General features: G+C 42.6%; 2 protein-coding genes across 2 annotated transcripts; one reads left to right on the top strand and one right to left on the bottom strand.

Moving 5' to 3' along the window:
• Positions 1 to 23,259: 23,259 nt before the first annotated feature.
• On the top strand, positions 23,260 to 24,809 carry LOC124556707. Its single transcript, XM_047130690.1, has 2 exons — positions 23,260 to 23,533; positions 23,945 to 24,809. The coding sequence occupies exon 2, from the start codon at positions 23,950 to 23,952 to the stop codon at positions 24,436 to 24,438; it is 489 nt and encodes a 162-aa protein (XP_046986646.1). The 5' UTR covers positions 23,260 to 23,533; positions 23,945 to 23,949; the 3' UTR covers positions 24,439 to 24,809.
• Positions 24,810 to 65,850: 41,041 nt separating this feature from the next.
• Positions 65,851 to 239,822, bottom strand: LOC124555806 (ecdysone 20-monooxygenase). Its single transcript, XM_047129867.1, has 11 exons — positions 239,783 to 239,822; positions 182,818 to 182,977; positions 145,362 to 145,493; positions 125,476 to 125,674; positions 97,440 to 97,630; positions 96,584 to 96,723; positions 85,398 to 85,616; positions 74,248 to 74,414; positions 73,672 to 73,750; positions 73,258 to 73,473; positions 65,851 to 66,920 (listed from the first exon to the last, which is right to left on the bottom strand). Exons 2-11 carry the CDS (start codon positions 182,969 to 182,971, stop codon positions 66,813 to 66,815), a joined length of 1,605 nt encoding a protein of 534 aa, XP_046985823.1. The 5' UTR covers positions 182,972 to 182,977; positions 239,783 to 239,822; the 3' UTR covers positions 65,851 to 66,812.
• Positions 239,823 to 288,358: the final 48,536 nt, after the last annotated feature.

Raw genomic sequence — 288,358 nt, 5'->3', positions numbered from 1 at the left:
ACTATAAATAGGGGAGCTTCAGAGTACCTGGTACGTTGTGAGAAATTACATGGGCTCCAGACTGTTTCTGCCACTCGAGCCTCTCCTCTTCTTGTTCATGAAACTGGCGAAAAGGCGGTATAGTACTTGGAGCGACTGTAGGTGTTGCGTGTGCTGCATTAGTAGTTTGGTTCGCCAGGAGCTGCTATACTGTGTTTAGCAGTGCGGAAATTTGTTGACTCTGAAACTGAAACATCTGCATTAGCTGTCTTGCATCTAACCCTTGCGGCTGAGGCGCCTGGGCAGGGGCAGGATAGGTGTGATAGACATGTTGGAAGAGACAAATGTGAGAAACAGACAAGTCGCGCCAGCAAACAGAAGAACCCACAAGCAAAAACAGGTTGCTGCTATGAGATGTGTTGATGTCCTTGTTGCCAATGTTGTGTCCTGCCTACTCATCAAATAGGTGTGCCTAGGAAACCTGCTTTCTTGGGTTGCTAGACCACGATTCAAGCAAATTGTATTAATAAATGTTTATTATACTAAGATAAATGACAGTACTTAACTTGTCTCGGTTTCATCCTAGAGAGGATTTGGTCAGTGTACTATTGGCTGATGTCTTCTTTACAGCCCTCTCTGCTTTACTGTTCCTGACCATCGTGCCTGTGCTTGACTTTTACTCCAGAACAATTATGGCAGGAGGACAACCAAACTGTGAGATCCTTACATGAACAAAAGCCTTAGCTTTTATTTCAGTCATGATGTCTGGTAGAGATACTGTCTTCACCCACAGTGTGATGTGATCAATGGCTGACAAAATATACTTGCATCAACAGAATCAGTGAGTCAACCAGATCCAAATTTACATGTTGTAACATTCTCTCTGGAATCTTGTAATGGCCAAGATCTGGGCTAGCACACATGCCTGTTTTACAGCATTGACAAGCGATGCAGGTGCCAGTCCATATCTTATAATCATACTTCACATCAGGACAAATGAAGCAGTCCATTACACATCTGTTCATAGGGCAGATACTGGGTGTGACAGGTTGCAGAGATTATCAAACATGAATATTCTCATTCATGAAGGAACCAATGGTAAAACTTTCCCTTGTGATATGTTGCACCAGATTTGTCTGTCAAATCTGGAGAGTCAATGGCGCTCAAACTGAAGGCTAGTCTAGGTGTTCTGCAAAAGTTCTGTAATTTGTGTATCTTTCTCCTGTGTTGATGCAAGTTCACCTTAATTAATGCAAACTGAAAGGTCACTGATTCTCAAGAGGAAGTCTGACACTACATTTTCAGCCTCTTTAATTTGTTGCATGTTGGGTGTAAATTGACTTACATACCGGTAGTCCGAATAGCGAAAATGTTTTGGCTGGGATGGGTGGGGGGGGGAGGGGGAGGCAGTCCTGCCTGGGATTCTATATAGCCTCTGCTAGTGGTGTGTGGTTTGTGGTTAGTGAAAATACTGAAGGGCCTACCCTTCATTTCTGTTTTGAAATGACATACTGCCTCGCACATTGCCAACAGTTCTTGATCAAATGCAGGCCATGTGCACTGTGACTCAGTAAGTTTCTGAGGAAAGAATTGTAATGGGTGTTGAACCCCCAATGACTAGTTTTGGAGTACTGTGCTACTAGCCTTATAGTACTGCACTGCTAGCAATATCACTCAGTTTATAGTGATAGATGACAAAGGAGCCCTTACAGGATGTATTAGTCTGCTGGAGAAACAGTTAGTTGTTATCAAAGGCCCTGAGCATTTCCATAATCTATATCAGTGTTTGCCTACCATGTTTGTTTTTGCCTGCCAGTCTGTCCATGAGAGGAGTTAGAATTGGCAGAGCCTGTGGTAGATATTGCCTATAAAAGTTGATTTTTCCCAAAAATCACCTTAATTCTTTGTAGGTTCAAAGCCGAGGTAGAGCTTCATCAGTGCTGTTTTTTATGCAGTGAGTTGAACCCAAGAGGCACTGACCTAGTAATGTGGCTTCTTCCCAGCATAGGTGAAACTTATCCATATTGTATCCCAATGTCTTTGTCTTGACATTGTACACCACCAACACCAACAGCATCAGCAACCAAAGCAATAACAGTAGCTACAACCACAATGTATACAGACGTTACTGTCAATTATACTTACAATAAATTTCACAAATGGTTGAAGAACAACTGAAAGCAGTGTTTTACACCCAAGCATGCAGGCAGTGACAAGAAAAATTATGTCCTCATCTCGACAGAAGACTGTGCCAGTGTGATGCATACAGTTGGAGCTTAGGGGATCCATAGTTTCACTTTCCCATTCATCAAACCACAGGATTAAAAGCTATCATTCAGCACAATCTGATGCCTTTATCCAGTGAAGATGTCAAAAAGGCGCTTGAAGACCTATGATATGCTGCCAACTCTGCTACATGCCTGACATTGCTAGGAATGCAAAAGATTGCACTACTACAAATTGTCATACTTTTGGCAACACTACAGCATCAAGAGATATTCCATCTTAGTATCCTGAGTGCACTAATAATTAAGGTTAACAACCATGTATCAGTCATGGTGTAGCACCTCAAGCATTAAGAACATTTATTCAGTAATAAGAAAAGGAAAGTAGTCAAGTAACTTAAGTTTTGATAGATTAATTAGTCTAGATTCATTAAAACTTTATGGTCGAATTTGATATGTTTAACTGCGTTGCATTGAGCAAGGAGAGCTATCAATAACATCGCTAGGTACAGGAGGCACTGCAGACAAAGTTTCTGTTTGATGACATTAGTCACTAATTGTTTAACTAAAATCCACAAAATGGTAGTTAATACACAGCTGCTGTTGCTCAATTTTAACGCACCATAAAGTGTGGGTGCCAACTAAATGCCATTCCAACAGCTCTTCCCGCTTCCAGGGGGGGGGCTATAGGCACAGGTGCCATCATCGCTTGACAGTTGGTAACTCACAAACTTAGGCAGTCTTCGTTTTTGGAAACTGAGCTAATAAAACCATGAGGGGACATTAGGACACTCTAATTCTGTACCTATGCTTCATCTGGATCAGATTTTGATGGAGACAAATCATCCTGTATAGGACAACGAAGATAGACTGTTAGGACAATAGCCAATAGCATAGGCCATCCATCTTGGTCTGTTTTCCAATGCAGACTGATGTGCATGTTTAGCAATTGTTGGTGAGCTGCAGAATTCAATCATTCCTTTGCACATTATACCATGTTTTACAGACTATTGATTTCACCAACTGAATCATGAATTTACTAGTAATTCACCACTACCACAGGTCCCGCAATGCCAGATGCTGCTACTTCCTCTGCAGACCCCATAGCGAAGCCAGGTAAAGAACCTAGGTGGAGAGTTCAGTTCTCCACAAGAGTTCTCATTCTTCCTAAGCCTTCTTGCTCTTCACAACCATTTATCAATATTGTGGCCTTGAATATTAGTCATAAAGTGTGTTCTTCAGGTCAGTAGTAGTAGGCTAGACCCAGAAGCAATGACTGTTTGTGCTCACTACTTTGCTTGCAGTACCTGTTTTGTACAATGAACTGCATAGTCATTTGTCAGTGATTACCTTTCTGTATGAGTCCCATCCTTTATTAAACAATACAACCATGTTGTTTTCTACATGTCTGGCTTCTATTATATCAGTTTTCTGAAACCATTATCCTGGTGCTCCCTTATTTTCTGCTTTGGAATTATTCCAGGCACAGTCATGTTCTGGAACAAAGACGCCACACCTGTAAGTAATTGATGGATGCAGCTGTCAATTGCCAGAGGTTTAAGCAAATAACCACAGCCACCAGCTGACATAGCACATTGGTGATATTAGCGTCATTTATTCAAGCAATTCCAACTCAACAGTGGCCCAGTGCAATGCTACACATTCAAAGAATTGTTTCATATTAGGTGCCAATGAAGTGGGTTAAATGCAAGGTCAACATTACAGTCAACAATGCACACTTCTAAAAGATGTGAAATGTAGCAATCATGGGAAAAACCATCCAACCATCTACAGAGGATGTACAGCTCACAAAAATGCAAGAAGGCACATGTGGTGGCTTTTGTTTATGGCAGATGCAAGGACATCTCATGCCAACACAGCACCACAAGTTGGATAATAAGGTGCAGTTCAAGCAACATGGCAATCAGTCATCAAAAGACACATTGCTCCTCCCCACGCCAGTGTTTTAGCCTCTGACATCAACACCATATGCCCTTCAATGACAACAGCACCAGGGAACCCACCAGCTGTTACTACACCAAAGCAACTGCCTTCAAGTACGCAAAGCCTAGTCAAAGTGCAAGTGACTACTACAGTATAGACTGACTTTGTTGGACTCCTCCAGATGTTCACTAATGCCTTTGTAACATTCAACAAAGCACTTGCAGAACTACCAACAACAACAAAGTCAAAGCAGCATTCTATAGCTTCACAGTACCAACCAGCACCAATATACAGTTGAAACATGGCTGGAATTAAATTACCAGCTGAGCTTACCACTGTGATGTGAAATGCCAGTGACATCTATCACTGCATGTTAGAATTCAGGCAACTCTTACAGGACGAGAACTTGATATATGTTTGGTCACCATGATGGACTGAAAATAGCTCTTTATGACAATGAGGCCAACTACAATTGCAGCAGAATGGACACAGGCAAAGCAAGTGGCATACAGCAGTTTACATGAGAAAAATGCTTCATTACTATGCAGCACCTGTACCACCTTTGCACAACATCAAAGGCACAACTGCCACAATACAAACCACACAAGGTGTTATTAAATTTGTAACTGTATATCAACCATTAATAATTGAATTAGAAAATACTCAGTTTTTACTCAGGCAATGGGGCAAACTCTTTGCAGCTGGTGACTTAATAACAAAACACATAGACTGGAATTCATGAATCACCACCATCAGTAGATGCTAGCTGCTGAACAAAATCATGTCCACATTTGGTGTCCAGAGGAGCCTACTATCTACCCAAAGGGCACAGGTAGGCCAGATATCTTAGATATCAGAGTCCTCAAATGAATTCAAGATGCTGTCACAGCAGAAGTGATTTATGCACTACCATCTGACCACTTTTCAATCATCTTCAAGTAGGAAACAGAGATCACTCATCACCACAAAATTGAAAGCCAAAAAAATAGACAAGTAGGTGTTCTGCTGCTATGTACCAGACTGCAATAATTATGCATAATTCAATGAAAAAAATCTGATTTATTTTCGATGGTGAATGTGTTATCCAGTGTTGTGGTGCTTACGCCAAGCAATACAGTGTTGTGTGTAGGATGACCAAATAAAGAAATGTCTCAGAGTCCTGATGACTGGTGCAGACAGCAGGGTGGAAGATTTGAGTGTTTAAAGTAAATTGTCATAGAAATTAAAATGGAACAAAAGTTAGGAAAATAAAAAGTAAAGGAGGCAGATACAGTCAAGTTGTGTCAATCCTATTTATGTAAGAAAGGAAACAAGTTACTACAACAATAGCAGTTGAAAAAAGATGTGTGGAACCACTCCAGAAAGGTAAATGGAATTTCTGTCAGCTGCCTCTCATTGGTGTGAGGCAGACAGAATGGCACACAATACAACACCAGATGTGAGGAAGCTGTGCTGGATGGTGGATGGGTTGTAATGATGAGTGAATGGCATTGTAGTATAATAATGTTTTCAGCAGTGAAGGATGGTGTACAAGTAGTGATTCAAGCATGAGTTCAAAGGTGTGATTGTGGTCACTTTCAAAAATAGATTCCAATTTAATATATTCTAGGGAGTGAGTGTAGCAAGAATAATATTTACACAGTTGCTAGGCAACATTAAGAACTAACTCATGGCAACAGCATGAAGCTTGTAATCATTGAGCAACTCAGTGAGAACTACTTCAACATCTCATTCAGTTGTGGTGAGCTGTTGACTAGACATCAAAAGCATTTTTCAATGATTTCATACTGTACTACCAATCCAGTCATGGCAATCTCAATTGATTATCCACCTTCAAATTCATCTTAAAGCACCTTTCCAGTATGTAAATGAAATGGATGTCGAAAGGCAAGGAGTTTGTTGGGATGAAGTATGCAATAGTTGCTGTCACTGATGGAGTAGTTGGATTGGGGACCAAGTCTGGGCCATTAAATACCACCCATCTGGAAACAACACAGATAATCTTCAGGCAACCTTGCAGTGGCTGAAATTGTCAATTCAAACAGCCTGAAAGGGGTCATGTGGAAATGTTCATATCAATAAACCTTTTAATCCAAATCAATTACGCAATCAATAGTGTTCATACCATCTGTCATTTAGATCTCCTGAAAAACTGTAATTACCTACACGATCTAAAGGGAAAGAGTTATGCTATCATGGCTAAATAACAGTAAAGTTAATCATATTTGAAGTCTGATTAGCTGTAACAGGACTACTGGAAGTGACCATTATAAAACCACCTAACCAATATTCAGTTTGGCAGAGATACTGATGTGAATGAAATTGTTAACACCTTTTGCAACACTGTCCATAATGCATTCATCTCATTGACACCACTGCCGAGACTTTCTGGGCTATTTGCAGTCACACTGATTTGGAGATCCTGGACATGATGCATGAAAGGAGTCATCCTAATAAGGATTGTGGAATCACCTGCAATCCAATCATCAAATGATGTGAGATCTTCTGAGCAGGCAGATTATGATTGCACTCACTGACTATTGCAACTGATACTGGCAGGACAAGCTCTCAGCCCTGCTGCCAGATGCACCAACATGGGGCATGACACACATTTTCTCCTGCCCACATTTTCAGCTTCCACTGGTTGAAACTACCACAGGGCATGCTTACATGCTAGAAGGAAAGCGAATGCTCCAGCAGATGTTTTTGAGAGCAATTTCCATCTTATTGAAGATCCTCAAAATCAACACCACATGAAGCAAGAAGAGGAGAGATGTGCAATCTACCTCACCACCTATGTAGATGTAGAGGAGGAGGATATTGGTGTTTAACGTCCCGTCGACAACGAGGTCATTAGAGACGGAGCACAAGCTCGGATTAGGAAAGGATGGGGAAGGAAGGCAGCCGTGCCCTTTGAAAGGAACCATCCCGGCATTCGCCTGGAGTGATCTAGGGAAATCATGGAAAACCTAAATCAGGATGGCCAGACGCGGTATTGAACCGTCGTCCTCCCGAATGTGAGTCCAGTGTGCTAACCACTGCGCCACCTCGCTCAGTAGATGTAGAACCTCTGCCACCAAGTGATATGATAATCTACATAATCAGTTCTACTAGAAATGCATGAAATGAAACACAAATTCAAGAAGTATTACAGAGCAAATCTGCCCTTGTATCTGATGCCTACCTAACAACAAGGCCCCTTGATATGACCATATAAATGCCAAAACACTCAAGGAGCTACTGCAAGAAGCCATAATGTACATAATTAGAAGCCATAATGAACATAATAAGTATCTTCAACAAAATAATTAGCAAAATGGCATATTCAAATGTGTGGAAGCACGTCAGCATTGTGGCATTTCTGAAATCTGCCATGAATATTGCTGATCTAAAAAACTATCATCCCAGAAGCCTCTTCCTGCTGCTCAGCAGATTCTTTGAAAGACTTCCTGGACAGAATCTGGCTCAAAATCACCAAGAGCAGTATTTTCCCTCTAGGACATTTAATTTAATTAATTTATTTATTTTCGAGTTCCATGGATCCTTGATGCGAATGTATCTCTAGGATGTAGAACGTGTCTGGTTATTACAGTAATAGCCACATGTAGATGATCATGAGGCAACCAATTTAACATGTGGTGACTATTGGCCAAGTCGCATGTAATATCTTTGTTTTGCGAAGCTCTTTGCAGCAGTCTGTGGCTGCATGCGAAAGTTTACACACGTGAAGAGTGACCAAGAATATATTTAACTGCCATTCCTGCTGCATCTACCGCATGTGTTCAACAAACATTAGGTGACTTTAACATTTTTAATGCACCTGTAGGGGAGGGGCCCGGAAACTGTACTCCGTCGTTCTCCACACATCGATCAACTACGGTCGACTCTACTGCACCAGTCCATTCTATGCCTGTTGCTGTTACTTTGTCGAATGCATGATCTGCTGATTTCTCAACCAAGGTCGAGCCAGCCATGGCTACCGTGCCGCATGCCACTGACAGTGTTGGAAGCCGGTACACCGCTACTGCACCCGAGCCAATTCAGCTGCAGAAGTATGGACAGGGAGTGGCAGTTCCTAATAAACAATTATGTCAAGACTTCCCCATACGTTGGCCAAAGCTACCATCCCTTTGCAAGGACCAACCACACACATGGTTTGCCTTGGTCGACCACGTCCTGCAGCTACACGGCATCGCCGACGACAGTTCGAAGTTCCTTTGCCTACTATGCCATCTCCATGATGAACTGGACCTGATCTGCGATATTGTGGCTTCGCCTCCCACTGCAGACAAATATGCATTCACCCGGCACACCATCCTCGAGTGACTGTCCACATCGACAGAGGAAGCTATCCGCCTCATCAGTCCCGAATCGCTGGGTTTCTGATCCCCATCGCAGCTCTGGCATCATCTCTGCACTATGATAGACACACATCACATGCCAGACATTACACTTTGGTCCATCTGGTTGCTCAAACTTCCTCCAGAAGTTCAAATTCAACTTCTCCATGTGACTTCAGCCCCACTAGATGCCAAACTGAAGATCGCAAACCAGGTATACAACATTCTGCCTGCCCAGCATACTGTGGCCTCAGAGTTTGGCACACCTGCACTGCAGCTTCCACCGTGCTGTACAGAGTGTGCACGACTCACTCCGCACATGCACGCAGACCCAACGCCACCTGGCACCCTCCGCTGTAACTCCTCTCACACCAGTACTACTGCAACGTCGCCACTGGAGGAACCTGCAAACAAGACCCCTCCCTCCACTGCCACTTCTACCTCGATCTAAGCCTGCATGATGAATGACATCACATGCCATCCCAGTTGGTGTTATTTCCATTCCCGCTTTGGCGACGCGGCTAAGAAGTGTCGTTCTCCATGCGTGTTCCCAAACTAATAATGTGACCCAATTCAGGCGCTACGTGCCGCGTTACACCGCACAGACGCCTGTCACTTAATACTTCTTCAACTCATGCACCAAGACGCTTGTATGTGAAATATGCAGTGTCTCGCCTTTCATTTCTAGTCGACACAGGGGCCGAGGTTAGTGTGATATCTTTGTCTGCGGGTATTAAATTCGAGCATCAGCCTTGCCCCTGTTTTGAGCTGCCAATAAGTCCCTGATTCAATGTCTTGGAATAACTAATTTAAGCCTGAAACTGCAGGACATTGACACCCCTTTACAGTGGACTTTCGTTATCGTGGAGGTGGACGAACCCGTGTTCGGGGTAGATTTTCTCTTAGCCCATGCACTGTCACCCAATCTACAATGAGGTACACTAACCATTAACTCGATAGACCGTACCACCAGTTCAGGTATCTCTTCCCTCTCATCTGAGAGCGCCACTCTATTGTGTGAGCTAGCTGAAACCGCCGTTGCAGTGCTCCCTCTTAGATCACACAACGCTGAACTTGGAGACGGCAATGAAGCCCTCCGCCTACGCATTACAGCCGTGCAAGCTAAGCTCAAGGATGCTCGTAAGCAGGTCACTCAGCTGTCACACATGGCCACACCCCCAACTTCGGCACCACTTCCTTGCACCTGCCACTGACACCATGTGACGTTTCTACTGCCAGACAGAAGAGACGCTACCAAGTACCCCACCAAGCTCTATGACAATGACTACCAGTAGATCACCGCCACAGTTGCTGACCCACCGGCCTTGGACACACAAGTGTGTGCATTACAGGTTAGTTGTAGTGCATCGGGTGCAGGCCCATCATCCCCATCAGTGTTCGCGATCAACAATGGTACTGTCCACAGAATCAATACCACAGAAGGCCCACTGGTACATGCAAAGGATAGGCATTTAAATCCGGAAAAACTTAGACATGCCAAAGCTATTATTCAGGAACTTTTAGGTAATAAGACTATTCGTCCTTCTTCTAGTAGTTGGTCGTCACCCATTCATTTGGTGCCCAAGAAAGGTGACACTTTCTGCCTTTCTGCCTCTGCGGTGATTATTGGACACTTAACACCAGAACAATTCTAAATAATTATCCCATCCCAAATATTCAAGACTTTGCTTCCCAGCTGCACAGAGCATGAATTTTCAGTGTCACAAGGCATATCATCAGCTGCCAATGGCACCAGAGGACATTGAAAAAACCGCTATCATCACCCCGTTCGGGTTGTTCAAGTATTTGTTTACGCCATTTAGCCTTAAAAATGCTGCACAGATGTGGCAATGTTTCATCGACCCGTTGGTCGGAAAAGTGGACTTTGCATATGCCTACCTGGATGACTTGTTAATTTTTCTTCCTCCCTCGAGGAACATGAACTTCATTTAAATACAGTGTTCCAACTATTAAAAGCAAATGGTGTCACAGTGAATGATACTAAGTCACAGCTCCACCGCACTAGTGTCACTTTTCTGGGCCACTGGGTTTCTGCCAACGGCATCCGCCCCCTACCCGAGCGGGTCGAGGCCATTAGTACGCTGCCTTTGCCTAAATATTTTCAGGGCCTCCGCCGCTTCCTTGGAATGGTAAATTACTACTGCAGGCACATCCCCCATGCCACTGAAATACAAGCCCCACTGACAGATGCTCTTGCAGGAAAAAACACTTCAGGGTTTCAGGCGGTCACATGGACGCCAGATATGCGTTGGGCATTCGATAACCTGAAGTCAGCCTTACAGACAGCTGTTACGCTCGCTCACCCCATTCCTGATGCTCCCATCTTTCTTACTACAGACGTGAGTGATACAACAGTGGGGATGGTACTTCAGCAATCTGTGGGTTCTGTGGTACAGCCACTCAGATTTTTCTCCCACAAACTGTCCACTTCCCAACGTAAATGGTCGACCTTCGACCGGGAACTGTTTGCTATTTACGCCGCTATCATATATTTCAAGGACGATATCGAAGCTCGCCATCTCGTGGTATTTACCGACCATGAGCCTTTGGTATATGCTTTTCATAACCCAGGCAAGGACTCGTCCCCGAAACATTGTCATCATATGGACCTCATATGTCAGTTTATGAACGACATACATTACGTCAGAGGGGCAGACAATTCCGATTTTCTATCTCGTGTGTTGGTTTTATCTTCACAACTGGACCTCAGTGAACTCCCTATATTGCAGACAGAGGATACTGAACTCACCGCATTGAGCTCTGATGTTGAAACAGGACTCAAACTACAGTTATGTATGCTTCCTGGTTTTTCATCACCCATCTGGTGAGACGTTTCAACAGGACACATACATCCGGTGATTCCGGCACCTCTCCACCGGGACATTTTTAATAGTATCCATGACTTGGCACACCCTGGCATTCATGCCACCACACATCTGGTATGTGAGCATTTCATTTGGCCCGGGGTGATAAAACAATGTCGCAGTTGGGCGTGGCTTGTCAGCGCGCAAAAGTAAGACGTCATGCACAGCCCCCCATGGTTATGTTCGATGTGGCAAAAAAGAAGATTCCAGCACATACACATAAATATTGTCGGGCCCTCACCTCCCCGGGCCCCTTCTGTTACATACTGTCTGCCACTGACACATTTACTCACTGGGTAGAGGTAATTCCTCTCACTCCTATCACAGCCGACGCAGTAGCCCGAGCCCTTTTATTAATGTGGATCTCACGCTTTGGCTGCCCGGTTTCTATCACCACTGACAAGGGCTGCCAATTCGAGTCTACCCTCTTCCAACAGCTTTGTGAACTGTGTGGGGTGAAATGATTTCGGACTACAGCATACCACCCCCAGAGCAAAGAGCTTGTCGAACGCTGGCACCGAACACTTAAAGCTTCCCTGATGTACTACAGAGGGGAGTGGGCCGACGCCTTACCACGGGTAATGTTAGGCATTCGGGTCACATACAAAGAGCACCTTGGCGCATCCCTGGCAGAAGTTCTGTACGGTTGCACCCACACTCCCAGTAGAGCTAGTCGAACCTTCACTCCCTCCAGATCAAATCTGCGATTCGACATTCATCAGGCATGTTATGGAGTTAATTGCTAACATTCGTGTACCTCCAACTCGACTGCATTCGCCCCCTGCTGTATTTCTGCATAAGGACTTGGCGTTGTGCACTCACGTCACGCTGCACAATGACACTGTTCGACCAGCACTCAGACCTCCATACTCGGGCCCGCACAGAGTCGTATCACGGCGTACCGACAAGTTCGAGGTGCTCATTAATGGCACACCTCAAACAGTATCTGTCTGCCACCTCAAACCGGCGTGGTCTCTGGGAGAACTGCCCGATACCCCACCCAGTCAGCCCCGACCCCCTGCTACACCCGCCTCACATGAGGCATCTACCGACAGTCCGCGGATGAGTGACGCTCATTCCCGCACTTCCCAGTCGTGTGACAGTGCTACAGGTGCGTGTGACATTCCCATACAGAGTGTATGTGCGTGATGACTCCCCCTCCTACAGGCAGCCCCCCGCCTCTCCCCTGTTAGGATTCAGTGACGTATCAGGGGCCAGACTCGGAACAGGTGATGTTGCCACCGCCGACTCTTGTGGAGATCCTGTCAACCGTATACGGGAGTGGTAGTGAATGTCAACGTGGGTCTTATTTGTGGCTCTAAAGTGTTTTTCTTATGCAACCAGATAATGTGTGTATCTTCTACGAACGAGCCAACTCCCCCCATGACAACTTAACCCACGTTCACCTTCTCCAGTCTGTCCCCTTGCCTGTTGGTACTGACCCATCCATGGTATAAGTACTGCATACTGCAACAGGCATTCAGGTCTGATACCCCGGCTCCTCACAACCCACAGTCCCCTCCCCGGATCCCTCGACTGCTGCTCAAGGATTCACCTACTCAGTCAGGACCATCCGCCCCCCTCGCTGGCTCGAAGACTTCAATTACTAATGTAATGTAAGGTATGGTTTCGATTAAACATCCTCTATCTCCCCCTGGGTGTTTCCTTTACATGTATGCTCCAATATTTATGTTTTGTGCTCCACACTCTGCGGGGGGGGGGGGGGGGGGGCTAATGTGGCGACTTGTTTTGCGAAGCTCTTTGTGGCAGTCTGTGGCCGCGCGAAAGTTTACACACGTGGAGAGTGACCAAGAATGTATTTAACTGCTTCCGAGTAATAAAGTAGTGTTTATTACACGTGGTATAGTGTGCATCATTGGATCCTGCAGTCCTACAACACTAAAACCCATAAACACGTATAAGCAGATACATGATAAAGGACATCCATGTGTCAAATAATTACACACAAAAATTCAGATAACAACACAGATAATAGCACAGTAATGACATAGATGATTGCATAAATAATAGTGCAGTAATGACATAGATGATTACATAAACAAATTTAAAGTAATTCATCTAAAAAATATTCTGCCAACAAGTGATATGCTAATCTACATAATCAGTTTGATTAGAAATGCATGAAATTAAACACAAATTCAAGAAGTATTACACATTATCAAAGAATTCCTGTAAAGAATAGAAAGAGTTATCCAAAAGATAAATTTTTAGCTCTGTTTTGAGTTTAGTAAGATCCCCAATGATTGGCTCAATATGGACAGGAAGTTTATTGAGCACTTTTATGCTTGAATAATGAACTCCTTTCTGTACCATGCTGAGATTTTTTAAATTTTTGTGAAGATCATGTTTTCTTCTTGTATTGTGATCATTGTATGCACTATTCATGTTACAAATTAGATAATTTTTGTTCTCAAAGCACATTAGTGACAAGATGTATTGACAAGGCTTGGTGAGGATCCCCAGCTGTTTGAATAAATTTCTGCAAGAAGATCTAGGATGCACTCTACTCATAATCCTGATAACTCTCTTCTGTGCAACAAAGACTTTATTAGATTGTGGTTGATTTCCCCAGAATATGATGCCATATGTCATAAGTGAATGGAAATAACCAACATATGCAGTTTTGATTGTTTCCATGTCACAAACAGATGCAGTTGAGCGAATGGCAAATGCTGCTGAATTCTGTCTTTTACGCAGGTCAGTGATGTGGACGGACCAGTTTAGTTTGTTATCAATACATAAGCCCAGAAATCTGGAAGATACAACTTTCACTATTTCTTTGTCTCCACATTTTAATTCAACATTTTCCAATTTTTTATTTACTGTCTGAAACTGAATGAAATGAGTCTTATTAACATTGAGGGACAGACCATTTGCAGTGAACCAATCTAGAACTTCTTGGAATGTAGTGGTTGCAGTGTTCTCTAGACTGCAGTTGGGTACCTTGTCAATCATAATGGTTGTGTCATCTGCAAATAGGGTGAAGTGCACTTCTTAGGTCACACGCCATGGGAGGTCATTTACAAAGATTAAGAAAAGTAAGGGACCAAGCACCAAGCCCTGCGGCACTCCACATTTAAATGTACCCCAATCAGAACTGGCAGATGCCTTTGCACAATTGTTTAATACTACCTTCTGATTTCTGTCTTCTAGATACGACTCAAGCCACTTCCCTACTTTATCTTTTAAGCCATAATGCTCAGCCTTTCTTAGTAGAATCTTGTGGTAGATCACTTTTGACAGATAACAAAAGATTCCAACTGGTGACATTTTCTTGTTTATTGACTCAAGGAGTTGGATGACAAATGAGAAAATGGCTTGTTCAGTTGAAACATCCTTTCGGAATCCAAACTGATTTTTACTGGCTGACCGGCTCTGAGCACTATGGGACTTAACATCTGAGGTCAGCAGTCCCCTAGAACTTAGAACTACTTAAACCTAACTAACCTAAGGACATCACACACATCCATGCCCGAGGCAGGATTTGAACCTGCGACCGTAGCAGTCGCGCGGTTCCGGACTACAGCGCCTAGAACCGCATGGCCACCGCGGCTGGCTGATTTTTACTAAGGATCTTATATTTATTCAGGTGAGCCATGATTCTATTGTACATAAGTTTCTCAAGGATTTTTGAAAGACGTTCATTAAATATGTGACACATAACTTTAAGAATACATTTGTGGCAATGTTTCAGTATTTTGGTAGATATATTGTCCACACCAGTGGAATTTTTGTTTTTCATTTGGCATATCACCTTCTCAGTCTCATCTGCTGTAATGTAGGGTACATACATCAGTCTAATTTTTATCTACACTGCTTTTAGTAGAAGGTTCATGGCTTCATCCATAGACCCTTTCCATCCAACTTGATCTGCTGCTGCCAGAAAATCATTGTTGAGGGAATTGGCAACTATTTCCCCTTCATCTACCATGCTTCCATTGTGACACACTTGGATACTGTCTGTATGCTCTGAAACTTTTCCTGTCTCCCTTTTTACCACCCCCCTACCTGGCTTTGGGGGGGGGGGGGGGGGGTGAAGCCACTGTTTCTCAGGTTTGATAATCAGTCAAGTAATTAAGTAATCTTACTAGTTCCACATCACTTTGTCAAACATGAAAGACTCACAAAAGAACATTCTACAGTCATGATTCTGGACAATCATTAAAAGCACACAAATATACTACAGTACCATATGCAAAAGACAGTGTTATTGTGGTGTCTATGCTGCCACATCATAAATCCATAAGCTAAAACCCATTCATTTAAGAGCATTTTCTTCTTTTATGAAAGTTTATAATACAAGAAGTTATGCTGCTATGATGAGCATAAGAAGATAGTGACACTCTGCCAATGTATGGTTGTCAGACCATTCCCCCTTGTTTTCACCAACTGAAATATACGCAGTGGTTTTAGTGCATGGAGTACTGAAGCACTGAATATAGACTTTTTTGGACCTGAAGAGTATCTGTTGAACTTTGCCAAATGAATCCAACCGAATAATTGGTTTTCCATTGACTTCCACTGTTGATATTTCTGAGCAGATCATGACTGCAGATCAGAACACTTCACACGCTACTGAGGAAATCAATACCCATGACAAAAATTAACCCCATATCTCCAAGAAACTCCAGCTCCATCTCAAAGCCTTTTACCTAAGAAGAAAAAGTAAAAAAAAAAAAAAAAAAAAAAAAACAAATCAGTGATTCTGATAGACACTCCCATCAAACACATTCTTGAAGGAGAAGGTAAATTGACAGAAGAAAAGAAAAAGAAGTAATCTAACACAGGAAAAAGTCTAGCAATGAAAGGAATAAAAACTGGAAGAGAAAGATATTTGATTTGAAAACATTTAAATAGTCTGAAAGAATTAGTAGCTATGATGACACACCTTCAGCAGTGAGTCTTTCTTCAGATGAAGGCAGTAGTGTGTATTCTTTAGAGTAAACCTATGAGGAAGATTCTACAATTTTCACTCATTGTGTTGCTAAGATTTTGCAAATAGTTAAAGATGGAGTTCAAGTGTCTTTTGCACATGTCTGATTTGAAGAATGCAATTTATGCCAACAGATGAGAGAAGTTTTTTACCAGAGACTGATGTATCAGAATTTCTTAACCTGTTTCAGCTAAAATCAGAATGATATATAAAAGTTTTGATGATTTATTTTTGGGAAATTGACTATGCAATACATTTGTTTTGAAACAATGTTTTATAAGTTTCTCACCTGTAATCTTTGCCAGAAACTTATCAAAATGTCACTCCAAAAAATACATATTTTCCAGATGATTTCTTGAGAAAAATTTATCAGTGTGGTTCATCAAGAAAGCCTGCATTTGCATACAAATATTTTACCTTTTCATTGTTATCTGAGTGACTTCCCATCGTTATCGCTATTCATTAATCTGTTGTTTGTATTTTGTTACAGTGTATGTTGTACAGCTCAGTCATAGGCTTATTTCACATTATTATGTTGCTGAATGCAAACAAGTTAGTTACAATGTTTCAGTTAACCCCACTGCATACTTCATTTAACCTTCTGTGAGAGGTTAAGTGGATCACATAAAGCTTTGCCATATTTTCTTAATATTAAGAGTAGACTTATAATGTTTTCTACAATGTGGGCCTATATCATTCTGGTAACTGTTTGTCTTACAACTGCTTTTATGTGGTCACTCAGTGGCAGTTACTAATTTCAGTTCTCAAATTTCTTGAGTGTTTGTGCACTTACTGGGTGCAGTGTAGTGTGTCAATAGCTTTGTCCCACTTTTTGTACTGCCAGAGGCATTTGTTTCTTTTAGTTAGAACTGTTCAGTGTCTGTTAGACAGTCAGTAAAGATGGCTGCTTCCATTCCTTCAACAGCACAGATGAGTACAGCCTTAGTTTGTAAATTATTTTTACAAGCCCCAAACAGAAGCAACTGATTTTCAATTACTTGTGTGGTAACTAGTTTAACTCTTAAGTTTCTTGTGTGTTTGTACGCTGACTAGGCACAGTGTAACATTCTAATAATGATGTAGATTAGAGTTTGACTGTCTTTAGTGTGACTGGGGGACTGTGATTTCTGTCCTCAGATGCAGCCTGAGTTGGTGATCCTTTGCTTTCAGCTCCAGGCAGTGTTGGTTTTGGTCATGCAGCTTGAGGCTGTTGCCTGTGGGGGTCACTGTGGTGGCCAGGTGTGGGAATCTGAGGGCTGTCCAGCACATCACACAGGTCCCCCATCGGTCCAATAATGTTGTTAACCCTGTTACTGCTTGCATTGAGGTTGACCCCTCACCTATTGTCAAGTGAGAGGTCGCTCCATGGTGTAGCAGACAGTGAGAGACTTTCTGGGAGGCTGATCAAAAGGTCTCCCTGGTTCATCTGACAAACAGGTTTAAGCCACTATCTATGGCTGATACAGATACTGAGCCAGATGCAGTTGCTTATCCTGTTTTAGAGGAAGTCTCTCAATCTGCTAGATCCAGGGAGTTACAGAGGGTGGAATTATTGGTAGTTGGGAGCTTCAATGTTATGCCCATAATGGGGACCTTAGGGACATGGCTGCTAAGGAGGAGAAGAAATTCAGTGTGCACTCTGTGTGCATACTGGGAGGGTGTCATCCAAGATATGAAACAGGTCCTTGCAAATGCCATGAATTATTTAATAAAATTGCACCCAAATAGCCATATACAGTTACTTTACTTAACATTTTACATTTAAATTTTACATTTTTGCATATTCATTTATCAATTTCATTCTTTTAATGCACAGTTCTATGTGATATTGTTCACAGCTTCGTTACACAGTTCACTTACACATGTTGTGGTTGGGTCATGATAAGTTTTATTTTTGCATATTAGATGATGAAAGCCATGAATAGAAAGTCTAGTTATGACATGTTGCAGCTCGAAGTTTGGTGCTGTCCATGAGTGGTTCATCATTCCTTCGGTGCCATAGAACTCTGGCCATATTTTTTCTCATTTGTCATCAATGATCTTCAGTTGCTTTCTGGAAGCCCTGGTGTGTGGGATCATATATCGAAGTTTGATGTCTTCAATTAGGAATGTCTCTCTCGCTAGCAGGTACACTAGTCTAGATCTTGTCTTTGAGAGACCTAGTGCTCTTTTTAGATAAGTCGATTTTACCTTTTCTAGTGTTTCTAGATTTTCTGTCATCTGGTCCCATATACCCTCCATCCCATAGGCCAGGATTGGCAAGATTTTTGCATTGAATAACTTCATGGCTGTTTCTAGACTGAGTAGGCGGATGTTTTTGATGTCCTGTATTGCTATTATTGCTTGGGCTACATGTTTTGTTGTACGTTTTGTGAAGCATTTGGCTGTTGGTTGCAATGTCACCCCTAGGTATTTAAAGTCTGATGAGATTTTTATTTTTTGTCGTCTGATGCTAATTTCTGCATTCTTGGGTGTTTTGCCTCCTTTTCTGAAAATTACCATTTCTGTCTTTGTTATGTTTATGTGTAGTTTGTGTTCACTGCACCATTTGTCTATTTTCTCAGTGATTTTCTGCAGCTTCTGTATATCTGTTGAACATATGGCTATGTCGTCAGCATATGCATATACATATACATCTTCTTCAGTTTCTCCAATTCAGAGTACTTCTTCAGTGGCAAGAATGTACAGCAAAGGGCTCATTGGGTCACCCTGTAAGACTCTGTTCAATTGCAAAATGAGGTTCCAGAAAGAGAGGTTGTCTGATATTGCGATTAAGTTGTATTCGAGGATTGACTTGATTATTCTTGCCCGTATGCTATCTTCTCCCGTTGTGTTTTCCAGTTTTTGGACTGTGAGATCTCTTTCTAGTATGTCAAAGGCTTTGGTAAAGTCTACGAACGCTGTATAGAACATTTTTTTCTTTTGTAGTGCTTCGTTGATGTTGTTTAGAAGAAGCCTGACTGCCATAAGTGTTGAACTTCCAGATCTGAAACCCATTTGTCATTCTGGGAGATGACTGTCCACAGAGGCTTTGATTTTTTGTGTAATTATCTTTGAAAACATCTTGAACTGAGTATTTTCCAGTGCTATGCCTCGGTACTTGTTTGGACCCGTTGGGTCTCTTCTACCTTTGTAGAGAACTTTTATTGTCGAGTGTCTCCATTGTGTCAGAATTCTTCCAAGTTCCAGGCATTTGTTTGGGAGATGACTGTCCACAGAGGCTTTGATTTTTTGTGTAATTATCTTTGAAAACATCTTGAACTGAGTATTTTCCAGTGCTATGCCTCGGTACTTGTTTGGACCCGTTGGGTCTCTTCTACCTTTGTAGAGAACTTTTATTGTCGAGTGTCTCCATTGTGTCAGAATTCTTCCAAGTTCCAGGCATTTGTTAAATAGTTTGATCCATACTTGTTGGAGGGCCTCTTTTGCATCTTTTATATGTTCATTATATATATTATCAGATCCTGCTGCTTTCTTGTTCTTCAGTGCTTTTATTACTTCTTTTACATCTTCTTTATTTAGAGGTTCCCATATATTGTCTTTTTCCTTAGTTTGATGTTTTTTATCTTTCTTTGGGGGTGTTTTGATTCCTTGTTTGTTCAATATCTTACTGAAGTGGTCTTCCCATTCCTTCATGTCTATATTTGGTGTATGAGTCAGTTTCCTTGGTCTTGCTGCTATGTATGGGTCTTTCTCTGCTTCATCTGCTTCTCTTTTTGCCTCCCTTTCTATGTATTCTTTTTTCCTCTCTTCTATTAGTTTCTTGTAGATTCTCCTCTCTTCTGCGTACAGTTTGTATATTTCCTCATCATGCTGGTTTCTTAATCTGTGGAGCATTCTTAGAACAGTGTTCCTTTTGCTGTAGCATTCAGCATTGAACCATCTTTTTGCCATCCTTGTTTTTGGCTTTGTTTGTATCACTGAATTTTTTAGGAGGTCTTCTATTTGGTCTGTTGCTTTTTCAAGGTCTGCTCCCTCTATTAAAGTTTCTATTTGTGTTATTTGTTCTTGCTGGTTTGTTAATTTTTCTAGATAAATTTTTCTTTATGTGATTTTGTGGATCTTTCTTGTTGGCGGTGACGTGATGATATTTATTTTTATCTTCATCGGAATGTTCTTTCGTATAGGAGTAATGGAGTCATGCCATATTGGTTGAATACTTCCTTCTATTTCTCCTCTTGTTAATGCGATATCAATGGTGCTTTTCCCATTGTGGCATATGTATGTAGATATCTGTCTATCATTCAGCAGGGTGAATCCATCTTCTTCTAAGGTTTCAATGACTAGTTTTGTTTTATAGTTCTCCATGTCTATTCTGCAGTTGAGATCACCTGCAATAATGGTGGGTTTGCTGTCGCACTGTTTGATGAGTGTGAATATTTCGTCAATTATTTCTACAGCATTTGTGTGCGGTTTAAAATAGGCTGCAATTATATTTATGTTTGCTGCTTCTACTAGCATACTATTTTCTTGTTTTATGATTTTTTTAGTGGGCATCATTCCAGGGTTTCAGTAGGATAGATATTCCTCCCATGGGTCATTCTTTTTCTCTCTTCTTTGCCATTAGGTGATAATTGTAGAAATCTTTATGTTGCCAGTTGTCTATCAGGAAGGTTTCTGTTAGAATTGCAAGATCTGCGTTTTGCAGAATGTCTGTTGGTGCTAGGTTAAGAACACTTTTTATTCCCTCTATATTCCACAAGACTGCTTTTATTTCTTGCTTTTCTGGTTTTCTTCTTAGTTTAGTTGAGCTCTGCTCCCTCTTCCATTGATCGTCTTGGGAACCAAAATTGATGTACTTTTATGTTTTCTGGCCAGAATTCTGGTTCTTGTGTGATTTGTAGCTTTTCAAACAGAATGCCTACTTTGAAAGCTTTTTTGTCGCCCAGTGTGTGCCGTTCTTCACTTTCTAGTTGTCCCAGTATTCCAATCCTTGTTAAGGTATTTCACTACTGTAGCAGTTGTGGTGGTTCTCTTTAAGTTACTGATATATAGCCACACTGTTGTTTCTGCTGCTTGCATTTCTTTGTCTTTTTTTGTACCCATTATAGTTCTATTTTTACTCTGGTTTGTTCTGTACCAGCTCCTCCCTACCACAGTACTCCAAGTTGGATCCTCTTGTTTATTAACCTGATTTCGGGTTCTGTTATGTTGCTCATGTGCATTGATTTAGACTTGTAGTTGATTTTGTTGCTGTAGCAGAGGATTTCTGTATATTGTTGTTCCCCCTGGTTTAACTCTGTTGTTGTATTTAGTTTGTATGTTGTTTCCATCAGTTTTGGTTTTCCATGGGTCGAGGTGACTTTCCTTTTCTAGAGTTTTTTTTTTTTTTTTTTTTGCTCCTGTATTAATACCCATAGTTTGTTTTTTAGGAAATCAGTTATCTCCTCCACTTTGTGCCTCAGTTCTCCCATTTCCATCTTATTTCCGTCTTTTTTTTGCTCTTTCCAGAAAGCTACCCACACTGATGTCTTCGTTGAAGTTCTTCTCAGATCCTGTAGGTATCTTTCCCATCTGTCTCTGTCAGCTATGCGCTGTTTCCTGTGTTTTGCCAATAGACGTCGCTAGGTGTCCAGCAGTGCAGCTGTCTTCTCCCTCGCTCGTCTCCTCTTATTGGATGTTCCTAACCTCTCTTGTAGGATTCCTATTCTCCTTCTTCTTTGCTTTTGTTTCATTTTTCAAAGATTCTAAGCATTTTATTATTTCACTCACTGCCTCTAGAAATTTGCTCTTCATTTCCTTCTTCAAATATCCTCCTTCTTCTGCCACTTTTCTGATCACCATAAGGGCATTCTCAATACGATTCACTGCACTGTCCGCCATCTTTATTATGCCATGAAGAACACAAGGTGTAGCCGAACTGCAGGTGTTGGCTTATGTTGGTACTAATAATGTGTGCCACATTCTATCAGAAAAGATTCTCTCCGGTTTCAGGTGGCTACCTGAATTGGTAAAGACAATCATACTTGTTCGTGAGATGAAGGCATTGCTCACCATCTGTAGCACTGATGACAGGACCAAATACTAACCTTTGCTACAGAGCCAAGTGGAGGATCTGACGCAGTGGCTCAGATGGTTCTGCAACCATGTAGGCTGCAGACTCCTTAATTTGTGCCATAGGGGGCATTGGGTCGTGCTAAATAGGTCAGGGCTTAACTACACACAAGAGGTGTCTACGTGGGTAGCAGGGGCAGTTTCTTAAAACTAGAGGGTCTTGGGAAAGAACAACAACAGTTTCAGTCTCAAAGGGTGCAGGTCAAACACAGGACAAGGATTGACCTAGGAATCATAGGTATTATAGTAGTAAATTGTTGTAGCTGTTTTTGGAAAGAACCAGAACTCCAGGCACTAATAAAAGCACTGAAGCACAAACTGTTATAGGTACTGGGAGCTGGCTAAAGCCATAAATAAGTTCAGCCAGATTTTCAAAAATGGCAATGGTGTTCAGAAAAGATAGATGAAATACAGTCGTTGGTGGCATATTTACTGCCTTTAGAAGTAGTCTATCTTGTACTGTCTTGAAGCAAAATTGAATTGGATAACTCCTGTAAGCTATTATGAGTAGAGGCTATACTTGACAACTGGAATAAATTAATAATTGGTTCCTTTTGCTGATGCTGAAAGGTTCAAAGAAGAATTGAGTGTCATTTCAAATAGGTATCCCATTCATACAATTGTAGTTGGTAGTGACATAAATCTACCCATAAAATACAAGTTGAAAGTCAGTAGCAGGCTTAAAACTTCAACTGAAATTGCTTCACATCTAAGCAACAGTTAATCCCCAGCAAATAGGGAGCATTATGGTGGACACAGGGATTGCTGACCACAAGGTCAGAATGAATTCTGTAATATATATATATATATATATATATATATATATATATATATATATATATATAGGGTGAAGGCTCTAGTTTTGGCCACTACCCCACTTATGGCCAACTTGATGTCAAAGGTTAATTTTTAAGCTTCTCTGGAATACCAGCCAGTTCTACTATAGATTATTATAAACTTTGTGAAAGGCTCTCTTCATTTGTCTACATAATCATTCTTTTGTCTGTTTTTGTTTGGAGACACCATTTTGTGAAATGATCAGTGTTGCAGAAGCTGGGTTTTGCAGAAGTTTTCTTTAAGCAACACATGATCTGTTTTTTTGTATTTTACATGTTTAAATAAAACATCAGAAGAAACTTAATCTGTTCAGAGGTAAGATAAGGCATTATATTTTCATTTCTTTAAAGTTTTATATTGCTCAGCCTAAAAACATGTTATCAAAAGTATGTGGCCATTAACAGATCCATATTTATCCCTGGTTCCGTGTTATGGCCATTTATGTGGCCATAAGTGGAGACATATATGTATCCTGTTTTGGCCACTTCTAAAAACTGATACAAAAACATCAATATTAGTGTTCTGTCCTACATTACACTAGGCTAATTTTATTTAAATAGGCTTATTAAAATATTTTTGGTATTTTTAAATCAATGTATACCTCATTGTTAGTATTGTCTTGGCATATCATACTAATTTACCTATGCTTGTAAGATACAAAATATGCAATAGGCACTATTCAAATATGCAACATTCTTTAACTAAATCTTTGTGCATTATTTATAGGAAAAATGAGTCAACCAAAGAATAAGAAGTTTCAGTATTCTCCCAGCAATGTTAAAGATGCTCTAAAGGCTATTGATGAGGGAATGAAGGTTGCTACTGCAAACAAGTTGTACAAAGTTCCAAGGACAACATTAAGAAACAAAATTTCTGGTGTATCTCCAAAAGAATCTACAGGGCACTGTGGTCCACTTTCTGTCTTAGGAGAACAAATTGAAAAAAAATTGGTGGACTGGGTTTTGGACTGTTCTAGCATGGGATTTCCAGTTACTAAAGAAAATCTCTGTGCATCTGTGCACAAACTTATTGAGAATGCAGATATGGAAAGTTGTAAGGCTACATTTACTAACAATCGACCTGGAAAAAAGTGGTATTATGGATTTCTTAAGAGGCACAAGGTTCTGTCACAAAAACATGCAGAATATGTCAATAGGTCTAGAGGTTCTGTTACAGAAGAGAAAATAAGAAACTGGTTTCAGAAGTATCCATCACTTTAAATGATATGGATGTGTTAAATGACCCAAATAGAATTTTTAATATGGATGAAACTTCTTTTTTTCTGGCTCCTAAAGGAGAATTAATCATAGGTCCTCGTGGCCATCATGTTTATGAAGAGTCGTGTAACTCTGACAAAGATAACGTTACTACATTGTTTGCAGTGAATGCTGCTGGAAAAGTTGCTCCTCCCTTAACACTGTTCAAATATGCAAGGATTCCAGCATCATTGGTGAAAGCAGCTCCTCCAAACTGGGGCATTGGAAAAACAGAAAATAGGTGGATGACAGGTGAAAGTTTTTTTGAGTATATAACAAATGTATTTGATCCGTTCTTGAAAGAAGCTGAAATTCCCCGGCCTGTAGTAATATTTTTAGATGGGCACTGCTCTCATTTTACACTTCATTTGAGCAGATATTGTAGGGAAAATCAGATCATTCTAGTTGCTCTCCATCCCAATTCTACACACATCTTGCAACCATTAGATGTAGCTGTCTTTGGACCTACGAAAAAAATGTGGAAGAAGATTGTTCAGAAATGGCATTTTGAAAATAATGGCACTGAAATTTCAAAATCTGATGTACCTTCTGTTCTGTCACAAATTATTACAGAACCTAAAATGGTGGCAAATATTCGTGCTGGTTTCAGGGCCACTGGTCTGTTTCCATTTAATGTGAACAATGTAGATTACAGCAAGATAGTTGTTCGTAGTATACCAGCCTCAACCACAGTTCAGACAAATGAGGAACTTCCGAGACATTTCTCATACATAGAAAAGCAAATTGATCCTGTCCTTCTAGATGAGTTCAGAGCAACCAAGAGAAGCAATCATGAGTGGGAAGGAAATCAAGAAGCATTATTACTTTTCAAGTTCTGGAGAAAAATAGCTGATGAGGTTGAAATGCATGGTGCTAGTGGTAACACTGATGACATTCTGACAGATAGCATAGCGCCTCCCTCTGAAGGTAATCAAACAGAGAATGTTTCACAAAACGCAGACAGATTTAATCAAAATGTTGATAATATTGACTTATTTTCAACACGCAATTCAGATATTCCTTCAACACCCACCAACAGTCTTATTCCTGCAGATATATCAACAACCCCCAACAGTATTTCACTTAATTCAGGTACTCCAATATCCAACCATAGTCCATCTTCAGTGTGTATCCAAGTGACACCACCAAAATCATTAGCAACAGTTTTTGAAAGTGTTATCACTTGGCCAGAACTTAAACAACGAGGCACAAAGAGAAAGAAAGAACATACACCCACTGTTGTGACTAGTGACAAGTGGGTGGAATATCATGAACTGAAGGAAAAAGAGAAGCAGGAGAAGGAGCAGGAAAAAAGGAAGAGAGAAGCTATGAAGGAATTAAAGTCCAAAGAGCAGCACTTGGCATTATCTCACGTAAAAAGGGGGAAAACAAGAAACAGACAAGAGTTAAGTGATAGGTCAACAAGGTCTTCTAAGGAACGAGAATGGACGGACAATGGAAGCAGTTTCGATGACTATGTAGAAGGAGATGAAGATGAAATACCAGAAAATGTGAAACTATCTTCGAGTGAGAATTTGAAAGTAGGGGACTTTATTTTGGTAAAATTTAGTTTAACAGGAAATAGAAGAACAAGACCTGCAATTTTTAAGTATGTATCTGTAATTTTGAAAGTGCTTTCTGACTCTGAATATGAAATTCAGTGCCTAAAAAGTTCTAATGTTCAGAAAACTTGTTTCGAATACATTGAAAATGTTGTTTCGACTATAACGGGTGAAGATATTTTAGGGAAACTGCCAGATCCAGTCTTGATGCAAGAAGGACGTTCATTAAAAACAAAGTACCCTGGTTCCATTGATACTCGTGAGAAATAAACTTGTGTGGAAATTGATTTAAGTAATTACTGGGACAATTCTTTGCCTAACGAATTTTTTTTTCTGTTCATTCAGTTTCTGTACCTTTTACCTATTTGATGTATGTTTGTTGTCTGTTGTCTTATATACTTGTATAAAGCACAAATTACTTTCTGGCACATGGATTAACAATTATTTTAGCCATAGTTTTATTATAATATGAAGTGGCCATAAGTGGGGAAACAACTGGCCATAGGTAGGGTTAACATGGCCAAAACTGGGGAAATGCGCCATTTATTTTTCAATATTTTTTTCTGCTTTTGTTAAATAACTTAGAATATTTGTTTCTACATGGTTGTAATGTGTAGACTTTGAAGCAATAGATACGATTTTTTTTAAGTAATTTGTATAGTTTCTTCCTATACTAAAAATGTGGTGTATCTCGAATTGCCCTTAATGTGGCCATAACTGGGGCCTCGACCCTATATATATATATATATATATAGGGTCGAGGCCCCAGTTATGGCCACATTAGGGGCAATTCGAGATACACCACATTTTTAGTATAGGAAGAAACTATACAAATTACTTATATATATATATATATATAAAAATTGCAAACTGGACCATTAAACATTTGCCTGGTGCCTTCCTGAGAGGTGGTCTCCATTCCTTTCAAATTAACTGGGGAAGTGTAGACCAGACGTGGTGTAACATAATCATATTTAACTGTGCTAATCTGCCTCTGGTAGCTGCATCTCCATTGAATCTGGCTGGAAAGTGGTTGTCTAAAGTGGGGTATTTTAAATTATGTGGTCCACACTAAGTTTGCAGTCCAGACACTTTAACTGCACTTTGATAACAAATAAGTCTCAGGCCTCCACAGTGTGTTTACATTTCACGGCATGCAGTTGCAGCTGTAGTGGTTATAAAGCTAAGTACTTTCAATGTTGTTTGTGCACTGTATTTGAATACTGAATTTAATAGTTTTCAATCGTTCATCCAAATATTAGCAGTGTCTTTATGTTTCACGGCATGCAGATGCAGCTGCAGTGATTCGTAAGTTAATTTCTGATAAAACTGTTTGTGCACAGTTATACAATTATTAAATTTAGTAGTTTTCTACAGTCACTCATGCTGTTTGTGGTAAAATGACTGTTAAGAAACCTTTTTGGAAATGTTCACCCATTGTATTTTTTAGAGCTGTCTGTGCATTGAAGTTGTTTAGTAAATTTCGTGCAGTAGATTTCAGCTGATGTTTCTTATTATTTCTAGTGAAATATTTCAGTAAAGTTTTCATTCACTGTTTTAATTTCATTGAGTGTTCCAGTGGCTGATTCAATGTTTGGTTTTAGCTCAGAAATTGTGTGAAATTTTGGTGGTTTTGATATTAGTTGTGGTTTAGTAGTATTAATAAAAGTTGTTGCTTTCTTAGTAGAGAGAGAATTTTGAGATCACTATTGTTAGTTCCTTAATAGTTCTGCTGTTGTAATTGAATTTAGGAATGTAGACATTTAGTTTTTCCAGTAAATGTTAAAATTTTACTGTGAGTGAGAAGTGTGGGCTTTGTCCTAGGTTTGTGAGTAGCAGGTTATGGTATGGGATCTGTTCAAAGTATTTTCATTGGGAGCATGCAATGGGGAAGCCAGTAGGCATTCTAGTGAGATACTCTCCTGGGAATGCAGAATCTGTAGCAGAAATAAGTTGACAGAGTAAGATCTCTGCCCTTCAGGTGCAGTTACAAGGCACAAAGGAGGGACTAGATAGGATGAGGAGGGTGAAGGGTGCTGGAGAATGGGATCTGGCAGTTGGTAAAAAGGCAGCTTGGAGGAGGAGATATTCAGACAGTTGTACTTTGTGAACAACTGTCAAAGTTTAGTAGAGAGGATCCTCTTGTAGCTGTAGGTGTAGGAAACATTTAGCAGTCCTCAGCAGTTAGGCAGCGTAAGTCAGTTGCAAATTCCGACAAAAAGAAGAAGGTTCTGCTGCTAGGTAGTTAGCACAGTAGAGGTGTGGACCAGCGATTGCGGGAAGTGTTGCGGCATGAGTACAACATCACCAGCATTGTGAAATCTAGTACAGGGTTGGCTTAGATGACTGACACCATAGGGGAGCTATGTAGCTATTTTACAAAAGAGGATCAGCTAGTGATTGTGGCTGGAGCAAGGAATGGTCTTGACGGGGATGGGGAATATGATGTAGATGATGACCAGGTTAAGATAGCTACTCAAACTCAAACTGGTGGCACTAATGTGCACTTTGTGTAACTGTTTCAGCTTCGTGATCAGCCTCATCTTAATGCTGCTGATAGACAAGTTAACATGGGGCTTGAGTAGGCACTGATGACTGAGGGCATGGGTCACATTGCAGCAGTGCCAGTTGAGTCTATCAATAGATCAGGTTTCACTAGGAGTGGCCTGCACCTCAATAGGCATGGGAAGGGGAGGCTGGCATAGCTTATAGGTGACAGTATAGTTGGTGGTGATGGTATCACTTGTGGAAAAATGCCTGTAGTAGAGCTGCACCTTTTTTAGATTGAAGTCAGTTGATAGGTATACCTGCTTAAAGGAAGTCCCTCTAATGAAAGAATCACCTTCAGAGTAGGTCAGGTACCCAAGTAGAGAAGCAATTAGCATATTTAATCAAAATATAAGAGGTATTAGAGATAAAGTTAGTGAACTGCTTACAGATGTTGACTCTGACATTATTGGTATATCGGAGCACCACTTAAATAATTTGACAATTCAGATGCTTCCTTTACCAAGATACAGATTAGCTGGCTGTTTTTCAAGGAGTTCTTTGCAGAGTGGGGGAGTGGCCATGTACATAATAATCAGTGTTCCATTTGTGTCTGTAGATGTAGTATGGCACTGCACTGAACAGGTATTTGAATGAAACTTCCTGGCAGATTAAAACTGTGTGCCAGACCGAGACTCGAACTCTGGACCTTTGCCTTTCGCGGGCAAGTGCTCTACCAGCTGAGCTACCCAACCACAACTCACGCCCCATCCTCACAGCTTTACCTCTGCCAGTACCTCGTCTCCACTTGCCCGTGAAAGGCAAAGGTCCCAAGTTCGAGTCTCGGTCCAGCACACAGTTTTAATCTGCCAGGAAGTTTCATATCAGCGCCCACTCCACTGCAGAGTGCAAATGTCATTCAGGTATTTGAATGTTATGCAGGGGCAGTTGAATGTAGTGAAACTAAAGTTCTAAGTGCTGTTGTTTATAGGTCCCCTAACTCTGACTTATGAACATTTCTGCTCAAGCTAGAGTGGGTTCTTGGTTCACTTTATAGGAAGTACCAAAAATTAGTTATATGTGGTGACTTCAATATTAATTTTGTATATGATTGTGCAAGAGAAAGGTGTTGGTAGATCTCCTAAACTCCTATGATCTGGTACAGACTGTTTTTTCCAACAAGGGTGCAGGGGAGCAGTAGCACAGCCATAGACAAGACTTTTATTTATTCTTCATTATCACACGGGCATTCTGTTAGTAAAAGGGTGGATGGCTTTTCGGGCCATGATGTACAATTTTTAACACTAAAAGGCTTATGCACTCAAACAGATGTTGTGTATAATTACACAAGCTATTCCAGGCTAATCCAATGGCAACAGAGAATTTTTTTAAACCTTGTTAAGGAACAAGAGTGGTAGGATGTTTATAGTAGCGATAACATAGATGACAAATATAATGCTTTCCTTATCACACTTATCATGCTCTTTGAGAGCTGCTTACCATTAGAACATTCTAAACAGGGTACTAGCAGTGAAAGGCAGCCTGGGTGGCTGACTAGTGGGATAAGGATATCATGTAGAACAAAGAGGGAATTATATCAAAATGTTGGAAGTAGTCACAGCCAAGCTGCAGTATCTCACTGCAAACAGTATTGTAAGAGCTTAAAAATGTTATTAGGAAGGCAAAGAGTATGTGGTATGCAAATAGAATAGCTAATTCACAAGATAAAATTAAAACTATATGCTCAGTTGTGCAGGAAGTGTCTGGTCAGCAGCACAAGGTCACTGATATAAAGTCAGTTCATAGTAAAAATATTTCTGTTACTGATAAATCAGATGTATGTGCAGTATTTCACAATCATTTTCTGAGCATTGCTGATGAATTAAATAATAACTTAATTTCTACAGGGAATCATATGACTCTCTTTGAAAATGCCTTTCTGAGATTGATGTATGAAATACTCCTCTGTGATACTGACAAAGGGGAGATTGAGTCAATAATTGAATAACTGAAGACTAATGACTCTCATGGATATGATGGAGTACCTAGCAGAATATTAAAGTACTGTGCTGCACATCTTAGCCCTGTACTTAGCCATATTTGTAATTTTTCTTTTAAGAATGGTCAGTTTCCCGAATGATTGAAGTCCTCAATAGTAAAGCCACTGTATAAAAAGAGACAAAGAGATAATGTAGAGAGTTTTAGATCAATTTCTATGCCATCAGTGTTTGATAAAGTTATTGTTATGGCATAAAGTCAAGTACCGCCTCGCTAATCGGGAACAATAGAACAGAGAGGCCTGTGAGACAATGCAACAGCAGTGGCCTCTATGCAAAGAGGACATAAGCTCTGCACCTGACTGGTCATACCCAGTCAAAGAGGAGATTCAAGACTAGTGACCTGAATTGAAGCAACAATTGTATTACTTTGCATGTGTTAGGCTTTGTATATACTGAAGAAGCTTGCTTATTTTGTCTGTCACCCTTTGCCTGCACAACATCTATGTAATTCTCAAAGTTAAGTATTGTCATTTACTTTTTTGTAATAAAACTCATTAATACGATTTGTTTGAATGTTGTCTAGTGATCCGAGAAAGCAGGTTTCCTAGGCACCTAATATTTTGATGACTAGGCAGGATTTAACAGTTATTGAAAAAGCTTTGTATCTAAGGACAATTGATCATTTTATATAACATAATTTGCTATCAAATGTACAGTTCAGCTTTAGAAGTGGTTTAACAACTGAAAATGCTATATTCTTTGATTGATTGATTTTTATTTGGTCCCATTTGATTACATTTTGTACAAAGTGTGTACTTATAATATAGGACAAGTCAACTTAAGCCTATTTTCTTACAATATTTAACCTATTCATTACAATTTAATTCATCAAAGTGGCAATACTTATAATAATGATGCATACTTTTTTCGTCCATTTTTCAGGTCCTGAAAATTATTTACATACTACATTATACACATATTTACATTTTTCTCTCAGTATTCGTGTTCTCAAGTTATTTACATATCATAAAATGTTTAATTAGTTACAGTACCTCTATAACAGTAATACTAGCATTTCTCACTTATTGATACATATACTCTTCTACACTATAAAATTCTTTTTCCATTAAATAATTCCTTAAAAGATTTTGGAATGTCTTTTTGCTCACATTGTCCTGTAAACTCTTTGGAAGGCACTTTATGAGTTTGACACCCAAGTATCGAGGACCTTTTTCAGAAACTCTCAGTTGGTGTTGTATACTTCTCAACTGACCTTTATTTCTTTTTTCAGATGTATAAACATCTGCATTTCTTTTTAGTACTGCGTTTCCTTTTATTAATGATATTATTGTTTTGTGAATGTATAGAGATGGAAATGTCAGTATTATTAGACTATGGAAAAAAGTTCTGCATGAATCTCTTTGTTTCTTGTTCAGGATGGTCCTAACAGCTCTTATTTGCCATGTAAATATTTTTTATGTATTTTTGCTAGTGGAATTTCCCCAAACAGTAATTCCATATTGTAGGTATGGCTGAAATAGAGCATGGTAAGCTGTACAGTGTAGAGTTTTCTTGTTTGGGAAAGCAAATAAAAGTGTCATTAATTAATATCTTCATTGTTAGCTCCAAGCATTCACCATGGGACACAAAGATATTGAGAATCCTTGGTCGGAATTTAAAGGTATTGTTCACCATGTGCTAGAGAAGTATGAGCCTAGCAGAAGTATAGGGGAGGGAAAGGATCCACCTTGGTACAACAAACATATTAGGAAGCTGCTGAGAAAGCAAAGAATTTTGCACAGTCATTTTAAACATAGTCACTGCTCTGCTGACAAGCAGAAATTATGCAAAATATTCTGCAATATTTTATCTGCAGATTCTAAAAATAGACCCAAAAAATTTTGGTCATACATAAAATCGATGACTGCTTCAAATAATTTAATACCTTCTCTTGCTGACAGTACGGGTAATGTAACTGATGATGATAAACAGAAGGCCGAAATTCTAAACCTATGAAAAACCAAGTTATGTTATTGTACAATATTTATAGAAATCTGAAAACCAACCATGCTAAATTAGCCTATGTTAGATCTAGGAATGAGTACAAAAAAGCAATTGTGGAAGCCAAACAAGCACACAATCTCAGAAGCATTGAGAAATCCACCAATAAGTGCAAAGCAGCGTGGACACTAATAAATAGTGTCACCAAATATAAAAGAAGTGACAAAATTAGTATCTCTCCCCAGGAATTTAATGACTTTTTTATTAAATCAGTTGAGGAAGTAGGAAATGCTATAATTAAACCTGAAATCAGCTTTATCACAGTAACTGTCAAAAAATGTTGCTAGGTCATCAACAAACACAAGTACTTTCAATTTTTCTGAGGTCTCACCTGGTTTTGTGTTAAGAAGAGTGAAGCAGTTAAAATCATCAGACAGTGTAGACCTATATGACCTGCCTTGTAACATGCTGAAGAAAGTACTAGATTGTATAGTGTACCCCCTAACATATTGTATAAACAAGTGTATACTGGAGGGTTTTTTCCCTGATGAGCTTAAACCGTCTAGGATAGTTCCAGTGCATAAAAAAGGAGATAAAAATTCTGTCTCAAGTTACAGGCCAATATCCATAGTCCAGTTTTTTCAAAAGTTCTAGAATGCATAATTTACCAACAATTATCTGTTTACTTTGATAATATAGGATTAATAAGTGGATCACAGTACGGCTTTAGGAAAAACCTGTCAACCATTGATGCCATAGACAATGTTGTTAAATACATCCATCAAGTATTTGAAGATAAATGCTTTGCTCAAGTGTCTTTTTGCGACCTAAGCAAAGCCTTTGACTGTGTAGAACATACACTACTACTAAAAAATGGACTTTTATGGTGTTAAAGGTAATAGGCTTAAGCTATTAAGATCATATTTACAAAACCGTAAGCAAGCCGTCTGTGTTGGGAAAGAAATGTCCAGTAGGTGTTCTGCAGGGATCCGTGCTGGGCCCTTTCCTTTTCCTAATAATGATGAATGAGCTGACATCATTTATGAAATCCAGAACAGTACTGTATGCTGATGATACAACGTTTCTGAACAGCAGTAATGATCTTAATAGCCTTAAAACATGTGTTACAGAGACAATTGAGCAAAGCTTCACTCTGGTTTAAAGCAAATGGGTTCTTGCTTAATGAAAGCAAAACCCAGCAGGTGGTATTTAGTTTAAAAGACAAGTTTCCATCAGATGATTCTAGTTGTGTTAAATTTTTAGGGGTATATTTGGATGATAAACTTTCTTGGAATCCACATATTAAGTATATTAGTGGTAAATTGTCTAGGGTAATCTATTTGTTAAGGCGACTAATGCACTGTGTACCTAAGAATTATCTCAGAGTATCTTACTACTCATTTTTCCAAAGCATCATATCCTATGGTATTATTTTATGGGGAAACTCCACTTGTGTGCATGATATACTATTGCTGCAAAAGAAAGCTATTAGGATAATTACAGGCACACCATACAAGGCTCATTGTAAACCTTTGTTTACTCAACAAAAAATCATGACAGTAATAAACCTACATATTTATTATGTTTTAATCTACACAAAAAAGAACTTACCTAAAGTAAAACGCAGGGCAAATGTACATTGTTACAAAATTAGGACAAACAGCTGTATCTATACACCCTACCACAGACTGTCAAAATCAGTTAACAGTTATGAACTTATGGGCCACAAATTATTTAACAAACTTCCACAAGCTATACAAAATTTACCAGAGCAACAATACAAACAAACACTATATGACTGGTTAGTTGTAAACCCATTCTACAATATAAAGGATTTTATGACCTGTGATATTAAACTGTAACGTTAATAACAATTCTGTTCTTTTATAGCATGTACTGTATTGTATTATGTGTATGACTTTGTGTATTGCTGTAATGGCTTAAAGACAATAAAATTATTATTATTATTATTATTATAGTATGTCTATTCTGGCTTTTTCTTAAGGCAAAAGAACTGAAACCTGGCTGCCAAGACCTGAACCTGCTGTTTGTTATGCTGACTTAATGTACCTACTTCATCATAGGAGAGTGCGTTGGGAGACGATGTAGGGAAGAGTTTTTGAAGTAAGAGACACACTGGGGTTCCCATGATGGACAGGAATAATGAGAATTTGATGGACCTGAAGTGGGCCTGGAACTGGGTGAGATATTTGTGCCATTCCTCTTCTTTTTCATCAAAGTACACTAATGGTGGAATGCTGTTTGGTGGCACTTGTTGGATCAGTCACTTGTTTGGTTGGGCAGCTGACACATCTTGTGCAGCAATCAATGTGGTGATTTTCTGGCTCTGAAACTGAAAAATCTGATTTAGTTCCAGAACAGGAGCAGTCTGTGTCTGCGGTGGCGGGGCAGGGGATGGAGGGGGTGGTGTAGCAATTCTAACACTAACAAATTACAGCAAAACATGAAAAGACAAATAGGAAAGCAATGTGCAAAGCCTCTGAAAAGACAAATAGAGGAGTTCTGCAGCTCCCCTCCTGTAATACATGCAACAACAAGAACAAATGAGCAGACAGAAGCACTGTAAAACAGCTCCCCTGCAGCAACCTAGATCACATGAAAAGCAAGCAAAATTTGTTGATCAGATTCATTGCCACTTGTTGTGGCTGTGCCTTCTTGTAATGTTTTGTGGTTACTGGCTGGATGAATAGAGGGTGGTATGATAGGTAGATGGCCGGTTTCCTCTCGCTACAACACTAAACCTCACAAGAGGGCACAGCCACAACATACTGCATCATGCCTAAAAAACTACTTGTAAACATGATCACATTACCAATATGTTTTGAAATAGTTGTAGCACAGAAGTGCTACATTTTGAGATGTGTGTTCCAGTTCAAAATATGATATACTCACTCCCCGATACAAGTCTTAGAAGTCTGTAATGGGAATTTCCAAACATCCTGTCTTTTCCTTCACGATGAATTTTCCATTATTGAAAGGTAAGAATATTGTAAGTATATGTATGATTACACACATTACTACTTAATAAATTTTCATGTGGTTAAGATACCATCAGCAGCAAGAAGGAAGTAATACTGGCATTAATGATAGTTGCAAATGAACCCCTTAAGTTGAAATGGGTTACTATAAGATTTCATATTTGTGTCCTCTTTCTGTCAGAAAGTTCACATATCAAAAATGTACAAGGTGTACAACTTTGCTTCCGCCGTGTTTTCCCCAACATTTGAGGCTTTAATGAAAAAAAAATGGTTACATGTATATCATTCAAAGTATTTTTCATCGCTGGACACTACTTTCTCCCATCTTTTGGACAGTGTATGAATCCCACATCAAAAAAATTGTTCATCTTTTGATGATATCCACAAATTAATCCAATCTGTGACTTCTTAATGAGATTGGAAGGGTTGGTCAGCCAGGCCATGCACTACTGATCTAAACAGGTGATAGTCATAGGGAGCAATGTCTGGAGAATACGGCAGGTGAGGTAGGACTTCCCATTTTAACATTTCCAAGTATGTTTTGACCTCTTTTGCAATGTGGGGTTGACCGCTGTCCTGGTGCAAAATCACTTTATTATGCCTCTTGCTGTATGTTAGCTGTTTGTCTTTTAATGCTCTGCTCAAATGCATTAATTGCATTCGATAATGACCACCTGTGATTGTTTCACTTATTTTTAACACTTCATAGTGCACGATGCTGAGCTGGTCCCATCAAATGCAGAGCATGATCTTGGAGCTGTGAATATTTGGTTTGGTCATCAACGTGGAAGCATGGCTGGGATATCCCCATGATTTTTTGCGTTTAGGATTATCGTAATGAACCCATTTTTCGTCCACGGTCACAATACGATGCAGAAATCCTTCCGTTTTTGCCTCTGAAGCAACTCTTCACAAACACACAAATGCCGTTCAATGTCTCTTGGTTTTCAGCTCACATGGGGCCCAAGTTCCTTCTTTCTGAATCATGCCCATAGACTTGAGATGTTTTAAAATGGCTTGATGTGTCACTCTCACTAATCATGCCAATTCTTCTCGAGTTTGACGTGAGTCTTCACTCAGCAATGTCTCCAATTCTCCATCTTCGAAAACGTTCTCTTTTCCACCACTATGCCGGTCAACGATGTTAAACTCACTGTTCTTGAAGCATTCAAACCACTCACTACATGTTCTTTCACTAATAGCGTCCTTACCGTATGTACTTGAGAGCATTTGATGAGACTCAGCCACTGTTTTCTTCACATTGAAACAAAATAGTAACACCTCAGACAAATGACAAGAATTAGGCTTGTAAACTGACATTTTAGATCAAGAAAAACTTTATGATGCAGACACAAATCGACTAATGTTTGAATGAGGTTATGTTGACCAAGGTCCAAGCTAACTGCCTGACGTCTGTGATCTGTTTCTTTTGACCGCTACTTACTGTCATCGCCACCTATCGGCAAATGGCGGAAGCAAAGTTGCACACCTTTTATATTGCAGTTACATCTGTATCACTCTGAGATGCACAGCTGGAAGTACTTTGTATTGGCTTAGTATAACTCCCCTGCGGACATCCCAATGAAGGTAGATGAACTGGCACATGTAGTACAGCGGAATAGTGCATAAACCTTCCATGGAGGCTGCATGTGATGAGTAGTATGAGCAGACCCACTAATGGAATTGTTTACCTGTGGGTGACAGTAAGTTGGGTGTACCAGTGCTTATGCTGAATTACTCCACTGGAGAGAATGCTGAGCATTGCTGCTGACTACTCAGCCACCCACACTAGCTGCATACTGACTTTATCTCTGTGCATATCCCTATGTGGTTTTGGACTTTCTGCTTCCCATAGACTGACTTGCATAGTGAGTTTTCATTTCCTCTCATGGTGGTCTGTTCCCTGATTATTATCACGCCACTGTTGGCACATGAATTTCTTGTGCTAAGAGTGTACACTAGTGATGGTGTCATGACTGTGCATATACTGAAGTATAGTGAAGGAGGACATTCTTATGCATGTAATGCCCTTATTGTATGTTTCTGTTTTCCTAGTGTTAATTTTGGGCCACCGTGGACCTAGCATTTCCGCACTGCTGGCAGGAACAGTTTTGTGTACAGAAGGAACAGTAGCACCAGCAGCAGCAGTGGCAGAGGCAGGTCAGGTGTCTGTTTTCACCCCATCCCCACCACGCACAATGCAAATTTGCCAGATTTAATGAGTTCACAGAGGTGGGAGAATTACTTGTGCCAGTTCTCGCATCACTGCTGAGTGATAACGTCACATTGTTGTTTTCCAGGAGCACTGGTTTATATGAATATGTCCAGAATTTGAAGCCCTCCACTGAGTAAGAGAAACTCCCCTCTGATGAGTTTTGTTGTTTGCTGATGTGGCATTTTGGACATCAAACCAGTGTGGTGGTGGTGCCTATGTAATTTAAGCAACACTGCAAGCACGTTGGATATTCATATGTGCCCTGGAACCCCGATTTGCAGGGTCCCTCATGCAAGTGTCATTTTGGTTGTCACCAAATGTACTACCTCTTAAAGAGCCTCACTAATTTGTGATATGATTGTCCAGTTAGTGCCTGATCCCAAAGTTCTGACTAGTGCATTGATCTTGTTAAACCCTTCGTTACCTGATGTTGCCCAGACTGTGGAACCACTTGAGCTGACAGTGGTGGCACGGGACATCTTTTCTTATAATTGACAGTTAGGTATCCATTGTAAAAAGCCTCAGCTGCCCCACAGGGTACCCTCAGCAGCCTTCTCTCCTGTTGAGTCACCGTGTGTTGATGCTGTTGATGATTCCGTACAGTTGTGTTGCGGCACTGCCCACTTTCGCCTGTGCCAAGCTCAGCAGGTTTGTGATGGTCACAGCATCATAAGTCCCACCCATTTCTGTTTTCAGGTCATCAGCATTAGTCTCCTTCCACCCACTGGGTGGGCCATTGGTCCTGCCTCAACAGTCATTTGCTGCATGTTTGACAAGAGTGCACATGCATGGAAGCCATGTGTGAGGTCTGCCATCAGATAGGCCATTTGGCAACTGTTTGTGACAGTTGGCAAATTGTGAGTCAGTTTTTCGATATTTCTGTATTTTTGCTGGACTCTGGGGCCATCCCTGAAGCACAGCGACCTGGCATATTTTGGTGACATTGGTTGTGGATTGACGGATGGTTGAATTTCAAGTAGACATGGGAGCAACTGTCAGTCTCATTAATTTGGCGACATATGAGCTCTTGGGGTGCCTGAAGTTACAATGGACACTATGTTTGGTTGTGTCTCATAGGAAACAGTCCATTCCTTTGTGGGGGCAATTCTCCATCTCCGCAGTAAAAAGAACGTGTAACTGCAAATTATTTTGTTAGTGGTCAATTCAATATTGACATAGAATATTTTTGAGCTAGAAAGTCTTTCTGCTTTTGGCTTCCACATAGTTGACAAAGTGCATTTAGTGTCTCAGTCCATTCCTTTTTTGTTCTGGACTCCTTACCATGGTCATACAGCCCACTGTTTGAGAAGCCATTTATCTTGCCCATGCATGACAAGGTGAAAGTGAAGTTGCAGTGTTCACGGTATTAAGGTGTTGTAAGGGGTCCGTAGGCACTTACTATAAGTTTTGCGACAGCACAGGTCGACAGGACAAACAATCGACAGTGTGCGTCGGGTGGCGAGAGCGAGAGCGAGTGTTGAGATAGTAGTAGAGTGGGACCCAGGCTGCGGGCCGGGCCGTGGGGCGGCCGGTGGTTGTAATGCAGGGCCGTACCGACAAAGGGGGTGGCCATCACCACGGTTTAACCCCTTTTGTGTTAGAAATATATGGGAAAGTGAACAAGTACAATTACTAGTGTGATTCAGTGATATTTCAGTGCCGATATTTGTATTTTCGCGTCTACCGCGCCGGCATTATTTGGATTGCAGTGTTGGATTGCAGTGTTGGATACAGTGATTAAAATTTGCGTGTGACAATAATGAATAACAAAGAGGCCTGTGCTGAGATTAGCCGTTATTAATTCTGTACGACGAAGGGCAGTGGCTGTCTCCTTACTTTGTGTTTTTGTGATGAATATAAGTTGTTGATTAATGAAGCTGTGTTGTCGTTCTTCTTGGCACCAGACATTTCTTTATTACAGCATTTGAGAAGGACAAAATGGAATGTAACATCTCCGTAGCAGTCCAATCCGATTGCCAGCCCATTAGGTACACGGTCACATTAATTAATATCTATTTGGGCTGCTATCAGATCCCGATCGAGCGGGATAAGTAAAGTAATAATAAACCGGAGTGTTGCACCCTTGGCTTACCGTGAAAGGACAAGTGCAATTTTCGGACGATTCGCAAAGAACAATAGGTAATTTTATCTTATTTAACGCGAAGAAAATATTTTCCAATGTTGGATCGGGACATAGCATAAACGTTAATATCGCGACAAGAAAAAGTGCATTTTGAACAATACGAAGTAATAGCACCTTACGATTGTGACTAAACTTTTTTCTTTCCATATTAGATGAAAATAATAGTGTCAACAAACTGTGTTATAATGTGCAAATGCATAAATCCGCGCGAAAAACTGTGAAAAGTGAACACCAAAGAAGGACACGTGTGAACATTATCACGACAAACGGGCCAAGAATTCGCCACGAAAGCTTTACAGAAGTGTTTAATAGTAATATTGTGGCTGAAATTGTTTTTTGAATAGTGAAATTCAGACAGCTTCATGCAGACCCATAAACTGGTATGCGGACGACAATGTATTGTGGCGACGCAATTATTGAGTGATGTCACGCAGACACGTGTAGCAGTTGCGCCAAAGAGCTTCAATCTGCGAGGTGATTTCACACGTCATCCCAACTACCTGTGCAAAGAGTAGTTCAAGCACAGACGCACTACACCGAGCGCCGTCCCGACATCTAGCAGCCGAACTACAAACTACGCCTGCCTGCAGCGCCACGGAGCGGCCGGCTGAGAACTACGACGTCCCACCACAGCGAGACCTCACGCGGTTCCGGCGGCAGTACAGCGCCACGCCCACTTCAAACGTCAAAACATCGCGACTCGTGGTAACGTCGGTTGGTGAGTGGAGACGACTGGTTGACATAATATTAAATTGCAATGTGCAGTTTCTGCAGTAAATAAACGTTTGTAAACTGAATTGCGCATTAGGAAAAGTGCCCAATTGACATAATTTCCGAAAAGTTTGCGAAACATACTCTGAAATATAACATACTTATTTATGCATACTGCACTGTCTAAATGATAATTATACAGATATGCTTATTGTTTTTGGGGGATTTTACATTTATAGATTTTATGAGTGGTATGATTTATCTTATTTAAAACATTTTACATAACTGTGTAGGTGAAAATTAATATGTGAAGTGATTAAGTAGTTAAGGTGTAGGGAGCTAGCAACTGTTTTGCTGGTATACCAAGTGGCGACTGGTACACTCCCAGCTGGGTGAGACTTTACTTCTAATTTCAAGTTTCACTCCTCTACCATCTTTCTCTATCCTTAGGTTAAGAAAGTTAGTGTGTAGTAGTTAGAGTAGGTAGTGGTTGTACAAATGATAGTTAGGAATCTTGTAGCAAATTTATAGTTCACTCATATATGGAGAAGTAGTTAAGGTGTAGGGAGCTAGCAACTATTTTGCTGGTATACCAAGTGGCGACTGGTACACTCCCAGCTGGGTGAGACTTTATTTCTAATTTCAAGTGTCACTCCTCTACCATCTTTCTCTATCCTTAGGTTAAGAAAATTAGTGTAGTAGTTAGGATTGGTAGTGGTCATCCAAGTAATTCAGTCAGGAACCATGTAGTAAATTTGTAGTAGTTGCTGTTGATGTAGAGTGTGAGATGTCAGAGAATCAATAACTTAAAAAAAGCTCAGTTTACTGTGAGTAAATAACCAAAATTAATAATGCCAGAAGGAATAAAATGAGAGCCATATCAGAAAGCGAATGTTTACATAATGTCGTGGTAAGCTAATTGGTTAAACCAGATTTTGGGTAATCTTATAGAGTTGTTTTATGAGGCAGAAAAAGGTCAAACTGTTGTAAGAAAATTGAAGTAGTGTATCAGCTTGTAAGTAGATGAACATATAAAGAAACAAGTACACGGGGAGATAGTTGTTCGAATAAACGATGTGAAATAATGATGTATATTGAGTATGAGATATTTGAAGTATTGAAGTATATGGAGGATTGATTAGGTTGAAGATATATATGTATTTGCAGTTGAAGTTGGTGTTAAGTTATGTGTAATGAAGAGTATGGAGTATGAGATGTTTGAAATATTGAAGTATGTCATTTAGCACATGAGCAGCATCTGTTTGCAAGTTATTTGTAGGTATACATGTTTATCTGAAGTATGCTGATAAAACAAAGAGTAACTAATGAATAACTAGTAATTCATGTATCCAATTAGCTATCAGAGTCAATTATGGTTATACGTAGGTCAAGCTTTAGAAGCAGAATTCTGGCACTGAGTAATGAATGACAAATATCCATATAGTGGATTTAAATTAGTGTGAATATAAGAGGAGATATTGTACCTCTCATCTAAGCTTTCTTGATAACAATTCACATATGGAAGTGATGTTTGGCAAAATGTAATGATCAGTAGTTTAAAATTTTTCATTGGGTGACCACATTAGTTGTAGTGTTGCAAATAATTATGTAAGACATGCTTAGCGGTACAATGTAGCATTTAAATTTATGGAATCTGTAATGAACAAGTTGTGAATTTCTTCCTTAACTTTTATAAGTGTTGGCCAAGTGAGTTATAAATTAGAGTGATAGTAGTATGGACGGCACAAACCCCGCTGAAAGGACGGCATACCAAAGGGGTAGCTGGCATTCAATGTATAAATGTCATATATTGTCTCAATTTCAATTTGCTTGTGTTAAAGATTTAAATAAGTTGTGATTTTTTCTTCCTTAACTTTTATATGCGTTGGGAAGGGAGTTATAAGTTAGTGTGGTAGTGGTATGGACGGCACGAACCCCGCTGAAAGGACGGCATACCAAAGGGGTAGCTGGCATTCACCTAGTTGTTTTCTTGTCTTTGCTGTAGCAATAAGTTGTGAATTTCTTCCTTAACTATTATAAGTGTTGGCCAAGTGAATTATAAATTAGAGTGATAGTAGTATGGACGGCACGAACCCCGCTGAAAGGACGGCATACCAAAGGGGTAGCTGGCATTCAACTAGTTTCTTTTCTTGTCTTTGCTATAGCAAGTTATAACAGATATATAGTTAATGACTCGTACTAACCTTTGAAAGTGAAAAGTTTTTGGAAATTTTTGGTAGGATAAGTTTATAAAAAAAATATTTACCATGCTATGTTAAGTAAGTAGGATTGATGTTGTGTGTTATTTGGACAATGCCATATTTTTGAGATGTAATAACTTTTTGTAGAATATTATTGTAGAGGCAGCCCACTACCGGAGTCAAGGATTTTCTTGGTGATTGTAATTTCATTACTTATTTGCACTGTGTGTTTTGTTCATATGTAGCTATGTCTAATTCCCTAGCCGATTCTTTTACGCCTGTGGCTTCAAAGAAGTTTTCGAGGGCGGGGATGTAAGGGGTCCGTAGGCCCTTACTATAAGTTTTGCGACAGCACAGGTCGACAGGACAAACAATCGATAGTGTGCGTCGGGTGGCGAGAGCGAGAGCGAGTGTTGAGATAGTAGTAGAGTGGGACCCAGGCTGCGGGCCAGGCCGTGGGGCGGCCGGTGGCCATAATGCAAGGCCGTACCGACAAAGGGGGTGGCCATCGCCGCGGTTTAACCCCTTTTGTGTTAGAAATATACGGGAAAGTGAACAAGTACAATTACTAGTGTGATTCAGTGATATTTCAGTGCCGATATTTGTATTTTCGCGTCTACCACGCCGGCATTATTTGGATTGCAGTGTTGGATTGCAGTGTTGGATACAGTGATTAAAATTTGCGTGTGACAATAATGAATAACAAAGAGGCCTGTGCTGAGATTAGCCGTTATTAATTCTGTACGACGAAGGGCAGTGGCTGTCTCCTTACTTTGTGTTTTTGTGATGAATATAAGTTGTTGATTAATGAAGCTGTGTTGTCGTTCTTCTTGGCACCAGACATTTCTTTATTACAGCATTTGAGAAGGACAAAATGGAATGTAACATCTCCGTAGCAGTCCAATCCGATTGCCAGCCCATAAGGTACACGGTCACATTAATTATTATCTATTTGGGCTGCTATCAGATCCCGATCGAGCAGGATAAGTAAAGTAATAATAAACCAGAGTGTTACACCCTCATTGTTCCTATTTTGTGGAGTCACTGGGGCACCCTTTTGGTGGTGATTCAGAAGCTTGGCAGTACCATGTGCCTTTGCAGTAATTTTAAACAGACAGCGAATGCACAATGTATCATGGATTCTTATTCAAATCCACAGCCAGTGGAGCAGTTGGTGAATTTGTCAGGGTATCAGTATTTTTCATGCATTGACTTGCATGGTGTCTACCTGCAGTTGCTGTTGGATGCAGTTTTTTTGGACCTTCTTCATTCTCAATGCTCCCTTTGAGCCTTGCCCATTTTAAATGCTTGCCTTTTGGAATCTTGTCTGTGCTAGGAATTTATCAAAAGTATTTGGAGCAGATGATTTAGGACATTCCCTGTTGTGTCAATTACCTTGATGATGTATGTGTAGTGGATCCTACTTGAGAGGAGCACTTTTGAACCTTCAGTCAGTTTTCCAAAGGTCCTGCAGAATGACCTTCATTGCAAGCTGGAAAAGTGCTTTTTTTCTCCCTAAAGATGCATTTGTGGGACATGTGCTTAGCAAAGGTATCGTCATCCCTACAGATGACCACATCAAAATCATTATTGACCTGCCAATGCCCAGGAACCTGGAGAAGCTCCAGTCTTCTTTGGGTAAGATTTTCTATTATGCTCAGTTCATTCCTTGGGACACACACATATATCATCCACTTACTTGACTTTCCCATAAGGGTGTTAAGTTTGTCCAGTCTGTGGATGGCAGAGGGGGTTTTCAGTCTCTTATGTAATGTGTGTGCTCTGCTCCCTGTCAGGCTTCTTTTACACCAGGCAAACTGTTAACTGTGGCCTGTGACACATCCCAGTATGCCATTGGTGCAGTCTTGTCCCATCAGGACCCAGATGCCACTGAACAGCCCATTGCTTATGCATCAAAGCTGCTTTCCATGAGCTGCTGGTTTCCTTATTAGGCCCTCATTCCAAGCTGCCTGATAGGACTGCCACCAGTTGCAGAAGTGGACCTACTTTCTCAATAACTATTGCTATGACATTTCTTACCAATCCGATGCCCAGCATGCCAATTCTGATACACTGATGGATCCATTGTCTAGGGGGCCCTCACGTTTGTCATAGAAGAGCAATTCTGTTTAGTGTTCATCACCTTGCCATTGTGCCCTAGAATATTCTTGTTGCTACATGCATCACACTTGGGTATGGCTCATATGAAGGTACTGGTGTGACATTACGTTTACTAGCTGGCACTTGATTGTGACATCAAACATCTGGTGTGGGCTTGTGGGCCCTGTGCAGAGTCAGGCTGCACCACCATGCCAGTTTTTTCCTTGGCTGCTCCTGGAGCACTCTTGGAAGAGGGTGCATGTTGATTTTGCAGGTCTGTTTTAGGCAGCATGTGGTTTCATATGATTGATGCATTGTACAGCTTCCTTATCTAGCCAAGCCATCCTCCACATTGTCGTCTGCCACTGTTTGCGTGATGTCAGTTATTTTTGCCATTGAGAGATCCCACATGACCCTCATGTCCAATAGTCGTAAGCCATTTGTGTCACAGGAGTTTTGAAGACTTTTGCATTCGCACTGCTATCCGGCATTTGACTGCCAAATCGTTTCACCCAGCTTGTAACCTGAAAGTGCGTAAGTTCAAGACCCAAATGAAGGAGTCCATGTCTGCCTCATCCCACAATGATGCATTGTTGAATTTTCTGGCTACATACCTGGCAACGTCAGTCAATGGATGCAATCCAGTGGAACACTTCCATGGTTGCCAACCACAGAGTCTCCTGGATTGGTTATACTCTAGGTCAGATGCTGTGAACCACTGTGGCACACATCATTTTCCTTTTGGGACTGCCATTTGTGCCTGGTCCTTTGCCTGACACCAGGGATCACTGCCAGGTATCGTCGTGGGTCACAAAGGTTGGCAGTTGTTTGTGGTGGATGTCAGTAGGGAGCAGCTGACCAGTCATGTGCTGCTGCCCTATTGGAGCATTCTGGTCAGTCAGATGCAGGGTTTGTCATGGCGATGTTCCAGGGGTGGGGTTCTTCTTGCAGCAGTGTGCCTTCCCATTGCCACGCCCTTTGTTGTCCTCCTGCTGCCTGCAGCCTTGGGCCCAAGTGAGACTTACACCTACGCCTGCCAATGTGGAGCTCATGAATTTTGATCCATCTTCCTCCCCTTCTGCCTCCTTGTCCCCTGGCCAGTGGAGGTGGCCATGCCTCCACTGCTGCCAGTGGCCCCCTCATCACCTCAGCCGTGCCCTTCTGCCATTCCAGCAGAGCCAGCGCAATCAGTGCTGCCTTCTTCAGTGGTCAATCCACTACCATGTTCTCTGGTTACCTCTCCTGTTCTGCACTAGAGTTTGCAGCTGAAACTTGACCGTTTTTGACCCTATGTGGCCTTTTCATGAGTGTAGTACTTAGTATCCTCACTGACAGATATTATGATGGAAACAGATGAGCTGTTGTGGGCAGTGCAGCAAAATAGTGAGGAAATCTGGCATGGATGATGCACATAACCCATAGTCTTGGGAGACCCTTTAATGGGAGTGTTTACCTATGGGTGACAGTAAGCCAGGTGCACCAGTGCTTACATTAAGTTCAACTGCCATGGACCTTGCCTTGCGCGTCATACTGAATGTTGTTGCAGGGTGCTCAGTCATCAGCCACCCATGCATGTCTCTACATGATTTCAAACTTAATGCTTTCCATAGATTGACTTGTGCAATGGGTTATTGTTTCCTCTCATGGGGTTCTGTTCCTCAGTTATTATCGAACCACTGTCATTCAGTGATGTACGCCTGAGACAGTGTAGTGTACTGACACTGTTATCCCTGTGCAGGTACTAAAATTGCTATCCCATACACAATCCATAAGTAGCCTAAGTCTATCATCACAGGTAATACACAAGAGACTATGGGGTATTTCCAGATCATTTTTTAAAAATACAGTCTTGAAATTTTCTGTGTAGGATTTATTGAGATACTAGAACTTTTTTCTTAAAGTATTTGCCAGTCCTAATTTTTCATTGCTTCTGTGAGCTCAAAATGATGCTCTCATCTCGTACCATGAATTAATGTAAAGAATGGATAGAACCTGCAGCTGAACATCAAGCATTAACATCAAACTGTCATTGAAGGTAACTAGACCAAATTTTATTCAGTTGCATCCTCTAATGTTATTGTTGTGTGCATCCCTGACAATGAACCAAACAAGATAGTAAATATTTAACAAAGATTGTGAATTCAGTACACATCCTCCAATTTTAATTATATCAAACATAATGTTAGCCAGTACACAATGATATGATATTAGAATTAAAAAAAACTATTTTGTGGCAAATATTGTCTTTGATTGTAGAGGTGTTGTTCTAATTCTAGTTTACTTTCTAATGCTAGTTTCTAATTCTATTTTCTCTTGAAGATGGTACATAAAATTTGTGACTCACAGGGTGAACTTTTGCTCACTGTCTGCTCATGTACTCTACCACACTAAGGGTTTCTTATTGTATTCGATTTCTTTTTTGGGGTTGCAGGGAAAGCTGAAATTTTAAATTTCACATTTAAGATATCATTCACACAAGAGAATTATATTAACATATTGTTGTTTGACTGTTACACAGACCAACATATAGAGGGCACAGCAACAGGCATCATTGGCACAGAGAAGCAATTGGAAGTATTGAAAACAAATAAGTTGCCAGATCTGGATGAAATCCCATTTCGATTTTCCTCCTGCGGCATTGGTCCCTTACTTAGTTGCATTTATCATGAACCTCTTGCCCTGAGCAAGTCACTGGAAAAAAAGCACGGGTGACTTCTGTATGCAGTGTGTTTGTTTCAACTTGAGGCAACTAAATATCTTGAAAATAACACATTGTATGGAAAAATGTTGTAGGTGAAAACTTAACATTAGAAAGGGGGACATCTGCCTGTGCTACAACTGACCACCTCCTAACCACCCTTCCTATGATGGTGGGGTCAACTTCAACCCCTGCTTCTTAAACTGTGAGGAGCGCAGTCTGCCCTATGGCTGTCTTCCATGCCTCAGTGAATTTCTGTCCCTACAGTTCTGCTCAGAATATCCAAAGTGTCTGCATATCCAGCACTGCTGTCCTCTGCATTCACACCTCTTATGCCCTGTATGTCCAGATCCAAAACATTTAATGTCTGTATTAAATACAACCTTCTTTTCCCAAGGCTTGGTGACAACATCAGTTTTGGCTTGCACCAGTGCTGTTTCTACTGCATCATTTAGTCTGGAAATCCCATCTGAATAGTTTGTCACATTTCAGGCAGTAACCACCATAAAAACATGTCAAGTGCTCTCTGCTCTCAGCTTCCTGCAGGACGATGTATTGATACCAATTTTGAGAATATGGCCTACAAATCTCTCTACTGATTCCCCATGCTTTTGAAATGAACTGTTAATTTGCCATATAAGTAACTTGATGTAGTCTTCTGCCTATATCTGTCTACCAACCTTTCCCTGAAAACATCAAAAGACTGTGTTTCCCGTAACTTTTCGTGGCACATCACATACATGCTAGCATCCTCTGCTAGTTTTACCTTTGCTACACTCAACAATTGCTCATTACTCCAATTTCACAACCTAGTGGCTATGTCCAAATAATCAAAAAATACAAAGATATTGTCCCCTGATTTATCTGAAAATGGTATAACCAATGCAGCGGTGTTGGTGTCCAGGATAGGAGAACTAAGAAGTGTTTGTTTCCTACTTTCCTTCTTTAGTTGCCCAAATTCTGCCTAAAACTGAGCTATTTGATTTATTAACTGTTGAACAGCGCCCTGAGCCAAAACTTGATCCTTCATCTTGCCTACTTACACCCAACCCAAGTATAAGTATACCCAAACAATGAGAGGACAAAAAAAGGATAGGAAAGCAATCATACATTCTCAAAATAAACTCTGAATTCAGCACTTACTCATATTGTTGCATAGGATGCACCTGCTGCAGATGATCTCAGGTTGTGGCTACTGTCTTTTGGCTGACCATCTTCTTTCTGTTTATCCTCAGCAGCCATGCTGACACTAATTATAACAGGATGCTCTGACAGCCTAGTGTGGACTAAGATTCGGCTGCTGAGAGAGAATGTCAGGCAGCTGAAGAAGGTGTGGCAATAGTTACAATGATTTATTGATTGAGGCTTGATCACAATCATTATATGGTGTCATGGAGAATATGATGGTGTCTCCCCAGAGATGACATCCTCTGGCTGCTGACTGCATGTTCTGTTGCTGGACAGCTGATGGTGCATTGCCAGGTTCTCATATTTTCTGGTCGTAGTTAGTGCAGTTCTTGGTGCCAACCACAGGGATGTTTGGCTGCATCACAGAGCATGGCAGTCTTCCATTAGTGCCCTGGCTGAGGTGATGATGTCTGGACCCGGACATGGTATTCTCCAGATGGCGGCAGACCATGGAGTTACCCCCTGGTGCCCAGAAGCTTAGGCAGTGGGCAGCAGTTTATGTCCCAAGTGAATCAGAAGTGTCTGTGTCATCAGCATGGCATGGAATAGTGCAGGTTCAAGATCACAGCGCTGCCCAGCTGTTCAACAATGACAGGCTAGTTCGAGCTTCCTTAAATACTGCTTTTCCATTGTGATTTCTGCTGTTTACTATGGTTAATGTCACACACCAAACCACCTGGAATGTGTCAGTGACCTTCCAGCTGTCACAACTGGATTGCAATATTCCTGCAGGCTGTGTCATGCATTGGCGGCAAGTGTCACCTTTTGCCACTGTAGTTTTGTGAAGTTGCTGATCATGTATCAGTGCCCTGGTTTTGTCTTGATGCCCTTCTGCTGAAGACTTCTTTAGAATTTCATCCTTTCACAGTCTGCAGCAAATGGAGTATTTATAACCATACATTTCTGTGTTTCTCCATCTGAAGAGATTTGTAAATAAATCTCTTTGAGATCAAGTTTTGAAAAGTATGCACCACTGACTAATTTACATATTGTCTTCTAGTTTGGGAGCTGGATAAGAATCAATCATGGATTGTTCATTGAATTTTGCTTTGAAGTCCCTGAAGACGTATTATGTGCCATTCGTCACCTGTACTACCACATTTAGCATTGGCCATTGTCTACTGGTAATTGATTCTATGATACTGTTTTGTTTTTCTAAGTGGTCAAAGTCTTGTTGACTTTATTCTTCAATGCAAAGGGAATGTTGTATGCACTGAAAAATTTTGGCACACCATTAAGCTTTTGTGTGATGTATACCTTGTAGGGGAGAGTGAGGTAGCTGCAGTGGGGAAGTGGCCCTGGCTGGTTGATTTTCAGCTATTCTTTTCCATCTGGAGGAGCTCTGGTTGGAGCTGTGCTCTTTATAGTAGTATGGTGAACTACCATCTGCAGTGACATTATTACTGAATGATCTGTTGTAGAGTTGTGTTTGGATAATTTTTTAATGTGCTTCTACTCTAATTTTCATTAGTTTTCTAGCCACTGTAATTTCCACTTGCCTTAGCATTTTTCCACTACATCATATTCCATGAATGCTAGTGTTTTATAAGGTTTAATTTACTATATTGTGCAAGTATTTTAGATAATAATTTCTAATCCTTGAGAACGATTTTTTCAAACCAACCACAATGTGTAGCCACAGTAGGTATCAATAGGGTAATGGCAGCAGGGTACCAGCTCTCCTCCACATGTAATTAAATACTCATTTTCTCTAGAACTAAATACATACCTTATTTTAATTACATGCTGCACCCTGTTACAGATGTTGAGGACATGGGAAAGAACCACAAATTGGGGAAACTGGTGACTGAAGAAGCCCTTAAAAAGGCATTGAAGTTAAGTGTTGATGGTAACTCCTTTAGTGCAGTAAGCAAATTGTTCAACATCCCATTTAGCACTCTACAATAACACAAGAAGAAAAATAAAGTAACTAAACCTTATCTGGGACATAATGCCACTTTCACTGACGAACAGAAAGAAGCACTTGCCGATAGAATAAAGTTGTTATTGGACATTTTTTATGTTTTGTGAGCACAGGAAGTATGAAGAGTAGCCTTTGAGTTTGCTTGTAGAAAGAACATAGCTCATAGATTTTCTCAAAATGAGCATTTAGTAGAAAAGGATTACCTTGATGGCTTTTTGAGATGAAATTCAACCATAAGCATTAGGAAACTTGAATCCACTAGTGTTAACAGAATCACTGTGTTCAAGTGAGATGATGTGAATACATATTTTGAAAACTTGAAAAAAGTTTTTTCTTTATCCAATTAAATGCCAAATCACAAATGCAATACAGATGAAGCTGGCAGCACAACAGTATGAGACCCCAGGACAATAGTTGCCACAAAAAGCAGGAGAACAGTCAGCTCAGTGAAAAGCTGGAGGAGGGGAAAGTTAGTGATTGTAATATGTGCTATGAGTGTGCCAGGAAGTTTTATTCCTGCAATGTTTATTTATCCCTGAAAAAGGATAAGCCCCATGCTAAAAAAAAAGATGGTCCACTTTGTGCTCTGTACAAATACTCACCAACAATGAAGAATTGTTATTTGCTTGGCTGAAGCAGTTCAACCATCACTCTAAAGCAAGCCTAGGGAGTACTGTACTGTTGATACTGGACAATCATATGTGCCACACAACTTTGCAGTCCTATACATTAAGTAAAAGTAATGAGGTTACTAGGGTCTCCTTATCACCCCACTGTTCACACAGACTGCAACCTCTGGATGTAGCTCTATGTTCTACTTTGAAACGAGTTTTTAACAAGGAATGTGATATATAAATGAAAATGTGCAGCTATAAAGCTCACTCCTTATGGTTTAGCAGGTCTTCTAAACAGGCATATTCAAAAGTAGAACAACCACAGTGGCTGTATCTGGGAGAACCCAAGAAAATTCTGGCCATCCATAAAATCAATATGTGGGTCAAAGACTTCTATCCAGTCACTCATCAACCAGACTGAGGTGGCAATAGAAGACAGCAAAAGGAACCCTGAAGTTTTAAATTTCACATTTAAGATATCATTCATGCAGGAGAATCATATAAACATACTGTCATTTGACTGTCTTAGAGACTCCCACATGGAGGACATAGAAACTGTCATACATGGCGTACAGAAGAAACTGAAAGATTTCAAGACACATAAGTCACTAGGTCCAGATGAAATCCCAGTTCTGTTTTACAGAGAGTACTCTATGGTATTGGCCCCTTACTTACCCTGCACTTATTGCAAACTCTTGCCCAATGAGAAGTCTGAAGTGGCTGAAAAAAGTGCACATGACTTCTGTATACAAAAAAGGTAAAAGAACTGACCCACATAAATACAGACTGAAATCCTTAACACTGGTTTGCTACAGAATTCTTGAACATATTCTTAGTTCAAATATAATAAATTTCCTTGAGACAGAATCCATGCCACAGAAGTGGCATGGATTTAGAAAGCATCACTTGCACATAACTCAGCTTGTTCTTTCATCACACGATATCCTGTGAACCATGAATAAAGGGCAACAGGCAGATTCCATAGTCTTAGTTTTCTGGAAAGCAGTGGATGTGATGCCCTACTGCAGACTGTGCACAAGGGTCCAAGCATACAGTTTAGGTTCCCAGACAGGTGAGTAGCTCAAAGTCTTTTTAAGTAATAGAACCAAGTAAGTTGTCCTTGACAGCAAGTGTTCATCAAAACAAGGGTATTGTCTGGAGTGCCCCAGGGAAGTGTAATATGACTGCTTTTATTCTCTATATACATAAAAACCTACAGACAGAGTGAGCAGCAGTTAGAGGCTGTTTGTTGATGACATTGTGGTATATGGGAAGGTGTCATCAGTGAGTGAGTATAGGAGTATACAAGATGACTTAGACAAAATTTCTAGTTGGGGTTATCGTGTCTGCCTCACTTGTCTAATACGGGGTGCCTAGGAAGCTTTTTTCTCAGACAGCTAGACAACAATTCAAGCAAATCATATTAATGGAGTTTATTACAGTAAACTGAATTGACAATACTTGAGTTAGCTGATTTACAATGAGGTGTCACAAGCAAATGGCGACATGCAAATAATCAATGTCCTCTGATATATACAGTTTCCATGTAAGCAATAATACTGTTCACAAATCATCACCTAGCCTTCTAATGAGGCTGTGGCTAGCGGAGAATGGCACTTATATTCTCTTTGTATAGGGGCCACTCATATTGTGGTGCGGTCCTAGTCAACACACTATTGGCTGATGATGTCTCACAGCCCTTTCTGCTGTATTGTTCCAGGCAGACGTGCCGGCACCTAATGTTGCGCTTGAACTTTCCTCCACCCTTCCCCCAAAGAAACAGACCATCATCATGTAGGGAGCACAACAATGGTGGGGGAGGCCTGATGGTGGATGCTGTGCTGTACCGGAAGCTGTGGCTGCAGGGGACATCAAGCTTCTGTTCGTACCCCACCATCCAGCCTCCGCTCTGCTGGAAACACCCCCAGAAAACAACCAGAAGGGTATGTGTCCACCTCTGGAGGCCAATAACCAGACATGGAATTCTGTTACAGTATGGGCAGTTCCAGCTCCATTGGTAGGACGAGAGGAGGCAGAGGAGGTGAATGTTCTGTCTCCATGGGGTCGTCCCGCGGTGTCGTGATGACACCCTCTGGCAGCTGCTGTGGCTACGCTGTCCTCAGGACCCGTGAATCTGGGGGAAGAGATACAGAAAGATCATTGCGCACATGACAGTGGTGAATCTGATTGTCATGTCAACACTGCAAGCCGTCTGGACCTGAAAGGAGATACATACAAGCGCCAAGTCAACAGATGATCTCGCCTTGCGCCCACCATCTGTGACCACTAAAAGCACTGTTAAAGACATTATAATGTGGCGTGAAGCAATACTTGCAGCCTTCCTTTGGCGCTGGATGCTAAGGAGGGTGGAGCAGTATCTGATGGCGGCAGCCATGAAGCAATTCTGCCAGTGACAGTCCATCTTGTGGGTGCAAATAATAGAATGAGAGGAACATTTGCCATGCTTGATCCCTGGTGTGTGCTGAGCAAAGTTTGACCATCTGCTGCTTGAAGGTTCTGACAAAACGTTCCACTTTGCCATTTGACTGTGGATATAACGGTGCACTAGTGCACTGGACGTGAACTAATAGCTGTTGTCTGACACTATGACTTCAGGTAAACCCTCACAACAAAAAATAGAGGACAACACCTGAATTGTGCTACATGACATTTGTTATATCCTAGCCAGTAATGCCACCCGAGCCCACTGCCAAAAGGTTGGCAGCATCAAAGTCCGGACGCCGTCCGCATAAGCAGCGCCAGCGAGACACAAAATCGCCGCAAGTCTGCGCGCGCCACCGCTGGCTTCTGGTTTCTTAAGTGCTGGAGTCGCGAGCGCTAGGACAGTTCTGTATTCGCCGCTCAGTTGAATACTCGCCACCGAATTGTGTACTTGCTAGTCAGTTGTGTGTGCATCGCAGCAGAGTTGTTGTTTGTCGTCAGCCGACGCTGACCTAGCCGCTCCGACTCGAACTAGACAGATCTCTGTAGACACGGAGTTCACTACTGTGTTCCTGTATCTTCGTTAATAAAGATAAGTACCGACTTTTATTTAATCAGAGTGTTTGGGTTTTCATCTTTCTGTTCACTGTTCCAGCGAACCGGTCGGCCCTCTATTAAAAGTGTGGCGGTGACTTCGTAAGCCGTTTCTACAGCGAATTGTTTGTCGCTACGAACGCCGCCACAAAAACATTGTTGAGGTGATTGGAATAGTGAAAGGAAACTTGCTATATGAGTCAACCACAATCAATCAATGAGTGTTCCAAAAAGGTCCTGCAAAGTCTATGTGCACATGTTGCCATGGTGATTGTAACTTAGGCCAAGCAGAGAATTTTTGTGGTGGAGCAGACTGATTTTCTGCACATGCATGAGACTGTGACATCATCTGTTCTATTTGGGTGTCCATTCCCTGCCAAGTACAGTGTCAACATGCTAACTGTTTCCTATGAATAATCCCCCCATGTCCTTGGTGAAGAGCACTTCTTTTTGCAAGGCTTTAGGGAGCAACACATGTGACTGTCCACCGTCACTCTGAACAAGAATCACACCTAGCTGTATAGCAAGGCTATGCTGCCATGCAAAGTATCAGTGCAGTACAGAGTTCTTGATGCTATGCAATGAGCGCAGCCAAGATGTGCGAATGTATTTTAGCAAAATGTTGAAATATGAATCAGCTTCCGTGGCCTGTGCGATTTTCCGATAGTTCAGTGGAAAAGCTTGAAGCAATTCAGAATCACGAGCATTGATGTGACAACAAGATGCAGCAGAAGTGTCAAAGTCTGTATCAGGGCCAATCAGAAGAAATGATAGTGTGTCTGGATTACCATGCTGAGCTTTCGAATGATGCACAATCTCGTACTGGTATTGAGACAACAACAAAGTCCATCTTTGCAATTTTTGGGCAGTTTGTATAGGAACCAGTTTCATCAGATGAAACAAAGACTGCAAAGGCTTGTGATCCATTACTAAGAAGAATTTTCTGCCATACAAATAGTGGTGGAATTTGGTGACACCATACACAACAGCCAAACCCTCTTTCTCAATTTGTGAATAGCTACACTGACCTCTGGACAACACTTTTGATGTGAAAGTGATAGACCTGTCTTTATCACCAATTCTATGCAAAATAACTGCATCAATTCTGTAAGATGAAGTTTCGTCTTGCAATACAACCTTTTCAATGCCAATAAACTTTACCAACAGCCATACACTTTAAGATATTTTATTTTATTCTGAAAGAAACCAGTTTTGGCAATTCATTTTGCCACCTTCAGGCCCCATATGCTTTTTTCTAATCGACAAACTTATTGTATAGCACCATAAAACTGGATATCATGAATTCCAATCATTGTGCAGCTGCTTCATACAAAAGCATGACAGCATAAAATAAAATATCTTAAAGTGTATGGCTGCTGGTAAAGTTTATTGACATTGAAAAGTACATACCAGCTGATGCCCCTGGCCATAATGGACCAACAGAGATTGCAATACATCTGGTCTGTCAGAATCAAAGTGAAATAAGCACCAATCATTGAGCAATGCATCTTTTAGTTTTTGAAAAGCTACTTGGCACCCATCTGTTGAAACAAATGCGACATTCTTGCAACACCAGTGATGCAATGGAGTGGCAATTTGTGCAGCATTTGGTATGAATTGAATATTATAGTTCATTCTCCCTAAGACTGACTGCAATTCTGTCATTGTGAGGAACTGGCAAATCTCATATGGCTAACAAATGCAACTGAAGAGGATGTGCATCTTGACTGTTTATGATACCGTAACTCAGGTTTAAATAATCACACTTGTCCAATCTACACTTTAGTCCTGCTTCAGACAACACATGAAAGAAAGCATGTAAATTTGCAATATGTTCTTCAGGTGTACGACATGCTGCAACAGTGTCATCCAAATAGTTTGTACAGTTTGGCACCTGAGCTGTCAGCTGTTCCAAGCATTGTTGTAAAATGGCGGGTGTGGAAGCACTGCCAAAAGGCAAATGCAAATATTTAAATAAGCCCAAATGAGTATTTACTAAACATACTTTTTGAGGTTCTTCATGGATTTGAAGATATGCGTCGCACCTAATCTGTCCACGAGATCCTCTGAGCATGGCAATGGATAATTATCAATGACCATTTGTGGGTTGACTGTAGACTTAAAGTCAACACAGAGGTGAATGCGACCAGAAGGCTTAGGGAGCAAACCAGTTGACTTGCCCATTGACTAGCTAGTGCGGATGCAGTAGCTCTGCTTTCTTGCAATTCTTTAAGTTCAGCAGCGACTTGGTCCCGTAATGCAATGGGAATTTTCTGGCCTGGTAAAATTTTGGCTCAGCATTTTCTTTCATGGTAATATGTGCAACAAAATTATTAGCCCTGCTTAAACCTTCAGAAAAGAGTGCCAGGAATTCTTTTAGCAAGCTAGCTACTCTGTTGTTTGCATGGAATGCAGACACTGACAACACATTGTCCTGAATGATAAAGCCAAACAAATCAAATTAATAAAGACCAAATATGTTCTCACAATCGCTTGGTTGTAGCACTGTAAAAGGCACTGTTCATGTATGTGAGTGATACATGGCAGGCAAAGTACATTTTCTGAGAATGGGAATATCTTGTCCATTATAAGCCATCAGTTGGTGCTAGTTTTAGACAGGCATGGGGAGCCCAACAGTTCATATGTGTGACGATTCAGCAATGTGACAGAGGCAGCTGTGTCCAACTGAAATTTCCCACATTTTCCATGAAGAAGCAAATGAACAAAGAGTTTGTTGGACTGGCATATCACTGAAGAAACTGCATGCTTGCCACTTTTGCTAATACCTACTACAGACTTTGAATATACTGCATTAATGACATGGGCCTTGTGACTAGATTTGTGTGAGCAGACCAAATTCTTATGTTTGTTCCATTGCAAACATACAGATTGTACATGTCCTTCCTTGACACAAGTGTAACACTGAGCTTGTCAGGAGGGGCAGTCTTGGCGTTTGTGCTCTGAGTAACGCCTGTGTAGCCATTTGTTTAGTGAGCTGCTTATGCGGCATGGAATGTTGTTTACTCGGCATGACAAGTGCAAACTGCTGCTGTGGAATGGGCCAGTTGCAAACAAGGGACTCAAGCGGACAATTTGCTAGCTGCTCAAATTTACTGGTGGACAGGGCACCTGAATCATACTGATCTAGTATTTGCAGGACCTGCTGAAATGATGGATCGGACTGCTTCAGTATCTATTCTCTGAGTTTGACATCATGTACACTGTACATGATCACATCACACAACATAACATCTGAACATAAAGCACCATAAGCACAGTTGAATTGGCATTTCCTCATCATACTCTGAAAATCTGTTACCTACTCATGATAAGATTGTTCTGACCATTTTTTACTATTAAAGAATTGACACCAAACTGCTAGCACATTCACTTGTTGGTTATAATAGTTAGTTAGCAAATCTACAACCTGTTAATATGAAAGTTCACCCAGAGTGGCGTTAGGGAACAGTTTCTGCATTAGTCTGAACACTGCACTTCCTACTGTTGACAAAATAGTACCTGGTATGTTGTGAGCTATTACATGGGGTTCAAACTATTGCAACCACTCAAGCCATTCCTTTTCTTGCTCATGAAACGAGCGAAAAGGTGGTATAGCTTTAGGTGATAATTGTTCCATCAGGCATGCATTGTTGGTCAGTAGCTGCTGCACTGTGTTGAGCAGTGTAGATATTTACTGAGCCTGGAACTGAAACATGTGCAATAGCTGTGTTGCATCTAACACTGGCAGCTGTGCCACTTGAGCAGGACTTGGGATAGGTGGGGTGGGCATGTTCAAAGAGACAAAGGCAAGAAACAGACAAGACAAGCAAGAAAATAAGTACAAAAGCAAAGAAAATTTCTGCAAAGCCCACCTGAAAAACATGATAAGAGACTGTTGAAGAAAGTAAATGCCCCTGCAAAGAAAAGATAAGAGAGAATTAAGGTGCCAGCAAAACACAAAAGAAAATTCCATGGCCACAAGGCACGGGGTTGGTTTGTGAATTCTTGTCATCAAAATGTCATGTCCAGCCCACTCATCTGCTATAGGGTGCCTAGGAAACTGTGTTCTCAGATAGTTAGACAGCAATTCAAGCAAATCATATTAATGGAGTTTATTACAGTAAATTTAATTGACATTATTTAACTTAGTAGATTCGCAATGAGGTGTCACAAGCAAATGGTGACATGCAAATAATCAATGTGCTCCAATATATACAATTTCCATGCAAGCAAATAATACTGTTGCAAGTCATGGCTCGTCTTCTAGTGAAGCTGTGGCTAGTGTGGAGTGGTGCTTATATTCTCTTCGTATAGGGACCATTCCTGTTGTGGTTCAGTCCTAGTCAGTGTACTATTGGCTGACGTCATCTCACAGCCCTCTCTGCTGTATTGTTCCAGGCCGACATGCCGGCGCTTGATGTTACGTCAGAACAGGTGCGATGTAAGGCAGCTTGCTCCAAATGTAAAAAAAAAATGTAAGTTAATGTGGATGAGTAGGAGAAACAATCCTGTAACATTTGAATACAGCATTAGCAGGGTGTGCAACTTGACAGTCTTATTTATTAAATATCTAGGTGTATTGTTGCAAAGCAATATGAAATAGACTGAATGCATCAGGTTGATAGTAGGGAAGGCAATTGCTCAACTTTGTTTTACTGGGAGAACTATGGGAAAGCATAGCTCATCCATAAAGGTCACAGTATATAGAATGCTAGTGTGACCCATTCTGGAGTACTGTCTGAGTGTCTGGGATTCCCACCAAGTTAGATTAAAAGAAGACATTGAAGAAATTCAGAGGCATGCTGCTAGATTTGTTACTGGTAGTTTGAATCAGCACACAAGTATTGCAGAGATGGTTTGTGAACTCAAACTGGAATCCATGGAAGGATGATGACACTCTTTTCACAAGGCACTATTGCAGAAATTTATAGAACTGTCATTTGAGTCTAACTGCAGAATGCTTCTACTGCAGCCTGTGTACAGTCGGGTAAGGATCATGAAAATAAGATGTGCAAAATTAGGGCTTGTATGGAGTCTTTTAGACAGTCATTTTTCCCTTGCTCTATTTGTGAGTGGAACAGGAAAGTAAATGACTAGTAGTGATACAAGGAACCCTCTGCCATGCAGAGTATGGTGGTTTGCTCAGTATGTATGTAGATGTAGATAGATTCAACAGTATATGACTGTATCCATTCAGTTTGAATGTCTTTACTGATGATGACTTTTGAGCTGCAGATGTATTTGTAGACAGATGAAATGTGTCTATTTCAGTCATTGAGAATGGTGATACAGGGCTTACACCCTCATATTCACCAGGTACAAGGTCCAATGTAGAAGAAACTCTATAAGCTGGAGGATTAAAAGAAACCAAAAACCCAATAACTCAGAGATTTTTAAGGAGCTGATATCACTTTCTCCTACCACTGGCATGAAGGCAAAGCCCAGAAAACAAAGAGGAAAGCAAAAGTCAGAGATTCTGATCTCAACATCTGAAAAAAAGTTGAACTTCAACTGGCTGTTGAAAACAAATCAGTGAAGAACCTAAAAAAAGAAAGTGTGTTACTGAAACAAGTTTAAAGCAACTATCAAAGACACACCCAAGTGTGGCTTGAAAAAAGTGAGGGAAGAAAGTGTTAAAAAGAAGAAAGCAATGTTGACATGTAACAACAAAAAGTAAATGTCTTCAGACTGTAATGAAGATAATTCCATTGATGATAATCAATTATGGGATGATGATGATGATCATGACAAGATGGATGATTTGACAAGTTTGAAAAATGAAAATATCTGTTTCACAGGATGAGGAGAAATAGTTTTGATGAACCAACTGTGCAACATTGATTCATTGTCTGTATAAACCAAGCTGCTGGAGATGGTGGTCATGTGCGTATTTTATGTGAGATGTACTTGCTTGTGTGAGTGAATGTGTCTGTGGTTCCTTTTCTGAAGAAGGCTTTGGCTGAAAGCTAATGTGTAAGTGTCTTTTCGTCGTGTCTATCTGCAACTTAGCATGTCATCTTTATGAAGAGTAGGAATCTTATTTTTTCATTATATTGTTAATTTTCAGTTATATTATTCTTTTGAGTAATTTTTAAAAGTAAAACTTGTTTTGCAATGTTTGTTTATGAAAAAGAATAGTTGTCCTTAACCTCCTTCAAAATTTCCAATAATTTCATGTTCCTATAAAAATATATTAAAACCTGTTTGTGCCAAGGGGCCAGACATACCTGCTTTATCCCAATGGGTACATGTAGTTAGGTACATGTAGTTAGTCTCATTGTTCAGAATTAGTTTATAATTGAAAATACTGATGTATATACACACAGCTCAATTTTAAGAGTGTAACTTTTGATAGGGAGTAATTTTAATCAGTAATATAGTAATTACTGCTTAATCTATAACTATTCCCCATTCTCGTTTTTGTTGCTTCTGGAAAAAAAATATGTTACCATGTTTTTGTAACTTTTCTGTCAGACAGTCAGTTTGAACTTGATTTGTAAAGCCTAGTGTATTAAATAAAACCAGGCCCAGCAAATTTTTTTGCATTACATGACCTGAAAACTATGGATCTGGTGTGTTTGGAAAATTTATCATATGCAAGTTTTGTAAGAAATTGACCTTTAACTGTAATATGTTGTTTGCTGTAACTAAATATCAAATTCTGAAATTCTGTTAATCTTGGCAATCTTAATTTCTTGTTGGTCTGTCAAGACATTATTGTTCTCTTGTGGGCCTATTATTGACACGGTGTAAAATGGATTGTCTTACTAGATTTTGAAGTTCAGTAACACTACGTTTGTATGTTGTTACATCAATATTTGAATTTAGATCACCACCTATTACAATATCATAATTTATCCATCTAGTTTCGCCAAGTACATGTAACAGCTGGTCCAGTTTCTCTATAAATGCACTGACGATGCCCTAAGTTGATCTGTACAGGGATATTACCAATAACTTAAAACTGTCTAAAACTATACCAGCAGCTTCAAAATTTAGTTCATCACACATAAAATATAGATCCAATCTATTGATTGAAAATCTAAGTGACTTGTTAACATAGATTGCTACACCGCCTCTTAATTGCAATTTTCTCCTGTAGCTATTGGCTATATTATAATTAGCAAATAATTATTATTATAATTATCAAATTTAACAAATGTTAGGTCACTCTCAGTAGCCCAGTGTTCACTCAAACACAAAATATCAAACCCATTTTCTATTCCAAGATTATTGACAATAAGTTCCTTATCCCTCACTCCTTGAATGTTAAGATAGCAGATTTTAAAATCAAACCTGTCTTTCCTCACAGATGTACCATTATGGCAAGGGGCTATTAAATCTCCTGCACTATTTACCTTATGGGCCTCTTCTACTTGCTGCCTTCGACTAAAAAATCATTTAGACAGAGAGGAGGAACTGTTTTTTGCTTACCCACAACATTTGACACTGCTACTGCTTGTTGATCTCTCTTCCCTTCTTTGTGTTCATGTCTTCATCTCGATGACTGGGTTTCCCTTGTGGGTAGTTCAGATGTTGCTGCAGAATGGATACCTGTACCACTTGATGGAGCAATAGTTTTGTAGCTGAGTATGCTGCCACCATTGCTGTTTCTATTTTCTCTGTTCCTTGCTGTGTTGTTCCATCTGTTGTAGCTGTTAATATGCCTGCTTCTCTCCCAACACGTTCTTCTGTAATCAAAGTTTCTTCAAGTTGTGTTACTGCAGTAACTGGAGTAGTTGGTAGGCAAGATACATTGCAGCTCTCCTTCACCATCAGCAATGGGTTTGGATTACATTTCTTACTTCTAGGAGAAACACTTTCCACTAATGCCTTGATCTTCTGGCTGAGTAGCGATTTGCCCCATTTATTTAAATGCATTCCATGTGTAGTGAAGTGCTTTCTCACCAGGTCATCAATATTAAGGAAAAGTGCATTTGAAGTGGCCCTGCAGATCTTTTTGTACATCCTGTTTGCTTTTTGGATCTCTCTGTTCACGCAAGAAGATTCAATAAGATCATAACCATGTGGTATGCCTACCATGATCACGTTTTGATTCACTAATGTACATAGCACATTTCTTAACACACTGTTTGCGTCTATTAGTTCATTCTATTAGTTCATTCACATCATTTGCACCACCTGTTATTACTATACATTCACTTTGCAACATGCAGTTATAGTTTTTACAGTCTTTTAAAACTTCTGTCAGACCTGCTCCAGGTTTCACAATATTTGTAATAGAGAGATCTTGCTGGAGGCAAAGAATACTCACAACTCCTCTCCCGTGGCTGTCAGCAAGCAAAACTGTAGGCCTACTAAAGTTTATTTTTGTCATTTTATTTGCGGCAGTTCTATTTTTCCGACATTTAGCGTTTACTTCCCGCCAATTCAGATAAATAATCTTGGTGTGAGTTGCTGGACTCGTCATTATCAACTTCACAAACTGTAATGAGACACTGAAATCTGTTTCTTAACGGAACTTTAAAATTGTTTGAAGCCGATTAAGGTTTTGCACACTTCTTTGGTTCATTGTGTTCCGGAAATTTTCCGAGTTCTTTAAGTGAACTGATCATGTTCTCTTGTTGCTCTCAGTTCATTCTGCAGTGTTTCTAGTACTATAACTTCACGATTTGCCCGGTACATTTCAGTTGCGGCCAAACGTCCATTACATTTTGTTCCACAGGCACACGAAAGGTTTTCTTGATTTATTTTCGTGAAACAATGTGAGTGATACCATGTATACATTACCGAGCATGTTGTAATACCACTTGACATAATTTTGTCACCTAATATGCACCTTTAGATGCTAAATACTCGCAATTTACGGAGCGATTTACTACCACATCTATACTCACTGCCATCGTAGCTGAAAGGGAAGCATCAGTAACATTTGGAGTCTTGGTTGTCACAAATATTTGGCTGTCTCTTTTTAATATGTTGCAATTTCTGAGATTGTGATTATAACGGAACCTAAGAACACTGCTGTGTTATCTAAATACACATGGAGTTTGCTTCTATATTGATGTAAGAATGTGACAATATTCCTTAATCTCTTGCTTCCCAATAAGTTGTCTCTCCAGGTGAGGATGTGGCTCTATCAGCAGAATCAAACATTCCACAGAGATGGTATCAACAAACTGGTATCCCATTGGGAGAAATGTGTTCCACCAGGGTCACTGTGTAGAGAAATAAATAAGCAGACATGAAGAATGAAGATGTAGAATGTTAATAACATTTGTTTTATTAAAAAAAAGCTTTAAAAGTCTTCACATAAAAAATTTGGAAGCATTACTTTTCAGCATGCCCTTGTACACATTTAAGTCTGTAGTGCAGTATTGTTTCATTAGACGTGCTACGCCCTTCTGGCCTTAGCACATTCAGTACTATGTCCGTATGCCATATGAGCATTCATGTATTGCCTGTGTGGATGGCACTCGTATTCCGTATGAGCACAACTTTTCCATTCACTGTAATTTGTTTTCCCCACATGATACATGAATGGTTAGCTGTAGGATAGCCATACTAGTTAATATTTTCTCCACCAGAAGCAACATGAGTCTATTTTCAAGTGTTTCTTTACTGAAAATGTTATAGGAACATCAGACACTAGCAGTCAGAACTGCCAACGAGCTGCAAAACAAGGAAGCTGAAGCAATATGATTTTTTTTCTAGTGCTCATATGTAAAAAATGAGTGTGATGTATTTTGCCCCTTCACAAAACATCAGTGAATCACCAAAGAGGATTCTGTACATTTGAAAAGAAATTTTACATGAATTATGAAGCCAAACATTGTCATAGATTATACCACGAATGAGGCTGGTGTAGACTGTGTCAATCAGCCTTACAGCTACTACCCACTTGCAAGCAAAACAATGAAATGGTGAAAAAATGTTTCTTTCACATTCTCCTAATGTCTACTGCGAATGATTTTGTTTTGTACAAGGATGTATCCAAGCAAAAGATATATTTAGTGGAATTTATATATAAAAAAAAAGTTAGCACGGTCTTGATAGCTGTAGGAGAAGACATTCTACCACTGGAACCAACACTAGCCTAGAGAGAAATTTTAGTCGCAAGTTTCTAGAAAAGGTACCACCCTCTGTCAATGAATTAAATGCCATGTGCTACTATAACATTTACTCTGTCAAAGGGAAGAAAGAGACTGGCAAGCAGATAAGACAAGAAAGCAGATGGCAGAGTGAAATGCTGGATTTTGAGTACCACAATGTTTTCAAGAGTACAACTTGGAAGCGAATTATGTATAAATTAATGTAATAATTTTCTGTTATAAAATATAAAATAAATTTCTACCTTTGAAGCTATCTTTTTGTTTTTATTTCTACTTGAAATCTTTGTGAGCAAATGTTAAAACTTTTTTTTTGGGGGGGGGGGGGGAGGGGGGGGGGGGAGTTTTTTTAATATTTTTGGCAATGCCAATTAATACACCAGGACTGATGCATACAAGCATTCATGTTTACTGATCTATGAAGTGTGGTGTTTCAAATGGCACTAGATGTGTGCCTGTAAGATGCTTGATAATTCTGTGATTGTTATTTAAAATTTATAGAAAATAGCCATTTTACCTACACAATTGAAGAGGAGAGATAGCATTGCTGAATTTGTTAGTCTATCATTTTGCTCGATCTAGTCTCCTGTCAGTGTGTAGACAAGGCCAATCATACCTGTAATAGGAAATGAATTCAATGTTTTATTCTTGGTTAGGACAGAGAGGAGGGTGGTGGGTGTTCATTTTCAAGCCACACAGAAGGAAATGCAGTTCCACCATTTCAAATCTCTCTTACTCTAGATGATACAAGTGCCTTATAAACTTTGGAGACATGTCCATGGCAATGCTATATTGTTCTTAATATTTTAATGGATGAGTCAAAAGAATGGAATGTAAAGAAAGGTGAAAGATAACAACTGTGGCATTTTTTTCACACAATTCTAGTGAGTAAGTGGCACTTACCTGGAATACCTTTTAATATCTTCTGTTGTCTAACATACTTCTTGTATTGTTAGAAATTCATTAGCACTTTGTTAGTACACATTAGCCTTACAGACTTCCTGTGCCAATTGTTAGGTATGTAACAACCATCCCAACAGTCATAACATTTTCTCATGTCAAACACTTGTAAATTTTTTACTTGGGCATTTTAAAGAATAAATTATCAGTCCCACAGAGGACTTCTGTAATCTTATGTGTAAATTACCTTTCACAAACTGTGCATGCAAGACATTTGCTTAGTGATGACACTGATGATCACATGTGTTCTGGGAAATTTTGCTATTTGTTTGCAGAAGTATTTATCTTTAAGGTACTATACTTAAACATGTTCATTGGACAAGATGGTCAATTTGGGTGTAGAATATACAGAAATTAATTGCATAAATCTTTATTTGCAATTATAAAATAGTCATTTTGCCTTCATTCTGTCAGAACAGTACATTATTACACAAGTTTCTGGAAGTCACACTTACGTAAATTTCACAAGTACATACTGTTCATTAATACATAAATGGCACAAATTGCAAAGTATGACAAACTTTACAAAGTCTGTATTATTCAGGTACTTGTTGCTTATACAATATAATTCACAAGAGTGTCACATTAATAGCTACAAGTGGGAAATGAGCCATATTCACAGTGGGTGTGAAGACCTGTATAACCAAAAACTGAAGAAGGATGTACATTCCACTTCCACTTCTTGGTATGTCACTTTAAAATATGTAAAACAAATAACTTTTTATTATCAATACATAAAATTTTCTAAGTTTATGTAACAAATGATTAATTACTCTAGTCACTATCTGTAGGTACTTCACATACTTGTCAATAATGATTAGGCCTACCTCTTATATAGAAAATCACCAACGCTATTCAAATAAACATTAAGTAGTATTAAATTATCTGGAAATAGAATTTTGGATGGATTTTCAAGTTTTTAAAACATGTTATCATTCCCAACAATCTTCAAAAGCATTTATATTTTTGAAATTTTTACTCAGCATTTTAACCTGTGTTTTATTTCCTTAGCCCTAGTATAGCTTTCCTCTTTCCATTCTTAGACTGACAGTTTTCTTCATTTACAACAGTGTGTTGCCCACATAATTAATTCCATGTTCTATACCATTGCACTATCTCTTTGAGGTGTTTATTTTCTTTTCTCTACCATCCTTAATATTATTGTCAATACTCTTACACTTTCTGAGTGATACATCACATTATAGCTTATTCAGTTACATTATTATATTATTTATAACTAATCAGTTTTGTTCTATGTTTTCTTTGGCAAATAAATTTATCTCTGCAACATCCTTGGTAGTGAAACTTAGTTCTCTTACATACAACTAATGTTCCAGTGTAGTGCATGCATCTGTCAAACAAAAATTGATATTACAGCATCCGGTTGGGTACTTTTGCTGTTTTACACATCACATAAATGTTTCCTTTTTTATTGTCTTTCTTGGAACACAAAGTCGACAGGTCCTGATGGATTCAAAAGGAATTCAAACTTTAGATTCAATTCACCTTTAAATGTAAGGTGAAAATCTCTTGCAACCTGAAAAATATTTGCAAAAATTAAATAATAAATACTATTTTCATGTGGTAAATCATTAATCAGAAAATAAAGGACAGTGGTACCCTTCTGAGAGTACAGTAAACCTGCATAAAAATTACACTGAGGAGGTTAGAGATGTAGGGAATTCAAAACATAAATCACTCACAGTATATAACTCTACTGAATATGACAGTTTTGCAATTTAATGGAGATATCTTATCTTGGAATGTCTTTTAATAATTTATCTCTACAATAAGTATATTTTCTGATGATTATTTATTTATTATTGTGTTATTAGTATTATTAGCATTGAAGTACCAGTCTGACCTCAGTATTGGGAAGAAAATTGTATTACTAAATATAACGGAGTCTTTGAGTCAGGGTGGCAACAGTGTTTGCCTAGAATTAGAGTTTTTATATAAAATGAGTGTACATGGAAAATCTCTGATTCAGGAATGAAGAGTAGTTTCATTGTAATCCAGAAACCAGTAATAATTCTTCACACTGCCTGGTGTAATGTATTTTCCATTTATAACCACGCCTTTGGTCTGAAAGGGTGAATAAGGCAGATTTGGAATGAAATACATGTCAAACACAGCTACAGAGTTTCAAACAAGGAAATATTGACTTCCATACTGATTAACTGGTTAATATGAGGTTCGTTTGTATGTAGAAAAGTATATGATACACAAACTCTTTAATCAAATAGAGGATTGCTAGTAACTCAGTGCTGAAATTATGACAGTTGTTGACAGATCCCACTTCAGAGACTTTCAACTAAAAATCATATACTATGTGATCAAAAGTATCCAGAGACGCCAAAAAACACACATTTTTCATATTAGGTGCATTGTGCTGCTACCTACTGCCAGGTACTCCATATCAGAGGCCTCAGCAGCTCCGCATATCTCACAGACTTCGAATGTTGTCAGGTGACTGGGTGTCACTTGTGTCATACGTCTGTACACGAGATTTCCACACCCCTAAACATCCCTAGGTCCACTGTTTCCAACATGATAGTGAAGTGGAAACGTGAAGGGACACGTAAAGCACAAAAGCGTACTGACTGACCTCACCTGTTGACTGAAAGAGATCGTCGACAGTTGAAGGAGGTCATAATGTGTAATAGGCAGACATCTATCCAGACGGTCACACAGTAATTCCAAACTGCATCGGGATCTCCTGCAAGTACTATGACAGTTAGGTGGGAGGTGAGAAAACTTGGATTTCATTGTAGAGCGGCTACTCATAAGCCACACATCATGCTGGTGCCTCGCTTGGTGTAAGGAGAGTAAACACTGGATGATTGAACAGTGGAAAAACGTTGTGTGGACTGATGCATCATGCTACACAATGTAGCGATCCTATAGCAGGGTGCGGGTATGGGGAATGCCCGGTGAACGTCATCTGCCAGCGTGTGTAGTGCGAACAGTAAAATTCGGAGGCAGTGGTGTTATGGTGTGGTTGTGTTTTTCATGGAGGGGGCTTGCACGCCTTGCTGTTTTGCATGGCACTATCACAGCACAGGCCTTAATTCATGTTCTAAGCACTTTCTTGCTTCCCACTGCTGAAGAGCAATTTGGGGATGGTGACTGCATCTTTCAACATGATCGAGCACCGTTTCATACTGCGCAGCCTATGGTGGAGTGGTTACATAACAATAGCATCACTGTAATGGACTAGCCTGAATCCTATAGAACAGTGGTTCCCAACAGATGGTCCGCAGACCCCCAGGGGTCTGCAAGGTATGACAGAGGGGTCCGCAAGATGCTATTAGAATAAAAAAATATATTAAATATATTTCGTATGACAAAAATTTTTTGTTTTGGCTGCTTCCTGCATGAGTAGAGCTTTAGCGAACACTAACGTCTGTGTCTAGCATCTTCCTACAGCCAACTGACACTAGCACACTCTAGTGCAAAACTATAATAAGATAGAGGCAAATAGTTCTGCTGTATGCCGTTAGACTGCGTGCGCTGCCTCTTTGCAGCTGACAACTGACAGTCATGAAACTTCATGGCAGATTAAAACTGTGTGCCGGACTGAGACTTGAACTCGGGACCTTAGCATTTTGCAGGCAAGTGCTCTACTATCTGAGCTCCCAAGCACAACTCACACCCCTCACAGCTTTACTTCTGCCAGTATCTCGTCTCCTACCTTCCAAACCTTACAGTAGCTCTCCTGATAACCTTGCAGAACTAGCGCTCCTGAAAGAAAGGATATTGCGGAGACATGGCTTAGCCACAGCCTGGGGGATGTTTCCAGAATGAGATTTTCACTCTGCAGTGGAGTGTGTGCTGATATGAAACTTCCTGGCAGATTAAAACTGTGTGCTGGACCGAGACTTGAACTTGAGACCTTTGCCTTTCGCGGGCAAGTGCTGTACGGAAGGTAGGAGATGAGGTACTAGCAGTATTGAAGCTGTGAGGACGGGGAGTGAGTCATGCTTGGGTAGCTCAGATGGTAGAGCACTTGCCTGCAAAAGGCAAAGGTCCTGAGTTCGAGTCTCAGTCCGGCACACAGTTTTAACCTGCCAGGAAGTTTCATATCAGCGCACACTCCGCTGCAGAGTGAAAATCTCATTCTGGAAACTGACAGTCACTTTCCACAGAAACTCGCATTTCAGATGACAATTGGCCATTGTTAATTTATTGCTAGTGCTTTCACAGACCATGTTGTTTACATATTCAATATTCTGTATTAAAACAGTAGTGTTTGTAAAGCATTGTTTTTTGCGGAAGCTACAGTTCATGTAGCTAAAAATGGACCGTTGGTTAAAAAGTGGTTCGTTAAAACAGGAAAGGCCTACAGATGAAGAGGAAGATAATGCATCTGATGTTCAAGCAAGTAAGTCAGTGACTCTCGAACCGAAGTTGTCAGTGTCCATTGAACCTAAATCGTTGGCGTCCCTTGAACCTAACCCTTCCAAAATCAGTGTTAAGCATACTGGAAAAATTTGAAAATATAACTCTGATTACTTGGAAATACATTCACTGGACCTGAGCAACAGCCTAAACCTCAATGTGTAATTTGCTATGAAACCAGCAAAACTCCAGCGTCAAATTGAAACAAGGCACCCAGAGTGCAAAAGTAAGTCATTAGATTTTTTTCAAAAATAAATTAGGAGAGTTGAAGACATCTTGTAAAATAATTACCAAAGACTGTGGTGCAAATGTAAATGAAAATGCAACCCTTGCATCTTACGAAGTGGCTCAGCTTGTTGCTAAATGTGGGAAAAACCACACAATTGCTGAGGAACTTATACTGCCATCAGCAATAATACTTTGCAAGACAATGTTAGGTGATGCAGCTCCTAAGGTAATAGGAACTGTCCTGGCCTCAAATAATACTGGTCAAAGACAAATTACTGATATGGCAATTAACATCGAAGGAACGTTGCTGGCTAGACTTTGCATGAGTGACATGTACGCTCTACAAATCGATGAAAGCACAGGCATATCTAAAAAATCTATAATGTTGGTTTTTGCACGATTCTTATGGCAGAACTAAGTGTTCGAAGATTTTCTTTTTTCATGCGAACTACTGCATACAACAGCAGATGATATTTTCACTGCATTAAATAATTATCTCAATGAACACAATGTAACCTGGAAAAAATGTGTAGGCTTGTCAATGGATGGAGCAAAGTCAATGGCTGGCAAAAATACAGGACTTCTGGCTCGTATCAAAGCAGTAGCCCCTGAGGTGAAATGGAATCACTGTTGTATCCTTCATGAAGCCTTAGTAGCCAAAAGATTGCCTGAACCTTTGCAAAAGATACTTAATGAAGTAGTTCAAATCATCAACTACATTAAAATTCAACATCTGCAATGCAGATTGTTTTCTTTGTTGTGTAAAGAGATTGGCAGTGAGCATGAGCAACTTCTTATTCATACAGAAGTAAGATGGCTTTCTCGACGTAGGATCTTGTCAAGATTTTTTGAACTTAGAGATGAGGTTCATGTCTTCCTTCTTGACACAAAGTAAGTGGATCTTCTCACTAACTTCTCTTGGCTTTGCTCAGTTGCATACTTAGCTGATGTGTTTGAACACTTGAATGTGTTAAACTTGAGTTTACGAGGAAAAAATGTAGACATGTTCAAAGTTGAGGATAAGATTAGTGCCATGGTCAAAAAGTGTCAGATCTGGGTGTCAAGGATAGAAAACTAACTAACTTTTCCACTTTAAAACAATTCTTGGGGTCATCAGAGGAGAGTTTGCCTGACCAGATCAAGATCTACACAGCCTAGCCACCAGTTTTAGAGAGTATTTCCCTGAACATGACCCTGACGACAGATGGATTCGAAATCCCTTCAGCTGTGAAGAAATAGACAAAATCCAAGGCCTCACTGAAGAAGAGCAAGATCAACTTGTGAATCTGTCAAGCTGTGGTACGATGATAAACATTTTCATAGGTGATAAAATTACAGACTTCTGGGCATCAGCACGCAAAGACTACAAGAAACTTGGAGATAAGGGAATGAAAAACATCCTTCCATTTGCAACCATATATCGGTGTGAGCAAGAATTTTCTTCCATGTGTTTCATGAAAAACAAATATAGGAATCGGCTCGACATGCAGTCTGATTTCAGAGTGAAAGTTTCAAGTTTGGAACCTAATATTTCAGAAATAATTGGCTCAAAGGTCAGATTGAACTCATCTCATTAAGGACTGGAAATTAAAACTAACTGTATACTGATGGAGTACTCTTTTGTTACTATATTTTTTCAAATAAATAATACCTTGTATGAAATTAGTGTTTTCTTATTTTTCACACATGTCTACTCAGTGCAATCTCAAGTGCAGTACACTTGAAAGACCAATATACTCAGTTTTAATTTTTTCCTGTAATTTTCAGTTCATGCTCAATTTTTATTCTTTTTAACGAGTTTGTTATACTAAACACCCAAATTTGAAAACAAAAATTTTGAGCAGTAATGAAAAACTTAACAATAACAAATATGGCTAAATTGAAAAAGTTTTAAGCTCAACATTTTTTCAGTAATGAATATGTCAATGTTTTTTCTAAGTACTAAAAATAGAAAAGTATAAAAAGGCTCTTAATTTGGCTTTTTTTAGGTATTTGATACTGTGATATGACAAGGGACCAATCATGCTTGATGAGGGGGTCCTCGAGAAAATTTTGTTGGGAACCCCTGCTATAGAACACTTTTGGGATGTTTTGGAATGCTGACTTTGTGCCAGGCCTCACTGACCGACATCAATACCTCTCCTCAGTGCAGCACTCTGTGAAGAATGGGCTGCCATTCCCCAAGAAACCTTCCAGCATCTCACTGAACATATGCCTGCGAGAGTGGAAGCTGTCATTAAGGTTAAAAGTGGGCCAACACCATACTGAATCCCAGCATTACTGATGGAGGGCTCCATGAACTTGTAAATAATTTTCAGCCTGGTTTCTGGATACTTTTGATCACATGGTGTATTACAAAGCGTGTTCTAAGAAAACTGACATTCAAATATCTAAGTGACTTCACATGAAAATCTGTATTTAACTGTGCAGGAACCATGGAAGTGTTGTGACATGCTACCTCTACAGAGAAGTATTGTTTTATTAAATTGTAAAGAAATCTGACAATAAACTTGTAGAAAGATAAAAATTTAAAATTTGATCATCAATATTTGTAATTGTGTTATTCACTGAGGGTGCTCGAAAGCTATGCAGGAATGTAGAGTATACCATTTTCATCTAAATAAAGACTATTTGCACCAAAAAAATCTTTGTAAATAAGACATGTGTAAGAATAAAACGAGTTTCAACACTCTGTTATGAGAAATCTTTTTTAGTTTTATTTATTTATTGTTTCAAATGTTCAGTAAATTTTTTTATGCTTTGATAATATCAACTGTTCTGCAGCCTCAGTAAACACTATAGAGACACTTACTAGACATTTTCTGTAACAATTACAACAATACATAAAAATAAAGAAGAAAATTTTATTATTTACCTTTTTTGTATTTGATAAATATATGGTTTGCATGATAAATATTACAAAGTTGACTACGAGATTGCTTCATGGCATTAATAATGCAGGTAATAATATGTATCAGATGAAGTAAAAATGTTGCACTTGAGTTTATATCTTGTGAATCAAAAAGTAGGTATAATTATCACAAAAATATATATAGATTTACAACACCTACAGTTAGATAATAACTTGTTCTTTTCATCTTCAGATACAACATGCCTTTCCTATACATTCAGGAATTATAGTAATGTAATCAGTTTATTGATCACACTTCAAAATTTCCAGTATAACCTGTTATTGTGGTATGAACAAAATAAAACAGTTTTATCTTGTATATTTCAGATCTTACCTTTGCAAGGAACACTTCAAGAACCATTTCTGTAAACCTTTTCCCAGGACATATTCTAGTGCCAGAACCAAATGGTATGAGGAGTTCAGGACTGTGGTTTGTGAAACACAGTTTTTCTCGCTCTTCAGGAATCCACCTTTCAGGATGGAATCCCTTAGCTTTAGTGAAATTTTTCTCTTCAAGGCTTGCCAGCCATGTGTGACATAGGACAACACACTGGAATGTAAACAGATTAATTTTCATTACATGGATTTTGTTAGGTGACAGTAAACATTTAGGAATTACAATTTTTATATAAGGCATTTTTAAGATCCACTTATCATAAAGTACAGTTTCAATTAATAGTTCAGAGGAAAATTTTACTTTTAATTTATATTTGTGTATAATGAGAAAAGTACAAGTGATGAGAATTACCCCAGCTGGTAGGGAGTAGCCACTAAGTTCCAGTTCATTTTCCAGTATACGGGCAAGACATATAGCAGCAGGCAGCACTCTGAAACAAACATAGAACTTTTTAACCTGATGAAGATATAATAATACATTTAATAACCTCTGATACTCATTTATAGCTATTGGTACCGAGACATGGCTTCTTTATTTATGGAAAGTGTAGGCATCTTGGAAAAGGGAAAACATCAATATTTAGTTTATGAGAGCGAAGGAACTTTCTAACTTTGAATGAACACAAGAAATTTGTTTACATGATTATGCGATTACAACAGTTTTCAAAAAGAATGAGGTGGTAAACTGACACCACACATATGTTACAAAATATTATACATAAATATACGAAATGAAGTTTTGAATTGAAATTGCTGTCTTGTGATATATTATAATGTTCCCACCTCCAATACTCAAGGAAGATGTAACATGTGTTATCTGAATTATGCAAAAAGTTTTGTGAAATCAGTTACATGAGTTCCACCTAAGACAAAACAGTTTTTCACATGTTCATGTACTTTAGATAGCTATTACTAATTTCATAATTACCTGAAAGATTCTGATATGACTGCACGCAAGTACTTTGCATTTCGAAGGTTTTCACTGGTCACTGGAGCGCCATGAGGCACTAGGACAGAGATTTCTTCATGCAAACGACTCTGTACAGATGGATTCTTTGCCAAGTTATACAACAGAAACGTGAGTGAGCTCCCAAGCTGAAAGAGGAAAAAATGTATAAAAACAAAAAATGGAAAGGGCAGTACAGCAAAAGGTGCTACAGTCAATAGATATTTTCAAACATCAGCAAATTAATATATATAAAAAGAGAGTTGTATTTGAACAGCACATGACAGCTAGCCCAGCAGGAACTCTGATCATTAGATTACTTCCACATTCTCTTTGTCTCTGCACTTCATACCTGAAAGCTACAGGTGTGTGTTGCTCATTATCCAGAAGAAGCAAACTTAGTACACTATGACCACAATTTCACACATAGATTTTCACCAACACCCTATCAAATGAGAGAACTACCTTATTCAGAATAATGGCTTACTGTGATGAACCATTATATCAGTTGTTTCCATTATTCAGAATGAGTGTCACACTTGTCTCAGGTAGACCCACATGCATACCATTTGTCCTCTGAGTTACGGAAGGAAGGGAGGGTGGATCTTTTTTCTCTGTGGCCTCTTTTGTCTTCACTGATCTTTCACCATCATTCAGTTGACTTTGAGGGTCTAGTAGCATAGTAGATATTAAAACAGATGGGAATGTTTTATAAAGAGGTCTCAGAGAAGCTGGGTACTCAAAGACCTTTAAAATTGTTAAAAATGTGTAAAAGGGACAAATTTATTTGTTATACATGTTCAGAACTCAGTTCTGGAGTGCTAATTTATTTTCTTTGGTGCTCATGACTCTTTGCTGTGTGCATTTTCTTTGCAGCCCAATATGTTTTTATTCTGTTACAAGCATCCATTCTTTTCCAATGTGTTGTGGGCGTAACTGTGTAGCAAATAAAATACAAGCTCATCATGTTCGATGTATTATTTTTCAACCATGAAATAATCAGTCCGAACAGGTTACGGGCCCAGAAACACAAGACAAATAATATTTTTGCGAAAATTTACTAATTAACATGGAATAATAATTCAAATATCATTGCACCATGTGAGGTTAGTTTTCTGGCCATCTGTGAAAACAAAAATAACTTAACCTCGAGATGGATAGTGAGATTTTCTATATAAATAAACTCAAAGGTGTTGAAAATTGGACTGTCTGGAAGTTTCAAGTATGCATAGTGTTTAAATCACACAATGCTTGAACTGTTGTCAATGATTCGTATTATCTGCCTGAAGATACATCTGATAACACTGTGTACAGCAAGCTGATTGCAGCCTGGATGAAGTGTGACAAAACAGCTCAATGAATTATTGCCATGTTTGTTGAAGAAAAAACTATGCTGCATATTATGAACTTCAACACTTGAAAAAAAAAGTGGGACAAGCTAGTGTCTATTTATCAACAAATGTCTAGAACCAGTGTTTACATGTTACTTCATCAGTTGTGTACTTTGAAAGAGAAATCAGCTAATGATATAGTGACACATATTGCTACAACTGCACATTTTCCACACTGCTTGTAGTTTCTAAGTGAGAAAATACCTGAATAGATGGGTGTTACAAAAATTCTGATGATTCTACCAATGGCATACAAATATTTTGTCAGCGCACAGGAATTTGTGCAGGCAAGTGAATGAACACTTAGCAAACTGATTTCCAAGCTTGCCGTTCAGAAAAATAGAATGAACATAACTGATACATGTGAAAGTAAAGCATATGCAGCAAGCAACAGCTCTCATAAAAATGGTGGTAAGAAACACAATCATTTTGCAAAATCAGGCACTTGTCACTATTGTCACAAGCCATGTCACTGGATCAATGATTGCAAATAGTGTAAAACCCAACTGCAAACCACTCTTCGCCCACTGGAGAAGCTCTAATTAGAGAAGCAATGTTCAGTGCAGCTGACTGAGGTACAACTGGAGAAGTATGGTACATGGATTCAGTAGCAACTGAACACATGTTCAGTCAGTATTCTTGGTTCACCACCTATGCAAAATTTCCAGAGATGAGACCTGTTTGTATTGGTGATGATGTTGATGATGATGATGATGTTCAGTTTGTCGGGATCTCAACTGACTGGTCATCAGTACCCATGTATTGGTGATGGAAAACACATTCCTGCTCTTGGATCTGAGGACATTAATATTCTGGCCTACACTAGAATGGACATCATTAAGGTTTTGTACATTCCTGAGTTAACCTACAGTCTGTTCTGCTTTGGTTCAGTTCTCAACAAAGCTATGACACATCAGTCTGACAATAGAATGTGTCAATTTTTAAGGGATGAAAGTGTTGTTGCTGTGAGAGGCAGACATGACAAACTATTAAAAACTAAATTTAAGGTTGTTTCAAACCATGAGTTTTGTGCAAATGTTGCTGCTTGTGAACCTTTTTTGGTGGCACAAAATGATGGCACATCAGAATATCATGCAAGTTAAACAAGTTTTGTCAAGTGCCAACATAAAGTTTCAAGATCAGAAGTTTCATTGTGGGGACTACATTATCGGTGAAATGTGTAAACTGTCATTTCCATCCAGTGATTCAAGATCAAAACAAATAGGTGAGCTTGTACATGCAGATTTGTGTGGTAAAATGCAAGAAGTCTCTGTGGGTGGTGCAAAATATTTCTTGATGTTGAGAGATGACTATAGTCAGTGGAGAAGGGTGTACTTCATCAAGAATAAATTGGCTCCTTCTTTAAACTGAATGAGAAACATTTGTGCAGGAGCATAAAGACATTAGGGATAGATAATGGATTAGAGTTTTGCAGTTAAAAGGTTAACAGTCCAACTAACCAGCTTGGCATTTTGCACCAGAAACCATTGCCATACAGTCCACAACAACACGGAGTCACTGAAAGGGGAAATAGAACTGTCACTGAATTAGCCATGACTCTTATGCAGGAAAGTAGACTGCCAACTGAAATGTGGGATGTGGGCAGAAGTGTGAATTATGCAGTATTCACACTCAACTCGACTGGAAGAAGTAAAGAAAGGGCAGTTGTGCCATGTGAGCTATGGCTAGGGAAGAAACCGGGCTTAAACATAATTCAGATCTTTTGGTGATGAAATTTATGTCCATGTTCCTAAAAAGAAGAAGCAAACATGGGATTCAAAAGCTGAAAGGAGGTATTTTATTGCTTATGGTCAAACACAAAAGCTTATCATGTGTGATTTCCACACTGGTAACAAATGAAACTCAACAGAGATGTTACTTTTACAGTAAAACTCTTTAAGGACAATTGCAGCATGTATGAAACATCAACACCAAGAGCAGTGGACTTTTTCCTACCCAAAAATAAGTTATCACCTGTAGAAAACAGCCTTCAGAATATTCCTGTGAAGCAGGATCCTACAGAAATGTGTGAAGTGAGAGACAATGATGCACATTCTGATGATAAGTTAACTGGAGGCAGTAACTGATGTAGCAGTTCAGTCTGATAGGAAACATCAGTTAATAGATCACAGATCATTAAGAATGCCAGCAAGAGATGAGAATCACATATCTGTTGTAGATATTTTTGAACCACAAACATATGATGAAGCAGTTACGTGAGATGAGGCAGAAAAATGAAAAGATTCAATGAATGATAAAAAATGCAGATTATCATCATCAGATGTGTGTTGATATGCATAAAGGAGGCAGAAGGATACATCAAGTATTCCAAATAGACAAGCTGTGGGTAGTCTGATGTATCTGCTAACGGAAACGTGGCCAGACATTACTTTTGCAATCAACAGTGCTAATCAGCACCTTGAAGCACCTTGTAGTGCTGTAGAAAGGATCCTGAAATATGTTAAAGGCACTATGGACCTTATTTTCATTCAAAGCAGGAAAATATCCTTCATGCCTACAGTGATACAAACTGTACTGGCGATGTGGAAACTAGAAGATCCGCAATTGGTATGTCATGTAAGCTTGATGAATCCAATGATGCAGAGAGTGTTAGTGCTTTCTAGAAATGAGGCTGAATACATTGAAGCCAGTCAAACAGTAAGAGAAATTGCTTGGCTGAAAAGTTTTCTCAGTGACTTGGTCTTGTTCAAAAAAATAAAGTAACTTTGAAAACTGACCATGTAAGTGGAGTGAAACTTACTGAAAATCCAGATTTCACCAGTGTAGTAAGCATATTGATGTATATTATCATTTTGTGCCCAATAAGTACAAGGAGAATGAGTCTATACTGGAGCATTTTCCATCCAAGAACCAGCAGGCCAGGTTACTAACCAAGCCATTACCAAAGGTGACACTTCACATGCAGATAAAGATGCTGAACATTCAGAGCATTCAGGAGAATCTTGAGAAACTTTTAAATTAATAATAAATCTGGATCCTCTTTAAGTGTGAGTGTTAAACATGTGTAAAAATGACAAATTTAATTGTTATGTATGTCAGAAACTCTGTTCTGGAGTGCTACATTACTTTCTTTGGTTCTTACAACTCTTTGCTGTGTGCATTTTCTTTGCAGCACAATGTCTTTCTTTTCTGTTACAAGTATCAGAACTTTTCCAGTGTGTTGTGTGTGTAATCATGTAGCAAATAAAATACAAGTTCATCATGCTCAATGTATTATTTGTCAGCCAAGACATGACCTGTCCCAACAGAAATAAAATGAAAGACCAACTGCAGTGTAAGATGGATTTGAGTATTGGACAGACACAGATATTAAATTGTCAATTACGTGGACACTCAAGAAATTAACTTCTGTTTGCATCCTGCCAATTATGGAAAATGAGAGACAGAGAACTAGTAGACACTAGACATGAAATTTGTGGAATTTATGGAGGGACTTTTATGAGTAATAGCACTATGTAACGATACTGCGACTAGTTCCGTGGTGGGCAAAGTGATCAGCCCCGGATCTACTGTACATTTCCGAACTGGGGTAAGAACTTGATAGTGGCGCCCATCCCCCTCCCCCACGAGCGTTTGAGATAGGACATCAAAAATTTAAAAATTCAGGTTTTCAAAAATACGTTCATTTTGTAGCGCACATCTTTCGGAAGAGTTTGATACATAAAACACATATAGTCGAGGAAATGTAAGACATGTTATTTGGTCTTAAGAGTGCCAAAGTTCAGTGCCACGCCTCTTCACACAGCATTCTTCTATTGCTCGTCACCGTATTTCGTTCTGTGGAATTCAAACGTGTATATTCTGTAACGGAATCCATTAAACCTATATTCAGGACAGTGGAAATTAAAATGTTCTGTGGTGCCTCTCCTGCTCCCAGTCGGCCAGTTTGACATCCTACTTCCTTTATAGCAGCAGTTGTAACACACGCCAAATAAGAAGACAATTTTGACACAAATGGTCATTTTTATCTACTTCATTTACGTAAACAACACGACAGAATATAATTCATGAAGTACCAATATCAAATGCTTGTTAGGCTTATCAAGCAAATAGTTTTATGTTAGGTAATAGTTTCACATTTCATTCATTCCTCAGAATTTGGGCCCATGATACGCCACTGTCAGACTATAATTTGAACGATTTTATGGCTACCGCTATTCGGGCACGAAAGGCATATGGCTAGTTCGGAGTTAAGGAACGAGACACATCATCACTCAGTTATCCAGTGTACAGAGAAAGTAAAAAAAACTTTAACTAAGAAGAAATTCAAAACAGGCGACGAAACATGTTGAGTTCTGGGGTGGTATTGTTGAACGGCAACACTACCCTACAAACTGCCTCGAAAATTCGAGAAATATAGGCCTAAATGGTGAATGTGAAGTCAAGAGGTCACCCTTTTTAAAGAAATTCGGAATATAGTAACAGCATGACAGAGCTAGCAGTGATACTAGACTTTATTAATGACCAAAGTAAAATTCATATAGGATGTTCCTGAAAAAAGTCGTGTGGTAAAATTTCCACATTGCTGAGAACTGAAACAACTTGTCAAAATATCTACATTTATTTGCTAGATATTATATAGGTCGATACATAATACACGTCAAACAATGTATAGAAGAAACTTCCTGGCAGATTAAAACTGTGTGCCCGACCGAGTTCGAGTCTCGGTCGGGCACAGTTTTAATCTGCCAGGAAGTTTCATATCAGCGCACACTCCGCTGCAGAGTGAAAATCTCATTCTGGAAACATCCCCCAGGCTGTGGCTAAGCCATGTCTCCGCAGTATCCCTTCTTTCAGGAGTGCTAGTTCTGCAAGGTTCGCAGGAGAGCTTCTGTAAAGTTTGGAAGGTAGGAGACGAGGTACTGGCAGAAGTAAAGCTGTGAGCACCGGGCGTGAGTCGTGCTTCGATAGCTCAGATGGTAGAGCACTTGCCCGCGAAAGGTCCCGAGTTCGAGTCTCGGTCGGGCACACAGTTTTAATCTGCCAGGAAGTTTCATATCAGCGCACACGCCGCTGCAGAGTGAAAATCTCATTCTGGAATGTATAGAAGACATTATACAGTCCCATTTTACTATATAGTATGGGTCTTGTCTTCCTTCTTGTTCGCATAATTTTATAACACGTTTTATGCTCGCTTTTTATGACCTTTCCTGGAGACCGAAAAATCTCTCTGGGAATCAACATGGATTCCGCAAACAACGACCGTGTGAAACCCAGCTCGCTCAATCGTCCATGTGATCCTCAAGGCAGTATATACCTGCGTCATTGTTGTTGCTATGTTCTTTGACTTCCGGAAGGCTGTCGATTCAGTTCCGCGCTGTTGGATAATGAACAAAATGCGAGAGAACGGTATACTCTATGTGATCAAAAGTATCCGGACACCCCGGAAAACATACGTTTTTCATATAAGGTGCATTGTGCTACCACCTACTGCCAGGAACTCCATACCTGCGACCTCAGTAGTCATTAGACACCGTGAGAGAGCAGAATGGGGCGCTCCGCGGAATTCACAGACTTCGAACGTGGTAAGGTGATTGGGTGTCACTTGTGTCATACGTCGGTACGCGAGATTCCCACACTCCTAAACTTCCCTAGGTCCACTGTTTCCGATGTGATAATGAAGTGGAAACCGACAGTTGAAGGAGGTCGTAATTTGTAGTAGGCAGACATCTATCCAGACCACCACACAGGAATTCCAAACTGCATCAGGACCCATTGCAAGTACTATGACAGTTAGGTGGGAGGTGAGAAAACTTGGATTTCATGGTCAAGCAGTTGCTCATAAGCCACACATCACGCCGGTAAATGCCAAACGACGTCTCGCTTGGTGTGAGGAGCGTAAGCACTGGACGATTGAACAGTGGGAAAACGTTGTGTGAAGTGACGAATCACGGTACACAATATGGCGATCCTACGGCAGGGTGTGGGTATGGCGAATGCCTGTGAACGTCATCTACCAGCCTGTGTAGTGCCAACAGTAAAATTTGGAAGTGGTGGTGTTATGGTGTGGTCGTGGTTTTCAAGGAGGGGGCTTGCAGCCCTTGTTGTTTCGCATGGCACCATCACAACACAGGCCTACATTGATATTTTAAGCATTTTCTTGCTTCCCACTGTCGAAGAGCAATTCGAGGATGGCGACTGCATCTTTCAACAGCACCTGTTCATAATGCACAGCCTGTGGCCGAGTGGTCACACGACAGCAACATCCCTGTAATGGAATGGCCTGCACAGAGTCCTGACCTGTATTCTATAGAACACCTTTTGGATGTTTTGGAACGCCGACTTCATGCCAGGCCTCACCGGCCGACATCAATGTCTCTCCTCAGTGCAGCACTCCAAGAAGAATGGGCTGCCATTCCCCAAGAAACCCCCCAGCACATGATTGAATGTATGCCTGCGAGAGTGGAAGCTGTTGGCATGACTAAGGGTGGGTCAACACCCTACTGAAATTCCAGCATTACCGGTGGAGGGCGCCACGAACTTGTAAGTCATTTTCCGCCAGGTGTTCGGATACTTTTGATCACATAGTGTATCTAGTGTATCAGGCGGCCTTTGGGGCTGGAGTGTAGAATTCCCAGCAAACAGGGCCGAGCTGATCATTCTTAATGGAGAGAAATCTTTTGACACAGAAGTAACTTCAGACGAACCCCAAGAGAGCGTTATAGGATCATTACTATTAACTATACATACAAGGTTGTTAAACATGATTGAAGCGATTTCCTAAATTCACTATAGCAATGTTAATTGGCATATTGCCACAGAACTCAACATTCATATCCTGTAAGAAAACTCGTGAAGTTCTGTATTGTTGCAGCCGTGCTTCAAGTTTCTGCCACGAGAGCGCAGCAGTTAGCAGTTCGGTGACATGGCGAGAAGCGCCGAGAAGGCGTTACGTTCACATGTCTGCCGTAACACTGCAGCGACACTTCAGAACGAAATTCAACAAAGCTCTATTAGCTGCCAACTCTGTTTGGCGATGGTCTGCACAGTTTAACGCTTCGGGATGATTCTGCAAGGGAAAATCAAGAGATGAGCCTGCAGTGAGAGAAGAAATGGTTGAACGCCTGTGGGCTAGTATCATACGTAGCCCACAGAAGTCGACGAACAGAGCAAGCACAGAGCTGAACACATGATAACCAACCAACTGAGAGAACTTAGGGAAATGACTGAAGCTGAAGCATTACCGATTGCAGTTGCTCCAAGTCCTGATCATGATGACAAAGTCAGAAGCTTTGAATTTTCGGCACAGTTGCAAAAGCTTATGGAAGAGGATGAAGTAACACTTTTTGTCAATGGCACAGTGAAGAGTCACAATGGGCGAATCTGGAGGACACAGAGTCACCACACTATAGAGCTGCACATTCGAGATTCACCAATAGTCGATGTGTTCTGTGCTGTCTCGTGGTTTAAAGTTTACAGTCCCTCTTTCTTCTGTAAAAAGACCGTTACAGGACACGTGTATCTGGACGTGCTGGAAAATTGCCTCATGCCACAACTGGAGACCGACAATGTGGCCTTCATCTACCAACAGTTTGGTGCTCCACCCACTTCCATCATGATGTTCAAGAATTCTTAAACAGGAAATTGAGAAACCAATGGATTAGTCATGGTGGGGTTGATGGTCAGCAATTCATTTCATGGCGTCCATGGTCTCTCGACTAACCCCATGCGATTTTTTTGTGTGGGTTTATGTCAAAGATTCAGTGTTTATGCCTACTCTATCATCAAAGCTACCTGCATCAACAGTATTTTACACTAGTGTTAAGGACATCCTGCGCCGAACATGAGAACAACTTGATTATCCACCCGATATGTGCAGGATCAGTATGGAGCACTTGTAATGTGCAAAAAAATCTTTTTGAACTTTTCAATGCGTGTGTTTAGCCTTGTGACAATATGTCACATAATACAGCTACAGTAAATTCGCGAAATCACTTCAATCATTTATGATAATCTAGTACATATATCACCCTGAAAGACGTGCATTCATTCTCGTTCAATATGCACGCCTTTCATATTTGTTCATTTTCATCCACAATGCTCACCTTTCATACTTTATTTTCCTTTATTAATTTGCAGCAGTATGCCTAATTTGCTAGATAATTTGCCATGGTATTATCACAGTGATTAGTGAGAGTGGGCGGGAGCACGATACTTTTCTTTATTTTATATTCAATTCAGAAGCGACCCTTGAATAGTGTTAATAGTTTTAATAATGTGTAGAGGCCAAAGTTGTTCTTTCTCTAAGTCTCACTAGTTGTACTGCCAACTCTGAGACTTCACTTTGTTCACATATTTTTGTGTCGTAAAGGGGTCTCTCTGTTGATTCTCAAACCAAAAAATCAGTCTCATTACTTTTTGCACAATCCCTGTAGCCTTTCTCTGAGTAGGTTGTGATGAGGGTTAAAATTAAATATGAATTTTTATAGTGGCAGTCTGCGTAGTCGGATGCATTAATCCACTAACTATGATAACTCTGTACTGCCCATAGTACCCACAGACTGGCCACTCAGCTCTTTGTCAGGTGGCTTACCCACAGTTTCCTTTACCAGTGAATCAAACCAAAACAAGGCACATCTTTTAACCTAGTGGATAATGGTGGAAGCTTCATGAGGCTGTTTGTGAATTATGTCGTCGCATACACACAAATAACGCAAAGCTAGCAAACTGCAGCCAAATGTAGAAGACCTGTAGAGGATTTGCTCAAACAAATGTAACGTCCTGCGCATAAACAGGCACAAAAGCACGTTATTTTATGATTACACGATTACCGAACAATCGCTAGAAGACGTCACATCCATTACATAACTGGGAGTATGCACTCGGAGCGATTTAACGTGGAACGACCACGTATGAGTAAGACAAATCGTAGGAAAGGCAGATACGAGAGACATAGTTACTGGAACAATTCTCGGAAAGTGTAAATTCCCATTAAGGAGGTAGTTTGCCAAACCCTCCTTGCACCGATACTTGAATATTGTCGACCTCGGACACTGTGCCCATGGGCTTCCCCAGCAGTTTATCCAAAGGGGGTGGGGCTGAGTGGGGCAAGATTCTAATGGTTCAAATGGCTCTGAGCACTATGGGACTTTGCATCTATGGTCATCAGTCCCCTAGAACTTAGAACTACTTAAACCTAACTAACCTAAGGACATCACACAACACCCAGTCAACACGAGGCAGAGAAAATCCCTGACCCCGCCGGGCAAGATTCTAAATTTGTCCTTTACGGTACAACTGAGTCGGTCAGTTTCGAGACGTGTCATACTACAATACTTAAGTCTATAGGAGACATTGAGATGGGGGTTGGGAGGGGGGGGGGTTACATATAGGGCCAAACTGCCGACGTCATCGGTCCCTAGTACCCTGCGTCACACGCCATAAGGTTGGTTGAGGAGTGTAGATGTGAGTGAGTGCAGTAAGAACTGGTTATAGCTTCCGATGTTAGCAGACGACACAACGGTCCCCCGTCAGAGCATGTGCAGTCTTCAGAATACACAAAATATTAGAACTATACACTCGGCACAGTCAGTTGATCACTGGCGCCACTGATCCACTCGTGGCTTGTCTGGCAGCTGATTTACATGCTGGTATGTGACACGCACACCTCACGAGTAGTCGATTTTGACCAGACAGTTGCTCGTGCAAAAATCGACTTTAGATTTTTCTTAAGAGGCTAATGATAGCTACTGCCGTTGCATAATCAATGTGGGGACTGACCGTGGTGATTCCGGCGGCTATGAAGTCGATGACGGCGGCCTTCTTGTCGCGCAGGTCGAGGTCCGGCGCGTGCAGGATGGACATGAAGACGCTGCGCACCGGCTCCACCTCGCACGTGCTCTCTTCCTCGCGCAGTGCCGCCTCCACCAGCCCAGAGATCACGTCGTAGTAGTGCTCTTCGCACTCCACAAACAGCGAATAGGCTCGCGTTGGCAGTATCTGTACAATCACCAAAATTTGTGTAGCCCTCGAGGATTGTGGAAGTGGTGATCGAGCATCAAAAATTATCATCCAGATAGTTTGAGGAGAGTTGAAAAGAAGGTGGAGGACATGCTGAGTGAATATCTGTCTGAGATAGGGAGGGGATTAGGAGCAGGAGAGGCGATTCTGTCACTGAGTCGTGTCGTCGAAAAGAAATTAAAGAAAAATAAACCAACTTACGTTGCCTTTGTGGACCTGGAAAACGCATTCGATAATATTAACTGCCAAGAGACGTTCAGAGTGCTGAAGAAAGCAGATCTAAAATACGAAGACATGCAACTGACACTTGGCTTCTACGAGGAGCGTTAAATATGTAATGTAACACTTTTTCTCTACAATTTCTGTTGAAAAAATACGGAGTTTGTTGCGGAACATCGTGGAACATTCCCGCTTCTTCCCTTATAGTTTCATGAAGTTCCGATAGGTGGTGGAGCTATACGTAGTCCTCAAAATGGCGTTTGTAACGGCAGTGCGTTCCAAGAATAGCGCTATCATTGAGTTGCAGAATGACTTCGAAGACCTGGCAGTGAACAAAAACACGGTGAATCGTTGGGCGAGACGTCTGTCATCACCACAACAAGGTCGCACAAACCTGCCCGATCTCCCGCGTGCCGGCCGGCTACGCACAGCTGTGACTCCTGCAATGGCAGAACGTGCGGATCTCAATTATACAGGGTGTTACAAAAAGGTACGGCCAAACTTTCTGGAAACATTCCTCACACACAAAGAAAGAAAATATGTTATGTGGACATGTGTGCGGAAACGCTTACTTTCCATGTTAGAGCTCATTTTATTACTTCTATTCAAATTACATTAATCTTGGAATGGAAACACACAGCAACAGAACGTACCAGCGCGACTTCCCCAGTCACGAGTCATAGGCTGGAATGTTCCGTGCTCCCTAAGACGCCGATCAATTGCTTCGAACGTTTTCCTGGCGGGACACCTTCGTTCTGGAAATCTGTCTCGATACAAACGTACCGCGCCACGGCTATTGCCCCGTGCTAATCCATACATCAAATGGGCATCTCCCAACTCCGCATTTGTAAACATTGCACTGACTGCAAAACCACGTTCGTGATGAACACTAACCTGTTGATGCTACGTACTGATGTGCTTGATGCTAGTTCTGTAGAGCAATGAGTCGCATATCAACACAAGCACCGAAGTCAACATTACCTTCCTTCAATTGGGCCAACTGGCGGTGAATCGAGGAAGTACAGTACATACTGACGAAACTAAAATGAGCTCTAACGTGGAAATTAAGCGTTTCCGGACACATGTCAACATAACATCTTTTCTTTATTTGTGTGTGAGGAATGTTTCCTGAAAGTTTGGCCGTACCTTTTTGTAACACCCTGTATACTTCGCTGCACAACTGGACGTTTCTGTTGGTAGTGCTGGCACACTCGTCCGCCAGTTGGGTACTCAGAGGTGTGTGGCCGCTGGGTTCCTCGCCACCTAACAGAAGACCATAAAAAACAACGAAGGAAGATAATGACGGATGCACTTCGCGGGAAGCAGTATCGTGCGTTGATGACGGGGAGGTTATTGAAGCAGCAACACGTTGGCTCCGACGTCGACCAATAGAGTGGTACCACCCTCACAGTAATGTGGCGTAAGGCCGTAGCATTGAACGGAGATTATCTTGAAAAATGGGGTTCTGTAGTCAAAAGAGTAGTGAATAATATTTTGTATTGCGATCCTGAGTAAAACCAACCTGTTTTCAGAAAAAATGTGTCGCTTTACTTATTGAACGCCTCTCGTACAAGAACGAAATGGCAGTGATCAGGAATTTTCATAATGAACAAGAAGCAAAAATGAGAAAAAGCGTGAGATGAGGTAGTGCTCTTTCTCCTCTTATATATAGCACTTACAATCACGAAGCTACTGACCTAGTCCGCGAGACAACTGAGGAGAGAATCAAAATTTGTTGGCATCCTGTGAAATGCCGGTGGTGTTGCTGTGGCCACGGAGACGAAAGAAAGTCTAGTGAAAGTTCTCAGCACAATGCAAGAGATTTTCTGTAACCACTGTGATGCGAGAATAAACAAGAGAAAGACTAAAGTGATGTTATGCAATACTGAAGACGAATATGAACCTCTAAGACAGAGAAATGGAAGAGAGGATTTAGAAATGATAGAGGAATTCATCTTACTGGGAAGCAGTGTTACAAGAGATTGCAGAAGTAGAAAAGAAAGTATGAGCAAAATATAGCAGGTCCAAATTGCATTTAATTGGAGAAAGAACTTACTAAAGAACAAGAACATCAGTCTGGAAATAAGGAAAGAGATTACGAAAGCATTTGTCTGGAGTGTGACCCTACACGAGTGTGGAATTTGAACATCGGGAAAACAAAATATACGACAGCTAGAAGCCCTGATGATTTGGTGCTACAGAAGCATCACCTGGAGATACAGAGTTGTCTGTTAAGAGGTACAGAGAAGAATACAGGAAATCGCATCTCTCTGGATGCACATTCAAACAAGAAGAGACAGACTCGTAGGACACATCTTAAGGCACAATAGCATCATCTGAACAATAGCAGAAGGAGCTAATGAGGGAAGAAATTGCCGAGGGCCGGCCGGAGTGGGCGAACCGTTCTAGGCGCTACGGTCTGGAACCGCGCGACCGCTACGGTCGCAGGTTCGAATCCTGCCTCGGGCATGGGTGTGTTTGATGTCCTTAGGTTAGTTAGGTTTAAGTAGTTCTAAGTCTAGGGGACTGATGACCTCAGAAGTTAAGTCCCATAGTGCTCAGAACTATTTGAACCATTTTTTGAATAGCCGAGGACGCCCAAGGATAGCATACATGCAGCAGGTTATGAGTGATGTAGGCTACGCTAAGTACGCGGAAATGAAGAGCAAGGCAGATGAAGGGAACATCCGATAGAGAGAATGCATTAAGACACTTCGAAAATAGAAAATTCTGTTAGCAGTTCGGTCAACTTGATTCAGTCTTCGCGATTTCTGTTTATTTATTACTGTTATATTCCATACGCCATTGTGGTTTACACTAGATCACGTTGTTCTTAATTCTGGCGAACTTTCCTCTAAGCCCAGTACACTCTTATTCTAGCGTTGTAGGTGACTTAAACTGCTGATAAGGACTGGAGATAATCTGATGTTGAGATAAGCATTGCTTACTGATCTCAGTAGTGAACGCCGCTGCGGCCAATTTCTAGTTGTTCAAGCTCTTTCCCAACTAGTCTTGTCCATTTGACGTAACTTGTTCCCCGTTAGAGACAGTGCTGAAGATCTAGATGTGAATGTTCAGTTGTGCATCCTGACTACATGACCTTTTTGACCATGTTTGGGAATAATGAGGAATAAAGCTCTGAATTTCCCGCTACGACGCTGTAGTGTCGAGTTTTAGAACGACGGAATTGAATTTAGATCAGTAAATGTCTTACTGAGGCGGTAGGCGTTCGCCAGTTTGGTGCACCTGCTATTCATAGCCAGACCCTCATGGGTTTTCGGGGTTAGCCATTCTCCGGGGTATTTGAAGGAGTTAGTCTTCCGTATTAATATGTTAACTTATGGGATCATGTCGGGTTTATTTCGTGGTGTTTACGTTTTACCTGCAGCCTAGGTACTATAGCAGACCATTTTAAATTTTTAAATCATTGAATATGTATTCTAGGTTTAACAAGGTCAGAAGATCGTTCAGTTACGTTGTGTTAATGCGTTAGTACACTATAACTGTTGGTCTTATTATAAAATGTTAGTATATTATAACTAAATTACAGTTCGATGTAATCTATAAACTATGTCAGTATAGTTAAATGGTCAACATTACATTATGTATGTTTATGACTTTGCAATAACTGTGTGACCTTTACTATATAGTACTGTCAGATAAATTCACTATATTTATGGAACCATGGCAGCCACATGCAAGGGGCACGAACAACTGTGCAGATGTTCCCACAGCTAGCAGACAGTTTCAGCTTCGACCGGGTGACCTGCAGCCAGTGCATATTGTGCTGCTACTGTATTAAGCTGTGAGGCGATCAGACGGGGGTGCGTACATTTGGCACAGATTCAGGCATATTCCTCCACATCTCTCTCCCTGCAGCACTCCGCTTCGTTACCAATTCGCTACAACATACCTCGCCAGGCGACCATGGTGTATACTTTTCATGACTCCTTTCATTTACTTGATGGTAATTTCTGGTTAATTTATTCTACTAGCGAACTGCTGATTTCTCCAGTCATTTGCAAATTCAGCTGGAGCTTCATCACTAACAACTTTGCTTTCGATGGGATTTGCGCACTTAAAGAAGATTCGGGAAGGAAACCCAGTGCAACCTACCCCATCCAAACTGCAGCAAAAAGATCGCCGAAGTTAACATTACTGACCAACAAAAGGCTAACTTTGTACGATTCTCTGCAAGGATAAAATTTAATCGAGGTCTCGAGGTCATTGGCATATAATTCAAAGACCAAAAGCTTCCCTTCCCTCGATGAACGCATTCCACTTCTTAACATATTAGATGTTACTAGGATTCCTTCATGCAAACAGTCAGCGAAAAACAACGAAATAATCATCTCCATTGCGGAGACGACACATTTGTTAAATGACAGTTCCCAGTCCGTATGTGTCGTGAGACTACAACAGTCTTGCAGACATTAATAACAAAGTTAGAGTGCGAAACATTACTCTGCAGCCGAACGTATCCCACCGGCAAAGCACAGTCTGTTCTGAAGATCACACTGCAGTTGGAAACTGCAGCTGGGAACTGAACTGTGAACATCCAGAACGCCAGTTCAGTGTGTTAACTGTTGTCCCACCTCTGAACTGAACCGTGGATTTTCGCCTGTGTGGGTAATGGTATCTCACGACTACCCTACCTCCACTGTAATCCCAAGAGAAGCTAGCTGCATTGGAAAATAAGATTTGTGCCCCACCGCCAAGCACTATCTATTTTGATGATCCCGTTGCAGTTGTAAGTTTCTTTGATCTGGGTTTGGGTTCGTCTCCAGTGGAATATCTGCTCAGTATTTGTCACGCAGCATACACAGGAAGCCAGGATCTTTCTTGCAGTCAATCACAGCTTCTCCATGGAGCTGCCATGTATGTTAGGGTGTTACACACAACGCACCCGGTGCCTAACCTGTTATTTGTGGTCGGACTTCCACTACGCGTGTACTACCAGAGGACGGACACTGTCAACCACTAATGAATCTGCAGATGTGAGAGCTAATCAGCAGTGGAGGGTAGTTTTGCTGAGTACGCAGCTTCCAGCGTGTGTTCTGTAAGTCTCTTGTGAACGTCGTTGAGTTTGCGATACCGACATCAATGCCCTCTGTGTATTCCGCTGCACTAGCACAGTACAAGCGTTCCCTTGCGAGAGGGCGTATCTTGAAACGAATGAAGGGCGCGAGTCTTTTGATCAGCAGACTCATTCCTATTTTTCTGCGGTCCAATAAAGACGTCCCTGTACTCATTTAATGGTAACTCAATGCATAATTGGGTCAATGAAGAGGTCGTTTCGTGCGAAGGCTCATTTGGCGCAAAGCGCTTCACGTTACTTGTGCCTTCTTCAAAATTACACTACACCGTCAGATGCGTCCTTGACTGTCGCCTTTTCTGCTGTACAGAGCGGACAAGTCTATGACTCCAATTTCTTGGCTGACAAGGCGAGCCCACGAAGCTGGAATCACAGATTTGCTTCAGACTTTGTACACCTTTAGTAGGTCACTGAAACAACCTTATGTGCAAGTAATAAGTTGCACTACTCTGGCAATTCCGATAAAATCGCAAGAGAAGTTTTACGCGTCTATTACGTAACTGATGTATCTGTGCGTAGGTACTGGATGTTTGAGTTCATGATGGTCAAAGGACCAGCGGACGAGCTTCGTAAGACGAACGTGTATCAAGCGACAGTTCCACTTCCGCTCATTCTTAATTTGTAATCTGTATTTTTTTCATCACTGGTCATATTACATATTTTACATGACATTTAATAGGTAATGTAATTAAAAAACCACGTGTATTTGCGTGAAGTTTTTGTGAATTTTGTGTTATTTGACTACTTACTGTCTTTAATTAAATTTAATTATTACAACAAACACATTTGTAGCTATCGACAAGTAAATGAAGAAACGCATAGAGTTTTTCTGAAAATGTATGCCTGTCGTTATTTGGGAAATCCCTTATACATGCACTCTATGTACCAGGAAGTACTTTGAACCTCGACGCTTCGAGCTGCAGACACAGAGGCAGGCCCCATTTGGCAGTTAACCTGCGTAGCGGTAAGACGTTGCTTATGTTACAAGAGCGAATAGTGTAGCTGCAAATTCTTTTAATGTCATAGAATTTACACTTGCACTACAAAAATGAGGGTTTGAGCGGGAGTCGAATCGTCGCCTCAAACACTTTCGTCTTACGAAACTCGAACGCTAGACCCTTGCCCACCAGGAACTCTAACGTCCGGTACCTACGCACTGATATATCAGTTACATAATAGACGTGTAAAACTTCTCTTGCGATTTTCTCGGAATTGCCAGAGTAGTGTATGTGTGTATGTGAAATCGTATGGGACTTAACTGCTAGGGCGTCAGTCCCTAAGCTTACACACTACTTAGCCTAAATTATCCTAAGGACAAACACACACACCCATGCCCGAGGGAGGACTCGAACCTCCTCCGGGACCAGCCGCACAGTCCATGACTGCAGCGCCCTAAACCGCTCGGCTAATCCCGCACGGCCGCCATAGTAGTGCACCTTCTACTTGCACATTATGTTGTTTTAATAGCCTACTGAAGGTGTACAAAGTTTGAAGTAAATCCGTGATCCCAACGTCGTCGCCTCCCCTTGTGAGACCTAGACGTCGAACGCTCAGTTATCTATTAGCGGTTTCACCATCATCCATGTTTTTTTTTTGTATCTGTGAGAGAGTTTCTTAGTGAGGAAGCATTGCCAAAAGTCATTAACTGAGAAGGCACTTGGCTACCTTAAAAGAGTACCTTATGACAGCCAATAAGTGGCGAGGAATTTGGCTACAGTACGCGAACATTTGTCGAAACTCGCAGTTTCTATCATATCTGTTTCTGTCATGATACCACAATGTATTCTTTGCGAAAATTATTTAAATCGCTAGCTTTTACACATTCTTAGGATGTGTTATATTTATCGTTCAGCACTCATCGTCCAACATCACGTGCTGTCCAATGGACGCTGGGGCAGCGACCCATTCACACAATAAAAGGAGGCAATAATATTCTTCCTGGCCATAGTATTTTTCGCTGCCATTGCTGCTGCTGAGCTGTGGAAATTGCTACATCAAGAACTGACTAAAACGTGACTGTGCTCCCCAACGAGGAAACATGATTTTCTTCACATACTTTCAAGTTTCCCCCTATTTTTGTGTTACAAAGTTGTGTTTTTATTTCAGCTTATCTTAACTTTTAATCTGTATTTTTTTCATCACTGGTCGTATATATTTTACATGACATTTAATAGGTAATGAGAAAGAAAACTGGCGTTCTACGGGTCGGAGCGTGGAATGTCAGATCCCTTAATCAGGCAGGTAGGTTAAAAAATTTAAAAAGGGAAATTGATAGGTTAAAGTTAGATATAGTGGGAATTAGTGAAGTTCGTTGGCAGGAGGAACAAGACTTCTTGTCAGGTTAATACAGGGTTATAAATACAAAATCAAATAGGGGTAATGCAGGAGTAGGTTTAATAACGAATAGGAAAATAGGAATGCGGGTAGGCTACTACAAACAGCATAGTAAGCGCATTATTGTGGCCAAGACAGATACGAAGCCTACGCCTACAACAGTAGTACAAATTTGTATGGCAACTAGCTCCGCAGATGACGAAGAGATCGGTGAAATGTATGATGAGATAAAAGAAATTATTCAGATAGTGAAGGAAGACGAACATTTAATAGTCATGGGTGACTGGAATTCGATAGTAGGAAAAGGAAGAGAAGGAAACGTAATAGGTGAATATGGAATGGGAATAAGAAATGAAAGAGGAAGCCGCCTGGTAGAATTTTGCACAGAGCATAACTTAATCATAGCCAACACTTGGTTCAAGGATCATGAAAGAAGGCTGTATACATGGAAGAAGCCTGGAGATACTGGAAGGTATCAGATAGATTATATAATGGTAAGACAGAGATTCAGGAACCAGGTGTTAAATTGTAAGACATTTCCAGGGGCAGATGTGGACTCTGACCACAATCTATTGGTTATGAACTGTAGATTAAAACTGAAGAAACTGCAAAAAAGTGGGAATTTGAGGAGATGGGACATGGATAAACTGAAAGAAACAGAGGTTGTAGAGAGTTTCAGGAAGAGCATTAGGGAACGATTGACAAGAATGCGGGAAAGAAATACAGTAGAAGAAGAATGGGTAGCAAAAATGGGTCAAACGGCTCTGAGCACTATGGGACTTAACTACTGACGTCATCACTCCCCTAGAAGTTAGAACTATTTACACCTAACTAACCTAAGGACATCACACACATCCATGCCCGAGGCAGGATTCGAACCTGCGACCGTAGCGGTCACGCAGTTCCAAACTGACGCGCTTAGAACCGCACGGCCACACCGGCCGGCGAATGGGTAGCTTTGAGAGATGAAATAGTGAGGGCAGCAGAAGATCAAATAGGTAAAAAGACGAGGGCTAGTAGAAATCCTTGGGCAACAGAAGAGATATTGAATTTAATTGATGAAAGGAGAAAATACAAAAACGTAGTAAATGAAGCAGGCAAAAAGGAATACAAACGTCTCAAAAATGAGATCGACAGGAAGTGCAAAATGGCTAAGCAGGGATTGCTAGAGGACAAATGTAAGGATGTAGAGGCGCATATCATTAGGGGTAAGATAGATACTGCCTACAGGAAAATTAAAGAGACCTTTGAAGAAAAGAGAACCACTTGCATGAATATCAAGAGCTCAGATGGAAACCCAGTTTTAAGCAAAGAAGGGAAAGCAGAAAGGTGGAAGCAGTATGTAGAGCGTCTATACAAGGGCGATGTTCTTGAGGACAATATCATGGAAATGGAAGAGAATGTAGATGAAGATGAAATAGGAGATATGATATTGCGTGATGAGTTTGACAGAGCACTGAAAGACCTAAGTCGAAACAAGGATCCGGGAGTAGACATCATTCCATTAGAACTACTGACAGCCTTGGGAGAGCCAGGCCTAACGAAACTTTACCATCTAATGAGCAAGATGTATGAGACTGGTGAAATACCCTCAGACTTCAAGAAGAATATAATAATTAAAATCCCAAAGAAAGCAGGTGTTGACATATGAGAAAATTACCGAACTATCAGTTTAATAAGCCACGGCTGCAAAATACTAACACGAATTCCTTACAGACGAATGGAAAAACTGGTAGAAGCCGACCCCGGGGAAGATCAGTTTGGATTCCGTAGAAATGTTGGAACACGTGACGCACTACTGACCCTACGACGTATCTTAGAAAATAGATTATGGAAAGGCAAACCTACGTTTCTAGCATTTGTAGACTTAGAGAAAGCTTGTGACAATGCTGACTGGAATACTCTCTTTCGAATTCTGAAGGTGGCAAGGGTAAAATACAGGGAGCGAAAGGCTATTTACAATTTGTACAGAAACCAGATGGCAGTTATAAGAGTCGAGGGGCATGAAAGGGAAGCAGTGGTTCGGAAGGGAGTGAGACAGGGTTGTAGCCTATCCCCGATGTTATTCAATCTGTATATTGAGCAAGCAATAAAGGAAACAAAAGAAAAATTTGGAATAGGAGTTAAAATCCATGGAGAAGAAATAAAAACTTTGAGGTTCGCTGATGACATTGTAATTCTGTCAGAGACAGCAAAGGACCTGGAAGAGCAGCTGAACGGAATGGACAGTGTCTTGAAAAGAGGATATAGGATGAACATCAACAAAAGCAAAACGAGGATAATGGAATGTAATCGAATTAAGTTGGGTGATGCTGCGGGAATTAGATTAGGCAATAAGACGCTTAAAGTAGTAAATGAATTTTGCTATTTGGGGAGCACAATTACTGATGATGGTCGAAGTAGAGAGGATATAAAATGTAGACTGACAATGGCAAGGAAAGTGTTTCTGAAGAAGAGAAATTTGTTAACATCGAGTATAGATTTAAGTGTCAGGAAGTCGTTTCTGAAACTATTTGTATGGAGTGTAGCCATGTATGGAAGTGAAACGTGGACGAATAATAGTTTGGACGAGAAGAGAATAGAAGCTTTCGAAACGTGGTGCTACAGAAGAACGCTGAAGATTAGATTGGTAGATCACGTAACTAATGAGGAGGTATTGAATAGAATTGGAGAGAAGAGAAATTTGTGGCACAACTTGACTAGAAGAAGGGATCGGTTGGTAGGACATACTCTGAGGCATCAATGGAGCACAAATTTAGTAATGGAGGGCAGCGTGGAGGGTAAAAATCGTTGAGGGAGACCAAGAGATGAATACACTAAACAGATTCAGGAGGATGTAGGTTGCAGTAGGTACTGGGAGATGAAGAAGTCTGCACAAGATAGAGTAGCATGGAGAGCTGCATCAAAGCAGTCTCTGCACTGAAGACCACAACATCTTAACTTTGGGTCTAGTGTATGGACAAGTTTCGTGTAACAGTGCACAGTATATTTCTTTCTCTGCCACGGCAGAAACTGGGGAACTAATGCTATTTGAGTCGATAATTTTTCTTTGAAGTACTATCTGCAAGGAATAATCTCCGCACGTTCCATGGCTGGAATCCAATGATGATACTAAGAGTGGTTTCAGTGTACTTACTGTCAATGTGTCACCCTAAATGTGTCCCATACGTTTTGTATCTCAGAAAACTATTTAACAAGATTACAAGCTCATTAAAGTCCGTGCTACTTGGAAACATGTATGAGGATTTGTGTGACAGCTGGGCACCTGTTAATAAGCAAAAAAACAATTTGTGTTTACCTTCCAGAATGGCAGGCCAAAGAACGTATCCCTCGAGGCACGGAAATGTCCATTGACTGCATCTGCAAGTTGCTTTGCTACTCCGTCCACCGTGGCCTCCAAGAAACCCATGCGTTTTCCCAGCACCAGCGTACACGCACCTGTGAATATCAGACTCATTTCACTGCCCTGTATTTGAGTTCACGCAATTCTGTTTTAATAACTAACAGAAGAGCAACTTCCCATTAGAAGAAGAAAACTTGTACCGTATGATATTAAATTCCCGTACGCTCGAGACCATACGTGAATAATTAGCTCTTATTAAGACACGCCTTACCAATAGCAAATGGCACCCTTTTTCCCTAGATTACATAGATAGGCTACACTTCAACGTGCTGAGATTTTTGCTAGAAGACAAAACATAACTTTAAGTTTATGTTTTCGAAGCACTGTTGCTATTTTCAAGGAAACGTATCCAATAAATGGCAGGTAAGCACTCGTCTTGAAAGCCTCATCCACTTCCTTGTTACGCCTTTTATATGTACGTAGCGCTCTCCGTATCTGCCGAGATGAATATCCATTTTCCAGGAACGCAGTATGGAGGTGTTCTGAGATGCTGATAACCTCCAAACGGAATTGGAACACCTGCAAACTGTGCTTCTATGGAACATGGATGAAATTACTGTGCATGAGATTAGAAGAAATGCAATTACAGTGGTACAGACATACGATGAGAATGGAAGAAGACTGTTGGTCGTAAATATTTCTAATGTGCGTCACGATACACGGACGAAACAGAGCACGAGCACAGACACATCTAAGGAATAAATCTCGCAGTGCATAAGAGAGCGACTGGATAGTGCGAAAGCGTACTCACTCTCGAGGCCCATACGCATGGCGAGCTCGTCGAAGGCGGCGACGGTGCCGTGGGGGTCCCGCCGATCCCTCAGCAGCGAGAGGAACTCGTCAGTGACGGCGTCCAGCTCCGGCAAGAAGCGTCCGATCACTCTCCCACTCGTGATGCCCGGCGTCAACACGCGCCGCAAGTGCTGCCACTTTTCACCCTGCCTGCGAGACGAGACCAGAAATAAGACGACGAGGCACATAAAGAACGTTATCGAAGATGTACACCGACGTTTATGAAAACTGTAGCACTCAGAAAGAGTCGTCCGAAGGGATCTAAAATTGGCCAATGTGTATAAGAGTGTACTGACAAGTTACTGTAGGAAATAGGCTTAGATGCTGGTGCAGCACCAGTCTTTCTTGCGTAACCGGAAACATAGACACTACGCCTACATCTGCATCTACACTGACGGAAAAAAAATCGCAACTCCAAGAAGGAGTTGTGCGACATAAACGAAAATTGATGGGCGTGGTTCTACATCTCCAGTCGCGTAAGAGAGGCGCTAGTAGCGCCACTATGAGCACGCAAATCACTATTGTTTTAAACGTACGCTGTAACGGTCGTGAGAGCCAGTTACCTTTGAGATGGACGTGGTGAGTTGATGTTAGTCAGGAATGGCTTTAAGGCGACAAAGACGCCATTATCAACACGTCACTGAGTTTGAACGAGGCCGTGTAACAGTGCTACGAGAACCTGAATGTTTCTTCTACGACACTGCAAAAAGACTTGGCAGAAATGTAGCTACTGTACATGTTTGCTGGCAGCGGTGGACGTGAGAATGTACGGTTGCAAGAAGACTGGGATTCGGGCGGCCACGTGGCGCTACCGAGAGGGAGGACCATCGTGTTCGGCGTACGGCTCTGGCGCATAGTACCCCGTCTCCAGTAGCAATCTGAGCAGCAGTTGGCACCACAGTGACACAGCGAACTGTTACAAATCGGTTACTTCAAGGACAGCTCCGAGCCAGACGTCCTGCAGCGTGCATTCCACTGACCCTAAACCACCGCCATTTGCGACTTCAGTAGCGTCAAACGAGAGGTCATTGGAAGGCAAGGTGGAAATTTTTTGTGTTTTCTGATGAAAGCTGTTTCTGGCTCGATGCCAGTGATGGCCGTATGTTGGTTAGAAGGAGGTTAATTGAGGGCCTGCGCCGGCCGGTGTGGCCGAGTGGTTCTAGGCACTTTAGTCTGGAACAGCGCGACCGCTACGGTCGCAGGTTCGAATCCTGCCTCGGGCATGGATGTGTGTGATGTCCTTGGGTTAGTTAGGTTTAAGTAGTTCTAAGTTCTAGGGGACTGATGACTTCAGATGTTAAGTCCCATAGTGCTCAGAGCCATTTTTTTGAGGGCCTGCAACCAACCAATCTGCGTGCTAGACACACTGGACATACAGTATAGTATGCGACTTCGTATGACAGCAGGAGCACACTTGTGGTTATCCCACGCACCCTAACTGCAAATCTGTACGTCAATCTGGTGATTCGATCTGTTGTGCTGACAGACACGAACAGAAATCCAAGGGGTGTTTTCCAACAGGATAACGCTTTCTCAAATACCGCTATTGTAGTCCAACATGCTCTACTGAGTGTCGACATGTTGCCTTGGCCTCTCGACCACCACATCTGTCTCCAATCGACCACATGTGGGATATCATCGGACGACAATTCCAGCGTCATCCACAAACAACAATAACCGTCCCTGCATTGACCGACCAAATGCAACAGGCATGGAACTCCATCCCACAAATTGGCATCCGGCACCTGTACAACACAATGCATGCAAGTCTCCATGTTTTCATTAAACAGTCTGGCAATTACACCGGGTATTAATGTAGCGGCATTTCACATTTGCAATGGCTTATCTCGAGCTTACATTAACCTGTGATCTTGCAATGTTAATCATGTATATTTGTTACCTAGACAAATGTATTACCAAAATTTAGTTACTCTACATTAATTATTTTTTGGTGTTGCGATTATTTTCCCCTCAGTGTGTATTCCGCAAGCCATACTACGGCGTGTGACGAAGGGTACTTGTGGTAGAGTGTGTACAAAATACCTTCACTCATACCTGCACAGACATAACCGTAGGGCAATGGCAGTTGTGAGGGCTCCGTTGTGAACGACACTTTTTTTTTTTTTTTTTTTTTTTTTTGGTGCACGTCTGCAGATTCGGACAGGGAAGGTGACTTCTGGAAAAAGATTGTATTCGAATCCGTAGTGATGGTCTGTAATAGCTTTCGTTTGTCACTGGTGTTAACTCGCTTCGCAGGTCCCGCGTCTAATGGACCTCTGATCATCATGGATCATTTATTGTTATGGTAGGATGCTCTTCATGACGTCATAATATCACATTAATTTAAGGGAAAGTGTTCTGCGCACATCATCTACCTGTGGCTAGCGTAAATTATAATATCTTTTAACTTTTGTATTATGTGGTTATGCGACAGAGATGGGCAGAAAGCCTGTCATTCGTCAAAAAGCACCACTGTGGCGGTCACTTATTCAGCGTACGGCTGCGATTCACCAGCTATAGCTCGATGATAATCTTGCTGTAGTTACCAAGTTCTTGATGCTATTATTTTTTCCTGTTGGAGAATTCAATTAGAACGATCACATTGATAATGTTGTGTGGAAAGTAAACCAAAGACCGCTTTTTATTGGCACAACACTTAGAAGGTGCAACAGGTCTACTCTGCCAGAGTACTGCTGTGCATCAGGAAATCCTTACCAGATCGGATTGATCGAAGACATGGAAAAAGTTCAAAAAAGGGCAGCTAGTTCTGTATCATCACGAAATAGGGTGGACATAAGCGAGTTGGGTTGCACTCATTAAACCAAAGGCGTCTTTCGTTGTAGCGAGATCTTTTCACGAAATTTCAATCTCCTATGTTCTCCCGAACGCGAAAATAATTTTCTGACGCTCACCTAGAAGGGAAAAATGATAATTGTAATGAAGAAACAGAAATCAGAGCTCGCACGGAAAGAAGTAAGTATTCATTTTTCCCGCGCTCTGTTAGAGAGTGGAAAGATAGATAAATAGTGGGAAAGTGGTTCGATGAACCCTCTGCCTGGCACTTAACTTTGAATTTCATAGTATTCACGTAGATGTAGAGATACTTTTCGTTTATTCTCTGCTTTATGCCAGACACACTGTTTTCCTTTTTCTTATTGTTTGGTTCAAAGGGTTCAAATGGCTCTGAGCACTATGGGGCTTAACTTCTGAGGTCATCAGTCCCCTAGAACTTAGAACTAACTAAACCTATCTAACCTAAGGACATCACACACATCCATGCCCGAGGCAGGATTCGAACCTGCGACCGTAGCGGTCGCGCGGTTCCAGACTGAAGCGCCTAGAACCGCTCGGCCATTCCGGCCGGCTCTTATTGTTTGACTACATATGTTTCCATATGTATGTTTCATCGTATGTGGATCTCGTTTTTATTTCTGAAGCTGGGCAATATGAAACTTGAGGTTTACAGGTTGACTCGTAATTTAGGAAAAATTTGTTTTTCTAATAAAAACTTGTGATACCAAGTAACAATTAAGTGACAAAATGTATGAAAACAGTGTGCATAATATCATCCCCAGAAACATGCCAAGGATGCACAATATGCCAAAAATAGTGACATACTGTCAGGTCGCAGAAAGCGTAACAGCAGGCTACCCTGTAAAATGCATATTTTAAGTTATGCAGCCTGACGCTGAACCACAGTATACCACACATACGAGTCGAAACGTGAGTGGGTAGACAGTGAGAAAAAGGGAAACACTATTTTTTGCAGAAGGAGGGCTTAAAAGAAAAGAAAAACAAATTTAACTCGAGGATATCAGAATTCTTATGTGCATAAATATAAAAAATTTCTCGCTTTCGTTGGTGAAGCAAAGTTTTCTCTTCTCCTAGATACGACAGTCAATAATGGTGTCAAGAATTGTTGCTGTATCCCTTCAGGCTGGCTCATAGAACCAAAGTAAATGGCATATCGTTACGAATGGAACGGAAGTTGAAACAGGATCTTTTTTAACAAATGCAAAGGATATCACTAGCGCGTCTCAAGCTGGGTGTCATATTTATAATCTTTTGAGGGGAAGCATGGTCGTAATCTCTCAGTCGTAACTCAACACAGCTGACGTTAGTGCCATTCGGTAGCCATCGCCGAGGAGAAAGTGCTGTCGGGAGGTGTGCACGCCGCCTGCGGCCTAGTTGAAAGCAGCTTGCACAAGCTATCACGCCTGCACTTCCATGTTACCGAGGCTGCGCTATAGAACTACCTACCATTTTTTATACTAATTAGTAAATACAGATCTTGAACTGTAAGCAGATCAAGGGAATTAAATTACAATGATTCGTCTTAGCCGCGAAATAGCGGCGGCATATTTTGTGCAATACACTCTCAATCGAGATAATTGATCGTTTTTCCATAATTATTTTTTCTGCTATTGTTATTTTTATGTGAGAAACGTTTGCCGGAACTTTACCATGACTGTCCAGTTTGAAAGGGTTCAAATAGCTCTGAGCACTATGGGACTTAACATCTATGGTCATCAGTCCCCTAGAACTTAGAACTACTTAAACCTAACTAACCTAAGGACAGCACACAACACCCAGTCATCACGAGGCAGAGAAAATCCCTGACCCCGCCGGGAATCGAACCCGGGAACCCGGGCGCGGGAAGCGAGAACGCTACCGCACGACCACGAGCTGCGGACACCAGTTTGAAAGGAAACACTTACTTCCAACCGTGGCTGATTATATCGAGAATGATGACCACGTCACGACACAACAAAAATATATGTGCTGGTATGACGACCGTAGTATGAAAATACGAGGGCAGTTCAGTAAGTAATGCAACACATTTTTTTCTGAAGCAGGGGTTGTTTTATTCAGCATTGAAATACACCAGGTTATTCCCCAATCTTTTAGCTACACAACACTATTTTTCAACGTAATCTCCATTCAATGCTACGGCCTTACGCCACCTTGAAATGAGGGCCTGTATGCCTGCACGGTACCATTCCACTGGTCGATGTCGGAGCCAACGTCGTACTGCATCAATAACTTCTTCATCATCCGCGTAATGCCTCCCACGGATTGCGTCCTTCATTGGGCCAAACATATGGAAATCCGACGGTGCGAGATCGGGGCTGTAGGGTGCATGAGGAAGAACAGTCCACTGAAGTTTTGTGAGCTCCTCTCGGGTGCAAAGACTTGCTGAAGTCGTTTCTTCAATTTCTGAAGAGTAGCACAATACACTTCAGAGTTGATCGTTTGACCATGGGGAAGGACATCGAACAGAATAACCCCTTCAGCGTCCCAGAAGACTGTAACCATGACTTTACCGGCTGAGGGTATGGCTTTAAACTTTTTCTTGGTAGGGGAGTGGGTGTGGCGCCACTCCATTGATTGCCGTTTTGTTTCAGGTTCGAAGTGATGAACCCATGTTTCATCGCCTGTAACAATCTTTGACAAGAAATTGTCACCCTCAGCCACATGACGAGCAAGCAATTCCGCACAGATGGTTCTCCTTTGCTCTTTATGGTGTTCGGTTAGACAACGAGGGACCCAGCGGGTACAAACCTTTGAATATCCCAACTGGTGAACAATTGTGACAGCACTACCAACAGAAATGTCAAGTTGAGCACTGAGTTGTTTGATGGTGATCCGTCGATCATCTCGAACAAGTGTGTTCGCACGCTCCGCCATTGCAGGAGTCACAGCTGTGCACGGCCGGCCCGCATGCGGGAGATCAGACAGTCTTGCTTGACCGTGCGGCGATGATGACACACGCTTTGCACAACGACTCACCGTGCTTTTGTCCACTGCCAGATCACCGTAGACATTCTGCAAGCGCCTATGAATATCTGAGATGCCCTGGTTTTCCGCCAAAAGAAACTCGATCACTGCCCGTTGTTTGCTACGCACATCCGTTACAGACGCCATTTTAACAGCTCCGTACAGCACTGCCACCTGTCGGAAGTCAATGAAACTATACGAGACGAAGCGGGAATGTTTGAAAATATTCCACAAGAAATTTCCGGTTTTTTCAACCAAAATTGGCCGAGAAAAAAAATGTGTTGCATTACTTATTGAACTGCCCTCGTACACTCTTGGAAATGGAAAAAAGAACACATTGACACCAGTGTGTCAGACCCACCATACTTGCTCCGGACACTGCGAAAGGGCTGTACAAGCAATGATCACACGCACGGCACAGCGGACACACCAGGAACCGCGGTGTTGGCCGTCGAATGGCGCTAGCTGCGCAGCATTTGTGCACCGCCGCCGTCAGTGTCAGCCAGCTTGCCGTGGCATACGGAGCTCCATCGCAGTGTTGAACACTGGTAGCATGCCGCGACAGCGTGGACGTGAACCGTATGTGCAGTTGACGGACTTTGAGCGAGGGCGTATAGTGGGCATGCGGGAGGCCGGGTGGACGTACCGCCGAATTGCTCAACACGTGGGGCGTGAGGTCTCCACAGTACATCGATGTTGTCGCCAGTGGTCGGCGGAAGGTGCACGTGCCCGTCGACCTGGGACCGGACCGCAGCGACGCACGGATGCACGCCAAGACCGTAGGATCCTACGCAGTGCCGTAGGGGACCGCACCGCCACTTCCCAGCAAATTAGGGACACTGTTGCTCCTGGGGTATCGGCGAGGACCATTCGCAACCGTCTCCATGAAGCTGGGCTACGGTCCCGCACACCGTTAGGCCGTCTTCCGCTCACGCCCAACACCGTGCAGCCCGCCTCCAGTGGTGTCGCGACAAGCGTGAATGGAGGGACGAATGGAGACGTGTCGTCTTCAGCGATGAGAGTCGCTTCTGCCTTGGTGCCAATGATGGTCGTATGCGTGTTTGGCGCCGTGCAGGTGAGCGCAACAATCAGGACTGCATACGACCGAGGCACACAGGGCCAACACCCGGCATCATGGTGTGGGGAGCGATCTCCTACACTGGCCGTACACCACTGGTGATCGTCGAGGGGACACTGAATAGTGCACGGTACATCCAAACCGTCATCGAACCCATCGTTCTACCATTCCTAGACCGGCAAGGGAACTTGCTGTTCCAACAGGACAATGCACGTCCGCATGTATCCCGTGCCACCCAACGTGCTCTAGAAGGTGTAAGTCAACTACCCTGGCCAGCAAGATCTCCGGATCTGTCCCCCATTGAGCATGTTTGGGACTGGATGAAGCGTCGTCTCACGCGGTCTGCACGTCCAGCACGAACGCTGGTCCAACTGAGGCGCCAGGTGGAAATGGCATGGCAAGCCGTTCCACAGGACTACATCCAGCATCTCTACGATCGTCTCCATGGGAGAATAGCAGCCTGCATTGCTGCGAAAGGTGGATATACACTGTACTAGTGCCGACATTGTGCATGCTCTGTTGCCTGTGTCTAGGTGCCTGTGGTTCTGTCAGTGTGATCATGTGATGTATCTGACCCCAGGAATGTGTCAATAAAGTTTCCCCTTCCTGGGACAATGAATTCACGGTGTTCTTATTTCAATTTCCAGGAGTGTATTATTTGCCTACGTCTGCGGCGTAAAGAATCATTTAAAAAGGAATCTATTTGGCAAATGGTTTCGCGTAGCTCTCATCATATTCATTTTTCATTTCAAAGATGTCATTTCGATTCACCATTCTAGTCTTCAAACGCATTTGAAACTGTAGAAATTATACAAATAGGGTAAAATTACTGCCTGTGTGAGGGAAAAGATGCGCATGAAGCGAAAAAGTACCTAATGAACTTTTCAATCAGTATTACGTGACACGGAAAGCTATTCACAATTTTCAACTAGCGTGCGTATAACAATTTTCTTGAGTTTATCCTGGTTCTAATTGTTCTACGACATCTCACGCTCGCGGTTTTTAAACGCTTCTAGCAGAAGTGGCAAATTTGTTTCTCGAAGCCACTACACTATTTGTGTGGGGTGATACTAGCGACACACCCTCTGCCAATACGTTTAGAGCTCCGCAGCGTGAAACTGAAGACTGGCTCACTAAAAGAATATACACACTTTTGCGTTATATGTATGATAACTGTTAAGACGTTTTTCCCAAATTAGCTTTTATAACAAGAAAATTTGTCTAATACCCACCATTAGACCGCTTCCTGGCCACTATCAGTGTTCAAGATTCAGACTAACAGACAGATAGTTTGAAAGTTATTAACACTTATCCTAATGTGCAGTAGAAATGAATATCATCTAAGTGCACGTAGCCGGCCGTGGTGGCCGAGTGGTTCTAGGCCCTTCAGTGCGGAACCACGCGACTGCTACGGTCACAGGCTCGAATCCTGCGTCGGGCATGAATGTGCGTGATGTCCTTAGGTTGGTTAGGTTTAAGTAGTTCATAGTTCTAGGGAAGTGATGACCTCAGATGTTAAGTCCCATAGTGCACAGAGCCATTTGAATCATTTTTAAGTGCACGTAGTGGTAGCTCCTCTCTCCTTGGAAGACCAACGTAGTTTCTATCATTCTTCATCAAATATTGTAAGCATCACATCAAGAAAGAAGTCTATTCTCTTCATCTACAAGAAACTAAAATACCCTTCTTCTTCCTCTTGAATAAAACTTTAATATGTGTCTTAAAATACATTTTCAGGTCGGAAATTGTACGAAAATTACACATAAAAAAGAGCAGACAGTAAACGTTTATCCATTTTTATGTCTATGTGATGAAATCGAATGATGTTGCCCCTCAAGTGGATGCACATATCTGTATCTCTTGTGTGACATCGAAACAATAGAATAAAAGATTTGCAACAGCAATTTATTTTATTAGGATAATGTGTGTCGAAATGAAACAATTACTGCACGACTCTAGTAGAATTAATCTCATAGTTAAATGTTTGCCAGAATCGGTGAAATGCACATTTGCCAATGCTGAACACTTGAAAACGTAGTTCTTATTAACACTCTAGCTCCCGAATGACGTAAGATCTTTACGAATGTAAACGAGAAACATTCTAGGATTAAAATACGAAGCTACAATGCTCGTAAACAGTCCATATCGGAGCAAAACAAAAGAAGACTCTAAACCTTGGCTGACACAAGATAAGTCGGGATAATATTGTAGGTTCGAAGTCTGAAACCTGATTTTACTCGTGTTAATGCAACACACGTTATCATTAATGAATTGTTTCTCCGGACCTTTGGACAACCCGAGGCCTATTACAGACTCGATGGAAGACAAAATACTTTTTGAAACTAGTAGCTGAACGAATACTGTAAAGCGATTTTCTCGGCTTATTTCCAGGCCATCCTTCGCCCAGTTCCTGCGGACATTACAACAAAATGTGCTGTACACAGATTTGGGACGGTTATTACAAAATATGGGAGTTTTTGCCGCAAATCACTTTATAGGTCAAAAACAGGGGGTTACCGACTGTAAAGTTATTTGGGAGTGGCTAAGAGACAACGGGCCGAGTTCTTCGGAGTCTAAAATATTCCCTAATACCAAAAGGGCGACGAAAAAGTTTGAAATCACCAACATAACTCAAAATAATGTGAACCTCAAACACGAAAATTCAAGTTCCGGCATTAAAACACAACATCTGTGAATGTGGGCAAGTGAACCTGAGGAACAGACTCGGAATCGAACAAACTTCATCTGATCGCCAGGCTTCGGTTTATTGTGGGCTTTGATAACATCACTCATTCAGTTCTCTAAACCTTAAAAACAAGAACGATAGCTGATGAAGAAACGATGTCGGTTTCCCGCTTCAGTCACTACTATTTAAAGTCCACTACGCGTTTCGATGGCTACGAGATCGTCATCGGAGGATTTCGTTCTGTTCACATCGTGTATTCATCTGCGTGTTGCATATGTGACGTCTTTTTGGCAAACAGCGGTGAGACGGTGTTCGTGGGAATTAGTGAAATATTTTGTAGGGTACCCACGCCTTGCCTCACATTAGTGCCTCAGATGTGTATCTGCGTCGTATGGATGACTGTGGTGAATAACATGAAAAGGGTCGACAGACGTGACACTTCTACACGACGGACGTATAACCACCGAGTGCTACTGCCTGGAGATCTATGACAACACTGAAATCCCGCGGAACTGTATGTGTGTGCCATTACTTCCTACCTTCCCCCGTGTTGACATCAAATGTTGGTAATCAACATTTCTGCCATTGCAACAATTCGAATTGATAAGCTCGGGTTTGAATAACCTCTGATGCTGAGAAGGCTCAAACGGAACAACACGCAGCAAAATATTGGTGCGAAGTTCACTCTAGTATTTATCACGTGCCTGCATGTAAATTATAAATTTTCTAGAGACATTTTCAAGAAAACTGCTGTATTTGTTTAAGAGCGAAAATTCCTTAGTGTTTTTTTGAAGACATCTAATTGGAATTTCATAATTGTACACGGTCAGATACTAGTCACTTTCCAGTGCCTATTTAAATGCAGAAATCATACCTAATATCTGGTCGAAATTGCTTGAAGTGTCGTTAGAACGACATTTTGTGGCCTACACGACGCGATATTCATATTTAGTCTACACGAAATTCTTGTGAGAATTAAGAGGTACAGTCTGCAGAAACTAACGTAGTTGCTAAATTCTGTTTCGACATCCTAAGCAAGCATGTCTTTCGTTATCAATGACACTTTTCGCATAATACCGTAATTTAGGATAAACTTGCATTTGCACAGCCACCAAAACTGTTCTGTGCCTCACTGCTACATTCTGTATTTATACCTGTAACAGCTGACGTCGTCCTGTTCTTACCTGCCTCGTTACCTCCACACCTATTTTTGACTCCATTAACTGACGCCTTCTTGCTCTTATATGACGCATTATAACCGTGTGTTGTTTTACCTCGGAATAACTGACGCAGTATTGCTCTTTAATGGCTCACTGTTACCACCTCAGGGTTTATACCAAACAGGTGACGCCATCTTACTCTTCTACGACTCGTTCTGCCGTTGAAACAGCTGACAACGTCCTACTCTTGTACGGCTGTGTTTATAACGCTACAGAGTACCGCCATAAGTATTCTAACATGTGAGTAACATTACATTCGACTTCTGGGAAACATTGCGTATTTCGAAAGTGAAGCTGATTTACCTTAAAATGTTATGCTACGCTAAAACGCGGCGTGCCCCACCTCACATCTCGACACGACTGCTACATGGAGGGCAAGCCGTGTGAAGTGTACGGTGGTCGATTAGACGAAACAGAGCAACGAACGACCTTGCGCAGCACGCAGCAGCTGGTTACGCAAGCGTCAGCCCCGTGACCGCCAAAGCGCCCCGGCGGCAGCGCTTCCCGGAACAGCTTGAGTCACCTTCAGTGTCAGGGCCGCGCTCCGGCTCATGACGTCATTTCACTGCCTCCCTCCTCTTCGTCAGCCGATGTCGCTACGCGTTTTAAACCATCTCTTACTCATTTCCATCCTTTTTCCGACTTTTTTAATTCTTCCTCGATGTTTCTTCCCTATTTCATCACTTATATTGGCACTACTTTTCTTACTGTTTTTTTCCTTCGAAATATTTGGTGCTTTGTAGCTTGTTCATACTCTGGAATACCTTCTACGATACTTTAGAATTCCTCAGCATGAATCTTTGTTTATCTTGTCTGAAAGTTGTACACTGTCAGTTTTTTTACTTAGTCGCGTTGTCTTCGCGTGGGTCTATTGTGATTCATACTTTGAAATAATCGGTGGAATGAAGTTGTCCACTCTTCTATATATTATTTCTGTTCCCTCACCATTATTTTCTTTTTTACAGTCAGACATCTTGCTGTGTTAAGAACATTTCGGGTGACCAAAGCTGCGTGGTGTATAAAACGTTAATAGATTATGATTTTTACTATACATACTGCTGCTTAAATGAAACGCTACTTCAGCCTTTTAATTACTGCTTTACCCTTAACTTTCTCTTTCCTTGTCCACTACTACTGTTTGTAATTTTTGTAGGAACTTCCCCAGTGTCTGTGATGGTACTTACGACTTTAGCCTTCCCTTTCGCTTTCCTCGGCACGTTCTGATGCATAATAATACTTTTGGTAGTGCTAAAAACTTGAAAACTGACCCGCGTATAGGCGGTTATGATTAAATCGCTAAGACAGTTGAGAATCTCAGGAATGTCCCCACACAGGAAGGTGTTAAAACACTGACCTCTTATTCCGGCCGTGGTTTTCCTAACAATTTAAGTCAAATGGCTGTATGGTTCCTTCGGCAAGGTATCCAAAATTAAAGCAGCAAACTAGTGTTCCCCCGTTCTGTGTCTAAGTCACGATATAATCATATTAACTGTCAACACATGTCCCAGCCGCGCGGAGTGGCCACGCGGTTTTGAGGCGCCATGTCACGGAATGCGCGGCCCCTCCCGCTGGAGGTTCGAGTTCTCCCTCGGGCATGGGTGTGTGTTGTTCTTAGCGTACGTTAGTTTAAGTAGTGTGTAAGTCTAGGGGCCGATGCCCTCAATGGTTTGGTCCCTTAGGAATTCACACACATTCGAACACGTGTCCATACCATAGTGTTCTGCACGGAAGATGGCATTCCGGTCAACGGACAACCACGCCAGCGATGACGTTAGGGCACCCATCAAACGGGGTAGTATTTGTCGGGTAATCCCACATCCACAATCGCTGTTTACACAGTCACAGACGGTGCAGTACGGCACAGAGAAGACGCCTGCCACAGTCTCTACAGTGGAGAAGCGTAGGAGGAATGGAAGCCGGACAGTCGTAAAACTGATGTGGTCCGATGGCTTAAAGTGAATCGTTCTGTTGTTTCCCGGATGAGGAGACAGTTTGTAGAGGCCGAAACTGTATCCTTAAGACCAGAGCAGGGCCAGTCATGTGTGACATTAGAAAGAGAAGACCCTTGTTTGGCTGTCAGGCTACCGTCTTAGTACTGCACAGCAACTGGCGTCTGACCTCGCACCATCCACTGGACGTGTTGTATCGAGGCAAACGGTGTATAGAAGGCTTCGGCAAAGTGGCCTTTACTGTCGGAAACTTGCTGTATGTGCACCTCTGACGCGTCTTCACAAAAAGGAACGTCCAGATTGGAGTCGTCAACATGTCACACGGATGGTCTAACAGTGCACCAATGGACGTTTCATAGATCAGTCCCGAATTGATCTGAAGAGTGTGTCTCGACGAATTCGCATCTGAAGGGAATGTGGAACACTATTTCGGGACCCAGACATTGTGGAAAGAGATCGATGTCGAGAAGGATCCCGAAAGACGTGGGCAGGGATTACGCTGCCCACTCGAACAGCTCTTCATGAAATTGTACGGGTGAATCGGCAAGGTTTAACTGCTGTCACGAGTCGTGACGAGATCTTGAGACCTCATGTGCGGTTGTGCTGTGGGCCCAGACTTCGTACTAATGGACAATAATGCTCGAACACTTAGAGTGGTTCAAATGGTTCAAATGGCTCTGAGCACTACGGGACTTAACTACTGTGGTCATCAGTCCCCTAGAACTTAGAACTACTTAAACCTAACTAACCTAAGGACATCACACACATTCATGCCCGAGGCAGGATTCGAACCTGCGACCGTAGCAGTCGCGCGGTTCTGGACTGCGCGCCTAGAACCGCTAGACCACCGCGGGCGGCCTTAGAGTGGTTGATGTTTTCTTGGAAACATAAGATATTGCACACATGAAGTGCCCTGCTCGCTCTTCCGATTTGAGTCACATAGAGCTTGTCTGGGATGCACTATGAAGACGGACTGCATCACATCCACCAACCCCTTCTCAAGACTTGCGAGCAGCTCTGCAGGAAAACGGGCGTCATTGCCTCAACATGAGATTGATGACACCATACTCAGTGTGGCCCGTCATTGTGAGGCCCGTATTGCTGCAAGATGCGGTCGCATTCCGTACCGAGCACATTAATCAGTTGTCGGAATGCGTGTGCAAATTCGTTAAGTTGCAAAAAAACGAAGAACATTTTTGTCTACCGTTATGCGTGTTGCAGTTGTTTACATTCTGTATTCATTACATGCTTTCTACTTTACATTCACCTGTTTATAGTGTTTTGTAGCAAAACAAACTCAATTCCCGTTTGTTGCTTTAATTTTGGACACCATTGTGTACTTACTCTGTAACTATTTATTTTCATTTTATTAAGGTGATAAATCCCATATCACTGTAAGATGATTCCTGGATGTATAAATAAATAATCTTGAAAATCAAATTACTATTATTAACTGTCGCGATCACTTTCTCGGGTGCTGCCAGTCACTACGGACAGTTCATGTTTTCCTTCTGGCTGCTCCTTCTCAAAATAAGATGTAGACATTTTTATCTTTCGTTCCGCAGTTGGTATCTCGAGGTTGCAATCTTTCTCTCTCTCTTTTTTTATTTTGTTGCAAATTAGGTTTCACATTTCCTTTGCCGAACCACGTTGAAAGGGGTAATTCCTACAAGAAGAAGTAAACAGCATAAAACTGAATTCGTAGAACAACATATTATTGCAGATTTTCGTCATCGTGAAAAAGTAAGGATGGAAGATTAGTGTTTAACGTCCGGTCGATGACACGGTCATTAGGAATGAAGCTCAATATCGAATAAGAGAAGGCTGACGAAGGAAATCGGCCGTGTCCTTTTCATAGGAACCATCCAGGAATTCATCTTAATCCATTTAAGATAACCACTAAAAAGCTGAGTCTCGATAGCTGGAGAGGGATTACAGCCCCGTTTCCACTAAATGGAAGTCCAGTATCTTAGGTTATGATTGCTCCCTGCCTAAGTAGTGAAGTCCAGTTCTGCTCAGCAGAAGTAGTTGCCTGTTTATCCATAGTAGTAGACAGATTAGTCCTTCAGCGCGGCCTTTACGTACGGCGCTGTCTTTGGGGTTTATTCGCTTTTTCCTGCTTAGGAAAAGGACATTTGTCTCCAAGGCAGTCACTCACTAACGGAGCTTTTGGACGTTCACGAAAGGTGCTGCCGAAAGAACGTAAGAAATCGCAACATTCACATCCAAATTAAAAATCGTCACAACTGAGCAAAGCGATTACAAGTAAGTAATCCCGTTCTGGCTACAAAATCACATGTATAAATGCTTTTACTGATAATACGTTTCTTTAATTACTCTCGTTTGTTCGTCATGTGTTTCAGGATATACTACAAATATACAGGATGAACGATAGTAAAACCGACAAATTGCAGGGACGGATTCCTGACTGGAAATGGAACAAAAAAAGATCCGGAAATGCATCGTTGACACGGTAGATAGCGCTGGCGAATTACAGTTCCTCTGACCCTGTGCCGTGTGTTCCTTGTGTGTTGCAAGCTTTATGATTGATCCAGTGTACCGTAAGCACCAGAATTGTCCGGTATTCATATAAGGAAGAAGCTGACATGGTGTTTGTGTACGGCCAAGCAGTTGGAAATGGTAGATAGCCGCCACAGCTAACCAAGCCAAGTACCCTCACAGATACCAATAACATCACACCACATTTCAAGCCCTTTTTGGTCGTTTGTGTGATCATGGATCCTTCCAAACGAACGTGCAGGGAGACGGCGGACTGTGCACACACCAGATTTGGAGGAACGGGTTCTTCAGGAGATTGAGACGAACCCCAGTAAAAGCTCCAGGCAAGTGGCCAGTCAACATGGTGAAAGCCAAAGTACGATTGTGTGCATCCTGCATGTCAATCGCTACTATCCGTATCACCTGCTACACACAAGCAACACGCGGCACGTTATCAGAGGAACTGTTATTCCTCAGCGCCATCTACCGTGGCAACGATGTGTTTCCGGACACATGTCCATGTTTTTCCTCCATGTCCAGTCAGGAGTGCGTCCCTGTAGTTGGTCGGTTTTATTGATGTTCACCCTGTATATTGAATGCACTTTGCACAACTTACGCCCGGGTTTCCGGGTTCGATTCCCGGCGGGGTCAGGGATTTTCTCTGCCTCGTGATGACTGGCTGTTGTGTGATGTCCTTAGGTTAGTTAGGTTTAAGTAGTTCTACGTTCTAGGGGACTGATGACCATAGATGTTAAGTCCCATAGTGCTCAGAGCCATCTGAACCATCTGCACAACTTAACACACGTACGAACGTTACTTACTGCTAAAAGACGATAAGGAAACGATGGTAAGCCCATGCATGGCCGTATCTTCTAACTTCCTTTACTCTAACGTGACGGCTACTCTCTTTACATGCGATCAGGTTCTGATTTCTTTAGTTTCAACTACAACAGTGAAAGTGAAAATGAGTGAACAAAACAACAATAAAAATGAAAATTGTAATTTTAATTTTTCTTTTCCTGTAGCTCAGGACCGGCACAATAGACTAAAATTAAGTTTTTGCATTAGTTTCAGTAGTCCTACAGTTCTGATCACACATTTCCACGCACCCGAGCTCTATGAGTACACCTTACAAATATTTCGAGCATCTATTGCTAAATTGCAACTTCCCGATGTAGAACTAAAACACGTGTACCCCAGTGAGACACTTTAAGTTAGATTCCGCAAAGAGAACTCAAAACGCAGTTGAACTGCTTTTTCTAATGTTCCGCTGACCTTGCAAACAGATCTCCTCTTTTTGTTACCATATTTTTAATGTTTTAGTATTTCCCGTAAGACTAACAGAAGTTTCTCAATAATATATAACTGTACAATGATTTCAGAAGGATTTGGGCTAAAATTAAAGCTATCTGCCCAGTATTCTTTTGCTTTCACATCCTTTGTTCTCGTATCGGTGCAATCTTGTAGGGGTTACTCACTGACGTGATACACGTTCTGAAAAAAATAGAATACGAAAATGATTGTTAGTAATATTTTAGTTTTGATTTTACAAAGCGTTTTTGAAAATTGTCTAGAGTTACGGACTTCCAAGAACTTTCTTTCACTCTGCGTATGTATGCACGCTGTCCCCTGTGTCGTCGTCTACCCACCAGACAATTATGCGTAGCTGGTTGACTAATGCACTCGCAGTGTCTGGTTAATCAGAATATATGGATAAACGACGGAAGTTACAAACTATTTTTCGTATGAGTGTGATCACTTAAGTACATAATAAGATTTAAATTTCTCGAAATGTCAAGGGACGTTGTATATTGAAACAAACACTAACTAACAACTAACAGCACTCGATTCTTTCAATAAAATTATTGAAGGTGCGAGTTATTTCTGTTACCCTGCAGCGCTTCTGACATTGCTACGATAAACAAAACTATCATGGGTAGACTCCAGAATCCTCATAACAGTATTTAAAAAAAATGTTCAGAATATTCAGGATACTGCCTAGGTTTGAGTTACTCTCGTCAGTCTACTTATTCGCTCTGAGACATTCCCTACTGCAAGTAAACAATTCGAGGGACAGGTATAGTACAGTTCTTTGAGGCAATTGTTGTTTCTCCAATACGTAATGATAACTACCTTTGACAGATATATTGTTAGTAAGGATGTTAAACAGTTATTCTTATGTTCCATTAACTGTGTATAATGGAATACAAAGAAACTGCCCAATATTTCAGTGATTTATAGCTAACTAAGCCAATACAGTAGCTACATTTAAAAGTGCTGTTACTGATGCCATTCTCTCCGTGTTCGAGGTAGCTAACACTTGGTTTCACTCGACGTACACGTAGGACTTTCGGAGCCTGCTGGTGGAAGAAATTGTCATAACCAGTATACGGTGGTAAGATTGCCCCGTACAGTTCCGTATCAGCCGGCCATTCACCAATGTTTTGCGTGAATTTCAGACCTCTGTGTTGTTTCTCATAAAGTGAAGACAAGTGGCATTTTTAGATTTAGCATATGTGAACACTAGTGTTACGTTCATTAGTGAAGCACAACATTTGAATAGTTCTGAGAGATTTACGTCATTTACAGCCTAGATCAATAAATGAATTCGTACTATTTTTCTCTGCTCTATTTCTTCATGCTATTCCCAATTTTCTGTCCATCAACAGACCTGTCTGCAAGACTGTATTTTTGTTAATCAACGCTAGGGTCACCTCAAATCTATTACTTCAGATAGAGTTACATTACTCTTTTGTTAATTCACCCAGGAAGACACTGAACGAATGTGGGATTTAGTGGTTCAAATCTACATCTAATAGTCCAAATTTATATTTCCTATGACAATCGCGCCACTCTGAAAATGCAGCCGAGGTGTTTATTTCAGCTATATCACTACTTCATCTGTCATTCTACATGATCTTCAAAAATCTGAAATTTGGCAGTATGCTAAGCTCTAACTCACCTTACTGTTTCACCATAAAGAACTTCCCTATTTTGAAACTTCATTAAAATATTAATTTTGTTCTAGGTATATCTGAGCAGAGTAGGGAAACTTCGGCCTGTACTAACCGACGAGGTGGAGAACTGCCTACGGAGTGCGTGAAAACTGACCAGAGCAGCTGTACGTACGCATTGATCAGAGTCACCATACATTCAATCACATATCTTGGAACTGCCTTTGAGAGGGTACTAAGACAGTACGCGGTTGCTAGTAGGCAGTCGATGTATTTAACTCTATTAAAAAGCAAGCCGCTACGGATACTAATTTATGTCAATGCGGTTACGCTTGTAATTTATAGACTTTCGGTACTTGTCCATACAGCCATATCAATACTGGAAATATGATTCTACAGTTTGTTTTGACAATGCAGAGTATACATTAGTTTAAGTTGTGCCCTGATACGAAGTAACAAGCTTGACAAAGGACAGATTCCAGCATAAAACAAATTTTACATATGTGGTATACCTTAACGGGTAAACAAGATGAAAATGGAACACAGGACACACAGAGGTAGCGTGCTATTAAATCCTACTGGTAACACAATAAAAAATGGTAAAACTCAGTTGATACACATTTGAGATATTCCTAATTCAAGCCATAGTAGTGACCATGTATCTAAATTAACAATAAAATGTTCTTTTGTATGTCCTGTAACATTATTTTTCAAAAGCTATGAATAGATAATTGAATATTTGTACAAGTCTGTAAGCAGCATCTAGACAGAACATGAGAATAGAAAACAATAACTAGGTTCGGGTATTACAGCCAACGCCAGTATTGAGACACATACATACAGGCGGAAGCGGTCACGCTTGACCTAGCGGTCGACAATTAGAATCTCAGTAGTGATAAATAGAGCATTTGTCATGGACAAGAATGAGGGGCAGACAGATATTAATTTTCGTCAGAATGTTCGCTAGTGTCTTAGCATGTTAAATAACAAACCTATCTTGAGAGAAAAAAGATTTGCGTCACTGCTGTTGGCGACAGGTCTGCGGGCTGAGCGAGGTCGCACAGTGGATAAGACATTGTACTCCTATCCAAGAGGGTTCAAATACCAATTCCGTCATCTTGATACAGATTTGCCCTAGTGTCCTTAAATCACACCTTGACCTTACGTTTTCTAGCCTGTTGATCTTACACATTCTATCCTATCTCCTGTCTTTTTTTTTCTTTCGCACTCAAATAATCTGCAGTTAAATTCTTCCAGAAACTCAGTCTAATGCTATTTTTAGGTTTTATTTATTTGTTACGGTGATACGTATATACAGCATATACATCGCCCGACAAAAAAGTGAAACATCCAGAAGACGTGGTCGGATGTTAACGTAACTTCATGAACGTACACACCATCTGCTTGTATGTAAATAATCAGAGTTGCAGTTTTGCTAATATTTGAATTGTGGGTGTAAGGCCGTGGTCCAAGGAATAATTCTCTGCCTAACTTTTCGCCTTCCACTGCTGGGTTTTAAAGACTCAGAAAGCTGTTGCAGATTCAGATAGGCGCAGCAAGCGGGACTGTTTATATGTATCCACGCAACGGTCGTTTCGTGACGTCATCGGACGGCTGCCTAAAACCGCTGAGTCGCGCCGACGTATGCTATGGAGCTTGTAGAGAGGGAGAGTTGGTAGTGCTTGTTTTATTTGGCACTAAGACTCACAATTTGGTTAATTTCAGTCCTATTTCTTTTCTTTTGAAATTTTTTTCGCTCTTTTCAATTTCTATAGCCTCTCTGTACATCCTGGCGTAGTAATTACTAGGTCTTGCTAAAACCACAATGTCAGAGAAACGAATTTGGTAGTTTCCCGATCAGAGCGCGTGATCTGCTGCTGCTGATTCATCCGACTTGCCCAAGCGAGAATTGCTCTTGTGTTCCTTGAGGCTGGTGTTTATGCTTCTTTTTGTAGATCAAAACGTCTTCGGTCCCGGGTTCGATCCCCGCCACTGCCTAAATTTTGATAAACAATCAGCATTGGCGGCCGAAGACTTCCGGCATAAGAAGTCAGCCTCATTCTGCCAACGGCCTTGTCAAAGAGGGCGGAGGAGCGGATAGAGGTTAAGAGCACACTCTCGTCCTAGGGGTGGGAAATTGCCCCTAAAGGCGGAAGAATCAGCTATGATCAACGACATGAGGATGCAGAAGGCAATGGAAACCACTGCATTAAAGACACGTAACGTGTATCCACATGACATGTGGCCTGTATTTAAAGAAGTGTCATGATGATCTCTCCATTGGCAAAAGATTCCGGAATAGTCCCCCATTCGGATCTCCGGGAGGGGACTGCCAAGGGGGAGGTTACCATGAGAAAAAGATTGAATAATCAACGAAAGGATAACGTTCTACGAGTCGAGGCGTGGAATGTCAGAAGCTTGAACGTGGTATGGGTACTAGAAAATCTGAAACGGGAAATGCAAAGGCTCAATCTAGATATAGTAGGGGTCAATGAAGTGAAGTGGAAGGAAGACAAGGATTTCTGGTCAGATGAGTATCGGGTAATATCAACAGCAGCAGAAAATGGTATAACAGGTGTAGGATTCGTTACGAATAGGAAGGTAGGGCAGAGGGTGTGTTACTGTGAACAGTTCAGCGACCGGGTTGTTCTAATCAGAATTGGCAGCAGACCAACACCGACAACGATAGTTCAGGTATACATGCCGACGTCGCAAGCTGAAGATGAACAGATAGAGAAAGTGTATGAGGATATTGAAAAGGAAATGCAGTATGTAAAGGGGGACGAAAATCTAATAGTCATGGGCGACTGGAATGCAGTTGTAGGGGAAGGAGTAGAAGAAAAGGTTACAGGAGAATATGGGCTTGGGACAAGGAATGAAAGAGGAGAAAGACTAATTGAGTTCTGTAACAAGTTTCTGCTAGTAGTAGCGAATACCCTGTTCAAGAATCACAAGAGGAGGAGGTATACATGGAAAAGGCCGGGAGATACGGGAAGATTTCAATTAGATTACATCATGGTCAGACAGAGATTCCGAAATCAGATACTGGATTGTAAGGCGTACCTAGGAGCAGATATAGACTCAGATCACAATATAGTAGTGATGAAGAGTAGGCTGAAGTTCAAGACATTAGTCAGGAAGAATCAATACGCAAAGAAGTGGGATACGGAAGCACTAAGGAATGACGAGATACGTTTGAAGTTCTCTAACGCTATAGATACAGCAATAAGGAATAGCGCAGTAGGCAGTACAGTTGAAGAGGAATGGACATCTCTAAAAAGGGTCATCACAGAAGTTGGGAAGGAAAATATAGGTACAAAGAAGGTAGCTGCGAAGAAACCATGGGTAACAGAAGAAATACTTCATTTAATTGATGAAAGGAGGAAGTACAAACATGTTCCGGGAAAATCAGGAATACAGAAATACAAGTCGCGGAGGAATGAAATAAATAGGAAGTGCAGGGAAGCTAAGACGAAATGGCTGCAGGAAAAATGTGAAGACATCGAAAAAGATATGATTGTCGGAAGGACAGACTCAGCATACAGGAAAGTCAAAACAACCTTTGGTGACATTAAAAGCAACGGTGGTAACATTAAGAGTGCAACGGGAATTCCACTGTTAAATGCAGAGGAGAGAGCAGATAGGTGGAAAGAATACATTGAAAGCCTCTATGAGGGCGAAGATTTGTCTGATGTAATAGAAGAAGAAACAGGAGTAGATTTAGAAGAGATAGGGGATCCAGTATTAGAATCGGAATTTAAAAGAGCTTTGGAGGACTTACGGTCAAATAAGGCAGAAGGGATACATAACATTCCAGCAGAATTTCTAAAATCACTGGGGGAAGTGGCAACAAAACGACTATTCACGTGGGTGTGTAGAATATATGAGTCTGGCGATATACCATCTGACTTTCGGAAAAGCATCATCCACACAATTCCGAAGACGGCAAGAGCTGACAAGTGCGAGAATTATCGCACAATCAGCTTAACAGCTCATGCATCAAAGCTGATTACAAGAATAATATACAGAAGAATGGAAAAGAAAATTGAGAATGCGCTAGGTGACGATCAGTTTGGCCCTAGGAAACGTAAAGGGACGAGAGAGGCAATTCTGACGTTACGGCTAATAATGGAAGCAAGGCTAAAGAAAAATCAAGACACTTTCATAGGATTTGTCGACCTGGAAAAAGCGTTCGACAATATAAAATAGTGCAAGCTGTTCGAGATTCTGAAAAAAAGTAGGGTAAGCTATAGGGAGAGACGGGTCATATACAATATGTACACCAACCAAGAGGGAATAATTAGAGTGGACGATCAAGAAAGAAGTGCTCGTATTAAGAAGGGTGTAAGACAAGGCTGTAGCCTTTCGCCCCTACTCTTCAATCTGTACATCAAGGAAGCAATGATGGAAATAAAAGAAAGGTTCAGGAGTGGAATTAAAATACAAGGTGAAAGGATATCAATGATACGATTCGCTGATGACATTGCTATCCTGAGTGAAAGTGAAGAAGAATTAAATGATCTGCTGAACGGGATGAACAGTCTAATGAGTACACAGTATGGTTTGAGAGTAAATCGGAGAAAGACGAAGGTAATGAGAAGTAGTAGAAATGAGAACAGCGAGAAACTTAACATCAGGATTGATGGTCACGAAGTCAATGAAGTTAAGGAATTCTGCTACCTAGGCAGTAAAATAACCAATGACGGACGGAGCAAGGAGGACATCAAAAGCAGACTCGCTATGGCAAAAAAGGCATTTCTGGCCAAGAGAAGTCTACTAATATCAAATACCGGCCTTAATTTGAGGAAGAAATTTCTGAGGATTTACGTCTGGAGTACAGCATTGTATGGTAGTGAAACATGGACTGTGGGAAAACCGGGACAGAAGAGAATCGAAGCATTTGAAATGTGGTGCTATAGACGAATGTTGAAAATTAGGTGTACTGATAAGGTAAGGACTGAGGAGGTTCTACGCAGAATCGGAGAGGAAAGGAATATGTGGAAAACACTTATAAGGAGAAGGGACATGATGATAGGACATCTGCTAAGACATGAGGGAATGACTTCTATGGTACTAGAGGGAGCTGTAGAGGGCAAAAACTGTAGAGGAAGACAGAGATTGGAATACGTCAAGCAAATAATTGAGGACGTAGGTTGCAAGTGCTACTCTCTGAGATGAAGAGGTTAGCACAGGAAAGGAATTCGTGGCGGGCCGCATAAAAAAAAAAAAAAAAAAAAAAAAAAAAAAAAAAAAAAAAAAAAAAAAAAAGAGAAGAAGAAAGTACAATTGGCTGCAAGGGCAAGGGATTTTATATATTCCCCTTTTGCTGGTTCTTTTTCATTAGAAGCTCTAGATCAGTAGTCGTCAAACGTTTTTGCTAAAGAGACAATACTGACATTGTGGAGCGGCACTTAGGGCCGCATATGTACTGATCTTATTACTAATAGGTAACCTTAATGAAATGGTATGTTATGAACCCCTAACAGACTAGCTACTGTAAGGGCGCGACAAGTTGACCGCTGGCTCCATTCGGAACACTTCGTGTCGACTGTTTTGCGCTTCAAATTCCTGGCACCCTAAGCGAACCCAAATCTGCGACACTGTAATTGCCTGACGAAGTGTTTTTGTGTTGTGTATGTGAGCTGATGATTAATTAATAACAGTAACTATATGCATATTTAAATGCATTATGAAGTATTAGACACGTTCACAAATGTTTATTAAATATTTTGAATGTCATTTTTATTCTGCTGATTGCACTGTGTTATAAACAGCCTTATTTTCGTTTCATATTCCTCGGTACAAATATGTGCTGCATTTGAAGATGGCCGTCTCTCTGATGTGCACTCACGACTCCATGTTACTTCCATTTGAAATTAATAGCATAGCAGCTGATCGGTACGAGGTACGCACACGCATGAGTTGTCAGAGCGTGAAGACAACAATAAAACATTCCCCCTGTCACATGCTCTAACCCAGCGGTGGCCACGCTACTTAACCCCCTACACTGTGGTAAGCGGTCAGCTTTACTTAGCTCATGGCCAAGTTCAACAACGTCGATTAAAATTAAGTACGTGCTAAAATATTACTGTCTCTGTAAATATTTATTTTTCTTACTGAATAGGAAAACTACACTCTTAAAAAGCTCTGAACGTTACTTGACGTTTCTGTATTGGGATGTTAGTTGCTAGATGAATGTTACTATAAAACAGGGCTGAGAATCGTGGGAAGCACCAATACTCAGTTTGACGACCATTCCGGTAGACCTTTCAAAATGTAGTGTCCCATTTATCTTTCTGTCAGAGCTTGCTTGAGTCTATAACAAATTCCTGCGTCGTTAAAGTCTCTGTGCATCCAGAATTGGAAGAGGAAACGATAGGCAGAGAATTATGCCTTGGATCAAAGCCTAATGCCAATTAAACAAATATCAGTAATTTCACAACACCGGCCGTGAAAGCCTGCACTCTAGAGTTGCATTTATCTGTGACAGAACGGCCAACAGAGTGCATTATGTTGTTCGTGTTTAGTGTTGTTACCAGGTCTGCTACGGTATTTAATGTGCATGAATAACGTCAGATATTGAGTGGTCACTGTGAAGGACACGAGTTGCCGCGTACCCGTGTGAGACAGCATTATCAGAACATAAAAAAGTTTGAAAAGAACCTCACTGTAGGGCTGCTGATATGATACCGATAGTCTAAATATCAATATTTCTCCAAATAAATCGATATATTCGGCGTCACATCATTCGCTGATATGTCGATATCAAAACGGTCATATCGACTTTATTGTTATTATATTTTTTCACAGTCTTCGGAAGATATTTGAAGTTGTTCTTTTGAAATTGTAGTAGGATATAATTTTATTTTCACTGTGTGAAGGAGTCTAACTACTTTTTGAGCTTTTATCACGTCCAATCTTTCTCTTTGACTGTGCGAAGCAAGTATATGTGGCACAAAAGGAGAACTCCAACTGCACTGGGGGGTGGCAGTGTGAATGGAACAACTAGATTTCCGATGTGAAGAAACAGCACACCAGTTGCGTTAAAAAACAATTTTAACGCAACTAATGTGTTATTTCTTCACGTCGAGATTCTTAGAAAACAGTTGCTGAAGATGATGAACAAAAATCTAAATGACAAGATTGGTCTTTGCGATGGCGGAAGCGTGTGAGGGGAAATGCTGACGTAATCGGCTCTCGACGCTACCAACAGAAACTGCAACGTTTAGCTTCACCAAGCGATTTTGACACTAAAACTGATAGGTCGCTGGCGTTTGCAGAAATGAAAAAAAAAAAGAAGACCAGGGAAGTCGACATGAAATGTTCCGGACAAATCCGATACGTGACCAAATCGAGCGATGGATCCATCAGACACCTTTTACTGTGCCACTTACACGCAGTTAACACTGATAGCAAAGTAGTTATCGCCAAGCGTGAACGTACATCATTTTCCTTTCAATTCTTGCTCTAATGAGGATAGACAGTCTGCTAGCTTACTTAAATATACAGCTTTAAAACCGGCAGTATATTTGTAATGTGCCGTCGATACTTTTATAGTCAGGTACGTCGGTATTTTTCCTCCGATTTATCGATACGTTGTTTTATAACAAGTGTCTGCCTTCAAAAGGGATAGTAGGCTTTCTTTTCTGAGAGGAGTTGCAGGTAGCACTCGCCATGCACTGAAAATTAGTTCATCCTTCTATAAAGAAAAAGAATGTTAGAAATAAACAATACCAATTTTCTCACTGCCTCATTAGTTCATGGTTTAATAAAACACCTACAAAAACTAAATATCGTTTGTCTTTCATCATTTTAAAAATAAAGTGTTCAAAGAAATTTTTTGTTTTCATTCCAAAGTTTAATAATGCGCTATATTGGTGATGGTGGAGGTACTGGGAGGGGCGGGAGACCAGCTAATATCTGACTACACTCTGGGATAATAGTCTTAGGAAGGTTGAGAATCGCATTCATAGAGTGTCCCACGCAATTTCAGTCGGAAGTAATTCGCTGAGGCGAGCCAGAACCTGTAGACCCATTATGTCCTAATGTTGCATGTACTCATCCACCACAACTACCATGGGATTGAAGATTATCTCCTTCCAGACCAAAATTACCTATGTACAGGATTTTATTGGTCCGCTCACGGTCGACAAATTTGCCTCGCGAAGCAGTGAGCACCTCTGTCCACGTCGATTATTGCACGCACGCTAAGGGGTCTAGTACTGGAATACCATATAGAGCACGTGTTATATGTTGCCGCGCCACTTTTTAGTCGACATATTGCTGCTCGGATGCCACGTGTTTTCGTGGCTTTAGATGATTCATTAACTTAAAGACATAGGTGTAGCGTCGCGGAAAGAGCAAGAAGAGGCAGTTATGATGTCCCGGATGGATATTTGAACCTGCAACGAAGTGTGAGGGTATCTAGAATGAATATTTTAGCTCTATAGCGAAGTATTTAGTGTTTTCAAACTTCTGTAGACAAAAACTGTCACGGAACCCGCAACCTAGTCTTTCGTGGACAATGCTCATACCATTGAGCTATCCGAGCACGACAGCTTAACTTCTGCCAGTACGTCTCTCCTGAATATGTTCTCACGATATCCTTTTTCTTCGCGGAATTCCTGTGTGTAGGTGAGCGTTGGTGAATTTTGGGAAGAAGGAGAGAGACAGTGCAAGGTGGTTCATGAGATGTGCCTGGATAGCTCAATGGTAAGAGCAATTCTCCTGGTCCGGCACACAGTTTTAAGCTGTCGGTATAGTTACGGCACGTTAGTTAGGATATATTTTAGGAATAGAGCACAGCAGATTATTGTAAAAGGCACCGTAATACAGGATGAGCACAGGGTTTTCCCGTAATTATAACAATATATTGCTAAGGAAGTATCGTAGACCCGCGCTAGGTAGCTGAGCGATCTAGGACGTCTTGGCACGGTCCGCGCGGATTCCCCCGTCGGAGTTTCAAGTCCTCCCTCGGCCATGGCTGTGAGTGTCGTTCTTAACGTAAATTAGTTTAAGTTAGATTAAATATTGTGTAAGCTTAGGGACCGATGACCTCAGTAGTTTGGTCCCATAAGAACTTATCAAAAATTTCCAATTACTATCCTAGATGCAGCCATGCGGGTTGTTTGAAAGGGTATTTAACCTCACACAGTTATTTATGGATACACTCCCACATCTGTTCCGTTTGTTGGTCGTGGAATGTTTAGGTGATACCCAAGTACTTTCCACATCTTTGCCAAAATCTCTTCCTGACCGCCTTAGCAGCATATTGTATTCGTGCCGAAAGAATCTGCATATCGCGATCTGGTGAACTGAAGGCCACAAAAAAAGTCAAGAGGGATTATACCTGGAGAACGTTGTGGCCACGGTGTTCGACCGTCTCTGCTGATCTATCTGTCCAGAAAGGGTTCATCCGAGAACTGGTGAGCAAATACCCCCCCCCCCCCCCCCGGGCGCTCCATCCCCTTGTTGCAAATTTACCCGTGGCCGTTATTAGAACTGTAACCACAAAAACATCGTGTGTTAAGCTAGCTGTATCTAGTATACTTACTTCCTTAGAAATAAATTTTTACAAACATGACTTTATGCACGCCCTAGGAAGACGAAAAGGAAGACCACGGGCTTTAAGTTGCGTGGAAGTTATAAAAACCGTGCGTGAAAATTCACTTAAGAAGGAATGAGATTGAGGACGACTAAGATTCGGGATGCGGAACAGCTTCAGGAGCCGCACCAGACTCCAGTTCTATTCAAACTCAAATGGCAAGTACCGGGCGGACACAGTCGCTACCCGCTTTGGATATCAGCAGCGTTAGGAGTGGATGTACTCACTCGTTGACGATTCCCACAGAAGCGTAGCGGTCGGGCCTGGAGCGGCGGTACGTGCTGACGATCTCCGTGGGCGGGCGCAGCGGCGCGCGGCTCTGCGAGCGCAGCACCTTCTCGATGTCCGCGCCGCTCCTCAGGCTCACCACGGGGTGCTTCCACACAGCCTCCTCCCGCACTATGTCTCCGTATCTCTCGAACATGTCTGCAAACAAAATATTCTCGTACGGAAACGTTGATCCTAAACGTCACCCTAACACCGTAAGCAAAAGTAGCGAGCCACGAGTAAAGTATCGTATCGATGGTAGGCAATGAAAACCTCGTAACTCCATTTTGTTAAATTTTACAGGAGAAGCAAAACCGGTTTTTAAAAAAATGTACAAAGTGATACGGATAATGTTGCTACATGTGTAACTAAACAGTATAAGTCTAGGCGCTACAGTCTGGAGCCGAGCGACCGCTACCGTCGCAGGATCGCATCCTGCCTCGGGCATGGATGTGTGTGATGTTCTTAGGTTAGTTAGGTTTAATTAGTTCTAAGTTCTAGGCGACTGATGACCTCATAAGTTAAGTCGCTTAGTGCTCAGAGCCATTTGAACCATTAGTAGAAGTCTAGTTTTTGACAGATCAGAGAAATCCATGCACTTTCAAATCTCTCGTCGATAATGGAGTTAGTGGGTACTGGAATAATGAGGTTTCACAGATAGCTGGAGTTACGAGGTTTTCATCGACATACTGATTACGAAAAAGCTAGTGCCTTCAGCTGGGCCCTAGGCAGATCAGTCTGCGGACCGGTGGCTATAAAAGAACCAACCGAACGGGAACCCGACTCTACACTTGAAGATGACGAGTAGGAAGCTCGTCGAAACGTTGCGATAACACGACGCCGAGACTCGGCTGATAACCTGAGAAGATTTCATCAATGAAATTCGCCGCGAAGTCTTGCATTCCCACATAATACTAACACTTATACCGAATTTCAACTATAAATGTGGCCGCCTCCGTAGATAAGTGGTCATCTCGGCCTGCCATGTGAAGGACCTGGGTTCGATTCCCGGTAGTGCCAGGGATTTTTTCTTGGTGGCAGGAATGGTAGGCGGTGCACTCAGCCTCGTGAGACCAACTGAGGAGTTCTCGACCCATCAAAAGCGGTTCACAGGTCAAGAAACCTGACAAACACCTGTAGAGCGGTGTCCTGACCACATTCCCCTCCACACCGCCTCCGATGACGCGGAGGCTGTCTAGGGCCAGAACGCGTAACTTTACAGTAAACATAATCAACTTAAAACTTTAAGTCATGTTTCAATGAAATTTCCAGTGTAACACTATATCGCACCGATCGACAAGATCATATAGGGTGAATCACCCCTTCCTTTCCTGAACGGTTCAAGACATGGGAACAAGGTTATCGGGAAATGATAGTAAGCAAAGGGGTACGTAATTTTGTTATATGGATACTGTTCTTAACTCTTGTAAGAACAGAGATCACGACTCATTACATTTATTGGGTATTGAAAGATCTCCTGCCTGATATTTTAAACATCAGGTCGCACATAATAAAATTTTACATGTAATGGTACATTGTTCCACATTACTGGCAAAACTTCTTTTGAGCAATGAAACAAGGGTAGTAAAAATCAGTTACAAAGAAAATTAAATTAGTTGTGGGAAAACAGAGTGTTAAAATAATAAATTTTAATAATTTAGAAAAAAATAATAGAATGATAGGTAAGGGATGCTCTGTAATTTTTCAACTGTTAAAACAAAATATAACGTATAAATTATGTTTCGCGTTGCTATTCCAGGTGGGACAGCCTCGGCAGAAACATCGAGCTTGTCGCCCCTGAAGTAGCGTACAAAATTACGTCTTCTTACATTACTTAATGAAGTACATCATGAGTGACACTGTGTGTATTTGTTTCGACTGTTTAAGAACTAGTACCACTTATTATATCTTTTAAGTGTTTATCTAGGGCATACCTATTGCACTGTTTGTTACTATAACTAGACGTAGCTCTACATGTTGTATATGTGTTGTTATGTCGTATGTTTGTGTGCATGACCAGTGCCATAGGCGGGAGAGAAGCCGCAGATGATGTTCAAAAAACATACTACTCGAAGCCGCAGATGACTTGAATCTCATGAAATGCTGGGGAAATAGCCAATTTTTCGTGTCGGGGAATCAGTCGAAGCTAAATCAGGTCTGTGCAGAGGATATTCAAACAAATATAATTTGAAACATGTGAAGAGCGCTCTAATTTTTGTGGCGATGTGCGAACAAACACTGAAGTGCAGCAAACAATACGTCCTAACTTAATCTAACACAACTTTTATTTTTAACTGCTTTTGTAACATTAGAAAATATGATAAACAAAAAGTTAAAATACGATAACATACGAACGAGTTTACACTATTCACAGGCAGATGGCGTACACAACTTCCCTCCCTCGCGTTAACTGACGACTGTGCCGCCGGGAAAGACATCCGACCACAAAGTTAAAATTAAAAACAAAAGAAACCAAATCATGGAACAGCAGACGTCAGACGACGTGATAAAACATAAGAAAGAGAAGGAACTGGCAGCCATCAATTTTTTTGCTTCGTACCATAAAAAGAAGCAGTTATACGCCTTTCTGTCTCGAAGGACAGCGGCTGTAACCTCCTCCGAAGAAAATTTCTGGTGGCATTTTACAGCCTTCCGCGTAGCGAACTGATGTGAGATCATGAATACATTACGTTTCTCACGACATCCACATATGGAACACATGTCTCATCTCCTGTAACAATGTGCTCAGGAGAACAATAACCTTCATTTGCGTACTATAGCGTCCCGTAGTGTCTTACAGTTATCAGAAGGAAATTGGGACATTCAACGACAACAAATCTTTCGGTCACCGAAGGTGCTAGTTACCATTTCGTACAGAAAAAAACATTCATTGATGACTAAAAACTATCCTCCACTCCTTACCAAATGTAGACATGCAGGCACCAATGACTCAGAGTACTGGCACTCATAACATTCTCCCCACAAAGCGCTCTAATTTCACAGTGAATGTATTTTTTAAATTTGTCGCTAAGAAAGACTTCTTTTAGCGATCGCTTCTGGAACTGAAAGGATTAGCCAGCAGGGTTGCGGATGCGATTCTGAATGTTTGTTGCACAAGAAACAACGACATAGCGATCTTCTTTCTCACAAATGAAAGTGTGCTGGCCAAAGCTACATTAGATGTACATTACATGTTATTGCGTATCCTCTTTCCAGCGCGTCCTGGAAACGGAATTTACTGTCAGAGTTTCCCAGGTATATAAATGGTTTGATAAATAATTTCGATGCCTCTCTGACGCTGTTAATACAGGACATTGCTGTATACATAAATGTTTTTCAGTTCCTGATGTAAAAAAAAAACCGCTAACGTTGAATAAAAACAAATACGACGAAATTTTCATAAACTAAAGAATTTTTCAAATACTTGAAAGTTATATTATCGTGACCACGGGCTGGTATCAGCAGTTATCATCGTTTTCAGCAGCCACATCACACGATCTAGACGTCACTCAGTGGGGTGTTGATACCTGTTCGCGGGCATCTGCGGCCGAACTGTCAGTAGAACTAGCACAGCTGCTGGAGGGTCGGTGACGATACTGTCACACGGACAATACTTCGCTTGAAGAGGTCCCATAGCTGTTGAAATGGATTAAGATCACTGGCCAGGTAATTATTTTGAACTCCTGCTCGTGTTCTTCCGGATGTTTGCGAAAACCTCTAGCCGTTTCGCGAGGTGCGTTATACTGTTGAATAAATCTTTCGCGAAGTAGAGGATAATCTTACTGTGCATGTGAATGAGATTGTTGACTAAGGATTCAAAACGAAATCCATCAGGTATGTTGCGCACAGTGATTACGTCATAGAAATTGTCATGTCGACGTTTCCCAGCTAGTAAGGGGACCCACACTGCCTTGTGTTCTTAGCGTTGGTTGCAGACCAGTCGTTTTACATATTTCTTCTAACATGCCTACTTGTATCCTCTGTATTAAGCATATAATACGGCTCACAAGCGCGGTATCCATACTGAAAATTAAAAAAATTGTAGAATCGCTTTTCTGTCAGTCAGCTGATATTAACATAGGCGCGGAAACCATCCATCTGCTTCGGAGTCTCTTCGTTCGTCTGTTGTAGTAGACACTAGTCTGTTTACCCCTTGGCTTATGTGGGCCGTGAGATGTTCAACTATACAGATGCGGTTGACCTTCATGTAGAGTGCTAGTCGATGTTCACCTCAGACGTTCATGGCATTAGGACCTCCGCCATATCCATAGCCATTATTCACTGATGTGACATTAGTCCAGTCACGTACATTTGCACAGCAGAAGTACTTTATCAACTCAAAAATTTCCCCATTTCAAAAAGGCTATCACACTTATCGCGAAAACCTAGTGTTATCACTTTGAACACGTCGTTTCGTTTACACATGGAGGCAATAAGCGATAGACGTACAGACAGCACATGAGCCCCCTAATACTGGCTGTCTCAAAACTTTATGGTCAACATTACACAGACGGTAGAGGCTCTTATAATGAGACCTTTCGGACTGGGCCTGTTCGATCTTCTTCATACAATGCGTAACCAAATATGTGAAACGCCCAGAAGACATGGTCGGATGTCAATATAACTTCGCACAAGTGCGCATCGGCGGGTATGGGAATGATTAGAGTTACAATTCTCTGTGCCAGGTAGAAAGGCCACTGGAGTGTATTAGTGATGGTCATGTTTAGTGTTGTTACCAGATCTGGCAGGGGATAATTATATTTTACAGGTCTAATACCACAGGGCCAAATTTAGGAACAAATCTCCATACTCATGGGACGTGTCAGTACATGAAATTATAACAGAAAAGTAATAACAGATAAAATAAAATGTTTATGAATCCTAAAAAGACGCCACGTTATAAGTTCAGGTAAACGCAATCAACAATATAACACAGCAATTGGTTTAATTTTCATGGAACTCGTCGAGAAAATAGGAGGAGTGAACCATGAGAAAGCTCTTCAGTTTAGATTTGAAAGCGCGTGGACTACTGGTAAGATTTTTTAATTCTTGTGGTAGCTCATTCAAAATGGATACAGCAGAATAATGCACGCCTTTCTGCTCAAGAGTGAAGGCCGTGCGATCCAAATGCAGATTGGATTCCTGCCTAGTATTAACTGAGCGAAAACTGCTAATTCTTGGAAATAAGCTGGTATTGTTAACAAGAAATGACAGTAAATAATATATATTTTGAGAGATCAATGAATAGAGGCCGAGAAGAGGTTCGCGAACTTACACCACTTATTGCCCGAACCGCCCGTTTCTGAGCCAGAAATACACTTTGAGAATGGGAAGAGGTACCAAATGGTTCAAATGGCTCTAAGCACTATGGGACTTAACATCTGAGGTCATCAGTCCCCTAGACTTATAACTACTTACACCTAACTAACCTAAGGACATCACACACATCCACGCCCGAGGCAGGATTCGAACCTGCGACCGTAGCAGTAGCGCAGTTTCGGATTGAAGCGCCAAGAACTGCTCGGCCACAGCGGCCGGAGGAAGAGGTACCCCAAAATTTAATATCATTTGTCATATGATAGTGAAAATAGGCGAAGTAGAGTCCTTTTCGTGTCGAACTATTACTTATTTCAGATAGCGTTGTAATAGCAAAAGTGGCAGCATTAAATCTTTAAATAGGATCCTGAACATGCGCTTTCCAGGACAATTTACTATTTATTTGAACAACTAGAGTTTTTAATTGTTCAGTTTCACTAATCATATGCCCATTCTGTAAAATTAAAACGTCGGAAACTGTAAAAACTCGGCCTTACTGTGATCTGACGTTAGTTTATTTTCTACAAGTAATGAAATTTTATCTTGAACTGCATTTTTTAAAACAGTACCAACGTTGCACACAACATATTTTACTACCAAGCTAGTGTCATCAGCAAACAGAAAGGTTTAGAATCACCTGTAATAGTAGAGGGCATATCATTTATATAAATAAGGAGCAGGGGTGGGCCTAGCACTGATCACTGTGGCATCTCTCATTTAACCATGAACCCACTCGGACCCCACATCATAGCCATTCTCAATACTGTGGCTAATGACCTTTGGATGTCTGTTCTTAAAGTAAGAGGTGAACTAACTGCGAACTACTCCCTGTATTACATAATGGTCCAACTTCTGGAGCAATGTTTTGTGATCACACAATCAAACGTCTTAGTTAAATCAAACAAGATGCCTAGCATTCGAAATATTTTGTTTAATCCATCCAGTACCTCACAGAGAAAAGAGAATATAGCGTTTTCAGTTGTTAAACCACTTCTAATACCGAACTGTTCATTTGACAGCAATTATGTGAGATGAAATGATCAATTATTCTTACATACACTGTCCTTTCAATAACCTTAGCAAACACTAATGGCTCAGAAATTGGTCTACAATTGTCTTCATTACTCCTTTCTAATTTTTTTATAAAGCGCCTTTACTGCTGAGTACTTTAATCGCTCAAGAAACTGACCATTACTAAAGGAAAAATTAAAAATATGGCCAAGTACAGGACTAACATGTGCAGAGTAGTACTTTACTAGATACTCCACAATATCCATAAGGGTCACATGTTGAGCGATCACTGTGACGGACAAGGAGGTGCCACATATTCGTCTGAGACAGCGTTGTCAGCACCTAACAGAATTTGAAAGTGGCCTCTTTTTGAGTCTCCGTTTGTCCGTCTGATCGAATCGTGCAACATCTTAGTTTTCGGGTTATTCAGATGTGGCAGTGCCTCGATGTAGGTCTGTTTGGGAACGTGAGGTCAAGGATGTTCGTTGTCAGCGTAACGGTCGGCCACGTCTGACCATCACAAGGGAGGATCGCTGTACTGTGAACCAGGAACATCGTAATCCATTCAAATCTGCGCCTGCCATCCGAGAATTACTAATGAATTCACAGCAACATTCTGTGTCATCTTTCACCATTGGTCGGGGATTAGCAGCAGCCGGAATAAGAAATAACCCTTCCATGTGTAGGCTGCCGTTAATACAAGACAAACGGCTGCATCTGAAGTGATGCGAGAACCGGGAAGCATGGACTGCTGATGTATGGTGTAGAACAGTGGCCCTGCTGGCACTGAACACAACCTCACCATTTGGTAACAAATATTGTACCATGGGAGGGACCTGAGCTGCCAAAATGGTCACATAATCCTTCACAGTAATGCGACCTTGCAGAATAAGCATCGGGCCCATCCACTAACGCGATGTGAGTGCTCATATCATCACCGACCCCTCGCCATGTTTCTCTCTTTCGATGTAAAGTCGGCCAGAGTTTCGAAACAGTTTGAGAAAGGACTCATCCGACCACATAACATTCTTCCATTTCTCCATAGTACAGGTTTTATGGCATCACCACCACTTTTTCCTGTCACCGGCATTTGCATCACTGATGAGTGGTTCTGTAATTCAAGTTCGCCCTGCAGTTCCCTGCTTAAAGAGCTCCCTTCATGTTGTTTTGGTGCAGACAGGGTTCGCGAATGTGACAGTCAGTTCCACAGTACTTTTACAACCATCGTCCTCTTATTTTTCCTCATAGACCTCTTCGATCACCTTCCGTCACGATCACTCAACACACACTTTTGTATGAGTCGTTACTTAGCTGAAAATGTTTTCCTGCTTTCCCTGTGTGAGATTTAAATTTTCGATGCGGTGCCTCTGGAAACACCAAACAGTTTGGCTCCCTCAGTTACGAAAACACCCACCATACGTGCACCAACAATGTGTCCACCCTCGAATGCACTTAGCTCCGATATAATACACTCACAACCACACTTAACTCTAGAATGAAATTTTCACTCTGGAGCGGAGTGTGCGCTGATATGAAACTTCCTGGCAGATTAAAACTGTGAGCTGGGCCGAGACTCGAACTCAGGACGGTAGAGCACTTGCCCGCGAAAGGAAAAGATCCGTAATTCGAGACTCGGTCATGTACACAGTTTTAATTTACCAGGAAGTTATACTTAACTCTGTTCTGACCACAACTGACATCGGAAATGTATTGAGAACATTGCACAGCTACAGTTCGCGGTTAAATACAACAGTGCAACCTGCAGGCTTAGCTACGATCTGCAGTTATGTTCAAGTATATGTCTCCCGCTGTATTTCCATATTTTGTCCTCCTCCTGTATCTCTATGAACAGTCTGGGCGATGTTGAGGTACTTCCGCGGCCAGCAAGATATCCACACCTGGCCCCAGTATGTGTGCAATCAGCCCCCGTGCCAGTATCGAGAACATCAAGGATCAGTTACAGCTATTACGGGACAGTTTGCCCTAGGAGAGGATACAACAGCTTTACGACACCCTCCTCAAATGAATCAGGGCATGCAACCAACCACAGAGGGTGCACGGTCATATAGATGAATGGGCTGATATTACCAGGTTCTCTGTAACTTTGACTCGATTTTGTAACTACTGAAATGACATCACCTTGTCTTTCGCCCTGTTAAGTTTTATTCAGTTTCCTGCTCCCATTCTGTGGGCTTCCCTTTTTTTGTCACGAAGTGTCAATACGATATTTAAATAAAACTAAAGAATATACGCTGAGATGCCAGAGACTGGTATAGGCATGCGTGTTGAAATACAGAGATACGTAAGCCGGCCGCTGTGGTCGAGCGGTTCTAGGCGCTTCAGTCCGAAACCACGCTACTGCTACGGTCGCAGGTTCGAATCCTGCCTCGGGCGTGGATGTGTGTGATGTCCTTAGGTTAGTTAGGTTTAAGTAGTTCTATGTCTAGGGGACTGATGACCTCAGATGTTAAGTCCCATAATGCTTAGAGTCATTTGAAAAACTGGTTCAAATGGCTCTGAGCACTATGGGACTTAACATCTGAGGTCATCAGTCCCCTAGAACTTAGAACTACTTAAACCTAATTAACCTAAGGACATCACATACACCCATACCCGAGGCAGGATTTGAACCTGCGACCGTAGCAGTCGCGCGGTTCCCGACTGAAGAGCCTAGAGCCGCACGGCCACCGCGGCTGGCAGAGCCATTTGAACCATTTGAGCAGGCAGAATATGACGCTGCGGTCTACAACGCCTGTATAAGACGAAAAAGTTTCTGGCGCAGTTGTGAGATCGGTTACTGCTGCTACAATGGCAGGTTATCAAGATTTAAGTGAGTTTGAACGTGGTGTTATAGTCGGCGCACGAGCAATGGGACACGGCATCTCCGAGGTTGCGATGAAGTGGGAATTTTGCCGTACGACCAATTAACGAGTGTACCATGAATATAAGGAATCCAGCGAAACATCAAATCTCCGAAATCGCTGCGGCCGGAAAACGATCCTGCAACGAGGGGACCGCCGCGCTGTGTAGCCCCGCGGTCTCAGGCGTCTTGTCATGGTCCGCGCAGCTCCCCCCGTCGGAGGTTCGAGTCCTCCCTCGGGCATGGGTGTGTTTGTTGTCCATGGCGTAAGTGTAAGTTGGATTCAGTAGTGTGTAAGCTTAGCGACCGATGACCTAAGCAGTTTGGTCCCATAAGATCTTACCACAAATTTACAAGGACGGGACCAACGACGTCTGAAGAGCATCGTTCAACGTGACAGGAGTGCAACCCTTCCGCAAATTGCATCAGATTTCAATGCTGGGCCATCAAGTGTCAGCGTCCAAACCATTGAACGAAACATAATCGATATGGGCTTTTGGAGCCGAAGGCCCACTCCTGTACCCTTGACAACTGCACGACACAAAGCTTTACACCTCGCCTGGGCCCATAAACACCGACTTTGGACTGTTGATGACTGGAATCATGTTGCCTGATCGGACGAGTATCTTTTCAAATTGTATCGAGCGGATGGATGTGTGTGGGTATGGAGATAACCTGATGAATCCATGGACCCTGCGTGTCAGCAGGGGACTGTTCAAGCTGTTGGAGGCTCTGTAATGGTGTGGGGCGTGTGCAGGTGCTGTGGTGTGGGACCCCTGATACGTCTAGATACGACTCTGACAGGTGACACGTACCGTAAGCATCCTGTCTGATCATCTGCATCCATTCATGTCCATTGTGCATTCCGACGGACTTGGGCAATTCTAGCAGGACAATGTGACACACCCCACTTCCAGAATTGCTACATAGTGGCTCCAGGAACACTCTTCTGAGTTTAAACACTTCCTCTAGACACCAAACTCCCCAGATATGAACATTACTGTGCGTACCTGAGATGCCTTTCAGTGCCCTGTTCAGAAGAGATCTCCACCCCCTCGTTCTCTTACGGATTTATGGACAGTCCTGCAGGACTCATGGTGTCAGTTCCCTCCAGTACTACTTCAGACATTAGTCGAGTCCATGCCAAGTCGTGCTGCGGCACTTCTGCGTGTTCGCGGGGGCCCTACACAATATTAGGCAAGTGTACCAGCTTCTTTGGCTCTTCAGTGTATACACGCTACTAGCAACATTCGAACCAGCGACCCTCCGATTACATCCCTATTATGCTCCGCATTAACCTACCGACGAATATCTTAATAACCAATAACACGAGGGCTATTAGAAAATCCATCTCGAAATGGCAATCACAATGACAATCCGATGAAGCTTTGCATAGATGTGTCGGACAGTGTCTCTAGTATGCCCGTTGATCGCGCTACGTCGCTCTGTTCAGTTCTGAGTGCACAGTGAGCACGTAAAGTTTCCTAGAACGCAGTGTCTCCCGTCAAGTTAGAGTACTGTGAGAGATTTAGAGTGGTTTCATGCAACACACACAACGTAACTATCATGCATTTACTTCTTCACGACAATTTTAGGCCGCACACTGCAGGAGCAATAAGGCTGCTGCCGCAGAGTTTTCGATGGGAAGTCTGATATTCATCTCTGCTCTCATGAACCGCTGCCTATGAAGGCAACATTTTCGCACAGAAAACAAGCTGCAGATCAGCGTAAAGAATTGCCAGAAAGCACAGGAGGCTGCCTTCTATGCCGAGGGTATTGGAATGTTGGTACAAAGTTACGACGTCTGAGTCCGATCAGCGACTCTGTAGAGAAATAGCCAGTAGGTGTAGGTAACTGTTGCTAACAAAACATTTTTAATTTTCACTGTGGACCTTACTTTCCGAATATCCCTCGTGTTTTATACTTAAGAGCTCTCAAAAATCTTCTAATCTTTTTTCGAGTACGTTTTAGAACTGTGTCGTACTGCTGTAGGAAATCGATGTCCACACACTGACCTTCAAGTTCTGTAAGTGTGAACAACTCGAAGAGGACCAGTCTGTATGATCCCCTGGTTAAGCTGAAGATTTTGAGATAAGGAAGGGTTCGAATACATCGATTCCGTATTGAGTAAAAATGGGTGATTTTCTGATTACGTATCAGTGGCGAGAGTTCCTGAGGGAGTTAAGTGTTTGTAAACTGCTTATGTTGCATAACAATAAGTGCCCGCCTCATCGACGTTGGTCGTGCTACTTTGAAAAACGATACAGTTTTCAGTTATCCTCGGTGCAGTTTGGCACTGTTTACAATCAGTATCTGTTTAGCCAAGATGTTGCTTTACTCGTTACGAAGTACTGCACGTATGTATTTAACATGTAATTTAGCAGGCTGCACCGTCCACAGATACGAATGAATGTACAGAAATAAGTTTCGCAACAGGTCTCATCCCATAGGAAAGAAATTTATACCAGTAGTTAAAAACTTACAGGAAACGTTGTAGTTCAAGACACCTGGTAAGATGTTTATGGTTCTCTGCAAAGAATTTTTCATGCAACAGACTCTGAGGAGATGGTGTGAGATCGGTTCGGAGAAGATTAATGAGTAAGCACCCGTCAACTTCCTCATGAAATTCATACTGCGAAGACTACACAATGAATACAGCCACACCCAACACAAGTCAACATGTGCAAATAATTCAGCCAAATCTCAAATTACATCTCACTCTGTCAAGAGTTTATGTAGAAAGATATACATCTAGGCTGGTGGTAGTCAGTTTAAACAACTGCCACGAACTTAAATTGTTGCCGTAACACGTAAGTTGCTTATGCCTATAGAGAAACTAAATATTTAAGCCTGAAAAACAATAGTAAGTGCCGACACAAACTTAATGTTCTTTAATTCCCATTAATTCATTGTCTCAGTGCACTCAATCTGGAATTAACTATCTGCGTAGTTTTGACCCTAAGGGCTTGGTACACCCTGAACGCTCATTTAACGAGCGCGCCCCACGTGGTACACATCGTCAGCTAAGAGCAGTAGAACAGGCGTCTAGGAGGTGGTCGTAATATTGTGACTCGACAGCGCACATATTTGACTACCTAATCTGCGATCTGTCCTTAGTAACACTCACGACTGTCAAATATTTAGGAGTTACCATCTGGACAGACTCGAGATTAAACGAGCACATAAATCCAAAGTGGATGGCAAGGTGAGATTCATTTAAGAATTCCTGTAAATTGTAACTGATCTACAAAGGAATTATTTTACTGAATTGTTCTCCGACAGACTGTTAAATACTGTTTCTCTACCTGGTGTCCTTACCAGAACGAATTAATAGAACGTAAACGCACGATTTGACTTTTCTTAGTTGGAACGAAAATGTGAAATACGCGTATCAAACCACTGTTACATGCTGAAACAGACAGATTAATCTCAAAATTCGAACAATCGTCTGAGAAGAGACAGAAATATGGTAGTGTCTTGTACACACATATCGTACAGTGTCATCTAGGATACGATTGGTGAAATTCTGGATGTTATAGAGGCGTATTAAGTGATAAGATGATTTAGGGAGAATATAACGTCGCACTTCAGGTTCTTTCGACGGTGAAAGATAATAAGAGATAGAAAATTTTCATACAGAATATCGAGAGCAATATACACTTTTCTTTAATTTGCTTTTAAGTTACTGGAGCTTTATGCGGCTTTTCACTAAAAGACGAAAGAAATTCATTGTAATTGTCGCCAAGTACACTAGTGACTTGTTGAAACGGAGTCACACACATACGGTAATGTTTTCCAGAACATCAATGGTGTACACACAGCTCCTAAATGTGATGAAACTGTTAATATACTTTTTCTTTGCCGTTTCGCACACTCACAGCCCTTTACAGTATCTAGACTGCTGCATCTGGTGTCAAAATACTCTGCTTCGAAAGTTACATGTAAAGCTGCTTTCATTGAAGACCTCGCCTTTAATGTTTGAGATTTATAAGCAAAAAACTAAAGAATACAAAAAAAATCATTGACAGCATAGACAGTTTACCGTGATTGCAGCCTGTACTGACCATACAAGCAGAAATTCTCGGCCATGTGATGCACATTACACTACACGCATGCTGTCCTATTGTAAGCCTATTTAGCTCAAGAAATCAAACTACGATACTAAATAAAAAAGAAAGTTAACTATAAGCTATTTAGTCAATAGATGACACACTAAGGGTAACAGAGGATAGATATATACTGAATTAAGTAATTCGTGAATGAGTTACCAGAAATTTAAGATTACAATAATTTTATTTTCCATCGCTATGACGGTACGAACAAAATGTCTTGAGATGGCTATAGTGATTGATGATCATGAGCTCATACGAGGATCCATTTTTTAAAATTTTTTAGTGCCGTGGTGTCAATGAAGTTAATCAAGTTTTCTTTAAATGGCAATGTTAGGTCAAAATTTGGCGCTAAACGATTTTTCATTACACTTTATGCTTTTAAAAACGCTATCAGAAATGTTTCAAGTTAAAATACGCCGACTTGAGGATGGAGAAGTGAAAAAAAAGATTTCGTAGGAAATTTCGGTTATACATTTATATAGTATTTCACAAAAAGCACCCAGGACAATTTCATTGACACAACAGCACCAGAAACTTACGTGAAACAGTCTGTATCGGCAGCTCATGCTCGTAAATACATTGTGACTACTTGGTGAGGCACTGTGTTTTGTAATACTTTCATGACGATAGAGAAGACAATTATTTCAATATACACTCCTGGAAATTGAAATAAGAACACCGTGAATTCATTGTCCCAGGAAGGGGAAACTTTATTGACACATTCCTGGGGTCAGATACATCACATGATCACACTGACAGAACCACAGGCACATAGACACAGGCAACAGAGCATGCACAATGTCGGCACTAGTACAGTGTATATCCACCTTTCGCAGCAATGCAGGCTGCTATTCTCCCATGGAGACGATCGTAGAGATGCTGGATGTAGTCCTGTGGAACGGCTTGCCATGCCATTTCCACCTGGCGCCTCAGTTGGACCAGCGTTCGTGCTGGACGTGCAGACCGCGTGAGACGACGCTTCATCCAGTCCCAAACATGCTCAATGGGGGACAGATCCGGAGATCTTGCTGGCCAGGGTAGTTGACTTACACCTTCTAGAGCACGTTGGGTGGCACGGGATACATGCGGACGTGCATTGTCCTGTTGGAACAGCAAGTTCCCTTGCCGGTCTAGGAATGGTAGAACGATGGGTTCGATGACGGTTTGGATGTACCGTGCACTATTCAGTGTCCCCTCGACGATCACCAGTGGTGTACGGCCAGTGTAGGAGATCGCTCCCCACACCATGATGCCGGGTGTTGGCCCTGTGTGCCTCGGTCGTATGCAGTCCTGATTGTTGCGCTCACCTGCACGGCGCCAAACACGCATACGACCATCATTGGCACCAAGGCAGAAGCGACTCTCATCGCTGAAGACGACACGTCTCCATTCGTCCCTCCATTCACGCCTGTCGCGACACCACTGGAGGCGGGCTGCACGATGTTGGGCGTGAGCGGAAGACGGCCTAACGGTGTGCGGACCGTAGCCCAGCTTCATGGAGACGGTTGCGAATGGTCCTCGCCGATACCCCAGGAGCAACAGTGTCCCTAATTTGCTGGGAAGTGGCGGTGCGGTCCCCTACGGCACTGCGTAGGATCCTACGGTCTTGGCGTGCATCCGTGCGTCGCTGCGGTCCGGTCCCAGGTCGACGGGCACGTGCACCTTCCGCCGACCACTGGCGACAACATCGATGTACTGTGGAGACCTCACGCCCCACGTGTTGAGCAATTCGGCGGTACGTCCACCCGGCCTCCCGCATGCCCACTATACGCCCTCGCTCAAAGTCCGTCAACTGCACTTACGGTTCACGTCCACGCTGTCGCGGCATGCTACCAGTGTTAAAGACTGCGATGGAGCTCCGTATGCCACGGCAAACTGGCTGACACTGACGGCGGCGGTGCACAAATGCTGCGCAGCTAGCGCCATTCGACGGCCAACACCGCGGTTCCTGGTGTGTCCGCTGTGCCGTGCGTGTGATCATTGCTTGTACAGCCCTCTCGCAGTGTCCGGAGCAAGTATGGTGGGTCTGACACACCGGTGTCAATGTGTTCTTTTTTCCATTTCCAGGAGTGTAACATCTGTATCGTCACTTGTATGTGTTTTAGAAATTATTAATTATCAGATGGAATCACTGTCTTTACTAACAAAAACTTCGAAAGTTTAATGCCTTGCATATAGCTTCAACACTAAACACAAGTACTGAAAAATAAGTTTATTCCTTGTTCCAGCATCAGATGGCTCTTACAATATTTCATGTTGGGGCCTCCCATTGTCTTCGTTAATTGTACGTGCCGTGGTGTAAGTTACTGAGCGATGTATGCGTCAAACACTTCTGTTGTACTTCTTCAAAAATTTACAATTCACAAATAATTGTTTTAATAACAATCGTTCTAGGTTTTAGGGCACCACACACTATTTTCAACGATCACGAAACATGGCCCAATTTTACAGGACTAACGAAAACGAGGAAGAAAAAAACAGTTACTTCCAAATATGCGTATTATCTTCAAATTTTTTCCTCTCTTCTCAACAAAGCAAATGTATTCAAAACTTAATGAGAATAAACAGAGAAGACATAGCGTTTCCACTTTACTGCATCTAATGCGGTGGGAGATGATTGTCTCCAGTTTATCGAACATTCTTTTAAACATCGATATATAAATTTAAAAATTTGAAAATGAAGAGTGAATATTACCAGACCAAAGTTTTACTCTGCATTAGAACATACCATCATGAAATGGACCTTACTGATAAGGAACATTCTACGCCGGATCGGAACTATAGCCGCATCTCCGCTTTCGTGGTCAACACACTGCCGATGCACTGTAACGGTAAGTCTAACAATCGCAGCCAGTGGTTAAATCTGTGAACAGCTCTCTCCTCCACAGAGTTAAACTTTAGAAACTTCACACACACTTTGGCACACGCTATTATAAGACAGGAAGGTTCCAGCGACAAGATAGTTATAACAAGATGGCTATACAGGGTGGTTTTTTCCATCGTGTATACACTCTAGGGATTGATCGATGAGAGGATACGGAAAAAAAGGTCTAATGAACTTATGTCCCGAAATGGTTTCCATGCTAGATACCATATATTCACTCATACTTTTTTACAGCCTGCGGTCCAATACACGCTGTACCATGCAGCCGTAATTACAATATGTATGGTTTCCTGCTAGAGGGTCGTACTGTTCCTCATACGTGATGCCCTAGCGCCCTCTCCGGCTATAGTAATTGGTAATGTGTCCAATTCACTTCCCTTGCTGACACATCTTGTAGTGGATGTGATACAGCGTTCTACACGATGGTTCCACATTCGAATCGAGAGCTTGCCGACATGGTTTTACTTACGGAAAGGAAAGTGGCAACGGGCAGCAGACTTGTATCAGGAAACCTATCCCGCCGACAACAACGAAAGCATTCAATACTTTCAACAGTGTTTTGGCGTCTGTGTGAGACAGGTTCGTTACAGAAAGCAGCAGATCATGAAGGACGTACCCGAAATGTTCGGACACCACACTTGGAGGAAAATGTGATAAACACTGTGGAAGGCGACCGCCGTGTCAGTACCAGGCAGCTGGCCCTCCAGTACACGGAAAGCCAGACGACCGCGTGGAACATTCTCCATGACAATTGTTACTACCCTTACCACTTAAAGCGTGTTCAGGGCTTACTAGCGACAGACTTTCCACATCGGGAGCAGTTTTGTCACTGGTTTCTTCACCAGGCAACCACGATTTCGAGATATGTGCCATCCATCCTATTCACAGATAAGGCCAGCTTTACTCAGAGAGGTATCTTCAACTTTCATAACAGTCATGTGTGGGGTAGTATGCAGAAACCCCAGGTACGGTGACAGCGAATCATCAGCACCGCTGCAGCCGGAATGTGTGGGCCGGGATAATTGGCCACCGTATTTTGGGACCAGTCTTCATTCCATTTCCGGTCAGAAGTTCATTAGAACTTTTTTGTTCCGTGTCCTCTCATCGATCAATCCCTAGAGTTTATACATGGTGGAAAGAATCACCCTGTATATTTTTCATACGTGATATTGTACGGCGCTGTTCCTGGTGAGAGCAGATATAATGAAAGGACCTCCAATGGAAGAGAATCTCTGTGTTATAAAAATGTATGTATGTATGTTAAATATCTCCTAATAAACTATTGGACCTATTTCCACCAAACTTGGTACACATATCACTTGCTATCTTGAAAGAAGAACTGGTGGGTGTAAGTGCCACCAGCTCTCAAATGAGTAAGGGTGGGGGTGGGGGTGGAAAAGAGGCGTGATGTACCTCACACATATACCCAGAATATATTCATCCAGTATTTGAGGGTGAAAGCATTTAGAGAGTTGCAACAAACTTTACACATAATATCAAACTTGCACGAAACTTTTTCTCGCTGATACCCCCTGCAAAAAGATAAAAGGAAATATGTTTACCGTTCACTAGATTTCAGCTGTTCATGTAATAAAACTGTGGTGTCACCGCCAGACACCACACTTGCTAGGTGGTAGCCTTTAAATCGGCCGCGGTCCGTTAGTATACGTCGGACCCGCGTGTCGCCACTGTCAGTGATTGCAGACCGAGCGCCACCACACGGCAGGTCTAGAGAGACTTACTAGCACTCGCCCCAGTTGTACAGACGACTTTGCTAGCGATGCTACACTGACGAAGACTCTCTCATTTGCCGAGAAGATAGTTAGCATAGCCTTCAGCTAAGTCAATTGCTACGACCTAGCAAGGCGCCATAGCATTTGATAATTAATATTGTGAAGCTTGTACAGTAACGAGAGATGTTCTACAATTATGGATTAAAGTTAAGTATTCCAGCAGCTACGTACTTTTCTTTATAGCATTCATTACGTATCCTGTTTCAGACCTCACGCCAGCCTGCGTGAGTTTAAACGCGTGCATTTCGGCCTTCTCTAGCAACACAGTGTTGGCTCTTCTGCCAACACTACAAAAACTATTGCATGAGGCATGACGTTTTAATTCATTACTTCTTCACTACTGATTCTACTCGCAAAAAATTTTGCAGGCAGTATCCACATACACCACTGGACGTACTTCCAACATTGTGTCAGTATATGACCCTCGCAAACTGGTGTGCAAAACTTAAGGACGAAAGGAACTTTAGGATGATGTGTCACTGCGAAGTAACATTGCCCGATGAAACTTGGACGATACATAGAAAGAATTGCTGCAGTATAGTACAGTACAAAAGTTAACTGAAGGAAATACAAAGTGAGGCGAACCGAATGACATTTTCTATTCAAAGACACTTATTACACTGAGGGCCCCGAGATTTATGACTTTTTCCTCAGCATTACAAAAGGTGGGAGGTGGTTCTTAATAGCGTGTGTGATCACCACGGGCTGTAATGCAACAGGCTGGCCACAAGGATAGTTTTTGTGGTAGGGCAGTCCTCTTCTCCAACTGCTGGGGGGTCGCTGGTGCATGTGCACGTGCTGCCACACCTGGGATTTAAGTTGGGGAAGGACGGGCCGGTCCAATCGTCGAATATTCTCTCGTTCCAAGAGCTCCTCCATCTGTGTAGTTGGATGCGGTAAAAACGAAGTCAGGGCCGAATGCACCCTGTGCACAGTGTAACACTCGGACCACCAAAACGCTCATGTTCGGCAATATTCGTGAGTGCATTACGTGTTCCCACCTCTAGTCGTATGAGAGAACGTAATACGCACAGGAATACTGTCGAACAAATCGTTCTGGTGGTTCAGGTGTTATGGTGTGGGGAGGTATAATGTTGCATCGTCGTACTGACTTTGCACACTTTGAACACGGTAGATTCACCGGTCAACGTTATGACACTTTGCTCCATCCCCATATGCGTCTTTTCGAGGGTGCATTCGGCGCTTACTTCATTTTTGTGGATGACAACGCGCGACCGAATCGAACAGCTCAGGTGGAGCAGCTCGTGGAACGGGAGGATAGTTCACGAATGGACAGGCCTGCCCATTTGCCTCATCGAGCGCTTTTGAAATACAAAGTATTCCTCGATTTTTCCTTTATGTTCTGCAAAGTAATGAATAAGAAGAATATCTTTTTCACCCCAGAAAACCCAAGCCCTAACCCTTCCGGCAGATGAAATCGACTTCAGTGTTTTTGGTACAGGAGGAATGCATTTCGCCCTGTGCTTTGACAGGTGTTTCATTCCTGTGTGAGGACACATGCCTGACTCAGTTATCTTAAGAAGCGAGAGAAGTCCAAAGTCTGATGAGGAATTTTTTTCGTAATTCCTTTCCGTCAGCATTCAACAAACGTGACCCCCATCTTGCAGAAAGTCTTTCCGAAGTTAATTATCCATGTAAAATCTGCTGTGATGGTTGATTTTTGCAGGACATTCCCGACTCTGCAATCGGATACAGTCTTTCATTACCATTAATAGCAGCAATCAAATGAGGTCATTAACTAGTATATTTTATTGAAAACGTTCCAAATACTACGTCGCAGTATCATAGGGTTCAGGGAACAGTTCTCTAAACTTAATCTCAAAATTAGGACAGGATGAACTGTACTAACCTTGGTAGGCTGTATGCAGCTGCGACATGGAATAAGGCCCAAATTTTGTGGTGATCCAGCTTGTGCCCAGTACTGGCAACGACGGCCACGGTCCAGGAATATCTTTCACTGTGCGGCGTCGTGGAACTTCTTCTAGAAAAAACAATGTTGCGTAAAAGACTCGGGATCGAGGGAGGGGAAGGCGGGAGCCTTTAATTTGGGTTAAGTGATTACAAATGCATTTGATTTAGTTCATATATATCACTAATTCGTGTGTAATATTATTTTTTAAATTAGAAACTGGAGAACATAAAAGCCTGATGTACACGCTTCAAAGTAAAGATAAAGTTACCACCCAGAGTGAAGACTCACATTTCGGAAGGAAAGAAAGTAAAAACAAAGAAGCTCTTCCTAGATAAATTGTTTGGAACTATGTTTCACGCTTTCCCTTAGTTTCACCGCACCCGACTTCCAGAGGACGAGTAGTTTATAGTAGTGCCATCATAAAGTGTCCTTACTGATCAACGGTTTCTGCCATTTTTCAGTAGATGGAAATGTTAACTACTTTCGCAGCAGCGTTCAGTAAGCTGGAATAGCCTCTGAACAAGAGAAGAACAGTTACGTTATACAAATATTTTAGTGATACAACGGCGGTGACGTATCTGAACCACGTCATATTGGCGTGTACCAAGTACTCGGCCGCACAGGCGGTCTTGCTTTATTTGATCGGTTCTACACAGGGTGATTTTTTCCTCCGTGTACGAACTCTAGGGGTTGATCAATGAGAGGATGTGGAACAAAAAAGGTCTAACGAACTTATGTCCGGAAATGCTACAGGCCATTTGTTCAATCAGACATCGTTACAGAGACCGCAGTCTTTTTTTTTATTTTAGTTCCTACGGGATCACACTGCTGCGATCATCGGTCCCTAGGGTTACACACTACTTAATCTAACTTAAACTAACTTACGTTAAGGACAACACACACACACACACACACACACACACACACACACACACATGCCCGAGGGAGGACTCGAACCTCCGACGCGGTGTAATACGCACTGTACCATGCAGCCACAGTTACAGTATGTGTTCAAAATGGTTTCCATGTGCCTCAACGCATTCGTGTACGCACCGTTGCATGTTCTGTCTCACACGTTCGCATAGGCCAGGTTGCATCCGAACAGTGTGAAATGCAGCATGAATACGCTGTTCCAGTATCTCCACATCTACAGTGGGCTCTGCATACACGATACTTTTGAGATGGCCCCATAACCAGAAATCGCACGGGTTTAGATCCAGTGAACGAGCAGGCCATGCAACTGGACCCCATCGTCGGATCCATCGACCACGGATGAGATGTTTCCGGAAGTTAACGACGAAGTGGGCTGGAGCACCATCATGTAGCAGCCACATAATCCTTCGAATCATCAATGACACTTCTTCCCTCAGGGGAGGCAAAGTCACCCGCAAAAAACGCCGATAGCTCCGGCCTGTTAGGCGACGTGGAAGGAAGACTGGTCCCAAACTACGGTCGCCAATTATCCCGGCCCACACATTCCGGCTGCAGCGATGCTGATGATTCGCTGTCACCACACCGTTGGGGTTCATCATACCATCCCACAGATGACTGTTTTGAAAATTGGCCTCATATGTGAATAGGATGGATGACACATATCCCGGAATGGTGGCTGCATGGTGATGAAACCAGTGAGAGAACTGCTCCCGATGTGGAAAGTCGGTCGATAGTGGGCCCTGCACACGCTGTGAGTGATAAGGATAGTAACAACTGTCATGGAGAATGTTCCACACTGTCGTCTGGCTTTCCCTGTACTGGTGAGCCAGCTGCCTGGTACTGACACGGCGGTCGCTTTCCACAGTGTTAATCGCATTTTCCTCCAAGTGTAGTGTCCGAACATTTCGCTTACGTCCTTCATGATCTCCTGTTTCCTGAAACGACCCCGTCTCAGACAACCTTGCTGCCCGCCGCCCTTTGACATCTGCCTTTCGGTAAATAACAACATGTCGGAAAGCTCTCTATTCGAATACGGAACCATTGTGTTCAACGCTATATCACATCCACTACAAAGAGAGTCTACGAGAGAAGTGAATGGGACGCAATATTACCAGTGAGTACGGTAGGAGAGGGTGCTAGGATATGACATAAGAGGAACAGTACCACCCTCTAGGAGGAAACCATGCATACTGTAACTATTGCCGCATGCTACAGCGCGTATTAGACCGCAGTCTCTGTAACAATTTATGATTGAATAAATGATCTCTAGCACGGAAACCATGCATTTCCGGACATAAGTTCATTTGGCCTTCTATTTTTCCGTATCCTTTCATCGATCAACCCCTAGAGTTTGTACGCGATGGAAAACGTCACTCTGTATATACAGGATGAAGCGAAATTCGCGCACTCGGGCTTCGCAGTGCGACGCCTCACTTGCCAGCGATAAAAAATGTCTCTTACAAAATTTCGTCCTGCGGATACATCCGGCAGAAAAAGGACGTTAAGAGTGGCAATCGGGCTACCCTGTAACCACATGTATGGTAACTGCCTCTGTCAGCACATACTAGTTGCGCTATATAGTTGGTGCAACGGATAGTTTTTTGGGTTAGCATGCAGGATGTCGAGGATTCGAGCTTGGGTCGGGGTGTATTTTTTATTTGCTAATTTCATACTGACATTTCAATCTGTAATAATGTATACCGTTTCTGAGGCCACACGTATCCTAAATTTACAACATGTTGTAACCCTGAACATAGCAAATACGTGGTTAGACAAATAAGAAATAGACAGTTGAAACAAATGACCTGTCATAGGACAGAATAACTACAAAAACATCAATTTCGAGATGCTAAAGATGATAGCACAGTACAACAACACAATATCTACTTGTCATTTATACTACACGTAATATGAGCGCTCAGATGTCGCACATTATCATCCAATGACAATAATAATGTCCATATTAATGACTGCATGACCTTGACATCAGAATACGTTGTTCTCGGAACAACAGATTCTCGAAGCGACCTCCCTGCACATCCAAACATTGCGCAATCCGCCGGATCATACAGCTCTGGACCCTTCGCAGTAAAGCTGTGTTCACAGTAACAAGAGCAGCACGAACAAGCGTTACCAATTCTTCCACATTCGTCGGCAGAGTAGAGTACACGAGCTCCTTCAGATGTCACCACAGGAAGAAATCAGGGGATTTAGGTCAGGTGAACGCGGTGGCCATACGACTGGACCTCCACGTCCGAGCCATTTCCCTGGAAATGTTCTGTCCAAATAGTGTCCAGAGTGTGGAGGTGCACCATCGTGTTTGAACCATATCCTCTGCCGAAAATGTAGTGGAACATATTTCAGCGCATCAGGCAGATAGTTTGAGAGGAATGCACGATACCTTCAAGCAGTCAACCGGTCAGGCAACATGTAGAAGCCCAAACACCTGTCACCCAATATTTTAGCCCAGACGTTAATACCAAAGCTAACTTGATATCCACGGTTGTGGGTGACGTGCGGGTTAACCTACGCCAATGGTGGGCATTGTACATATTGAAAACACCATCAGTGAAGTCATCGTTTGCTTCCTGTTGTTGTTGGAACCATTCACAGAGCTGCATTCGCTGATGGTAATCTGCAGGATGCAGGTGTTGCTTGAAAGCATAATGACAGGGGTGCAGCCCATGCTCGTGCAGCACATTAATGACCGAGTGTTGTGAGACACGCAGCTGCCTTGCTATGCTACGTGTACTTCGCTGAGGTTCTCGGTGTATGACTTCCAGAATAGCTTCCTCAGTAGCTGGAGTACGGCGAGTCCGTGGATGACTTCTGTCACGCGATGGTGGAAGGAGAGAACCTGACTTCCGAAGAGGCAGCTCCAGATGACGAAACACATTTTTATCTGGATGGCGTCGACGAGGATATCTAGCAGCATATTCACGAGTAGCAACACCAGCTCAGTTATCAGGTGCACCAACGACCAGAAGCATATCCAGATATTCATCGTTTGTGTATGCCATACGTCTGCCACTCTGGTTTAGAGGTTTACAATGAGAAAATTCGATATATGTACGCATGTACATTGGAGTCTGTCATGGGCGCGTTATTCCACCCGCAACAAGTCCCTGTCTGGTGGACAGTGCATACAGTATAAACACCCCGTCGGTCCTGCGTACTGTTCCACGTAACGCGCATTACCCCTCTGACAGATATTCTTCTGCCTGATTCATCCCAACAACACTAATTGTGAAATGTTCGGTTTCGAATTACACTGTTTTCCTAACGGTAACAGACGTGATGTTTGTACAATCCCATCGACAGGATAATAACAGTAGCCGGCCGCGGTGGTCTCGCGGTTCTAGGCGCTCAGTCCGGAACCGCGCGACTGCTGCGGTCGCAGGTTCGAATCCTACCTTGGGCATGGATGCGTGTGATGTCCATAGGTTAGTTAGGTTTAAGTAGTTCTAAGTTCTAGGGGACTGATGACCGCAGATGTTAAGTCCCATAGTGCCCAGAGCCATTTGAACCATTTAGGATAATAACAATAATAATAATAATAATAATAATAATAATAATAATGCATTGAGATACGTACTAAACAGCATGCGGTTACCAGACTCAATGTTGAAAGTCATAATTTTTGGGACCATGGTGATAACAAATAGTAACCGAGTTTGGACATTATTAGCAAAGCACATTGCTAGTCCTAGTGGTAACGTAAGGCCCTAACGAAATGTAATGGACCTGAACGAGGCAAGAATAATGGTTGGTACTGTGGTCTCACCGCCAGACACCACACTTGCTAGGTGGTAGCTTAAATCGGCCGCGGTCCATTTAGTACATGTCGGACCCGCGTGTCGCCACTGTGTGATCGCAGACCGAGCGCCACCACAAGGCAGGTCTCGAGATACGGACGAGCACTCGCCCCAGTTGTACGGACGACATTGCTAGCGACAATACGGACAAAGCCTTCCTCTCATTTGCCGAGAGACAGTTAGAATAGCCTTCTGCTAAGTCCATGGCTACGACCTAGCAAGGCGCCATTAGCCTTACCTAGTTTGAGAGTTATCGTATAAATGTCTCAAGAAGAACGTTGTAAACCAACAAAGAATAAAGTTAAGTATATTCCAAAGCTACGTATTTTCTTTATAGCAGTCATAACGTATCCTGTTCCAGACTTGACGCCAGTCGGCGTGTGTGTACGCGTGCCTTTCGGCTCCCTTCTCAGTGTGGCGTAACTAGCTTGTTACGCCACAACAGGTACTATTCTATTAGGTCCTTTGGAGGAGGGTACAAGGAAAACAAGTTCGCATCTAGTAGATGAAGCGGTGCGAAAAAATTCACGCCCACGACGTGGAAAGGGCTCCTTTCAAAGCTGACCTACCTTCCATTTCTACGATAGCAATACGTAAGTGGGAATGTTTTCTAGAGGACACGCTGCAATCGCTGCTGACGATTAAGATGCCAGATACCGTATCACCTGGAGTACATTTAGCATATAAAAAACGTATGCCTCAAGTCAGGATAAAACCATCGACCTCCTGCATGCTAACCCAAAACTCTATCCACTGCGCGGACTGTACAGCTCGAATAATATGTGCTGACATAGGTGCTTACCATACATGTGGTTACATGTGGTTACAGTGTTGCCAGATTGCCACTCTTAAACATCCTTTTTCTGCTGGATGTACTCGCCGGACGAAATTTTGTGACAGACATTTTTTTTATCGCTGGCATGTGAGGAGTCTCGTTGCGAAGCCCGAGTGCGCGAATTTCGCTGCACCCTGTATAGGTATTATTTGCTGGCGAACTATTTAAAAGACTCCGGTATAGAGTTTTACCTACAAGTTGTGTGAATCTTGTCCTCCCATGGAACCATCCCGGTTCGATAACTGGGACGTCTGTATGTGTTTTTCCTTTGCATTAAGAACTTACCTTTGTAAATGACGGCAATGTCCAGCTTTGAATTATAAGGTGCTGTGGATGTCATTCCCCTCTGGAACCGGCCCGGTTTGAGACCTGGGTAATATTGTTTTTCCTTGTTATTTTTTGTTTTTTAATTTACATAACGACCTTAACTTTGCACTTCTCTCTCTTATAATTGTTCTATTGTGATAGTTGCATTGATGTTAACTTGGAAGTGTTGTAATTACTGCTGGTCGTATGGTGTTCGTCACTTACTGTTTTTACTCTGCATTAAGAACTTATGTTTCTTCATCGATCTCTTTTTATTGTTCTACCGTGGAAACTGCAATTACGTTAATACGTAACTTGCGTAACTACTGTTACTATATTAGTTGCCATAGCGCAGATGCGGGATTTCGATGAAGTGGTAAAAAAAAAAAGAAATAATGGAATAGAGCAATGTGGACACCTCACTAAAGCAGTCCAGTAGCAAAGCCCACGCTAATATGGGCATGGCAAGGTCATAAGCTGCCTCTCGTCAAGCATGCTGCAATACAGACGTATACTTTGGTGCAGAAAATTGATTGTAAATAACAGAATGAAGTTTGACGATGAAACAGCGGCATGTATCTTCATTTGTGAATGGCACATTGTGGTCTTACAAAATTAGCAGTCCTTCTGCTATAGAGCTTATATTGCCAAAAGGTGTAAGCATCAAGGGGTTGGCAATATATTTTTTTGATTTCGGTGGCAATATCTTCAGCATAACATGTTTGTTTGGAAAACTTGCATCTAGAATCACACAGAAATATGCTCTTTTTACTTGTTGAGTATTCGCCAAGGACTGAAAAGAGTAAACGTTTCATGTGTTCTTTAATTATGCGTTCTTTAGCTGTTTGCTTGCCTCCACATGAATATTTCGTGGGCACGTTGTTTCAAGTTTTCTTTAATCTGGACCGGAAGTGCCTCGTGCCTCTTGAAATCAGATGTACAGCTTGTTTGCTAATATGTCTGCCACACATAAAGCCACGGCAGTTGTGTGGTTATGGGTAGAGTTATTTAAAGACTGCAACACACCAGCTGTAGTTTCCTCTGTTCTGTGAGACAGTGTTCATTATGAAGACATTTCATACTGGAATTGACTCTGGTCACTGTTCCAAACATTTCCTTTCTCTGTCAGAAATATGTTCTCTTCTTCAACAAAGTTTTGTCCCTTCCGTCGTACACTATTATCGTCTTCTATATCCTTGCGTGTGATAAATGCAGTAATATGCCTTGATGAAATGCCATATTCAACCTTAAGAGTGTCGATAAAAGAAATCGACGCTTTCAGATTGTTCAATCCAACCATTTTAGACGCTTCTAGTGGCCAGATTTGCAGATGCCAATAGTGAACTGTTGATCCATATGACCTCGTTCCATCAGATTGCGATACTATATGCTCTTGTTTCTAATTACGACAGTCAGTTTGCTTTGAAACTAGTTCCTGTTGGCCTTTCGCTAGACATATAATTTAGAATTAATCTGCAATTTCATTTACTTTTAATGCACTTATAGCACCTCATTAGTTTGCTATTGGAATTGAAGCCACTATTGTGATAGTTTCTCTAGTATGCTGCCATTAGTATAATCTAATACACAGGGCTTCGACTGTTTGGGTGGAGATAGTTCGTACCCACTGTGACTGAACTGTTCCTGTTGGTCTGGAGGTGAACGTCGTGAACTGCTTGAACAGCCACCGTCAGGTTCAGGTTCTTCCTGTCCTTCAAAATCAGTAATCTATCCAGCGTAACTTCGGATATTTCTGTGTCATCACCATTATATTTGTGAATTATTACGTTCTATAATATATCCGCGAGCCCCCTATCCTCGACCCCGATTTCATTTCCATATTCAGCAGGTCGCAGCTTTGTCCCTAATATTTGGACCAGATTCGTAGGATTAACTTTCTCCATGATGTCACTTTACACAGTAACCCGCATGCGAACACTACAAGAGAGACATTCGTACAGCACCTGCACCACTCACGCAGCTCGAGTGCGGAGTATTGCACGGAAATAACACAGACCACTATTGTTTATATGATCGAGTATTGGTCTAAGCATGGCTTCGTGCCATTACGAGCGTTCGAGGTCAAAGGTGTCCCTCGAAAGGGCAGGGCTTAGCTTGAGCTATGCGGCGCATCGGCCAGGTCAAACGAAAATAAACAAGCAAGCAACTATGGTATAACTTAAAGGACCGGCACATTATCTCGTGTTGCGTTACCCATTCTACCATTCTTGCCGATGTAATCGCAGTATCTCTTGGGCTAACAAAAGTGTGTAGGTTACACCTAAACGAAAGTCTTGTGTGGCTGGTCTAGCAGCAAAGTACTGTAAGGCTGAATGTGTATTGTCATGTGCGGCGATAGCCAATCGGCTTTCTATAGCAGGTAGCCGACCCAGGAAGTGTGTCCGCAACGGTGGGAAAGAAAGGCTGCAAGAATTCGTGCCCGCTACCTGGACAGAGAACAGCACTAACCCGATAATCCAGGAACCGTGAAACGCTGTCTCAGGCAACCTTGAGGCCAGTTTTTAGACTCCACGGGCTCCATTCGTCAGCACGGCGCCTCCCTCTTGATACACAAACAGTAGCCAAGTGGAAGACTGCTCCTGCGTGTAAACATTGCCAATAGTCAAGTAAGCGAAAAGCATTCACAAACACGTCCGCCCACCTCACACAGCTATATTTTTAGAGGCCAGTAGTATGTCTGTACAGTGCTGAAGCTCGCCTCGTACTCACAACTGAATTTTTGACGTTACATCGGACTGTTCTTTTCAAGATATTTTGCACTTGGTTTCATTCTGAGCTATCGCTTACTGATACCGGTCTTCTCGTGAATCGTATTTCCCCCATCAGAGAAGATATCTGGAAACCGTGCAGATTATTTGGTTATCCTCCCAACACTTTTCTGCGACTATAACAGTCTCTCTTCGGGAATGTGCGAGTGTCTGAGGAACTTTTAGGTCCAAAGAATGAAGGGCGGCTACAGTGCAGTTTTATGGAATCAGCTCTGAGTTATTCTTGAAACCTCGGACCACCAGAATGGAAGTGGCTGGACAGGGGTTGAAATCTCGCTCGCTCCAATTGCGAGATGAGTGCATGAACCAGTGTACCACTTAATTCGGCATCAGTTTCGTAGAAAAATTCTTATGAGAAACTGGGGTTTAAGCCCTTCAGCTGACATCCACGGGAACACTTTAAAACATAATCATTTCGGATAATTTTCATTTTACGGAAGGCAGTTTGATGTTTTATGGATGAAAATGAGAAACTGCAAATGTTCTTCTACAACTTACTTGCGTTATCAGCCTAACATCGCCTTACAAAGGGTTCCACTTATATCCCTCTCTGACGGTTAGGTCTTCCTAATTGGCACCAAAGTGCTAAAAAAATAAAAATAAAAAAAATCACAAAGACTGTATACAGCGCTTGCTTTACGTATCACATTGGTTCATTGTAAGCAGACCGGAAGAATCTGACTAAAGTAACTAACAACCCTGAATACTTTTAATACTTGTTGGTAATGGTATTATGCAAGCATATGATGTCACAGCTGATCTCTACGTGCTCCAAGGTTACTGCGTCTCCAAGTGATGTGAATGTTCAGTGGCAACAAAGAGACAGCACGTTGACTTTTCGGAAACGTGGAAAATTCATGTTTTACAATGTGCGCTGTATCGAAACTGACGTTGGGTTACTTACATTTTATGATGTTTAGTTTTTTCTTCGGAGGTGTACTAGACAATCATTGTTGAGCGACACCCTTTGGATACCACGTGACAGATGCTTTTGCCCTGAATTCGGATCCAAGCAACAGCGGCGTTTTCTTACCATGTAGCTGAATCTCAGACGTTACGGTTCGGTAAATGAACTCGCATTCGGGAGGACGACGGTTCAAAAGCGCGTCGAGCCATCCTGATTTAGGTTTTCCGTGATTTTACTAAATCGCTACAGGCAAATGACGGGACGGTTCCTTTGAGAAGGGACAGCCGATTTCTTTCCTCCTCCTTCCCGAATACGAGCTTGTTCTCCATCTCTAATGACATCGTTGTCGAGGGGAGGTTTAACACTAATCTCCTCCTACTCCTCCGGTAAATGAACTGAGTTCTCCACAGTAAAAATTATCATTTATAAGTAGATGGAGATGACACACATGATTAAAAGTTCTGTAACCAGTGAGAACATTACAGGTGGAATAACTAGTTTAACAGTTAATCTAAGCAAACCTGAATTTCATAAGTCGAACCTAAAACTCTGTCACAAATTTTGTAGGGTCTGCCACATTGTATAGACGTCCTCCTTTTATTCCAATGGAGGTCTTTTTGCTAAATACATGCCCACATTATATTTTCTAAGTGACTAGGCATTAGTGACTGAGCGGCCAGTGCATCTGACTACCACATTCAATACTCGGCTCAGACTCCCAGTATCACAAAGAGATAATGTCTCGTGTGAAAACTGGAATGGAATCCCCTGAGTCCCATGAGGGCAACTGAGGAACTATTTAAGGAGAAACAGCGACATCATTTTCGGAAGAATAGCGGGCTGAGCTCTAGACTCATGGAATTTAGTTTTCATTAGGTAGGTTTTGAACAACGGCAACCACTTACGTTCTATAAACCAAATAGTTTAAGTCCAATGTCGGTGTGTCAGTGTGCGTGTGCGTGTGTGTGTGTCTGATTGGTTATCGGCTTTGAAGAGCCTGGTGTAGCAGAGCGTGATTTTCGTTGAAAGGACATGAGATCACTTTGAAACTAGTTCGCAGCTCGTGGTCTAGTGTCTAGCGTTGCCACCTCTGGATAACGGGGTCCCGGGGTCGATTCTTGGATTCTTGGCCAGGTAGGGGATTTTCTCCGCCCAGGGACTGGGTGTTGTGTTGTCCTCATCATCTCATCATCATTCGGGAAGTGGCAAGTTTGGAATTGGAAAGATTGGGAGCTTTCACGGACGCTGAGGACCTCGATGTTGAGCGCCCCCCCCCCCCCCCCAAACCATCATCATCATCGCCTTGAAACTGCGCTACTTGAGTTACAGGACAATCAAAACGACAGCTTTCTACTAAAGCACATGTGACAGTTATGCCCCCATTATCATTTACACTCTTCCCTTGTCATGTTAGAATGAAATTTGACGCAGTAGCAGCTCGACGGAAAGATTTATGAGTCAATTCACACTGATCACTTATTTGGAAAAAATACTAAAGTAGTGATATTGGTTGCCTTGATTTTCGGTGACAAAAGTTGTCTGAGCTTCTCAAAGTAATTTTTAATGGCTGCTCCATTACCGAGCGCTTTACTACCAAACTATATGTAATGTGGGCGACCTGGGATCTTACATGTATGTACCACCGAAGTTGAAGACAAAGGTTTTGTTTTTTCGCTGTTGTTCTGTGATGAAGCTTAACGCTATTGTAAAACACTAAAAGTTGATTTCTCTTAACAAATGTAGGTCGATACATCCGTCGTCTGTACGAATTTCATCTGGCTAACATCAGTAGTTCTGAGTATTCATCGTTGTGTAATTTTTTAAACAAAGAGTAATGAAGAGTATCATAACAAATGGGTCGTCACTACTTTCTTCCGAAAATGAAGAACGTGGGCTCCCTAGCGTCTACGCCTATGAGGGCGTGTTGAAAAGTAATGCCTCCTAATTTTTATGTGAAAAATCCTTGAAGCTTTTTACATAAAGCAAACATTGTGAACATTCTACATCGTTGTTCTTCATATCTACTAGTTTATTTCTAAACATAATTGCTCTGGTGACGAACACATTTCTCTCATGGACAGACCAGTTTGTTGATACCGCCACTGTAGAATGTTTGACTTTGGTTCAAATGGTTCAAATGGCTCTGAGCACTATGGGACTTAACATCTTAGGTCATCAGTCCCCTAGAACTTAGAACTAATTAAACCTAACTAACCTAAGGACATCACACACATCCATGCCCGAGGCAGGGTTCGAACCGGCGACCGTAGCGGTCCCGCGGTTCCAGACTGCAGCGCCTAGAACCGCACGGCCACCACGGCCGGTTTTTGACTTTGTTGACAGAGATACAAAATCACCTCTGCTTTCGTCGCTTCATCTCTATCGAAGTCAGATCCACGAAAGCGTTCCGTAAGTTTAGGAAACAGGTGAAAATCGGATGGGACCAAGTCGGATGACCGATGACACGGCTTAGGATTGTCGCAGCGCTCGTGTGCCGTCTGGCATTGTCATGCCGAAAGGGACGGCGCTCCATCTGTGGACAAACACCTCGAATACCAAACTCGATTACAGCACGCTACTTCTTATGCACCGACGTGGTTTCGTTACATACCGCCCCGTTACACACGACAATTAGGAGCCCTCTAGCTTCAAGGTGCTTCAGATTTGTAGAGTTGAAGAAGAAAGATGCATAATGGTAGCGTTTGTTTTATTCAAAAAGCTTTATCTCGGAGCAGAATCGCTCTCTATGAGCAGCCCAGACCGTTTGCTCTCGATGGATATTTGTAGAATACGGAGCGTCTCACAGTACATGTCAATGTTGATGGTTTTCCGTGCTCAAGGAATGTATAGATTCGGTGAGTATCGGACGTCGGACGTCCTACCATTGTCCTCTGCTTCAGTGATTACGCGACGCCATAGATAAATGCCTACCTGGATTTCTTGGTGTAATGATTCCTCTATCAACCAAAATCACTAAAAATAAACGCAAAATATATCTATTTAAAACAGCAGATAAAAATTCGCTTGATGCCTTCCTAAGAGAGAGTCTCCATTCCTTTCAAGCTAATTATGTAAGTGTAGACCAGATATGGCTCAAATTCAAAGATACAGTATCGACAGCAATAGATAGATTCATACCGCATAAGTTAATAAGCGACGGGACTGATCCACCATGGTACACAAAACACGCGAGAACAATGTTGCTGAAGCAATTGAAAAAGCATGCCAAATTCAGAAGAACGCAAATCCCCAAGACTGGCTAAGTTTCACGGAAGCTCGAAATTTAGCGCAGACGTCAATGCGAGATGGTTTTGATAGTTTTCAAAATGAAACATTGTCTCAAAATATGGTACAAAACCCAAAGAGATTCTGGTCCTATGTAACGTACACCAGTGGCAAAAAACAGTCAATACCGTCACTGCGCGATAGCGATGGAAATGTTATCAATGATGGTGCCACTAAAGCGGAGTTACTAAATACAGTTCTCCGTAATTCCTTCATGAAAGAAGACAAAGTAAATATTCCATAATTCGAAACCAGAACAGTTGTTAGCCTGAGTGACATAAAAGTAGATATCTTACGTGCTGCGGAACAACTCAAATCACCTAAGAAAAGCAAGTCTTCTGGTCCAGATGGTATACCAATCAGGTTCCTTTCAGAGTATCCAGACACGATAGCGCCTTTCATAGCAATCATATACAGCCGCTCACTTGACGTAAGGTGTGTTCCTAAAGACTGGAAAGTAGCACAGGTCACACCAATAGTAAACAAAGAATAGGATTTTGGAGCATATACTGTACTCGAACATTACGAATCACCTTGAAGAAAATGACTTATTGATACATAACCAACACGGATTCAGAAAATATCATTCTTGTGCAATACAGCTAGCTCTTTATTCCCATAAAGTAATGAGTGCTGTCGACAAGGGATCTCAGATCGATTCCACATTCCTAGATTTCCAGAAGGCTTTTGATACCGTTCCTCACAAGCGACTATTAATCAAATTGCGTGCATATGGAGTATCGTCTTAGTTTTGGGACTGGATTCGTGATTTCCTCTCAGAGAGGTCACAGTTCGTAGTGATAGACGGTAAATCATCGAATAGAACAGAAGTGATATCTGGCGTTCCGCAAGGTAGTGTCATAGGCCCTCTGCTGTTCCTGTTTTACATAATGATCTAGGTGATAATCTGAGCAGCCCCCCTAGATTGTTTGCAGATGACGCTGTAATTTACCGTCTAGTAAAATCATCAGACGATCAATTCCAATTACAAAATGATCTAGAGAGAATTTCTGTATGGTGCAAAAGGTGGCAATTGGCACTAAACAAAGAAAAGTGTGGGGTCATCCACATGGGTACTAAAAGTAATCCGATAAATTTTGGGTATACGATAAATCGCACAAATCTAAGGGCTGTCAATCCGACTAAATACCTAGGAACTACAATTACGAGCAGCTTAAATTGGAAAGACCACATAGACAATATTGTGGGGAAGGCGAAACGCTGGCCGCGGTGGCCGTGTGGCTCTAGTAGTTCTAAGTTCTAAGTTCTAGGGGACTGATGACCTCAGACGTTAAGCCCCATAGTGCTCAGAGCCATTTGAACCATTTTTTTTGAAGGCGAAACAAAGACTGCGCTTTGTTGGCAGAACACTTAGAAGACGCGACAAATTCACTAAAGAGACAGCCTACATTACACTTGTGCGTTCTCTGCTGGAATATTGCTGCGCGATAGGATTGACGAAGGACATCGAAAAAGTGCAAAGAAGGGCAGCTCATTTCGTGTTATCGCGCAATAAGGGTGAGAGTGTCACTGATATGATACGCGAGTTGGGGTGGCAGTCACTGAAACAAAGGCGGTTTTCTTTGCGGCGAGATCTACTGTATTTACGAAATTTCAAACACCAACTTTCTCTTCCCAATGCGAAAATATTTTGTTGACACCCACCTACGTAGGGAGAAAAGATCATCACAATAAAATAAGAGAAATCAGGGCTCGAACGGAAAGATTTAGGTGTTCCTTTTTCCCACCCGCCATTTGAGAGTGGAGTGGTAGAGAAGTAGTATGAAAATGGTTCGAGAAATCCTCTGCCAGGCACTTAAGTGTGACTTAAGTGTGAATTGCAGAGTAACTATGTAGATGTAGATGTAGCAAAGTTACTGACCTAGGTTAAAGCATTTGGGAGGAGCGAGATTCAAACCCACGGGCAGCCATTCAGTCTAAGTTTTTTCCGTAATTACACTAAGTCAATCAAGGTGAATGCCGGATGGCTACATTGAAACTGGAGAGATTTCCTTCCCCATCCTTTCACAGTACGAGTTTCTGTCCTGCTCGGATGAAATGGCTGTTGCCGGGACTTAAATTGCGTCGTTCTGGTACCACATTACAGTTATTGCTCTTGGACTGTTTTCACATCTATTTAGGTCAATGCAGGAAAGATCCTAAATTTGCACATCAGATAGCTTACGTCCACATGCAGTAGCACGAAATCTGGGAGACGAAAGGATGAAAAAAAAATTGTTTTGTTCCCTTATTCGCAGATAGGCGCGAAGATCATACGCAGGCATTTACCCTCCCGCATTCTAATCTGTTACTGACCACAAGCTCCTTTCGGGGACTTAGACGGTTTCTTCAGCCGTAAGCCTTCCCGGAGGCCGTTAATGGGAAACACTGTGGAGAGCCCCAGACCGCAGCGTGGCAGGTCTGCGCTGGTTCCGGTGCCACACACGTAGGTGTTTCCTCCCTGCGGCGCTTCCCGGCTTGTGCAAGAGCGACGTTTGACCTGTGACAAAGGGCGGGCCTTCACGCATTCCACCGCTGGCTTTACGAGCGTCGTGTCGGGTCCGTGTCCACGCGGACGGGTCACTGGCCGTGTGTTTGCGCTTAGAAATGCGAGCATCCGAGGAGAATCGCGGGTGGCTGTGAAAAATGCGAGACGCGCCAGCGGGGCGCCCCGCACAGCCCAATTCTCTGCCGTCTACTGTGACCGTGAGGCTCAACCCTAAACATACTCGCAGATACCGGGATCACCCACACGTCGACACCAACTCTGAGAGATGGAGCTCCATGTACATGTACGGGATCAGCCAACTAAGTTTTATCCTTCAAATATCTTTTCCGTGAGAAGTCGCGCAGTGTGTGAAGCTCAACTGGCTCTTTAGTCACTCTTTAAGTTGTTAGTGCTATCGATAGGGATCTCAAGTTGATTCCATATTTGTTGATTTACAAAGCGCTTTTGACACTGTTCTTCATCAGCGAGTTCTAATCAAAGTACGTGCCTGCTGGAGGGAAGTGTGGGAGGCAAAAATGTATAGCAAAGTCAATACAGTAAGCAGGTACAAATGAATACCAGTTGCAGTAGTTATTCGGAGATGAAAAGGCTTTCACAGGATAGAATGGCACGGAGAGTTGCATTCAACCAGCCTTCGGACTGAAGATCACAACAAGTATTTTGTAGGTCTGAAAGAAATTACAAAGTTATAATGCATTAAATTTGATTTTTTTCAGTTTCAGCATTTTGTTGACACGCAACCAGCAACTTTATTAAATTTCTTAAAGCTTTGTTAACTATTCTGTCGGCAGCTCCAGTATTTATATTAGTCGATTAGTTCCAAACCTTAGCGGTTCATTTACAAGCCTGGCCTACAGAGGATGCACTGACAACCCTGATCTTAATACGAAACATCACAGCGGCAACACGTGCTTTACAAATGTTTACAGAATAAATGTCACAATCCACAATAGCCTTTAATTTTGACTTGGTAAGAGGTATGTGTTGCCACTTTGATGTTTATTCTTAAGATCAGGCACTGTCAGTGCAGCCTCAGTAGGCCAGGCTTGAAAATGAACCTGTAAGGTTTCAAATTAGTCTCCTAACATAAAGACTACAACTGCTGGCAGAACCGTTAATAAACGCTTTATGAAAGTTTTTGTTTTCCGGTTGCACATTGTCTATCAGGAAGTTTATGCCATTCTCAACCACAAAATGTTTTCCCAAGATAGGAAACGTTCGAAATGTTATGTTCGATAGTAACTACGTTGTGAATCATTGGTTGACTGAAAGTAAGAGTAGGTTTGATCAGATGTGCTCAAGTCGCTGCTAAAATATGAATACAGGTTAATTAAAAAAGACAAACTTAGTAGTAAGTGATTATACTTTCCAACGATATGCTGAATTTGCACGAGTTACTTATGATTTGAACGCAAGCATCCTAAGATTTTAAAATGACGCCGCAAATATGGTCATGCAGTTGCAACTGCTCTAGCACTACAAGTGCATAGCAACATGACGTGCGAGCATGGTATTTTGCATTCATGAGCCCAGCGAAACTGAATCAGTGTCTACGGTGCAGTGTGCATTTCATCGTCATCTGAATAGTTCGCGTTTGCCGATGTAATAATAAATAATGGGATAAAACTGCTATTTACGGCAAAAGTCGTGGCCTCCAACCTGTATCGGAAAATAACGTCGAATTAGAGAGTGTTTTGAATTCAGTTCAAAGTAGCAAACTCGCAGAGCAAGCAGAAAACTTAGACTAGCGCAGACACTTGGGTGACATGCGTCGAAGCGCACAGCTTCCTCTCCGAATCACAGCGTCTGCAAGTTTTACGGGCTCTTTCGCGTAAACGACAAGGTAAAGCAGGTAGGCTTTTGGGAATGCATACTTCATAATATGCAACACGGTGACAATTTTCTATAACGTGTAACGTATAAGAGGTGACATTTGCCTGCGCGTGAGAAGCTGTAGACACAAACTCCGTATTTGGAGATTGCAAAATCGCCGTAAAACACTTGTCAATGAAATAGACTCCTCGAAAGGGTATGGGTTTTGCACCAGAAAGTTAACAAACTTTAGTGAATATTTCGTTTTTAGAAAAAGAGAAGATTATTGGTGTAAAGTACCTTGGAATGTTGTAGAACAGCCTCCTTTCTTTAATAAATGAAAATTTACAGAATTTCATTTTCCAGCAGGACAGTGTCCAAATCAATGGCATCGTGATGTTTGACAATTTATCAAATGGTTCAAATGGCTCTGAGCACTATGGGACTCAACTGCTGTGGTCATAAGTCCCCTAGAACTTAGAACTACTTAAACCTAACTAACCTAAGGACAGCACACAACACCCAGCCATCACGAGGTAGAGAAAATCCCTGACCCCGCCGGGAATCGAACCCGGGAACCCGGGCGTGGGAAGCGAGAACGCTACCGCACGACCACGAGATGCGGACAATTTATCAGTGAGCGTCTACTTCAATGATGGATAGATCGCATAGGAGGCACAGATTTAGTACTTCATTTCAGGCTACCTAAGTGTCCTGAAATTCCACCCTGTGATATTTTCTTGTGAGCGCTCGTAAAAGGATCTGTTTATGTGTCATCCCTATCAACAACAGTGGATAAACTGAAACAGCGTATCACAATTGGGGTGAACTCAGTGACGAAAGAGACGTTTTATTTCGGATGCTGGTTAAACTGAACTTCTTTCTTACGGATGATTTCGGTGTAGGCGGACGTATCAGACGATACTGAACATCCATAAACTTTCATGTCTATACATTCAAATTAAAGCTGCAGCTTTCACATATCATGTACATTTCGGGAATATTCGAGTTTTCATAATTTGAATCGGTTTGAAATTTTACGTCTACAATGATTTTCACTAGTGAACAGTTGTTTGATACTTATTTTAGTAACGTGTGAAGAGTGTCACCAAAGTGCATCTAGAGGAGCAGAACTGAATGCAGAATGGTTTCCAGCTAGACGCTATCCAGAAAGTTCCAGACGCACACATATTTGTTATTTACTCTAGATGTGGCATCATCCAGATATTTATTAGTAGGTGGACACCTAGAGGTATAACAGTCACCCGGTTGTACCTGGATCGAGAATTTGGAGTCCACAGATTTATGCATTCTCCGTCTGCATAATAGCTCCTTTCCCCAGAATTAATGGCTCTGAGCACTATGGGACTTCACATCTGAGGTCATCAGCCCCCTAGAGCTTAGATCTACTTAAACCTAACTAACCTAAGGACATCACACACATCCATGCCCGAGGCAGGATTCGAACCTGCGACCGTAGCGGTCGCGCGGTTCCAGACTCAAGCGTCTATAACCGCTCGGCCACACGATATTCATATTTCACGTTAAATTGTAGGTTCCTATATAACTGGCTACACGAGCTTGACCACGGGTGGGAGTGAAGTATGCCATCTTCACTAGGCTTATGCCTCCTTCAGATCTGCAATGTCCCCAAGCAACCTTCGGGATGAAAACAGATTTACTTTAGGCTGCTTAGTACAGTAACAGATTGTGAGGGGCTATAAAATTTTTGTCGAAAAAAAGTTAGAGCAGTCATTTCTGTAATTTCTGGAGATTTCTATGCGAGGTGATGCAGTGTTTAAAGACACCAGACTCGCATTCTAGAATTAGGTGGTTCAGATTCCTGTGCTGTAATCCACATTTAGATTTTTACTTGTTTCCCCACATCGATTTAGGTAAACGTCGAGGTATTTCTTTCGAAAGGACGCGGTCCATTTCCTTCCCCACACTTCCCCAATTCGACTTTGTTCTCATACGTAATGACGTCGACGATACTGTAAAACCTCACTATCTTCTTTCCTTCCTTGCGAGACTGACGCACGGGCTATATTTTCGGATGGTTCTCTTTCTATATTTTAGATCGACTTGGTGCTTGTTAATAGACTACAGTAAGCAGTGACAGCATTTCTTTTATTCGCCGCTCGTTATTCAAAGTCAAGATGGAAGACGTACTGCAACGCCTCATCTCGCAACCGTTCCTGTATGCGTTTCCCGAGGGCATTGTCTATGACAAGTTCGCTTTCTGGGTGAGGGAGGCTTTCTTCAGCCTGGAGGTTTCCGCAGCTCCTCCTCAGTGGGTAGCGATCTGGGCGTAAGAGGCTGGCTCAAGGTCGAATTATTGCCCCAGTATGGCCCGTGTTCCCAGCGTCCACTGCAAAGAAACTTGTCAGTCCTCGCAAGAAGCAGCCCCGGAAGTGCTGTAAGTAGGAGCAGACGATAGCCATTGTAAATGCCTACCTTCTAAACCTGGTGCTGACTGGATTAAAGGCCAAAATGTTTAATGACTTCGAGCAGTGGTTTGGGAGCTACGATACTGCGTGAAGAGTTTGACAGAGCACTGAAAGACCTGAGTCGAAACAAGGCCCCGGGAGTAGACAACATTCCATTAGAACTACTGACGGCCTTGGGAGAGCCAGTCCTGACAAAACTCTACCATCTGGTGAGCAAGATGTATGAGACAGGCGAAATACCCTCAGACTTCAAGAAGAATATAATAATTCCAATCCGAAAGAAAGCAGGTGTTGACAGATATGAAAATTACCGAACTATCAGTTTAATAAGTCACAGCTGCAAAATACTAACACGAATTCTTTACAGACGAATGGAAAAACTGTTAGAAGCCGAATTCGGGGAAGATCAGTTTGGATTCCGTAGAAATGTTGGAACACGTGAGGCAATACTGACCTTACGACATATCTTAGAAGAAAGATTAAGGAAAGGCAAACCTACGTTTCTAGCATTTGTAGACTTAGAGAAAGCTTGTGACAATGTTGACAGGAATATTCTCTTTCGAATTCTGAAGGTGGCAGGGGTAAAATACAGGGAGCGAAAGGCTATTTACAATTTGTACAGAAACCAGATGGCAGTTATCAGAGTCGAAGGACATGAAAGAGAAGCAGTGGTTGGGAAGGGAGTGAGACAGGGTTGTAGCCTCTCCCCCATGTTATTCAATCTGTATATTGAGCAAGCAGTAAAGGAAAAAAAAGAAAAGTTCGGAGTAGGTATTAAAATCCATGGAGGAGAAATAAAAAGTTTGAGGTTCGCCGATGACATTGTAATTCTATCAGAGACAGTAAAGGACTTGGAAGAGCAGTTGAATGGAATGGACAGTGTCTTGAAAGGAGGATATAAGATGAACATCAACAAAAGCAAAACGAGGATAATGGAGTGTAGTCGAATTAAGTCGGGTGATGCTGAGGGAATTAGATTAGGAAATGAGACACTTAAAGTAGTAAAGGAGTTTTGCTATTTGGGGAGAAAAATAAATGATGATGGCCGAAGTAGAGAAGATATAAAATGTAGACTGGCAATGGCAAGGAAAATGTTTCTGAAGAAGAGAATTTTGTTAACATCGTGTATAGATTTAAGTGTCAGGAAGTCGTTTCTGAAAGTATTTGTATGGAGTGTAGCCATGTATGGAAGTGAAACATGGACGATAAATAGTTTGGACAAGAAGAGAATAGAAGCTTTCGAAATGTGGTGCTACAGAAGAATGCTGAAGATTAGATGGGTAGATCACATAACTAATAATGAAGTATTGAATAGAATTGAGGAGAAGAGGAGTTTGTGGCGCAACTTGACAAAAAGAAGGGACCGGTTAGTTGGACATGTTCTGAGGCATCAAGGGATCACAAATTTAGCATTGGAGGGCAGCGCGAAGGGTAAAAATCGTAGAGGGAGACTAAGAGATGAATACACTAAGCAGATTCAGAAGGATGTAGGTTGCAGTTAAGTACTTGGAGATGAAAAAGCTTGCACAGCATGGAGAGCTGCATCAAACCAGTCTCTGCACTGAAGACCACAACAACGATTTGGAAGTCCCGAATCCGAGGAGTTGGACGGCACCCCTCGTGTGCCCTCTGGGCGAAGGTGGTGTTCAACCAGTGTATTTCAGAAGTCAGGAGAGGCTGATCCTTCATGATCACCCGAGTTATTTCTTGCAGTGCGGAAGAGTGAGGAATTCCAAAAGTGCGTTCCTCTGCGAGGGTGAGAATTTCGTGTTGACCTTTCCGGCGTTGCAGACGAATGTTGCATTTACGTGTACGTGCATGTGCTGGGTAGGCAGAAACCTTGTACTGCATCATGGCGCAAACAGCCAGCTGGACTACAGCGTTTTAGTGAACGAGACGGACTTGGCGAGGTTTAGTAGAAGCCAATAAGATATATTTTTTTTTTTTTTTTGGACAGTAGAGAGTGATGTTTTTATGTGACTGTTTCCCTGCTGACTGTGAACTGTATTCCTCTTTTGTAGTTGTGATTACCGTCGGGAGTTGCTAACAGTCAGTTTGAGGCTGTGTATTGCACTTTTAGCGGTGAACATGCTGAAGTCCAGTTTCAGATCTCGGTATCATTCCTGTAAATGGTTAAATACAGGTCTTTTACACTGAGGTGACACAAGTCATGGGATAGCGATATGCACATATACAGATGGCGTTAGTATCGCGTACAAAAGTTACAAAAGGTTAGAGCATTGTCGGACCTGTCATTTGTACTCAGGTGATTCATATGAAAAGGTTTCCGACGTGATTATGACCGCACGGGGGGAGTTAACAGACTTTTAAAGCGGTATGGTAGTTGGAGCTAGATGCGTGGGAAATCGTTAGGGAATGCAATATTCTGAAATCCAGAATGTCAAGAGTGTGTCTAGGATATCAAATTTCAGGCAATGCCTCTCACAACGGGCAACACACTGGCCGACAGCCTTCAATTAACGACCGAGAGCAGCGACGTTTGCGTGGAGTTGTCACTGCTAACAGACATGCGCAACCGCGTGAAATAAATCAGTGTGGGACGTACGGTGATCATATACGTTAGGGCAGTGAGGCGAAATTTGGCGTTAGTTGACTATGGCGGCAGACAACCGACACGAGTGTATTTGCTAACAGCACGACATCGCCTGCAGCGCCTCACCTGGGCTCGTGACTATGTCGGTTGGACCCTAGACGACTGAAAAACTGTGACCTGATCAAATGAATCCGGATTTCTGTCGGTAAGAGATAATGGTATGGTTCGGGCGTGGCATAGACCCCACGAAGCCATGGATCCAAGTTGTCAATAAGGCACTGTGCAAGTTGATGATGGCTCCATAACGTTGTGATGGAATGGACAGGCTCCTCTGGTCCATCTGAAGCGATCACTGATTGAAAATGCTTATGTTCGACTACTTGGAGACGATCTGCAACCATTTGTGAACTTCATGATCCCAAACAATTATGGAATTGCTACTGAGGCACAACTGATTTGAAGAACGTTCTGGACAATCCGAGAAATGATCTGGCCACCCAGATCGCCTGGGATGAAACCCATCGATCTTTTATGGGACATAATCGATGGGTCAGTTCGTGCACAACATCTTGCACCAGTAACACTTCAGAAGTTACGGACTGCTGTAGAGACATGCGGCTCAATATTTCTGCAGAGGACTGCAAAGGACTTGTTGAGTCCATGCCACGTCGAGTTGCTGCACCGTGTCGGGCAAAAGGAGGTCCGACACATTACTAGTACGCATCCCACGATTTTTTTAGCCTCAGTGTAAGTATGACTTTGGAGTTGTGAAAAATTTAAATTTGCCTTGCTGTGCAAAGCGAGGCTGTCGAGCCTCGTTTAGAGCAGAGTACTACTCCGGAACCACCAATAAGCGTTTCTAATAAAATTCACTGAGCAGTATATCGCGTGACAGGTCTCGCTCGGCGCACGTCGCCAAGTACGTGGATTCACACCGCGGCCGCTAGTCTGATTCCGCGGGACGCCGTGGAAACTCCGAGGCACGGACGAACGGAATGTTTCGGTAGCACGAGGAATGTGTGGCCGACATCTAGAAATTTGTGTTTGGCTTCCACCGGTGCCACAATATAGTCACGGGACAGGAGTCGCTACGGGGACGTCAGAGAGCTCGGTTATTGACCGCAGTGGAGCGGCAGGTGTCGGGCCATCCCGTCGTTCTTTTGCATCACCTGACGAAAACAGCAGGCGCCCGAGTCTCGGCCGTGTAAGGCGATATTCGGGAACCACCGCCAGCTGACATTGGACGCTATAATGAAAATCATCCCCTGTTCGTTGTAATTCGCCACGCGGCCGGCGGCCGGCAGCTGTGGCTGGCGGCAGCTGTGTTTCGCGGCCAGCTGCGGCGCGGCACGAGCCGGCGCGTTGCGTGGGCCGCCCCACTCCTCCTCCCCCACCCCCGCACCCTACAGAATTGCGATGCGCCGGTCCCGCAGGTGTGCTGCACCCCAGACAGCCCTTTGCTGCAGCTCGCCGGCCTTCCAGGCCCAGAGGGATGAGTTTCCAGTGTTTAGCGACCTGTCCTCGCTACTCCGAGGCTCTCGCTTTCGAGAGGGAGACGTTCCCCTAGGTATACATTTATGTTCCAGCTCACTCCATATGACCACTCTATTTCACAGCTGCTCTAAATTTCCGGAAATTCTGTGCTCTGCAGAGAGCTAACTTCTTCTGAAATATGTATTTGCATTTAATCACAAGAACGTTGATGACGACTTTGCGTGTAAGAAAGCTGGTTTGTGATCAGGATTATTATCATGAAAGACGATTTTTTCCGGGCCTCTCCTCATCCTATTTTCATTTTATCTAATTGGTCTATAAGGCATACACATTGTTTGCCATTTATTTTTCTTTATCCTTAGTGAAGTAATAGACGATAAGAACTCCTTTTTGCACGCCGGAAAACTCTATCTAAAGAACGTTCGTGATAGATGAAATCGACTTCATATTTTTCTCTCAGCGGCTTCTAACAAATTATTTTACTTCTAAGACACAAAGGAATTACAAAGGATTTAAATCAATAGGGAAAACTGAAAATTTGTGCCGGACTGGGTCTTGAACCCGGGTCTCCTTCATGCGAGGCAGATGCGTCGACTACTGCGTCATCCAGACAGAGTGGTCACTGGTTCAAATGGTTCAAATGGCTCTGAGCACTATGGGACTTAACAGCTGAGGTCATCAGTCCCCTGGAACATAGAACTACTTAAACCTAACTAACCTAAGGACATCACACACATCCATACCCGAGGCAGGATTCGAACCTGTGACCGTAGCGGTCGTGCGGTTCCAGACTGAAGCGCCTAGAACCGCTCGGCTATAACGGCCTGCAGACTTCTTAAAGGTTAGAAATCAAGAAGCAGACTCCCTATGAAACTTCATTAACCCAGACTGAATTTCTGTTGGCCACGAGCGGTTCAAGACAAAGAAGTTTTTGGCAACAGGTTTTTCCAGTTTAAGAGTGTGAACGATACTCACAAAAGACGTCTATTGTAAAAAATGTACATGCAAAACTATTCTCAAATCAAACTGACACTTAACTTACGTTACTGCGTATCAGCATAAAGAACAATAATAAATTATGATTGTATCACTATCACCTCTGTCCCACGTCAAGCAATATTTCTCTTCTGTCGCAATCAGCGTATTTGTTATTTTCAATATACCCCTGTAATTCAAGTGCATTAATCTTTTGGTAATGAAAGAAACAACTACAGTTAGAAAAAAGTGTTGTCCTCATCATAGCATGGTAACTTTATGTTTCCGCGAAATATAACAAAAACGCGGACGCAGACATTTGTTGAGAATGGCCGGCTTGAATGCTGGTGATAAGAAATTTTAATCTTCATTATTGGACAACATGTGCGGAAAGTCGGCTCCGATCGCAAGACTGTGTGTCAGTGTCCTCGGCTAGATACCAAACCTCTACGAACTGTCTCGTGGTGTAATGGAATGCGTTACATGATTAATAATTAAGATGACACCCATTATTAGATGCTAACGCTACTGACGAGTATACATTTTAACTAAAGAATAAACGACATATTACTCTATATGAAACTATATTTAGATCATATTTGATTCTCAGCACTATACTTACTCCTGCTCCGATTAATAGCGCACTTTTTTAGTTTTATCTAAGGAAATGAAAATTAATTTGTCATACTTTCGCAGGAACGTGTTAAGTTTCCTATAACTGAATAATTTCAAAACGTATGTTAACGGTTTCAGACTTTCACTTCAAGAGGGGAAACCACAAAAAATCGCTGTTTTGTTTCAAAATTACACAGGGTCTTAGCAGTATTAGTCTCTACAAAACACACGAAGTAATGGAGAATTAGTTTCATAACTAAACTGCGATGACAGGTTGAACTATAGACATGCTCAAGTTTACGTTTACAAAATAAAAGCAGACTAATACCATTAGAAAAGATGACATTCATGAAACATGAAGTACAATAGAAGGAGAAACACTATTTAGGAAATAATTACGAAATATCATACCAATTAACGGTACAGTCTTAGTTTGTCGGGTGTGTGTAAGATCAATGATACAATTGGTCTATAAAACATACACAATGTTTGCTATTTATTTTACTGTATCCTTAGGAAAGTAATCGACGATAAGAACTCTTTTTTGCACTCCAGGAAACACTGTCCAAGTCCTTTACTCAGCTTACTCGTTAAACAAAGGCAAAACAGAAGGAGTGGGATCAACCGAATCCACTACGAAGATGCAGACTTTAGGTAGCTGATGGAATTCCCATTATAATCTATAAAACGCCTGGGCTGCCTTCAACTTATTTCCAGTGGACCGCTGGAGTAAAGAACTTTCCTCTGGGATGCAAGTCACTCCTTTTTATAAGAAGGGACACACGGCAATTGCAGAGTGATACATGGTTGTATCAGTGACACGTAGATGCCACAAATTACTATTCTGACTCATTTTCAGCTCAATGTTAAGCAACTATAACCTAATTCAGAGTTGTCGATGTTATTAGAGCGTCTGCACTGTTTAGAATCATATTTGGACTCGCATTTGGGAGGATGACTGTTCAAACTCGCGTCCGGCCATCCTGATTTGTGCATTCCGTGATTTCGCTAAATCGCTCCAGGCAAAATGCCGGGATGGTTTCTTTGAAAGGGCACAGTCGATATCCTTCCCCATCCATGTGGACCGTCCCTAACGACCTCGATGTCGACGGGACGTTAAACCCTATCTTCCTTCCCTTCCTTCGAATAATATCATTTAGGACGGTAAATAGCGATTAAAGTTGGAACGCATTTCCCAGTTTTCCAAAACTTTACGGAATCTGACGTCGTCAGTGAATAGGTTTCTCCTGATGACGGTTAAATATGTCGTCCTCGATGGGAAGTATTGGCCAGAGACGCATAAAACGTTCTTCGAACACCAACGACGGGAAACTAGGAGTAACTTTACAGGTGACAAAGATATACAGATACTGTCGACTTAACGACCATCAGCTTAAAATAAAAGCTACGGACGACCAACTCTTTTGCACAGTATTTAGTAGTTGATCTCAAATGTATGCACACCAGAAATATGATGCACCAACAGCCATAAAATGTGGTACTGTTTCTGAGTACTGCCAATGAGGCACGAGCTGAATAGCAATCAGCGAAAGCGTATGTCGTGGAATGATTATGTAAAGCAGAAGGTAGGCGAAGGCAACCGCAGAAATTGTCTACAGATTATTGGGATAATCATTCCAGGGAGAAAGCAAGAGGTATGCCGGGAAAAGGAAATGTTAACAAAACCTTCCCGACATTCCTGGGAATTCACAATTTTTCGGTATCCCTGATAGCTATTCCAGATAGTCGAAAGGACAACTGTTCCAGTTCCGAGCAAGAAAACATGAAGCCCACACAATAACGTCACGTAATGCACTGCTGTCTCGAGGGAGGAAGACTGAGTCTAAATACTGCTATTCGAGGCAAAAGCTACTGGCAGAATTCCGAGAAAGAGTACGTGTATTCACTGGAGTCTGAGAAAGCATCTTCCCGACTCTACTGCATCCTTCACAAAAGCGCTGGAGTGACAATGTAGGCAAAATTACTCCACAGAAAGAAGCATGGACGCAATCTATATCCCTAAGACTCAGTCTGAAGGCAAACGTTGCTGAGTGCGAGAATGTATCGTCATACTCCAGATTCATTAAAGCAGCAGTTACAGGTATAGTTCTGAATTGCCTCACAAGAGCTTTACGGAATGTTTGGTAAAGCACTATTATGTAAAGGAAGTATATAGAAGACATACTGTTTGTAAAAGGAAAAGAAAAAAGAACTATAATGGACAGTAGATAAGAGGAATCAGGATGATACGTACAAAACTAACAGCGAGGATGAGAAAGGGGAGAGAATAAGCGCAGCATTGGGCGCAGGAGCAGATGGTCAGTGACCCTGCAGTGACTCGGGACGGGAGAACTAGATGAATGTCTGAGAGAGAGGTGACTGGAACATATAGAATGTAAAGGAAGAATCAGCACAAAAGAGGGACAAGAAAAAGGCTACCGCTGAGGCACTCACAAGACCTGTAAGATTCTTGGCTGAGGAAAGTGAGCTATGGTCGAGAGTACTTTAATCGAGATTCTCTTCTAGCTAACGTGATGTCCAATAGAGCTTGTGCCCCGTGTTTGATGATCTCAGTGTCGCCTGAACTTTAACAAATGGTTCAAATGGCTCTGAGCACTATGGGACTTAACATCTGAGGTCATCAGTCCCCTAGAACATAGAACTACTTCAACCTAACTAACCTAAGGACGTCACACACAACCATGCCCGAGGCAGGATTCGAACCTGCGACCGTAGCTGTCGCGCGGTTCCGGACTGAAGCGGAGCTTTAACCTCTACGGATCTAAAGAAAGACATAAATATTGTAATAAGTAATAATTAGTTTCTAAACGACTCACGAACTGTTATTAAAATATGTGCTGAAATAAACAGTAGTTTACCAGAGTGAATAAAATGGTTGACACGTCAGAGAGGGAGAGGAAGATGGAGGCGGGGTGTTGAATGCATAAAAAATTTTCAGCTTTGACCCAGATTCACGGAGGCAGCTTGCAAGCTGACAAGTCAGTTACAAACAGAATGCTAGATATTTTCACGAAATAAAATGGAAATAGTAGGCCCTGCTTTATATTCACCCTCCGGCAGCATTTATTACTTTTGTGGTGCAGATTTCCCCTGTATTTTGTATTTGACCTCTGACAACATGCTTTTCAAAAATTAATTACAAATAACTGAACCAAATACCTCACAGGTTAGTTGGAATAGTGCATTGGAATTAGGTTTTTGTGATGAGGAAGTGGAGTGAAATAATCTACATTTAATAAAACGTTCCTGAATTATTTTACTCGGTATTCCGGTTCTGAAAAAGAGGTGTCCCAGGCTTCCACCGTGGGATGATAATAAAAGCAGGCGACATGTGTTCGAGTTTTCAAAACACGTGACGTCGTACCTCCGAGCGGGAGTGGACAGTATAATAGCCTGGAGTATTTTAACTAGTTTGACAGCCGGCCGTGAAAAGTTACATTTTACAACTGACTAAATATTTCAGAGTGAAATACATATGGCGCTGAGTATTTGTCCGGCAGCTACTGGTTGCAGTGTTGAGATCTGAAAACCCGACTGTTTGTAGTGTCTTAGTTATTTTGTGTGTGTGTGTGTGTGTGTGTGTGTGTCTGGTTTGTGGGTCTTCAACGATGAGGTTAGCAGTGTCCTGGCTAAAATAGGTAGAAACGAATGTGGCTGAAATATATAAAATATTACATGGAGACGAAAGACACTATATACTTCACCCACTCGCGCTCACACGTACAATCACACTGTCACGTGTGGCTTAAAATAGTGCAAAGCTTACGAGAAGAACACGGCAGGTGCCATAATCCGATTTCTCAGAAATTTCGCTCATTGGAAGAGCGATCAAAATAAGCGAATACGTGTTCACCTTATCGGCAGGTACTCGACCGCTTCAGAGAAAACGACAGTCAAACTTTTTCGAGGTACTTTACGTGCGTTTTAGCGAGTAAATAGTTCAACCGATGTTGTGGCACAGTCGCTAGCGTCGCTGTTTCGCACTTTTGTGCCTTGACTTCAAAGCCTGATTATTATTATTTTTTCTACCCATGCTCGTAAAAGAATACTACACAAATGTTTTCCAATATGCATTGAAATGACGTTGTATGCCTGGTGAATGACTTTAAAAAAGGAAAACAATAGATGAATGAGAAGATTATTTGAAACTGTTTTCGGTGAAGTTCTTGTTGTGTATATTGGTTCATAATCGATTACAGGCATCAGTTTTCGGTAAAGTGACCCGTTACGCGTAGTTTTAAGCGGCATTATTGCCAGCGCGTGAAATCTTCAGCAATGTTAATGACGTTTCCTTCTCGAGTAGGATTCATACGAAGAAATGCCGCTGTGGCAAACCTGACTTCGCGAGATACTCGTGGTGTGCGGAAATTCTATGTTTCGGATGTTTCTACGGTCGGTATAATCCAAGGGTCTGCACCAAATCTTCCGGAAGAATAAATATAACACTAAACCAGAAGACTTAATATTAGAACTAATATAAGAATGAATTATAAGAATATGAGAACTTAAATTATAACCGCTGAAAATACCATACACACATGTGTTTTATAATAAATGTATAGCACTTATTGCGATATCCAGTTGTAATTTTACAATTAATATAAATAAAAGAATTAATCTGGTTTCGAACGCGGTGCACCTGAGTCAGAAACCGCGAGGCTGGCCAGTGCACCATCATTTTATCTGAGATTATCGCGCACTAAAAGGATCTAAATTACGTTGAAAATTTCAATAGTTACTTTCTCACACACAATCCCCCAGGTATCGGACAGTCAGATCGGTACCAAATGTTGTACATCGATAGAGTATCAACCAAAACACCGATGTAGTTTGTGCTACGTCCTGTCGTACAGGAGAACGTGCGTAAACGGTAAGTATTAGGTACGGCATGACCTACAGAATACAGGAAAAACATATCTTGGGCGGAGTGTCTCTCGTGTGGAGCTCCAGTGATGTTTCCGAGGTGAAGTTACAATCTCTAAGGAACTACTCATACCCCGCCGACATTGACATAGCGATGATATAAGAGGTAGTTACGACGAAAATAGCGGGTATGTACGGATATGAGGCAATCTTGAACGTAGGCAAAGAGTTCGGAACGGGGATATTGATCAAACACGGCATACCACGTGAAGCACAAGCTATGTTTGAATCTGGACGAGGAATAACTGCAAAAATATATTATCCACTTCTTGTTAACGTATATGCTCCCTTCGGATCCCGCGGGAAACGAGCAAGGAGCAACCTGTTCCGGAATCAAATTGTCCCATTAATAACGGATTCACGATTGCACATGATTCTGGGTGGTGATTTTTAACTACGTATTGCGTCAAGAAGATCAAGTCCCGAATTTCAACTTTTGCGAGTCTCTGTTGTTGTCAACTGATGGACTAGATATAATAGACACTTGGTGCTATCTACGTCCGCACACCCGAGGATACGTCTCCAGTAATTCGGCAAGCAGGCTAGACAGACTGTATGTAACGAAAGGCTTTATCCATAATGTAATTGACTGTGAAATTTGGCCCATTAACTTCTTGGATTACTGCGCATTTCATATAACTACGCAGCACACTAAACAAGAAACATTCCTGGGAAGGGGCGTATGGCAGCTAAACGTGTCGCTTTTGGAGGACGCAGAAACCTTCGGACGCCATACAGATATTCAACACGGATCATGTGGTGGCTGCAGCCTGCAGAACAGCAGACAAAAAAATTGTATCGTACGACATGTCAGCATAAAAGCATACTGGCGGAAACGCACCCTGGAGTATCACTTCGTATGACTCAGCGAACTATATGACGACCCCATGGGATTAATAGCAAACAGCTGTAGAATAAAACGCATAAAGTAAGAATCACAGCGTTGGTACGACAATCTCTAGATGGGAAAAAAGTTCGTGCGCGTTCTACGACTAAACTGGTACAGGAGAATACATCCGTATACCACATGATCCGGGAAGCCAAGAGGGGTAAACGAAAGTTACGCCATACTCTCAACGATGAATAAGGGCACTAATACAATCAACAAGTCGTAACAACAATCTTCGTGATGCAATATTATTCCCATTTTTTCACCGAGTCGGCAACTGATTCGATGTCAATTGAGCCACTTTTATCCTATATTCTACCCACGGTCAATCTGACCCACCTTGTAGCCAACGCTACCGATGAAGAAATATGTGTCATAATCAAAGATTAGCCTACAAAGAAATCAGGTGGTTTAGATGGCCTACCCACAGAATTTTATGCTTGCTTTTGGAACGTCATAGGACCGGAGTTCACCGAAATATGCATTGAATTATTGGGAGACCTGCAGATGCCACCTCAGTTTTCGGAAGGACTGATTGTCCTGATACCAAAAAAGCACGGAGTTCTACGTTGAAGGATTTTCGACCATAAACTCTACTCAAATCCGACTACAAAATCTTCGCCCGACTCATAAATAGTAGAATGAAGTCTGTACTGCCGAACGTAATTGGCCCTTATCAAATGAGTACTGTTCCAGGGAGATATGTGTCAAATACATTATGTGTATATAGGGATATTATAAATTTGTCGTGGCTGTGTAAAGGCAACGTTGGTCTCACGTTTTTAGATTTTGATAAGGCATTTGACCTCATCAACCACCACTTTCTACTAACCGTAATGCAACGGATGGGGTTCAGTGCTCATTTTATTCATATGATACGCCAATGTATAGTCGAAACCTCCTCTGGAATCAAAATTAATGGCCAGCTAAGTTCACCAGTCCAGATTAAGCAGTCTGTGAGACAAGGCTGCCCGTTTTCTATGACACTGTAACACACAATGGCTGTAGAACTATTACTGTTAAACCTACACCAAAGGTTACAAGGTCTAAAGACGTTGAGTACAAAACCTGTGTGTCATGCTTATGCTGACGATATCAGCGTAATAGTTACCACGAAATCCGAAATTGAAATTGTTCAACAAATAATCCATGCCTACGTCGCTTCTTCTGGATCCAAGCTCAATGAACATAAATCGAAGATTTTACCTGTCGGACCCAGTAAGGAGAATATTCAAATTACATGGCTACAAAGGACAGAGGAGACGAACCACTTATGTATGATTTTAATGTCCAATCCACGAGAGATGACAGTGAACAACTGGGACCATAAACTCAATACATTCAGCGCTACTCTCTATGAACTTAAAATTAGAACGTTAAATAGGGTACAGAGAGCTCTATTGATTAACAGCTACGCCCTAAGCAAAATGTATCACATCGCAGCAGTGTTACCAGTACCCAAGGATACAGCGCACAAGATTTTAGCTGCAGCGTATTGGCTCATCTGGGGCGGAAATAGCTTTAAAGTCACCATACCAAGCATAGTACTAACCCGCCCCGGTGGTGGTTTTGGCGTCAGACATCCAGAAACAATGTACTGCAGTATATATGGACCGTATCCGCAAAATACTGCAGATACCCCATCCGACAATCACACAAACGTTATTCAGTAGGTTAGCCCCAACGAGCAGAAAAGCTCCAGTCGATATTGGTCGCATCAGCGGTCAACTCGACTACGTCCGGACTTACTACCTGGAAATGAGCAATATTCGAGATAATACACAGCAGCTTAACACCAGAAGGACGTATTGTCACCTCGCGAGACATCATAAGCCAAACCCCGTGGAAGCGAAATATCCAGCGGTCAACTGGAAAAACATCTAGAAAAATATTAATAATTCCATCCTCCACTCCAAAATAGCGTCCACATGGTATGACATTGTAAATGAGAAGGTCCCCACAGGTGAAAAACTGCACAAGATTAAATTGAACCAAAGTCCTTACTGCAATCATTGTCATACTGTAGACACGTTGTGCAAACATGCTAATCTACCGAGACCAATTCCATATATGGAACTGGGTTAGAAGAAAGCTCGCCACAAATACTAGGACTACTGAATCTGCTACAAAACTTAAAGAAGTACTTCAACCAGACTGGCATTTCTTTCCTGAAACAAAGAACAATAGCTACACTTGGATTATCGGCCAGTTCTCATGTTTTGCAATTATGACTAAATATGCGAGTATAGATGAGTATATACAGTAAATAATGGAAGAGCACCATAATCGTCCAAAGAGTCCGATATCCAAAGGTTTGTTTCAAAATTCCTTACTTCACACTTTACCATAAAGACGTGGTAAATTTTAGTTTGCGCACAACAGTTAAGAGAGTCGCTACGAAGTTTGTGTTATTTTAATTAAGTTGATATAAAAATTTCTGTTGTTGCTAAGCCAACTCAAGGTGCCCCAGGAAAACTAATTTTGCCAGAAGCCACAATATGGGAAAAAATTGGAACAACTTTTCCAATAAGTGTTTGATTTATTCTGATTTACGGATATTTGACTGTTTGTTACGAAAAGAAGATTTATTTAGTTTCTGTTTCAATTTAAGATCGAAGAATTTAACTTAAAAAAATATGGTTAGCGTGCAAGCTACGTAATCAGTGGATCGCTTGATCGAGTTCCGCTCATACTTTTCTTTAACTTTTCTTTTTTTTCAACACTAGCAAAAAAATAGTGGACTGCTAATCCAATGTGCTCTGCACGCGTGTTTCGAATCCTATCCTCGTCGAAAAAAAAAAAAAAAAAAGAAGTAGTCAAGTCAGTAGAGCGTTAGTTCATCGTACCAAGGGTACTGGTTTCGAGCACTGGTCATGCCAATTTTTGAACTGTAGTATATGTGAAATTGTTGTATGAGATAACATACTCCTGACATGTCAAAGGACCGTTCGGAGTTTATAGATGTACGATGGTGCTGCTATCGAGCAGTCAATTACTATTCCTTTCATTGTCATTATTGTCATTATTTCTTGTTTACTGTTTATTACCTCATGCTGAAAGTGTGTAATTTTGAGGAAAAAGTTTTCTCCCGCCTACTAAACCTTCCTTTTGTAATGTTTAATTATATAAGGGAAAAAAACGTAATTCATTTGTATTTCACATGAGTGTTCACAGATTCACTTAAAGAGTGTATTCTGAATATAAATATTACTCTAGAGAAATTTGCTGTATGTTCGTACTGTGATTGGAAATGTGTTTTGTTGGAACTGAAGAAGTGTATGTGTGAAGACTACTTGACAAATGCTTTTTTGTTTATAGTTAGAAATTGTAGGCATACTCCACGAATGTTTCCAGTTCTTAACATCATGCAATATGTGTTTAAAGTTAACAGATTGTAGCTGAGATTTTAGTCAGTAAGTTATCACAGTGTGGTATCAACGTTCGATACCACGCTTGTTAGGGATCGCAGATATCGACCACGTTCCGCAATAGATATCACTGGACCCACGAGTCACGACTAGCGCCGCTCCGCGGCTTGTGACAAGTATCTAGCGAGCTCTCGTCCACTCTTGCTCCGGACGTCAACTAGGAATGTAGCATAGCCTTTGGTTGATGGGAGGCAACCTCTAACAAGGCGCTTAGTCAAGTACGGCATAAGTAATGCCTCTCTAGATATCTGTTTGTAATTATATGTATGCAGCATATGAAGAAGCCTGTAACACAAGTTAAGTACAATATATATAATTTTTTACCAACTACTACTAATTATTTCAGTCGTTGCAGATACAGACTATGCAGCCAGCTCCTTACTGACTTCACTGCCAAACCTGCAATATATGTTTCTATGTAGCATTGGCCACCTGTTATCATAATAACAGACGACGAGAATCATAACACACACTAGCAGTGTGAAGTGAGTGTGTTGGATTTAGATGTCGTGTTTGTGAAGCTCGACTTAGCGAATGTTAACTGAAAAACGTTCGTGTGCTGAGTGTCTAATAATGTGCTGAATGTCTTAATGATTGAAATAAATGCTTTAAAACATGAAAGATAGTGGTACAAAAAGTACCCTCACTGGCTTGCTGAGTATGATGTAGATGTATTAATATTAATACTTCCGCACGTGTGATGCAATTGTTTCTTTATTCTTCTGTTCCGATTCTTTGCGTTTATTCTGTGAAACTAAAAATGTGCCCTATTAGTATGCTACTTTCAAAATATCGAAGCGAAAGTGGATTGCCAATAGGAAGTTGCTATAAACTCCGAACAATCCTTTTACATGTCAGGAGCATGTTGTGCCTTATAATACTTTCACAAGTACTACAGCACAAAAGCTAGCAGTATCAATGATCAAACCTGGTACCCTTCGTACGACGAACTAACGCTCTACCGACTTCTCCACGTGAACCCCACACAGCAGATGCTCACAACTGAGCTTTACTTGTGCTCCGTAGGTCATGTGGTACTTTTTACTTACTTTTTATGGACGTTCTCCTAGACGGCAGCATAAAGCGCAAACTATATCTGCATTTGGTACCGATCTGAGTGTCTGCCATCTGAAGATTTGGGTGTCAGAAACGGTCGAGTACCTACGGATAAGCCGACACATGTGTTCTCTTATTTGAACTCGTCTTCCACTGAGCGAAGTTCTGGGAGATTGGGTTATGGCACTCCCCTTCTTCTCTCGTTAGCTCTACATCTACAACTACATAGATACTCTGCAAGTCACACTTAAATGCCTGTCAGAGGGTTCATCAAACCACCTTCACAATAATTCTCTACTGTTCCATTCTCGAACAGCGCGCAGAAAAAACGAACATCTATATCTTTCCGTGCGAGCTCTGATTTCCCTTATTTTATTATGATAATTGTTTCTCCCTATGTACGTCGGAGTCAACAAATTATTTTCACATTCGGAGGAGAAAGTTGGTGACTGAAATTTCGTGAGACGATTCCGCCGCAACGGGAAACGCCTTTGTTTTAATGATGTCCATCCCAAATCCGTGAGACTCTCTCCCCTATTTCGTGATAATACAAAACGTGCTGCTCTTCGTTGAACTTTCTCGATGCACTCCGTTAATCCTATCTGGTAAGGATCCCAGACCGCACAGGAGTACTCCAAAAGAGGCGGACAAGCGTAGTGTAGGCGGTCTCTTTAGTAGATCTGTTATATTTTTTAAGTGTTCTGCCAATAAAACGCAGTCTTTGGTTGTCTTCCCCACAACATCTCCTACGTGTTCTTTCCAATTTAAACTGTTCGTAATTGTAATTCGTAGGTATTTAGTCGAATTTACGACCTTTAGATTAGACTGACTTATCGTGCACCGAAGTTTAACGGAGTCCTTTTAGCACTCATGTGGATTACCTCACACTTCTCGTTATTTAGGGTAAATTGCCAATTTCCGCACCATTCAGATATCATTTCTAAATCGGTTTGCAATTTGTTTTGATCTTCTGATGATTTTACTACACGATAAAGACAGCATCATCTGCAAACAACCTAAGAAGGCTGCTCAGATTGTCTCCTAAATCGTTTATATATATAAGGAACAGCAGACGGCCTGTAACGCTACCTCGGGAAACACCAAAAATCACTTCTGTTTTGCTCGATGACTTTCCGTCATTTACGAACTATGACCTTTCTGACAGGAAATCACGAATCCAGTCACATAACTGGGACGATATTCCATTAGCACGCAATTTCACTACAAGCCGCTTGTGTGATACAGTGTGAAAAGCCTTTTGGAAATCTAGGAATATGGAATCAATTTGATATCCCTCGTCAATAGCACTCAACACTTCATGTGCGTAAAGAGGTAGTTGCGTTTCACATGAACGGTGTTTTCTAAATCTGTGTTGACTGTGTGTCAATAGACCTTTCTCTTCGAGATAATTCGTAATGTTCGAATACAATATGTGTTACAAAATCATGCTGCATATCGACGTTAATCATACGGGTCTGTAATTCAGTGATTTACTCCTACTACCTTTCTTGAATATTAGTGTGACCTATGCAACTTTCCAGTCTATGGGTACGGATCTTTCATCGAGCGAGCGGTTGTACATTTTTTAATATTTCAAATACGAAACGAGTCCAGTGGTAAGTAGGCAGCTGATTTTCGCATCATTACCACTGGAAATGTATATCTCCATTTTAGAACAAAATACTGTGGAAAATAGGTTGTTTGGGCAGCGGTTTTTCCGCCCGGTCTTGAAAAAAAAGTACTTTTTTGGTTAAGTTGTCAAGGAAATGAAAGTTGTAACTGTGTGAGGTGACTTACGTAGGACGCGCGGGAAGGGCTTTGCCCTATGCACGAGGCTCTTGAAGGCGGCGGGCAGGAACTCGACGGCGAGGAAAAGCGCCGCCAGCAGAAACGCCAGCCGCTCCAGGGCCTCCGAGCCCGCGCTCACCACAGCAGACAGCGCCCCCAGCATCCTCCTCTGCAACACATCAGCCCTGTCATATGCTCACCAATTTTCTGCTTACCTCAATGAATATATTTGTTAAAGGAAGTCTTCTAAGCACGATGAGCTGCACATGAAACCCATATTAGCCAATAAACAGACACTGGGATCACAAAGGTCATGGCATAGCGACGTGCACACAGACAGATGGCTTTAGTATCGCGTATATAAGGTATAAAAGGGTAGTATATTGGCTGAGCTTGCATTTGTACTCAGGTGACTCATGTGAAAAGGTTTCTGACGCGATTATGGCCGCACATCGGGAATTAACTGACTTTGAACGCGGCACGGCAGCTGGAGCTAGAAGCATGGAACATTCCATTTCGGAAACCATTAGCGAATTCAGTATTCCGAGATCCACAGCGTCAAGAGCGTGTCGAGAAGACCAGATTTCAGGCATTACCACGGACTACGTAGTGGCCGAAGCCTTCACTTAACAACCGAGAGCAGCGGTGTTTGGTAGAGTTGTCAGTGCAAAGAGACAAGCACCTCTACGTGAAAAAACCGCGGAACGTACGACGAACAAATCCGTCAGGATACAGTAGCGAAATTGGGCCATAATGGGCTATGACAGCAGACGAGCGACGCGAGTGCCTTTGCTAACAGCACAACATCGCCTGCAGCGCATTTCTTGGGCTCGTGACCGTGTTTGTTGTGCCACAGACGACTGGAAAACCGTGGCTTGGTCATCTGAGTCTAGATTTCAGATGGTAAGAGCTGATGTTAGGTTTCGGGTGTAGCACTGCCCCCACGGACCCAAGTTGTAAACAAGCACTGCACAAGCTGATGGTGTCTCCGTAATGGTGTGGGCTGTGTTTACATAGAATTGACAGGGTCCTCTGGTCCAACTGAACCATTCATCGACTGTAAATGATTATGTTCGGCTACGTGCAGACCAACTGCAGTCATTAATGGACTTCATGTTCCCAAACACTGATAGAATTTTTATGGATGGTGTTTTGGCGTAACGACATGCGCCGGCACGACGATCGAGAACGGAAGACCAGAGAGGGCTATGAGACGACGTCAGCCAATAGTACACTGACGAACCCCTCTCTAGGACGAGACCAAGACATTGCTTTCAATGAAATTGTATATACCGAGGGACACTGATTATTTGCATGCCCCATCTGCTTGCGGCACACCTTTGTGAATACACAAAGTTAAGTATTGTCAATTTAACTTGCTATAATAAACTCCATTAATACGATATGCTTGAATAGTTGTCTAGCGATCCGAGGAAACAGCTACCTAGGCACCCTGTCTTAGACGAGTGGGCAGAACGCAACAGATGACAATGCGCTATTTCGCCGAGGCACAACTGTTCGCGATCGGTTTGAAGAATATTCTGGACAATTCGAGCGAATGATTTGGCCACCTCGGTTGCACGAAGTGGGACATAATCGAGAGGTCAGTTTGTGCACAAAATCCTGCACCAACAACCCTTTCGCAGTTATGGTCGGCTATGGAGGCACAATGGCTAAATCTTTTTTAGGGTGTTGCCAGCGACTTGTTGACTCCATGCCACGTCAAGTTGCTGTACTGTGCCGGGAAAAAGGAGGTCCGACTCGATATTAGGAGATGCGTCATATGACTTTTGGCACCCCAGTGCAATGAATGTGAATTTTATGGTTTACATCACATAAAAAGGGTCAAGGTGTTAACGTTTAGAATTCCGTCGGCTGTTCGCAGTCGTTCCTGTTGCCTATACGGAGGTGTTCGCAGTCGTTTTTGTTGTCTATACGGTGGTTCAACGACAGAAGTCTGTAGCGAAATGTAGGAGGAGGGAGAACCGGTGCAGGGACTTGCGGTTGAGCCTGAGCATAAATAAATTTAACGTACTGTACTAAGTAGAGGAAGAGATGCAGTATTGCTCGATTACATAGTTGGCGATCAACTACTGGAAACAGTAACAACAAAACTATTGTCGACATAATCGCCATGAGAGAATTCAGCAACTGTATACGGGTAGATATTTAAGATAATAGTACTCTGATATGTTTTGGTGAGTAGACAAGACGGGTTGCTGATGTAATTACTTAGATTTGAAGATGATCCACTGCGATCCAAACATGTAGTCGAATTAAAAAAGTGTGCAGCTGAGACGGAACAATAATGAGATTATCTTAAATATCCAGCAATAACAAAATTCGAAAGAGTAACACCGTGAAGCGACAGTGTGTCCGGAGAGTCTCGCTATCAGTCCAGAAAATTATTACTTGTAAAACATTAGAGATAGAGTATCGTGGTTTGTTGTAAAACATTTAAGCCGGCCGAAGTGGCCGTGCGGTTAAAGGCGCTGCAGTCTGGAACCGCAAGACCGCTACGGTAGCAGGTTCGAATCCTGCCTCGGGCATGGATGTTTGTGATATTCTTAGGTTAGTTAGGTTTAACTAGTTCTAAGTTCTAGGGGACTAATGACCTCAGCAGTTGAGTCCCATAGTGCTCAGAGCCATTTGAACCATTTGTAAAACATTTTTAACAACTCTCAAAGTTGTATCGTTTGTCCTTTTGCAGATTTGACTCGAAGAGCATCGAAACGGCGATAGACCAGGAGAAGGTCCAATGTGGCATCTGATATGTAGAATTCAAAATTCAAATCTGTGCTACGGTGTTATCGAAGCCAGTATGGGAGGGCAGCACAGGCAAAAACAAATATAATGAACTACTTCAAAACTCTTAAAGAGTTCGATAGTGTCAAACACCATCCCCGAAGTGGACACTCCCTAGTGTCTTGAGTACGTGTTGACAGAGTGCAAGCTGTATTTCAAAGCATCCCCCCCCCCACTCCACACAACACACACAGAATTTAATTGGTCGTGAATCAAACGAACTGCAGCTAGCAAGATCAACTGGCAAGCACTGCAGCGAAACGATCGTCCTCTGCACTATGCAATCACGTGTTCCATACTGGCCTCCATAGATTCTTACAATGGCTAAATTAAGAAGTGTCTCTTATCAGATGAAGCAACATTCCACATTTCTGGACATGTGGATCGCCACAGCCCGCAACTCGTGCTCTTGCTGTTGCATTCTCGCTTCCCGCGCCCGGGTTCCCGGGTTCGACTCCCGGCGGGGTCAGGGATTTTCTCTGCCTCGTGATGGCTGGATGTTGTGTGATGTCCTTAGGTTAGTTAGGTTTAAGTAGTTCTAAGTTCTAGGGGACTGATGACCATAGATGTTAAGTCCCATAGTGCTCAGAGCCATTTGAACCATTTCGTGGATCGCCACATTAGGATTTGGAGCTTCTAAAACCCACACAACACGCCTGAAGCTTAATATTTGGTGTTATAGTGATAGATTTGTTTTTCCTCGCAGACAAGACCATAACGTGAAATGTTTACCTGGGCACGCTCGAACAGTTCCTGCTACCATAGGTCAAAGAGCTGCAGCCGACCATCATCTTCCAGCACGATGATGCACGCCTACATTGGAGTTTGAACGTGCGGGATGTGTTGAATGACACAATTCTTCGGAGGTGGTTTGGTAGGATAGTCCCATCGGATGACCCCTTCGCTCTTCAGATGGTACGTCATTAGGCTTCTTTTGTGAGGTTACGTCGAGGCTCGCGTATGCACAACACCACACTGCTACCCTTTGTGCACAAATCAATAAAGCAATCAGAACTGTTGATGCAGCAATATTGGCCCATACATTTGCAGCACTGGAATATCGCCTTGAGCGACGGGTGGGGTACACAATGAAATCCTGGCAAAATAGAAAAAGCTTTAAGAGCTGCTTTACAAGAAACAGCGATGCTCTATCTCTAATAGTTTTCAATATTTTTTGAAATGAAAATAGGACTTTATGGTCACTCTCTAGAATGGCGACATGAAACTAACTGTAGGAAAAGCAGATGCCGGACTGGGTGAAATTTAAAGAAAAGAAAGTCATTCATGAAATAAGTGGCATAAAAAACACTCATTCCACTGAATCAAGAGTATTGCTCGTCAGTGTGAACTCTTACCAGTTTGGATTTACAGAAGAGACACAACGAAGAGCGCTGGGTTTTTTAAGAGCCACAGTATTACACTTCAGTGGAAGTCTCTAGAAGAGAGACACTGTGCAACCCGGAGGGAGATACTGTTGAAATTCTGAGAATGTACGTTCCAAGAAAAGTTGGAAGGCATATTACTTCCTCCCACATTCCACCGACGAAATGGATGCGATGAGAAAATTAGAGCTCATACAAGTCTTACCGAGAGTGATCCCTCCCACGCACCATTGACGAATGAAATAGGAAAGGAGGCGGGATGGGTGGGGGTGAGGAAGTGATCGTGTTTCTTGAAGTACCCTCCGCCTGCGCTGTACAGATGTACGGGGGATATACAAAAATATAGAAACAACAAAAAGCCAACACCTTAACGTGCCTAATACCGTGTAGAAAACACGTTGGCGTTGGAAACAGCTTCCAGTCGTCTCGGAATGGATAAAAACAGTTTCTGGGTGGATGTAAACGGAACCTTTCTTCCTTGAAATTAGTGGCAAGCTCAGATACCGATGATGGGGGGTGGATAGCGATCACACACCCTTCACCCCAAAGCAGACCAAAAAGGCTCAATAATATTGACATCTAGTGAGTGTGGTGGCCAGGGGAGGCACAGTAATTCACCCTTGGGCTCACAAAACCAGTCCTAAACGACGCGAGCTGTATAAACAGGGGCTGTGTCGTCTTGTCACCTCTGTATTTAAGAAATCTTGTACCGTGGGATGGGCCTGATCACCCAAAAAGGTCGCGTAATGCTTGGATGTAATGCGACCTTGCAGAATAACCATGGGGCCCGTGGTATACCTGCCCAAATCATAACCGAACTCCCGCCATGTTTCGCTCTTGGGAAGTAAACTCGGCCAGAAGTTGAAACAGTGTGAAATAAGACTCATCCGACCAAATGACTTTCATCCATCGCTCTACAGTCCAGATTTTATGGCTGTGGCATCAAGTTTCCCTGTTATGGGCATTTACATCACTGGTGAGTCGTTTCAGCATTACAACACGCCCCCAGCTGACAGTATTCGCGAGTGCGACACTCAGTCCTGTCGTGATCTTTGCAACTGCCACCCTGTTACTTTTCGTCAGAATCCTATTCAGTGACCGTCTGTCACGATCACACAATTTTGTCCCATTTGTGACTTATGTTGGTCGATATGGGGGGGACACCAAACAGCGACGTCATGTGACTTAGCGAACGATGTTTTCCACTTTCCCTGCCTGCGGCATAAATCATCAGTACGGTGCCTCTTGAAACACCAAACACTTCGGCTTCCGTGGTTACGGAAGCAGCCACCATTCAGCACCATCAGAGTGCTCTCCGACATAAACGCACTTTCAACTACATAGACACAGTTTACAAAATGCATAACACTGTGCTGTGTGTGGTAATGTTATTTATTCTGCTACCGGTTTCGGTCTTAAGGGGGGTAGGACGTCAAACGGGCCGACTTGGAGCAGGAGAGGCACCACAGGACATTTTAATTTCCACTGTCTATACTTTTACAAGTAAATTCATAAAACTTCGTCAGCATGCCCAGGAAGGATTCAGGATTCACACTCATCACAGCGGAAGTTCAAAAACATACCAAAATAATTTTTTTACGTGTGAAATTTCATCATTTTCTCACTTACTATTGGCTGCATTTGTTGCTATAGGTACACTTTTCTTCATAAGTAAGAGAGACTGTTTGATGAATTTTGCACAGCATACAAACCATACTTACAGGTGTCTGAAACTCTAGAATCTATTTAATTCATGAAAAAATTAATGAGCTCTTACGTTTTAAGCTTTATGTTTAGATAAAAATAAAATTTTGCAGTTAATTATCTCAATTTTTACCACATTTTTTAATAAATTTGGAAAATTCTAGAGTTTCATACACCTGTAAGTATGGTTTGTATGCTGTGCAAAATTCATCAAAGAATCTCTCTTACTTGCGAAGAAAAATGTATCTATATCAACAAATGCAGCCAATAGTAAGTGAAAAAAAATGATGAAATTTTGCATGTAAAAGAAAATTATTTTGTTATGTTTTCGAACTTCCACTGCTATGAGCGTGAATCCTGAATCCTTCCTGGTCATGCTGACAAAGTTTTATGAATTTATTTGTAAAAGTATAGGCACTGGAAATTAAAATCACCTGTGGTGCCTCTCCTGCTCCAAGTCGGCCCGTTTGACGTCCTACCCCCCTTAAACCATCATCAACGGCAGAAAAATTATCGCAGATGCATACATGCTTTGACATACTTTGCCACTGACAACCATAACTGCCAATAAAAATGAAAAATTGTAGCGAGATTACAATACGATGGCTCATTCACCATCATATTGTAATCTTGCTACAATTTTTCACAGAGAGCGCATTGCTATGCATTTTGTAAAATTCGTACATACTGTTCACCAGTGCCTAAGCAAGATATTCAGTTTACACAGTACAGACACTGTTGCGACCACAACTGACCCTTGCAACGTATGGAGTACGTTGCACATGTGCAGCAGCACCACCTGCAGGCTTCGTTAGCATCTGCATTTCTCGCGGTGTTCGCATATTTTTGTCCAACTCCTGGAGATGTAGTACACACGACGGGATTGTTGTAGATCCTTGAAATTTGTGTAATTTACGAATACGACTCACTAAGCTTCTGTGAAGATGTTAAACCTAAGTAACGGACGGAAACAAACGTGAAAATATTTCAAATTATCTGCGTTCAGTTTCAAATTAGCACCGTCGTGCAAACAATTCACGAATCCTTGTGTGGCAATACCTGCGACGAGGTGGTTTCGGACCAGCTGCAGAATCGTGTTGTGGTAGCCGACCAGCTGAGTGCGCGGAACGTGGGGGTGGAGGCTCAGCTGCCGTGTATTTTGCCAGCAGCGACGCAACGGCATGTGCAACCAGCCACCTGGAGAGAGGGTTGGCGCGCAAACAGTTGGCGGCGTTACCCAACCCGGAGTCCCCTGCGTGCAAAGCCGGCCGCAGATGCCTACCGACGGTCACCGGCTCCGGCGCGGTGCACTCTCAAAGGCGATCCGGAACGGGAACAATAAAAGGCGAGAACACACGCCTCACTCCATCTGTCTACAAGTGAGGCTTCATTTCTAGCAGATGGAGAGCTCGCGTTCTAAAGTCGTCTCGACGTCAAGTTCGTAAAAAACGGAACATAGACTCAGTTGAGCGAGGGCAGACAGCGCTTTGACGTATTTTTATGATACATACTAGGACGAGAGAATCCGGGTTTACCCTCAATGCAGAATCCCAGTGTTTTAAAGCAGTTTATCGTCTCGATTGGTAGGTCGACAGGTCGTCTGGAAGAGGCTATTTGTTACAACAAATCAATTTTTTTGTCTATGTGCACGAGTTTAAAGACACATTATCTGTTAGTAATTTTAATTCAGGAACGTGAAGTTTGCGGTTGTTAGTCTGTATAGTTAAGAGCTGATATCGCAAAAAATGTTACACGAATTCAGCACTCAAGCCAAAAGTTGTGGCCGGCCGGAGTGGTCGAGCGGTTCTAGGCGCTACAGTCTGGAACCGCGCGACCGCCATGGTCGCAGGTTCGAATCCTGCCTCGGGCATGGATGTGTGTGATGTCCTTAGGTTAGTTAGGTTTAAGTAGTTCTAAGTTCTAGGGGACTGATGACCTCAGCAGTTAAGTCCCATAGTGCTCAGAGCCATTTGAACCAAAAGTTGTGCCAAGGAATCGAATAACAAATATCATACCACGTAATTTGCTCGAATGATGATAATACATCGTAATTTACATACAAGTAACGAGTTTGAAACTATTATTTTCCTTTATAATTACACCCACCAGAACGACATAGACAGTGCGTCGAACTGCGAGGGTCGTCCAATAATTAAGTTTCCCTACTTTATTTCTCCGCATGGTTAACTGTGCCTCTTACATGTGATGGCTGGTGTGGTTGGTTCAAATGGCTCTGAGCACTATGCGACTTAACTTCTGAGGTCATCAGTCGCCTAGAACTTAGAACTAATTAAACCTAACTAACCTAAGGACATCACACACATCCATGCCCAAGGCAGGATTCGAACCTGCGTCCGTAGCGGCCGCTCGGTTCCAGACTGTAGCGCCTAGAACCGCACGGCCACTCCGGCCGGGTGGCTGGTGTGTTCGACTGGTATGTGTTAACAACGCTCACACCGACATATGCTGCATACTGCAGAATGTTGCCAGTACTCCGCAAGCTAGCATGGAATTACTACTACAAAGTGTTTTCGTATGTGTATGGTGTCTGTTCTTTCTGACATGTCCGGATGAACAGACACCATACGCATATAATTCCGGCTATCACAAGCCAAGGATCATTTCTGTGTGGATGCACACATACTCTCGAACTCAGGCGGGAATAGGTGTTGCCACGAAAATTGATATTAATGGGCAGGGAGCACTACGTTCGAAGTGTGTGGGATATGTTGAGAATGTGAGTGTACTGGGGGCGTGCTTGGGATAAGTCCGCGCAGCCGTGTTAGTTCATGTGTTCTCGGTGGATAGCTGTCCTCTGTAACAAAAAACTGAGTGAAAGGGTCAACGGTGAACTTGAACAAGCTTCATGGCACGTCTGCCCCCAGCAAATACAACGACCAATAACGAACAAAATGAGATTTTAAAAAAAGGTTAGAACGCCTGCTTAGTAAACAGAAGATCCCGCGTACGAACCCCGGTCGGGCACTCATTTACAACTCTCCCCGTTGACTCTATCAACGACCCGTACACAGCTGATGTTTGTAATTCATTGTCATTTCAAACTGTTTTCGCTTGTGAGTTGCGCTCTTTCATTCGTTTTTTCGCTGAAAAAGCTATCCGCTCTCGATATCCACCAGAAGTTAACCTCTGTTTATGTATGACCATTCAAATGGGAATGAAACCCAGGTTCGTCATTTGAAAAAAAAAAAAAAAAAAAAAAATGGTTCAAATGGCTCTGAGCACTATGGGACTTAACATCTGTGGTCATCAGTTCCCTAGAACTTAGAACTACTTAAACCTAACTAACCTAAGGACACCTCACACATCCATGCCCGAGGCAGGATTCGAACCTGCGACCGTAGCAGTCGCGTGGTTCCGGACTGAGCGCCTAGAACCGCTAGACCACCGCGGCCGGCTCCTCATTTGACTCCTGAGGCGAGACGTCAGGGCATGGTGTGGAAGAAACCTGCCGAAAATGCTCAAAAACAGGCAAAGGTCACACATTCATCAGGGAAAGCTATGGCAGCCATCTTTTGGGAGTGTAAGAGGGTGTTTCCCATTCATTACCTCCCTCGCGACAGCACAGTGGAGTCGGAGACGTATCGTAATGTCTTGAGGAACCCATGAGCTGCCATCAAGAGAAAAGGTGTTGGACTTCTGTCTCGCATAGTTCCCTTCCTTCAGGACAATGCTTGGCCTCATGTAGCTTGAATGGCCCAGTTAGAACTCTGTGAAGATTCAACTGAGAAGTGTTCTCGCATCCTCTGTATTCACCAGATCTTGCCCAAAGTGACATTCACATCAAGAATGAACAACTGGTTACGATCACAGGAACCGACCTGGTACAAAACTGGTTTGGAAGCACTTGCATCACGTTACCAAAAATACTTGGAAAAAAGTGGCGACTATGTAGAAAAGTAACGGAAACATTGTACAGTGTCAGTAAAATTATTTCAAAATGATACATTGTGTATAATTTTTTATTATGAAACAGGGAAACTTACTTATTGAACGCCCTTCGTAGAATATTCGCCTGTGAAGCTAAATTACCTGTTCAACATGTTGACGTGGTATGCAATTTTCATCGATCAGAAAGCTCAACATATGAGGCCAGTTCACTTAGTGAGCGAAAATTCCAATCCACATTCATCTCACTATTCTCTCCGCAAAGATTACACCAACAGTGCTCAAAACGGGACGGAATTTTATCGCTGATTATCAATTACCTTACATGTTGTAGAAACAATAAATCGTTGAGTCGTATGTGAAGAAATGTTGCAAAAATTGATAAGGCTGAATAGTCCTTCAAAAGAATTCTCATGGGAGATCAGTTGAAATTATTGTCCTCGTTATCGATTAACCCTTTCGTAATCCAATGAATTAAAATTCCGCACATTACTGTAAAAATTGTTTTTCTGCTTTTGGAATGAATACTAAATGAGGCCATGTTTTTAAATTTTGATTGTTGTTTATGGTTTCATAATGTCTGAAGTGGGACGTATATGCCCCGCTGGACTCGAGGAGGAATAGAGGAGTAGACTGGCTCCCTAAATTTATTCTTCCTCCAGTGCAGCGAGACATAAGGGTCCCATTAAATTTCTTTTTACTATTTTTTTTTTTTTTTTTCTAGGGGTTAGGATCTGTAAAAAGAAGAAATCACTGGGAAGCTATAGACCAATTCGAGTATCGGTGAGAAAGAAATGCTACTGGTAGTAAGTCACTCAAAAGGTGGCATCGTCTTTCTGATCTTCTTTTGAACACTGCAATAGTAAACAGTTTCATCATGTGGAACTACAAGAATGGAGGAAAGTGTGACCATCTTTCCTTCCACCTTCCTCTTGTACGGCAACTTTCAACTGGGAGAAATATAATGAGAACGGGAAGGCAAGCTTTGGACACAGAAAAAGACCACGAGTTTGTGGAATTTCCCGTTTCATATCAAATAAAGGGAAATAAAAGATGATTATAGCACCAATTAAAGTATATAAATGTAAAGCATTAGACACAAATATCAAGAAAAGGCACAAATAGAAATTTTCTGCACACACTGGCCATGAGTCAAAACCACTAAAAGAATTTCAAAGTGATTTATCAATAAATATGTGCACGAATCTGTATATTTCTAACATAGGGCAAAAAAGACAATAAATTCCTTCAGTGAGCTTATCTATACCAGAGAGGAAAAAAAAATTACATAAAACCACCAAAAACCAGGACACACAGTGCTCAAATGTAACAATTAAGCGCTATCTCGGGAATTAGGTCCCAAACAATGAGTCTGTTGGGGCCAAATAGTTTGATACAGTTTCATAATCCTGTGAAATGAGGGAAATAAATTTGTAAGTGGTACACGCTCTTCAAGAAAAGGTTAAGTTGCACTGATTTATTTAATTTAATCGCATGGCTAGGGCCCCCGTCGGGCAGACCATTCGCCGGGTGCCGGTCTCTCAATTTGACGCCACTTCGGCGACGCGCAGTCCATAAGGACAGCACGACACCCAGTCCCTGCGCGGAGAAAATTCCCCGACTCAGCCGGGAATCGAACCCAGGCCCAGAGGATTGACAATCCGTCACGGTGACGATTCAGCTACCGGGGGAGTTGCACTGATGAAGTTTAGCCACATAACTGACAGGATTATTAAGTTTAGCATATCAGCGATATAATAATTCGAAGGATGTTTCTCAGTTCCTATGTTATGATTTCTGAGTTTCAGAACTTCCACACATTTTCTCAATATCCTGCCAAGGAAAGGAAGTCTGCCACCTGCCTTACCTACGACTGAGACTATATGATCATTCAACTTCATAGCCCTACATAGTGTTCCACACACGTATATGTATGAATTAACTGATTCCAACCGTGACTTATTGATACTGTCGTAATAAGATATTACTTTTTTATGTAGTGCACAATTTTAAATTTCTGAAAATTTAAAACAACTTGCCAACCTCTGCAGCACTCTGAAACCTTATCAAGATCTGACTGGACATTTGTGCAGCTTTTTTCAGATACTGCTTCGTTATAGATAACTGCATCATCTGCAGATGTCTGAGATTACTCTTACTTAATATACAATATGAACACTAAGTGTCCCAAAATATGCTCCAGAGGCATACTAGAAACTATTTCTACTTTTGTTGCTGACTCTCCTTCCAAGATAACATGCTGCGTCCACTCTAGCAAGAAATCGTCAAACTAGTCACTAATTTCGTTAGGTATCCCACACAATCGTATGTTTGTTAATAAGTATATGTTTTGAGGAACCATACTGGTTCATGTGGAGGATATCACTGTGTTAGAGGTATTAGTTGATCACAATATTATTGAACCTGAGAGTGAGAGCGTTTCGGTGGGCTTATCGCGCCTCTTTATCTTGATTATTTCATCAGGACAAGCTGAACCACAAGTTTCCCGGAGGCATTAACAGTGCGATAAGTTTTCCTTATTCGCCACTGTACTTGTTTCCTGTAACATCACCGCATTTTTCCGACAACGGGCACGGGATGCAAAGTGCAATAACACCGTGGTCGGGTTGTATATCATTATGTTTGCGCTCGGAATGTTGTTGTTGTTGCCGTCGCCTTCAATCCGAAGACTGGTTTGATGCAGCTGTCCACGTCAGTGTATCCTGTACGATCCTTTTCATCTCTGCATAACTACTGCCATCTGCATCCATTTGAACCTACTTAATGTAGTCAAATCTTAGACTCCCTCTACAATTTTAACCCCCGCCCTCTCACACTTCCCTCCTTTACCAGACTGATGATTCCAAGACGCCTCATAATGTGTTCTGTCAACCGATGCCTTATTTTAGTCAAATCGTGCCATACATTACGTTTTTTCCCCAACTCAGTTCAGTAAAACTGATGTGAAGCCATCACACAACTGTTATTCAAACAATATTGAATATTTTCAGTCCATTTGCCAGTCGTATGATTATTGCCACAACATGTTTCGAGACAACATTAACCCATTTTCAATTGCTAAAAACAAGGAAACCGGATAAAACAATCCTCCTTACACCGACACAGATGAGAACTGGGTGGAGAAATCGGGAGTGTATGAAGTAAAATGTCAGGATTGTGAAGCGTGATATGTCACGCAGACGGGATGGAATTTTTAAGTTGGCTTTAAAGAGCATAATAATATAGAGAACGGCTCATCAGCTGTAGCAAAGCATCTCAAGAATGAACAGCATTCGTTGGGGGATATACCGGAAAGCATGAGGGTGTTGCAAGTTGAAGAAAGAGGGTGGCGTTTTAAATGAGAGCACGGAAGTGTCCAAAAGGAAATTTCTGGGCACACTTAAGAAGCAGCCACTAACATATTTTACCTAGTGACACAGGATTTACGCACGCTTTTTTTCCGTTCAGATTGCAGTGTAGTGTTAGTTTTAAGTTAGAATGGGCTAGGACCAGATAGGCATTTCTCAAAGGTTTTATGACTGCCAGTAGCATCATTGGTGCTGAGCATTAGGCATTAAGTAAATATTATCATTGGTAAGTGATGGCAGCAACTTTCAGTTTGCAAGTGTACCTCGGGAACAGTGGACGCAACTGCTTGTGATGTTTTATAGCTTGAGTTGACGGTGCATCTGTGCAGCTTGTTTTTAAGTTGTAACGAGGCCTAATTCCATAAAAAAATTTAAGCTATGTTATAACTCGAGACATTGGTAATTCTTATATGCCTGTCAGTATAATGAGGATTTTTTTTCTGGTTTTCTTGTTTCTGGTGCCGGCCGTTGTTGCCGAGCGGTTCTAGGCACTTCAGTCTGGAACCGCGCGACCGCTACGGTAGCAGGTTCGAATCCTGCCTCGGGCTTGGATGTGTGTGATGTCCTTAGGTTAGTTAGGTTTAAGTAGTTCTAAGTTGTAGGGGACTGATGACCTCAGATGGTGAATCCCATAGTGCTCAGAGCCATTTGAACCATTTTAACCTTGTTTCTAGCACTTGAAAATGGGATGCTGTTGTCCCGAAACTTGTTGTGACAATAATCATACGATTGTCAAAACTACCCCCGAACAGGCCATAAAGGCCCAACGGTACCGACCGGCCGCCGTGTCATCCTCAGTCCACAGGCGTTACTGGATGCAGATATGGGGGGGGGGGGGGGAGGGGCATCTGGTCACTACACCGCTCTCCCGGCCGTATGTCAGTTTCCGAGACCGGAGCCGCTGCTTCTCAATCAAGTAGCTCCTCAGTTCGCCTCACAAGGGCTGAGTGCAACCCGCTTGCCAACAGCGCTCGGCCGACGGGATGATCACCCATCCAAGTGTTAGCCCAGCCTGACCGCGCGTAACTTCGGTGATCTGACAGGAACCGGTGTTCCCACTGCGGCAAGGCCGTTGGCATACGATTGACAACTGGGCTCAATACCAATTCAGTATCTCCTCATTAGTTATTTGATCCTCCCATATAATCTTCTGTAACACCACATTTCAAAAGCCTCTATTGTATTCTTGTCTGAACCCCTTATCGTCTTCGTTTCACTTCCGTACAAGGCTACACTGTAGACAAACGGCGTCAGAAAAGACTTCTTGATAGACTTTCTAACTCTTAAACTATATCCGATGTTAATGAGCTTCTCTTTTCGTAATTTCTTTTCTTGCTGTTGCCATTATCATTTGAACTACACTCTATTTCGACCCCTCCATAGCCGAGCAGTCAACGCTACAGACTCACACGACGGACCAGGGTTCGACTCCTGGTACTGATAGAGATTTTCTTGCTGTTGCATTATCATTTAATCTCCTCTCTGTTTCAACCCCCACCCCCTCGTAGCCGAGTAGTCAACGCGACAGACTTTCATGCGGCGGACCGGGGTTCGACTTCCGGTACAGCCAGGGATTCTTCCTTGGTGGGTGGACTGCACCTTGGTACACTCAGACTCGTGAAGCCAGTTGAGCGATAGCGGCTCCAAGGTCGAAACGTGGACAACGGCCGGGAGTGTAGTGTGCTGACCCCAAAGCTCCTCCATACTGCATCCGATGACGAACGCTAAGGATGAAAATGCGGTCGATCGACTATTTCCTCCTATTTCTCTGTCATCGTCAGTTATTTTGCTGCCCAAATAGCAAAACTCATCTACTACTTTTAGTGTCTCATTCTCTAATCTAATTGCCACATCACCGTCCGATTTAATTCGACTACATTCCAGTACTCTTGTTTTACTTTCGTTAGTGTTCATCTTATAACCTCTTTTTAAGACACTGTCTACTCCGATTAATATTAATAAGAAAAATCGCCGTTGAATTAATTTACATTCATTACGTGACGACCGGTTTTCGTCAATGAACATCAAATGTGCTCACCAAACCGTGTTGCCTGCACTAGTGGCTCGCGATGCTTCTGCCAGACGGTCGTTATGTACCTGAATGTGCCTTTAACGTTACGTACGACAATCAGACTACTTCAGTCATGACACTGATACAGTTTTCTGAGGAAGACTATTGGGAATATCATCTGATGGTGCTCATTGAATGAAACGGGTCGTGAAGTAATAAATATAGTTTAATATTAACACGCATCAACTGTGGAGCACAAGATGATCAAGGTTATTTACTATACAATGCGTTAAACAGTGCTTCAGAATCCTTTGCCGTCTGTGACAGAAATACAGTGTCATCGCCAAAAGCAGAGTTTTTATTTCTTTTCCCTAAACTTTAATTCACTTCTCAAATTTCTCCTTGGTCTCCATTACTGCCTGCTCAATGTACAGACTTAATGTCTTCGCAGATAGGCTACAACACTGTCTCAGTCCCTTCTCAACGACTGCTTCGCTTTCATGTTTCTCCACTCTTGTAACTACTATGTGGTTTCTCTACAGGTTGTAAATAACCTTTCACTCCTTGTATTTTATCCCAGCTACCTTCAAAGTTTCAAAGATCCTAGTCCAGTCAACATTGTCCAAAGCTTTCTCTAGCCCTACAAACGCTATAAACGTAGATTTGTCTTCTTCAGCCTATCTTCTGCAGCAGTGGAAATCTGTATAAATGCACGGGTCCTACGAAAGTAATAGTACAATGCCTGACGCATTAATGTGTCGAATTTATTATGAAAGTAAAAGATACATATAATACAAACATTCATGACGGAATTACATAGGTACTTCATTAACACAACTAAAAAAAAGGCATTTGCTTTTTCTGAAGGTAAAATGGTATAAAGCCACTCACTGTCCTGTTGTTTTACTGTATTGTTAGTACTTTGTCTGCGGTTCTAGGCGCTACAGTCTGGAACTGCGCGACCGCTACGGTGGCAGGTTCGAATCCTGCCTCGGGCATGAACGCGTGTGATGTACTTAGGTTAGTTAGGTTTAAGTAGTTCTAAGTTCTAGGGGACTGATGACCTCAGAAGTTAAGTCCCATAGTGCTCAGAGCCAGTGCTTTGTCTGACATTCGTTGTTCAAATTTCTTCGGCATTGATTTTGTTCGGGTTCGTAGTTTTTGCAGTGAAACAGTCGTCCACACTTTTCGTATCGCTCTTTTCAGCTCACATACGTCCTCAAATTGTCTTCCAATGCGGTTAACACACCGTGCAAGTATTCCCCAAAGATTCTCTACGGGGTTGAAATCTGAGGTATGTGGAGGCCAGGGCGAGACACCGATATCTTTACCTCCAAAACCACATTTTGGTTGTAGCGGAAACATGCACAGATGTATTATCTTGTTGAACATTAGATTTTCGTCCTTTAGGTCCTTACAAATCATAATCAGTTCTGTCTTTAGCATCGCAGTGTACATGTTAGAGTTCATTCTAGTGTTCAGCGGAGCGATGCATGAGTTACCTTCAGCGCATAAGGCTGCCCAAATCATTACACTTCCACTACCAAACTGCCTGCTCATACTTAACTGCTCCTCTGTTCTGATCAGACGATGGCAGCCTGTACGCTTTTGTGCTGTAAGTGTCCCTTTACATTTCCACTTCACTATCACATCGCAAGCAGTGGACGTAGGGATGTTTCGGAGCGTGGAAATCTCGCGTACAGACGTATGACACAAGTGACACCGAATCACGTGACCACGTTCGAAGTCCGTGAGGTCCGCGGAGCGCCCCAGTCTGCTCTCTCACAATATCTAATGACTACTGAGGTCACTGACATGGAGAACGTGGCAGTAAGTGGCAGTACAATGCACCTAGTATGAAAGACGTATGTTTTTGGAGGTGTCCGCATACTTTTGATCACATAGTGTATGTTTTTCAGTAAACTCCAATCTAGCTTCTTTACATTTCGGTGTTAGGGCAGGTTTATCCACTCGTATCTCGAATGCAGGAGGTTTGTTATGTGACAAAATTTTGGTATACACGTCTGGCAGTTACTGTCAACTGAATAACTGTTTGTGGCTCTCGCTTTGAGCAACAATAACTGTTTCGATGCCTCACATAATTTTCTACTTAGCCCATGTTTCCCGTTCTGTCCATATCGTGTGCTAAGTCTAACGAAATTAACAATCACTGTACATGAAAGATTCAATCTTGGTGGTTTCACAATTAGAGAGTCCCATTTCCTTCCACGGACCGATTTTTGCTTTTTCATCACCTGGTACCAGTTTTCTATGTGCCATTGTCATAATCATGATTTATGTACTTAGCACGGACTGTCACTAATGGTGTTTGTTTCCTTCCTGCAGTAAAAGGTCGTGCGCAGACACCACTGCACAGAACCGACTATCTTTATACCGAATTCCACCCTCTACCACCTAAATCGTCGATGTCTTGGTATATACTGTACTATTGACATCAAATGCGATTCCATTTCAATGTATTTGTCGGTATACGGATCTCATACTACCGCATATTCACTGTATACAACTATTCCAACCTACAGTGTTAATTTTCTTACACAAATCCAAGACTTTATACCGATTTCCACCACTGTATGACAATTTGTAAGGTGAGTATTGTTTCGCGTGTTCCTATTCCTCCGGAACCCAAACAGATCTTCCCTTGAGGTCCGCTTTGACCAGTTTTTTCCAAACTTCTGTAAATAATTCGCGACGGTATTTTGCAACCATCGCCCAGAATATGTTCTACAGTTGTAGAATAGAACAATGTTATTGAGAATTGACGGTAGTTTTGTGGATCACTTGTGCTATCCGTTTCGTACACGAGCTGACAGCGGCGTGTGTTTACGCATACGGAGTGCTCGGAGGTGCAATCGGTGGTGAAGAGCGCACCGGAAGCGGCTGGCGGGCCGTGGGTAACGGCACCGGCCGACTAATCTCACGCCAAACCTGTTGCCGGCGCTGCGGCCCGCGGCTCTGCTGGGAGCAGTGGCCAAGCGCTCGCCACAAGTAAGGGGCACTCACACCAAAACCAAACAGTTGGAAAAAATAGCCTGTTTATTATTTTAAAAGTAAGATGTGTAGTAAATGAAGAATAAAGACTTATAATGTTAATAACGTTGTTTTACCTAAAAAAAAGTCGGAGGCATTACTTTTCAGTGTGCCAGCGTGCATTTATCTCTCTCTGAAACGAGACAGTCAGTGCCTGCTACATCTACATCTACATCCATACTCCGCAAGCCACCTGACGGTGTGTGGCGGAGGGTACCTTGAGTACCTCTATCGGTTCTCCCTTCTATTCCAGTCTCGTATTGTTCGTGGAAAGAAGGATTGTCGGTATGCCTCTGTGTGGGCTCTAATCTCTCTGATTTTATCCTCATGGTCTCTTCGCGAGATATACGTAGGAGGGAGCAATATACTGCTTGACTCTTCGGTGAAGGTATGTTCTCGAAACTTTGACAAAAGCCCGTACCGAGCTACTGAGCGTCTCTCCTGCAGAGTCTTCCACTGGAGTTTATCTATCATCTCCGTAACGCTTTCGCGATTACTAAATGATCATGCAACGAAGCGCGCTGCTCACCGTTGGATCTTCTGTATATCATCTATCAACCCTATCTGGTACGGATCCCACACTCCTGAGCAGTATTCAAGCAGTGGGCGAACAAGCGTACTGTAACCTACTTCCTTTGTTTTCGGATTGCATTTCCTTAGGATTCTTCCAATGAATCTCAGTCTGGCATCTGCTTTACCGACGATCAACATTATATGATCATTCCATTTTAAATCACTCCTAATGCGTACTCCCAGATAATTTATGGTATTAACTGTTTCCAGTTGCTGACTTGCTATTTTGTAGCTAAATGATAAAGGATCTATCTTTCTGTGTATTCGCAGCACATTACACTTGTCTACATTGAGATTCAATTGCCATTCCCTGCACCATGCGTCAATTCGCTGCAGATCCTCCTGCATTTCAGTACAATTTTCCATTGTTACAACCTCTCGATACACCACAGCATCATCCGCAAAAAGCCTCAGTGAACTTCCGATGTCATCCACAAGGTCATTTATGTATATTGTGAATAGCAACGGTCCTATGACACTCCCCTGCGGCACACCTGAAATCACTCTTACTTCGGATGACTTCTCTCCATTGAGAATGACATGCTGCGTCCTGTTATCTAGGAACTCCTCAATCCAATCACACAATTGGTCTGATAGTCCATATGCTCTTACTTTGTTCATTAAACGACTGTGGGGAACTGTATCGAACGCCTTGCGGAAGTCAAGAAACACGGCATCTACCTGTGAACCCGTATCTACGGCCCTCTGAGTCTCGTGGACGAATAGCGCGAGCTAGGTTTCACATGACCGTCTTTTTCGAAACCCATGCTGATTCCTACAGAGTAGATTTCTAGTCTCCAGAAAAGTCATTATACTCGAACACAATACGTGTTCCAAAATTCTACAACTGATCGACGTTAGAGATATAGGTCTATAGTTCTGCACATCTGCTCGACGTCCCTTCTTGAAAACGGGGATGACCTGTGCCCTTTTCCAATCCTTTGGAACGCTACGCTCTTCTAGAGACCTACGGTACACCGCTGCAAGAAGGGGGGCAAGTTCCTTCGCGTACTCTGTGTAAAATTGAACTGGTATCCCATCAGGTCCAGAGGCCTTTCCTCTTTTGAGCGATTTTAATTGTTTCTCTATCCCTCTGTCGTCTATTTCGATATCTACCATTTTGTCATCTGTGCGACAATCTAGAGAAGGAACTACAGTGCAGTCTTCCTCTGTGAAACAACTTTGGAAAAAGACATTTAGTATTTCGGCCTTTAGTCTGTCATCCTCTGTTTCAGTACCATTTTGGTCACAGAGTGTCTGGACATTTTGTTTTGATCCACCTACCGCTTTGACGTAAGACCAAAATTTCTTAGGATTTTCTGCCAAGTCAGTACATAGAACTTTACTTTCGAATTCATTGAACGCCTCTCGCATAGCCCTCCTCACACTACATTTCCCTGCGCGTAATTTTTGTTTGTCTGCAAGGCTTTGGCTATGTTTATGTTTGCTGTGAAGTTCCCTTTGCTTCCGCAACAGTTTTCTAACTCGGTTGTTGTACCACGGTGGCTCATTTCCATCTCTTACGATCTTGCTTGGCACATACTCATCTAACGCATTATGTACGACGGTTTTGAACTTTGTCCACTGATCCTCAACACTATCTGTACTTGAGACAAAACTTTTGTATTGAGCCAACAGGTACTCTGAAATCTGCTTTTTGTCACTTTTTCTAAACAGAAAAATCTTCCTACCCTTTTTAATATTCCTATTTACGGCTGAAATCATCGATGCCGTAACCGCTTTATGATCGCTGATTCCCTGTTCTACGTTAACTTTTTCAAATAGTTCGGGTCTGTTTGTCACCAGAAGGTCTAATATGTTATCGCCACGAGTCGGTTCTCTGTTTAACTGCTCAAGGTAGTTTTCAGATAAAGCACTTAAAAAAATTTCACTGGATTCTTTGTCCCTGCCACCCGTTATGAACGTCTGAGTCTCCCAGTCTATATCCGGCAAATTAAAATCTCCACCCAGAACTATAACTTGGTGGGGAAATCTACTCGAAATATTTTCCAAATTATACTTCAGGTGCTCAGCCACAACAGCTGCTGAGCCAGGGGGCCTATAGAGACATCCAATTACTATGTCTGAGCCTGCTTTAACCGTGACCTTCACCCAAATCATTTCACATTCCGGATCTCTGTCAATTTCCTTCGATACTATTGCACTTCTTATCGCTATAAACACGCCTCCCCCTTCACTGTCCAGCCTGTCTCTGCGGTATACATTCCAATCTGAGTTTAGGATTTCATTACTATTTACGTCTGGTTTCAGCCAACTTTCTGTCCCTAGTACTATATGAGCGTTGTGACCGTTTATTAATGAGAGCAGTTCTGGGACCTTTCTGTAGACGCTCCTGCAGTTTACTATTAGCACATTAATATTGTTATTCCCAGTTGCATTTTGCCTACTCCTACCTTGCTGCGTCTCAGGAGGCGTCTTGTCGGGCCTAGGGAGGGGATTCTCTAACCTAAAAAACCCCCATGTGCACTCCACACGTACTCCGCTACCCTTGTAGCCGCTTCCGGCGTGTAGTGCACGCCTGACCTATTCAGGGGGACCCTACATTTCTTCACCCGATAGCGGAGGTCGAGAAATTTGCACCCCAGATCTCCGCAGAGTCTCTGGTTTAAGCCTTCCACTCGGCTCCAAACCAGAGGACCGCGATCGGTTCTGGGAACGATACTACAAATAGTTAGCTCTGATTTCACCCCGCGAGAGAGGCTTTCCGACTTCACCAATTCCGCCAACCGCCTGTACGAACTGAGGATGACCTCTGAACCCAGACGGCAGGAGTCATTGGTGCCGACATGAGCAACAACTTGCAGTCGGGTGCACCCAGTGCTCTCTATCGCCGCCGGTAGGGCCTCCTCCACATCTCGGATGAGACCCCCCCGGCAAGCAGACAGAGTGAACACTGGCCTTCTTCCCCGACCTTCCCGCTATTTCCCTAAGGGGCTCCATCACCCGCCTAACGTTGGAGCTCCCAATAACTAATAAACCCCTCCCCCCGTGTGTCTGCTTGGACCTTGCTGAAGGAGCAGCCACATGTCCACTCACAGGCAGAGCGGGCGATGCCACACGGCCAGTCTCCACATTTACCCTCCGCCTCGTGCGCCGCGAACGCCGCTGAACCCGCCACTCCCCTTGGGGAGAGGGTGGCCCAACCGCGCCCAGTACACGCGAAGATGTCTCGACAGTAGGGACAGTGGGTGAAGCATGTAACACCTGGGGTGTACCTTGCGACGCACCAGACTCCCCACTGCCGCTACACTCCGAGGCAGCAGCCTGAAGACGGCTGGCCGCGGCCATCAACACGCTCAGCTGTTCGCGAACAGTGGCCAGCTCCTCCTGCGTCCGTACACAGCAGTCACACATCCTATCCATCCTAAGGAATCAATTTACTGAAGAGAGTTAATCAACCTTTAACTAGACTGCTAATTCACTAAAGGCGGCTGTTTATTCACTAAACTGTGGTTGCTAGGCACTTCTTGTAGAAAACAATGAAAATAGCACTACCTGTCTCTGGACTGTATTGAAAACAAACACTAGCACTACTGGCACTATGGTTGACTAAAGGGACTCTCTCTGACTGTATTCAAAACAAACACGAAATCTATGGAACTATTAATAGCGCTCGACAATTAAAGCTTCCTAAAAGCAAATACACACGGAAGAAGAAGTGACAAGTAAGAAAAATACAGTTAATACTTAAATTAAGGTAGCTCGGTGCACAGCAGACGTGAAGCAGACGGCAGTTACGACGACACTGACTCTACTGGCACTATGGCTGACTAAAGGGACTCTCTCTGACTGTATTCAAAACAAACACGAAATCTATGGAACACTATTAATAGCACCCGACAATTAAAGCTTCCTAAAAGCAAATGCACACGGAAGAAGAAGTGACAAGTAAGAATAATACAGTTAATACTTAAATTAAGGTAGCTCGCTGCACAGCAGACGTGAAGCAGACGGCAGTTACGACGACACTGACACTTCGTGGAAATATGTTCGTTGTTGCCTATAGCCTTTTCGTCTGAAGATCGGAACTGTACACAGGATGTGTAAGGGCACCCTAGCGAAACTTGTGCTGCGTAGTCGAGACAACCTTGCCATCATGTGGACGTGCCCGCAAACTGACACAGTTGTTTCCATTACGCTGCAGAAATTCCGTTGGGAAGCCCTTTCACATTCTCCATACAGTCGCAGTCTCTCCAAAGCATTTTCCATATTTTTGGAGCTTTGAAAAAAGACATTCGTCGACGTCGATTTGCTTAGGACCGAGGGGTGCACGCCCGGGTACAATCGTGGTTCCGAAGACATCGGCGAACATTTGCCTATCAATGCATTGACCGTCTTGTCCCACAATAGGATAAATGTATTAATAGTTATGTCAATTATTTTTCGAAATAATTAACAGTTTAAATTTTTTCCTACTTTTCTTACTTTCATTTGACTGTTCCTTCTGGATGTCGATTACCAACGACATTGCCGCAGTGGTAAACCGGTTGCCGTCACATCACGAAGGTAAACGCTATCTGGCTAGGGTAGCACTTAGATCGGTCACCATCGCTGTTAGCAAACGGGGTGCTCTGAGTCCTTGTGAGGCCAATTGACAATCTACTTGACTGAGAAGTAGCTGCTCTGCTCACAAAAGCACATAATGGTCTGGAGAAAGATGTGATGCTGACATGCCCTCCACATCCGCTTTCAGTGTCGCCTATCGTCTGAGGATAACACGGCGTTCAGTCGGTACCGTTGGGCTTTCCGAAGCCTCTTAGGACCGAGTTTAGTACAGACGTTGATCGTAGTTCAGAATTTTTGTACCGTGATCCAGCAATTTTTGCTATTCCTTCCATTTCTTTAGATTTGGCTTTCAAAGAAGGTGGTGGCGCAGTGGTTTAGCATACAGCACTCGCATTCGGGAGGACGACGGTGCAAACCCGCTTCCAGGCATCCAGATTAAGGTTTCCCGTGATTTCTCGCAAATGCAGGGATGGTTTCTTTGAAAAGGGCACGGTCGATATCCTTCTCCATCCATTCTGAACCATAACTTCTCCGTCTCAAACGACTTCGTTGTCGACGGGAATTTACGCTCTAATCTTCGTCTGTTTAACTTAAGCTTTCATATTTTAATGAATGCACGTATTCCGTTGGTTTGCCGTTGGCAATTTACATGTTCAGTATGGCTTAGTTTTCATCGGCGAAGTTACTCTTGCCAAAGGAGAACCAGTGGCCTGTGTTCTCTTCGATCGAATCGCGTAATTTTGCGTTACGCGAGCTCTCGTCCGCTTCGTAGAAGACGGCGGCGATCTCCTAGTAGTAGCTGAATGTGTAGTCGCTTAGTCAGTGTGAAGCCTACCCCGTGGCACACTGTGATTGTTGGCGTGTCCTGCACTTGTACTCCAGCCGTTGCCTGCATTTTCACTGCTGTTTCAGGTCCTTTGCTGCGGCTTGTCGACGCCGCTGCATCATACAGGCCGACATTCTGCGACAGTACCCAGCCGTATCATCCGCCTTAATCGAAATGTGCGCGTTGAATCGGCTGTACGCTGTACGCAAACAGAACAGCGCCGTAGCGAGAACCGAAGCGCCACCCACCTCCTCGCGCACGCTGGCCCGCATGCTTACGGCAGACTTGCTTTTCTTGCCAGCTACGACTAGCTCGAAAGGAATGCGACACAGACGTGCTAACCCTATAACAGTGTTGTCCAGCAGAACTTGTATACACAAAGCGTATTGAATGCAGGCGATTGCAACACAGGACCTGTAAATCGAGAATGAAAAAGTTGTACGCCATAATGAAGCGAATCGGGAGCACGAGAAAGTTGCTAGTCAGCTGGGAGAAAACTGCGCGTGTGCTCGCTTTGCTACTAGTTTTGCCTCAAGTAAAGACTTGTCAAGCGCACTGAGTGATTTAACTGAGTTTCTGTTCTTATACGCTCTTTCTTTATGTTTCATCACTTTGGAGACCTTATGCTAATCTGCACAATGGATCGAGTGCAGTGCTTTAACAGACCATCAAATAAAATAAGTCGGTTAGAGCGGGGAAAGGCTGTCTTAAATATAGATAGGGAAAGCTAAACAGCATACGAAGTCTGGACTACTGCGTTCCGGCTGCAATGTATACCTTGAGAGTAGTTCATCATTTTTATGTAAAAGAGCAATGAAGTTTCTTTCATGTATGCCTACTGCAGCCTCTAATGGTTTTGGCTGTGACGTCTCAGGAAAGAGAGAGAGAAGGAGAGAGAGAGAGAGAGAGAGAGAGAGAGAGAGAGAGAGAGAGAGAGAGAGTGATAATAGAACTTGAAATATTTCTATATACTCCAGCAGCGTTTAGCGTTTGACGTGTCTACAACGTGTAGCGTAACATCTCCCTAAAAGAACATACTTATTTACCGTAAAAAGCTTATTTAAAATGGCAAAGAACTATTCATTCGCTTATGCCACGGAGATTGTGTGTCCTTGGAATTTCCTGTCCAGTCAGCTATTTACAGTTATTATACGAGAAGAATGCTGCACATCTAGCATTTTTGTTCTTAGTTCACTGTATACAAAGTGTATATGAGTATGTGATGTAAATACGACAGGGAAAGGAGACTATAGCCATTGGAGACAGTGCCACATGTTACACGGAAGTCTTGCGTCAATACATCCATGCTGTATGCATCCTAGAACACTAAAGGGGAAACATAACAAGCAGAGGTGCCTCTTGGGAATGGAACATGGGAACCCTGTGTCAGTAACTAGTAATGCTAATGGCTGGATCACTGAGACCACGTATTGCATCAACATCTTATGTTTTATCACGACACGTGACAAGTTATAGTTCTTAAGTATAGTTGTTTGTAGCCCCTGTATTATCGCACGGATGTCCGCCCCCGGTAGCTGAGTGGTCAGCGTGACAGAATGACAATCCTAAGGGCCCGGGTTCGATTCTCGGCTGGGTCGAGGATTTTATCCGCTCAGGGACTGGGTGTTATGTTGTCCTAATCATCTTCATTTCATCCCCATCGACGCGCAAGTCGACGAAGTGGCGTCAAAATCGAAAGACTTGCACCAGGCGAACGGTCTACCCGACGGGAGGCCCTCGTCACACGACATTATATATATCGCATGGATAAGAGTAGCGTTCTCGCTGCAACCAATCGACTTCAAAATAAACAATTAAATATCAACGCTAAAATTTGCAGCAGTCAATTTCTGTCATTGGCAGAGACAGGGAGACAGAAGTGAAACCTTAGATTTTTATCCAAATTTGATACTCTGACAGAAACAAGCAAAATTTTTTCACTGATGCTAAAAATTAATGCAAGTGCTTCATACGAAAGGGACCTCATGTTTCTTGCAACGATTATCGTATATGTTTCGCCAACATCTTTGTAACATTGTGCCGATCAAACCAGCTGGCTACAACTTCTTCAGCACACTTCTTAAACTTCGCAATACCAATTGCTAGGGGGGAGGGGGTTACTTTGTGTCACATTTTGAAAATATCGTAATCTAATTTGATACTTTGTATTAGAAAATATTGAAAAAATATTTAATGTTTTTAATGATTTCTTATATCAAATTCAGTAACTTTTAAATTCTTACAATAAATTCAATCTTGGTAGTAAATTTGACTTTTCGTAACAATGTCACATTCATATTTCTGGTTCAGGAACCTTCTTACACATCTATATAACTTTGAGAAAAATATGTCGTGAATGAAAATAAACGACAATTAACGAAAATTGTATTTTTTAATTTTTTTATGGTGGTCATTAAGTATCCGTTCACTCAGTGTGAACATTACAGAATATTGCGTTGGTATTGCTAAATTGTGTTAAAAATATTTTCAGCCTACTTATACATCAGCACTCGATCTTCAGGCCAGAAGTGGCCAATCGGGACCATCCGACCGCCGTTTCATCCTAAGCTGAGGATGTGGAGAGGAGGAGAGTGTGGTCAACACACCGATCGTTACGATAGTTTTCTTTGACCAGAGCCGCTGCTATTCGGTCGAGTAGCTCCTCAATTGGCATCACGAGGCTGAGTGCAGCGGGAAAAATGGCAACATCGCACGGCAGCCCGGACGGTCACCCACCCAAGTCCCGGACACGCCCGACAGCGCTTAATTCGGTGATCTGACGGGAACCGGTGTTTCCACTGCGGCAAGGCTGTTGCCACTTATACATCAGAACCTATTTAAAAAGCGTATTGTTCATAAAAGTTAATGACATTTAACGATTTTTTTGTTTTTGTGGGGTGGTGGGTATAAATTACTCCCCTTTGGTATTACTAATTACGGAAAATGAGTGTTGCTAGGGTTAACAATTTCGATTTGAGGATACGAAACATTCTATTGAAGAATCGGTCACACAGGAGCGTTAACGCATAATATTAATCCTCCTACGAAGATGCATTACCTTTTTTCCAGAATACTGTCACTAAATTAAAGTCCTCCACCACACCATAACACTACTGTTGTACGGACAATCGGAGTGATGAACGGTCGGATAGCTATGGTGGAGACGCGCTGCTTGGGTTTGCACGTGCGCCCACTCTGTGTACTGAACGAGCCGTCCCTTCCTGCAGGATGTTGGAGCCATCCGGGAAATCGCTTTTGTGCCAGTGAATAGACTGCGTCTTGCAGCTCGCGGACGGCTTCAAATAACAGGACGCCAGCGCACGAGTTCCGCACACGCAACACGCTGAACCTGATCGCTTCCTAGGGGCTCTCAGAAAACTCCGGAAGAGGCTGTCAGTTTCAGCAAGACCACTGTCCGAACTATACTTTCCCTTTTATAGCATCCCCGTCGATAGAGGTTTCTTTTCAGATCAACAGACTGTAGGCAGATGAATAGGTGATAGCACAAAAGCTGTGTAATCTATAGGAAACGACGGTATCTGGAAGTAATTCTTTGTCCAATATATTTACACAGAACAACACATACTCCTACAGAAATAGAATTCTCATCCCTTTGTTCTTTCCACATTTGATGTAACAGATATAGTGTCTAGCTGTCGAATAGTAGTGTTACTGAAAACATCTAAAGAATGCAGAGATGAGCTCACGTTACTCCGATATTTTAGATTTTTAATAATGAGAAGTGTCAGAAATGAGAACAGCGAGTAACTTCAACTCAAAGTTGTGGATCACGAAGTAGAAGAAGTTAAGGAGTTCTGCTATCTAGACAGCAAAATAACTCATGACGGACGGAGCAAGGCGGCCACAAAAAGCAGACCAGCGCTGGCAGAAAGGGCATTCCTGGCCAAGAGAAGTCTACTAGCATCAAGTCTTAACTTGAGAAAGAAATTTCTGAGACCTTACGTTTGGAGTACAGCATTGTATGGCAGTGAGACGTGGTCTGCGTGAAAACGAGAACACAAGGGCAAAAAACCATTTGAGATGTGGTGCTACAGAAGAATGTTGAAAATGGGATGGACTGATGAGCTAAGGAATGAGGAGGTTCTCCACAGAACCGGCGAAGAAAGGAATATATGGAAAACACTGAGAAGAAGAAGAAGGGGCAGGGTGATGGACCACCTGTTAAGCCATCAGGGGATAACTTCCACGGTACTAGAGCGAGCTGTAAGGAATAAAAACTGTAGAGGAACACAGAGATTGGGATACATCCAGCAAATAACTGAGGACGTAGGTTGCAAGTGCTGCTATGAGATGAAAAGGTTGACCCTGGAGAGGAATTCGTGGCGGACCACATCAGACCAGTCAAAAGACTGATGACTAAAAAGAAAGGAAAAAGTGTGGGTTGTGGACAACGACTTCTCAGGCTGCTAAACTTCAGAAACAGTATTTATAGGAAAGAAGAAAAACGTACACAAGGGTGAAGAACATTGACTGCAATACTACACGGCCTTTCAGCTGTGTTAAAATGCGCTCTGTATGGAAACATATTCAGTTACGGTGACGATAGGTACAAAATGAATACGTATAAAGCCCGTTACTGAGCCGCATCGGAAGACAGTTAAGCGCCTGTCAATTTCAATTGTGCCACCAGCGATTGGTGCCTGCAGTTGTAGGTCACCTAGAGATTCCTGACCGCGATTAGGTCAAACAATTCACCGAAGAAGACCTCTGTCTGCCGTTTAATACGAGCAGCTAAAATGTAGACGAGGGCAGGCGCAAAAACAATGAGCTTAACTACAGCAACCAACACCTTAACGGTAGCCTCCAGCCCGGCTGAAAATAGCTCCAACACTTGTCTGACCTTCGGACAATGAAAGGAGATATCCCTCTGGGTTACAATACGTCACCTGCTACGAACTTCGATCGTTGTCGAGTTATTACAGTCACTGCATTATTATTTTAATCGGGTCGTTCATTTCTTAACTTTATACTTACCCCTTCTTTTCGAATTAGTCAATGAAACGAACAAAGTGTCCCACAATGTTCAGCTAAAGTAGAGCTTATGACTGGCACCACATGGAAATTCGGGGTTTTCGTACGTGAACCAACCTTAAAGGTGTATCGAGTAATCACAAAATCAAAGTACGTTCAGTGGCAAAATATTTGATTTTCCACCCATATGTTCTTAAATTCACAGTGCCAGTAGTATAGTACCGTTTTGCAACCGCTTCGAAGTTATTTTATGTGGCAAGAATGAGTAACTACATGAAGACAAAGACACGTTGAAACGGTCGAAACAGAGACTCGTTCTTGCAAGCGTCTAAACCTACATCCGACTGGCGATTAAGACACTGGGCTTGTATTTAGGACGTGTTAACATCTTCGACTGGTCATTACAATTTAAGTTTTACGTGTTTCCTTAAACCAATTCAGATAAATACCGGACTGGTTGCATCAAAAGGTCTACTGGCGGTTCTCTCCCAGTTCTTGTCCAGCTGATCCAGTATTTCGTCTCTAGTGACATCGGCTTCGGCCAAACGTGAAATGTAACTTCGTTTCTAACACACCTATCTGTACGAAATAAAATGAGATCGTGTGACTTTGTTTATGATATTGATGATCTGCCTTATATGTTTGGCGGCTTAGTATGAAACTAACTAAAACTATGTTCATAGCTCGGTACTTGAAGTAGAGGAAAAGTAGAAATCCTGCTGAAGTCCGCTGAAAGATTAAAACTGACAACCGGACCGAAACACGAACGCGGTCTCTCGCTTTTCGTGGGAAATGTTCTTACCAAGTCAACTATTACGTTACAACTTGAAGTTTACATGCGCCAGTACTGGTCTATCATCTTTTGAAATCCATGGATATGTTGCTGGACTACCATTCCCGAGAAAAGGGATTCTACGAAGAGAAACTTAACAACGGTTTACGATTTCTTTTCATTCAAAAAACAATGCCCGTGAAAGGCAAGGGTGCGGATTCGAATCCCAGCCCGGAACTTATTTTTCTGTCAGAAAATTTAAAATACCTGGAGATTCCGTAGCAGAATGAAATATTAATTCTGCAAACAACTTGTAGACTGTGGCATATTTCAACTGTTTGCCCGTCCAAGGCACTTAGAGAATTATTTTTGCTCGAATATACTGGTATTCTGTATAGAGGATTTTTCTTTCTAGAGTAATAAGTGGAACGAACAGATAAAACCAGTTATAAAAATGGGAATAAAATATTTAGAACTCTTCTTGTGCCTTTTAGAAGATCATCACATACAAGACTCTGTAGCTTTGAGTGCTGATACAGTATTTTGTATCAGTTAAGTATCCGATTGAACGATAAGCTCGAAATGTTTCAGAAACGTACGTTCACGCTTGCAACAGGCTGATTTAGTCACACTAAAGTGTTATACGGATGCCTAAGAAATCGTTGCAACAAAGAGCACGTATTACTCGCTAATTCCTGCTGTTTTAACTAAGTAACCAGGTATTCATGTGCATGCATCATTTGTATGTAGCACATAAGAATATAAGGGTTATTGCAGGGTGTAGAAAAACACCTTTGCCTTGCTCGATTCATGAATGAAACTGCAGAGGACAGAGACTCATATACTTCGGAGTACCCGTCGCTGTGCGCGATACAATGACCTGCCGGCTATGTACCAAGTTGTAGATGCAAGCATGCGTTGAGTTACTTTCTCGTTTATTTGTGTAGCTCTTAAGTGGGTAGCAGATGGCACATTGGGCCGTTCCTAGATCATCCACTTACAAAGAAGCTTAAACCGAATACCCAATATCATACGGCAACACTCAAAGCTGTAAGAAAAGCGGTCCGTGCTAACTATTCGTCGTGGAATTACTGAATTGCACGTCGAGACTGAGCAAGCGTAAAACACAAAATGTTCCATTCCACGGTCAATTTTGGATTCTGGAAAACGAGACGTATTTTATTCTTTTTGTTTATCATTTAGCCGTCTTCTAGTGCTCAAAGTAAACGAATAGTACAAACGAAATGACTTATACTGAAAGTGATTATTACTGCACTGTCGAGGATACAATACGCCTGGCTTTGGTGGTGTGAACGGAAGTCAAAGGCGGATATGGATATGAGGCTGTTTTGATTTGTTAATGCAAATAATGTCGTTTAAAAATTTTGTTGGATTTTCACGAAGCATACTCATGCTTAAAAGGGCGAGTAGCAGAAGTTGTTTGTCTCCATGTGCTCGAGATAATTGATCCTCGAACGGGGAGTTAACCCCGTTAGGTGCGTGACTCCTCCCTCCCCCACCCCCCACCCGCCCTGGCACCTGACCCCTGTGAAGAGCCTACCCCCACCTTGTTCGGCTGGTAACCAAGTTACTAGAGAAGTGGGGAGTGGTGCGGTTCAGAACTACGACATACAGTGCGACATAATGCTCCTTTTTTTTTTTTTTTTAGGCGATTTACCATGTAGATAACTTGTGAGGACTGTTTCATCATCTCCAGCCAGTCACACGAAGCGCAGTACGCGAACGTAGGCATCTCCAGCGAGATGAATTGATGAAATTTTGTGGTGTCATCGAGCGAGTAAATTCGTCAGCGGTGCCCAGCATTTAGAGAAGTTGCTCGTTATCTATCAATGCCTGAAAGTTGCATCGACCAACGTTCCACCCAATCATTCCTCCTGACAGATGTGACCGTAACTGTTTAATAATAATATAATAAAGACGGTAGGTTTCATCGAAATGTAAGTCGTGCTATGTGTGCACTTTAATCCACTCGTAATAAATCTGTGATGATGTACCTGTCCACCATTCATCTAAGTGAAGAGGCATGAACATTCGGGAGCCATTTTAAGACACTAGATTGTAGCTCATACTGCCATACTAATAAAAGCAGGGTCAAATCCCGCTCCAATTATCATTATTAACTTTTTTATTGGTTATGCTAAATCTGTTCTGAAAAGGCTGCTACACAGTACACTGTTGTACTCTTCTCTACCTGAGCTAGCGCTTGACCTCGGTGTTGTCGGGACATTAACAATGAACTCCCTTCTTGTTATTGTGCATTACGAGCAATCCTCTTAGATGCAGCCAGTGGTAATTGTTGTGAACAACAATTAGTGGTCTATAGCCGAGAGAATTCATGGAACGTGCATTATAAATCAGAAACAAACACCTTAATTGTATCTTTTCAAGAGTGGTCAAGCGAATACGATCCCTCATTCAGTCCCATTCTCGGAGATAAGCATGGAAGAATGACGCATTTGTTTATACAGATAGAAGCATGCACTGAACTTCGTTTTCAATGTCAAAGGGCTATCTCGTAAAGGTCACGTGATCTGACCGAATATTTTGCCGATAAACCGTGTGAACTTCCGCAGTAGATTAATACTGTATGGCGGACCGGAATTCGTACGAAGTCAGAGAAATGATTTCCATTCTCACTCCACCATAAATTTCATTGTGTCATATTATTTATCAGAGGTGACACTGTGCTGAAAGAGTTTGTCTCGGACAAACTGTGTGCTTCCCGCCTCAGAAACGACGTTTGTAACAAACGCCATAGGTCAGTGGTAGTCCTCATATACGATGACACACATTTTCACTGATAGCCTAAATCATCTGCTGATATTGTTGTGTTACGTGGAACATAAAACGCCGGTGTGCCCGTGGTGCCTTCCAGTGGAACTGCTTGACAGTCATATGCTGGCACTTGCCTCCGTATGTCGTCATAACTGTGAAAACATTGAACCCCCTTCTGAGCCTAAGATCAAATTAATGAACTGATCTAGAGTTTCAGAAACAAATTATGTAAATGTGTAAATGAACTGTTCGTTTAGAGACTTCTTGTTCATTTATGAAAAATGTGAAGCTCTTACAGGCAGAACAGGAAACGCGGTATGCAGTCTTTCAAAAACTACACGCACCAATGTTTCTAGGTCGTTGCGAAGAGGAAAACAACTTAATTTTGTTGTAAACTGGGTGCTAATTGTTTTAAGCATTTACATCGATTGTTTGGAAGGATAAAGGTTATCAAATGAAGAAGATAATGCCGAGACAGACTTTTGAGTTGCTTTAGTGGCATTGCAGAGGCTGAGCAAACAAAAAGAATTTGATTAGTCGTAATTACAAAATACTGACCGGGAATGAAATGTTTCAAGGGGAAAGTTATAAACTTATTATAACTTTGTAAGGGTGTTGCAGAGGGTTGTGCTGAGAATAATTGTTAAGAAAAAATCACACTGTGTAATATATATCCAGAAAAAATATTCTTGGAATGCCGTTGCTATTATGCAGGGCGAATCAGGAGGAAAGGTACACGCTTTGAGGGATGATAATGTTGGCAATTCTGAACTAAAAACTTCATGTGAACACATGCCCTATTCCAATTGGTTTCCGAGATAGATCACATCTAACGTCTCTTTTGTGCGCTTGTCCTGAATAAGTCGAAAACCGCACCCTCCAGCGAAAATGTGTCGATTGCAAAATTAAACTATATTAAATTTCCTGCAAAAAAGATCACAATCATTTTTTTCCATAGGACTAACAGTTTGCGCAAGGAGAGCGCGAGAATACTGAAAATGGACGTGAGTGCGCTGTAGCTCAGTTAGTTTTTGTAGGCCAGTTTGAGGTAGTTTCATGGCTTGATAGACCACAAGTGTTCTGTATCAAACTGTTCGTCTCAACTTCGTCTTGACTTCTGTGGTACGCTGTAAACAATGGCAGTTTTTGAATGATACAAAAAATAAATAACTACACTCCTGGAAATTGAAATAAGAACACCGTGAATTCATTGTCCCAGGAAGGGGAAACTTTATTGACACATTCCTGGGGTCAGATACATCACATGATCACACTGACAGAACCACAGGCACATAGACACAGGCAACAGAGCATGCACAATGTCGGCACTAGTACAGTGTATATCCACCTTTCGCAGCAATGCAGGCTGCTATTCTCCCACGGAGACGATCGTAGAGATGCTGGATGTAGTCCTGTGGAACGGCTTGCCATGCCATTTCCACCTCGCGCCTCAGTTGGACCAGCGTTCGTGCTGGACGTGCAGACCGCGTGAAACGACGCTTCATCCAGTCCCAAACATGCTCAATGGGGGACAGATCCGGAGATCTTGCTGGCTAGGGTAGTTGACTTACACCTTCTAGAGCACGTTGGGTGGCACGGGATACATGCGGACGTGCATTGTCCTGTTGGAACAGCAAGTTCCCTTGCCGGTCTAGGAATGGTAGAACGATGGGTTCGATGACGGTTTGGATGTACCGTGCACTATTCAGTGTCCCCTCGACGATCACCAGTGGTGTACGGCCAGTGTAGGAGATCGCTCCCCACACCATGATGCCGGGTGTTGGCCCTGTGTGCCTCGGTCGTATGCAGTCCTGATTGTGGCGCTCACCTGCACGGCGCCAACACGCATACGACCATCATTGGCACCAAGGCAGAAGCGACTCTCATCGCTGAAGACGACACGTCTCCATTCGTCCCTCCATTCACGCCTGTCGCGACACCACTGGAGGCGGGCTGCACGATGTTGGGGCGTGAGCAGAAGACGGCCTAACGGTGTGCGGGACCGTAGCCCAGCTTCATGGAGACGGTTGCGAATGGTCCTCGCCGATACCCCAGGAGCAACAGTGTCCCTAATTTGCTGGGAAGTGGCGGTGCGGTCCCCTACGGCACTGCGTAGGATCCTACGGTCTTGGCGTGCATCCGTGCGTCGCTGCGGTCCGGTCACAGGTCGACGGGCACGTGCACCTTCCGCCGACCACTGGCGACAACATCGATGTACTGTGGAGACCTCACGCCCCACGTGTTGAGCAATTCGGCGGTACGTCCACCCGGCCTCCCGCATGCCCACTATACGCCCTCGCTCAAAGTCCGTCAACTGCACATACGGTTCACGTCCACGCTGTCGCGGCATGCTACCAGTGTTAAAGACTGCGATGGAGCTCCGTATGCCACGGCAAACTGGCTGACACTGACGGCGGCGGTGCACAAATGCTGCGCAGCTAGCGCCATTCGACGGCCAACACCGCGGTTCCTGGTGTGTCCGCTGTGCCGTGCGTGTGATCATTGCTTGTACAGCCCTCTCGCAGTGTCCGGAGCAAGTATGGTGGGTCTGACACACCGGTGTCAATGTGTTCTTTTTTCCATTTCCAGGAGTGTATGTAAGTTAAATGCGTTCTATATCGGAAACTATTCGGAATAGGACATATGTCCGTATGAAATGTTTTGTTCAGAACCTCTCAAAGCGTGTACCTTTCCTGCTCACTTACCCCGTATTATACGTTATATGTCTGCATTACAATCCAACATGATGCTGAAAGACATTTCAGTTTGTTCTTGAAAAGAAGTAGGTCTAAAATATTTGTTTGTTGTTGTTAATGGCTTGTAACCAACAGAGGGCAAAAGCCTTTAAATTACACGTGACGGTCTTATGCCTTCTATAGCTAGGTTATTCCTACGTAATGTCGAGCTTCGGTAACCTGCCGCCGGGGGATACAGTGTTCTCAGAAAGTGAGAACGTATATCCGCATGCGAACAAGGGATCAGCTTTCAAGGATGTACGGTATTATCATTTAGACACAAAACCAACCGAAAATGAAATACCGTAAACATAATTTTCCTGTTTTCCAGTTTAGGCATTTATGAAAATTCCGTTACTAAGGAGGATGCATGTGACTGAAATGAAACAATACCATAGATCAGGTACCTATCAATATAATCTGATTGTGATTACAGAGCTGTACATGATCTCAGACTTCCAGAATTAAGTATGGCGTGAAGGCAGTCATAGCCTCCAAACGTTTTGGTTGGCAAAGAGGCCCTGGGTATGTTCCTAAGGATGAGACTCGGAATCCGAACTGAGAGCTCACATTCATAAATTTGGAAAACTAATATTCAAGGTATAATTAAACGAAGTGGAAATACTACATCTACATATCTACTCAGAAAGGCACCGCATGGTGAGTGACGGAGGGTACCCCGTACCACTACTAGTCATTTCCTCTCCTGTTCCACTCACAAACAGAGCAAAGGAAAAACGACTGTCCAAATGTCTCTGTACGAGCTCTGATATCTTTAGTCTTATCTTCGTAGTCCTTACGTGAAATGTACATTGGCGGCATTAGAATTGTTCTGCAGACAGCCTCAAACGCCAGTTTTCTAAATTTTCTCAATAGTGCTCGTCGAAAAGAACATCACTTTCCCTCCACGGATTCCCATTTGAGTTCTCGAAGCATCTCCGTAACACTTGCGTGTTGTTCGGACCTACTGGTAACAAATCTAGCAGCCCGCCTCTGAATTGCCTCTAGCTGGTGCGCATCCCAAACACTCTAACAGTACTCAACAATGGGTAGTATCAGTCTTATATGCGGTCTCCTTTACAAATGAACCACACTTTCCTAAAATTCTCCCAATAAACCGACGTCGGTTATTCGCCTTCCCTACTACAATCCTTACCTGCTTATTCCATTTTGAATTGCTTTGCAACGTTAGGCTTATATATTTAATCGACGTGACACTGTCAAGCAGAACGCTACTAATGCTGTATCCGAACATTATGGGTTTGGTTTTCCTACTCATCCGCATTTACTTACATCTCTCTATACTTAGAACTAACTGTCATTCATCACACCAGCTGTTTAAGTAATCATGTATCCTCCAATACTCATTCAACGACAACTCCTTCCCGTACATCACAGCATCATCAGCAAACAACCGCAGACTGCTGCTTCCCCTGTTCTCCCGATCGTTTCTGTATATAGTAAATAGCAGCGGTCCTATCACACTTCCCTGGGGCACTTCTGACGATATGCTTGTCTGTGATTTATTTATTTATTTTTATTTAAACGTCAAGTCCAGTAGGACCAAATTGAGGAGCAAATCTCCAAGGTCATGGAACGTGTCAGTACATGAAATTACAACATAAAAGTAATAACAGATAAAAATAAAATGTTTATGGACCCGAAAAAAGTCAGTCCATAAGTCTAAGTAAACGCAGTCAACAATACAACAAGAAACAGCTTAATTTTTCAAGGAACTCCTCAACAGAATAGAAGGAGTGAGCCACATACTGCACACCTTTCCGCACAAGAGTTAAAGAAGTCCGATCCAAATGCAGGTTTGATTTCTGCTGAGCATTAACTGAGTGAAAGCTGCTTATTCTTGGGAATAAGCTAATACTGTTAACAAGAAATGACAATAAGTGATATATATATATTGAGAGGCCAATGTCAAAATACCCAGACTCGTGAACAGGGGTCGACAAGAGGTTAGTCAACTTACACCACTTATCTTCCGAACCGCCCGTTTCTGAGCCAAAAATATCTTTTTAGAATGGGGAGAATTGCCCCACTCTCTCTGTAATGTTTGATCACTTTTCTGTGACGTGCCTCAAACGACGATGCTCTTAGATGTGACTGTCTGTATTCCGTGACTCAAATTCAGGGAATTGGGTTCTGTTATCCAATAATAAATGTCAATGGCGTAGTTGTCGCTTCAGCGACCCTACAGCCTATGTACACTTTAGGAAGAGAAGAGTTACGATTTCTTACAATCAAGGAATCGTTAAGAAATAATTATTCAGACACCTTACAATCAGTGTGTAGTTAAAAAATAGTCAGACATCATTCAGATGAACGGAAGAAATGAACTTGAAGATGCTTCAAGAACTGACCCATTTCTTTCCTGAAGTGTGTGAGGAAACCAAGGAAAATTTAAGTGCTAATATCGATCTCCGGAGTGTGTTACCTTCGGTTATCAACCAGTATCGTTCTATAGCAACGAAAATTGGTTTCCTACCGCACTTAACGCAAAGCAAAGTTTGATAGGATTTTCAGGTGGCATAAAAATGCCTCGTTACTGAACACTTCCCGATTGCCATAACGCGGAAGCCATTACATATAGTTCGAGATCATCCGAGATGGTTATCATATAACAATCAAACCCCATAGTATTAAGGAATTTGCAGTCAGAAATGTTGTTCACGGATCGCCGAACTGCAATCTACTTGCTGTACTCACTTAACAAGAAAATCTGTTCTGTTCCTCGTAAGCCGCCCAACGCTTCGAAAGTTACGTCAGTGCAGTGAACTGCAAGCAGCTACATCGCGGAGCAGTGCACCGAAGTGAATCATCGGAGAAAATGAGTCCAGCCATGGCACGAGCAGCTTTCTATTAACGGCGCTGATACGGGCCATTTGCTTTATGGACCAAGTTGCACAGTTTCACTGTCGCCACTCTCACCCCCAATTCCTTCCTCTTCCGATCAATTTGTCGCTCTCTCACTCTCTCTGTAATGTTCGATCGCTAGTCTGTGACGTGTCTCCCAAGCTCGTGTAATTAAACGACGAAGGTCTTTGATGTGACTGACTATCTTCCGTGACCTAAAAATACTTTCTTTCATAGTTATAACCGAAGATGCACACCAATAAGTTATCACTTTCTACTCACTCCATCGGTAAGTGTAATGAGAAGTCGAGATGAGATGTCAATCGTGTGAGGTATCCTCGATGCTTGTGGAGATGGGCTCAGACTGTAATTTGTCGTCTTTATATATGTTTAAATTCTTATTTTCATCGGTGTGATGATCAGACAAGAACGCTGTTCTTTTATTTACGACTCATAACTAATTTATTTTCCATTTTGGGCGTAACTTGTTGTATCATTTAATAATCTTCCGCCTCACAGCCACGCACGATTATTAATTATACAGGGTGTTACAAAAAGGTACGGCCAAACGTTCAAGAAACATTCCTCACACACAAAGAAAGAAAATATGTTACGTGGGCATGTGTCCGGAAACGCTTACTTTCCATGTTAGAGCTCATTTTATTACTTCTCTTCAAATCACATTAATCATGGAATGGAAACACACAGCAACAGAACGTACCAGCGTGACTTCAAACACTTTGTTACAGGAAATGTTCAAAATGTCCTCCGTTAGCGAGGATACATGCATCCACCTTCCGCCGCATGGAATCCCTGATGCGCTGATGCAGCCCTGGAGAATGGCGTATTGTATCACAGCCGTCCACAATACGAACACGAAGAGTCTCTACATTTGGTACCGGGGTTGCGTAGACAAGAGCTTTCAAATGCCGCCATAAATGAAAGTCAAGAGGGTAGAGGTCACGAGAGCGTGGAGGCCATGGAATTGGTCCGCCTCTACCAATCCATCGGTCACCGAATCTGTTGTTGAGAAGCGTACGAACACTTCGACTGAAATGTGCAGGAGCTCCATTGTGCATGAACCACATGTTGTGTCGTACTTGTAAAGGCACATGTTCTAGCAGCACAGGTAGAGTATCCCGTATGAAATCATGGCGGTGAATCGAGGAAGTACAGTACATACTGACGAAACTAAAATGAGCTCTAACATGGAAATTAAGCGTTTCCGGACACATGTCCACATAACATCTTTTCTTTATTTGTGTGTGAGAAATGTATCCTGAAAGTTTGGCCGTACCTTTTTGTAACACCCTGTATTTAAGCGTAAAGAGTACGCTCCCTCACCTGATTCCCTCTTTCTGTGTATAGTTTAACGCCTCGTCGATAACTAGGTCACTCCGAACGGTTCACTAGCTTAAATTGGAGGAAGACAGCGAAAACAAAATGGTTCAAATGGCTCTGAGCACTATGGGACTTAACATCTATGGTCATCAGTCCCCTAGAACTTAGAACTACTTAAACCTAACTAAACTAAGGACAGCACACAACACCCAGCCATCACGAGGCAGAGAAAATCCCTGACCCCGCCGGGAATCGAACCAGGGAACCCGGGCGTGGGAAGCGAGAACGCTACCGCACGACCACGAGATGCGGGCGCAGCGAACACCATGCCCTTACTACAGACATTTCTGTTAATCTGGAATGCCTCAGTGAAACTTCGGTTCATTAAATTTAGAATGGCAACAGTGGTAATACTATCTGGCTCCATCACTTTTTTGAACGTGAAATATTTGTCTAGAGCATTAAATATGATACGAATATCTCTGTCAGTTCTCCTTGATGAAGTGGTGGAGTAACCTTTCCGGTAAACCCCTGCACTTATATGCAACGGTGTTCTGTATGTAATTCGTAAAGAGCCGTCAAGTTTACACTTTGATCAATCAACGCTCGCCGGCCAGTGTGGCCGTGCGGTTAAAGGCGCTTCAGTCTGGAACCGCGTGACCGCTACGGTCGCAGGTTCGAATCCTGCCTCGGGCATGGATGTGTGTGATGTCCTTCGGTTAGTTAGGTTTAATTTGTTCTAAGTTCTAGGCGACCGATGACCTCAGAAGCTGAGTCGCATAGTGCTCAGAGCCATTTGAGCCAATCAACGCTCTCCAGGCCGTAAGAGCATCAGATACGAAGCGGTTGTACTCTTTGGACGTGAGATATTTCTGAACAGTTCGAAAATGTATTTCACTGCGAGACTAGCAGACTAGCAAGAATGTGAAGTGGTTAAAGAAAAACCTGAGAACTGCAAGTGGGTACGAATGTTGGGTCTCCCAGAAGACATTTAGGCACGAAACATGTTCGTCGCATTGTTCTAGGAAGAAACGTCTCACCAATAAGGCAGGATGTGTTGAACAAGAAGCAAGAGAGAAAAGAAACAAGAGTGAAGAAAAAAATGAAAATCGCTAAGTTTTATGAAATATAGGTAGGTGTTTTACTGGTAAATTCTTCTATCACCCCAAGAATTATAGCAGATAACTCATACAGAGTATAATGTGAAATAATAAGATACAACATCTTAAAACTGTATGACCCAGGGAAATTTCCACAATCTACAGGCATAGAAAGTTCTTTACACAATTCTATTTAAAATATTTCTCATAACACATTTCCAAAACGAGTGTATGAGACTCAGGAAACTGTCAGTTCGTGGTCAAGTTAGCATGAGTTGTTGCATGCTTTGCTTATGAGAAGATTACAAAGCTCGGAGGTGAACTGTACTAGGTTCCCCACATGCTGGGACTCATAACTAAAGCACACGAGGACGTAGCACCCATCTTTGTCAAAACTAAGCTGTGCTGCCACTCTAATGTCATCAACGGGGGGAAAAGGACAGCTCAGGAGCTTCAAAGTGTCACAACAGAGAAAGACCAGGCAACCAAACATTTAACAGCTTCCTGACAAATCACATCCGTATTGCAGACAAGGATTCGAAACTAAACCAATGACTTTCGTGGCTAATAGCTTAATCTGCTGAGTAAGCCAGACATACTTCAAGACCTGATCCCAAGTTTCAGTCTGCCGATATACTCTGGGAAAAGTAAACAGTCCTACGACTTACCAGCGTCAACGTTTTCGGTACAACGGAATGGGAGCAAGGGAAGGTTTAAGATTAATGTCCCGTCACTGCATAGTTCACTAGAGTCGGCGACTTATTTAATACACATCTCAGCATTTGTCGTATATTCTTTACAGAAATCTCGGAAAACCTGAATCATAGCGATTAAGCAGGAATCTGAACCCTGATTCTCCTGAAAAAGAATCTGTTGTGAGAGAGATTCGACCGAATATCGGGAACGTCTGGGACCATCAACAGAGGATCGTCGGTTGTGAGCAGAAAGACGAACACCGAGAAAACGGATAAGTGGAGACGGCACTAAGGGTAAACAAAGTTCAACGAATAATCCGGAGAGAGAGAAACTGAGACAGCGGAGACCAAGAACCAATGATACGCTGCGACGAGACAATAGTGAAGCGAATACATCACTTACAAGGGGACAGCGCCTATTTGTCATCACCGATTGCGTCCAATTTAACGGTGTATGTAGGACATGGTCAGGAATGAAAGTGACAGAAGGGGGACCTCCAGATACCCAAGCGCTTAGGAGAGGGTTGGGTTGGGTTGTTTGGGGAAGGAGACCAGACAGCGAGGTCATCGGTCTCATCGGATTAGGGAAGGATGCGGAAGAAAGTCGGCCGTGCCCTTTCAAAGGAACCATCCCGGCATTTGCCTGGAGCGATATAGGGAAATCACGGAAAACCTAAATCAGGATGGCCGAACCCGGGATTGATCCGTCGTTCTCCCGAATGCATGCGCTTAGGAGAACATAGCATTTTTGGTGCAGGTTGGGCTAGGCATAAGCCATTTATGAGTTATTTATTTATTTATTGCAAATTTAAAGACCTACTATCTGATATTTCAAAACAGTTCGTACATATTACGATTTTCGTTTGTCATCTTTTTTGCAGTTTTTTGTTTTGTATTTTATGTGCAACATTTATAAAGAATAACACTTTTTTAAATAACAATCTCTTAAGGTTCAAATATGAATAAAATTTTGTTGTTTTAAGATGAATGTAGAACGATGATATGATAGAGGATAGGATAGAGGAGAGACTGACGGCGAATACCTCGGAATGGTTTCTTCGAGCTGTTGAGCGCCGGTCACAACAAAATAGTTTGTAGTCAGTAGTACAGAATGGCATAAGTAAATAAATAAATAAGCCATTTATGGTAGCGCAGTTTCCAGGCAGTGGTTGGCGCTGCAGTAAGAATGCAGCACGATAATCAAAGGGTCGTGAGTTCGATTCACTATGATGGAGTTCTATTGTTTGCAGTTTTTACGTTACTTTCACTGCAAATAAACCGAATTAATGCTCACTTTACTGATAGTTTCGTAAAAGGCATGAAAAGGAAAGGAAAAAGAAGGTTTGTAATTGCAAATATACTTCCAAGAAAGAACTTATGACGTCCTCGAGGACTCTGTAAATATCTTTCCAAGAACGGGTTGTAACTTATTTTTACAGGACTACTTTATATTCCATTAGTTTCATTTTGATCTTCGTATAGCCCTCGGCAGTTGGACGCGAACAACATGTTCCAAGAGCAGATAAAATGATAGCTACGGCTGTGGAGGGTGTTTACTTGTTAGCTTTAGACCGAGTAACGCCAGGTTTTCGATAATATTGTGACAACACAGTGAGAGTATTGTTTTTCTACAGAAACCTTAAAACAACCATATAATTGTAAAAAAAAAGCGACAAAATGCCGAGAAAATGAGGCTTCCACTGTTTTTACGGCGAATATCACCCCAGCACATATAAATCATCGATGGTAAAATAACAAAAGTATCTAATTGTATGTACGAAATTCTCGTATAAGCCTTACCATCCGTTCGTCAAAATTTATTTGCAGCCCCAAATTTCTTTTGCTGTCCTTTTTATGTCTTTTATGAAAATCTTAATAAATGCAATAAACTGAGAATTATTTCGGTTTATTTCCAGCGTAAGTAAAGAAAAATTGAAAATAAAAGAAGTCCTACATTAGAAGCCGAACCCACAACCTGCAGATTACCGTTCTGTACTCCAAGTAGCGCGTTCAATATACGCTAACATAAATGGCTCAAGCCGCACCCAACCCGCGCCAAAAACGCTGTTTTTTTTTCTAAAAGACAGGGCATGTGGATCTCCTACACGTACCAGACATTTGGCCGAAATCGGCGATGAATAGGCGTGGTCATCACGTTAGTCCCGTGTCGCTGTGCAGTGGAACTTAGCGCGGCGGCGAGCTCCAGTTGGCTGGCGCTGCAGTAAGACGACGCTGGTTGTAACAGCCCCGCCTACAACCCGAAATGTAGTTCATGCGTTTCGGTGTTTTTTCAGACAGTGTGTGCAGAACTGATTGAAAGCCATCATCCTGAATTGAGGCCCATTATCTGACACTATAGTTTGAGGAACTCCTTAGATAGCTGGAACATGATACAGCGCGTTTATTGTGGCTTCTGCTTATCGCATATGGGTATTTAGAGTATACGTCCAAACTATAGCCACGTAGTGCCCAGAAATGGGCCTGGAGAAGTCCAATGGAATGTAGCTCCATGGTTTATGGGGGATGTGTCGGCCGAACATGGAGCACACAGTGTATGACTTCTCATAAGATATTGTCGTTATGGGTGTCTGCAGCGATTTGAGACCCCTTTCTGTGTCTACGTGGGAACATAAAATTCCTGATCTGGATCTGGATCCGCAGAAGGCAACATAGAGCGTCCGCATTAGCGCGTTGCGCTTTTGACTTGAACTTCATCGTACAATCGTAGAAGACTTGGAAAAGTGCCCAAAGTTGGAGGCGTTATGCTGTTCGTTCTGAAAGACTAAAGCGTGGCTCGATTACCACTGCCAGCGGCTTTTTCCCTCGACTAAAATGAAGTCTCGAATTGGTAAACATGGAACTTCTTAATTGCAAATACAGTCGCTGACGCCTCCTTTTCTATTTGTGAGTGATTCTCTTGTGAGGGTGTGAGCGTTTTCCGACGCACAGCCGCCATCGTGTGTGTGTGCCGGCGCTGCACCAGTGTCACGTCGAGTTGCATCCGTGGCAAGAACCAAGGGAGGCGATGGGGAAAACGGTAGAGTGCCGGATGCAGCATACACTTAACAATATGAAGGAGTGCTCACAGGCAGTTGTTCACCTGTACTGAACAACTTCTTGCCGGCCGCAGTAGCCGAGCGGTTCTGGGCGCTTCAGTCCGGAACGACGCGGCTGCTGCGGTGGCAGGTTCGAATCCTGCCTTGGGCATGGATGTGTGTAATGTCTTAGTTAGGTTTAAGTAGTTCTAAGTTTAGCGGACTAATGACTTCAGATGTTAAGTCCCATAGTACTTAGAGCCATTTGAACCATTTTTGAACTGAACAACTTCCTTCCGCAACTGGTTTAGTGGGTGCATGGTATGGGCCGCTTGTGCGACGAACAACAGCTTGCATTTCTTGTAAATTTAGGGAACGGGTAGGCTTCGAAGCTGTTGCATTTAGATCAATGGGCTGGGTCCCTTCTTTATTTAGCAAGTACCAGAAGCATCCTACTTGCTCCCGGAAAAAGTGGCATTTGTCTAAGTCGAACTTTAGCCCTGCATCACGTAATGTAGAAAATAGTATGCAGAGGTTTCGTAGGCGTCACTTCACTCGTATAGGTAGTTAGTGCAAGTGATTATGAACATGGTTAACTGCTTCAGGTACCTCTGGAAGATTATAGGAAAGGAAGAGATCCTAAAAGGCAAGCTCTTGTATTTTTACAAGTCGAAGGGAGTGTTCATAAGTAAAATGTTACGCGACTCTTTATCCAGCGGTATTTGCAAATATGCTTCGGCAAGGTTGGTCTTAGAAAAATATTCCCCTCCAACAAGTTTTATGAGATCTTCTGGACGTGGTATAGGACAGGTTTCTATTTGTGCCTATGTATCGATTGTTAATTTAAAATCTCCACATAGCCGGAAGGAGCCATTAGGTTTCTTGATTATTACCAGGGTCGTACCCAAAGCGCTGGTTCAATCATCCCAGCCGCTTGGAGTCGATCAAGCACCTCCCTAACGGCTGTCTGCGAGGAGACTGGAATGGGCCGCGTCCGGCAACAACGGGGCATCGCGTCTGTTCGCAAACAGATATAAGCCTGGAAATCTGTGGCGTACTACAGGTCTGGTTCGAATATAGCTACGAATACGGCACAGAGGTCAAGTTCCCGGAAGGGACCGGTGTCAGAGACGACCTGAACTTCGTCATTGATCTAGAATCAAAGCACAGGAACCGAAAATGTTTCCGGCTGAGTGACTATCGACAACAAATAGCGTTATCAGCCTTGTGACCTTTAAGGCTGCGACATTTGTGAAATGACCCAGGTGGGGAACTGACCTGTCATCATGGCGCCCGGGTTCGATTCCCGGCGGGGTCAGGGATTTTCTCTGCCTCGTGATGACTGGGTGTTGTGTGATGTCCTTAGGTTAGTTAGGTTTAAGTAGTTCTAAGTTCTAGGGGACTTATGACCATAGATGTTGAGTCCCATAGTGCTCAGAGCCATGTTTTGAACCTGTCATCATGCGCGACCACGGTACGGGAGGGTGGTGTGACTGATACTCGGAATCTAAAAAAGCGTACGTTTGACGATTTATTAAAGAAACTACAGCTGTTTTGTCCACCCGGAAACGGACGTCTCTGTTAGCTATTGTGAGATTTATAAATAAATTGCGAGCGATAGGATCGCATGGAGGGACCACTGCCGGAAGTTCATGCGCTGTCCCTCGGCGTAAGTTACTTCCCCTACATGTACCCCAATTGCAAATAAGAAAACATTGAATGAAGCGAATAAAATGTAGAGTCTACTTTGTAGGCTCTAGGACTCAGATTTAGTTCCGACTACTTGTGAAGTGAGTAAGCAGAAGCTAAGTCTAGGTATCTCTATCCTATTCAGTGAAAAAAGTGCAGGGAGAGTCAATAGGGGTAAATACCACCCAAGGGCAAGATACAAGTTGTTTTTCACTGTGGACCAAATTGAATCGTCCCTGATCAGCACTTCTTGCTGGCTGAAACGAAGTGACTAACCATGGAGATACTCCATACCCTGAATCGCCAAGTAAGGAAGCATCCCAGATGTAGCCTGAAATTATATTTCTAATTGGGCTACATCTCCATATTGTAGCATCATGCACGCTACCAGGTCGTTCTGCACTTACGCCAGTAAATTTCTAACCAACCTCTACGGCAACCAGCACGTTAATACAGGCATAACCTTTTTGACTGGTGTATTTATCACCATATAATTTTGGTTTTCTAATTTCTTTTTGGGTGCAATCCAAAGCCCCGCCCCTAGAATAGTTGGTAGTCGAAATATGTTTTGCCATTATAGCTTAGCCGTATTAAATTCCTGCATTTTACACGGGAATCGAATCCAGTGGTGAGCTTTTAAGACTATGTGATCGATAACATCATTCGCTGTTTTACACACTGTTGTCCGATCAACTCCCAAATCCTCGCCCACACCTGTCTGAAATCCAGGACCGCCAACACAAAGAAGAAGTATCTCCATCCGTTTTCCGGAAGTAAAGGCTTCTCCAAGTGTTTAATCACTTATTTGTATAAATTCCGCAGTTAAAAAAATCTACTTTTTCAGTTTTAAATAGCAACAGCTCTTTACATCTACTAACATCTCTCCGAATCTGATAATGTATTCGTGTGTGGAACATCGCCAGAGCATAGACTGTGCTTATGAGCTATCACGTTCCACCACCGTCTTAAGAATAACCAAGACGTATCCCAGCGTGCAAAATAGATTCTACTCTTTATTCACAGCTTAAATCTAGCCCGTTCGGTAAAGCGAAGATACATCTGGCATATTAGAATCTACAAAGTTTATTCATATACAAATTACACTGATGAGCCTAAACATTATGACCACCTGCTTAGTAGCTTGTTTCTCCGTCTTTGGAACGAAATACATCACTGATTTTGCGTATCACGGATCCGACAGCTTGTTGGTAGGTTTGTGAAGGTATGTGGCATTAGATGTCTACGCACGGGTCATGTAATTCGCGTAAATAACGGGCCTCTGATTTACGTACACGGTGATGGCGCCCAATAGCGACCCATATGGGTTCTATTGGATTTATATCAGGCGAATTTTGACATCAACGTGAGTTCGCTATAATGCTCCTCAAACCACTGTGGCACGGTCCTAGCCCCGAGACACGGACAATTATACTGCTGAAAGATAACATCGCCGAAGGGGAAGATATCAAGTATAAAGGGAGGGAGGTGGTTCGCAGCTGTCAGCGTGTCTTCGATTACTACCACAGGTCCCATGAAAACTCAGGAGAATGTCTCCCATGGCATAATACTGCTCCCACCAGCCTGCGTCGGAAGCGCACTGCACGTTTCGAGCCGCCATTCGCCTGGATAACGGCGTTTGTGGAGACGAACATCGACTTAGTGTAACAAAAATGTGACACATCCGAAGAGCGGACACGCTTCCGTTGATTGACGGTCGAATCCCGATAGTCCCGTGTCCAGTGAAATCGTAATTGGCGATGTCGTTGGGTCAACATGTGAACACATAGGGGTGGTCTGCTTCGGAGCTCCATGTTCAACAATGTACGACGAACGGTGTGCTCCGAAACGCTGGTGCGTACGCCAGTATTGTGCACTTTCGGCAGAGATATCACATATCATCATCAATCCTACTTACAGAGCAGACAAGCCTTTGGACCTCTAGTTCTGTGAAGAGCCGTGGACGTTCAACCATTTAGCGCCTAGTGGTAGTTTCACTGTCCTAGCTCTTTCCGTAGATGCTCACGACAGTAGCACGTGAACATCCGACTAGCTTCGCCGTTTTTGAGATACTCATTCACAGGCTTTGCGTAATAATAATCTATCCTTTGACAAAGTCTCTTATCTCAGTGGATTTCCCTATTTGCTGCCCATTTCTTCGCTAGGGTGATCGCCCATCCGTCTCTCCTACACTAACATACTTTTTATAGCGTGTCACGTGCCCGCAACGTCAGCAGGTGGCATCCAACCTTGCGGTGACAATGGTCATAATGTTCTGGCTGATCAGTGTGGTTACTTATTAAAATCTTGAAAGACTTAGCTACATCACTCATTATTACAATTATTGTTCTACTAACTCGCATTTCCTAGACGATTAGCATTTCTACCTTCTCTTCGTTGGTGTACATCGTCTCGCGCCAACCTTCTTTTGAAGACAGTTCATTGAATGACCGGTTTGCATTTTCCTTGTGTTTCAATTTTTTTACTGTCAGCTCTAGCAAGTAGAAGTGTTACGTTACCCCGGGTTCTAGCTCCGTGTGCTGGTACGGGAGGATCGCAGTTAAATTTGTATTACGTTCTTAATAACGTCATGTTTACGTGTTACGTGAATGGGGTGGGGGGCTAGGAGCGGCACATACCGGAGTAATCAGAGAAATTTTGAGCTGGTCCAGCCTGGTGCATTGGGGGGGCGGTAGGAATATCAGTGGGCCGAGGCGCAAGGACATGCAGTGTCAGCTGTGAGGCGGTCGGGCTGTCGACAGATAAGGTGGCAGCTATCTCCGAGGCACAGCCGCGCGCCCTTTGAGACCAGACGTCCTTCTGCCTCATCGGGTAGCATCAATGCAGACACTCCTCACCTATGTCTTTGATGCCTCATCAGTGCTATAAAGCGTCTTTGCTTCTGTCTGATTATGCAATTCAGGTTCGGGAAGGCAGCTTCTACTGAATCATTGTCGAAGCTGTGGAACAAATCCCCAAAATTTACAGCCATTATTTAACCAAATAAAATATTCTGATTTGTCTGGCTCTGTCATTTTACCCTCGTTTCTAGGATTCAACGTTTATTCCCATTACTGAAGCCTTTCTCGGCTGCCACCGTTCTTCGAAAATTGAGCACTACAGAGATCGACAAACAGTCGTACTCGAGACAGATTTCAGTAGTGAAACTGAAACTTTGAGTCTTGAAGACTGAAAATTTGGGCGATTAAACAATTCAGTTTCAGACCCCTTTAGAGGCTAAAAGTTAGTTTACCTTTAAAAATTAACCAACTACATTTTTATGACCTCTGAAGATATCTCCCGTGAAAAGGGACGAAACGTAAGACACAGGAACATGTCGCTGACCACGGTTTAATGTCCGTAAAACGATTCTCACTTACGATATAAATATCGGCCTGAATTGAACGATCATCACGTTTTATTCGGGAAATAAATTCAATGTCCTGAGTCTGTAACCTCGGTTGTCAGTAGAATTCATTTTGAAAATTTGCTTGACCTTCAGTTTTGATAACTGTCGTGTATGTGAAAAATTCGTAATCGTTTCAATAGTGTATATGACGTTAAACTGTAAGTCAACGCCTAGTCTGAGGAAAGAGACGACATACCAACTCCTACAGGGCGTTGTGGTGCTCAACCCGTCGTCGTGGGATGGATGTTCAAACAGACGACCCTGTTTCATTAGAGATGCTGTGTCTTAACGTTCCACACAAACAAGGTCTCATTGAAAAAAAGGACATTTTAACATTCGACAAATAAGAAACTGGCTTGAGAGAAATTTGTGAGTCTTAGGAAAATCTATTCAAAATCCGAAAGGTCGATCACTCGAGTACCAAAGCTCGATCTGAACTACCTTCTGGTTTTGGACGGTTTGCTACCTGAGTACATGTTACTTAAGACGAAAAATTTGGTCATGAAACTGAAGCAAATACCATCATTAGTTGCTCACGCACTCATAGCTACGAAATTCCTCTACCTCAATATTAAAAGGAGGGATAAAATTTAACGTCTTCTCAACACTGCTCGAAATGAAACACCAGCTCGCACGCACAAAGATGGCGATCGCTTAGAAAGAATCATTCCGGCATTGCTCTGAAGTGACGAAGAAACAACAGAAAACCTAATTTACGATCATCAGACGGGGATGTGGAAGTCTCAAATGCGGAATGCGAGTCTATTGCCTTAACCGCTACTACATCACCTCATTTTGTTTGAACTCTAAAGACGGCTCAAACTCATGTTACTATTTCACCGATGTCTTAGGTTTCGCTTTTTATAACATCTCCATCTCAATGAATGCAATGATAGTGTGTTCGCGAAAAATATCTGTACAACTAATCGCTTCTGCACAGGGAAGAGTTATGACAACGCAGTCTGACAACGCAAAGACTCCTTCCTAAAGCAGAACGTTAATGCTGTGGTCTTTCGTTTCATCCCTCCAATTATATACCAGTTTAACAGTATAATTAATCCAAATAATTGCAGGGGTTGAAACTTAGATACCACTAAGGTCTGCGAAGGATGAAGGTCGTGGTAATCCTATAATGAAGCTTTGTTCTATTTCTGTATCCTTCAAGTCCCGACTGAGTCCCTTAATGAAGGAAGTTAGCGCTAAGTACCTTCGCGAGCATATCGCGTCCGCTGTAACATCGACAGACTCATATCACTAGTGTCATCTGCAGCAAAAGCGAGAATAGAGCAAAGGAAAATATCGAAAGAATCGTGCAAAAGTAAATAAACACGCGAATTCGATGGATAGCTGAAGTGAGTGCGTAAGAGAGAGAGAGAGTGAGAAAATGGAGCGGCGGGGCGGGGGGATGGGTATGGGAGTGATGGGAGTAAGAGGAGGAGGCAAGAGCAGGGGTAAGGGTCGAGGAGCGAGAGCAGACAAATTCTTGCTTGCTGATCCATAACCGCAAACTGTGCAGATTTCAGACCAGTGCTGACAAGTATTAAGCTCGATTATAGATATTTTTCAGTACTCTCCCGTTGTTGCGCCACAACTGCGCCATTCTGCATGTATATTGCGTAAGCTACTATAAAGTGTATGGCAGAGGGTACCTCATACCAATACTAACCCACTATCTCTTCTAATCCATTCGGAAATGGAGCGAGAAAAACACAACTGTTCGTATCTTATTCTCACGGTACGTACTCGAGGTATGAGATGGAGACATAGCCTGCCTTGAATGTAGATTATTTAATTTAATCCAGCAGAGTAATGTGAGAACAGCATCGTCCTTATTTAAGCGATTTCCATTCAAACTTTGAACGGTGGTGTACTACCCTAGATTAGATATTAGATGGTCATTGAGTCTTGCATCCTGTTTGCTTCAGAGACTACACTTCCCAGGTCTTCCCAACGTTTCACCTTCCTAATTACTGGTTTCGCGTGTTGATTTCAACTGATACGTAGTATTTTTACTAGATATTTAAACACGGTGACAATTTCAAGAACCTTTAAATCAATTAATACAAAAAATGTTCAAATGGCTCTAAGCACTATGGGACTTAACATCTGAGGTCATCAGTCCCCTAGACTTAGAACTACTTAAACCTAACTAACCTAAGGACGTCACACACATCCATGCCCGAAGCAGGATTCGAACTTGCGACCGTAGCAGCCGCGTGATTCCGGACTGAAGAGCCTAGAACCGCTCGGCCACCGCGGCCGGCTAAATCGATTAATACAGGATTATTTCTTTCATTTATGGTCGTTACATACATTTAAGGCTAGTCCTTATTCAACATACTAAATTAAAATATTTTCTAAGCCTTTTGCGTTTTCTTGCACTTATAGAGCGATCCTATTTTCCTGTAAGCAACAGTCACGGCAATAAACAATTTTGAGAGCTGTTGATCCAATTTGCAAGAAACTTTTATTTAAACTGAGAGTGTTAATGGTCTTACCACAGTTTCCTGGGGCACACCCGTTGGTAAATTTTTGTCTATAATTCAAACTTTTTTCGATCCAACGACACATATGAGAAAATCCTCACTATGATCTTAACCTCATTATCAGTCGACAGTGCGGTACAATGCTGAACGCCCTTCAGAAATCTACTAAGATTGCATCTAGTGGATCTCCTTCGTCTACTGTTTCCTTTAGATAAGGATGATCTCATTGTCAACAGAATGTTAGCGAATAACTGATCCTACTTCAGTGGAAGACGAGGGCATATTTTGTAAGCCAGAAGAGTAAACAGTAAACCATTTGTCAGAACGAAGCTCTCACCTTGAAGTAGGATATGCGCCGAGTTGAGGAGTTGAGACAGATAAAAATTGCGGTGTAGCGGAACAGCACGAATGTATTACTGGAACAAGGATTTCTAGGTTGTTCGGGCAGACCCTGGTATAGAGTTCTCCAAACAAACAAACACACACACACACACACACACACACACACACACACACACACACACACACCATCTTCAACGCTCTTTACTGCACAATCAGAAAGGAACGGAGAGAGAAGCGTTGTCTCAATTGCTGGCTGGTAATATCTTTATAGGTTATAGGATGCTACAGTCTTCAGGTGCTGACGTAAATATCACGCTTAGTGGTAACAGTTACGACATTCTTTGTTAATAATTGTCTGACGTAAAAGGAAGGCCTATGGAGCTCGCACTATAATTAAGAGACCTTGGGCACCACGAGGAAGACCAGCCCGTGTATCAGGAAACGTGTTTTCCAGTATTAATTTTAAGAAATGACTGAGGAGACTTAGAGGGTTACATTCAGAAATCTCAATCCTCTTCCCGAAGAGAATTTCGACCTGCTTTATTAAATCACCATATTTCAATAAGCTCAGAAGTCTCAAGATCTTAATACGTCTAAAAGTAATTTAAATGGAGCTATTCACTCTTCAGCAACGTAAGCTGGAGACCAGATTTCTCGTTAGCTTGCGTATTAAACCAAGTAGCGTAGGAGTGTACAAAAGTGTACATAACAGGAAATATAAAATGGCTATTCTGTAGTTTGCTACATTGACCACGAAGGTTAATTACCGTTATTTTTGAGATGTTTCGATGAATGAATAAGCTTTGAGGCGCTTTCGCTTAAAATGTATTATGATTTTCCAAAGTGACAAAAGTAAAGAGAAATCTGTAGCCAAGTGTTTTTATTGTGCACACTGACGTGCGAACCAAGTGAAACAGAGTGTGAATTTCGTTCGTGTGATCTGTGTGTTCTAGAGCACAATTCAAAAAATTGTGAGATATTTTAAGGTAGATCTGTTTATTTTTAGATTTATTAAGTATGCATAGCAAGGTGAGTGCATTGTTCACTTTCTCGAACTCTTCCGTAGTAATATTAGTAGTGTTCGTAGTATGTGAACAGTGATCCCAAATGCTTACAGTTGCAATTCAAGTGCTTAAAAGCAGTGACATGTCACAATACAACGGCGACAAATTCTACGTTTTAGTTCCCAGCATGAAACAACTGAGTATGTTTCCTGGACCGATCAGCATAGAACTCCTCGAACGTCAGATCTCTGCTTCACATCGGTAAAATCGACAGCTCTGTCGTAACATACACCTGTTGATTATCCATAATTAGGAAATTCACAGAAAAAAACCAGGAGTAGCTATCCTCGATTGCTTTTCTGATTTGTACAAAACGCGCTTCCTCATATTCTGGATCAATTCAACACAAATAAGGCAGAACCCAAATTAATAAAACTCAGCAATCAGTGATATTCGTTTAGAAAAGTACCCTGTGGAGATTTTGATATTCCGTCATACTTCACAGCCCTCTCGCGTGTTTCAATAGAAAAATTCTTCAAGAACAGTAGCGAAGTATTTGCATAATATAAATGTGTAAGATACGGGTCTAGAACAGGCTCTGTTGAGATAAAATTTGAACAGTCAGCCAGAGACAATAGTGCGATATCACAGAACATCATCAAATGATTTGGTGACGTGCCTTTCGTACTATACGTTTTCTGTCATCATCTCTCGCAGTGCAGGACCACGGGAGATTCACTACACATAATAAAACGTTACGTAACTTCTGATCACTTCATCCTTGAAACACAATAACGCACCAAGGGCCAATCGATTACTACAGACATTTTTATGTAGATCTCTTTATTTTAAAGCCTTTTAAGAGTGCGTAGCGAGTTCAATGAACAAAGAAAACTTGGCTATAACCGTTGTTGGGAAGATAAACTTAGTTTCACTAGAAAACTTACAGTGAAAATATGGCAGACATTGTGCAAGGCATACATTAAGAGCGCACCTTGTGTGCTCTTCAGCGAAATGCAAGTTTCATACGATTGTGCAAAATCCATTCATTAATGGACGTGGTTTGATATTGGTATTTAAAAAGAAATACTCGAATGCCACAAAAATTCCAGAAGACTAGTTGAAAATTTTCTTCCATATATTTATGGGCACAAAAACAGATGTAACTTTTACATTCAATATAAAAATACGCTTTTGTGAAATACGAGTACCGTGTGAAGGCGTAAGAAGTCTCGTCATTTTCAAAGTTACACTAGACGTCAATGACTATTAGTCAAGTCAGTGACACATACTGAGTCGATTACTTCCTCTTGCCACAGTAAAAAAGCATTTTGTTAGTACTGGTGAATTACTTAGCAACCGTGTTCATCGACAGCCCATACGAGAATTAGACACCGAAGTAGCCGAGAAGTTCTATAGTCCCCGAGAAGAAGACAGAGGTGTGAAACAGGGGCAGATTACTGAGTAATGCAATCGCTGTGCACCCTCAGTCCACTTGGTGTGAGGCGGAGTCCTATCGCGCTCCGGCTCGCTGTCTTTCTGGGAAACCACGCATTACCGCTGACAGAACGCCTACAGCTCTAATCTCACCAACTTAGCACCGCAAACGGAATCGCTAAGCCTGCAACGTGAATATTCAGCGCCTGCCGTTGCTTTATTACGCGATATTTCACAAGGCCGTAGCTCGTTTTTATTTTCTTTTATACGAGTCGTAATTGTTTGCTTAGTATGGAACGTCTTGTTGAGAGTGAGGTCATTAGAGGCGGGGCAGAATATGTGTACCACACAAAAGAACATTCGAGGGAAGAATATTTGACAGTTTCTATAGTCTCCCCCTTTAAATATGAAGCACTAGGTGAAAAATTGAGCCACCATGACCCTTTTGCACGTCACAACGAGCGTAGACAGTCTCACGAATAACGCACATATTGATAGGAATAATTTGGTTGGGACTGCATAGCACGCATTTATTGACTAATATTCTCACAAGTACAAGTCCGCTGTTGCGAGAAGATGTTTGAAGATGAAGTACAGAATTCCTGACGGTGGACGATATAAACCGTAAAAAACTGCATAGGTGAAGATAAGCACTTCATGTAATTGCCATAATGAGAAACGGCCGAGTTCGTGTTGGGCGCACCGACTGCGTACAGATTCCCTCCCCACGAACTATGATTCCATGTGTATCGCTGAATGGTTTAAAGTGGAAGCTAGAGATGTTCCCTCGAGAGCTACAGGTTAGTTATAGCCAGGTACCTAGCTCGACATTGACGAAACGGTTGAGTCTCAAAAGGGGTGGAGAACATAGACAACAAATATGACAATGCAAACCGCAAGGTGAGTGCATTGTTCAGTTTCTCGAACTCTTCCGAAGTAACGTTTGCAGTGTTCGTAACGCGTTAACAGTGCTCCCATATGCTTACAGTCGCAACTCGAGTGTTCAGAAGCAGTGGCATGTTACAATACACTGGCGAAAAATTGTACGTTTTAGCTCCCTCCGTGAAACAGCCAGGTATGTTTCCTAGGCCGGTCAGCACAGAAATCCTCGAACAGCAGATCTCTACTTCACATCGGTAATACAGACAGCCCTGTCGTATAATAAGCCTGTTGATTATCTATGATTAGGAAATTCGCAGAAGTAACCAGACACAGCGATCCTCAAAAGACTATTACTCTTTTACAGTTTTAATAAAACGCGCTCCCTCACATTCTGGGTCAATTCAAAACGAGTGAGGCAAAACTCAAATGAAGAAAACCGAAGAATTAGTGATACTCGTTTACACAAGTTCCCTATGGAGATTTTGATATTCCGTTATATTTCACAGCCCTCTCACATGTTACACTCCAAAAATTCATGAAATGTAGGAAAGTATTTGCGTGATTTAAATGTGTAAAATTAGTATCTAGAACAGGTCTGGAAGAGAAAAAGCTTCAAAAGTTTGCCGAATGTAGTACTGCAGCATTACAAAAAGTAGCAAACTGATACGGTGACGTTTCCTCCGGATTGTACATTGACTGACGCTTCCTGTCAACAAGTCATGCAGTGCAGGACCACTGCAGATTCACTAAACGTAACATAACATTATATAACTTCCGATCACTTCTTCCTCGGAACACAACAAAACACCTACGGCCAATCGATTACTACCACCAGTGACAGCTGCTGTGGTATGACAAAGGAGAAGACCGTCTCAAGGGCAATACACGAACGTTTTCCGCGCACGCAACAAAGGCAGAGAGCAGCCGCTCGGCGAGACGAGCGACCGCGATCGTGTTCCACCGCAGCGAAATAAGAGAAAACGCGGTGCAGGAAGTGGAAACTAACCTGTGATCAGTTCTTCCTCCGAGCACCAAAGACAAATTACCGAGAGCTGTTGCTCTCATATAAAACCGAGCACCGAGGAAGAAACGAAAGGAGTGAAAAATTAAGTACGGAGCGTAGCACAAAATTTCGCGTAAGCCGGCGCTACGTACGCTGCTGACGTGGTCAGTTTTTGCCCCCGTCACCGCTTCCCCTGAGCCCGGCGCCGGGGAAGTGCTGTCGCGAAGCGGCAAATGCTTACCTGCGGCCGTGGCAGATGCAAGATGCTGCTAGCACGTGCGCTGTTGGCCGCACACTGAGGCTCGCTGCGCGCCGCGCCGCCTCCAGCCGCCGCCTCGGCGCGCCTCGCCGCCCCATTGGCCGACGCTGCGTCCACACTCCCATAACTCTTCCTCCTCTGCCCACACGCTCTCCATGTCCCCAACGTGCATGGGACGTTCTCTGGCAGTTCACACCTGTACACAGCTAATAAAAAATTATGGCGCTTCTCGAAGAAGTAACCGTGACGGTTTCTTACGAGGAACCCCTTAAGTGCGAGGTAGCAAGTTCAGTCATAAGTAAAGCTCATTCCAAAGGGTTGTGTTAAAAATGATGACAGGAAAAATATTAGCTTCTAATGACTCACAACGTGCATCAGGAGGGTGAAAGAAACTACGTGTCCGGCAGGTGCAGAGATCGATCATCTATGGGATGTACAGGGTGACAATTACTGAAATATACGAAATAAAATCGTCGTAACATCTGTATATTGAGCAAGCAGTAAAGGAAACAAAAGAAAAGTTCGGAGTACGTATTAAAATCCATGGAGAAGAAATAAAAACTTTGAGGTTCGCCGATGACATTGTAATTCTGTCAGAGACAGCAAAGGACTTGGAAGAGCAGTTGAACGGAATGGACAGTGTCTTCAAGGAGGATATAAGATGTACACCAACAAAAGCAAAACGAGGGTAATGGAATGTAGCCGAATTAAGTCGGGTGATGCTGAGGGAACTAGATTAGGAAATGAGACACTTAAAGTAGTAATGGAGTTTTGCCATTTGGGCAGCAAAATAACGGATGATGGTCGAAGTAGAGAGGATATAAAATGTAGACTGGCAATGGCAAGGAAAGCGTTTCTAAAGAAGAGAAATTTGTTAACATCGAGTATAGATTTAAGTGTCAGGAAGTCGTTTCTGAAAGTATTTGTATGGAGTGTAGTCATGTATGGAAGTGAAACATGGACGATAAATAGTTTGGACAAGAAGAGAATAGAAGCTTTCGAAATATGGTACTACAGAAGAATGCTCAAGATTAGATGGGTATATCACATAACTAATGAGGAGGTATTGAATAGAAATGGGGAGAAGAGGGGTTTGTGGCACAACTTAACAAGAAGAAGGGACCGGTTGGTAGGACATGTTCTGAGGCATCAGGGGATCACAAATTTAGCATTGGAGGGCAGCGTGGAGGGTAAAAATCGTAGAGGGAGACCAAGCGACGAATACACTAAGCAGATTCAGAAGGATGTAGGTTGCAGTAAGTACTGGGAGATGACGAAGCTTGCACAGGATAGGGTAGCATGGAGAGCTGCATCAAACCAGTCTCAGGACTGAAGACCACAGCAACAACAACAACTTCTGAACGGTTTGCTTTAGGACGTTCAAACTGCCTGGTTGGCCGGGGGGGCATGGTGGGAAATAGTATGATTTGGTTTAGTGACGAAGCCCACTTTTATTTAGATGGGTTCATCAATAAGCAAAATGGCGCATTTAGCGGACTGAGAATCCGCATTTCGCGATCGAGAAATCTCTTCACCCTCGGCGAATGACTCTCTGGTGTGCAATGGCCAGTCACGGAATAATCGGTGCGATATTCCTTGATGGCACGGTGACTACCGAACGGTACGTGAAGGTTTTCGAAGATGATTTCATCCCAGTTACCCAAAGTGACACTGATTTCGACATGATGTGGTTCATTCAAGACGGAGCTCGACCCCCATCGAAGGAAGAGAGTGTTTGATGTCCTGGAGGTGCGCTTTGGGGATCGCATTCTGGCTCTGGGGCATCCAGAGGTCACTGGCATAGGCCTCGATTGGCCGCCATTCTCCGGATCTGAACACGTGCGACTCTTTTTTGTGGGGCTACATTAGAGACAAGACCATTAATGAGTTACAAACAGCCACTCAGGAGGTCATCGACAGCATCGAGTCCTCCATCGGGCATGGGCGTGTGTGTTTATCCTTAGGATAATTTAGGTTAAGTAGTGTGTAAGCTTAGGGACTGATGACCTTAGCAGTTAAGTCCCATAAGACTTCATACACATTTGAACATTGTATCTGCAGTATTTTGCGGACACGGTCCATATATACTGCAGCACATTGTTTCTGGATGAACATTTTTTTTGACAGCATCGATGTTCCGACACTTCAACGGGTCATGCAGAATTTCGCTATTCGTCTGCGCCACATCATCGCCAAGGATGGCAGGCATTTCGAACATGTCATAACCTAAATCCGAATACTTGCAGTGACGTTTACATGTTGAATAAAGTTTGTGCACGCCGCAGTTTGTAACTAATTTACGTTTCTTTTTCGTGTAGTTCAATAATTCTCACCCTGTATGTATTGCACTTTACGAAATGGATATCATGGACATTTAAGAAAAGTTCGGAACAAACCATTAACTTGCACCCCGAACACCGAATGAACAATGGTGCGCCACAGTGATCACAAAGGTTCGCACCATCAAGACCGAAGGCGAACTCCTTTGGAGTTACAAACTGTGCAGGACGTTCAGCTGGGTATCCAGTCTTAAAGAATGCATATAGAATCATATTGTTGTAACGGAGTGATGAGAACTGATAGAATGTGATGTCATGCATCCGAATGCGAAACCGTGTGTCCCGGAACTCATCGCGAAACGGGTTATCCTTCAAGGCATAGCTACAGATAGTGCAATAATATGTTTCATAGCCGGAGAAAAAACAAATATTCAAAGACCGAATTTGTCCAGTGGTTCCAGGTGGTACGAACTGCAATGTCACACACTTTTCAGGAGGTATAATTTGCTCTAAAGGAGTACGATTTTTATACGCACACCAGGAATCAGGCAAAAGCAAGTTATTTTGACCAGCTCTTGGCCAAAAGTAGTACTCATACCACAGTGGTAGTTCCTTACTCCCATTTTCCCACTCTTGCTTGCTGTGACGTAAACACTCCCTACAGCTCTTGCAAGATCGCGCTCACGAGAAAAAATCGTAGGGAGCAGAGCACCTTCAACTTTTCGCAGAACAATAAATAACTATCCTGCCAACTTACCTCCCACATTAATGGTCGGAATAATTGTGTAGCCGGCAGGAGTGGACGAGCGGTTCTAGGCGCTACAGTCTGGAACTGCGCGACCGCTACGGTCGCAGGTTCGAATCCTGCCTCTGGCATGGATGTGTGTGATGTCCTTAGGTTAGTTAGGTTTAAGTAGTTCTAAGTTCTAGGGGACTGATGACATGAGAAGTTAAGTACTATAGAGCTCAGAGCCATTTGAACCACATGAATAATTGTGTACTATTGCGTTAAGGCATTGCTGTTAGTTGATCTTGATACAACTCTCTTGGTGCTTCTATTTTCCAGGGTTCTTTTCATATACATTTTCTTTTGAAATCCCAATTGGTCGAAGTTGAAAACAAAATCATTGCTGAACGACGGGATCTCATTTACAAATTTTAGGGCCGATTCCACAGCTTACTGTTCATCGTCATGTTGACGCTTGGTCCGGAATTTCGATCTGACGTCTCTTCCAATTTTATTGCACTGTTTCAAGTTATGCAACCATCCACTAATTCCCTTGAAATCACTGTAATATATGTCGTGCGCAATCTGGCGTGCATTACGTAGTAGGTGACTATTGTGCACGTCCTGTAAATTTTATTGAACATCCTTGAAACGTGCAAACACCAGTTTTGTAACGAGTGCGCCTTGATCTCCCATGAATGTCCGTAGTTTTTCCTATGCACTAAATGCTCATATTGCTGCGGACTTATTCGAAACAGTTCGTAACCGTTTTTTTTTCTTTTTTTTATTTACTACGCAGCGGGTAATCTACCACGTAAGTAATTGTGTTAATACCAGCCCCTTGGACAACAATTGTCCTTTTGTACGTTTCACTGGAGACGGGATTTATGGCTCCCTGTTCGACAAGGATGATGAACTACGTGGCGCGACACCTGTTTCGTTATTAGTTTCATTTGTTAGAACATATCGTCATCATTATAGTCCTCTTGTACATTGTCCGCACAGTCGAACGTATACGACACCACACGATCCACTGGCCCATTTGCAGAAACGCTAATGTTTCTTCTGGGACTTCTTTCGCACTCATCCAAATTTCTTGGGTTCTTTTCTGACGAAATGTCAACTTTGGCAAATGTTATTGTAGCTATGATGCAATGTTTACTTAGTTTATCGCTGCATGTAGTAGGACAATCTTCGTGCGGCCCCAAAGTACCGTTATCGAAGATGGCGGCCGTGAAGTCAGCTGATGACGTCATCCAAGATGGCGGCCACGACGTCAGTTGATGACATCATGCAAGATGGCGGCCGTGACGTCAGCTGATGACGTCATTCAAGATGGCGGCCGTGATATCAGCTGATGACACAATTACCATTATCAAAGATGGCGCCTTTTGGCGGGAAGTTTGAATTTTTGGGGGAAGATAGGTCAACTGGGCTACCTCCACTAACCTAACCCCCTCCCCCAGAAAATGGCGGAAAGTTCAAATTCCATCAATACAATGCAACAAAAGGCTACCTCCATTACCCTAGGGAAATGGTGGGAAGGAAAGGGCACTTGGGCTACCTCCACTAACCTAAGTCATCCAACCGCCACCTCTTCCTAGGAACTGTAGGAGAAAAGAACTCAGGCTGTGGTGCCACATAAGTCTTTATTTTGCATGCAGTCTTTATTTAAACAACTAAAGTCAGTAACAGCACCAAGTGTGTTCACCATGGGGTCCGGAGTCGAACTGGCCTAGTACACAGTACCGCCACCAGAGGGTGCTGTCATCCCTCTTGTGATGTAATCCAAGATGGCGGTTTGGGGTGGGGGACAATGGCGGGTCACGCCGCTGCCGACGGCATGCGAAAGTCACGTCCACAGTTAAAGTTCTTCGAGTGTTATACTGATGTCACATGTCTATCTCAATAAGCGCCAAGTCATCCTTTGGGCTGCGCACACGTGTGTTTACTATTGCTGATGCGATACCATTGGATACTGACATCACAGATCGCACTATATAAACCTGATTGCCTACTTTCTCTTCCTCGCGACCCTAACGGGACATGTGAAACGCGTGTAGCCTGTGCGTGTGTCTGACACATCGCCGCAAAAAATGCGCGCGCATAGCTACACACCATCGCAAGGGCATCTAACAAGGTTCTCAATGTTATACCGATGTCACATTGCTACGTAAAATAAGAACCAAATCGACCTCTTGGAAACTGTATAGTGACCCAGAAATACTTAACGTTCGTTTTTGTAGGAACTTCCTTGATGTCTCAGCTTGTTTGCATGGAAATTCTTGCCCAAACAGAAGCTGTTTATGAAAATAGCGCAGAATTTCATCTTTTTCGCTGTACACCATTCCTACATACTAAAACTCTCCGTTTTCTCATCTCAAGACTTTCTAAATCATTTGCTTCAGCGTTTACAAAGATAAGCTAAGTGTAAGAAAACTTCGAGCGAGATGCAACAAAAATACCTCCCTTCCTTGATCAAGAATACATCTAACTGCATTCTCCTCAGCTGAGATAGTAATACACATAATGACTCCACATACAGAGGCGACTTCAAATATCATCCAGCGTATATTCCAAATAGCATCTTTACTCATAATATGAATTCTTTCGCTGTAAATCCATAAATTATCAGAGGCTCAGGTCTCCTCAAGGTACTGGAAGCATCTGGCTAGTTCAGCTTTCACGGAAGATACAGGACGACGTAGACAAAATTTCTAGTTGGTGTGACGAATGGCAGCTAGCTCTAAATAAGGAAACATGTAAGTCAATGAGGATAAGCAGGAAGAACAAACTTGTAATGTTCGGATACAGTATTACTAGTGTCCTGCTTGACATAATCAAGTCATTTAAATATCTAGGCGTAACGTTGCAAAGCTATATGAAATGGAATGAGAATTTGAGAACTGTGATTGAGAAGACGAATGGTCGACTTCGGTTTATGGGGAGAACTTTGGGAAAGAGTGGTTCACCTGTAAAGGAGACCACATATAGAACGCTGGTGCGACATAAAGAAGACATCGAAGCAATTCACAGGCGGGCTGCTTGATTGGTTACCGGTTGGTTCGAGAAACACGTAAGTGTTATGGAGGTGCTCCGGGAACTGAAATGGGAATTCGTGGGGGGAAGGCGATCTTCTTTTCGAGAACCACTATTGAAAAATTTATAGAAGAGGCATTTGGAGCTGCCTGCCACACGATTCTAATGCCACCAACATAAACTGCGCGTAAGGACCACGAAGATAAGATATGAGAAGTTGGGGCTCATATGGAGGCTTATAGATAGTCGTTTTTCCCTCGCTCCGTTTGCGAGTGGAACAGAAAAGGAAATGACTGGTTGTGCTACAGGGTAAACTTCGCCACGCACCGTATGGTGGTTTGCAGAGTATCGATGTAGATGCAGAAATTCAAATGACTGCTCTTTAATCCTCAGTTGGCCCTAGTATTTTCAGTGTCACTCGTCACATATTTTACCTGTTATAAGGATCCCAGGTTCGATTCCCGGCCAGGTTGGTGGTTTTCTCTGGTCGGGGACTGGGTGTCTGTGTTGTCCTCGTCATTTCATCATCATCATCATCATTCGTGACATTGGCTGGATTGAACTGTGTAAAAATTGGACTGTGTACAAATTGGGACTTGGTACAGGCGCTGGTGACCGTGCAGTTGAGCGTCCCACAAACATCTGATAAAGATTTCTTGGTGTGAGAACTGAAAAGTTGCATCATGTTTCGGAGAACATGTTAAACTGTGGATCTCCCGAAAATTGTTTGGGTAAGAGGCTGGAGGCATACCATCTCCAGTAAGACTGTACCTCTGAAGCACTGGGGTTTTCAAACCAACTGTTGAGTTGCGGGCGCCTTTACCGTCACGTATTCGTACTGCCTGATGTAATATGCGTAGTTTGGTGATGAAGGAAATTAGGAAACACTGCCTGGAGAGCGGAATGTGGGTAATTCAGTTTTGTCTCTGACTGAAGGAAAAGTTTCCTGATATTCGGGAAGTCTGCTTTCATATTACATAGAAGTTTTATCTGTTTTACATTTCAGTACAGTCGGCATTTTTCATTCGCTAGTTAATGTTCTTTATTGTCTGTGTCCACGATTTCAGCCGGCCGGGGTGGCCGAACGTTCTAGGCGCTACAGTCTGGAACCGCTCGACCTCTATGGTCGCAGGTTCGAATCTTGCCTCGGGCATTGATGTGTGTGATGTCCTTAGGTTAGTTATGTTTAAGTAGTTCTAAGTTCTAGGGGACTGATGACCTCAGAAGTTATGTCCCATAGTGCTCAGAGCCCTTTGAACCATTTTGTAAGATGTACACACATCAAAAACAGTTTTGCATCAATCAGTTCCCAGAATTCCTGAAGATAGACGTTGACTCTGGATATTTTATCACAGACACAGTCCTTTTGACTGTTCAGAGATGTCACTACACCCGTCCAAAGATGCAATCAACCATGCATGAGCCGCGCCTATTAGACGAGTGGGGTGGAGGGGGTGTCCGACAGCCGATCGATTCCAGTCATCCCACCAAGAAGGAGGTACTCAGCTCTCGTTCTCTGTTGTTCAAACATGCCTAGATTGTCAATACCGCGGCTCGATCACGTCCACATTGTTGCTTTGTCTTAGGAAGAGCTCTTAACAAGGGAAGTGTCCAGGCGCCTCGGAGTGAATCAAAGCGATGTTGTTCGGACATGGACGAGATACAGTGAGGCACGAACTGTCGATAAGATGCCTCGCTCAGGCCGCCCAAGGGCTACTATTTCAATGAATGACCGCTGCCTACGGATTATGGCTCGGAGGAACCCTGCAGCAACGCTACTAAGTTGAATAATGCTTTTCGTGCAGCCACAGGACGTCGTGTTACGACTCAAACTGTGCGAAATAGGCTGAATGATGCGCAACTTCACTCCCGACGTCTATGGCGGGGTCCATCTTTGCCACCATGACACCACGCAACTCGGTACAGATGGGTCCAACAACATGCCGAATGGACCGCTCAGGATTGGCATCACGTTCTCTTCAGCAATGAGTGTTGCATATGCCTTCAACCAGACAATCGCCGTAGACGTGTTTCGAGGCAAACCGATCTGACTGAACAGCTTAGCCGGCCGGAGTGTTAATAGCTATTACCTTGAGACAAAATGAAAACTGTGAAGCAGATTTTTAATAACAGTGCTTTAGTCCTTGTCATTATCAGATGATACACACATCAAGAAATGTTTTGCATCACCCCGGTTCCCAGAACTCTGAAGATGGATATTGTATAACAGACACAGTCCCTTTGACTGTTCAGAGATATCACTAAACCGTCCCAAAGAATGTAAACAACCATGCATGAGCAGCGCATATTAGACGGACAGGGTCCGACAGCAGATAAGTTCCTGTCATTCCACCAGGAAGGGGATCCACGGCTCGTGTTGTCTGTAGTTCAACCATGCCTAGATGGTCAATACCGCGGTTCGATCGCGTCCACACTGTCACTTTGTGCCAGGAAGGGCTCTCAACAAAGGAAGTGTCCAGGCGTCTCGGAGTGAACCAAAGCAATGTTGTTCGGACGTGGAGGAGATACAGAGAGACAGGAACTGTCGATGACATGCCTCGATCAGGCCACCCAAGGGACAGTACTGCAGTGGATGACCGCTACCTACGGATTATGGCTCGGAGGAAGCCTGACAGCAACGCCACCATGTTGAATAATGCTTTTCGTGTAGCCGCAGGACGTCGTGTTTCGACTCAAACTGTGCGAAATAGGATGCATGATGCGCAACTTCACTCCCGACGTCCATGGCGAGGTCCATTTTTGCAACCACGATACCATGCAGCGCGGTACACATGGGTCCAACAACATGTCGAATGGAGCGCTCAGGATTGGCATCACGTTCTCTTCAGCAATGAGTGTCGCATATGCCTTCAACCAGACAATCGTCAGAGGCAACCCGGTCAGGCTGAATGCCTTAGACACATTGTCCAGCGAGAGCAGCAAGGTGGAGGTTCCCTGTTGTTTTGGCGTGGCATTATGTGGGGCCGACGTACGCCGCTGGTGGTCGTGGAAGGCTCTGTAACGGCTGTACGATACGTTAATGCCATCCTGCGACCGATAGTGCAACCATATCAGCAGCATACTGGCGAGGCATTTGTCTTCATGGACGATAATTCGCGATCGCATCGTGCATATCTTGTGAGTGACTTCCTTGAGAGTAACGACATCGCTCGACTAGAGTCGCCAGCATGTTCTCCAGACATGAACCCTATCGAAGATGCCTGGGATAGATTGGAAAGGGCCGATTATGGACGACGTGATCCACCAACCACTCTGAGGGATCTACGCCAAATCGCCGGTGAGGAGTGGGGCAATCTGGACCCACAGTGCCTTGATGAACTTGTGAATATTATGCCATGACGAATACAGGCAAGCATCAGTGCAAGAGGACGTGCTTCTGGGTATTAGAGGTACTGGTGTGTACAGCAGTCTGGACCACCACCTCTGAGTGTCTAGCTGTATTGTGGTACAACATGCAGTGTGTGGTTTCCATGAGCAATAAAAAGGGCGGAAATGATGTTTATGTTGATCTCTGTTCAAATTTTCTGTACAGGTTCCAGAACTCTTGGAACCCAGGTGATGCAAAACTTTTTTTGATGTGTGTATATGCCTGATTCCCAATTTTCTCTGATTTTCAATCAAGCTAGCTTTATAAATATGGAGCTGTTCAATTCAAGTAATGCACTACTCTGACTTTCTGGACACATTACAGCCCCAATCATGATGCGTCTGCCTGTGTAACTGACACTACTGTGCATTTAAAATTAGTTGCGACTTTGGACAGCTCGGTACAGAACAAGTGGAAGGAAGCATAGTAGCCAGCTGAATGCGCCTGCAGGTGACTGTAATGCAAGGACTACTCGGCGTGGTACCTGTCAAGCTCGCTTGACTGCATGAATAGCAAGCCGGGCAAGCTCGCCGATCTGCAGTCTTTGTCAAACGATTTTAGAGAAGCTATTTAGTAATGAACTCTGATTCTCGCACATCTTATAGCTTAATTCGTCAGTTTCATGATGAACTGATTATCATCTCGTTAATGCTCATTGTTATTGTGATATTTCGATATTAGGTAAACTACTGCAAGAAATTCTTAAACGTTTGTAGTGAAAAATGGGAATCGCTATGAATCTGCGTTTCGTGGACGTTAGGTCCTATGTTTCCGCATATAGATAACATATTGTATTATTCTATAAACTTGGAAGAATATCGTTTTCTGTCTCCACAGACGAGAAAATGGAATGTATGTAAAGCAAGCCATCACAAAAGCATATGCCAGTGAAAAAGCCAGAATGAAATATTCATCAATCCCTCATGAATGGTCTAAGATATCGAAAAAAGATTTTGGCAAATGATAGCATGAAAAGAGGAGAGTACTTTGCCGTACCATTAATATGCAAAACTTCCATACCTTCTGCAATATTCAAGCAAATGCAGTTGTTTATAGTGAAATAATGTAATATTTAAGTGTCATCGATAGCTGGTGAAATGAGAATTGCTGTGGAGTTTGCAACAATGTAAGTAAAGAGGATACACATTTATTTTTATACTGAAAATGTACTTTTTCGTAATTATTGGTTTGTTTTGGCCTCAATTGCTAGTTTACTAATACACTGTTTGAGGATTCTGTCGCAATGTCAACTGCATTAGTATATGGATGACATGAATGTTTGTAAACTCTGCTGTGTTTTTAACAAAGAAGCAGACTTTAACACGGCAACAAGAGAAGTTACGACTTTCTCTAAACTCGTCACAGTCCTTCATGAATCCATGTCTCCTCAACTACCTTCTTGGTAGGACTCACAACTCGACACCAGTGCTGTGGTGTAACATTTGCAGTGGCTTCTCTCGTCAGAATTTCAACTTCATTTCTTGTCGTTTTTTGCAACATTACTTTTCACCTAGGCCCATATATTCTCAGCCAGATTTAAATGAGCATGATATGGAGGAAACCTGATTAAACTATGCCCTTTAACGTCAGCCAGTTCGTCGACTGGTACTTCGGGGTTTTTAGCTTGTACAACACTATATATTCCATTAACTACGCCTTACACTTGCTACGTTCAACTTTATTCAACTGAACATTTCTTTGTGCCCAGAGTAAAATTTCCGTTTTCCTCCACTACATTGTCGGTCCTTTATCCATCACAACAGAGCGGTATGGCGCATTGGCCATTACTGTTGTCGAATTCTGAGGAATATTTTGCAGCAGAACGTTATTTTCAGAGCCAGTGAATGTGTTCTTGGACAACCACTTTTACTGCGAATCTTGTGCTCGGGCGTGCTGCACTGTTATTATTATTACAATGCCAACACAAAACATTTGCTCACAATACCAGATGACTGGAGAACACTACGGTGCCAGAAAATACCACTTTACAATGAGAGATAATGAACGCAGATGCATCTGATGTGCGACACCACATAATGGTTCTGCACAAAGTGGGAACAGTGGCGTTATACCAACCAAACAGCTGGAAGCGTGGTCGGGGAAGCCACCTCACCACTGGTGTTAGGAGGAAATTGTTCAAATGGTTCTGAGCACTATGGGTCTTAACATCTGAGGTCATCAGTCCTCTAGACATAGAACTACTTAAACCTAACTAACCTTAGGAGCCGACCGCGGTGGCCACGCGGTTCTAGGCGCTGCAGTCCGGAACCGCGCAACTGCTACGGTCGCAGGTTCGAATCCTGCCTCGGGCATGGATGTGTGTGATGTACTTAGGTTAGTTAGGTTTAAGTAGTTCTAAGTTCTAGGGGACTGATGACCTCAGATGTTAAGTCCCATAGTCCTCAGAGCCATCTGAACCATTTTTAACCTTAGGACATCACACGCATCCATCCCCGAGGAAGGATTCGAACTTGCGACCGTAGCAGCGGCGCGGTTCTGGATTCAAGCGCCTAGATCCGCTCGGCCACAACGGCCGGCTGCTACGTTTACAATGGCGTCACGTCCCCTCCAGTGTGACAAATGTCAAAAGTCGCAACTAATGTTAAACGCACTATAGACTGCATGTTTCCGAAGTCCAGCTCTGGCTTTAGCTGTCGTCACAAATTTGTCTTGGCATCGGGGTAAAGATCATCAGACTTGCTTTCATCGGCAAAAATCACGTGACTCCAATCTGTTTTACAACTCAGCTAGTCGTGCAGTAGCATACATTGTGCTTGCTGGTACACAGAGAATAATCTCTAATTTCTTTTTCGCTTCGTGTTATTAGCAGTAGTCACAACCAGAAAGCACAGAGTGTCTTTGCGGCTGTCCATCATATACTTTATATGTATGAGATTGGTTACTACATTAGCATACTTACCTAATTCTTTGCAACATATGCGATGGGAATTTTCATTTATATAAACTTAATGAAATTTGTATATATAGCATGACAGAAAAAGTGAAGCATCCAGAAGGCATGGTCGGATATTAATGTAAGTTCATGCATGTACACACCATCGGCGGGTACTTAAATGATTAGAGTTGCAGTTCTCTGTGATAGAATGGCCACCAGAGTGAATTAGTGATGTTCGTGTTTAATGTTGTTACCAGGCGTGATAGGATATGTAAGAGCATTACCAGCACCCGACAAAGTTTCAAAGGGAATTCATTTTGGGCCTCCATTTGGCTGGCTGGTCGAATCGTACAATACTCAGATTTGTGCGGCATTCGCATGTGACAATGGCCTGATGTTGGGCAGCATAGGAACGTCAGTGCAGGCCTACATGTCGTCAAGGCACCAGTTGGGCAGCATAGGAACGTCAGGGCAGGCCTACATGTCGTCAAGGTACCAGTTGGGCAGCATAGGAACGTCAGGGCTGGCCTACATGTCGTCAAGGCAGCAGTTGGACACATGTGGCCACCAGAAGGGCGAGTCGCCCTATTGTGCACCCCTTTACATCTATGACGGCCATCCCAGGAACACCCTGCTCACTCTGTGTTGCTCTGCACCACTAGACGATTATTAGCACAAGGCAGAGTGCGGAATTACCATCCTACATGTAGGTTGCCGTTAACGTCAAAACACAAACAGCTGCGTTTTCAGTTTTACTGTGATTGGGAATCATGAAATACTGACAAATGGCATCACACTGTGTTCAGTCATGAATTGTGGTTCTGCTCTACCCTTATGACCAGCGTCGGTAGGCATGGCGGCGATCTGGAGGGTGGACCAATTCTTCCAATGTTTAGGAGAAGTACACTGCAGGTACTCCAGGCGTTGTAGTATGAAGAGCCATTGGGCATGACTTCATGTCACGGCTGGTAGAAGTTTGACCGTACAACAGTACTACGTGGACATTCTGTGTCCTCATGTGTTACCCCTCAAGGTACGGTATAATGGTGCAATTTCTCAGCAGAAAAATGCTTGTTCACATATAGCCCATGTCTCTATGAACTGCCGATGCTATGTTAAGGTACTCTCATTGCCAGAAAGATCTTCAGATCTGTCCCAAATAGAGCGTGTGTGGTGTGAGTTGTGATGTCAGGTCCATTCGAGTGCCAGTATGCAGGATGTCAAGAAGCAGTAACAAATGTTGTGGGGCTGTAGTCCCTGCCCGAAGATCCGAATGGGGGAATATTTTACCTCCGGAATATTTTGCCCAAGAGGACGCCATTATTTAACTATACAGTAAAGCTCCATGTCCTCGGGAAAAATTACGGCTGTAGTTTTCCCTTGCTTTTAGCCGTTCGCAATACCAGCGCAGCAAGGCTGTTTTGGTTAATGTGACAAGTCCAGATCAGTCAATCATCCAGACTGTTGCCCCTGCAACTACTGAAAACGCTGCTGCTCCTCTTCGAGAACACACGTTTGTCTGGCCTCTCACCAGATACCCCTCCGTTGTGGTTGCAACTACGGTACGGCTATCTGTACCACTGAGGCATGCAAGCCTCTCCACCAACGGCAAGGTCCATGATTCATGGGAGGATATATATATATATATATATATATATATATATATATATATATATATATATATATGTGTGTGTGTGTGTGTGTGTGTGTGTGTGTGTGTGTGTGTGTGCGCGCGTGTGAGTGTGTGTAATTAAGACGAGGACGACCAATGATCTCCTCAGTGCAGATGCACACCAGACTCGATTTCGTACGGGAATTCTTACGGGAATTGGCGAAATGTCGCGAGTAATGAGGATAATGAACAGGGGGCACTACATCAGAAGTGTGTGGATAAGTTTAGAGTTTGGATCTGACAGGAAGAGTGCAAGGATAGTCAGTGCACTTAGGGGGCCACTGTGTCCGGATGGCGCTGTGGTCTGCCTAGTAAGAAAGAGACCGGGGTCCAAATCCCCTTCGGCACAAATTTTCAACTATCCCCATTCATTTAAATCAATGCCCACTTACAGCCAAAGTCTGTAATTCCTTTGTTTCTTAAACCATAGTACCTGCTGAATGAGAATGGTGTCTGCTCTTTCAGACATGTCCGAAAGCACAGACACTACATGCATATATATTTCTACATTTAACAATAGAAAGTGTACAGACCGAGTTATAAGCTACGGTAATACCGTAGTGAGCGTAAAAATGTATTGTTGTACTTAGAAGTTTCAGCTACCTGTTTATATGTTAAGGATCACAGAGACTAAACTACAATCTTTCCTCTCTCTCCTGAAAAACATAAAAAATATGGAAAACGCAATTAAATTGGATTTAAGAAAATAAAATCACAACAAATTAATGGTAGAAGGCATCTTATTGTTCAAGCATCAATCTACAAAAAAGTTGGACATGCCAGTTTTCAAAACTTTGATTTTTATAATTCAAGTACCTAAAATGAAAAATGAAAGCATAAGTGACGTTCGATAAAGAACAATACGAAAAACTCACATACTAATGGTGCAAGGTAAGTAGCTGCATGTTTAAGAATCAAAGTCAAAGTAGATCTATCAGTTGCATATTTGAAACCAGAGACAAGTGAGATAAATGTAATGCTTAGTGACCGAAAATTGGCTATATCCTCATTTCTTCACGTTCTGCTGTATCTATTGGCCATACATTTATCACATTTCACTTGGAAGGCGTTCTTCATGTCCCTTTGATCAGGAATGCTGTGGCGTCTGATGGAAGGTGCTAAAATATCCGACAAGTTCTGGGCTTTGTCTTGCAGGTTTGTACACACAACGACCGTGCTTTCCAGTGTCGTGTGTATCGCCTCATTACGTTTTTTGAGACTAATTACTTTGATTAAACATATCTTTTCTGAGCTTGTGCGCATATTTTCTTAAGTATTTAGACATGCATACTACCTTCCAGTGTATGTTTAGTGCAAGCACATTCCCTAGCAAGTTCTGAACAAGCTCCACGCAATACGGGTGGAGCGAAACGTTTGGGCATTGACTCCGCACGCTTTTCACTTTCGGCTGTATATCTCCCATCAGATTCGGATATTTTAAATTTATTTCTGTGTATAGGAATTACGTTTTGTTGGTTGCTTGTAACGAGATTTGGTTGCATCAAGCGGAACGAGATTTTGGTACTTCAAGCGAAACGCTATCTTCTTCTGCCAGTCCCCTAACAAATTTATTCTTCTTCCCTAGTTGCCCTTCGTGATTACTCCCCCTCTTCGAGTATTCTCCACTGTACTTAAGAAAGAGTAATGGTGTTCGCGGTTGTGGGTTGGTCATCTATGATTCATATTTGATGGTGGCTGATCACACATTTTTCTTCAACTTCGGTTCCACTTTTGCAGGATCGGCTGGTGATGGGTAAACTCTCATTCATAATTTACTAATTTATTAATTTGTTTTTGCGGCCGGATTCTCTTCATGTTCCCCACAGTCGTCATTTACTGTCAGGGATGGAAGTCTTGCATAAGGACATATGACCTTTCTATTTGGAGATAGTAGCACTAATATGGTTGAAATATACCAGTCAAATACTTATGTCGCTTCAACAATTCCAAATTATCTGTTAGGACTGAATTATACCCACTTTAATACAAGTTTGGTAAAGCAGTCGCACTGAGGACGGTCTCTTGCTATACCAGCATTCCAGGCCAATAAGGAACTCTGCCAAATGCCTAGAGAAGCCGAGTTTACTGTAATCTGCACTATTGATCGGACTAAAATAAAAGAACGCTTGATACGTCCTCAAAAGGCGAAGTCCAGTTCGTTGAGATTAGGGTGAGGGTGGTACTCCGTCGTGTGTGAACTGCAATACAATCGATGCGTATATTCGAACAGTACATAGCAACTGTGGCAGTACGTAGGTCGACATGTTTGAGACTCCCTGTCAGTCTTTAGCACAGAAAAGTGGGAAGGCACAACTTATCTTGGAAGATAGTTTAAGAAAAGGCAAACCAACGTTTAAGGCTTTGGTAGATTTTGGAGATAGCTGGTGACAATATCGACTGGAATGGTAGGTAGCAGGCATAAAATGCACTGAGCGAAAATTATGTACAACTTATACAGAAACCAGACGGAAGTTATAAAAGTAGAGGGGTATGAAGGGGAAGCTGTGGCTGAGAAAGGAGTGAAACACGGTTGCAGCGTATCCCCAGTGTTATTCAATCTACACACTGAGCAAGCAGTAAAGGAAACCAAAGAAAAATTTGGAGAATAAATAAAAACTTTGAGGTTCGCCGATAACATTGTAATTTTGTCGGAGACAACAAAGGACTTGGAAAGGCAGCTGAACGGAATAGACAGTTTCTTGAAAGTAGGACATAAGATGAACACCAACAACAGCAAAACAAAGGTAATGGAATGTAGTCGCATTAAATTAAGCGATGGTGAGTGAATTAGATTAGGGAAAGATACACAAAAGTAATAGATGAGTTTCGCTATTCGGACAGTGAAATAACCGATGATGACCGAAGCAGATAGGACATAAAATGTAGACTGGCTATATCAAGAAAAGCGTCTCTGAGGAAGAGAAATTTGTTAACATCGACTATAGATGTAAATGTTAGGAGGTCTTTTCTGAAGGTATCTGTAGGTATCTGTCTGGAGTGTAGGCTTTTATGTAGATGAAACATGGACGATTAACAGTTCACACAAGAACAGACTAGAAGCTTTTTAAATGTGGTGTTACAGGAGAATACTGAAGATTAGGTGGATAGATCATACAACCAGTGAGGAGGTACTGAACAGAATTGGGGAGAAAATAAATTTGTGGCGTAAATTGACTAAAAGAGGGGATAGGTTGTTGGGTCACATTTTGAGACATGAAGGGATCACCAATTTAGTACTGGAGGGAAGCGTGGGGGTGAAAATTGTAGAGGGAGACCAAGAAACGAGTGCAGTAAGCAGGTTCAAATGGGTGTAGGTTGCTGTAGTGATTCTGAGATGAAGACGGTTGCACAGGACAGAGTAATGTGGAGAGCTGCACTAAAGCAGTCTTCGATAATATTGTCAGTTTATTTCAATCGTTTTCGTATCCATACGATCTTCCTTGTTGCATATGTGCATTCTGCTGTTCGGAACACAATTAACTGGACAATTTCCAACAGGAAGGCAGACTGTGTATTGTCTATGAGTCAAAGGAAATTAGTATCTTCAGACGCAAGTAGTTCACAGCTCACGACAGCGATTGCAGTTTTGACTGTTCAAAACGAGATAGTAATGTTTATTTGTCTGTTGAGTAAAATACATACGTAAAGAAATAGACAATTGTACTAGGAGCTCTTCATAGTGTTGGATTTGTGTCGTATCCCAACAAAAAACTAGGCAGGTCACTGAAGAGGACCGTATAGAAAGTGTAAAAGAAGATCGTCGCTAATGTGGTGACCTAAAACACTGTGGAGATCGAACATTACGAAGTAACGTGAGCTTCAGTCAGTACCAATGAGCAAAGAGTAAATCGACGTTTTGCGTGCATCTAGCTTCACAAACGTGAAATTATGTATACATATAACTCCATGTTTTGGAAGTGATGTGTCCAACTTCAAGACCTCAAATTATATTAGTGCTTTTACATCTTTATCTTCCAGAGTTTTGCCAACTTCAGAAAGAGAAAACTGAGCTGCTAAACATCTTCATCTGTATCTGCTTCAGTGCTCCACTAGCCTCCGCGATCATCTTAACATAAATTCCTCTTCTCCCGATGATTGTTGAAGGCTAAGCCCTGCGTGCTGTTCCTTTAGTCGTTCGATGGTGCCGGTCAGAGTGACCGAGCGGTACTAGGCGCTGCAGTCTGGAACCGCGCGACCGCTACGGTCGCAGGTTCGAATCCTGCCTCGGGTATGGATGTGTGTGATGTCCTTAGGTTAGTTAGGTTTAAGTAGTTCTAAGTTCTAGGAGGCTGATGACCTTAGAAGTTAAGTCCCATAGTGCTCAGAGCCATTTGAACCATTTCGTTCGATGTATGTTCCTATGTTCTTTCCTTATTTGTCTGTCCTTTCTGACGTCGATCTCAAATACATGAAACAAGTAACGTTGGTATGTTACAAGAAGATGCTATTCGACTAGCAGGTTTGAATGTGAGGGGAAGTATACTCGTCGTCAAGGTAGCGGTCCAGCACGCCTGAGCACCACAAGCTGAGATCGCGATATTATGCCCCCTTGACGTTTGTGCCTGCGAACCGAGAACAAGTAATGGTCTCCCTTCAACATTCTGTGTCATCTCACGGCACTGGTTTGAGACTAATAGCAGCCGGACTAGAAAACTACTGTCTCATGCCCTGGCTACCGCTAAAACCAAAAGACAGACGGTTGAGGCTGGAGTGGTGCTGTGCCTGGGGTGCATTGACTGCTGATGTACGGTGTTGCAATCTGTTTAGCGGTACTTCGCTGCCCCGGATGACCATCGTGAAGGACTATGGCGGTGACGCAGGCATAGTCCCTGTTCTCCCAATTTTTTTGGGAACGTACAGCAGTACTCGTGGAGTGACGGTGTGGGGAGGCATGGAGTATGGCTTCACGTCAAGACTGGTAGCAATTTAGGGAACCCTGACGGCACATTTGTATGTCGCAAACAACTTGTGTCCTTACGCGATAACTCTCGAGTGACATTATCGCGTTTCAATACCCAGAATATCAAGCTCCAGTTACAACATTCATGGCCTGCCTTGCCTCAGAAGATGATAGAATGGCTCTATGACACCCTTTCCAACCGAATTAGTGCATACATCTAGGCCAAACGTCATACCGATAACTGGGCTCATACTGCCAAGTTCTTTGTAAATACGACTCGATTTTGTAAACACTGAAATGACGTCAGATATCTCATCAAACCGTAAAGTTTCGTTTCATTTAGTCCTCCCTTTTTACGTGCTTCACTTGTTTTGCCAGGTGGTGTATTTTACCTTTCTTTTCCATCTGGGGATGGTGTGCAAGAAAAACGATTGCATATCAAGCTAGGTGATATACAGGGTGGAGAAAAATAGAGTCCGAAATTTTAACCCTGGATAGCTGATGCCAGTAGGAACCAAAATTACTCATGTTGTGTGGTCGAGGAGGTAGACAGACCGGCCCAATCAGATGGTCACCCACAATGCCTGCCCAAACGTTGAGTGAAAATCGTTCCTGGTTTCTGTGGACGTACATGACGTGAGGATTTCCCATTGCCCAGGAATGGACGTTTCGAGTGTTGTAAAGGTCATCCCGATGGAAGGTGCACTTGTCGGTAAACAACACAATGGCGGAGAAGTCGGAATCTCGTGGAACACGTCGCAGAAACCACCTGCAAAACCCTAGCCTGTGATCGTAGCCCGCAACAGGGTTCAGGTCTCGGACAGGGTGGAAACTAAATGGATGCTGGCCGTCATCCCTCAAAACCTCGCTGACTAATCGATGACTGACCCCCATGTCTTGTGCAACAGCTCGAGTACTTATCGTAGGTGCCTCCTCGAACCGCTCGAGAATTGTCTCTTCAAATGCAGCATCTTGTCGTGTTCGAGGTCTTCTAGCATCATCATGATATCCCGCTAACGAGCATGTTTCGTCAAGTCGCCAGTGAATTGCTGTAAACGTTTGCTGTGTACCGTTCCTCATACAACCGTCGAGCTTCATGTGCATTACCGTCGGCTAGCCCATAAACAAAAATCGTATTTCGTGGTTCTTCAAACGAGTACTGTGCCTCCATGCTTACTGTATGACTAAATCGCAGGTGACATGTGTGTGCTCCGCAGCGAAGCTTACGTGTGAATGCCTCCGACGTGAGGTGGAGACAAACAGCAAGACCTATCCGACACGCGCGCGTATCACGTTGGGGCAGTGACGGGGTGAGGGACGTTTGTATGCATGAACCGACAACCATAGCGCTGCCCGTCAACCGACGAGCAGCAACAGGGCAATCCCACGGCCAACCGGAACGTGTGGCGCCAAGTTTCCGTAGTTTAAAAATGGTGCGTTGTCGACCTACACAACATTAATAATTTTGGTTCCTACTGGCATCAGATATCCATGGTTAGAATTTCGTGACACAATTTTTCTCCAGCCTGTACAGCAAAACTCTATCGCTTGTGTATCAGTAGAACAGTTTTCTTCAAACGATTTCCTGTAACCTTACGACTCTTAGGAACCTGTTCGTTTTAAATCTTGAATTTGTAAGATAAACTATTTGTAGTACAGTTACTTTTGTCTTTTCGTGTATAGTATCTTTTATCGCTTCACAAAGTTTTTTAGCAAAATTTTAAGTGAGCTTAAATAAGATGAGACGCTCCGAAAAACACTGTCAGTTAAATTTCGACGTTGTATTGTCGCACAAAGTGAATAGCACGAGCTATAAGCTGGCAGTGACGGTGAATAGACGGCATGGTCTGAATTGGACGACGATACGGATATGGAATCTGGTGTGCTTGCACAGGAAGGACGCCTGAGAGAGCTGTTCTCAACCGCCTCCATCCCGACCTCGGCTTCTGGCCTCCGATCGGATCGTTGGAGAGAAAACGCGTACGGGTGGTGAGCAGCCCTCACCACGACTGTGCTTCGTCGGCTGCCGTCGCTACCTTGCTTGCACTAGATGTCATAGTGTTGACATGAGACATTTCTTGTCAGAATTAGCCTGTATTACTGTCCAGTTTTCACATATGTTGAAATGAAAGTGAGTATTTGATTTGTGAATAACTGTTTTGTTTAGGCTGTAACCTCTCATTGTTAATACATTTACCAGTTTTGAGAATAGTGTGAACGTTCAGCAGTTACTGTTTAGAGTGACTCTCGCATAAAAAAGTTACTTCGAGACCAGACCCGGAGAACCCTCGATGCTGAGTGGCTGCCGTGTCATCCTCCGCCATACGAGGCTCTACCGCACCTGCCACGGCAGGTCTGCTGGCACAAGCGCGAGACGGAAGGATGGGACGCAATGGAGCCTGCAGACCTGGCATCTACCTTTTTAGTGTGGCGCAGAGCGGCCGCCGCCTTAAGCCCGTCTCACACGGAGCAAGATTCGCTGTTAAGTTTCCTTGCTGGCTCGCGCGTCGGCTACCTTGCGGGCTCCGTCGTCTGCTAGCGGGCTACCTTGCTGGGAGCCTTGTAAGATTTCCAGGATAGGTCCGGATCTATTTTTCTTGTAAGGTTCCCTGCGTGCTACCTGCGTTGGCCAATCATGAGACGTTTCGTTTGTGACGTCAGACGCGGAAAGCTTGGGCGGGAAGCCTTTGTTGATAGTCGCTTTTCTGCTGTTGTGAGGTGCGGTAGGAAGTTCTTATAATTATTAAATAATGGCACCGTAGTGATCCAAGGAAGCGATTGAAGCATTGATATGTACTTATAGGGAAGAACAGTGTCCGTACGTCATGAAAAGCGCAAACTATTATAATAAACACTTGCGTGCAGAAACACTCGGAAGAGTTGCAAGTGCCGTGTATCTTCTTCGACCATATCCATTCGTATAAAATTTGCAAAGGATGTACAATCTTCTATCCTATAAAATAAAGTCGTATATAACAGTCATTACTGGTATATTTATAAAGTCAAACAGTAATGAAATGGTGATACTTTTCAAACAAAAGTAGGTGCTATGCGAACTAACAAAAATGGTTCAAATGGCTCTGAGCACAATGGGACTTAACATCTGTGGTCATCAGTCCCCTAGAACTTAGAACTACTTAAACCTAACTAACCTAAGGACATCACACACATCCATGCCCGAGGCAGGATTCGAACCTGCGACCGTAGCGGCCGCGCGGTTCCAGACTGAAGCGCCTAGAACCGCTCGGCCACAAACGAATTAACCGCAACTCTTTATGAAGCATGGAGAGCACACCTTTTCCAGCGTTTCTCCTTTTAATCCAGTTTTTCGTCCATTCTTTCTCTCTTCTTCTCTCATTAGCACGCATTTCTGCATCGTTTAGCACCGAAACAGCTAATAACGGCAGTTTGCTCTGAACATCTGTACCTGAAGCAGCCATCTTCGTTCGATACAACATGCAGCCGATCACAACACAACTAGCTGCCGATCTTGCACCGTGGGAGAGTTTCGGCATGGAAGATAGCCGGCTCCTTTCCCTCCAAGCCGGCGGGCATGCACGCCATCTCGCAAACTTGCGGCGAACCTCGCTCCGTGTGAGACGGGCTTTAGGCCGGTGTCGCTGCCAGGAGAACACAAGCCGCCTTACGGCCGCTCCCGTACCAGGCTCTGGCGCCAACAGACCTGCTAAGCGCTTCCTGCCGCTCACCAGTATATAGCTTTTTTTCCGCCCACGTGATCGCTGTGGGTAGCTTCGATACCGCAGTACTCATGTGCCAGATTCAAATGAAATCATCAACTTGCGATAATCTCAGTTCCTCAAAACGTGAAATGGAGAAAAAATAATGGGATTACGCACGTCATAAATGACGCCCAGTCCGAAGAACAGACTTCTTCACATCACAATCACGTTCAGGCTGTTTACAATAACGCCCTTTCTGGACTCTGCCTGGCTGGAAATGGTGTAAATTATCGATCCTCATTTTCCTCACAGCATGTTCCTGGTGCACCCTCCGATTACACGTACTTCACACCACAGACAAAGCACATTTTATTATTTTGGATGCGGAAGTTTTCTCAAAACCTACAAGCAAACCGAAATACGACAGTATATCTCCTGCTGCAGCAAGTGATGCTAATGAGTCTGATAAATCATACACGCTAGAATTATTTTAAGAAATAAGATACGTAAAGAAATAAGTAGGTTTCCTACTTTTTGTCTAAAACACTTCTGAATTGAAATTCAGCTTATAATAACGTACTTTTCAAATAAAAACTGAAAAATCACTTCCATGTATACTTTACAGCTTCAAATAAAATTGAAAACAACAAATAATTAGCTACCGATTAGGGAGGTCACAAAAATCTTTTCTTCTGGTGAGATTACTTTCCTTACATCAGTGTCCTTTTTCGACAGTTAATCTCCACTGACTCGTCAAATGAACGTACTGACATCCTCACAAAAGTGAAAAATTTAGCACTGTAATTTCTTAAATCATCACTCAGCAAGTAAAATAATCAGTTTACACCACGATCAGCAACACAAGGCTTGTGGCTCCTCTGCTCAGCGCAGACTGAAGGCACACCTCTGGCGTCTCGTACTGCCAGAACTGAGCGCTGTCAGCGAAGCACCCAGCAGACGTGGCGTTGCGTTCCAGTGTGACGCGGTGCGGAAGGGGACAGGTCAACACACCGCCGTTGTCAGTTATGCACAACCTGGAGCTTATAGTTCCTATTCAAATCAGGGGCGCTCGCCGTTTTCGTGTCAGGTAGGGGCAAAACATTTTCCTTATACATGTAATTTAGAAATTTTGAAGACGTTGTTATCCTGCTCACCATCTTCTCCTATTGGTTTCTAAAATGCACTTTAGTAACATTTTCCGCAATTTGCGCTGTTGAACCACTACCACAAGGTTCAAAATGATTTTCAAAGCGATTTATGTGGAAACTACACTCTGCTCCCACTCACACACAACCTGTTGGAAAACGCACAACACAAGACTGTTCAGCCCGTTTCAGAATCTGAATCTTTTGGGACCTATGAGAATTAAGGTTTTGTTTACAGGAGCACTTTCAAAACGTTTCCAAAATGTTTCGTCACCTGACTATACTCTAAACTGCAATAAATCATACAAAAATCGTATTTGAATTTGTCTTTCCTTTTAAAGCTGTCATGCAATGCACAAAACAATACTCTACAAAGAAGTGATTTTAGCTTAGCACGATTAGGTTGTACTAACTTCGCAAGATTCTCATTGACGATTTCTTCTACATTTTTAGTTTCGTTTCTCATAACATTAACAAAGTTAATATATTTGTATATCCACATACACAGCTACGAATATTATTTTTATATGAAATATGGGCCTATTTCGGCTATCCAGTTATCATCAGATTATCTGTAATAGAAAATCTTATAAATTGTGGTACATTTGTTGTATTACATGTAAGTTACGTATGAATGATGTGATCTTACATACGTTTTAGTGTCCTGACTTCCAAGCAATGTCGTTTTTGTTGCTGTCTATTATTTACTGACAATATTTTACCTAAACGTAGCAATAATAATCGGTTTCGTAGTATGTTCTGACTTTTATTTCAGTAGCGGCAATAAATATTAGTCTGTAGGTGACATTTAGTGACAGCAGTTACGACACATGATCAGCGATTTTGTTGTTTCTGTCGCTGTCTATTTGTTTACTGATTATATACTTTCACTGTTACTCTAATAATAATCAGTTGTGTGTTATGCGCTGATATTTCGTTAATAATAATCAGAAACAAACTAAATTTCCGGTTGCTATTTCGTGGCATTAATTATGTCAGACGATCAACGAAATTGTACGGTTACAACTGCTGCCACTCCAAGTGCCATCTGGAGGCAGTTTGCAAACTGGACAGACTACTTAGTGCATTGTAACCTGCACCCTGTCGGGAATATTGTCTTTTGATGTGTATAACTGACCTTTCCAGGTCCTCTGTGATATAAGGTACTGCTGAGAGGCCGTTGAGAGCGGATGCGGCAGGTAGCCTAGAGACACCGAAGCGACCGGAAATATGTCCCGGTCAGCCAATCACTGCAGCGGCCAGAGGTGTGTAATTTGTAAAGCACTACTCAGTAGCACCTTGTATTTGCGGAATAAAGTATTTTTACGTAACAGTTTGTGTTCTGTCTAAACATTGTGGGGTGGAAATACTGGAAGGGCAGTGAGTCCTCTCGTACTACACACTCTAGACTTAACTGTAAGCCACGAAAAAGTGGCTAAAACAAAGAACCACTTACAAAGTCCGTTAAAAATCGGGAAATTAAGAATTCCAAAACAGAATAAAACGCAGATAGACCCCTTTCATTTATCTAAAGCGTTGAGGATTAAACAACATGATAAAACAGGTAACTAAGGGTGGTTCCTCCGTCTTACAACCCGACGCGGTAGCCGAACGATATACAAACAAAGCAGTACTCATGTAAAAACAGGAGAACTCGCTCACATGCGGAATTATACTCAAAACGGATAATGTAAAGTTTCTCCTCACATTCTAAGCCTGAAACCTCAGTACAAACAAAATTAAAGTATACAAAGACCATTTCAATACCTATATCCACATCTCGGAGTATCTACGAGAGACACAAACTGATTTACCAACAGCTCAGACAAGAGAGTGTGATAGTGTGTCGATCTGACTGACAAGTGCTTGCTCGTCTGTTCCGAAAGCCATGGGTGTGTGGGGGGGGGGGGGGGGGGGGGGGGGGGAGGGAGGGGCGCTAAGCCAGAGACCATTGCTGCCTGAAAAGAACCCTTGTGTGAACTTTTGTGTAAAAGCTCCTGTTTCTACCTGTCGATAAGCCTCTCTGCCCTCCCGCGTAATCACCCTACATTGGCAAAATTTCCCTAACCGACTACAAGGCTCCTCCCACACTCAGACCAAGCACACAGAATACAAATGCAGAGCTAGGACTTGGGAAAACGTATTAGGATAACAAAACATAGATGCAATGATTAAAAGAGTGAAACGAAACAGTGCTCTTTTCCTTCCTTGAGGTTCGCCTCCGTGACATTCAGGAAGGTAGAGCTACAGAAAACCCAGAAACAATACAACTAAATGAACAAAACGTATGAAATTGATCTGAAAGATCCATTACATAACTTCCTGTAAAGTTTTTAATTACTCTAGTTCATTATACAGGGTGTTTCAGAAATATTGCGGTTGTAGAGATTGTCTTGAGGAACAAATCGAGAACAGGAACCAATGTCTGGAACGTTATCCATCGACGCTAGAGACCGTCGAAGTTATAGGCATTGGTGCCTGTCACTTCAGCTGCGAAAGTTATTTCGTAGGCCGAGGGACCACTGGAGGAACGTCTCAAGTGATCGCGACTGAGGGCCACGATCGCCAGGGGAGAAGATGGACCTAGCAGGTGCATAGAAAGGCCTTGTTTCCTATGAATGCTACTGTCAGTTGCCTCGGTACATGGTTATGGACAAGGGTTTCCATCTGCAGCTAATTTTTCTCCTGGAACCCTCTAAAATCGCCAAAGGCTTTCGATAAATAGGAGAACAACAAACTGCGGACGGAAACCCTTACCTGAAACCGTAATCCACCTAGGCTACAGAGCATTGCATTGATAGGAGACAAGGACTTCCTCCATGTTCTCCGTGGGAGGTTGTGCCATGAGGCAGGATCACTGAATAACAAACAACATTGTGACACGTTCCACTTACAGTCCGTCAGCGTACAAAGTCACGTTTGCTGCCTAGTGGCAGGTATCAGCGCTTATAACTTCGATGCTCTCTAGCATCGTTGGATGAAGTTTCCGGACACAGGTCCCTATCCTCGACTTATTTCTTAAGACACTCTCTACAACCCCTCGAAATTTATCGCAACACTTCTGGGACACCCTGTATAACTGACTTTACACAAGTTTTATTTCATTTTTACGTAATTTTCTTCGACATTTTAGTGATAATTTTCCAAGATTTTAGGTGATAAAGATCCGCGCCTTGTAGTTAGAGGACCTTTTTCATATTCGTAGACTAACTGAGTTTTCAGAAAGAAATTTTCACTGTGCAGCAGAGTGAGCGCGATATGAAGGTTCCAGCCAGATTAAAACTGTGTGGCAGATTGAGACTCGAACTCGGAACTTTTGCCTTTCGCGCGTAAGTGCTCTACCGACTCATCTACCAAAGCACGATTCACGGCCCCTCCTCACAGCTTTACTTCCAGCAGCACCTCGTCTCCTACCTTCCAAAATCCCCTGCTCGGGTGGCTCATTCAGCCTGCCTTTCGCATTGGAGCAACTCGCAACTCTTATTTACATGCTAGCTGCGCGCGCTCGCGGTCGAGGTTGTGTTTAGTGCAGCCCGCTTCGCGTATGTAAATTCTTCTAGACAATCACCATGCTACACTCTTTCAGGAAATACGAACTCAATATACGTTCTGCAACGATTATGCGAGACCTAAGACACATAAAATCGAACGATTTTTGCGAGACAAAGTGCGAATTAATTACGACGACCTTACTGGCACCTACACTATGTGATCAAAAGTATCCGGACACCCTCAAAAACATACGTTTTTCATATTAGATGAATTGTGCTGCCACCTACTGTCAGGTCCTCCATACCAGTTACCTCAGTTGTCATTAGACATCGTGAGAGAGAAGATGGGGCGGTCTGCGGAACTCACGTACTTCGAACGCGGTCAGGTGATTGCGTGTCACTTGTGTCATACATCTGTACGCGAGATTTCCACACACTTTAACATCACTAGGTCAACTGTTCCCCATGTGATAGTGAAATGGAAACGTGAAGGGACACGTACAGCACAAAAGCGTACAGGCCGACCTCGTCTGTTGAGTGACAGAGACGGCCGACAGCTGAAGAGGGTCGTAATGTGAAATAGGCATCTATCCAGACCATCACACAGGAATTCCAAACGGCATCAGGATCCTCTGCAAGTACTACAACAGTTAGGCGGGAAGTGAAAAAACTTGTATTTCATGGTCTAGCGGCTGCTCATAAGCCACACATCACGCCGGTAAATGCCAAGCGACACCTCGCTTGGTGTAAGGAGGGTAAACATTGGACGATTGAACAGTGGAAAAAGGTTGTATGGAGTGACGAATCACGATACACAATGTGGCGATCCGATGGCAGGTTGTGGGTATGGCGAATGCCCCGTGAACGTCATCTGCCCGCGTGTGCAGTGCCAACAGTAAAATTCGGAGGCGTTGGTGTTATGGTGTGGTCGTGTTTTTCTTGGAGGGAGCTTGTACCTCTTGTTGTTTTGCGTGTCACTATCACAGCGCAGGCCTACACTGATGTTTTAAGGACCGTCTTGCTTCACACTGTTGAAGAGCAATTCGGGAATGGCGATTGCATCTTTCAACACGATCGAGCACCTGTTCATAATGCACGGCCTGTGGTGGAGTGGTTGCACGACAGTACCATCCCTGTAATGGACTGGCCCGCACAGAGTCCTGACTGGAATCTCATAGAACACCTTTGGGATGTTTTGGAATGCTGACTTCGTGCCAGGCCTCACCGGCCGACATCGATACCTCTCCTCAGTGCAGCACTACGAGATACACGAATGAACTCTTACGGACTGTGGATTCGAGAAGCCGACTGGCCTTCCTCTGTTGGAGATACGGATGCTATTTCATTTGCATAATTTCCAAGTCAGTTATTTTCATTTATTATGGGCGTGCGTACCTGATTATTTTTTACAATTTCCGCCTTTATAGCATTTTATATTTTTTTTTCTTTTTTTACGTGTGGTTCCCCGTGAAATGTATGGAATAAACATCAAACCTCGTTCTGTTTTCTGTTTGTGAACAGACAAATAAATAAGTAAAAATAAAAAATAACGTCCTAAACTTTGAACTGAAAGGCAGCAGGTTCGGATCTAGCGATTTACAAATATTTCTTTTTACTTTTGTTTTCTTATAGGTTCAGGATTTCTCATTTTAACAGAAGTGTTATCTGCAATAGTCGATGTTATTTATGTTCTTGGAATAAGCTAACGACTGGAATGTTTCCCCAGTGGCCAGGAGTCTTAACGTGACTGCTGTTCTACGCCAGGAAGTAAACTCAGGTTACAAGAAAGAAATGGCTCTAAGTACTATGGGACTTAACATCTGAGGTCATCAGTCCCCTAGACTTAGAACTACCTAAACCTAAATAACCTAAGGACATCACACACATCCATTCCCGAGGCAGGATTCGAACCTTCGACCGTAGGAGCAGCGCGGTTCCGGATGGAAGCGCCTGAAACCGCTCGGCCACAGCGGCCAGCAAACACGGGTTACACACTAGAAGTTTTTGTTATTATTAAAAATTTTGCAATAAATATACAGGGTGGTCCATTGATCATGACCGAGCCAAATATCTCACGAAATAAGTGTCAAACGAAAAAATTACGAAGAACGAAACTCGTGTAGCTTGAAGGGGGAAACCAGATGGCGCTATGGTTGGCCCGCTAGATGGCGCTGCCATAGATCAAACGGATATCCACCGCGTTTTTTTAAAATAGGAACCCCCATTATTATTACATATTCGTGTAGTACGTAAAGAAATATGACTGATTTAGTTGCACCACTTTTTTCGCTTTGTGATAGATGGCGCTGTAATAGTCACAAACATATGGCTCATGATTTTAGAGGAACAGTTGTTAACACGTAGGTTTCTTAAATTAAAATACAGAACGTAGGTACGTTTGAACATTTTATTTCGGTTGTTCCAATTTGATACATGTACCTTTGTGAACTTATCATTTCTGAGAACGCATGCTGTTACAGTGTGATTACCTTTAAATACCGTATTAATGCAATAAATGCTTAAAATTATGTCCGTCAACCACAATGCATCTGGCAATACGTGTAACGACACTCCTCTCAACAGCGAGTAGTTCGCCTTCCGTAATGTTCGCACATGCATTGACAATGGCTGACGCATGTTGTCAGGCGTTGTCAGTGGATCACGATAGCAAATATCCTTCGACTTTCCCCACAGAAAGAAATCCGGGGTTGTCAGATCTGGTGTACGTGCGGGCCATGGTATGGTGCTTCGACGACCAATCCACCTGTCATGAAACATGCTATTCAATACCGCTTCAACCGCAAGCGAGCTATGTGCCGGACATCCATCATGTTGGAAGTACATCGCCATTCTGTCGTGTAGTAACATCGGTAGAACATTACGTCGGAAATCAGCATACATTGCACCATTTAGATTGTCATCGATAAATTGGGGGCCAATTATTCTTCCTGCCGTAATGCCGCACCATACATTAACCCGCGAAGGTCGCTGATGTTCCACTTGTCGCAGCCATCGTGGATTTTCCGTTGCCCAGTAGTGCATATTATGCCGGTTTACGTTACCGCTGTTAATGGTTGACGCTTCGTCGCTAAATAGAAAGCGTGCAAAAAATCTGTCATCGTCCCGTAATTGCTCTTATGCCCAGTGGCAGAACTGTACACGACGTTCAAAGTCGTCGCCATGCACTTCCTGGTGCATAGAAATATGGTACGGGTGTAATCGATTTTGTTCTCTACACCGACGTTTTTGAGATTCCCGATTCTCGCGCAATTTGTCTGCTACTGATCTGCGGATTAGCCGCGACAGCGGCTTAAACACCTACTTGGGCATCATCATTTGTTGCAGGTCGTGGTTGACGTTTCACATGTGGCTGAACACTTCATGTTTAGTTAAATAACGTAACTATCCGGCGAACGGTCCGGACACGCGGATGATGTCGTCCATGATACCGAGCAGCATACATAACACACGCCCGTTGGGCATTTTGATCACAATAGCCATACATCAACACAATATCGACCTTTTCCGCTATTGGTAAACGGTCCATTTTAACACGGGTAATGTACCGTCCGCACTGGCGGAATGTTACGTTATACCACGTACTTACACGTTTGTGACTATTACAGCACCATCTATCACAAAGCGAAAAAAATGGTCCAACTAAAACATTCATATTCCTTTACGTGCTACACGAATATGTAATAGAAAATGGAGGTTCCTATTTTTAAAAAAACGCAGTTGATATCCGTTTCACCTACGGCAGCGCCATCTAGCGGGCCAACCATAGCGCCATCTGGTTTCCCCTTCGAGCTAGACGAGTTTCGTTCTTTGTAGCTTTTTCGTTTGATGCTTATTTGGTGAGATATTTGGCCCGGTCTCTATCAATGGACCACCCTGTATAGCAATATGTTGGTTTCATGGACTGCCTCATATTTTTATCTTTCTGGTAAATACCTTTTTAAGTTATTTTGAGCAGCGTCGAAACAAAAGCGGCCTAAAAACAGAAAAGGGAAAAAAAGTCGGTTGAGCAATTTCCTGCGAAAGGCAAAGGTCCTGAGTTTGAGTCCCTGTCCGGTACACACAGCTTTAATCTGCTACGCAGCTGCCCACACGCCCCCCCCCCCCCCCTACCTTCGTGGCTCTCCTGATCCAAGTAGCTCCTCAGATGGTCTCACGAGCCTGGGTGTGCTCCGCTCCAGTCCTTCCACTAAGAAGAAGTACCTGGAATTGAACCCAGGCTCTTTTCATGGCAGTCAGACGCTCTGACCCCCTCTGCTAAGGAGGTGGATGAAAACGTAGTGAGTGCACATTCACTTCATTTTGTTTCAGCAAACTGTTGAAAACGAACACTGAAACTTATATGAAAGAACTAAGGTATAAAATACGTCCACATTAGAGACTGCATTTTTCTTTGAGTTAACAGATCAAAGCTCAATGTTTACTCAAACGTGAAGACCGATTCTTATGCATCAATTTAAATCATATCAATATTGGCAAAGTTCATTACTTAAAGAAATGTTCAGCAAAATATGACTAAACAGTACGATTACATTCACAAGTAAAATTGCAATATTATGCACTATATAGTGGACGTGTTATTTTGTAGTTTAATGTATTGTTTATGTGTGTGGCAAGTAGTACATGTCTGTGGACGTCTGATTTGTGATATCAGTTGTCTAGAACATTGTGAAGAATTGTGACACAGTTTTGTTATACGTAACTATTACTGACCAGTATTGTCCACATCTCGGTAGAGCAATAATCTGTATTCAAACTGAAGAGGAAGTGTTTAGGTTTTGGTTTGTTTGGAGAGTATGATGAGATATTTCATTCAGTGGATAGTGTTACGCGTTTACTAAATCTATCAAAAAGGCAAAGAGGATTGTACCGTCTCATTTCAGAGTCTTTAGTTCATGTATCAACTGCTTCAAAGTTTGTAACGATAATAATCTCTTGCTTGGTTTCGATTTGACTTATATTCCGTTATAGTATTATGCAGAAAATGAATTGTAGCTTTTTAGTGTCACTCTCCTATTAACCACTGATTTCCTAATTTGTTTGATACATTGATGTTTCGGCGTTTTAAAACATATTTCAAGAATAATCACACTAATAATCACCCATTGTTTCCACGAGAGATCGGAGCAGACGTGCATGCTCGTTTCAGGTGTGGTATCTAAAATTCGGCGACAAGACAGCCAACATCCCTCGGTTAATAAATAAACCTAATCGAACCATTATATCGTAAACAAACTGCATTGTGGATTACACATCCTAAAGCCGTCCGAGGTCTCGTGAACTGATAATTTTTTGTGTCCAAAAGGTTATGAACTGGTAGATACGTTTACATCTCCCTGGAGAACTCCTTTTTTTCATCTTCTTTTTTTTGTAAAGTTCGTTACGATATGTCCTCAGAATGAAAGTAATGCGTTTGATAGCTAGAACACGTATCATTTTACATATACTGGTACGAAAATGGTATTAGCTTTCGCTTCAGACATCAGTTTAACAATCAAGGCTTCACTCTTCAAACGGTAACTTTCCCTGACTGACAGTTTTCTTCTAAACCAAAAAATACGATATCTATGGAAACACTGTAATTTCATGTTCATAGCTGGTGGATAAGAAAAAAAAAATAATATTCACTCGAAATATGTCTTTTTATTTGGGAGTTACTTGGATTCATTTCAAAACTGAGCTCATTTTATACAAGGTTTGAGCTACAAAGCTTCGTATTCTACAGCATACAACAGAAACATATTAATTTGTCGTTCAATTACACTTATTATTGATTATGTGTATTCCCCGTTGTTGCTCTAATTCGGTGGTTGCCAACCTTTCTGAGGCACGACCCCTTAATGGAATCTTATATTAACCAGTGCTCCTCTCCCCCCACCATCGTCAACCCTAGAGCTTATCTATGGTTTAAAATGAAGAACTTTCTATGAAGACATTAATTTTTTAAACGACGAAAGACAACTGAGATTTAGATTATGTAAGTCTTTTGTTAAACTACGAACTAATGTGCCATTGAGACAACTGATACTGCTTTTATCTGACAACCATTTTTATATTTTATTTATATTTTTGTTGGAATAATGAAGCAATTCTCAGTGTATCGTGAGTGCTACTTACAGCTCCTTCTCAGGACAGATAGCTGATTACTCACATTGAGAGTAGACACTTGTTACAAAACATACGTCGTCTGCAGCAGGACTTCTGTTCCTAGCAACACTTTCTTCATTCATATTCGGCATCCCCATTTATTGTACAATCCACCAAGTTAAAACGTGCACACTATACTTACCATTTGTACATGATTTCATTTTCAGACTCCTTACTTCTGAAATAGCAGAAATTGGAAGACTTCAGGCTGTCACAAATAACAATAATAGTAATAATAATAATAATAATAACACAACGTAGCCCATATAATAGTGCAGTAGCCATTGCATAGCTACTGTAGCATTATGTTGTCCATTAGTTCATTTATTGTTGCGAAATGGATAATGAAGCAATTTCTGGGAGAAGTCATTTTCATGCGATATTTAAACAAATGTGATACACATGTCTGAATTTTACTGTCATATATGCATAGTAGAAAGTACAAAGTATGTGGATAGTGGAGGATTGTGTGAGGAAGGTGTTGACATATTCATTTCTCAAGCTGTATCCTCCAAAATCACGTGTCACGTGTTAATATCTATATTTGAAAAAATAGAAGAAATTATTGATGACGTATGTACTCAGTATTACAATTTCACAAAATAGTTACAACGCGAATGATTTTTTAAGAACAATCCACCTTCGTGACCGAAATACAATCGAACCATTTGTTTTATCCCTCAGAAAATTTCATTTTGCACCTCAGAGGTAATTAACCCCAACTGTCCTAATTGTATAGCCCAGGAAATAAATATATGACATTAATGCGATACCTTAGATAAAACGTGCGACTTGAAAATGTTATGGCTTGATTTTACTTTCAGTTCAAAGATTAGGACGTTATTTTTTACTTTCGCTATGTATTCAACCAAAACTGCGAAATGTCATAATTGTAATAGAGTTTTCTTGTATTACATATCTCATTGAAACCCGGAATGAAACTGGTCAGAGGTACACAGTCGCTATTTAGCAAATAAGATTACGGTTAGACACTGTAGAGCTCCCAATTGACGTTATAAACAAATATTTTTTGTCGAGATGCTCATAACATAATTATTCTATTTCGAAGCTGAAGTGGAACAGCTAAAATCTGCTTGTTAGGGTCTACGTTCGGCGTCGAGGCGGTCCCTTACAATTCGCTGTGACCGTTAGCTTACTGCTACGTCATGCATTTGTGTTTTTTTGTGTTCTTCATATCCAAACAAACAACCATCAAACCACCTCTCTGATGTGGGGACAATCAAGCCTTCTAGAGTACGGTGGAATCATGTACTAAGCTAAGCTTTATCTATTCAGTATGAGGAAAGATACAGCATCGTCGTTATCCGTGCAGTCATCTCCTTCGTCGTCGTGATTTACAAGTGTTGTATGCTGCGAAGGTGTAGTACTGAGAACAGTGATTCATAAGACGAATTGGGAGCATAGAGAGTTTTATGACTGCACTTTGTTCCTCTTAGGACATTGTACTTTTTGATCGCAGCCGTCTAAACCTGTGTTATTATTGGGAGCTTAGTGAGCACTTTGACTGTTATGGAGTGGGGTAGATTTTCCAACTGCACTTCGTTCTATTACACTTTTTTCTTTTTCTGGTCGAAGTCATCTACACTTATACGAGTTTCCCTTGGTTTTATGGTCTTTCAGTTTCCCTCTCGTCCTACCCTTCTTCTCCTGCAGTTGTTGCACTGACTGCTGGCGAGCACTTACGTTTCCCTATAAATTTCAACATAACGTTAATCTGTAGTGGGTGAGGAGGACTGTATTACGTTTGTCTAACTATTATGTAAAGTACTTTCCTATTCAATAAGTGCGATTTCACTCTCATAAGAGGAAATCCAACATGGTGAGAGAGTCCGCTGCCGTCGTCCACGTGACATAAAATCCACCTGACTTCGTTCTCACTGCGGCCTGTTTACGCTACCGAGGTTAAAAGAAATATTAACCATCAGACTCAGATCAACTTCCTACAGTCCCGCACGTGTCAGTTTGTTTTTGTAAGGCTGGATACCCTCATTTTGATCCTAGAGACGAAGTTAAGTACTATATTTACTATTCAGAAGATCACAAGGATCCGATTTCTGGACCGGAACATAAGCCCCGCTAGCCCTCTTCACTTAGGCGTGTACTGGTGTCTCACGAATCGAATCTGAAACGTAGAAAAATCTAGGGAGACAGAGGGCATCGTTTTTCACTGGAAGAACACACTTTATTGATTTTAGTCCACTCCCACTAAGTGCGATATTCTCGAACGCAGCCTGCACCAGCTGATTATGAACACAATCTCCTTACAGAGACCTATTGTCGGTAAGTGTAGCGGCCATATGCAAGCACGACTACGTCTCTCCATCCATACTAGCTGCCCGCGATAAGAAGTATAACCCAAAAGATAATATCCTTAGCCCCTAGAGCGTAAGTCGCACTGTTGCTCATCTATCAATGTACTGTGGACCCATGGTAGGCGAAGTGATGCAGGTCCCTCAGCAGCCAGACTTAGATTTCCTTGTTAAATGGTTTCAGTCTTTAACGCTGAGCATTCAGTCTCCTTTCTATCATTTCTGACAATATCCTCCACATAGGAGGAAGTGCGGTACAGTTAACTAGAGTTCCTATTGAACTGTTGGAACAGTATAATCCTTGCTATGTGTCCCACAGAAAGCCCAAGAAAACATACTACTTCCCTCTTCAGAAACCAGCACTCGGCCCTGTTCAAGATCCAGTCCCGAGAAAATCCAGGAATAGTCTAATTTTCGACTTTTCGATGTATCAGTGCTGTAGTCGCTGTGCTATTGGATTTTGCGTCAGTCATGGGCATTCTCATCGGAGTGCTACAAATAGATCGCTACGGTCGCAGGTTCGAATCTTGCCTCGGGCATGGATGTGTGTGATGTCCTTAGATTAGTTAGGTCTAATTAGTTCTAAGTTCTAGGCGACTGATGACCTCAGAAGTTAAGTCGCATAGTGCTCAGAGCCATTTTTTTGCTACAAATAGCAACATATTGACCCCAAGCGTGGCCTCTCGTACTGTTACTAACATTTCCAATATTCGGAAAAATTCTTTGACATTTTGATAAACTCACATGTCAAACCAGTAACTTTTGCAAAAACGATGTCCGTGGCTAGAAACTTACCCGAAGCCAAGCGTTCTCAGGAAAAACAAGGTCATCAACAAAGTGTTGCCGACAATGGGGCCATCCAACTAGACGTGCTTTGGTTGCTTCTTCAACAAATCTAGTTAATATCCTCAATGACACCAAAATTCCATTCAAATTGCAGCAGTATGTTCCGTCACCCTCAAACTGAGGCTTGTTCCCACAAGGCAGGTAGACGATGTGTTACATATTGTGTGAAGTAAATAATTATGAGCCATTGTAATAGGGCAGTGACTTAGATCGCTGACAGATTTCACTTGCATTCTCCCAGAAACACGCCGATAAGATGTTACGCTACTTGTTGCAGCAACGCCCCTCCGTGTGGATTACACACTCTATGGTGAGGAGGGCAAGCCAGCTGCCTACGAAATCTTGCTCCCGGTGATGGTACAAGACGCCAGTTCGCTGAAGTGGCCAGCTACATTTTCCTATGCCCGTTGTCTTGTTCTCCTACATTACCGAAGGCAAGGTCCTGTCACAACAAAAGTGGACAGAACCACAATAAATACTCACCACTCAGACCCCAGCAGTATCTTGTCTTCGGCTACTACCAATGTACAGTGAGATGAGAAAAGTCGTGGGATAGCGAATGCACAGACACAGATGGCGGCAGTACCACGTACACAAGGTATACAAGGTCAGTGCACTGGCGGAGCTGTCATTTGTACTCTCATGCAATTCATGTGGAAAGGTGATTATGACCGCACGACGGGAATTAGCAGACTTTGAAGGCGGAGTGGTAGTAGTTGTAGTGGGACATTTCATTTCGGAAAGCATTAGGAATTTCAATATTCCGCGATCCACAGAGTCAAGAGTGTGCAGGGAATACCGAATTTCAAGCATAACCTCTCATCACGGACAACGCAATGGCCGACGGCCTTCACTTAACGACCGAGAGCTGTGGCGTTTGCGTAGAGTTGTCACTTGGAACAGACAAGCAACTCCACGTGAAATAAACGCAGAAATCAGTGAGGGACCTATGAGACACTAACGGATACTTTAGGGCAGTGTGGCGAAATATGGCGTTAATGGGCTACGGCAGGACAACTGACGCGAGTTCTTTGCTGACAACGCGACATCGCCTGCAACGCCTCTTCTGGATCGTAACCATATCATCTGCACCCTAGACCATTATAAAACGGTGGTATGGTCAGATGAGTCATGATTTCAGTTTGTAAGAGCTGATGGCAGGGTTAGAGTGTGGCACAGACTCCAAGAAGCCATGGACCCGAATTGTCATCAAGGAACTGTGGAAGCTGGTGGTGGCTCATGACAGTGTGGGCTGTGTTTACACAGAATGAACTGGGTCCTCTAGATGTTCGGCTACTTAGAGACCATTTGCAGCCATTCTTGGACGTCATGTTCGCAAACAACGATGGAGTTTTTATAGATGTCAATGCGCCGTGTCACCGAACCACACAACTGTTCGCGATTTGTTTGAAGAACATTTTGGACAATTCGAGCGGATTGTTTGGCCACCCAGATCACCCGACATGAATCCCATCAAACATTTATCACATTAAGCGAGAGCTCAGTTCGTGCACAAAATCCTGCGCCGGCACCACTTTGGCAATTATGGACAGCTATGGAGGCATCGTGGCTCAATATTTCGGAAGGGGACTTTCAACGACTTGATGAGTGCGTGTCACGTCGAGTTGCTGAACTACGCCAGGTGAAAGGCGGTCCGACACGATATTAGGGGGTATCTCATGACTTTTTTCACCTAAGTGTATACCACGCCATCCGAAGGACCCATATGGGCCAGTCACGTTCATCCCTCTCTACCCGCATCATCCACTAGCTGCTGCTCTACGAGCCACTGCTACATGTGATGTTTGTGGGGCTTGGGCCAGAGCCACCGAGACAGGGGCTCCTTCATGGTGGCTTCATCTAGTCTCTGCGCATCTCCAAAGGGCCTAGTGCACCAGACGCCTGGCTGACCGCTGGAGCAACTGGCTGTCGAAAACACTTATGTCTGTGGCCTGCCGACATCTGACGTCAAACTCATGTCTGCAGGCGCCCCCGCAAAGCCGCTATTATTTTGTTGAAGCCACTGCTCCGCGTCCACGTGTTGCCAACAGCCAAACTCTCTGTCCTCGATTGAGGTAGCCACTGCTGCCAGGGGGGCAACACACACCACCGAGCCCCCGCCATCGGCCACTGCTCCATCATTTCACTGAATAGAGAATGTCTTTGCTGGGTCAAAGACGACTGTCGTGACAATTAATGGTGTTCGCAACCCCGCACTATTACATATCAGAGATGACAGAGATGGTGATTGAAACAGTTATCAAAGTCCTAAATAGCAGCCAGATTCACAAACATACGTGATTCATCTGCTCGTTGAAGGAGACTTTAAATGTTGCCAAATGCATGGATCTCCTGTTCAGACCAAAGAAATGGCTATCGCTATGTTACGAATTAGCTGTTGAAAAAACTATCCTTTGAAAGTCTCATCAGACGAACTGATGGAAATATTTCAATTGATGCCACTGTGATTTCAGAGAATTAAACAAGGCTAAACAGTCCTAACTATGCAGCGTCAACTAGTGTGCTAACATTACCGTAACATCCACCGATGAGTCACAACATTACGACCACCTGCTTAAGAGCATGCTGGTCCGTCTTTGGAACGCAATACAGCAGCCATTTTGCGTGACACGGATTCAGAAAGTCCTTGGTAGGTGTCGAGAGATATGTGACAACACGTGTCTATTGAGAAGTCACAAAATTACAGTATTCCCATAAATTACTGGTCATTGGTTTGTGGGCGCTGAGTTGCTGCCCCATGGTGTGCAAGACATGTTTCAGCGAATCCAAATCAGAGCAGTTTGGTGGCAAAGATATCAGTATGAGTTCACTGCCACGACCCTAAAACCACTGTAGCACGATTCTAGTCTTGTGACAGTGTCAGTAATCCCACTCTATGGCGCCATCAATGTCTTAGAAGCATCGAGCATGATGGGATATAGGTGGTCCGCAATAACGTCCACGTAGGACACAGCTGTAATGGCACACTCAGTTACTGCCACAGCTCCCACAGAAGTATACCCCATAGCATGATACTGCCGCCACCGGCCTGTGTCCGTGGCGTGGAGCATGCTTCGACTAACCGTTCACCCCGTTCACTGTGTATCCGGACACGACGATCGACTTGGTGTAACAAGAAACTTGATTCATCAGGCTAGACATCACGTTTCCATCCAAGATCCGATCTCTATGATCCAATGTCCACTGCAATGGTAACTGACGATGTCTGAGTCAACATGGGAACATGTAGGTGTCGTCTGCTGCGGAGCCCCGTAAATGAGGATGTGCACTGAACAGTGCACACTTTTGCCTACTCCAGCATACTCAAATCTGTCAGAGATTACCACCTATCCTGCTTTACAGGGAGGGAAAGCCTCTGACCTCCACATTTTATGATGCTGCGTGGTCGTCCAACACATTATCGCCTACCCGTTGCTTCACTGTGTTTCGAAGTTTCCATAGGAGCTCAAGGCAATAGCACGTGAGCAGCTGACCACCTTCGCTCATTCCGAAATGATCGTTCCCAGGCGGCTGGCCATGACAATCTCTCCATTGTCATAGTCGCTTACGTCAGGAGATTTCTCCATTTGCGACCCGTATCGTCGCTAGAATGATTTATCTTTAGTCTATGCTCCGCATATACAGGGTAAGCGTTAATAAAACCGAAAAACTGCAGTGACGACCTCCTGATTGGAAATGGAAGAGAAAAGGTATCCGAAAATGGACGGCGTGTGTGCAACGGACAACAAATCATCCTGGAACAAAGCACAGAGCTGCATATCATCCACGTCACAACAAATGTTCAAAGTCACGTCCATGGGATGCAGTCATGCATCATGGACTGCCGGACTATTTCACACGTTCATGGTTGGTTGGTTTCTTGGTTGGGAGGAGGGGACCAAACAGCGAGGTCACTGGTCCCCTTGGGTTAGGGGAGGATGGGGAAGGCCCTTTCAAAGGAACCATCCCGGCGTTTGCCTGAAACTATTTAGAGAAATCACGGAAAACCTGGATCAGGATCGCCAAACGCGGGTCTGAACAGTCCAGTACGCTAACCACTGCGCCACCTCTCTCGGTGCGCGTTCATGCCTCTCTCTGAATAGCGTCACAGGCATCGTGAACACGCTATTGGAGGGTCTGCACATCAGGAACTGGCTCAGCATACACAACGCTTTTTAGATGCCTCCAGAGGTAAAACTCCTGGTGGTTTAAGCCTGGTGATCTAGAAAGCCATGCTACAGGGCCTCAGTGTCCTATCCAACGTCCAGGGAAGCTGTTGCTGAGGTGTCAGCGGCCTGTAATGGTCTTCTAAATCTTGTGTACGCGCAGTCAGCCTCCTCCCTGCACGTTCGCTTGGCAGAAATGACTCATGATCACACAAACGCCCAAAAATGGCTCGAAATGTTTTGTGATGTGGTTGGTGTCCGTGAGGGTACTTCTTATGGTATAGCCACGCTGCCCTCGACCATCTGCATCTGCTTGGCCGTACACAAAAACACTGTCTCGGCTTATTCCCGACATGAATACTGGATCATTCTGCTGCTTACAGTATGCTGCATCACTCGTACAGCCTGCAACGGACAAGCGACACACTGTACACGGTCAGAGGCACTTTCCTTCTTCAGCGCCATCTACGGTAGCAACGATGCATTTCCGGTAACTTGTTCCCTGGACCTATTTTCCTCCATTTCTGGGAGGAATCCGCCCCTGTCGTTTGTCGGTTTTATTAATGTTCACCCCGTATATTTTCCTTACTGCATCACGTGCCCGCAAAGCCGGCGTTCAGTCTTGCAGTGGGCAGTGGTCATAATGTTTTAGCTTAGCAGTGTATGAATTAAGCTGGTATTCGGAAACGTGAGTTGCTCTTTTGTAGCTTTATGAAAACTACTACCCATCCGTTTAAGAGTGTGCGAAAAGTCTGTAGTCTCCAACCAGTGACCGACTCTTACGACCAAGAGATTTCAGTATCCTACACTAGTATTGGTCAATCCGAGAACCAAAAGCTGCAATTTGCACGATTACAACGTGTTCTCGAGAACTGACGTCGAGTTTCGGAATAACACGTCCGAGAACATGACCTCTCCTTTCACGCTGCGGATCTCCTCTCGTCGACAGCAGTCGTACGAAATATCCTCCACCATCCACCATCCACTGCACTACTCCTTGCGGGTAATATACACTGTCGGACAAAGATGCAATACCCTCAAGGATAAGGTCGTTTTATTGACAAGTGTTGTGACAGGTAGTTTATCACTGTAGGGGTACATGATAAATTCAGAGCAAATGAAACACACATAAACACAGGGTGTACCCATCTCTGGCGCTAACGTAGGCGTGTATTCTAGCATGCAAATGTTCATAAAGATACCGAATGGTGTCCTGCAATAGATTCTTCCAAGCATTTTGAGCATTTTCTTACAGTTCGGCAGTAGTTCTTGCAGGCTCTGGAGAACGAATAAGTTCCCAGTTCATCATGTCCCTTACGTATTCAGTTGGTGACAGATCTGGTGATTTTGCCAGTCAGCGCAGTTGTTTTATACCACAAAGAGCACACTGTGCGGCAGCAGCCATAGGTGGATGTGCGTTGTTGTGCTGAAACAGCACATCACCTTCCTGCGGAAGAAATGGCGGAAGCACGGGTAACAGCCTGTGCAGTGTGACAGGTCTGATTACTTTACTCTGCAGGAACACCAGATGTGACTGCGAGTTGTAACTAATGTCTACCAACAATATGAATCCTGGGTTGGGACCCATGTATGATGGGTGAATGCACTCTGGAATAGGCAGTTCACAAGGTCTATGGCTCCACAACATACACGTGTAAGTCCAACACTCGCACACAGACAATACCTGCACTCATCATTAACGACAACAGAGCGCTATTCCGTTTCCAATCGACTCTTTCACGACACCAGATCAGCTACGCTTGTTGGCGTCTTGGCGTCGTCGGTAGCCTGGCCAGAGGCACACGCGATCTTAGTATTGTTGCAAGTGATGGTTCCTAACGGTCCTAAAGACTCAGCAGGTGCTACATGTGTCCAGATTTCATTCCTGGATGATGTTCGATAGGACAGCGCTGTTCGAATACTATGCTGAGTCTGACGTGTGCCTGTTGTATGCACTCGTCCGTCACCTGGTCTATAGTTGTGGGAATGTCCCACAGTTGACTAATGAAAACAGCGATACACAGCCGATACAGTGTACCCAAACTGTGTAGCATTACGTCGATACGTCCATCCACCTTCCTGCAGGCACTAATGTGACCCAATCCAAATGGCTGAAGGTGTTCAAAAGGAGTGCGTAGTAGTAGGTGAGACATAGTTGTACCGTAGAACGAATGTTGCAAATACTGTTCACATCTAAACTCAGCACTGTTACCGCTGGCAGAGTCAAAACAAAGAGTGCACAGCCAGGCCTCTTGTGCTCCATCTGATCAACGATAACCACAATAAATGAATCACTAACACTACAACTCGTCAGTCTGCACGTGTGATACCCTGGTGCCGATGAGCACAGTCCTTCAGGATGTTTCACTTTTTCCGGCAGTATATATAGATGTAGAGAGCAGAACGAAAACAGCTATTGGTTCCTCTGCTATTATGTCTCAGTTCTCGGATGTGTAATCATTTCCGTTTGTTTCCAGTTTCTTCTTGCTATGGGAATTAGAGCACAACTTCCAGTTTTTATACAAAAACGTTATTCTGTGTTCAGTTCTGGCCGGCGCCATAGATTTTTCGTGAAGTCGTTGTGATAAAATCGTAACTTAAGATGTTGCAGTGCTTGTGTTATTCCTAATTACTATGCTATGTTCCTTCGGGACATGCATGCATGTCCAAAGGAACAGGCGCTGCTGCGATTACAGCCGTTATGAAATACATTAAATGTGTTCGCATTTGCGAATATGGACAACCATCGGCTTTATAATGAACTGACAACAATGAAAACCTGTGCCGGATCGAGACTCGAAACCGGATTTGCCGCTTAACCATTTGGCTATCTGAGCACGACCAGACCCAAACTTCCATATGTGGTCAACCATGTGTCTACAGCCTGTACTCGTACATCCATTATGCATATTCCAGAACGGGCGAGACATTTTACTTGATAGTGGTTTGTCAGATGTCGGTGGATAAATACGATATTGCAGTGACTGTGTTATTTAGAAATACGATGCCAAGTTCCTTCGCACATGCATGCAATATCGTGTTTATCCGCCGACACCGGACAAGTAACTTTCAAGTAAAATGCCTCCCCCGTACGGGAATATACATTGTGGATGTACGAGTAAAGGTTGTAGACAAATGGTTGGGCCTGGCCGTGAGTCGTGTTCTGATAGCTCAGTTTGCCTTCGTCTGTGCATGGGCGCGGACGTGCCCAGCGCTCCGCTAGCGTGTCTTTGTTGCGCGGCGATGTGCAATGGTTTTATTTAGATCGACTTGAATCTCAATGCCTCTTTCGCACCGAAAGGCGACGATCGAGCTTACGTTCAACGCACAATACGCACGACCGAAGGCTCATGAAATCGAACGATTTTTGCGTGACGTAATGCACTTAGAACCATAAGATCTGCTAGGAATTCATCTGTCCATTGTCAAGCTCATAGACGAAGCGGCTTGTGACAGGCTGCGACGCAGATCCGCCGATGGATTCTACTTTTGTTATTCTGACTGGAACGTGAGTGTGGTCGCGGTTGATCCTGCTTGTCTGCGAGATCGAACGCTTCGCGTTTTCAACTCCCCTTTGAAGTCTCCACCACTCTCGTCATAGATGCTTTATGGCCGTATGGCACAGTTCTCAGGCGTGTCGAGGAAAAATGGAAAGCTTTTGAGACGTATCCCGAAATCAGTGGAGTGTGACAAGTTCGTATTGAGCTCTGAAAACACATTTCTTCATATGTGTCCGTAGGTCGATGTCACTCAATTGTCATTTATGACAGACAACCGAGGAACTTTTCTGGTTGTGGACAACAAGAACATGTTCTCCCAGACTGCCTTCAGAGATGCCTTGTGCAGAGCAGACATTGATGCCAGTGATGACGTCCTTCTCTCTCACGAATGTGGAGGCGTTGAGGAATGATGTGGATGTCGCCCACGACCATCCTTATCTCACGTGACCGTAAATTCTGGCCCCGATCCTATACTGCATTTGACCCAGCAGCAACTCCATCCCGTCACCCCACAACTACATTGGTGTCAGAAACATATGACAGCGCAGTCGACCCTTTCTCCCGATTTGGATACAGGGCTTCAAGAGGATAATACCGACCCACAACCCATGTCAGATACGGAGACGTGCCAACACAAACAGAAGTCTCCCAGACGACGTAAGAAGAGGAGGCTATCCACAGATGAGGGGCTGCTTGAGGGAGGTGTGCATTCAGAGGACGAGGACGAGCCCAGCACGTCACTGCCCGCTGGATAAGACGCAGCCACTCCCCCCACACAGCTGCCACAAGTCGACCTGAAGGACAAAACGCATGGCGGCAAGATGAGGGCTACAGTGCAGCAGGATGGTCTCACTATTGCGGGGACTAGCGCACGCCAACCGAAGCAACCAGTCCCATAACAATGGGAGATTGGGCTAATGACGTGGAACTAAACGCTGTAATGCAAGAGACAGATGGTCAACCGATTTCCCTCGCCGACGCTGCGTCGGACGGGCCATGCACCCAAAGTGACCTTTATCTTGCGTATCAGCTGCCCTACTGACGAGACGAGGATCAGTCCACGGTCACGGCGATGCCGTGATGATTCTCAGCCCACCTAATTAAGTGAAATGTCTCAATTATACCACATGGGTACCGTTAACATCAACGACATTCTCATCCCGTTAAGGCTCTCAAACGTTAACGGATACGCTATGGGCGGCGGACGTGGATATTGTTTTCCTCCAAATGGTGGGACCTGACATGAGATTAGACTTTTACGGTTACGACGCTGATACACACCTCAACAAAAGTTTGGAATGTCACAGAGTTTACTACAATGATTTCTTGCAGTAAAAATGGTTCAAATGGCTCTGAGCACTATGGGACTTAACATCTGAGGTCATCAGTCCCCTAGAACTTAGAACTACTTAAACCTAACTAACCTAAAGACATCACACACATCCATATCCGAGGCAGGATTCGAACCTGCGACCGTAGCGGTCGCGCGGTTCCAGACTGAAGCGCCTAGAACCGCTCGGCCACACCGGCCGGCTCTCTTGTAGTACACCCATTGAGGTTTGTACAATACCTTACAAACAAAATAAACATAATTCCTTGTGAAAAAAGAACGATTTTGGTTAGTTAAAAAAAATCGTTACAAACAAAGCACACTCTCTCAAAAGCGCATATCTTGAAAACAAAAACAGTGAAAATCTTTATCTCATGATGATGAGTATCGGTTTTTAGTCGTAAGTATGTCTTCACCACACACTGATGAGTTCTTCCACTCTGCGAAGCATGCACCAGTTCAGACCATCAAGTTTATCTTGGGGTGTGAGGTCCTAAAGATTGTCAGATGGATTCTGATGCTGTAAAACGGCTACCTTCAACATGTCCGATGCATGATCAGTTGCATTCATGTCTGGGGACTGAGCTGACCAATGCATTGGTTGATGTTGCACCTTTGAAAATACCGAGACACTGCTAGAGTATTGTGCAGTCTTGCATTGTCATTGACTAGGATGAAGCTGTCACCGACTTCAAGTTTGCAAGTCCTTACAGTCGTTTGTAGGACTTCTTGGAGGTATCACGGACCAGTTAAATTTCCGTATTTGGGAATTAGAGGGGTCCGTCGTCCCATCATTTTTGCCATATAGAACATTACAATTCCACCTGAAAACAGTTGGCCTTCGTGGTCGTCTTGGCGTTCCTGGTGTCGTCTAGCACTTCTTCATACATCTACATCTACATCTACATCTATACTCCGCGAGCCACCTTACGGTGTGTGGCGGAGGGTACTTATTGTTCCACTATCTGATCCCCCCTTCCCTGTTCCATTCACGAATTGTGCGTGGGAAGAACGACTGCTTGTAAGTCTCCGTATTTGCTCTAATTTCTCGGATCTTTTCGTTGTGATCATTACGCGAGATATATGTGGGCGGTAGTAATATGTTGCCCATCTCTTCCCGGAATGTGCTCTCTCGTAATTTCGATAATAAACCTCTCCGTATTGCGTAACGCCTTTCTTGAAGTGTCCGCCACTGGAGCTTGTTCAGCATCTCCGTAACGCTCTCGCGCTGACTAAATGTCCCCATGACGAATCGCGCTGCTTTTCGCTGGATCATGTCTATCTCTTCTATTAATCCAACCTGGTAGGGGTCCCATACTGATGAGCAATACTCAAGAATCGGACGAACAAGCGTTTTGTAAGCTACTTCTTTCGTCGATGAGTCACATTTTCTTAGAATTCTTCCTATGAATCTCAACCTGGCGCCTGCTTTTCCCACTATTTGTTTTGTGTGATCATTCCACTTCAGATCGCTCCTAAGTATTTTACGGTCGTTACCGCTTCCAATGACTTACCACCTATGGCATAATCGTACTGGAATGGATTTCTGCCCCTATGTATGCGCATTATATTACATTTATCTACGTTTAGGGAAAGCTGCCAGCTGTCGCACCATGCATTAATCCTCTGCAGGTCCTCCTGGAGTACGTACGAGTCTTCTGATGTTGTTACTTTCTTGTAGACAACCGTGTCATCTGCAAATAGCCTCACGGAGCTACCGATGTTGTCAACTAAGTCATTTATTTATATTGTAAACAATAAAGGTCCTATCACGCTTCCCTGCGGTACTCCCGAAATTACCTCTACATCTGCAGATTTTGAACCGTTAAGAATGACATGTTGTGTTCTTTCTTCTAGGAAATCCTGAATCCAATCACAAACCTGGTCCGATATTCCGTAAGCTCGTATTTTTTTCACTAAACGTAAGTGCGGAACCGTATCAAATGCCTTCCTGAAGTCCAGGAATACGGCATCAATCTGCTCTCCAGTGTCTACGGCACTGTGAATTTCTTGGGCAAATAGGGCAAGCTGAGTTTCACATGATCTCTGTTTGCGGAATCCATGTTGGTTATGTTGAAGGAGATTTGTATTATCTAAGAACGTCATAATACGAGAACACAAAACATGTTCCATTATTCTACAACAGATTGACGTAAGCGAAATAGGCCTATAATTATTCGCATCTGATTTATGACCCTTCTTGAAAATGATTGACGTAAGCGAAATAGGCCTATAATTATTCGCATCTGATTTATGACCCTTCTTGAAAATGGGAACGACCTGCGCTTTCTTCCAGTCGCTAGGTACTTTACGTTCTTCCAGCGATCTACGATAAATTGCTGATAGAAAGGGGGCAAGTTCTTTAGCATAATCACTGTAGAATCTTAAGGGTATCTCGTCTGGTCCGGATGCTTTTCCGCTACTAAGTGATAGCAGTTGTTTTTCAATTCAGATATCGTTTATTTCAATATTTTCCATTTTGGCGTCCGTGCGACGGCTGAAGTCAGGGACCGTGTTACGATTTTCCGCAGTGAAACAGTTCCGGAACACTGAATTCAGTATTTCTGCCTTTCTTCGGTCGTCCTCTGTTTCGGTGCCATCGTGGTCAACGAGTGACTGAATAGGGGATTTAGATCCGCTTACCGATTTTACATATGACCAAAACTTTTTAGGGTTCTTGTTTAGATTGTTTGCCAATGTTTTATGTTCGAATTCGTTGATTGCTTCTCTCATTGCTCTCTTTACGCTCTTTTTCGCTTCGTTCAGCTTTTCCTTATCAGCTATGATTCGACTACTCTTAAACCTATGATGAAGCTTTCTTTGTTTCCGTGTCCAGACGCAAACCAATCCTGGTCTCTTCAGTAAACAAGACATTACTCTATCCAGCAATAGTCCAATGTTGTTCTATGGATTCAGTGCCAAACTTCTCACTGGTCTTCCGGAATGAAGACTATCCTGATGCAATCTTCTCTACACTGTTTGGTCTGAGATATGAATCCTTGCA

This window comes from Schistocerca americana, chromosome X, assembly GCF_021461395.2.
Source record: "Schistocerca americana isolate TAMUIC-IGC-003095 chromosome X, iqSchAmer2.1, whole genome shotgun sequence".
NCBI classification, from domain to species: Eukaryota; Metazoa; Arthropoda; class Insecta; order Orthoptera; family Acrididae; genus Schistocerca; species Schistocerca americana.
The sequence above is the reverse complement of the archived record's forward strand: the minus strand, read 5'-3'. Positions and strand labels throughout refer to the sequence as shown.

Coding starts and splice junctions, on each gene's coding strand:
- LOC124556707 (XM_047130690.1), top strand. CDS start 23,950: ATGAGTCAACCAAAGAATAAGAAGTTTCAGTATTCTCCCAGCAATGTT.
- LOC124555806 (XM_047129867.1), bottom strand. CDS start 182,971: ATGCTGGGGGCGCTGTCTGCTGTGGTGAGCGCGGGCTCGGAGGCCCTG. Junction 96,724..97,439: donor CATGCGTATGGGCCTCGAGA/GTGAGTACGCTT, acceptor TGATATTCACAG/GTGCGTGTACGCTGGTGCTG. Junction 85,617..96,583: donor TTGGCCTGCCATTCTGGAAG/GTAAACACAAAT, acceptor GTGATTGTACAG/ATACTGCCAACGCGAGCCTA.